Raw genomic sequence first — 285,639 nt, 5'->3', positions numbered from 1 at the left:
CGGCAGCAGATCAAATCATAGAATGTAGCCGTGGTGGACTTTCAGTCACAGTTCACTACCTTTGCCATTTCTCCTCTGAAATGACCCACAGATGTCATTTCCCCCCCCCCCCCCCCCAAACGTTAGCGAGACAGAACAGAAAGCAGACCGACATGGCCATCACACTCAGCCTTTTGCTATTTTTGCTCTCAAATGACCCACCCATGTCATCTTTCGGCACATTAGCGGGACAAAATGGGAAGGAGATTGAAGTGGCACCATCTGCGGGTGACAGACTACGCAATGAATTGATTTTTACTGTCCGACTTGCTCTTTCACACCATGCCCCCCCCCTTTTTTTTTTTAATTAATGTTATTAAACGGAGCGCAGAATATGTCGCCGAACTAAAATCCCAAAATAGTCAATTGACTGATTTCAGATTGTTCTACTTACAGGGGTTACAGGAAAATTCAAAAGCATTCAGAAGCTCAACACACAGCATATGATCCAAGGTTTTGTGTATTCTTAACTGGACCCATTGACCTTAATAATATCCTATTTACTTTTACACAGGAAAACAAGATGCATCCGTTACGATTTCTACCACATAACAAAAAAAATTGAGAATCTCAGAAATGAATGGGGGGGGGGGGGGGGGGGGGGGGGGGCGTGGAGGCCGTAAGTGCCGACTTCATCGTCATAAATAAGCATTCGACTATAAACCGGCCACAGGGGCACAGTCTTGCATCACTTAAGGGGCAAATGCGGCCGATGCGAAAAAACACGCATGCGAAGGCAGAACGGTTCTATACGACCTTCATGAGAAACTCTTCAAAAAGACCATTCCGAACGTATAATTATAAAGGGCCAATCATCATTGTGGCGTGGGAGGTAAGGTGGGCCCCCCCACGTGGAGCAGAGCGCCGTCCTCCGCTTGCATTGTTCAACAGGTCAGAGATGACATGGAGGATGGAGAGAGAGAGAGAGAGAGAGAGAGAGAGCGCTAAGTGGCTACGGAGCGAGGGGCATTGTTCCCAGGTGTCAGTTTGACAACCCAGAGGCTTGGATCGCGCACTACCAAAGTCACTGTGTGTGTAAACTCACAAGGTGCCTCGTGTTAGTGGTCACGTAATGATTACCCAAATGATATATATATATATATATATTTTTTTTTTAAATGGCGAGAGGTGGTGCAAGAGTTATGGAGGGTTCTCCGTATTGTAACACTGTGGGATGGATATAGAAAGTCTGTTAATTACTGCTAGACATCATTGGTTGCATAAAAAAAGAATGATACTTCTAAAGCACTGCACATCTGAAAACATTTACCAACAACAATGAAATGCAGGTGATAGATTTCAAAAAGGTCAGAGGCCTCTGGAAATGCACCATTTTCTTCGGGGTTTTTAGAGCTCGCCGCTGTTTTGCAGGAACGGTTGTCACCCCGGCTGGTGACTGGAGGAAGAAATGCTAAAAATGAGCCGCGACTCCGTGGAGCCATCACGAGCGTGGAGGGAATTAAGACGATCCCGTCACGTCGGGTCCAACCCGGCGAGACCGGACAACCAATCAATACGCAGACAGTCTGCTAGACTCGCGGCTTGTCATCCTGAAAAAAAAAATATATATATATATATTATATATATTTATGCGGATTAACTGCTCCTTCACCCATTTTCATTTTTAGTCGAGAAGGTATTAATCTGACAGCCAAGTGAAGCCCAACAAATATCACACACTTCAAAACGGCACCAACTGCTTTGGAAAAAGAAAAAAAAAATGGCCCTTTTAAAACAACTTTCACCGAACCCTAATGTAAATAGTAGCTTATTAAATGTTCCAACTGAACACTTGAGCTCATGTAAAAGTTGGATCCGCTGCTCAAGTAGAGAACGTTAAAGGCTGAGGGGGCAGGCGAAGCCTCGTGTAAAATCTCCAGAGCCACAACGCACAAATGGGCCCAAATGTTCACCAGGTAGAACAGGTAGCACTTATTGTAAGTCGCTTTGGATAAAAGGGTCAGCTAAATGACATGTAATGTAAAGGTTAGATCCCGTCGATGCGTCACGTTTGCTTCGTAGTTGGGTTCCTTTTTGTTTAGTCGGGGAAACGCAACTACAGGCGCTCCGTTTACGTTCGTTTCTTTCACCTCCAGCTACAGAGCACAGCGTATTCTTTAGTAAATTAGTAAAAAAAACACATTACGTATTATAGCGATTGTCTACGGGAAAGGAAAAAAGAAAAAAAAACGCACTCCAGGGACGTGGAAGGGTGGACAACAGCCTCTGTCAGCTTGTCCCGAGGTCAAACGGCAAAGGAGCCGCGGACCCGGGACGGAGCGGGGCCTGGGCACCGAGTGTTGTGCCTCCATTAAGGGTCGTGTGGGAACGCGGCGTGCAGGCGCGCTCTCCCGCTTTCGCTCCCTTTGGTGGACAAATTGGTATCTGTGCCTCCCGCAGGACGTGATTTCTCCGTGAGTGCTCGCTCATTGTGACTTGCTTGGGGGCCCGGCTTTTGAAAAAAAAAAAAATAGAACTTGCTTTCTCGGTGTGTTACAAAAGCCCCAAAAAAAAAAAAAAAAAAGCAAATACACAACTGAAATGCTCTGCTAGACAACTCTGTTGGAGCTATTAAACCCCCGCCCCCCTCCCAAAAAAACCTATTAATGATAATGATCAATTTTCTGTGTGCATTTATCAATGAGGAGAAAATAAAACAAATCAGCAGAGAAATGCCTTGTCTTTGAATTTTTTTTTGTTGCCGTCTCTAGTGTAATTCATCAGAAATTCAATTTTGTTTATTTTTTTTAAATGACTGCCTGCTGTATTGTAAGGAGAGCACAAGAGGATACACAGATTGGAATCAAAGTCTTTCGCATCAAGGCCGATGGGATACAGGGCCCGATTCATACTGTACTGGAAATAAAACCAATGTGCCCTGTGTTAAGAGTGATTTTAACAACTTCATAAAGTATTGTTTTTAATCTATGGTGCGGTAAAACTCATCGGAGCGTTTCGATAAACATGGCACCCCCCCCTCGTGTCCATGTGTTTTACGCCAGCGATCCGTTTTTTTGGCAAAAGGAGATTCTCAAGTCAGAATGTTAACTCTTGAGTCATCGTAAACACAGAGCTGCTCACTCACAGTCCAATCCGCCCGCCCCCCCCCCCCCCTGATAGACACTCGATCTCCGAAGGCCAAACGTCAGCGAGCCTCGGCGCCAAGCACCGCGAGCGTAGCGTAGCATCAAAAAGGCGCTTTGTGAGTCAGGAAAAACCCCTGAGTTCACATTTGAACATCCCCTTTAAAGCCTTCATCAATAAGAGGTTCGCTGCCAATTCTAACTGCACTAAATGTTGTAACAGAGTCACTGGGCAAAAGAATCCGCCTCCGATGCCAACATGCCAGTTCTGCTCTAACTGGGTTTTTTTTTCTTTATAATCGGCAGGCAACAGAACCTGAACAACTTGATTCGGAGATCGTCGAGGAACATTTGAACCGAAAACGCAACAAAGCCACGATACGGATGAATAATAAATAATAAAAAAGGTGTTTTAAATTGCTCTCGTTATTTTTTTTTTTCCCGCTTTTAGGACGGGAACCTTTTTATCACCTACTGCGACGCCCACGGGATGCTGGCGCTAAAGAAAAACATCACGGGCTGCTACGGCTTTTGACAAGCGACGTGAGCATCTCATTTTATGTGGCGTACGTCGGGGGGGGGGGGGGGGGAGATCACTTTCACAGCCAAGAAGGAACACCCTGTCATTCAGAGCACTCGGGCTGCGCCGCGACTGTGCAATCACAAAACGAGATGGAGAGGCTGCAAACGGCACGGTTACCTCTTTTTTGAATTCTCCGTGCATCCTGGGCGAGAGGTTTCGATTGGCCGACGGCGACAGCCGACAGATGACTCGCCGCGGCAGACAACTGCACCATGGAAACGATGGGCGTGCAAGTTTAGAAAGTCTGCATTTTCTGACCAACAGACTGCATATTTAATTACATTGAAGACATTTTGACTTTAAAAACCATATTTAAAAACTAGACGTCATGTTCCCATTGTCCTTTTTGACGGTGGAATTTAAATTATAGGCTATTATAACACGGGTGGATGAAATCCGGCGTTCTGATTGGTCGAGAGAGAGAGAGAGAGAGAGACACGGGGTGGTGCATTATTCAGCGATAATGTACAGTACCTGTTCACAATGAGGCTATACTTTATCTTCAGTAATGTGACCGATGCTGTTGGATAACACTAAAATGTATGTTTGTATATGGCGCCCAATGTCCTCTACTTGCAATGGTTCAACCTGCAGAAGCACACAGTGTTATTCCGCCTGTATAATGACTATTGAAACAAAAGGCAACTCAGGAGAAACAGATTGTGACACTAACTGGAATCAAGTTGTGCGTCGCGGCACGACGTTATAAAAACTGCGAACACGGGGAGGGCCCCATTGTTTCTTGGCGGGTGAGACTTCGCTTCGCATCACCCAACGAGGACACAAAAAAAAAGGGAAATGAGACGGTGCCTTATTGTGCAGCAGTTGTCTGGCATTAGTGCAGGAAATATCAGTCACGACGAAATCACAATGGATGAGACAAAAGGGGACGGAGGACAGTGGAGGGGGGGGGGGGGGGGGGGGGGGGAGAGGATCAGCCCGAGGGGGAGGGGGGGGGGTAGTCTCATCACGAGTCCCTGAAATGTAATACAAGCTGAAGTGTTACGCGAAATGAAAGATGGGAGAACCCCGGATCACTCACGCCGACTGATGCATACCTGCATTGTACTCAGAAGGGCATTCGTTTCTCCCCCCCCCCCCCCACCCCACCCCCCTCCCAACGATTACAGCCCGAAACACCAGCTTGTATTGTTTATTTGGTTGAAAGCACAAATGATATGCATTGATTCCTTATTCAGCCATTGTTGAACTTGGCATTGTGTCTATGAATGCCGGCAAAATGGGGCCCCAATTACGGCGAGCGATGCCTCCCCGTGACTCCGCAGCCGAGCAAGATGATGAAGGCCTCAAACTGGGAGGGAAAGAGCAATCAAAGGCCACTTGTTGTCTTTTGTAAATTTAAAAAAAAACAAAAAACAGAATGAATAACATTTCTCGCCGTGACCGACAATGGCTCACATGGGACAGCGGAGAGATTAGTCATCCAAACACAAATTATAGGGTTTCTAGATTCATTTATTTTTTTTACAATTAAAAACCTCTCCTTTGCCTGTCGGTAAGATTCCCTTTGGCCTCTGATGAATTATGAAACGGTGGGAAGGTAATAACACCTAATGCATTATTTCATAAAGTATAAAAAGAGGATTAGTGTTGCACACATGATCCATTATGTTTAGCTGTTAAGCAGCCATCAATTAAAGTAAACTCCCTTAAAAAAAAAAAAATGGAGGCAGTAAGGCAGTTAAAGTGATGGAAAACCTTTTATTTGCGACATCTTAATGTAAATTTAACTGACGGTTCCTTCGGGGGTGTAAATTTAAATTTAAAGTGATTTTTTTTTTCGTACTACAACATTACTGGACTCAAAAATGTGCCTGATTCTGAATATAAAAGATAAAGTAAAGTAAAGATGCGCCTGGAAGACGACTTGAGAGCCTGGCACCTGGTTCTCTCTGCTGGGGATGTAAATAAGAGGCCAGTTGTTTGAGAACGTACAACAATGTAATCAAGTATGTATTCAGCCAGCGGCGCCATGAACGTGGGGGACAATCCACGGGGGGGGGGGGGGTTCAAACTGTCAGTGAGACGCTCGACCAACGCTTTCACGGGACGTCACAACACAAAAAAAACTGTTCATTCGTGCTTCTAAAAAGGAAGATATTGTGTCACTAGATAAAATGCATGTTGTTGTTGTTGTTGTTGTTTCACCACGGCAGTCGGCCCCTGGAAAGGTGCCCCTCCGAGCCGGTTGGTTGGTTGGCGTATTCGCATGGCGGTGCGTTACATGAATGTTCACCTTTCACCTCTCACGTTAACCTCGCACACAGTGCACAAAAAAAAAAAAAAAAAAAAAAAAACGTGGCCCCAAATAAATACAAAAAAATCCTGAGACACCAGCCTGGAGAAGCTCTTGAGGATCAAAAAGGGACGCCCTGTAGTTTAGGGTTTAGTTAAGTCTTGCACTGGAGTATCTTGGCCTGGATCTGCACACACCTGGTCCCTGTTCTGAAGAAGGAAAAAAAAAAAAAAAATTGGGCCACAAAGAACGCACGCACACACGGAACGTGCATGGAAGCAATCCGGACCACTGACACTGCAATGACAACAGCGTGCGCCTTGTTACAGCGTCAGTGGGGTTGGAGGCGCGGAGCAGATCCACCTGCTGGAGGCTCGCTCTCTGATGCTGCCACGGTTCCTCCTTGGACTTCACAGCCAAAAAGCCAGTTGTTTTGTTCCATTGTTTCTCCACGAGACATTTGGGAAGAAAAAAAAAAAAGAAAAGAAGAAGAAAGACAAGAAAGTAGAGCACTTTAGGGGCGGGGGGTTGTGGTGCTTAGCACTGCCGGGTTCTGGTCTTTACAGGTTCTCCCCCGGGCCAGCGTGGGTTCTCTTTGGGCAGAAACCATCTTCTGGGGGTCGGGCTGATTGGTGACTTTGAAAAACTGCCTGCAGGTGTGTGAATGTGCGACGTGTTCTTTCCCCCCCCCCCCCCCCGTCGCCCGCTGCAGCCCTGCAACAATAAGCAGTGTAGATGATGATGATGATGAAGTCGGTGTGATTTCGGCGCGCAAACGTGTGCACGACGCGTTCGCTTCAACCGCTGAATAAATGCACCGAGGCCGCGTGACACCTCGGCTGCTGCGAGTCGTGTTCTCGCACGCGCGCACACGCACACGCACGCACGCACACACGCACACGCACGCACGCACACACGCACACACGCACACGCGCACACGCGCACACGCGCACACGCGCCTGCTCCGGGCCTCAGCTGGACCAGACTCTCAGAAGCGATGTTTGGGAAACATTTGCATTCACCTCACTGGCCTTTTTGTACATCCTCATTATGCTAATGCCGTCATAAATATTCAAACGGCAGTTCAATTTGACTCATTTCACTTGTTTCGCAGCCAGACGGTCAGAACCAGAGAGGCTCAGTCAGATTCCATACCTAGACCCACTGGCTGCATTCACGGCAGCAGATTGTTGCCCACTCCCCCCCCCCTCCCCACCCTCAAGAGATTTGGAATCGGAGGGCGCTTACTTGACACCCCATCAGTCGGCGGCTCACTAACAAGTAGGCCATAAACCTTTTCCTCTGTTTGATTACACTAAGTGCACGGAGGCCAGATGCTACCCAGCCCAGTCATCTGTCGGCCTGCCAGCAGAGTCTCCCTGCAGACTGGCTGGGCCACGGGGGGGGGGGGGGGGGGGGCACTAAGGGTCCCTTCCCTTCAGGAATAAAGCCATTGTTCTTCATTACAGCTGGAGAGGCCGCCGAGGGGGGCACGAGGAAGGGAGGGGGCACAGGTCCATTTCCACACCTGTTTTCCACAACCAGGGTTCCAGAGCCGAGCTGCTGCCGAGCCGAGGCCCGTGTCTCGTTAGAAGGGAAACTTCAAAATGTACCACCGCTGCTTTTCAGGGTCATTACGGAGGATTAGAAATGAAAAAAAAACTAAAAAACACTAGCAACAATACTCCACGTGGTATTAACAGATGAACAAATCGGTTTTGACACGACGGATGCTGGGGGCGATGTGGGTTTCGGGGGGGGGGGGAAACAAAAGCTCACCGGCCGGGTGAGGAATTCTTCACAATCAGCGGATCAAATGAAAAGAGAAGAGAAAACCAGAGTTTATATATCAGGAAATGTGTCCACAATGGTGCAAATGCGGTACCTGAACTGTCATTTAAAGACTAATACAACAGGTTTCTCAATAACTGGCGTCGACAAAGTAGGGTGTGCTTTTAGGTGATCAAGATCAAGACTCAACTTTAAGACTTCCCTCGAACTAAGTTCTTTCAGTAACAAAAAGAAAGCGACAGCATGTCAGAGCGAATCCACGGCGCCTATCTGTCATCTTCCGAGTGACGCGGCGACTGTGAGGAGCTCAGCGGGCTCGAGGGCGACGAGGGATAGAGCGGCGCCACGTGAGATCAAATCTTAAATGAGCTGTACCAAATCGCTTCGGATCTCCATTGGGTTTGGTGGGGTTTTTTTTTTTTTTTTTTTTAAGTCAAATGACATTTCTCCCGTTGCGTGATGCGACAGCCACGATGGATAAATACAGCTCCAATGACGCCGTTTGCCTGCAACCAAACTTCCACCAGCCGAGGAGAGTCAGCACATCGGCCAATGAGAAAACAGGAGGGGGGGGGGGGGGGGGGGGGGGGGGGTTAAAGACAAAGAATCACGAGCTTTGGTGCAAGCGTGACTTTTCAATTACACCGGAAACCAGATATTAGTTGGGCGGCGTTTGAGGGTTTTGGGCAAAACGCCAACTATGCATCGAGAGGCCTGGTGTATTTTAATGGCTTGATAAAATATTTAATATGACAATTATATTTAGTCTGATAACCATTAATGAGTTCGACAAATTGTATGGAGGCAAGAAAGAGAAAGAAAAATGGACCTTGTGCAAAATTATTTCTGACCCGCTTGTTAATTAATCAGTGAGTGAGGCAGTAAAGATGGCAGTGCATGCACATCCCAGCAATCAGCAGTAATGAAGCAGTAAATAAAAGCATAAACTGTGAACTCAAGCCGATGGCGTTGTGTATTTTTCCCATGCTGATGGGCTTTCGGTTAAGTGTTCAGCTTTATACTAAAATAAAAAAAGTACAGCAATCAAAAGAAAAGAAGGTGGGACGAATGCGCCAGAAGCAAATCAAAACATGTACTCAAAAAGTCATAGTTTCCACAAAAAAAAAAGGATCTAAATTTAGCCTTTCCACCGTCTGAACAGAGCCGAAAAGAAGCACGTACACATTTCAGAGGGCCAATGGATGGGGAGCACGCTGGTATTCTGGAGCAAAGTTCAGACGGACACGCGCTCATCCGACGTCGCCAAACTCAAAAGAAGCAGCGCGGGAGCCGCTTCAAGCGAGGGAAAGAACCGAGCCTCTTGCGCGAGGCTCACCCGCACGGTCACACCGTTGCATAACTTCGCCCCGAAACGAGAGCAGATACGCTGCTCGCCGGAGCGGAAACGATTGCCCAACCGGAGGGCACAGGTCTGGGCGAGACCTCCGACGCCCCTGGTGTGTTCCTCGGGGGGGGGGGGGGGGGGGGGGGGGGGGGGATCTGCGCGAGCGTTGGACTCGCTGAATGGTGGCGCGCAGAACCCGAGGAAGAGCATGGATGAAGACGACTGAAAGGCCGTCGTGACATTTCGACATACCTGCCACCACGCGCCCATTGCAACAGGACTCGGGCGTATCCCGCTGTTAGAAGTATTCTTCTCCCTTTTTTAAATGACTCAAATATATTTTCTGCACATTGAGCTAAAACTAAAAAAAAAAAAAAGGGTGCCTTCAACTGCTTAAAAAACAACTCGAATGAAATGCACAGATCTATAAATCAAAAGTGATTACACAAGAGACTCTAAATACGTCAAACGAATGACTGAAATCCATCTCTTTCTATGATTGTGGGGCCGACTCAACCAGGACACAATATCTATAATAATACAATTAACACTGTGAAATGAGATTCTAGATATCTTTGGTGTGGACCGTTGACCTCAGCGCCCAGTTAAGAGCCCCCAACTTTTGACAAAAAGGAAACCAACAAATTAAACCACAACAAATCAAATCGTGTTATTCTAGCAATAGGATGGAGTGAAATATTATGAGAAAAATTGGAGCCCAAATGTATACTGAGACTTGAAGTTTTTGAGTAGGTTAGAAACGGCCTATATTCTGCACTTGTGGACCAATGAATGACAAACTCCTATAAAACGTTGCACTTATCAGCTTATTTTCCAGACGGATGAAGGACGTCTCCGGCGGGACTCTCAGTGTGTGTCCACTCACTCCTCCCAAACAACAGCTATGGTGGCGGAACGCAGCGAGCTGTGAATGCTTTCTCATAAATCCATTTCACTCGGAGCACTCGTGTGATTTGATGGCCGTGTACGAGGTGAGCCCCGGTGCCAAAATGGAACTTACAGATGGGGCGAAATTAACTAATGCAGCCGTCTCTTCGGGGCTGCGCGGCAATTCCTACCCTCCGAAAGCACCGACCTCCATTTGTTTGTTGTGTGGTGACAAAAAAAAAAAAACACATCCATCCAATGCTTAGCACGATGAGCCTTCAGCATGCGCTGGAGGTAAATAATTGATATGCTTTTTTCGCAAGCCTGAGCTTTGCTTGAAATCAGTGAAGGTACAGTAGTGTGCACACAGCACCGTGCAAAGGTGCCGTGTGGATCTGTCAAACGCTACAGCATATTAGCAGCGTGCGTCCATTTGGATCAGAGGCCCTAGGGGAGCCCACAATGGGACTAACGGCGACATCTGCCTCCCACTGTCATTCTGGGGCATCTGGGGCTGGAGCTCAGCATTAAAAAAAAAAAAAAAGAGGTTTATGGGCCATTCTTATGAAGAGCAGCTTTGCAACTTTGTGTCTGATGTCATCCATGACAGAAGGGACTTGACGTCATAGCAACAGGACGCGCGAAACAACGGCACGAAAATCCCCCGCAAAGCCGCAGTGTTGGAGCCGCGTAGATGGATAATCGCGTCACCTCTTTGAACCGGGGGGGGGGGACGTTGCCCTGACTACCAGCATTTCGCTACATCTTCATATCAATGCGCAAAGACGAGCGTGTGGGCCCCAAAACGCGACCGTGCGTGCGTGTTATAGAACACGCGGACTTTCCGTGCGTTTCGTCGGTCCGGGCCGAGAGGCGCGTGTTCCGCAGCGCGCATCGCTCACGACGTCACAAATCGTTGATATAAAAAAAAAAGGACCACAGCGTGAGGGGGAAAAAAAGAAGGAGGAAAAATCACGTTGCGCGTCATTTTTTTTTTTTAAAGCGAGGCTTCTGACTCAGTTTAGCGGCACCCGCACGAAAGCTTTGATGTTTCCATGCACGCTGCTACTGCGTATCCAGTCCCAATTTCACACACACACACACACACGCACGCGAACCCAATTGGGAACTCGGGGAAAAGCTTCCTCTTGTTTACATGCACGAAAAATGCATATACAATGGGGGGGGGGGGGGGGGGTAAGAGATAGTGTGGACCACTCGGGGAGGTTCTTTACTTCGGCGTGCATTTAAAGCACCGAGCCAGCATCTTATTATTTGCTCGCGCGGCATAACGTTACCCATCGGGAAGAAAGCCCCGAACCCAAAACGCCCGGTATCACAGATGGGTTTAGAGTTCCGCTCTTTTATTTCTACGGATCCCACCCCCACAACCCCTACTCGGTGGCGTGCAGTTAAATGGGCAGAGTTTGGGATGGAGTTTCGCTTCCACCGCACTCCGTGATTTTGCACCAAGCACCAGACTCCGTTCCGGAACAAATACGCCACTAAAAAGTAAACCACGCGAACAACAACAACAACAATAAATCCCTCACAACAAACAAACGATCTCCCCGTGGCGAGGAAAGAGCGCGCTGTTTTGGGGGGATCGCGGCTCGGTGGGTTTCCGCAGCAGAAGTGGCTCCGTGGAAGAGTCGCCAGCTGCTGTGTCGCGGCACAGCGGATTTCTAACGGTGCGCCGACCGAAGTGACAAACCCCACGAATCTGCTCGGTCTTTATTTCAACTTTTACGGACAGCTTTTCTCACTTTGCTTTCAAACAAACAACAACAACGTGCATCGCGAAATGCACTCGGTAAAAAAACACACACACACACACACACAAAAAGCAGAGAGAGAGCCGCGGATAAAACGACACTCCTCCGTCTGCATCCGCGGGAAATCTGCGTGCAAAGTGTGTCCCGGAGCTCGGGCAACGCGTGCTGGGGGGAGAGGGAGGGGGGGGGGGGGTTGGGGTCCTACCTTTGAGAAGAGCCGCTTGGAACACGTACAAACAGAGAATAGTCGCGAGAGAACCGCTGCCTGCGATCGCCATGTTGGACACCTGCTTTCAGTATGGCAGCGCGAGGCGGCTTCACCTATAGCTGCGACGGGACTCCGGTAATGAGATGCGCGCGCGCGCGCGCGAGGGAGGGAGGGAGGGAGGGGGCTGTTTATCGTGTTCGCTCCACGCGCGGATAAACGGTGTCTTATATTCCACCAATTTTTTTTATTTATTTTTATTTTTATTTAATCAGAATTGGAGAACAAAAAAAAAAACTGTTGTGAGGTTCTCGTCGTTTTTTTTTTTTTGTAACGTTGTGTTCTGCTTGAATAGGGAGGTGTTTTGTGCCTCTCTTTTGTCATTGTGGTGTCACTGGACGGTTCCCATGGTGGTTTCATGATCCCTCGACGCCTTAACACAACGTTTCTTTTTATTTTTTTTTATTTTTTTCTTCCTGTTTTGGAAAGAAAACGCATCGATTCCCCCAACGTTTCTCACTGGCTTGGTCCTTTTGAAGCCAGGAGGGCCCGACACCAACAATCCTTCCCAGGGAGGATTCTTCACCCTCACCGCAGGTGAGAACCAAGCCGTGAGCTTCTGGAACCTGGGGAGCCGGGCCTACCTGTTGAGAGCTTGGAACGAAATCAATGCCAGTGCTTCTTAATGCTTGGAAAACAGTGAACTGCGTATTCCCCAAAAATGTTGTTGGACAAAAACCCAAAGCAGAAAGCAGCTCAAAGAAAGTTGGAGGTTCTTAAAGATTGAGGAAACGGGTCATTCATTTCCCTTGGTGGGGGGGGAAATGTTTAAAGTATGTTGCTTTTATTTCTTTGCAGGAAAAAAATGCATTTCAAAACATAATAGAGTTTTCCGAGCTCTGCTGATGACTTTGCGATCCTCTCAGTTAGGATGGGAAAAATGTCACCGGGTTAAACATAAACCGCCCACCTGTATTTATTATACACACAGACCTTTTCAGGCTGATACAGGGTGACAAGTATCCAGATTGCCTCTGGATTTAGAGCTCTAGGAAGTCACTGGGCCAACAACAAATAATACAACCACCTATCAAAATGGAGTGGGCCAATTACGGCGGCTAAGGGTAAGCAAACATACAAACAAACAAACTATCAGTTGAAGTTTAGTTTTAATTAATAAGATGCCTCGTTATTTAACTGCTTACACTACTGATTGTCTTTTGATTGGACATATCAGGGTAAACATATCAGGTCCAACAGATGGCAGAAAATTACCAAACGTAACTAAACTGTAATTCATCGTGTCACTTTATTCAGATCACCTTTATTTATGAATTCAAAGTTGTGGCTCTTTAACAGCGCTGGTTGTGAAACACGCAGAAGGTCAACGTTTTCTAAAAGCACCGTTTTGCACTGTCAGATGAGGCATGTAAACACAACGGAACATGAGGTCATTTGTGCCGCTCTTAAAAATATTTTTGGACACACAAAAAAAAAAAAAAAGAGATGTGGTGCATTGATGTGGCGGGCATAAAGTCCTTCCTCCTCAAAGGCTCAGACAGAACAACACTCTACAAAGGAAGAGGCAGAACAAGGCAAAAACTAACCGGGTATAATAATAATGTTATTTCTTTTCATTTAATCGTCCCTGGGGAGCGTGCAGGTTCTTTGGTCGGTGCCTGAATGGAGTCTTTGAACATCTCGCAGTCGGATTCCGTGTCCCCTGCCACCCTTCGAGATGCGGGGGTGGGGGGGGGGGGTGGCTGTGGCCCCCCGAGGACAATCAAAGACGAGCCCACGAGTCCAGTCAGAAGACGCCATTGAGGTTCGAGGGGGGGTGGGGTGGGGGCAGTTCCTCCCAAAGCCCCCAGGAGGCTGCGCCAGTTAAGACGCCGTAAAAGCGAACATACGCAGCCGAGTTGAGATGTCTAAACGGTGGGTGAGGGTGAAACAAAAAGCACGAATGGCTCCTCGTCTACTCTTCAAATACAATGGGCCGCGTGGTCACTAATGCAATACGGGGGAAACACAACTAACACATTATATTTCCCAAAACGCGGCTTAACGTTGGGTTGTTCTGCACAAACCTCACGTGCTGTTTTGTAACAGGGAAACAGATGATTGAATAATATACGAATATGAGCGATAAATTATGTTCTATTTTTCTAAATCATCAAGATAATTATATCAGGAGTAGATCAACTCTAAATTACGCAAGCACCTGCTCATTTGCAACAATTTCGGGGGCAGCTCTTCTGACAAGCTTAACCTGATTTTAAAGGGAGCGTATGTGATGCATTTCATTCCCCAGTACAGAATGTTCTCCGCTGATTGGTCCCGGAAGGAATTAAAAGATCTAAACAGGCTGACAAACTGTACCGACTGGCCCAAATGGAAAGTTGTGAGTCCTAATGATTATTTGTTAGTAATCTTAACACATGCTAGTTTATGCTGTCTACATGGCATCTATATGTAATCCAATGTAATCCACGTTGTAGTCCATCTCCTTTTGGTGCAGACAACAAAACAAAAATAAAAATAGACAGAGACGACAAAAAAAAAAGACACGAGACATACCAAGTTACAAGCTTTATCAACTTGGAGGAAAGAAATCAAACGACTGCGATGAAAAATCATTTTCCCTATAAGTCACCATTGGTTTTGCTCAGTGGCCGCTAACGTTCTTTAACGTACAAATTTGCTCATCTCTCGATTGATGAAAAGATGCCTTTCAGGATCAAAATGCTCCTCGACGTCTACTTGTTATACAGCGTTTACATACCTCTGAGGTCATAAAATATACACACGCCAAATCTCACCACTGTGTTGGACGGACCGAGCGGCGCCATGACAACGGATTTGTTTGGCCCCGTTTGGCCCAGACTCTACTGAAATGTCTGCCAGGTGAGACAGTAGAGGCAGGGTTAGGGATAGGGTTAGGGTTAGGGTAGGCAGCCACAGGGTAAACGAAGGCGCCCGACTCAGACGAACGTAGCGCGGCGGCTGTTTAACCACAGTCCAACGGCCCCAGAAGTGCGGTGCTTGACCTCAATCTACTACTTGGTAGAAATGCCGCGTCGGTGTCAGTGTCCTACAGAGAGGAAAGACAAACAGCCACACACAGACGCAGAGGCACCCGAACCAAACGCACCCTTGTGCAGATAGCAGGGCGGTGGACTGAACTAAGGGCGTGGTAGGTTCCCTCTCGACGGTAGATTTGTGTAGTATAGTGTTTCTGCTCGGAGGTTTCCACAGGCGGTGTTTTCCTTTATCTCGGCGCTGGGGTTATTCGAGAGGATCAACACACTCTGCTGCCTGTACACTTTTTGAATTTAACTGGAAGTACAAGATTACCACCAATCTGTGAACGGAGGCCAAGAGGGACGACGTGATGGATGACAAGAGTTGATCAATATTGTCTTGTGAGACAATGACAATTTAACAAACACTCTGGTGCGTGCTGGATTTCAAAGCCATTTTTTAAAATTATTAACGAAGATCATGCACCAACCATGTAAGATTGCACCACTAGCGCATGCAAATCTGTTAATCACCGGGAAGGTAGGAACAGTCGAGGTCGGAGGTTGAGAACGAGAGTCCGCGAAAGAGGGGTGAGAGGCGTCCAGAGGTGGAGATAAATGGGGGTGGTTTGGAAGGGGGGGGGGGGGGGGTCGAGCACAAGAGGAGGAATGGTAGTTCCAACCCTGGGGGATGAAGGGTGGTCGTGGGCCACGAGTCGTAGTGGCGACCGACCCAAGGTCTGAGGCGTTTGGGGTCGACATCTCGATGGGGTTTCAGAGTTCCCCCATGTTGCTCACGTAATGAAAGGGAAGGAGATGAGAAGGCGGATGGGGGGGGGGGGGGGGGTCCGTGTCTCACTGGAGTGTTCAGCCATCAAGCAGGAACAGCTCACAGAGGAGCGGTCAAAACCCTTTTCCTCAGGAACCGCAGTCTTGTTGTTACCTTCTGCGACATCACTGGGTGGCAGCCATCCCGTCCAATGGGATCAGCAGATCCGTGCACACGTAGGCCCCCGGGAAGTGGACTTAAAAATGAAAGTCGGCATTGACGTACAGCCCAGTGGCTCATGTAACTAATTGGCAAAGGAGATAGCCAGCTGGTTAAAGTCCTACAGCGGCTCCTACGGTGAAACAGAAGAGTTTGAGTGGTGTGAATTGAGATTTCTCGAGAATCCTTCCTTGATTGGACCACAAGAACTGTCCGGGCTTTGAATGTGTCACAAGCGCAATACGGATTGGATTTCTAATGTAACAATGTGAAGAAATCCATTTAAAAAAACATCTTTAATAGTTGCATGATTGGACGACGAGGTGACGTCAAACGGATGAAAAGACTAATAGTTTGTAAACCCCCCAGCATGCATTGGTTGTCGTAACCACAGTCCTCCTTCAAATAGCAAACCGCGATGCAATGCAGGCGTAGCTGTGCACAGACGGTAATCGCCCAAGACGTTTACATGCCACAATGAACCAATTCATACCAGAGGAACCCGGTGCACACAGCAGCCCTCTTGCAGCCGCCAACGTCGTGAATGGAAGTAGTTCCACGTGCCATTGTGATCAACAAAAGCATCTCCACTGATCCAGCTCCATTTGGGATCAGCGCTGGTGTCCAGCGTACGGAAATCTATTTGAAAAAATATTTTCTTCTTCAGGCGTCACATTTGAGCCGTTCTGATAAGACGGCTTCACCTATTTTTCAAACGTTGATGTTAAGCTGAACTGGTTTGGAAGGGTTGCAAAGTGAGAGGAATAAGCTACTAGAAGAAAGAAGATACTTGTGCACATTTATGTAAATGAAACAGTGCGGCAAAACTAATTGTGACATTGGCTTTGGCACAAACGCGAGACAGACTGGAGCAGAGGGAGGGGGATACGGGGAGGAGTTATTGCTCAAAAAATGGAACCCAAACATTCAAATTGTTTTTAGGCCGCGTCGTATTGCGAAACGCGGTATACATTCAAACCCTGTGCGACTGGGACATCTGTTGGACCTCATTCATCTGCTCTGATGTGTTCACTCTCTCAGGGCTACAAGAAAATATAGTCCGTGAAACGCTTCGATCATTCCACTGACTGACATGATAGAAACTCTTAAAAACAGGTGATTTTGGAGAAGTCGACAAACAGGAGTTTTTGTTTTTGTTTTGAGGACTTGATGAAGAAAGGCACTTACACAAGTCGGTACTCCAGCTGTGTAGAAAAAAAACCTCAATGCTTTTCATGAATTTAATAAAGGGTTTGTGCTTGAGTTTTCTTTTATAGTTTTTGAGTGACTGGTTAGGGAGTAGCTCACTTTATTTCCAATGTTCCCTCTTGTGATTCATATTTCTACTCCATCCGCCTAATTAGATCATCTTACTTTTGTGTCTTTTTTCACCCTTTCCTTCGCTCAAGGGGAGGTCTGTTGAAAAAGCCTGTGGCTTTTTTTTCTCTCTTTAAACTCATCTGTATTTTATCAGAATTTGTGTTGCGCAATTAAAATAGAAAACAATTTTCAAAATGAAAAAAAAAGATTAAAGAAGTAAAATCAACATTGCTCCTAAAGCCTTTAAAGCTGCCTTCCCTGATTGCTCTGGATTAGGAAGTTCATTCACATTCTCTCCAGTTGATTGTGATTTCCTATTCAGGCCTTTGATGCCGGCCGGATTTAAACATTCTGTTTGTGAACCGTCCATACCTTTGGTCTGTCGAGAGCTTGGCAGAGATCGGAGGCTGACAAGCCAGGCAACAGTCACCTCCCCCTGAAAAGAGCCAGGGGAAGTGTGAGATTCAGGGTGTTCAAAGCCCCACTCTCCTCCTTCATTATGACGGCGGATGATGGCGCTGTGCTGAAATGAATGAAAACACGTCTTCAGCGGTGACGAGGTCTTCGTGTACACGGCGGCATGTAGCGCGTTTCCCTTATGTGTTCAGATAGTGTCCTGTAGGTTGAGGTTAAATGCAATTAGGTCGAGTTGATATTTTGGGGTATTGTTACAAAGCAAATACACACACACACACACACAAGTCCTGGATTCTGCTCACGATAAATATTCATGCCAGTCAACCTAATATGTGTTGAAAACCTCAGGCTTGGTAAGATTTTTTTAATTCTTTTTTTTTTTCAACAATATTATCCTTTGGCTTTGTTTCATCCACGATGGAGTGTTTTTCATGGATATTTCTCAGTATTTCAAGTAATTGCATGAGTGTACTCTTGGGAAGAAGGTAAAAAGGGCACCATTACCCGCACACAATTGTCAGAGAGGTTTTGCACTACACACCTTTGAAAGATTGCTTTTAAAATAATTTCTCCCTACTTTTAAGAAAACCTTTAGTAGTTTGGTTCCCTCGACCGTGGCAGTTGTTTGCGAGCGTTATCCCGGTGGCATTGCATGTTTCTGCATGCCAAATATGAAACATATTTACCCCATAGCACCTGTTTCTTCGGTCCGGAAATGTCCAAAGGACACAGTTGGTGCCTGTTGTCAGGGAGAAAAATCCCCCCCTGTCATTTCTGGAAGTCGCTCCGCGATGATGGCTATTCGTCTGGTTGCAAGTTGATTGCATTTACTAATGATCAAAATCCAATTTGAGTGTGTAGTGTTCTTGCAACATGAGCATAATAGCGCTATCATAAATCACGATACACCCCTAATTAAAATCTGGGTCACTTAAGTTTGAGGGAGAACCATTTTGCCGTGGCTCATTGCCCGTTGTGTTGCTCGAACGCGCAATGAGGCAACGGCCCTCGCAGGTAGCAATGGAAGCGGTGAGTCACAGTGGGTTTGTTGTTATTCCACCATTGTGGTGGCGTTGATGTAATAATTACATGAAAACACAAACACAAATTGGTTTCACTTTCAGAATACGCTGCTGCGGAAGCACAGGCACATGGTTGGTGTCGCCAATTTGAATCCATATCGTAGACTGAATTGTGTCTTTCCGTTGCATTTATGCACCTTCTTGCAATATCACGGAAGAAGTAAAATGTTATGTCCCCCCCCCCCCCCCCCTGGGATTCCTCTGATGGTCCCCAGTGGCTATTGTAGTAAGTGGACCGTCTCCATTATGTTCGTTGGTACCATTATGTACAAGTGCAAACAACAGTTGACACAACAGACGGCAGAAGCTGCTTGTCGTCGAATAACCGCACAACTACAACTTCCAGTGGCTTCATTGTAAATGTTGAGTCGGAGGGATAATCACAGGGCGTGTGGTCGGCCATTTCTTCTTGTCCTCCGCCATTGTTAAAGAGCTACCGCGGTCCTGCCTCAGCAGCTGGTCTCTGAGGCCCTGCGATCGGGGTCTGTTGACTGTTCCAGACTTTGCTTTCCAGGTTATTGCTCCTAAACCCCCCGTTGTAACCGTATTGTTTCTTTGTTTAACATTTCGGGAGAAAAGGACTCATTCTCACAACGCGCCGTTGAAATGCTTGTCGGCTCTTCGGTGATGCACAGCTTCCCCCCATAAACTCTGTAACCAAAATGTGACACACCTGCTGCCAAGCGAACTGCACAACCTAAAAGGAAAATCCAACCTTGGATGACGTTAGGTGCTAAACGTGTAATCTAAAAAGAAGAACTCTTTTGATACTGGGGGCCTGACACTTGAGCATGACCTCTGCCTTTGATGTTTGCCACAGTCAAACTGAAGATATCTTGATGCAGAGTCACATTGTCGTCAGCGTTCGTCTTTGTTACACAGCAGGCAGACAGCGGAGTCAGAAACAGCACTTTAGTGGCTCCATTTTGGAGGCACCAGCGCTGTCTACAAATCCACCAGAGTAGATTATATTCAGGAAAACATAATCCTAATTGGCTTGAATCATGATGATCAACACCTTAATTCACCATTGAAAGAAAGGATTAATTAACAATTAATTTGATGTAAAGTAATACACGACTTGAGCTAAATTATGCTAAAAACAACCGGTAGATGAAACCACACATAATTATCAGAATCATAGAACGTTTAAGCATTAAAATGGAGATTATATAAAAAAATTCAAATGGATGAAAAAAACAGGGCTGGAGATTTTTACTCTCTTTAATTGTTTTTTGTGTACAAGAATGCAATAAAATAAAGAATAGGTAATCATGTCAATGATTGTTCAGGTTAGTATAGTACCACAGCATTATAAGTAAGAAAAGTTGCATCCATCTTAATGAATTAGCCGGTTTAATACACCACCCACTAAACAGTTCATCATTATACAGCTATATTGGATTGAAGAAAACACTTTCCCTGAAAGCCCTTTCATATGACTTAAATCTTGAATCTGTCTTTAGTCAAGTTGAACCACAGTCATGTACACCTTGTAAAATGATTAGAAAAAACGCAGTGGATGTAAAAAGGCACTATTCTGTGCTGTGAATCTGGATCACGCTCCTCAGAGTCTCATGTGGGGGGCAAAATAAATGAGGAGGAACGCAATCAGCTCAAAACTGCTTTCAGATTAAAGCAAGTCCCCACAGATGGGATCAGCAGTGTACAATTTGACCCCTGAACCCACAATAATGTTCCCGAAATCACCCTCGGTAATCGACTACAAGGCCCGACAGTGTGTTGGATCAGCGAAGCTCTCCACAAGAGTCACCACAAGGGCTCTTCACTTAATGAAATCTCTTAGCTTTCTTATTGATTTGCCTCAGGTACTCTGCAGTGTTTTGTGTGCAAAACAGGGGTTATTTGATTCGGGGTAAACACAACAGTGTACATCTTCCTTCCTTTTGGTGTGCTCGTTCCTTTCCGATGAACTTTGCACATCGTTCAAGAGCTGCACGGATTAAAAACTATAAGGCTTTTTCAAATAGAAGTCAAGTTTGGTGGGATCTGTCAGATTTCTCAGAAAGGCCAACCTTTCATCTGCAAAGTGTAGTAATCCAGGACTACCTGAATTGGATTTTCCTCATCCGTAGTCAACAAACCGAGGATGAGGAAAATCAGGGTAATACATCGTTGCATCACATGAAGTAATCTCTTGTGTTGTTCTCTTGAAGCATTCAAGCAGGCCTGCATCGTATTCTTAAAGGTCATGTGACTCCAGTTGCATCATTTCATCCATTTTTTTCTTTGCAAATATCAATAATTGATTTGGTTGCCCGTGGAAATTACATTACATTTTAAAGATAAAAGGAAAACCCATACATCGGGATCAGTTTTTATTCCCATCACAACTTCATTCCTGTCAATTGCCTTGTTCGGTCCGAGTCGCTTTTGGTCCGATCGCCGCAGCACGTGCATGCTGCATGCTTTACCGTAGAAAGTAGCAAGTGATTCTCATCTCATTTTCATCTCATCCTGTAATGAAAGAATAGCTACAACTGTTATGCCAAATAGAGTGTACAGAATAGAAACTACAGGGCAACCAGGTTCATGCGGGTGGCTTCTGTATTTATTTTTACACAGCACCCAATATTTTCACATGTAACTATGCAGTTTTGCTCCATGAAAGTGAAAGTTTATTTGGAGAAGACTGTATGCAGCATGCCAAGATTCACTTGTGTATTTATTCGCAAGTTTTTGTGAGATACCCCCCAAAAAACGATGAGTATGAGGATACGTTGACTCATTTAACACCCTTCATTGATTGAAGCATTTATTTCTTGAACATGTAGACATTAACAAATAATATATTTAAAAATCAACATAGACATAGACCACAAAATAAAATGAAAAAGTCACCTTTTGTTCAAAAAAAGGAGTAGAGGGAAGCAAAAGCTTATAAGTCCCTACCCTTATCTTTAATGATCTTCATTATCATTTTGTATTCATTGGTCATTCAGCAAGTCTCATGGCTGTGGAACGACAAAGGGCCAAACTGTCAGGTGGCATCTGTGGCTTTGAAAAGTCTCTCAGGGAACGCGCTCCGTCCTCCACACGTATCACTTCAGCTGACTTTGTGATCGCAATGATTGTAAGAGGTTTTGCCAAGAGAGAAGAAAAAAAAAACTGGCCACTTCTCGATGTTGCGTCCCTTTCTTCCCTCCAAAAGTACACATTTGTATTCTTTGTGTTTTTGTTCAGTCTGTAAGTGCTTGAAATTTGAAATCAGCGTTTACACACTGTGGGCGTGACCAATGAATGACAACAAAACGCCCCCCCCCCCCCCCCCCAATGAATGACAACAAAACGCCCCCCCCCCCCCCCACCGCCCCCCTTTTTGAAAGAAGAAGTCCTTGTACATGTGTCAGTCTTCGAAACGAACCCTGAAACTGGAGAGAACGTTTCAGGCTCGATGCGTTTTAATGGGAACGGCACACGTGAGTGGTCAACACCGTTGAGCACTAGGCACCTGTTTTAAAAAAAATAGAAGTAGCTAATTGCGGATATTTAGTGTGACGACCCTGATGTGCTTTAATCCAGTGCGGATGTCGGGGTGAGGCTGGAGCTTCTTGCTCGGTACTTTCACAACGTCAAGTGTGGTTTACACACCTCCGGTGGCCGATGGTATCAAAGGAATTCATTTTAGAGGACAGCATTCACACAATGTTTGCAAACTACTTATTGGCACTGCTCTCAGGTGTGTGCTCCTTCTTGTGATCCATTGACTGTTCTCCCGTCGGTTCCATTTGCAGCAAGCAGGACACAAACACTGATGATTTCTGCGTAGAAGAGCATTTGCCAAGAACTGATTGGCTTTTGATCCTTAGCCGGGATAAAAGATGGTCCAGCCTTCTTCTCCGCCATCTTACCAAAGAGTGGGAGCACTATAGTTCAAATGGGGTCAGCTTCACAAAAGGGTATTTGTCGGAAATGTAACCACTTCCAAGCACGACGCTGCTGTTGAGTGTTTGAACAAAGGCCGTCTTCCATTAGATTCTCTGGCTTAGAATCCCCACTACATTAAGTTTCTAAAAGAAGAAACCCCGCAGCAGGAGACTGCTGCGACAGATCGGTGGTCCCATGCTTTAAATTGCTCTGTGTGAGTTTTGGACGTGTGCAGGAATTCGCGTCAGTATCCATGCAAACAGTTATTTTTCTAAACAAACGAGTTATTTTTGCATTATTTTCTTGTCTTATTTTTGCCTCCTCTCATTTCGGGTCTCTCTCCGCCTGTGTGATTATCCGCCCCAGCCGATTGATCCCACGAGAGCAGAACCACTCACACAACCCCCCCCCCCCCCCCCCCCGGTGGCATCGGAGCCCCGTGGTCTCCTGTCCAAGTGCCAGGTCGTCTTTGTCTTCTCGGCGCGGGCCAAGCGCCCCGGCGATCCTCCAGGCGCCTCCTTCCCGGAGCTTTCTGATGTCTCCATCATCTCGTTTTCTCGACCCACGCGTTGGCTGGATTCCTGCCCCGATTGGTTCGCTCGCTCCGACTCTTGAGTGCCCGTGCGCTGGACCTCTGAGGACAAGTAAAGACGGCCCTTTGGCCCCTCACCTCATCCTGTGTCTCGGTCTCGTCACCGAGTCCTGTCTTAGAGTATCGTACAGACGGCAAAAGGGCACCTTGGGATTATTCCGGGGGGTTGGTCAGAACCTAATTAAAATGTGCAATTTGAACAAAATGTAGCAAGCAGCTAAAGGGCGACCTGATCTCCAAAGAACTAAACAGTAAAACCGCATCGCCATTTGCTAATTGAGGGAAATGTGAACGCTCTTTTATTTGTTTTTTTTTCGACATTATGAGACGTAAGTCTGCCAATGCGGTTGAGGTTGGACGGGCTGCTAAAACATAAACACTCACTTGTTTTAGAATAGAACTAAATTGCATAACTGGGAATGCGATTCTGTTCTAGGGGAATGCATTTCCCCGAGAGACACTTGCGATTCCTCACATCAAGCTCCGGTTTCCAGTAACTCATCACGTGATGAACATGTCACTTTCTTTCCAAAAGCTTTGGAGGAACTTCATCAAGAAGTTTGTGAAAGCAACAACCGTCAGCAGGATTATCTCAAATGAAGGACTTTTGGGTTTAGATGAAGTGTTTCCCACTTCCATTCTTAGACGTGTGTGTGTGTGTGTGTGTGGGTGGGGTGGGGTGGGGGGGCGGGGGGGGGGGGGGGGGGGGTGCCTTTGTGTTGGCTTTACATTACACATGCTCAATATTAGTGCGCGTACTGCTTGTTAGAGGCCTGTTTATGTGGTCCTCTCCTCTCCCACCCGCCTCCTCACGTTGGCTTCGCTGCAGCCCCCGGAGCTGCTGCGAGCCGCCCCCCCCCCCCCCTTGCCCCCCTCGATCTGGGGCTCAGCCAGATCGAGTCAGGCGGACGGTTATCTAGGATGTGAACAGCTTTGTCGTAATTGCCAACCTCACGAGCTCGCCGCCGCCGCCGCTATTTCCCGCGCTAAAACCCTATTAACGGTTGCATATGTTACCATCCCTCGCCTTTAGTGTGCAACTTTTGAACGCCGGTGCCAATTAGTTGGGTTTGCTGCTCCTGCCTCTCCCGGTGACTGTATTAAAAGTCCGTCCTTGGAATTACGTCTCATTAGCTCATTTGTTTACCCTTGAATTATTTCAATATTTACCATAAGCAAAAAAGAGTTATTCCCAATTAATTTCGAGGAGGGTGGTGCAACCCTTATAGCTGCACGAACCTTTTGGATTTGGTGCTGTTTGCTTATTAGTGTTAATATGTATTATTTTGGATGAATCCTGGATGTGCTGTTTAATTCACAATTCAGAAATGTTGTATAATTAGTTCTGAGATAATACATAAAAAATGTTCCCTGTGTGAATACAAAATCCTTTACTAATAAAGGAAATTCTAAATGTTTCAATGTCAGAGAGCAATATCTAATTATGAGAAGGAAAACACAGCTTCTGTGGTCATAGAGGTCTTTGTTAGCAGAGAGGAGCTACATATATTTTATGCAGCAGTGTCTTCGCACTGACTCGCTGTCCCGAAAGAGGCAATGTCGAGATAGGAAACAAGATTCCACCTGAGGTACAGTCTAAGATGACTAGACCTGGAAATCAGAAGTAGCAATTTTACAGCCTGATTAATCTTCATGGTGTGTATATATAAACGTGATTTATTACTGAGGATGGATTTCAGATTGTCTAATTCAATTGAAAGCTCAACAACGAACAACATTTGGAAACAAGCTGCGGCTGTAAAGTATATTTTCTATTGTTAAAGGCGGAATGTAATCACGTTAAATGCACGGTCACATTTATTTGATTGTTAAAATCTACGATCTCAAAACCCTTTCCCTGCATTTTTTGTTTTTTGTTTTTTTAACCTGTAACATAGATTGTTAGATTACCACAAGGGCCAAAGGCATGAGCAGTGAAGCCGGAACACGATTTTGACAAATGACACCACACGTTGTCTCCTTTTGTGGAACGGAGCGCGTTAACCTCTCAGTTTTCACTGAGGCCTGTGCCCCCCCCCCCCCCTCTCGGGAGCCTGTGTCCTCCTTCGACACGCCCTGCAGTCCTTCTCTGACATACTGATACTTTCTTGTCGTTGATCATGTGCTGGAAGCGGGGGGGACATTGCTGCAGTTTCATCATGCTTGCTGCTGCGCGCGGCTAACCCGTCTGAGGTCATTATGCTCCAGTGAAACCGGGCACAGCTGAACCTCAGGAGGCCAGGCGCGTGGCAACCTCTGGGCCGAGTTGCCGTGGTCGCCGCGGTTCCTCGCCGCGGGTGCTTTCGATAGGACGGCAAAGTGGCGTAAAGCGGCGGAGAACTCGTCGTCCCGCGCTCGCCATTCGTCGGGAGCGAGGAACGGACGCTTCAAAGCCAAATCTGAAGCTGAGTCCAGACCCTGGAATCGGAGTGCTTATTCTCCTCGTCAGTAGCTGGAGTCTTCCTTCATGTGGGAGATTTTCCTTCTCGGGCACCGAGAGGGCAATGAGCCGGATCTGCATCCCCCCACATGCGCCTCCCGCTGTGGACCATCATCCATCATCTCATTAACGTCAGTTACACAACCGTCATCGCATGCAAGAAATACACTCATTTCAACCCAAAGCATCATCATTTATTTTTCGTGACCACAACCCTTACAGAGTAGCTTTGTAACCTCCTTTGGGGGGCTGAATCCATGCCAACGAGTGGAAACCGACGCGTACAAAAGTGACGCTACAGAGGTACGCCAAGCATTAGATCGAGGAGGGACCCAGAAACTTAAAACTTGGCACCCAACATGGCAACATGGTTCCTTCTGTACATCCAGCGCCCGATCCCATACTTAAATGCTTCTCTCACCATCTACCTCCTGAATCTCTTCAAGTTTTGCTACAGTACATTGGATTTATTTCGCTTGTTTAGTCTCTGGAGAAACTGATCCTGGAATTCTGCACACGACGGCCTCAAGTAGCAAACGATTCTTCCAAATGTCGGGATCTTTTTTCCACACGTTGCTTTTTGGATTAAGTAGACGAAGGTTTCCTTTAAACCTGATTACATCTTTCCTTTTTTGGCCCGAACCCTACCTGTGGTGACAGGAAATTACACTGAAATTAGCTGGAATTCTCTCTCTCTCTCTCTCTCTCTGTCGTGATAACGGAGAAAGGTGAAGACAGCATGTCTTTGCCGGCAGGTCAACAAAAAATGTTCACCGTGAGACGCATTTTACATGCAAGTGACTGTGGAACATCCAATCCATTTTATACTTCCTTCTTCTCTTGCCTTTAGAAAATTCAGGATGAATGTTTGCAAAGTGCCCATTTAATTCTAACTTGGTAAAGGAAATTTATGAAGAATTAGCATTAAAATCCCTCTCAATCTCTGCAGTTATTAAGAATCTTGGGATGTCCTGAGGTCCCATTCAAATAGGGTATTAAAATAGAATAATGGAGGTTTGATATTAGATTTATTGAGCTGCTGGACCGCCTGAAGAACAGACAATCTCTCAATTTACTCTCACTTTATAAATCTGATCATTTAATATTTGTCAGGTTGGCATCTTATAATTTATGAACAAATTATTTCAAATAATGGTTATAATAGGACATCCAATGCAATTATGGCTTAAAAGTCATTCGGCAAAGAAAGAAAAGGGCTTATTAGGGTTACACGCCGTCACACTGACTACAATCATTTCTGTGTCAAAGTGATGACGCAGTCCTTTGGTCCCTCATATATCATTTTTTTGTATTAACATTAATGATAAGTGAGTGTTTTTTTTCCCCCCCTCTACATTTGCGAGCGTCCTGTAGCGATATCTGAGAAGTCCTTCTTACTGCGTGCAGGTGTTTCACACATCACACAGTGCCTCGGGGGTCCTGCGTTGCAGCCCCGCAGCAACCAGCCAGTCCGGGTTTCAACTGCACTCGGGCCCACTGAGCTTTTTTTTTTTTTTCCCCTCGTGTGGGTTTCCCCCACCGCTCCGAAAGACATTGATCACATTCTGTACAGTATTACGCACGTCTGAGTGCGTCGAGGGGTTGGAATCTGAAGAGGCAGGGCGCCAGCTGTCGTTTGAACCTCTTCCCCAGAAAGGCCGTGGCTCAGAGCGGCAACTAAAAAGCACGACTGCCGAATGCAGCGGGTGATTAAGTTACATAAATCTGACGTAATAGTGAGTTTTGGCAAGTTCCATCTGCTCTCCCGTATAGCTTTGAACCAATAACGTTTTTTTTTTTAAAGCGTCTGTATTAGGCGCTCAGCAGGCATTCCACTAACTCCAATGTGAACCTGTTTATTATCAGTGGCTTAGAGAAACTCACATAGTATCGAGAGCAACGAGGTATGTGTCAAACAAACATAGGACCTTCCCCCGGGATACCACTGTTCATGTCTCGCTTATCGCGTGTGTGTATATATATATATGTGGGTGTATTGATTTAATTACCGTAGGAATAGCACAGGTGCTTCATCAGTGCGACTGGCTTTTTTTCTGAACCACTTAAAAATAGGAAATACAACTGTGGGAGAGAGTAGAAAGCAGTTTGTAGCCGGAGTAATCTGTGCTGAGAAAACCCTGGTGTTCCTGTGGATGCCCACTGTGCTACTAGATGCAATAAGTGAGCTCAAAGCAGGCGGTTCCCGTGCCGTCAAATCTTCAAACGCCCCGTGACATCACTCATTGGGGCGTGTCCAGAAATGGAAGATCCAGCGCCACGTGTTTATTGGAATACACGGAGCACACACACAGTTTTTGCATGGCTGCCTGAAAAAAAAATCCATGTGTGAATTTGCACCTCAACCTTTCTTTGAAACGATGCTTGCAATCTGTGTGCAATTAGGGCTTGAATTAAGGCTGCAGCTAACCCTAGGGGGGGTTGCTTATATTTATATACATGCAGTGAAAAATAAATACATTCAGTGTAAATCCTGGTCTGGAACATCACAAAGTGGAATACATGTTTACGTACGCCAATGTGAGAGCAGTCAAGGGAAGCGTGCGAATATTTAGAGACACCTAGGGGCAAATATTGTGTTGAGTTAATTACGATAAGCATTTCACTGTTCTTTATTGGTCCTGTGCGCTTAAACAAGGTTTTGACGGTAAATGTAAATGAGCCAGTGCGCCCACAGAGAAAAAGCCGAGCAGAATGGGCCCCATGTCTGCAACAATAGTGCTTATTGTATTAGCCGTGTCATTAAAAGTAATCCCTCAGCAAAATGTGTTGAATGCACTGTTTTCACATCGGTATAATATTGTTTAATTAATTTTGATTGCGCAGTTATTATTGTAAACAATGAGCCAATCACCACAAGAACAGCAGCCTCGAGGAGACGGTCCAGAGAAAGTCATCCTCACTGCTCGGCCGGATTGCAAATCTTTGACAGACAAAAAAAAAAAGCCTCCTGATCAAGTTATAAATGGAACTTTGTTTTTTGGCAGGTTCGTCCGAGGTTCGCACAACGCAAACATCTCGCTCAGACTAAAGCACCGAGAGACGCTTTGTGTAAACACAAAAAACTCACAAACACGAAATTGCCAACTCGACTTCAAGCCCCTTGTAATATATGTTTTGTATAGCCTGCAGGCACTGACTGCTCATCAAAGGCACAAGGCCTGAAGCACAGCTGTGATCGACGGAGGACATTTTTTTAAAGGGGGGAAAAAATAAATAAAAAAATTCAAAAGAACAAAATGGCTGGTTAGAAAGTGAAGGTATCGTTTGGAGAAGTTACTGAGCCTTAGAATGCACCAGCAGGGGGAACACATCCATGTTTTTCTATCAACAGTAGATGGAATCACTGTGTGCAATGGGACGGCGTCAGGCGTCACCCACTGGGAATAATCACTGGGAATAATCACTGGGAATAATCACTGGGAATAATGCATTTGACGGCCAGTTTTGCTTCACGAGTAAGTAAAGCTTCATTTAGAAAAGACACTGCATGCATGTAGCAAAATGAGATTCTTATTTTGAAAAAAATTACTACGTATGTCATTAGCAAATCAACCACACAAAGCCCAGGTTCACTTTGTGGCAAATGGTCTGTGGTCATTTATTTACTTCATTTGGGAAACTGGGAAAGTTGATCGTAAAAGGCAACATCAACTGTTGTGCTTTTTTACCTGGAGCAAGGCCCGAAGGTCGCTCGTGTCACGTATGTCCGCGGGATGCAAATCAAACGATTCACTTGTTCGTGATATTTTAAAACAACACAGCGGATGAATGTCCAACCTTGGATGTGAATAGCTCAGAGTGAGGTCTTCATACAAAAACAATAATACTATGTATAATAAATGCTTGTTAGTGTGAGCTCTCTGGGCTGAACATCAGGATGACCCCGTGATTTATTACAGAGAAATCTCAACACTGACTGAAAATAGCATTCCGAAATTACCATTTTTCATCGGCGTTATATATCAGCGGCTTCCCGACTGCACGTGGACGGCAGCCCGAGCATCCAGACGCACTTTGAAGTCATTTCCTTATATATGAGGCTTCCCCCGAATGAGAAACATTCATAAATATAAATGCTCATTTTATCACACTAATGCATATCAAACCACTGTTATAGTCTGCTGTGCTCATAACAAAGAGGGGCCGACTTGTTCATTTCATTTTATGGGCACTCAGTTCAACAGCTGAAATTAAAATAAAAAAGAAGCTACACACGTGTGCGTGTCTCCCTGCAAACCACTCCCAGCGGCAGTGGAAAAAAAGAGAAAATCTCTTGAAAAATACTTCTGTGAAGGTTGGATTTTATGGAGAGCCTCATCGTTCAGCTTTTCAAGTGGTGACACGAGCTTCGGCGGTTTGGCAAAAAAGGGAAAATTGTTTCCTGCGTTGATTATTGCTCCATTTAGCGAGAAGCCAATTTGTCGGGAAAAAGGGCCTGAAAAATGCGACGCTTCCCCCCCGTCTGCACAGCGCCACAGTTCGCCTGCACAAAAAAAGCACGAAGCACTCGGAGGTGGATGACTTCAGAGCGGCGCTGATAAGGTTTAACAGTGGCACTGATGAGGTGTGATCACTCTTGAGAAATAATGCCCTCATCGCTTTAGGGACAGGTTTTATTTCTCTACCTCATTTCCTGTTCAGGGTGCAGGCAGGAAAACACAAGTCATTTTTACAGGTTCGTGTGGCGTGATGGGGGGAGGGGGTCGTAGATCACTCAGTCCGTCCGGCCAACGGGTCCGACGGCATATTTATGATTTCCAGAAGATGGCGAGACCTTCAGTTGTCCTTTGTAACTTTTAACACAAAAAAAAAAAAATCCATTTATTCATTCGACAGAAAATGTGATATACTGTATTTCCTTTTAGCTACACCTGGCCAGCTCTCTCTCTCAGTGTGTTGTGTGTGTGTGTGTGTGTGGGTGTGTGGATGTCGATGATCAGTGCGTGTGTGCAGTGTAAGGATTTATTTATAGTCCTTTTATTAATATAATCCTCATGGCACACACACAGAGAGCATCGCTGTCTTACATTTACACTCTGACTGCTTCAATGTGCATAACACAACAACCACATGCACCACTGACACCTGGTTCCTTCGCACATTCCCTTTAACTCAGCATCTCAGGAAATGATGTTATGCTAACGAGTCGTCATGGTTACTTTTAACAGGTTCTCGCGGGGGGGGGGGATCAGCACTGCAAACACGAAACATGTTCCAGATATAAAAAACCCCAAAAAGAACAAAGTAAGCCAGTGAAAAATATGCGCCCTTCCGCAGAGCCACGCTGCGGCTCTTCAGGCGCAGAGCGCAGCTTTATTGGGTAAGTACAAACAAGGATCAGGCGTAGTCGTGTCCAGTAAACGGGCAGAGGGTCGAAAGCCAGGAGAGCGGGGATAGACAGAGGCACCGTTGTGGTCGTATCCGGAGTACAGGCAGGTGGTCGAAAGCCGGGATTGCGTGGAGCTAGGCAGAAGTACCGTCGAGGGTCAGGCAGGCGGGAACGAGGTCTGGGACAAACGAGAGGTCAATAACAACAGGCAAGAACAGGAGATCGGGAAAACGCTCAGAATGTGATGGAACATGCACAAGACTTCGCAAGGAGCTTTGGGGGGTCACAGGCTTAAGTACAGGGCCGTTCCGGATGAGTGACGAGCCCCAGGTGCGTCAGTAAGAGTGGTCGTGCCCACTCGGTGGACTGATCCCAGATGGCACAACTACTGTGGCTCGAAACAGGGGGGTGACTGAGGTCCCGATCTTCGAACCTCAGTATTCCGGGGACGGGGAGCGTCTGCTTGTGACAGCAGAGCAACGTCCCTCGTCCCACCAGGCGACGCACCTAACGCCGCTGGACAGTTTTCCACTGGTCGCACAATAAAGGCCTTGTTGATTAATGAATAAATGAATGAACCCCTGCTCCAAAGTTCTTGTGACTAGCGACGTGGTGGCTGTCCAGCGGCCACATACGAGGCACGGTGACCCCGCTCCTGTCTTTTTCAAACTCTCTGTGCTCCATTTTCCATTCGCTGCCCCAGCGGAAACCACACCAGTCTTCCGCTGATGCTTCTGCTTCGGCGGGGATTAGAACTCCGAAAAGGAGAGTAATGGACGCATGCGAAAAAGAATCAGGGATATTTCTTTCCTCCTGCAGACAGCTGCGCTGCTTCCAAACAGTGTGCTTGTAGCCCGAGACAGGAGGTGATTCCCTTTGAGTTTGGCCGACCCATCACTGAGATGGAGCACTGAGGGCACAGTTCTCCATCAGAGCCCTCTTACTTCAGCCTCCAAAAGGGATTCATCTAAAAAAAAAAAGAAGAAGGAGAAGGGAACCAGTGTTGTCCTAAAGCCTCTTTCCCAACACGTTGCTTTTTGATGCGAGTGGAAGCAACTGTTGGATATTAATGGTTCCAATAGAATCGATAGCTACCATGCTTCAATCAGACAAGAGTCCTTTGAAGAGAGACTCAACCAAACGTGTTGGTCAGTTGGATGGAACTAAATCGTATCGGAGCAGTTCGGCGACCCAAGAATGAGGAGAAGCTTTCGAAAGGAAGGGGTTCACATGTCTGCGTAAACAACAACAACAGCGTTTATATTGTAGTACTCTTTGAATGGCTTGCCCAGCACTGCTCAATACGTTTGAAACAGGACCTGGATGATCAATGGCAAGGATTTTCCACTGGAGGAGGCAGCAAGGCCTCCGCTGCTTTCGAGACGAGGGGACGTCACATGACCCTCCTTTCGCCTGGAGCTTAGGATGCACACAGGCCTGAGACGGGTCCAATCGGCCCAAATTAATTTAGATTAAAATGGATTAGATTAAGAAAATAATACATACCATAGACGAAACTGAAATGTTAAAGCACGTGCGTATGTTTTCTTTGTTATTTGTTTTTGTGGATAAAGAGATAGTTTGCTCCACACTGTGATGATTTCACACCGAACACTGAAAAAAGGGACAGCTAAGTGTAAAGCCGTGTCGACAACATCCGCAAAGACAGCGACTAGTAGGACAATTTTCTCAAAGGACATCTGACCTATTTTTTTTAAAAACCAAAGGACCTTAGTTCTTCAGAAGCAGGCGAAGTGGACGCCGCTGACGTCGAGGCAGTGCTTTTGTGACGGGTGACGCGTGTGTGCGCGTCGCGCACGCACAATCTTACATTCAATGTAAAATGAGCAGGCACAGTCATTAAAACCTGTGTTTTCTGTCAGGCTACAGTTTAGACAATGCTGTTATATTACATTTTTTTAATCCAGGCTGATAGTGGGGGCTGCCAAAATACACGTTGTTTGTAATAAAATAACAAACCCAACACATATTTTACTGCCACTGTTAGTTTAGCCCAGAAATGATTCACTCAGACAATAACAAAACACTTCAGAATGGCATATGGAAAATAAAACGGTGACAATATAACTACAGTTTATTAAATGCACGAAGCCAAGCTCACACTAACAGCCGGAGGCAACACGCAGCAAGGGCTCACATTGGAGTTGGTTGCACCACTGCAGAAGATGATGAAATATGTCCAAGGAAGTTCAGATACCAAGATGGTGCTCAGTGAAATCGTCACAAGAGCCACAATTGTGTCTTCCATCGTGACGCAGTAGGATGAAGCAGTGCTTTTTACTTAATATAAGGGTGATAGATTCATTGCTTTAAATTCATTTAGGGTATGGACTGTTATGTTTTTGCCTAAATAAATGCAATTTCAAAGCGGTTATTATCTGACTTTTTTCCTTTACAATGCCCCTCACTACGGGCGCATTAATGCAGGCTTTGTCAGTGGACCTCAGTCCACCAAACCAATTAGCCAAGTTATTATCAGAGTTCATTTTTAAAGGCGGCACATGAAGTTAATTACAGGGAAATTTAACGTTCCATTGCAATGCCGTCAACAAGGCTTCAAACACAACAAGGCGAAAGGGGATGCTGTGAAAGAGGAGTTAATGGGACAGAGCTTTTAGAGGGCTGTTTTGATGGAGGCACAATGGCATCAGACTGCAGGTCTCAGGACAAAACGTTCTCACCAATACTGCTGATTGGCGCCAACCGTGAAATCCATCTTTACGAAATAAGATTGTGTCTTCAGCGGAAGATATGTTTGGGCATAAAAAGCCCCTCGCCGTTAGCGGTCAAGGTTCATTGACCTTAACTGAAAAACTGGAATTTTGTTAAATCTTTCCAAAAAATACAAAAAACAAAACGTTGGAAAACACAATTGACTTTGAGACGAGAGACACCAAAGTACAAAAAACGATGAGTCGTCCTGGGTTTGTCGGCCCCAGTCCTCCTTTTGTGACATCAAAAAGGATCTAGTTTGTTCTTGGAACAAAATGTATCTGCAGAAGCTGCACGGGAGAACGGTTACATAACAACACGCTACTCTGGCAAACAGACAAATCTGGATGTTTTTTTGCTTTTATTCACAAGGTGCTATCTGCAGACACAATAGGTTTGATCAAGTGGAATCGATAAAACTCGAATCGTGAGACCTTTTGGCTTGATGGCATCAGGTAGATGCATTTATTCCGTTTTTTAGAAACAACGCCGACGTAAGACTTCAAACGGATGGCTCCATGTGATCAGAGATTTCCTCTTGTCCTTTGAGCGATCTGTTGACGCTCACAACACTTTTGATTGAACGGTCCGACATCACAGCAGTCCGCGTGTGAACTTTTGCTTTGAAATGGTAACACTGCGAAAGCACCGCAGGGTGGAAGTCAATAATTCTGCATTCGATTTGATCTTTCGCCGTGTGGAGGGAGCTGTGATGGATTAACTTTTTAATGTCAGCGCCTTCTTTCACTGGTCTGGTAGATATTTCATATGTTTTAAGGTTGTAAAATGAAATAGATATTAGTGAGACCAATATATGAATGTGAACGGATCGGGAAAGCAAAGGCAGAGTCTCTTTTTAGATGACAACGCCGTTATTGTGGAGCCCAGAAAAAAAAAAAAAGAAGAAAAAAAAAATCTGTCATCTGCCAAATGAGTCCACGCCTGAAGAGTGGCGTGCCCTAACATGCGGTGATACCCTCAATGTAGAGAAACAGGGCCGCGTGCCACCACCATTTCCTCATTATGAGCCCGCGGGGAGGCCACGCCGTCACTTAGAGAGATAATGTGACAGCGCAGAACAAAGAGACAGGTAAACAAAGGGAAAGCTTTAAAAAAAAAACACACACACACACACACCGTCTCCCGAGGGACAGCGGGGGAGGCAAGGAGGGAGGGATGGAGGGAAAACTTGAGAAAACGGGCCTCGCGCAGAAATGGAGAGCGTGTTGTGGTGTTTGACGAAGCCAAGCTGGACGCCACAGATAGGCGGTCAGATTCCGGCGGTTGTAAATCATGGCGAAGGGGGGGGGGCAGTGTCCTGTTCACGGCTCATAAAGTGCGCTCATGTTTTGTGAGGACGGGGTTTTATGTGAAAGGCGGCTTCCGTGTTGTTCCGCGATGTTGTCGTGGGCCCATTGCGCCGGTTTGCGGGCCAGAAACAAAGCAACTGGAGCCACGTCGGAGGAGTCGCGATTTAAGCCGTAACACTTTGGATTAAATGGAACCAAACTCAGTTTTTTTATTTGCAAAAACCATACCTTAAATCTCATACGAGTTCAAAAATATTGATAGGAAACTGAGGCAGGGTTAAGCGGTGTCAACTTACTGAGGACTTTGTATACAATACCCGTCTGGAGTAATGTCTGGAAATTGCGTGGTCTGAACAAAAATGTTTGCAGGCATATTTGCAGTATTTATATTTACTTTACAGAAGTCATTTAAATCAGTTCTGGTTCGACATATGTGAAAGTTTTATCCCAGTATGAATGATCAAGTTTCCCCTGTAAATTACTAAGTTAACCCATATATTTTATTATACTTTTATTTTTATCTTATTGCTGCACTATGTTGTCATTATTGTACTGTCTTCCGTCATGCACCAACCGCCAAGTCAATTTCCATGTATGTCTAACATATTATGGCAATAAACGTTTCCTGATTCCTGATTCCTGACTCACGGAGGATAATGAAGTCACGTGCCACTGTTGAAACATAGGCGTTGATGAGGGGATGATGATCACTTGTGGCGCTACTTGGTACCAGTATGGCGTTCAGACAAATGGCTCAACGGCAACCAGATATTCGTTGTTGTTGTCCAAGTCGAGGCTTTAATGTTTGATCAATGCCCTTTGTTCCAGCCCACTTAACGCCTGGAACCGCTAAACTGGCGCCTGCTGATTCATTCAATCTAGAATCCGGTTCCTGTTTCGACTCTCTTTCAATCCGAAGGCTTTTCGTATCCACTTCCGCCGGGTTTGAATCGTTGCTCTCGGTCTATGTGCTGCCTGCAAATAGCCGAAGCACTCTTCAAGTCTGTGTTATATGAGTCATCCCGAAGCAGAGGTACGTATGGGGGGGGAGTTTCTTAAAAATAAATGAGACGTCGAAGCGCACCGCTGCTGCTGTGAAGGCCCTTTTTCCGACTACTTCTTCTTCCACCATGGCTGATTATTAACGTGATCATCTCTGATTGCACATCTTCTTCTTAATCCTTTAACTCATTTCAAAGCAGACCAAACATTACATAATGTGAGCTACGGCTCGGCCAACAAGCCTTTTCTCTCTGCTCAGTATTTTGCCCAAGTACTTCAAGGGAGCCTCTGCTGAGAGGTGAACTTGAAACAAATAATGTAATGAAGGGCAGTTGTTCACCGCCGTTGGGAGTAGATGTTGTTATGTATCGCACAAAACAGTGGCACAGAGCTTCCAGAGTGGGTCAAACACAGTCTACCTACTCATTTAGTCACTAAAACACACATTTGTTGACCCGACGCACTTCATCTGCACTTAAAAGGGTCAGATCGCTCAGTTAAAAATAAGGCAGATAGGGACACAATTGTGTTGATTTCACCTTCACATCTAAATCAGCAGGGAACTGCTTCCATTTGCATGCCGTGCTACATTCTCGCTATGTATAAATATTTTTGGCCTAACACCGGTACTTATTCACATGTTATTGTCGTCATGGAAGTAAAACAAAATGCCAAAACCTTCAAACTTTGAAGTTGTGCCACATTACTGCTAATTCATTTTTTTGCATTGAAAATAAACATAAAACAAGGTTCCCCTTCACCTGAATTGCATCCCCCCCCCCCCCCTGTAAGGTAAAAATTGTAGTACAGCGACCTGCAGGCCCAATGTTTTTTCAAGCAACTGCCTGCAGAATGCGCACTGAGAAGCGCGTCGATGTGCGGCAGAGTTCGCCATGAGCGCCGCGTGCAGTCTAAATGCATGTAAATCAACCAATTGAATTGAATTGCGGGATGCAAAAACACACCTGAACAACTGTGCAGCACTATTGAAAAGGGACAAACTGATGATGAATGCAACATCTTTAAGGGGCATGCGGTGCAACGGCTTTGAAACACGCAGTTTGGCCCATGCCTCATATGTTTCACCAGCCCTGTTCTGGAGGATGGACACATTACTTTTAGCTGTCTGCACCGTTGTCTGATGTTTTGGACGTTGACGCTCTCACAGTTGGTTGCGCTGAGAAGGACCCCGTTGAACCCTGTTGAGTGTGATGCAGTTGACAACTCCTCCGCCATGCAGTACGGTAAGTGGACGTTGGTGGAACTGGTAAAGCATGTGTGTGTGTGTGTGTGTTCGCGCTTGTTTATCACACAGCTGAAGGTCTCTCCTTCTGGAATTTGTTTGTGAACACTAAAGAATTCACCTGTTTTCTCGTCTTTACCAATAACTGTCTTTTTTTCCATCCAGCCACGCAGCCTGCGACGCTTACTTCAACGTATTTACAGCCCCCAGTCGTGCACGCGGCAGTACTTCTAAACTTGTAGAGAGAGTTCCGTCTAGTTAACATTCGGGTTCAAAGGAGGAGCAGGACTGGAGAGCAGATAGAGGAAAATCAATTGCACGGCGGGAAAAGAAAGTTATCTGTCAGACCACATAACTACAGTGCAGTGATTTCAGGGAATGTTTGAAGAGTGGCTTCACTTGCTGTGCTATTGAACTGTGGCCTGTCGGGGAATCTCTCCAACGCCGAGTGTTTGGCCGGCCCTCTCGCACATCTGCACCGTTTTATTTTCAATCAAAATGGTTTGGAAATCAATGCAGCCCCAGTGTGATGGATGGCACTTGACTTTGAAAAGTCTTTGCTGGACAAATTAAGTGCAAAATACAAACGCAATCACCGCAATAATATGAAGGTATTGGGAGAGTTGCTGTGTGCTTTAGGAAAAAACAACATTTTTAACGGTATGAATATGTTCTCCCTGCAGTGCGGGAAAAACAGTCTCTTCCCCGCGTGTGCATTTACTCACAGCACGTTGCCTCAAATTATTTTTTAAAAAGGTCTCGTCATTGGGCGAAAAGTCCAAAATAACCTTTTAGCATATTCCAATTCATGTGTTTTCTAGGCTTTGGAAAATCTAACCTTTGAGGGGTTGCTATACGTTCCCATCGGCTGCTTCCAAAAGGTGAAAACTATCCTGGCATTGGTAAAAACATATCAGCTTAGTGCCCGAGAGATGGAGAGAGTTTCATAAAGTTGGATTCAGAGCTCGCTGTGATACGTAAACCTGCCTGAACAGAAAGGGGGGGGGTGCTGTTCTTATTTTTGTATTTTCCCACCTGCCACCTGTCTATCTATCTTCAAAACTCAAGAATGTGTTGTAGCGCTGCTTGACGCCTGGTTGAGATCACTTCAAGTGTGATGGATGTCCTTTAAATGCATCGCCATTGATGACCCGATTGTCCCCACTTTGTCACCGTGATCCTGCCTGTTTGCTCCTTCTCACACAGCGAAGGCCGCGGGGACCGTTTCTTGGGCACACCACGCGGTTATACCAGGATTTAATGGCCTCTTTTATTTTGTCGTTTCTTTTAGTTAGTGTTCTATGAAACTGTTCGGCTTTCGACTGAATTCTTATACCCACGGCTTCCTCTTCGGAGGGAGACATGAGCGAAGTCACGATAGCGCTTTTAGAGAAACAGATCGTTCATGATATGACTTTAAGTGATGGGCTGTCCTTTGTAAAGAGTGTGTACTTTGCAGATGTACTTTGCATTTAGCCACATGTTTGAAATGTTTCTTTTGAAATGACAAAATATTAGCACAAGGTGTGATTTCAAGTAGGGTTTGTGGATTTACTATGCAAAAAAAAAAAATCCTTGCACACACATGCACACACACACAAACACACTCGAATAGAATAGAACAGAAACTAGAATATTATTCTCATTTTGTTGGCATATTCTCATACTAACTTAGCCTTGACTCAGTGGTTATAAAATATCAAATGAACAAAGGGAACTCATTCGGTCAATAAACGCTCTCCTTGGGCTGATGAAGGCCATCAGATGTGGGTGAATGTTGAAGACAAAGCTAGCGGAGAGGAGGACACATACGTTTCTCTCTTAGATTAAAAAATGCCAGGACCAAAAAACGAAAGAAACTAGCACACCTTGGGCCTCGAGAGGAGGGCCGGATTATCGACTTGGCAAATTGGGCAACTGATCCGGGGACCCCCCCGACCAGCCGAGGCCCCGCATGGCCCGTGTTGCAATGGGGTCGTGACTTTGTGTTGGGGAGAAATAGGGAAAGTGCACCACTGTAGCAGTGCCCACTGGAACGACGGGACCCTTCCGCCTGCATCTTTCTTCATGATGCATGAATCATCATCCCCTTTGCTTTCTCAAAGAGCTCCAACACCAACATTGGAATGCGCCACACGGACAAGGCTCCATCACTCACTGCGCATAAACATCTAACGTGCAGACGCTACCGCGGCCCGAGCCACGGGGCTCGACCGGAGCAGGCGCACTGTCGCTCTGCAGTGAAATCCGCTTGGAGGATGTTACATTACTGCCACCATTTGGACGACGCACAAAATGCTCGGTCAATGCGTAACTCCGCTTTGTACTACCTGGGCACATGCACAGAACTCAGCCCAAACAGCCCGATTTACCTCCACACCCGCTGCTTCGATGAAGTAAATAGCCCGTTGTTAGAGGCAGGAGCGGAAACTCAATACATATCGGCTGCACACTCCTTATGATCCCAACGACAACCGGCATTTCCTACCGTCTTAGCCCACGGATGTAGACTGCTTGGGTGCACCTTCATCCACTTGTTCTCCTCATCTTCGTGCTGCCTTTATTCCCCAGCCGGTGTAAACGGTCGGCTCCTCTAACAGCCCTCCGCATGACTAACTCCCCTAATTACTGCCACCGTCGCTCCCCCCCAGTTCATTCCCACTTTTAATAGGAATCCAGCCTACTGTTACCGTGTTATCGTTTCCGCACAACCTGACCCTTATCATGTCTCGTTGCATCTTTCTTTAGCATTCATATGCAAACAACAAGGACATGTTTCTGACTAATGCATTTTTAATGACGAGAGTGCATTGCATTTCCCCCCGTAGGCTTGCGACCAAATGGGCTGTCTTGAATCTATTATTTTGCACGGGCAGGCTTTGGAAAATCTCTCCGATCTTGAGTGGCAGTCCGGTATTTGACTGCGTCCTGTTTTTTTGCTGCCTTGTTCCCGATCAGGCCTGATCTCACGGGCGGATTGGAAAAGCAGGCAGTCTTTACCTTTGCTATCTGTCAGCTTAATCCCCGCGGAACATAACTTCATTTTCTCTCAACACTGTTTTGCCAGCGACCCTTGACTCTTTTCTCTCTGTGTTTCATCACTCTTAATGATTAAAAGTTTCTCAAATCCTTTTTTCCCTCTTTCAAATCCTCCTCCCAATGGGTAGCGGAGGGAGTATTTTTTTTCTTTTCATTTTTCTCAGACAACAATGACATTTTTGACAGATTTTCTTCTCAAAATAAAAAAAAGAAGCACCTTAATCCCAGTCTGTTGGTGTGGATGTATACGATGTGTAGGATCACACACAAACTGCAGCACTTCCGTTTCTTTCTCTTTATTCCAAGAGCGTATTGCGAGAATGTCATTAGGAGAAAACAAATCTTCGGGGCAGAGGGGAGGGAAAATATTCATGAAAAATAGATAGATAGAACGCCTCACACACACTGTCAGACATCACTACAAGTCAGAAAAATCAAATGACAGTCCACAAAACTAGCTGTTTACTTCTATCTGTATTCTCCTTCTATATATCTGGATTGAAATCAAGCAAACAACACAACGCATTCTGCTGTCAAGCTTTGTCAGGCCCCGCGAATGACGTTTCATCATGCAATTCAAATGAACAAGTTCTCCAAATTAGATTACGTTTAGCTCTTCTCACACCGTCCTTTCATTCAAACATGTCCGCTGCCAACGAGCCGTCCCACGATCCCCCGAAGACGATCCCAACGTTGCGGTCAAACCTCATGCGAGGTTCCTTCCTCTGAGCTCATCAGAAGCTCTGTTCGATCACAATCCAGATTGTCAGCAACTCCCTGTTTCCACAGAATACTCCTTGGACACGCCCGGATTGGATTGGGTTCTAGTGGTCAAATATGCGGCGCAATTCTAGCTTTATTTCACACTGTGCTAGCTTTATTTGTTTACTCTAAATGCTGTCTGCCTTGCGTGAAATGACAAAAATGCGATGTTTGTAAGTGCCCTCCGAAGCAACATATCGAAACGTGTTCTAACCCAATCAGCAGGGCAGAATATACGTGCAAGTGTCTTCAAAAACTGTTACAAATATTCCCGTTTTTATCATCAGACACCCACTTTTAACCAAACTTGTAACTTGACTAACTAAAGCAGCTCTGACTTTCCAACAGCCTTAACGTCCTTCTGGGGCTTTTGTGCCGAGTGGCACACACAGGCGCCGGTTTTCATGGTTCCGCGGTGCAATCCACAAACAGTGTGGGTTTCGAACAGACTGAGAGCCGATTGAAAGCCTTAAACACGCCCCGTCAAATGAACACAGAGCCTCTGAAGATTTCTTTTCAATTCTTTTGCCACACTGATTAAAGAAGGAAAGAAGGGTACTGATTGTGAACAGCGGTGAGCTGTTGTCTTTATATTTTTTATATTTCTGCTGTTATTTGTGTATCTGAGACATGGCCAATAAAGCCGATTCTGATTCTGAAGAGCGGTGCTCGACGTTTTCGGACGGGTGAAGAGCTGACGTGCCTCGAAGGGCCCCCTCTTTAAGGGAAACTACAGGTGTCCCTGGCGACCCATTTGTGAACTCGCACCTATGTGCAAATGGCATCTCCAAAGCCACTTCCATATTTACCCAGCTCAATGCCTCTGGAAGAAAATCTAAGAAGGCCAACCAGCTGTTGGTTCTTCACTTTCACTTCCGAAGGTTCGCTAAGAGAAGCGGTTCATTGGTTAGGAAGCGGGGCTCCCTCTCAGTAAACGTTTGATTGTAATGTGGAGGTGGATCCCAGAAGACATTGTACAATGCAACGTGTTTTTTTTTACAGGCACAAACACTTGTTCTCACCAGAGGTAAGTTGAACCTAATGGTGGAGTGCCCCTTTAAATGTGTGACACATGGCATCTTTTGACAATTTGGCCTCCTAATGGCTCATAGTAGCAAAGGTGCACGCTGTTCTTGGGGCGATATTTCGTCACCGTGGGTCATGGAAAGCAGTCCATTTAAAGTGCCAATCACATTACATCAGACGTTCCTTTGTGATAGTGCAAGCGATGATGCAAATGAAGTGGGTCCTGTCAGATACCCATGTTCTATTTCTGTCAGTCATCTTTGCTCGACACTGATCAGAAGGTTTCAAGATAAGCTCTTGAAATATATATCTTCTTCTCTTTCTTCTCGCCACCCCTCTTTCATAGCAGCAGCAGCAGCAGCAGCAGCTGAGCCTCACAGCATCCACCCAGCTTTACGCACACATTTCTCATTTGATTGAACGCGAGCAGAGGGAAAAATATCAGAAAGCCTCGTGTGGGACTCAGGCCACCGTCCAGCCTGATCCGTGACAGAGTCCGTAAGTTGCTCAAACATCTCTGCCCTCCAAACACGTTCCGTACGGAAGCAGAGGGTGCAGTAGCTCAAGGACGGGTCTTTGAAGAAAGAATGGAGCAGGCTCACTTAAGACTCGAAGCCCTCTCGGGGGTCTTCCGCCGTTTACTCTCAGTGCGGGGAATGAAACCTAAATGCTGTCATTTGCATATATTTCGCGCGGAGAGCGGAGAGAAAAGCAAGCAACACTTTGGGGAGCCTTTTAAATTAGGAATGTGTTTATTTCCTGGACTGGGCTGTTTAGCATTAAACGAAATCCAATCTCTGTTTAGACAGCAGCAAATTAGACACAATTAATTATTTTTTGTTGTCGTGGGTATTGGGATTAGTCCGAGCTGTTTATATCCATCCCTCTTCACCGACGCTCCAAAGCGTTCCGAAAGGGAGGCTAAGATGTTAATGTGCGCTCTAACAGATTTACTGTATTCTGGAAGGGGATTAGAGATGTGCAGAATGTCCAGGCCCAAGAAAAGAGCAGCTCTTTGTCAAAAAGTCTCACACATACCCAGTGTTCATTATCTCATCGAGGTGCCTTCCTCAGGAAGCACAGCAGTGTTTTCACCGCAGCGCACTGCTGTTTCCTTCATTATCGGTCTCCTACCTCCAAGAGAGGCACTTGGGCTTGCTCTCAGGCAGTTGTTAACTTTTATTCTCACACACACAGAATAACCATCAATTATTTAGAGACATGGCACCCGGAGAAAGAGCATATTTCGCTGGCTTTGCACATCTCCCAGCACATTCTAGAGTTACCAAATGTCACCGAACAGAGAAGGGATGCGATCTATTTACCTGATGTTAATTTGAGTATTATGCATGAAAGGGAGTATTTATATCATTGGCATTACCTCAAAGGGACTAAAGATAGGTGTGTTGCCCTCAGAAAACATTGATTGAAATGCCTATTTTACGTGACTGCACGCAGCAAATGAAAGAAACAAAAACGTTTTTCACACATAAAATTAAATTTCCTTTTTGTGAAGAGAAACCTGCTTTTGCCGTATTCTCGCTGATGTGCGCCTGTCTTTGAAACTTGTTTACAGCAACTCCATCCGTGGCAGCGGGGATCAGGAGCTCTGTATTTAATGCACGCATTCCGCAAAGAACTCTAAGCCAACATCACACTCACCTTCAACAAAGAGGTCTCTTGAAATTGCTAAGCACCTCATGGGATACCTTCAACTAGTGTTTGATACTTGTGTTGTGGCATTCCTATTCCCATTTATTAATGATCCGTGCAGATTATAGACGGGCGTCTTTCAAAAGTTCTCCGCTCTCTTTGAACCAGACAGGTTGGATTTCACAACAAGATACACATTGAAGTACTGCGGAGAGATCAGCAGCTCAGAGCAGCTGCTCATGAGTTCAAACTTGACCTAGTTATAAAAAGCAACGCTATTAAGTCGTGATTGTGCATCACAGCCTGCCCTGCACATTATGTGCGGTACTGTGCCGCAGAACAAAGAAAACACACAAGGTGTATGCAAAATTCCTCATTATGTTGAAAAGAGGTCTTCAGCGACTTATTTGATACTTGATAACTGTTACATTTCTCTCCTGCTTTCTTTTATGTTTAACGTACAACTGTCGGGATTTACAGCAGGAGTAGGACTCCAACGCAAACAAGAGCTTTGGCTTTAATAACTAAACAAAAATGCCTAGGAATACAGGAAAGCAGAAACAAGAACACACAAGAAAAATACCCTTATCGTCTCAGGTTCGACAGGCGAATCGACCATGTGGCAAAAGGCATGGTATAAATACACTGGGAAGGAGCAGGGGATTGAACATGGGAGGGAACCATTAGGCAGACAACCACAATGGAGGGAAAACACGCCAGGTGAGTAAGTGAAGCTAACCCAGGGACACGAAGGCAGGAAAATGCAAAAACAAAACAGGAACATCCCGAACACCGTTCAACAACGTTCCAGAGTGGCAAAAAAAGTACAAAACAAAATAACATGACGAGACATTCCCTCATCTGTCAGAAATATAACCAGAAAGATTTGGGTCAAAACACTCCCTTCTGCTTCTTTGTTTTATAGTTATTGTTTTTATGCCGTAAGAGCTACCAAGAGGTACGTCTTATTGAAATTGGACTTTTTTTTTTAACACATCATCCATCTAGTTGCTTACTGATGTATGAATAATGATGCAGAGATTTGCATTCTTCATTTAACCCTCAACTACGCATTTGCATTCGTAACTTACTACTTTGCCAGTTGCTGAGAGTTCCTGTCATGCCTTTAGAGGAAAAAGGCATAGCAGCTGTGGAATTGCGAAGGCTTTCTAGGGTTTTTGTAAAAAGGATTTTCTGGGATCGTTTGTCTTAACAGCCTGGCAGGCTGCCTCCCATAATGAATCCATTCCTGTTTTTCATGATACCTTTTCCAGTCTTTTCTTCTTGAAGTGCACTCCTCCACTGACAGAGATGTTTTCTATATTTGATCAACTGCAGGCTTTTCAAAATTGACTTGTCACGAATGGGGGAATTTTCCATCCCTTTTCTAGTTTAAGGGAAATTACCGTGATTTAATGGTTGCATCTTGCTAGCTGTTTTCCTCTTGGAACAACCAAGTGCAACACGAAGTGGCCCTTTAACAAAGATATTGCTGCATAAAATGTTGTACCCACTGGATCCAGTACATTGATGTTTTAAGAGCCAAGGAAAGTAAATTAGAAGTACGTATTTGAAGAGCAATGGATTCCAGGCACAGTTTGATTATTAACAAACTTATATCAGGTAGGATTATTGATTAACTTGCAAGAAAGGCCAACAGTGAATTGCAGATTCCACTAAAGCCAGTAGACATGCTTGATCCATTTTCTCTATACCTTTCCTCCAATACGATGATTACTTTGTTGTGTCCTTTGACATTATTCTGTTTTGTAAACACATGCTATTGAGGACATGAAAAAGGCCATCTGACGCAGTCCTTAAAGCAACCCTCTTGAAAGCCCTTTTTCAGATTGTGTGGCTGTGACACGAGAGCACCTCTGCAGCGAGATGATAAGAAAGGTGGAGGGCGTTGGCAGGCCGTCCTGTCCTACTACAGGTTAGAGAACCGGGGGCCTGTAATAAAAGACAGTTATTTCAACACTGCGCCGCATTTTTGGGTTTCACTGATACCTTGAATGGTTGATCCCGGATAAAAGGTATCACGAAGCCGGGTTTCAACTACCACAGTTTAAGGAAAGGTCTTGGATCTTATTTTCAGTCAATGTGGCAATAAGTTCCATCAGTCATAACATTCTACTCCCCCGTTTTAATTGACCCTAAGCCCCCTCCAACACCCCATCAAACTGTAAGACCTATCATGGAGCCCACATCAGAAACCGCCCTCCCTGAAGAAAGTTAATCTACAATTTGGAAAAACGAGAAAAAAAAGCAATTGACTTTATTTTGAACATTCCTGCCTCCTCTGTCCCATAGTTATTTCACTTCCCGTTTTTGTGGGCTTCCCTCCGTTTTTTTCAGTGCAGCAGCCGTTTCAGTCATGCCTCGTCCCCTTCCCAAGTTAAGTTTTGATTTAATTTTTGCCCTGTCAGTATGAGCTGTTAGCCAACTCTCCTCTTCTTGTATTTTTGCCTTAACCGTGACTATATGGACACATTGAATACCCCCTTAGATGAAAGCGTAACATAGAAGTGCTAAAGCCTGAAAATGAAGGTCTTCAAACGGTTGTGTGACAGGCTGTGGGAGAGAGCGGGTGCGTTCAAGGGAGGAGACTCAACAAAAGGGCTAAGAACGGACGGCCGGACCCTGTTCCTTTGCAACAGTGATCAACTCTGAGTGAGACCGAGTTAATCTGATTGAAGGTTAGATCCCTAATCCAGTTGAGCCGATACCTGCCTTTGACCAGTCGGCATCCCGTGGGGACCTGCTGGCGGCCATGGTTCATCGTTTTGTGACAATGTGCGTGTTTGTGTTGTGTTTCTCAAATACATAAATATATTTATACATCATATGACTGTAAGCAAGTAGCAGAACGCAATGATAATGTTACTTATTTTAGAGCCCTAAGAAAAATACATGACTATTTCACAAAATGTATTCCTTTTTTGTCAATGTACTGAAAGATCCTTTGATGGATATATTTGACCCAATGCTTATGTGGAGAGTTCCTATTTCATTTTGTATAGCGTGTTTCCTTATTAAATGCCAGTTCCTTTCAATGAGGCACTTGAAAGCACTCGGCTTGGGAAAACTGAGACAACGGGGAAGTGTACATATCAGGTGAGCTTGAAGAAACATTGAGCTGAAATGGGATCTGTTGGGGTTGCCTTTGTTCCGAAAGCTTAATTTATTTTTTCATATTTATAATTGGCTATTCACAATGAAGTTGTTGAACAAACGTGATAGTAAGTCTTTCTCAATCTCCACAGTTTGTTTCACAATGAAGTACACTTATAACACACAACACAAATCCCTGGTTTAAAGATTCTGTTACTATTGTGTCAAAAAAGCAACAATGGAATAAATGAGCTACTCAAAGCATAAAAATGGGCTTTGTACAATTATTTGTGCTGTCTGAGCACACAGCGGAGGGGAAAAAATAGATTACAACCCTTGAACTACTGGACAGAGAAAATAGAGACTTAAGCAATGAACAACTGTTACATGATACAATAAATAACGAATATGGTGTCAATTTAGTCTCGAACCAAACCATATGTAACATTTTATTTGTGAGATCTGGGAACACGGCGACATCACTGCTACCAAGTCAGGTGTCAGAAGTGAGACAATCCCCCCCCCCAAAAAAAAATCAAATCATCCGCTTTGACAGACTACGTGGAGCACTTTATTTGATGGTAAAAAGGTAAGTGAGCGCCTTTAAAATGCATCAGTCAACAGGAAAGGCTCCCTCTCAAAAACACACACACACACACACACACACGTGTTCCCTGTTGAAAAGCAGAAAATGTACTGTCCTCCACCAGAGAGGTAGATTTTATAAGTGTGTTATTCCCCAAAATCATTTTCAGAAAAAAAACTAATCGAATGCTGGAAAACTGCGCTGCGAGTGAACTATGACATGCAGATTCTTCCAGTACCGGTACGTGCGTTCTTCGATCCAGAGGTCCCGGTGTTCCCTGTTAACAATCCAGTCACGCCTTCTCCTCTCTCCACCTCCAGACCACTCATTTGACCTTGACTCCCGTTGCATCGCCTCCCCCGGCTCAGAAAACACACCAGGTTAAAGAAGAGATATTTGATGGAGGGGTTGCAGCGACCTAGAATTGTTCAATACTTCTAGAAAGGTCAGTCAGGTCTGTTGGATTGAGTCCAGCTGGGAGTAAGCAAAACCACTGCTAGCACGCCGTAAGAATATTCTGTTGGTGAGATGAAAGAAAATAACTCTGATAAACAGGGTCCGGAGGGCGAGGGAAAATAAGATCTGAAGGCCGAAACCTCAAGTGACATTGCTTTAGGCTAGTGAAGGTAGGGACTGGGAATCAACACTGATTTAAAAAAAAAAAACCTCAGCATGAAAAGTATTGTATAAATAAATCCCGGATTGTTTAGGTTATGACTAGAAAGGCCTTAAGCCAAAAGCAGAGAAAGCAAGCTCACAAAGTAAACAGAGAGAACTTGTGCAATTACTTTGGGATTTTAGAGCAGGCGGCGTTGCAGCCTCATCACCCGTAAACCTCACACTACACAGGGTTCTGCAGAAAAGCAGCGTGCATACAATTCCCGCCAAAGGTCTCGCTCACATTCAAGACCCTCAGCAGCAAATCAGCAAAGCAGACCAGCTGTGTGTATCAAACTGGCTCCCAACGCCACGGTTAACAAGTCATAAAGATTTATTGGTGAGTAGGCACAAGAAAGAGCTGTTATTGGTTGCTTGGGAATAGCAAATGCAAGCAGACATAGGCCGGTAATTTATAGTCCCACCAGAGTTAGTCTTCACGGCTCGAGACATAAAATGTATTAAGATCTGACAGTCAGAGGCGTCACGGGCATAATTTAAAATAACCTGCTCTATAGTTTCTCCTGCAACATGGGATTTGGATTGTATCAATTTCATCCTTTATCACGTGTACTTGTACGAGACCTCATTTTAGTGAGTGACTTCAAATCGTCCCCAGAAGCAGAGGCCGCCCACCCCCCCACGCGGTGCCCTTTGGTCAGTTCGGCCCCCGTGAAACGTGCGTTCTTTCGTTTTTTTTCACAGGAAGTCATGTTTAGGCATCAAATCACCGTCAGAAGTCCTGTGTTTGTTTGATCCATCCGACCTGCACTACAAAGTCGCCCCACGCAGACTTTTCTCGCCCCCCTGTGCGGCGCGCTCCGCGCATTGAGCGTCCGTTAATGATGCGGGTGGGATTTCATCAGAGTTAGTTGAAAGCGCGGCGCATCGACATCAGGCGCCGAAGGGGGCGCCGACGAACCGCCGCTGTTTGACCGGGAGGGAGACGCGGTCGCCATAGCGGGGGGGGGGGGGGGGGGGTTCCAGTACAAAAAGTACTAAGGCTCTGAAGGTTCGGTACATACGCTCTGCTTGAATCAAGGGTCAAAGATGTATTCATGTGCTGACCATCTCAAAAGTTCACTTTCCCTTTCCTTACAGTTCAACCAAGAAATCACAAAATGGCTGTTATGAATGTCCTGGATTGTGTGTCTGTTTCTGTGTTGTCACCCACATGCAAGGGCATGTGAGCAGTAAACCAATACGCAGAAAGAAAGATCATTAGAAATCGTTTAAATTGTTCCAACCCCGACGTTTACGCCCATTTTTACACAATGATTCACATTCATAAAAGGGATATAAGATCGGTTGAAGCGTGTATTTAACTGTAGAATATTACACTGAAATGACTACTGTGGTTTCAAAGCCCACTAATGGGAAGGCCAACAAAGGAGTTTCAGGAATTCTTTTCCAGATTTAGAGTCAGCTGTAATCCATTGACCAGATGTCCTTTTTATACAGACAAATAATTGATTGGTTACAAAATGGTTTCGGATACATTCGGGGAAACACACTAATTCACTTCCAGAGGCTCAGATAAGACGACCGATATCAATCTCATGACTGAGCGTCAGCTGGAATAAAGACTTTGCTTAGCCGACTAGAAGCACTACAATCACACCGCAGCACAGGGGCCGTATCAATCGTTCCATCTCCAGATGAAAGCCAACGAGCTGATTTTGCCCTAAAATGTGGAACACGTTTCTCCAACCATGAATAATTTAGTCCCCCGATAAACGTTGTCGCTTCGAGTAGCTGAGTGGGACTTCCCAAACACCTGGCTGCACGTTAAACGTTATTTACATTTCTGCTTTTTACATTTTCTTTTCGCCCAACCATAAGAACCGATGGGATTTCTACCTGCACAATGAGTGCAGTCCCGTGAGGGATGTGAGTGGTTGCAGGTGTGGAAGGTCGGTGAGTGATATGAAAATACGTACACACTACGCCTCGATCATCCTGACTGAGACGTTTCAGATGGGCGACGCGAAGTGCACGAGGTGCAAGACTGGCATGACCGGCATGATCAGACGTTCCCATGTTTCCCGTCGCTGACGAGGCCGGCGCATTTGATGAGATGGAATCTATCGCCATCGTCTCGTGTCCCGTGGAAAAAGCGCGGCGGTTAATAACAGGTCGTTAACAAAGCCATGCAACCAGATTGACCGTAGCATCGATGATGAAAGGGTGGTGTATTATTATGTACTGCGTGGAGCGACTCTGTTCCCGTCATGTCGCCGCGTGGTGCCGAAAAGCAGCTCAACGGGTGAAGAGTCATTACGGACAGCTCACCGGCCCGGTGTCACGGCGTCAGAATCTGCCAACAGCAATGCACGGTCACATTCCGGGGGAAGGAGGAAAGAAGCGTTTTTTTCCGAGGGTGCAATTTAAAAATGGCAGACAAGTAAGGGTGGAATAACAAAAAGGTACTTACTTCTGTGTTGAGTTTGTGCTTCCTGCCATGGCCCTGCTCGCTCTGGGGGAGTTGGAGAAATCCTAGAGCAGTGTGTCTAGCCCCCAGTGCTTCGTTACAACTCCCAACGCAAGGGAGGGCATATCAGCATATGTTTTTCATTTTATATTCATTGCATGTTTGAATGCAGTGTGAGTGCTGGGATGATGTGTTTCCATCACTGCGTGAGCCTTGTTCTCAGGCTCCTTATTCAACAGCTGGGCCTCAAATTGACTAAAAGTGCGTCATGCACGACGATGACGTGATTATGACATTTCAAACAGGGATGTTGAACATTAGCTGGCAGGTTCAGCTGAGGGGGAATAGGTTTTAAATTCGGAAACAGAGACGGATGATCTCTCCGCGGCTTCCGTTGTGCAGCAAAATTTGGCTCATTTGGAACAACATTTACTTCTCCACAATCTCAGTGATGAGGGAAAACAGTGCATTGATGGTGGGTGACAAAGAAGCAAGAAAAAAAAAAGAAGCAAGAGAAAATGTGCAATCCCACTTCTGAACGCAGACACGGCCAAGAGACGGGCAGCAAGCGCTCGTTTTCCGATGCGCTCTAACTGGAGACAAAAAGAAAGACGTCATAGAACATGAGAGAGTGTCAGTTTGAGTTTAAACACCAGCACAGCAACATCCTCATGGTGCCTACCTGTTTCACATCCAGGGTTGTGCACAGTCAGTCATTTTAATTAGCCATCCTTGGCATGGATGCTGTATATATATATATATATATATATCACACGTGAAGAGAAGACACTGCTTGCAGCGGCTAGTTGTTAGTGATAACGGCAGCCATGGTGCTTTTCAGGCAGAGAGAAAGTGAGTCACGGCTGGTAAAGTGAACATAATTAACCTCAAGGGAGCAGAATCTCAGCAGCCCCTGATCTCCGGCCTGGCAGCTTGCAGGGTGAGGAAGTCTGTAAGGATAGGCCTGCATGTGTGTGTGTGTGTGTGTGTGTGCATTTAATCAAATATGTGTAAAATACCTTTTAATTTAATGTTCTGTCGTGGAACGGACCGCACAGTACAGCAGGCGCAGTTGCAAAGGCAAAGTCTAAAGGAAGCGACACTTGAATATGAGCATGCTTTGTTTTGTTGAAATGGAGGTGGATGATACATTCTTATACAACATTCCATATGCACCCCCAAAGTTTTGATCAACATTCACAGTTACGTCATTGCTTGTTCTGAAATAGAAGAAAACACCAGTACCTATCATGCGTATAATGTTTGGAGGTGGATAAGTAATGTATATATAAATATAAAAGTCGAAAAATTTGAGGTCAACATATGTTAGGTTGAAAAATGGCATAAAAAAATCATTAAAAAATATTAGGTCGGAAAAAAAAATGTATATATTACATGGAGAAATATAAAAAAAGTTGAGAGTTGAAAAATATGTCAAAATATGTCAGGTCAAAAAATGTCATGAAAGCAAAAGTCAATAAATATTAGGTCCAAAAATTATTTGAAAAAAAAAGTAAATATGTTGGATGGAAAAATATTTTATAATAAGTAAAAATAGATTGATGTGAAATAACACCCATCTGTTACATCACGTTGTGGACCACAAGATCGGCCATGCATGTATCTCAGTCAGGGTTTCAAACAGCAGGATTGTCCTACCCCCAGCGATGCAGGTGGTGCATGCACCTTCCTATCGGAAGGGCCAGCATGTGCGATTTCAACCTGTTCTTTCTCCCCCGACCTTTCAATTCCAGGCGCTTGATCAGTGCTCCCCGGCGTGTGACATTGACTCACGGAGCCACCGGGAGCAGCTGCATGCGGCGCGCCAGCCTGTCAAAAGATGCTCACAGCGACTGTATGAAAGGTGCTGCAGGGGCCACTCAAAGGTGTGTCTTGCCTCCTCGTGAACAAAGCTCAGGTGATTATCTCCAATAAAAAAACACATCATTTTGAATATTGCATCACAAATGCTTCACACCGGCCCTCTATAGAAGGTATTGGAGGCGGGATATGTGTTCACACCCTCTGCTGCCTCGGTGGATGAGAACTGATGCACACAAGATGTTCGAGGCTCAGGTGTGATGACGTAACATAAATCTGTTGTTTTAAAGGCATTTATTGACGTGTGAATTTATTTTAATTGCAGATATTTTGGAAAATCTCCATTTAGCATTTATTTTAGGATTGAAATAATTTGGTGACAATAACGATGGCAAATAGATGAGAAGAAGAAAGCCAGCATATGTTGAACCACTTTCAACACGGCTAGCCCAGTGTGTATTTCTGTTTTTTTTTTTGCCCTTTACAGTTTTTTGTCTTTTTTTTACTACTGCTAACACATTGTGATGACATGCGAAGTGCAAGGAAAACCGAGCTCGGCTACAGTCTTCAAAACAAAACGTGTTGGCAGTTGCACATTTTCTTCCATTCCAACAGCCACACCCACGGACCAATTGGCCAAAACATATGCCACCTGATCCAATTGCCAGAAAAGACATTTCCTGTGATGTCGAGGAGGTACAACGCGGCGAGAGGCAATGGCTTGTTGTGGAGGAAAATAATGAAAACATTTTGTCCAAACATCACATTCTGTTTCTGCACATGTTTCCCGAGGACCTGAAAAATCTCTTTGCAGAATTCTCTGTCTACAAAGCTGTTATTATGAAAAGGCCCACTAAAGGTAAAAGTGCCTTTGATTGAGAACAATAGTGTGGACAACAACATGTTGATATGAAGTGATTTCCATTTAGTGGGAAAGCTTTGTTTGTAAAAGTGTTTATTTGTGTTTTTTGAATTGAGTGCTTCGGGGTTTCAGGGGGTTTTGTGCTCTTGGTCAGAAACGTGATTTAGCAAACAAAAGAAGCAAACCAAAGCTCTTTCAAAATGAGTTTTTGCAGTAACAAGAAAACTGCATTTACAAAATGCAATAAGTTATACACTACTTTATGTCAGGAATAAACAAATTATCCTTGAGTGAGGATTAAAATGGTAAAACAGTAATCCCAACAGTAATTCGACTGACACTCAGTGAGTCAAAACCTGACCCAAAATGTGACGGATGGAAATGAACACGACACCTTCAGGTCAGAATGGCATTTTTTTTTTTTCTCCATAAAATGATTCACGCATGCACCAATTGGTTGAGTTAATAAGTTCCTTTTGCATTCAGTCCCCGTCTTTTTTTCGTAACTCCTTTTCAGGTTTCAAGGAATCCCACTGTGAGATGCATTGGAGTTATTATTTCCCAGTTTCTATAGTGCTTAGTACTGTATCTGCTACCAGTCTTTTTGATTTATCTTGATTTCCTGCCTGCTCCCCGCTACTTGCTGCAACCAGTTTCCTCGCTCCCATTACCTGCCTGCATGAGGTCTTCTAGCTCGTCAGCCATGTTCTTCAATAAATCACTGGAATCATTTTGCTGCCTCCTCTACTGCCTGCATTTGGGTCCAATTTCTCGGAGTTAAAGACTAGAAAGAGAAAGAGTTTCTGAACACATCTACTGGTGTTTCTTTTTTGCATGGCAGGTTGTTACAACGACAACAGAACAATTGCAGTACTTAAGGAGGTTTAAAGACTAAACATCAGGACCATGAACCTTTGTTTCTAATGTTTACCGGGGGAATAAGTCAAGGGACAAGTGGGTTCATTTTTTTTTCTCTTACAGACTTCCACACAATTGAACAGCCCCCTGCTGGTCATTAGGGAGACTTCAGGTTTGTAGGATTAGGCTCCGCCCATTACACTTTTTCTCACCAGCTCGGTTGGATTGGGCACCTTTTTTCTCCGTTGGATGTGCTAAGAAGTGGGTGGGCTCCGGCAGTGGACCTTTCCCTCGGCCGCATCGATGTGGTCGTCCTCCCACCTTTGTCCCCTTGTGGTGTGCACACGACTGTCAACTGTTGTGTGAAATATAGGGTTCGAATCCCGTCATCTCCTGGAATTTACCATGAACCAAGTCTGCCTCCTTATTTTTCCCACCTCATCGCCTCTCTCTTTCTGCCTCCTTGCTAAGTTCACACAAAAGAGGTGAGCTCAGGTCTGTTTTTAGAGCCAAATATGATTATTATAAGTGTGGCAAAAGTCCTGTAGGTTACAGATGGAAGTCGGTCAACTGTGATTGACAGTAATGGAGGTGAGGTCTGGTAATGCGATGACAGTTGGACCGGCGTTTGTTTACAACCTGTCTCACTGCTCAACAAGTCCCAGAGAAATTTCCACTTTGCTCAGTACATTGGATTAAATGCTTCTGTCTTTGGCTTTGTTATATAAAGGCCCAGAAACCAGAGTCCAGGTGAAGCGCATAATGGGTGTCTGACATATAATTGGAGGCATAATTGTGGTAAACGGCTTCTCTCCCATTACCACGTGTGTCTCTTTCGACACTCGCAGCCCCACGTTTGGTTTGATCCGGATGATGCAACATTTATCTGCCGCAAACATAATTAACTCATTAGCTAGAGAAATGAAGTCCTCAGGATCAAGAACGCTCACCACCCACCTCTTCACCGCGGTCCTTAAAAAGACCAACTCTCGCACGGATGACGCCCCTATGCCGTTTGGCACTGGCTGCAGTGGTTTTAGAAGCTGTGATTCACACGTTGTGCTGCAGCGCCCCCTAGTGCATGAGCAAACGATTCAGGTGTAAGTTAGTGAATGATTTGCACATTTAAATATCAAGGTAGATGTTCCATAATGGAATCCATGAGTCATCAATCAACCAATTTTGATTGGATGAAAATGGATTAAATGGATTAAAAAATGTGTCTTTAAAGGTAATTTTCTAAAACTACCAAATGAACAACAATTATTAGGGAACATATGCATATGAAATAACACATATTTGATATGATAATGTATCATTTGTGTTTTGGATGTACATTTTTAGAAAACGTAATATGCAACTTAATCACAGTTTACATACAAATAAGAATTGCCTTCATGAAAGTCAAATGGGGAAGTTTTACGTCAGTATTAGACATTTCCTTTTTGCATTCTCATGAGGAGAATGGATTATTAAAAAACAGATTACCTGGTGTCCTCAGTGTGAGAAGTGTTTGTCCAAGATTTGACATTCAGTGGCAACTCTGTGCATCATGTGACCTTCATCAAACATATGACATGACACCTATCCAAAATATTTACATCTCACATTAAACCTTTTTTCTCTTCTCCCTTGAGCTGCTTCTATTTAATCATCTGACCGGCTTCAGAGTCAGAGTGAACACTTAGTGTACGATTCTACGTCCAACCACAATATCTCTGCTTATCCTGCGTCTCCACCTAGTGGACGTCTCCCTTAACGGCGATGAGACAGAGCTTTGATGGAAATTACCTTCTAGAGCACAAATAACAGATTTCAAAGTTTGCTTTGTGGTTTTATTTATTTTTTTAGAGGTGAGAATCATTTTTTACTCACATCATATAAGTTTCTGTTCCTCTTCATCTGCTCCGTCACACCTCTATTTTCTGTGTAATTTGCCCATATCTTCCCCCACTTTTACCCCTGTGGACTGAGTAGGAAATTGGTTGTTTAACAGCCTCTGGTTCAAATATGACATTTCTGCCTCAGTGGCACTTATTATTATATTTATGCTGCATGGTGGTCAAAGTGAATCGGCTTGAATTGGAAAAGCATTTCCTTCATATTACTGTATACGACCCATATTCCAAAAAATGGTAAAAAGTTTATGCTGTCCAAATGTTCCAGAAGAAAATCGGTCAAATAGAAAAGCGATGTAATCAAGTCATTATTTAATTCTCATATTGCTTAATATAATTTGATGTTCAGCAGCATTTGAATTTCCCAAATTGCTAAACACCTATATAATGCATCACTGAGTGCTAACAGGTATTCAAGTTGTTTTACCTTATGATGTCACCTTTTGTGTCCCTCTGTATTTCATATTATTTAAACTAAAGTATGTCTCAGGCCAAAAAGAACCCTTTCCGTGGAGTACAACCCCGCTTGAGGTGTGCGGCTCATCGTAAACACAAACAATAAGAACAAGTAACTACAATTAACTGCAGGTGGTAGATTCTATCTGTGGATTTCATCGGGGTATTAAATGAAATGACAAACAAAAAGTTACTAAAGAGGAAAAAGAAGGTAAGAAAAGGCACTGAGGTGAAAGCTGACCACATTATTCGGTGGCATAACAAAGGTTCTTATGTGCTTACTGTACTTTTGACTTTAACACTCAAAAAAGTGCAGCGAAGTACAATGATCCACATTAGGATCAAGCGTTTTCCGAATTTAAAACTGAGTATTAGCTCGGATGTTGAGAGCTAGATTTTACATATGAATCAATCCAGTGTGGTTACAGGGGCCTGTTTATCATCCACCATGGCTGGGTTTTACACAAAGGAAAACCTTTCATCGGCGTTCGAGCCGTTTTCAATGAGCGAGAAAAAATTAAAGCAAAGAGAGAAGAACAACTCACTCATTTGAATTAAAATCACGCAACTTGTCAGTCAGGAGCCAAAGACAAGCTTCCAATGGAAATCACTAGGAGTTTTAATTAAATCACACTGCACAGAAAGAGTCATTGGTCCATGTCTGGTTCGGTTGTTTTCTCATTATTTAATACAGGAATGACAGCTGAGAATTGATAGGTTTGTATTTTTGCAATTTGATTATTACATGCACTTAATCATGCATTTGCTTTACGTTGACAGGATCATTTTATTGAATGTTTAAATTTGTTTTCACAGGATCCAAACACTCTGTGTGTGTTTTGATGGGTCCCAAAGGATCAGTCAAATAAAAAGCAACACCCTGTCAGCTCTCGCACTTGCGAATACGAATACTTTCCCTGGGGAAAAATACCTCTATCTCAATTGACTTTGGCACAAGAGGTTAATTTATTAGGCCATTGGAAATCTATGGTCATGAAGGATGGGTCATGACCGAAAGAACTAGGTCACGGGTACAAGCGGGCGAAATGGGTTTCCTCAGGAGAGTGGCTGGCGTCTCCCTCAGAGATAGAAGGGTGAGAAGATCAGCCATTCGCGAGGAGCCGCTGCTCCTTTGCGCTGAAAGGAGCCCGTTGAGGTGGTTTGGGCATCTGTTTAAGGATGCCCCCTGGGCGCCTCCCTTGGGAGGTGTTCCAGGCACGTCCAGCTGGGAGGAGGACTAGGTGGAGGGATTATATCTCTGCACTGGCCTGGGAACGCCTTGGGATCCCCCAGTCAGAGCTGGTAGATGTGGCCTAGGGAAAGGGAAGTTTGGGGTCACCTGCTGGAGCTGTTGCCCCCCCGCGCCCCGACCCCGGAGAAGCGGTTGAAGATGAGATGGATGCATGGAAATCAACTCAAGTGTTTGGTTCAATCCAATGAATCGCGCTACAGAGGCTCCACCGATCGTCGGCATGGACTCCTCCCCATTCAGGAATATGAAGAATTTCGAGTTTTCTGTGTCAGAATTCCCTTCAGCTGAGGATTCATTTTTAAACTACTTCCCTCTTTGAGCCGTTTGACATAATATCTATGGACTATGGAAGAAAGTGAAGACTACTAAAAGAAGTATAAGTAGAAGTTGGTCCAAACATTTTCACTCTCTGGTTCTGTCGCTACTTATTTTAAGGATGCACGCTATCATCAACCTTTTCTGAAGGCGACCCGTGGAATACTTTTCTATCTACATTATTATTATCTACATTATTACTCCTGCGGCATGTCATCCGCAGACAGAAATTCGAGCTATCCTTCCTGTGCCTCTCCTTTAGCCATTACGAGTGATCAAATCAACACATTCAACATCTTCCTTCTTGACCTCAATCACCAGAAGGCCCAGAACTTCCTGCAGCTAATCGGCGACTCGGAGGTAACTATTATTAGCACTGGCACGGCTTGTGATTGTATCTCCAAGCACGCCTGCTCTCTGTCATGTTAGAAACTGTGATGATATTTAAATCAGCTTTGATGACACATCAGCTTGAACAAGTGCGATAACACATTTGTCTGATCCTGTTTTCTGCAGCCGAGGAGACTTAATGAGATCAGTTCAATTCTATCAGGTAGAAATCTCGAGGTAGTCAAACACGAGTTTATTTCTGTATCAATTTCTTTATTAAATTTTCTTACTCTCTTTACACAGGTTTAAGACAATGATTTTGAGAGCCCATTACTCCATGACTCCTGGTGAATTATATTAATTCATTCATTTGTTGATAAAAGCCAAGAAAAAAGGCCACGGTGTGTACTAGTATAGTTGCCACAGACGTAGTTCTTCTATGCGATATGAGTGGGACCGACACGTGGTACCGCCTCGCACGTCACACGGAAAGAGAGCCGAGTGGGCCTCGACCTGTGCACGCGTGCATAAAAGTACGTCTAGACTGCTTTTTTGACGATTTAATATTCTGTCATCATCCGATGTGAAGCCTCAAAATGAGGAAAGATTAACCGCGTTCTCTGTTGAGACATTTAATGCGCTCACTCTTTCACTTGACCACAGCTTCCCTTTAGTGTTTGTGAGGGCTCACTTGATATCTCATCAGGTCCGGGGCCGGCTCCCAGTGCCACAAACGCCATAATGAACCTCGGCCGTGATAATAAGGGGCTGAAGGAAGAGATTAATTTTTAATGAATTGTTCCCTAACTGATAATGGTTTCCGGAGGACTGTCATTAAATACTTTAATGATGACTTTGACCATTGCCATCCACAGGGCACAGGCGTAGACTCCCTGGGGATCTGAGCTACTGATGGATTTGAGAAATGTCCTTTAAAAATGTCTTTATGCAACAAAAAGGTGTCACTCATATGATATGATATGACTTTAAAGGTGAAATGTATTTAGAGTAAGTCTGAGAAATAAAAAAAGTAAAAACTGAAGCAAAAGGAAGGAAGGAAAACAAATTATTAGAAATAAAGCCTTTTAGTTCGGTAGTTATTCTTGATTCATTCTGGGTATTTTTTCATTTGAGGGATATGGCCTCACAGGTTAAAGGTCAGTGCATAATCGATCCGGTGATACAGTAGAGTACCACAAAGGTAACCTCAAAGCTAAAAGCCGGAAAATAATGTTATAAAATAATAATAATAAGCAAATATTTCACATTCAAGGTGACAAAGAAAGAGAGAGGGCACAAGCTAACAAGACACGGTGACACGCAGACTTTAACCTTCTCTCCGGGCCGCCATCGTCTCCTGAGGAGAATAACAGGAAGCGAAGACGGACACCAGGGAGCTGAGGAGCAATGTCCTTTGTTTTGCGAATGACCTGGCGCCCTTGGGCCTCGGGAGGCGCCCGGTGCAATAGAAGGCAGGTGACACCAGGGCACCGGCAGCCGCTCGTGGAGGCGGAACTAAAGACGGAGGAGGCAGGAGATGGAGTGAAGGACTAGGGGGGGGGGGGGGGGGGGGGGGGGGGTTTGAAGTGCGGGCAAAGGGGAGTCCCCGACCCACGGCCAGCCTCGATGACGTTCTGTTGATGACAGGCTTCAGCCGCGGCCCCAAATTCACCTGCTGCTCTACGACATGTGGTGCTTCTTAAATTCCTGCATGTCAGGTCCCTGTTGCAGTTATTTTATTTAAATAACGTCACGTGTTTTTGCATTTAGACAAATGTCTCCCTGCTCGTACGTCATCCGGTGAACCACGCACCGATCACATCGGTCGTCGTGGAGGGCATCGCACTCGCTGGACTCTTCTCATCCGCTGGATGAGACAAAAAAAGACGAAATATACCATGGGCCCAAGATCTGACAGGGCTGAGCACATCTGCAAGCCGAGCGAGTCCACGCCTGTACAGCAGGAAATAGGTGAGAACAGAGAAGGAACAAGAGGAGAGAATAGCGAAGGATTCCTAAATAACATCAATTTGGCTTCCAGAGCCCCCCCTACCCGTGTTCCAGTGGCTGTCATTCTCGTTTCCCCATTTCCTCCCACCGCGGAAACACGCGTGCCTTCCCCGAAAAAAGAAGAAAAAAAACGCTGAAAGAACACATTAATGAGGTAATGAGTTGCAGCTGCTGAGGCAGGCTGCAGGGAGGGCTGCTGATGAGTGGCTGAGCGACAGGTGCGCGGGGCAGCGTAATACACACAAGGGGGGGGGGGGGGGGGGGAGGGTGTGTGTGTGGCCGGGTCAGAACCCCAAACGCACCAAAAGCCCCCCCCTCCGGCCATGGACCCTGAGCCCCTGCTTGAAAATGGTGTAAACAAAGACTCGTACTGCGACGTATCACGTTGCCATGACAACGTCAGATATTAAGCGCAATGGTGGGTATTTATTTTTTGCGTCTCCCAGGTGCTTTTCTTCAATAACCAAATTAAATATTTGATTGTATCCATGTAATATTCCGGGCTGAACTCAACATGGGTGGTCCTCTCTGTTAGCCTTTTTTTTTCCCCCGACCTCCCACTGGTGACCTGCGTTTGACTTCACCTTGCAATGACTTGTGGGTAATTCCCTCGGTCAGGGTCAGCATCTGACGCTGACACACGGAGAGGCGCCGAATGTGTCCGCCAGAGAGCCCTCGAACAGATGAGAGGATGATGACGAGAGGACAGCCCTGGACCGCCGCGTCTCAGAGTCCGGGCCGTTCCTCGGGGGTCGCGCCTTAGCAGACGGAGGACGCACGTGCGCCTCTGAGCACGTGCTTCCTTCGGGACGCTTTCCAACATTACACACGCACGCGCGCGCTCTCTGTCTCCGCGTCGAAATGTCCCCTAAAAACGTAAAGCACTCGAGACGCACGGTGATGGATCGCCTCGTTCTCGGGGCCCAATGAGCCCCTTCGGGATAAAAAAAAAAAACAGGCCTCGCCGTGTCAGAGCAACATCTCCCAAGGTGCTTGTTTTTGGAAATCTTTTTTTTTTTTTTGTTGCTGGCACTCTTAAGTTCCAGCGAAACCCCCACAAGTCAACAATGCCCCTCATACACATTGACTCGGCGTTTAAGAGGAGCAAACCCCCCCCCCCCCTTCCCTGCTTCTTCCATCCCATTTAATAAACTTCATCTTCTCCTCATAAACACTCGGGGGGAACATCTGTCAGGCGCCCTCTCGCCGTAACGTGCTGCTTAGTGCGCGCACTACGCTCGGATCACTAAAACCAGTGGCCCAGAGTTAATTCCTGTGCCATGTAAATGAGGTCTCTCTGCCCCGCTGCAGTCAAACACTTTGGATTTTGTTCTTGTCTCTCCGTCCCGGGCTCGCCTCTTATTTTGCTCGACAGCTCTCTTAATCCATCTTATTATTATTTTTTTTGCATGCATTAATCACCTTAAAGCGAATCAGGCTGCTTGAGGAACAGCTTTCGTCTCCCCCCCCCACCCCCCCTCCTGTGGATTAGCCTGTTTTCCTCTGTGTCAGTCAATGCTACACTTGTCTCTTTGCTGTTAGAAATACACTCTTCAGGCCATCGCCTGTTTTCCAGCACATATTTGCAGCTACAGTGACACAAGAAGACAATTGGTTTGAACCGTTCACTCAAAGTTACTCATTAGACGGGTGAAGTTTTATCACAGGTTTCTGCAGTAGTAGTTAATGCTAACTGAGGTGGACCTCTAGAGGGGAAGGTTATAGAAATGAGCGGAGGGAGAGTTTTTTTTTCATCTGCAGGCTCTGAAAGGGGCAACGGTCGTGGTAGAAAGACAGCAATTAGAAGACGACATTAAAGCACACCAGCTCTTTTTTTTTACACTAAATAGGACCATATTTTCACGCAAAATGAATATCATGCTCCGTTAATACAGACTTTAAATGAGCCATTGAGACTGTGCCCTCATTGGGAAAAGGTTTACCCGAGGTAACCAGCGACTCATTTATGCGTAAGACTGTTACAGAGCACCAAGAGAGACAATTAGACATTTTTGTTACAGGGCGTGGGATAAAATTACACCCATTTTAACATACAAGAGCAGAGAAAGAGGTGGAAGGACTTTGGCTTCTTTGACATTCTGTGGTTCCAAAGACGCCACACGAAGGTACCACGGGTTTTTTTCACAATCATCCAACCCTGTGTGAACGTGGTTCTCAGTCTCCTCCCTCTTCCCTGTGGAAAAAGAAGCTCAGCTCATCCACACCTATCTACACCATGTGTGAAAAGACGCGAGCGTATTGTGTGTGAAAGAGGGAGGGAGAGAGTGTCAACGCCTGTTTAAAAATAACACATTCTGAGAAATAAACACACTCCCCAGCGTGCCAGACCACTACTGTATATCGCTCAAATTAGCTTGTCATCACAATCCCACAGACGGAGGCTTTGCACCATCAACTCCTCGGCCAAGCACATCGACCACATGTCTGACGGAACACCTCTGAGAACTGTGCTAAATCCATCGGACGCACTGGGACGTCACGATGCGATTGGCATGGCACATTTTTACTGCGTATCCGGACAGACTGACTGTTTATTTATTTTTTTCTTCTTTCTGGCAAACTCAATCGGACGGGTGGACGGGTATTGACAGACATTTTTTTTTTTTACTGTGGGTAAATATCACTGCTTTAAATAGAAAAATACTTTATAGATCTGAGGAACTGGCAGCTCCAGCAGCCAAACGGTTCATTTTTAAATGATTAAGTGGATGTTGACAGGTGCCCGGGAAAAGGTAATTGCCCTCGTGTTTGATTTGAAACCAAAGCCCGACAACAAGGTGTTTACAATGAGTCGAACGGAGCACAACACAATCTGGTGTAGTTTTATTTCCTGATTCCGACAAACAAGCGGACATTGTTTCTACTTTAGAGGCCAAGAAAAGAAGAAAAAAAAAAGAGCCAAAGCATTGAGCCCGGGGCTTTCGTCGGGGAGTCCCTTTGGGAGACCGTCTGTCTCGGGGCCTCATTGGCGTCGAGTGCACGGACTCGTGTGAAATGTTGAACAATGCAAGGACTCGTACGGGTCCATGTGAACATTTGACTGAATCTTTCACCATGATAGGTCCGCGGGCCTTATTCCAAATGTAAAAAAAAAAAACCGACATATTTGTGCAATGTTTCCTCAACTGGAAACCAAACAATCTGTTAAACGCTTCAGTTCCGCTTTTGAAGGGGCTCTATTGTTGGAGGTTCTAATGCTTCGGTAGTGACCCTGTAGCTCCCATCCTCACTTCTACTGCTTTCACAGCTGTAGAGTGAGGGAAATGTGTCACTGTCGGCATCATTAAATCAAGTCAACCTTTGGGGTGCAGTTGTATACACACATTCATTCATTCATTCATGAGATTCTCCCGAGGTATTCGCCAATGTTTGGTCCATCAGCCGAATATTTCCCGTTGTATGTCTTATTCTAGTCCTTGGACGCTGATCCGGCTCTAATAAGTAGTCCTATTATGGAATATCTTTGGCCTTCTCGAATGGGAAATATTTCTACTTCATGGATTCCTTTTAACTCAGATAGTTATTGGATGGCACAACGTTGTTTTAACCTGAAATTGCGTTGTTGCAGGGAGTGTTCTTGGCACCCTTCTGGGTTGTCAGTCTGACAGATGTTTTGAACCACAAGTCAAACACGTTATTGCCAAAACTTTTAACTAGTCATCCCTTTGCAATTTGCTGATCCTCCCGCTGGACATCTGGAGCTATCTCCTAACTGGCATTTCTCTCTGCTCTCCTTACTTTTTGTACAGAACATCGTCTTCTTTTGGAAACTGTGGAGAATAAGGTATCACACTGCAAAGGGCGTCCTATTTAGAGAGAATATGCACTAATTAGACTGGGTTCATAAATGTGCACAAACGCCACGCGTCATCCATTGATATTTCTCTAATTTGCCTTTCATTACATGAATTTTGCCTGATTTAGCTATTCACGTAATTGCCAAGGAAACCAAGCCTTTATTCCTAAACTAAACTGGTTGCGGCTCTGAATTTTGATCACAGGAAAAAATCTGCCGCGAGTCTAAAAATATTCCAAATTGTCTAAAAGTTGTTGCTCAATTGGGTTAAAAAATTGCATCGCTTTTCCACCTTGAAGCTTGCTGCTGAGTGTAATCCAGACAATTGCTTTTGTACCAAGGCGTTAATGGTGTGCAGATGGGGAGGCAAGCAGAAGGGATCGCTGATGAGGTAAGGAGCCACAGGTGTGAAGGTCAGGCCACCGAGGACAGGTGGAGAAATGGCTACTACTGAACAACAACTGCCAGATGTGTCTGAGTATTTCACACGATATACGACGGGAGAAGAAATATTTCTTCGGCCTCAGCAAGTACCGGATACAAGGGACTTAGAGGATTTGCGCTAAAACAGGAAGACCTTTTAGGTGGGGAGCTCATGGTTCCTTAAAAAAATGTTAAATCGACATGTGATTATGACAGAGCTCAGAGGATTCACTGAAGAAAATATAAAAACTATAAAAATGGTAAAACAACCTACTGACTGCTTCAAAGGAAAGGTATGGATTTGCATCTTTATCTATACAACTGTCAAACAGTATCGATGTTTAGTGTTGTTATTTTGTGTTGCGATGTAATTATTCCATCAAGTGGTCCCAAAGCTAAATTTCAGCAGAAACGAATGATTAGTCTCAGTTTGTCATATAAATCTTTGTGACTGAACTTTTTAAGCGTGCCCTGCTTTATCATCTATTTTACTTTAAATGGGCCCCGATGCTTTATTAAATGAACATTAAAGTGTGTGTGCAAAATACTTATTTAGACATGGAGACTTTAAACTTGTGTTCAAAATGATTTCTCACGTAATGAATGACCTATATTCGCAACCAGAAGATTCGCCCCCTGCTGGCCATTAGGAAGAATGCAAGTTTAAAGCACTTTTCATTTGTTTTTGCCTGACTTAAATTAATACTTCACTCTGTTTTTTAGCAGCTATTTGTTAATATGCCAGTTGTTATGAAAAGCATGGCAATAATATGTCAAAGCTGGGTTAACCTTTTGTTCTGTCGATGTTATTGAAGTAGTTTCTTCAAGATTGTCCTCTGGCAAAGTTATGATTGTGAACACAACCGACTGGAAGAACGGCCAAATCGAGAAATAGTCCATAAAATGCCAAATAATACCTTGATTTAAAGCAAATGCATGATTTCTATAATTGATAAATATCCTAAACGTTTCTATTTGTTTAACTACACTTGAAATGGTCCAGCGTTCAGAATAATTATCTTGCACCATGTGTCTCTAAACCCCAGTTAGCTGGTTACAAACTCCGTAATCCGAATTAGAGCCTCTGGTGACCATCTGCTGTCTAACTGTCAGCTCTGCGCACTACTTTGTTACAGCACTCACCTCGGCCCGCCCCCTCTTGTGCGCGCGTGTGCGCGCGTCTCTCTCTCCCTCTCCATCTCTCTCTCTCCCTCCCTCCCTCTCCTTCTCTCTCTCCCCCCCTCTCTCTCTCTCTCTCTCTTTCTCTCTCTCTCTCTCTCCCTCTCCATCTCTCTCTCTCCCTCCCTCCCTCTCCTTCTCTCTCTCCCCCTCTCTCTCTCTCTCTCTCTCTCTCCCTCCCTCTCGTGTGTGTGGGCGCGTGAGGGTATTGCCTACCCGGGCGGAGTAATTCGTGTTGGTGGCCACGCAGTGGATGAGTGTGTGAGTGCGTGCTACGGCTGCTGCTTGTCACTCATTGTGCCGTTGAACACGGGAAGCGACAAGGACCAAGATTCCTCCCGGTAGCAGTTGTCGTCCCTGAGAACGTCTCTCTTTACTCTCTCTCTTCTCTCCCCCACCCCCCCCCCCCACATCACCACCACCACCACCACCAGCACACTCCTCTGCTCAGGAGAGACACCTCGCTTGTTTCCCCCCTCCACAACCAAAAAAAAGTGCGTCTGCTCTTCAAAGGAGAATATCTGTGACACATTACAATGCTTCAAATACGGGACCTCGTCTGGGGCTTGCTGTTCGCCGGCTGTGCAGGTGAGTCGTGTGTTTATTATTCCCTCTACGGTATTAGAAAATATCAAATCTGTGCCATGCAAGGCCGAGCTGCCCTGACTCCGGAGCAGCATCCTCCGGGTCCCGCCGGCAGCATCCTCGCTCCTCGCCGCTGACTCCGGGACGGGGGGGAACTGGGGGGGGGGACGGGGGCGGTCGGGTTCGGAGCCGCCGCCGCCGCTGCTGCGCGGAAACCGGCAAGATTTCCACCAAAAGTTTCTCTCGTGAGAAGTGCCGAGTGTCGTCGCGCTCTTTAGAGACGCAACGCGCGTGCAAATAGGACACTGCGACGCCTTTTTAATGTGTGCGTGCGTGCGCGTGTGTGTGTGTGTTTTCCTCCGTATCAGGAGCCGTCTTTGAATGTCTCCGCGCACTACAGCGGAGCGTCTCGGGCTTTTATAAACCCCACAGTTAAGGAACAGGTTCGCTGCGCTTCCTTCGGTGGTGGATCGCGACCCGCAGGGCGCTGCTCCCTGTGGCTGTTTTATTCACGCGTGTGCGTGTCGGTCCGCGATGGACTCCCGAGTTCATTTGTGCGGGGTAAAGGTTCGTGGATGCTGGCTGCGATTGGGGACTGGTGGTGATGCAGGGATTCTCGCCTCTGTGCCCCCCCCCCCTCCTTCTCTCCCTCCTTCGAGAAGCCAGCAGATAGAGCGTCCACTCTTTTCGGTTGTGCATAAGACATGGTTGCACGCTCCAAATGTGAAATCCCCCCCCCCCCCAAAAAAAACTGAACGGCTCACCCTAAAGTCCACCTCTGCTTTCTCACTTCTGCAGGGTCGGCCGTGACGCACATGGGGGGGGGTCAGGAGCGTCGCTTGCTCCTTGCGGGGGATGCTTTGTTTCAGTCCGTTGAAAACGGCTTTAAAAATATATATTATTAAATATATTAACAAGTGGTCAAATGGTGTTTTTCTCACTAGCACGCGCTTGAACTCTATTCGTGGGATCGATGCGCTCGCGCGTGGCCGTCACCGGATTTTTTTTTTTTTTGGCACGGAAACGTTATCGTGCGTTTATGTGTCAGTGTGGGATTTTTTTCAGTTTACCATCAGCCTCCGACCTTCTTCGCGTGACATAACCTGCGTTTGTTTTTTTTTAGCGATCTTCACCAAATAAGAACAGTTGAGTTTCCAACTTAATAGCGCAGTGCGCCTCCAGGAGCCGAATGACGTTGACCGCCCACTGGGTCCGGCTCAGCTCATTCGATCCGATTCTTTTTTTTTTTTTAAACATTTTTATTTGGTTTCGTAAAGGTCGGGAGGGAATCCGTCATCCATTGAGCTCAAGTGAATAGTCATTCAATGTATACAATAGAATCCAATCCAAGCGCTCCCATGGTTATATAGGAGGGAGGCGGGGGGGGGGGGGGGTGCATTTCTCCCTCAACCCCCACCGCTGCCGCTTCTTGTTTCCTCCGTCCCTCCCTGCATCTGCCCCCTCTTTTCTTTAGACTGCAACTGTGTGCTCCAAGTGGAGTTTGAGGACCCTCAGGAGAGGGCTAGAATGGTTTGACTTCACGATTTAAAAAAACGCAGTGCCAATATTCAAGGATGATTATTCTAACCTCAGGTTTAGATTGCACCATTCGTCTCGCATCTTCTTCTATCCATTTCCTGTTTTAGGCCTCAAGTCTTACTTTTGTCACAAAAAAAACAGACTTATTGTAATGCCAATGTGTGCATTTGAGGTAAATATTGAATAGGCGATTGATCTATGGATGACACACCGAGGGCCCATTTGTTATAAAGGAATTGTGACCAAGATATGAAGCGCACTGAGCTTTTAAGTTTAAAAATAAACCAGTACCCTCTGGTGGACAAACCTTTGAACATACAGGACTGGTGATTAGCTAAAACTGGGCCAATGTAGTTCTTGGTCATGACTCGTGTCAACCTGCAGATCTGTCACCTGACAGTATTTGCAAACCCCTTAATGCACGTAAATGTGGACCGTTGGAGGTATACACATCGCTTTCTCATTCATTTTTACAGCTTTGAAGTCCTGTTGCAAGGTATTTTTCAATCAAACCTTTGCTGCCAGTGTCAAACTGTCACCGCACCGAGTACCATTGGGATATGATTCTCTTTCTGTGATTCACGATGCCGCTGGAATATTCCGCCGCCCCCGCAATTCTGTGCACCTCATACGGGAGGGGGAAGTCAAAGGAATCAAAAGGGAGATAATTAGACAACAGGGCCTCAGCTCTGCTCTTCTGCGATAGAGGAAGAGATTCAAAGAAATTGATCACATTATTTGATAGGCCTGGGGTTTATTAAAAGGGTAATGACGATACCACAGTTGGAAGGCTGAGTAATTCAATTACATGTATTGATTCCCAGTTCGTGTTCCAGGTCAATGGGGATACACTTTTGAGTCCAGTCAAAAACATTAGCATGGGAAGACTACACCACCTTTTAAAAAAAGGGTATTGAATAACGGCCATATTTAATGGAATAGGATTTTAGGAGTGGAGACTGACTGTGGCCTTTCTTGTCTTGGTCCGTCTGCAGCCAGATGGATGGAGTCCAGCTTTTATTACCAGTTCTGGCCTTGTTCTGTTGGGAGTTGATCTGCCATATCCAAAGTCATCATTCTGCAACCTGAAAGAGTGTAAGGTGACCTGGGGCTAATCAGAGAGACAAAACTGTTGGTCACGCCCGTTCTGGGGTTCAAATCAGAGGGCCTCCCTTGAAGGACGTGGACGCCTGGCGACTGCTGAGGCCCGACGACTATTTCCACCATACAATTCCAGACTGTTGGCCAGAATTTGGGAAATTTGATCATTTTTTGTCGCTGAGAGGTTGAATCAGCTGTGGAGTCTGTGGATAACGTGGGGCTCATTGTGAAAACTAACTAAGTTGATTAAGCAACCAATTGTTGTTGTTTATTTATACATTTTCATGCTGAATGTCTTATTTCCAAGGGCCCTTTTTGAAACAGTCCTGGGGCACACTATATTTAGAGTAGTGCTTTGGTGGGATTCCTTGGTGAGAAACTCATTTCCTAATTGTTTAGTCGACAAACCGTTTGAGTGTTAGATGACTAAGACTTTCTTTGGAGCCTCGACCGCAGCCCTCGTAAAACACAAAGCGCAGTGCAAGAGCAGCGCCTGCAGTGTTTTGGTGTCTGACAGTCTTTATGCTCATTACTCAAACGGGACTTCCTCAATTGTGTGTTTTTTCCTCCTCTGATAGGACATCTTTTTATTGTTCAACCAGTGCACCTGCTATTCCATTTATGCAGTTTCTATTGGAAACTCGAGACAGTGGGTCAAAAAGCAGAGCGGTATCTGTGTGCTTTTGAATCATAAGACATGTGAACTGTAAGTTTGATATAATGATCCTTTTTTGGGATATACAGTAAAACTACGAGCACAGCGCAGAGCTGAACTTCAAAAAGAGAAAAAGAAGTTCAACTTGAAATTCAGAGGGAGGGAAAAAAAAATACACAATTCCTAAATGGCTCACATATGGGAATTTAACTGCTGTGGTGAGTTCAAAGCCACTATGAAAATAATACGGGCTATTTTTGACTTGGGGGAACTGGAAAAAGCAGCCAAACAAGGGGAAATTATAAGGCGCTTTTTTAGTCTGCGCTGAGAATAAAACTGGAACTTTGCTCTGTAGTGGTAACACAATCTATGCTGCATCCAAAGTGACGTACACATGTATTGCAGCTTATATTGTTCAGATTCTCATCGGTGCAGGCACCAAACTAAACCCAGTTTCGACTCAGGCTCCTACTCCGACATCGTATAAGTTATACACAGTCAAAAAGTAGCATTATTTTCAGTTCTAATCCCAGATTGACTACATATTAATACTTAAAATGTATACTTAAACTGTTAAAACAAGGAGAATATAACTCAATGAATACAGATCAGTCACAATGTCATCAGTGGCTGTTTGCAGATCAGTTGATACGACTTCACATGAAGGTAAAAACGATGATCAAATGAGACTTTGATGCATTACCCAAATATTCGCGTCACCTCACAGTGCTTCTTTATGCTAAATCAAAAAAGCGCAGACAGTTCCAAAAACAGATGGGTTCAAAATGACTCGGCTGGCTTTTATATTTCTTCTCTCCTGACTGTTGGATGAGGATGGGCTGTCTTTGCATATTAATCAGTGCATGAATGGAGACCAGTGATTTGTATTGTGTGAGCAATGAAGGCGTCCCAAAGAGAAGTGAGTGTTGGGGGAGAAAGGGGGGGAAAAAACGGAGATGGGCTTGTTATTCAGAAGGGGGCCTGCTCCCCCACCCCCCCATCCCCCTCTCAATGCTCCACTCCTTGGTAGAGTTTCTTTTGCCAAACACAATATGTGCGGAAGTGCACAATTGGTAAGCAACCCACTCTTTGGCTTGGACTAAGCTCAGGCCACTTGAACCTCAAAATCCATTAAAAGGGGAAACTTCCTTTTCTCATATTGCATTTGGAAAAACATTTTTAGATACATTTCCGCCCTTATTGATGGTATGGTATCGTATGGCATGTATTTTCTAATATGCTAACTAGGTAATGCTAACTGCATAAGAGAAACTGCCAAGCATATTAAGCAGCATTTTTGTTTTGCCGTGTCTTTGATAAACTGGCTAAATTATTAAGAGTTTCACAACCCAAGTGAATTTACCAAAGCACTCTTAGTTTTTAGAAATGTCTCAGGGTTGTCATGGCATTGAAATATGCCTTCAGGGTTGAGTCTTTGATGTTATACATAAACTTCTGATTTGATGATTATGTACTGGTCCGCTCGTTCAAATTCTCAAAAAGTGTGAAAATGTACTGAAAGATACTCAGACTCTCCATGCTCCGGTCAATTTCTTCTGGTTGAACTGAACGCGGCTCTAAATAACTCCTTTTTTCTCTTCAATGAAGATCAAGCATCTCAGCAGGGCGAATTGGGGGTAATTTTCAGAACTAAAATGTGTGCTTGATGTTAACAATGACACCGCCATGTTCTCCAGCTCGGCTCGGCTCAGCCCGTGCACGGTTTGCTTTGGCCTCCAGCCTTGCATTCCTTTATTTTAGATGTATCCTTTTTTTTCCTGAGTTGTTTTTTTTAGTGAAGCTGCCAAGTCCGCCGAGGATGACCTAGGTGACAATGGGCTTCTTCACTGCTTAACGGAACCCCAGCATGATGTCCCCCGTCCTCATTGAGCTGCCTCCAGAAATACAACCACAGATCATTTGGAATGGCTCCTGTTTGTATAGATGTTCCCGTTTTCTTTATTGTTAGCGCAGGGCCTAGTGTTATTTATTCATTTATTTGTTCAGCCACTATTCTTACTTACTTCCCTCTGGACTACACTGGTGAACAGATGGTATTTCTGTCTGTAAAAGTAAGAGACTTCTGAGTGTTCTTGTCGCAATACTCCACTGGGACAAGTGATGCTTTTCAGTTTCCTTTACTGAACACTTCACCTGTTTCCAGGGGACCAAAAATGTGAACATGCATGAATATACAATACCTCAACATAGAAATGTAAAACTCTTCAACTGCGGTAACATCATCAACCATTTTTGACGATGAATCGCTGGCAGTTTGCAGTGCGTAGGAGGTTGTGCCTGATTGTCCCTTTAGTTCAACTGAGCCTTTTGAGTAACGATCATGAAAAGCAACATCATCCTCTTGAAGACTGTTCATGCTGATGCTTCAACACTTAAGGATACACTTGCGGCATACGGTTATGCAAAGCTAGGCGTGTTGAAATTTGCTGGTCGACATCATGCACTATTAACCTCCCCCCCCACCCCCCGTCCTGGCTACAATGCCTCTGGTGCTTCTGTCTGTGTTGCATGTCCCGTGTGTGCTGCACGCGCCATGCCGGTTACGATGTGGGAAAAGTCAACGATGCTTGTGACCCCCCCCCCCCCCACCCCCCCTGACTTTTGCTGCAGCGTTAACAACGGGTCACGGAGTCCCGTCCCGGTGAGGTACGTTCCGCCCTTCGGGCCTGGACTCAACTGGCTCCTGCTCCACAGGTGCTCAGCCCAAGCACAGACACCTGGTGGTGCAGTCCGCCTCGCCGTCAGTGTCCGTCCTGTAGGTGTTTGAGCTGGTAGAAACAATGCAGGGCCCAGCACTGGAAGCTGCCAGGTGGCTAATGGCTCCCATTTTGAGAAATTGGCATCCGGTTCTTGGCCCTTTGTCACTTTTTCACGTGTCATAGAAACACGTTGAATGACGCCCTCCAAAAAAGCGGATTTCTGTACACTCAGAAACGGGAACCGGACAGCGCTGCAGGCTATTTGGTCACCACGTAGAGACCCATCTGAGAACCATCATCCGTCTTCAGTGCGAATCGGCGACGTTGTCTTTCTGGCAACGTAATTGTCAACACAGCTCTTGCATGGTATTTGCGTGTCTCGCCGCTAAGATGGAGAGTGCCAGTTCCGTAACGTTATGGGCTTTTTCACTGGCGCCGCAGCTTAGGGACTCATTGAGGTAAAGGCAATATAAGGCTGTTTGTTCCAGGATTTCAGCAGCCTCGACCTGTCACACCTGCTTTATTTCTACCCGGAAATCCTGCTTTTCAAACCATCTTAAGAGGCCGCTCTCTTTCTTGCACACCTGTTGTTCACAGGGATAATTGTTGCTCTTGTTTTCCACACAATACTGATTGTGATTGTGTGTCCCTATGTGAATTATGAGCTGAAATCACATATCCAGACAATCTGAAAGTCCATCATTTTAATACCATGTTTTTACCAAAAAACAACTTCAAACACCATGTAAAGTAGGCCAAATTTGCCCTGAACCCCCTCTTCCCGCCGGGCTCAGGTCGAGCATCAACCCTACTCTGCTCTTGGCCGATATGTAGTTTGTTTTTATTTACTTGCTTCAAATGCCTCTTCTATTCAGGTCAGTAAAGCAGCATGTGCCACTTGTGTGCTGAATTGAAAAAGTGTGCATCCAACATGGACCAGCACTCTGCCAGTTGGGTTTTGGAGTGTACTTCATTGCTGCGTTTTTTTGTCCCACATCCCAATGCCGGGACAAAGGAGGGAGCGCCTGAGCAGCCAATCAAAGGCTGACACTACTGTAAAATAGTAAGCGCCACAAGCTGAGCAAAACCAGTTGTTGAGAAAAGAGGAAAATAGCTTATATTAACTGCGTGGAAGACAGACATCTCTGTTATTGTGTCACATACCCACACTCTAACACAGTAATTCAACATGTTTATGTTGCTGTACTTGCATGACCTGCTATTAACTTTATTCTAGTCCACCTTTTTAGTTACCAACTCAACAGTATGCCACGTCAGTTTATGCCAATGCACAGAGTACATAGTTAATGAGATCTATCATCGGTTGGGCTCTATTTTTGCACTCCATTAAAATGCGTTTTCCCGCCCTTCCTGCTATGAGAGGTTTGCGTAATGGACTGCAGCCGATGTGTTTTGCAAAGCTGGGATAATAGCCATTAAGTCGAAACAGTCGAAGGTATTGGGTTATTTTGCCTTTACATTCATTTTGCAACATTGTACTTCAAATATAACTAGCTTACTGTAATTATACAAATTTAGCATCATATTTTGTGAGCAGTCCAGAAGCTTGTTGAGTTGTGTTTGGGAGACGGCAACCATGTGATCTTGCTGGCCACCACTGACATTGAGCCAAGTGTGGGTGGCTTTCTGCAGTGTTCTTTTTGTTGTTTGCACGACTTTGTGTTTTGGCACCGCGGCTTCAAACTCAGCGTTCTTGTAGTTTACCTGAGCCAGAGTTGTCGGACACAATTTCACTGTGAGTTCTTAAACCTTTTTTTTTTAAACCTTGTTTGTACATATAAGCGTAAGGACGGACTCTCCAATCGGACATCATCGCCTCGCGTTACCCTTCCCGAGCCGTCCTAAGCCGTGGTGTATTTGGTTCAGCGTTTCGCTGACTCTTAATCCCAGGAGGTGACTCATCACCATGATGTAATGCCTAGCAATGGTCGTTAGCTCATGCCCGGGACACTGTGATTGGCTGGCCTCCTCCAGGTGCCAAGTCGTCCCAGCCTTTGTGGGAAGAACATAAAAAGAAAACCAAGGGGCGGGGGGGAGGAAAAACAAGTGCGTCTTCTGGGAGATGAGAACAAGGCACAATGTGCAGCCCGCACTGTATTCTGTGGAGTTGTTTACTTTCTAAATTGGCATCATTGTCAGGGAGCGCATTCTTGAGGCGAGCATCCTCTGTGGCTCCGTGTTGTTTTCACGCCATGCCAGCAAAAGTCCACAACGACATGTTTCCACGAGCTCACGTGGCACAAACACGGACAGTTTTGCCAAGCGGCAAAGTCCCAGATATTTAAATGATGTTTCCAGATTTTGTTTAATCTTAAATGGCCATGTGGAAGCTGAGAACACAATTCTTATTTAAGCCTAGTAAAGCTTTTTTGTACTCGGCCTGGCCTTGCATTCAAATGGCTCCGTCTGCAGAAACGTAAAACTCAAGGCCATGCAGTGAATTCAGCGGCCAAGAAAAAAAACATCATTTCAAATGGCTAGTGTGAGAATCTTCATTTGTGGTCAAATTAAATGATATTGGGTCAATATTTCTATGTTTTTTTTTATTCCGAAATGTCTAAACGGCCTCAGAGATGTCATCCTTTGTTTCCTTGTTGCTGTTTTCCACAAAGGCAAAGGTGCAGCAATTATAACACAGTGTGTGTTTGTGTTTTTAATTCACCGTATTCAATTCCCTCTAAGGACATGGCTGTGAAATTGGCTGGGAGGTAACGCTATGGAAACGAGGAGACACAGAGACACATCTGAGCGCTGTTGATTTGACAGCGGATGCAGCGCGGAGACTCTGTGGAGCGTTTGATCAAATATCATCTAATTAACTGGTAAAAATCTTGCCCACAATCTAATGCGTCAGCTGCACACGAGCAGAGCCCCACCGCCGCTGCCCGTGCGGAAGTCGCATGCGAACGTTGATGCGGTCAGACGGATCAAAATGGATGGTGTTTTTGCGTCGGGCTGGTAGCAGGTGGTTGTAGCATAACGCCATCAAAGGTGCTCATAAGCCATAAGTGAAACAAAGTGACCCGGAATACAAGGTCCCTGACTCAAACCAGGTTACCTTTTGTTGCTTAAGAATATATTGTATTACAGTTTTTAGTGAATGATTCATGCATTGTGAAAAATGGCAGGGGGCATCAAAGGTAAAATTAAAAAATCTTGAATATATTTTTTTAAATATCCTTGGAAATAGAGGCATACATTTTTACAATAGTTAAAAGTGGGATTTGATCTGTCAAATTAAAATATAATCTACATGGTGAGCTACTTTTCAATAATTGAGTGTACTGCACCGAGCCTCGGGGGGTGACATATGGGAGCAAACTAATATTGATGTGTGAATCCGTGTGAACACATTAAGAAACCAAGTAAATGCAATACTATACCAAGCATGTTACTTGCAATTCATTATTCATGTTCTGATTTTGTGCAGAGTTTAGATGCTGTGCATTCAGTTTGAAAATTGATTTACAGAGAAACTGTGACTAAAAAAATATTTGGAGTAAACAGGCGAGATGCCCTCCTAGTATATTTGTTGCATATGAAGTATAATTCTGTGCTTTCTGTTCAGAATCTAAGCCACATACTCCAAAAGCCTCGCTTCAAAATATCCCCTAAAATGTGCACCAAGATGGAAGCTCGCTTTTGAATTTTTTCGATATTTTAAGATAAAGCAAGCACAGCCAATCACATTTCGAAATTTGAAGACAATCCCAGCGACTTGACCCGGCTGTAACCCCTCCAAGGGTCCTTTCCATTATGCGTTTATGGTCAGGCTGCTGCATTTGATGAGATCAAGAGAGGTCTGTAATTTATTAGGCTTTCACACTAACTGCATTGTGGAAGAAAAGGCGCCAGGAGAGGCTCACTGTGTGCCGGGGGGGGGGGGGGGGGGGTGGTGATGCAGACAAAGGTGGAGGGCGGGAGGAGGGGTGGAGGACGATGGAGGCGGCACACAATGCAAAGTGTTGTCAAGGAGGAACCACTGAGTCGGCAGGGCTCTTCTCCCTCTGGGTTCATTGTTTCCCCCCCCTCGGTCGCCGGAGCCCCATTCCGTGTAGTAAAAGCTCACCGAGACCAGAAATGTTGTTGGACACGGCCACACGCCTCGTGGACCTTTTTTATTCCTCGATTTTTTTTTTTTTTTTTTAGGGAAAGCGTGATCGGGTTTTGTCCTGTAGGACGCCCTGTACAACGTTTAGTTGTCTGATCAATGTGGGCCTTCCTTCCTTCTCCTTTCTTAGAATATATTTCCTTAGAGCCTTACTTGACTTTTTTTTTTTATTACCCTTAGTAATTAAATGTGTGAGATGAAAGAAGCCTTAGAAGTCACGAATCAAGCCATGTTCTCCTTGAAAGGAGTCAAACGTGTTTCATGGCCTGATTATGTCTCCGGCTTGAACAGCCACTGTCCTGACTGACAGCTGTCTCATTTGATCTGCGAGGCGTTTCTGCGTGATGCTCTGCGGCTCCAATAAAGCCGCCGTTAACTGCAGACTTCTGTAGACGAGTCATTATTTTGCTCCTCTTGACGGGTCAGAAATGATCCCTGCATTAGAAAATGGATACCAGGAGACTTTTTGTCCCCGGTTCGGAGGACCGACTTTGTTCTGTTGATGCATGAATGTTGACGGGTGATGTAGAAATGGCCTTTTTTTTTTTTTGCAGGATTTTCGGTAAGGTAAAAATGAAATGTAGGATCCCTGGCATGTGAATTTGTCAAAAACCCATTTTGCACATCTTCAGCCGTCATGGTGTCTTTGCGTGGAGCACAAATCACACTCTCTAAAAGCAATAACCAATCAATAAACTCTATAAAATAAAATCTGGAGCTGAACAAACAATAAGAAATGCCAGTAAGGAGCATTTCTTTGTTTTTTGAAAGTGAATAACCTTTTTTTTTGGGGCATGCATTTCATGTGTTGGCTACTTTTGTACACTGTATCTATTGCATGTACTGTATGAGTGGCCAGAGTTGCTTCCGATGCCCAACCAGCTCAAAACATTGTCGTGAGAGTGCAAACCCCCACTCTTACAAACCATTAATGCTGGGGCGTATTCCCGGGGTGAAGACGATCGTACAGTGTGCGATTTAATTTCATGACTGGGTAGTTACAAGCTGGATTATTTGGAAAAGCCAAATTGGTCACTTAATTCAAGAAACAATTGAATGATTTATTTCCCCTGTCCGCCTTGTCTTGTGGACAAAGAGCTTGGGTTGTTTGTGCCGTATGAAGATCTGGGGTCTCCATAGTCCGAATTCAGCCGGAGAAGTAACATCTACTGAGGTTCACCACTTGGAAATGACTTCACTATGCGACATGTCTCAACATTTGGGGATGAAAAGCCTTACTGTTTCTCCACAGCTTCACCAGTCAGATTTCAGATAGCACGCGCCTGCCTCTGATAGCATCACGCTGAGATGAAGTGGACCAGATGCCGCCCTGCCACGGTTTTAATGGCTCTGGAGCACATGTAGCTTGGTCAAGTGGGTAGACATCAAGATCAAGATTTACTGCTTAGTTCAAGCCATGCTTTAATAATAATTGCTTAGCTCAGACAAAGAACTAGAAAGAGTCTTTTTTTTCTTTTTCTATGATATTCTTTTGTTAAAAATGTAAATGTTCTTTTGTCCTGTCGGTCAAATCGTTTGATTAAGAATATACCTCGACCCCAGAATGTCATGAATTTAGGTCTGGGTTAAACAGCTTGGCATTTACTGATGATATTCACATGCTCAATTAGATGAGCCCTCTATATTCTAATCATTTTTTTGCCACCATAGCTATTTTTTTTCCCCTAAATCCCCTCTCGGCAACAGTCATCTACTCCGGGGGCACTAAGACCCTCCACCACCTTTTGACCGCTGGGGTTCTGAATTAAAATCCTGGATACGACCATGTAGGCTTTGTAGGATAAAGCCTTATTCAGCGTTAGTTATCCTTCAGCCTTCTACAGCACCGTCACAGAGCTCTGCGAGGTTTCATTTTACTTTTATAATATAGTTCTAATGAACTTTGTAGCCAGTAGCGTATATATTGTATAGCCTGTAATTGTGTCGTTGGTCGTGCTCTCCTCTCTACAGAAATATTCCACTTTCTTTGGAACATCACAGCATTATTGCATGCGTGAGGATTCATCTCACAGAAGCCGCTCTCGTTATTCAGAATCACTGAGTGACTAGTGAGCCCTGGGCGGATCAATTATCAGTGGCCGACCCGCTGTCTGGGAGAAAGAGCGACTCCAAATGCCACGCGTTTGTTTCCCCCCCCCCCCGTATCTCGCCATCTCAAAGAAAGCCGTCTCAGCCACGCCAGCGCAGTCCAAAGCTCCACTGATGCTTTGGACTGCGCTGTTCCTTTTAAGCTGCCACCCTGCGCCACGGACACCTCCGAGGACTTTGTCCCCCCCCCCACACTTCAAGTCTCAGATTGCCATTAATCACCGTGTCGGTTTTTCACAGGGCGAAGTCGCGCTGGAGTGACTCGGCGTTCTCTTGTCAGGACGGAGAGCGAATGGTCATTTCCATGGGAAGTGGAGTACAGAAAGTGGGAGAAGGGGGGGGGGGGCAATGAAAATGAGGCGCTTGAGGACACAAATGGGCCTGTTTAGAATGGCCTGGTTGCTCTGGTCCTGAGGTGCATGAGACTGTGTGTGTGTGTGTGTGTGTGTGTGTGTGTTTTTTTTCATCAAATGTTAGCTGACATGGCCAGCTTCCCGAGGACAAAGCCCTTTTTACAGAAGCATTTGCTCATTAGAGAGCACAGCTCGCACTGTTTACCGACTTTAATGAGCCTTACCGAGGGAAGAAGAACAAAGATGAGAAATGACGGCCCGTCGCATTCGGAAATGCAGCAGGTCCACTCGCCGAGGAACGGAACACGAGGCGATTGAACCTGTTACCTCCCCGGTTTTTTTTGAACTGTGTACACCCCTTGGGCATTTGAGGATGAGGTCAAACATTACCCCTCCCTCCACCCCCGCCCCCCCCCCCCCCCCAGTTCATGCCCCAGCTTTTCTCCCAACGTTCTTGCCCTTCTGTCTTTTCTCTTTCTCATTACTGCTATTCCAGAGAACAATCTCAGGGCACCGTTTTGTCGAGGACATTGAGGAGCTTAATTAGTTCATTCACGGATATGGCTCTTCTTTTTAGCCCGATGTCTTCAGTACCTCTCGGGGGGGGGGGGCTTTAAATGTCAGCTCCTTCTTGCAGAGCAGCCTCAAAATGTAGAAAATATAGAATACCTGTCAGGTTAATGAGGGAGAACCCCCAGCAAGCCCTGCTGCGTTTATTTAAAACATTTGTACCTGCTTCAAATGGCGCAAAGTGTCGGTCTCTGATGGCAGAAGAAAGAGGCGCACGGCTACAACGCGAATGTCTCTGTGTCGATCGTTTGGGTTTTAGCACCTCCGTCTTTATTAGCTTGATGCAAAACAAGGCAATATTGCATAACAAAGGGAGCACTAACAGAATGTGGGGGTGAAGAAATTGGGCCCAGGCCCAATTACATCCTCCCGCCCACTCGTGATGGAGTGAACCGCGGTGGTAGTCACATTTAGCTCCGTCATATTCCGATGAGGTTTTGGGTTTAAAAACTGCAGGAGAATTTCCTGACAAATTTCCCCAAAACCATGTTTTGTTTGGAGAAGGGGCAATTCTTCGGGTGTTATTGTTAGAATGGACTACATGAACTAGCACAAAGTGCACCCTGTCTTTCACAGATTTTGCAGATACGTGTGTTTTGAGTAGAATTGGTCTATTCATGGCGGACCATGAAGGGTGCTCAATTGAGGGACCCATCGACCGCAACTATTTCTGTGACGGGTGATGAAGCAGCTACGTCAGCCGACGGTGTTCAGTCTGGGCTCGGCCGTTGTGTGGTTCTCTTAATTTGGAGTCACCGGTACGTCTCTCTGTCGTGATGAGCGGTGACAGACCTGCTTATTGTCTTCCGCACTGGGGGGGGGGGGGGGGAAACTGTGGTCTTCCACAACAAAACACAATACGCTGTTGCTTTGTGGTCGCCGATTGCAACTAGCTCATTCAGCAAGGCGGGGGGGGGGGGGTTGGGGGGGGGTACATAACCCACTTCCACTGCCCAATAATTGCATTAGCATGTAACCAAATACGGAGGACCATCCAGGAGAACTCTGAGTGGGAGAGGGCAGTGGGAGAAGATGCAAAGGGAAAGATAAGAATTGGTTCTTTAAATTGTAAGTTTCATGAAATACTTTATATGATGCTTATACTCGCTGAAATAAACTTGTGCTTTTGCAACAATGCCGTTTATCCCTGATCAAATAGAATATTTCTTCTATTGCTTCACATTCGATGGGCTGGAAAAAACCAACCCGGAGATGCACTTTGGAGAGTGCTTTTTGTCTTCAGGTTCACAGAAATGCTCGTTAACAGGATTCTTGGTTGGACACTCAAACTAAATAAACTGCATCCGATAATTTGATTTTAAATTACCGAGCTCATAACTCGGTATCCATTGATTCAACAGAGGTTCAGGTCAGTCTCCAGTGATGGGGAAAATGATACCAAAAACTCAATAGCAGCAGGATCCTCCTCTTAGTGAAGGTGCAATTATGCAATTCCTTCCATCCTGTCTTCACAATTCCAGTGACATCTGAACTGTCATTAGTGAGATGGGCTCCAGAGAATGGATCCATGGGTGGACTGTAGGGTGCTGGGGCTGAAATTGGAACGCAACGTCTGGAGACCCGGGCCTCTTGTAACACTATCCCGTTTGTGGATTTTGGGGGGGGGGTTATTCCCAAAATGACATTCAGTTTCTGGGCAACAGTGCAGCAGCTGTGCGTGTCTTTTGTATCCAGGGGGGGTACGCGGTGTGACAGAAGCCCATTGATGCAGCTGTGTTTGAACAGGGAGATTGCAGTTCGATCAGCGGGGCTCGGGGGGGGGGGGGGGTTGGGGTTGGGGGGGGAATTCTCCGACCGACCAAGTGGAGGGAAAGAACCTCGTAAGATTCCTGCAGCGACTACTTTTTGAGCAGACCCGTTGAGTCTGAATGGAGCGACGGTTTTATGTGTCGTCTTACAGCGAGGCGTCACAAAGGAAAGCGATGTTGGGTTGCATCGTGGGATGTCTCTTCAGCGCAAGGCCGATGCGGTGTGCACGGGTGATTTTTGATTTCACGGGAAGTTAAGTCATTAAGTATGTATTCGTACGGCGTATTTCAATATTGTCATTCGGAGAAAACACTATTCACTCATGAACCTCGAGTGGAACGACAAACATGGCTTGTTGGATTTACATAACTGCAGAATAAGGACAAGGAGACGAGTCAGCATTCTCTTTCATTGTCTCCCAGTGGAATTTTATCATGAAGTTGTTCCAAAAAATGTCTGTTTTCAATTTCCAGGATTCCAACAGAGCTTCAAATTTTTGAAACCTTAAAAAAAAAAAAAAAAGTTGGTTTTTGCTTTACTTGAAAGACATAGTTTGGTATTTAATATGGATTCACATTAACAGATGCCTGATCAGAAAGATACTAGTGCTCTAATTCTGAAGGTTTGCTGTGATTGCAACATCAGTGTGCAGCACTGCAAAATCTATTTCAATCGCTGATTACTGACAGGAATACGTTCTACATACGTTAATGTAATCCTAAAATAACATGAGAAGGGGACAAATAGCGAAGGGGGTGTGTGTGTGTGTGTGTGTGTGTGTGTGTGTGTGTGTCGTTTGCCTTGTAAACAAAGCTCTCCGGGATGGTAAGTGTTCACCGCTGCACTGCTGTGAGCTATTCCAATTTGCACAGCTTATAGAAGAAAAAAAAAACACACACATTGCTTGAGTCCTGGTATACAATACTTCCCCACTTCCCCAGCTTGTCCTCGAGTGTGGCCGTTTGTACCGCCTCCCCTTTAACGGCCGTCGATGAGCGATGGAGGTCCGGCGCGTTCCAATTCATGGCCGAAAAACGACCCAATCGCTTCACAGCAGCACTGAGAGACCGTGCAGCCATCTAAATAATAATGGACACGTCGCTCGCCAGCGGGTCATCGCAGCCTCCGAGGTGATGAGGACCGCAGGTGTTTTTTCAAGGAAACGTTACCTTTGCTGTCATTGTTTTTTTGTTTTTTTTTGACGCCCTGGCTGCTCAGGGTGGAGGTGGACTATAGCGGAGACGCGCTCTCTCTCCGCTGGTGTGGCCTCGTTAATCACTGTCCTCCGCCTCGCTGTGGGTGCAGGGTGCTCTTTGTCTGGAGCGTTTCCGTTATGATGCATTCCGGCCGCTGTGCTCCGAAATCCGGCGTGCCCTTTTTTTTTTTTTTTCTGCGTGGTTTACAGTATGAATTTTTTGCCTAAATTCCTTGTTAGGAATTCATTAACCCACAAGGAAGTCACGCCATATCAACTGTGAGTTTAGGGAGCTCCTAGACTTCTTATTTTTCTCTTTTTTACCTCGTTCCACACGCTGCTTTTTCTTGCTTTGATGAGGGCTGCTTACTTAGAGACTTACATTTCAGGGTGGAGAGATTTGTCTTCCATTGTTCCTCGTTCATTCACGCCGCCGACAAGTCTCTCAGCGAGCCATTTCTCAAGCCCAGGTTTCTACAAAGGAGCGGGGGGGGGGGAGAAAAACAAATTCCCAGAAGAACTTCATTATCATTATACGAGGCAAAAGTGTCTCTTTTTGAGAGGGATTAATTTAATGAGAGATACAGAAACTGCAGCAGACACAATTCTTCGGCACCAAATGAAACTTGGCTCCTTCGCAGCCTTCACAAAGTTCGGAGAAGACGAATTGAGATAATTCCTCAGTTTGGCTTCAAAGCTCTTCGTTCTTGTCACACCGCATGCAGCGTATCTATAAACGGAAGCCTTCGCTCCGACGTACGCCTCGCCTCGCTTTTTTTTTCCCGCATAAAGACGGCCTCAGCAAATACTGAATGTGTCTCAATGGACACAAGTCACCGGTGATTTATGGGCGGCCCCCGTCGTCTCGTCGGATTGGTCGGTGATGATGGGCATTAGAGCGTTAACCCCGACCACCAGTGGATCATTGAAATAGATGAAACATCTCTCTAAGGGCCAGGCCTACGGTAAACAAATGTGTTGTTGTAAGTTGGTTTTTGAAATGTTGGAAATCAGTTCATGATTGTTGAATCTGTCGAACGGCGTATCTCTCAATTTCCGAATTTGACTTTTACCGGGGATTTTTCTTCTCTTTCTAATAGACAGTAACGTTTGTGGCAACAATTGCCCTAACCAGTTATTGGGACTTCATCAGCCTTCCTGTTAACCCCCCTGTAGGTACATTATGGTCAATTTGTGGCCATAATCATTGAATTTTTCTTCCTGTCAGCGATTGCTAGCAATGCATTAGCAGCCCGGGGACTTTGATAATACCACTATCATCTTAGCATCATTTTGTTGGGCTTTAGTGAATAAAAATACTGCTCAGAATCTGGAGTCCAATCGGCCTTTTCTAGATGACTACAACATACTGTATGTCACGCTAAAAGCTCAAAGCAGCATTAATGATGCTTTACCACTTTTTAACAAATGCCATTAAACAAGTACCCCTGTCAATGAGAACAAAAATGAATTGTCCCATTATGAGGGACGTATCTCGGCCCAATTGATGAATGAACGTTTTGATATTTGTTTAATTTTCGTTCTTTTTTGTCCAGCAGGCTCTTGAGTCATCTGGTGCTGGTTTATTAAAGTGGGGTTCATAAGAGCTTCATTGCTGAAAGCAGCTTGACACACACTCAATGCCAATGACGCCATTAGGTTGAACATTATCTTTGTGCTTGTCATTACAGACCCTTGGCCGCTTTGTTAAGAATAAATATTGGTTGGAGGAGCTTAAAATCCGGCTTCTGTAAACAACTGTAACGCAGAACCCTCGTAGACTCACTTGAGTGCGTGTTTTTGTCCAACCCGCCTTTTCCCTTTAGTTTCTTTTAAGCTTTGGTATCGAAAGGTTCTCCACTTACTTGTTTCACCACCGTGTGCGTTTGAGCGACATCCCTCGGCCCCCTCGGTTCGGATATCGGATAGCAGGGATTGATCGGCAGCCGATCGATGGGTGCATCTCTACTGATCTCTACTCTCCTCAACTGCTCCGCCCGCAGAACCTTCGACAGACACGAGACTGATATAAATACACGTATTGTTTGTTGAATGAATTATTCATCTCAAACAAAGAAATAGCTTCCCCGGCTTTGACACAGCATGAGCGTCACACATTGTTATTGCATTGACGTTATTAGAATATTTACAGATGAATGAAAACAATGCAAACATGTATTTGCTCGACGACAAAGAGACAAACAGGTCCCCCCCCCCCCCCCCCCCAATAGACTTTGGGAGGCAACAGCACCCATCACGCTGTCGCCAGCAATCACAGGACCCTTGAACCAGGCCCAATTAGAGATGAGGAATAACGGGGCGTTGACAGAGTGGGCGGGGCCCACTCGAGGGCCCGCCGTGCTCCGGAGGGACCACAGACGTGGCGGCGTCTGGACTTGCGTCTGGAATATCATATAAGTCTGATGAATTAATAATGGTGGAGAAAGTATAAATAATGAGGGTTGTGTACCGGTTTGAGCTGGAAGTGGAGCCGTGCCCCCCCCCCCCCCCACTCCCTCCTACAACCGTGTTGATGGCGGCAGGAGGCCCGGGCGCCACAACGATACGTGATGTGATCCCTGAGGTCCCTCAGCAGACAGGCTGAAAAAAATGGATTCCCTAGAGTGGTGCTGAGGAGGAGGTGGTGGTGAGGTGGGGGTTCATTGTGTTTGTGAGTGTGTGTGTGTGTGTGTGAGGCGGGGCTTTGAGAAATGGGGCGGCTGTGTCTTCTGCTTGGCTTCACCTGAGACAATGACTCAGCCTGGCACATTTGTGCCAAAGGGGGGTTAAAACCTAACAGGGCCAAACAAAGTACACACACACACACACACACACACACACACACACCAGATGTACGCCCTATACACCTTCCACTTATTATTCTTAAACTGCATTCATCGATTGTTCCTCTTTCGGGAGCAGAAACGCATCAACGAGGCAGCCTATAAGCCCCTTCCTAAGTGGTTATGATTGGTCTCCTGATATTCTCTATGGTAAAAAAATTGCATGAGTTGCAACACTAAAGTGTAATCTATTCATAATAATAATGTTTTTAGGACTGAATATTGATCCAAACGACTTTTAATCACAACGTTGCTGTACGATTTTGTTCAACCATGTTTAAACTAAGCTGAACATATTCTTCAAATGTCAACGTGTTCAGAATACACATTGATATGCTCAACGTTTATTCAGTGTGAAAAGTTTTGATGGGACTGAACTCCTCCTTTGAAGTGCTGGTCAAACTATTTTTTCCTTAAACTGTGCAAATATGTCCAAGTGCACGAAATCCATTGTTCTCCGCCACAGCGTGCTGCTGTGGAACGATGAGAGCTTTCACCTTCACGCCGGTGAGAGTGACGACTCCATCTGGATCTGGTGCCGCTGGAAGCACAAAGGTCCGCCGGGGCGACGGGGCATCCGTCTTTGTCAGCTTTCCAGCCGCCGTGGATGACAAAGAGTTTTACCAGACGTGTAGATCTGGACACGTTGAGCCAAATAAGCACGACGCTGGCATTCCTTGGTTTGTTTTGGTTTAAAACTGAGGCCATTGGATGAGGCCATTGGATGAGGCCATTGGATGAGGCCATTGGATGAGGCATTTATGGATGAGCTGCGCGCCATCTTGCAACTTCTGATCAAAGGATTCCCTGCAAGCCTGAATAGGATGAGCAACCAATGCTTTCTCTCTTACTGTGCGTTTGCCACATAAACTTTATGCACAACGTCAGCTAATCATCAAACGGAAAACCACTACATTTTTTGGGGATTAGTGTCACCGCTATCATAGCCTAAGAGAAAGCAAATAAAGCTACAGATAAAGTGTGACAAAAACACGCATGTTATGAAAGAAGATTACATGAGTCATCCCTAGTTCATAGAAAGGTTGGGGTAGTCATCGTTTTCTTCATGCCTACATTAGAAATAAAACCCTTTTACACACACTTTGCCCTCATTGACGTCACCACAATTATTGTCGTGGTGTTACCAGCGATAATCTACACATCGAGCACATTAAGGACCGGGTGCGGTGAGATACTGATTCCCCAGGAGCTCCCACACCTCCGGAGATCCGACACCAGAGCTGATGGTTTAACTCTTGAGAAACATTATACCCGGGCAAGTCGCTGGGACGGACCTTCCACGGATTCATCTCGATGAGCTCTGGTTTCTTTGGATTAGATTACAGAGTCTGGTGCAGCCGCACCAATGGATCCCGACTCCCCCCCTCTTCTGTTGCGTGTGGGCGGCGATGTTAGCTTACTGTCGAGACTGGGAGCACAAAAAAACCCCCCATTTGTCAGGTGATCCGGTTCGTTTCCGCAGTGGCAGCAGGTCAGCCAATCGCATTTGCAAGAGAGAAACGAGGCAAAAAGGTTCTCCGTCCACGTTGCCCGATCCCAGCCCGTTATTACGAGGGGAGCGTTCGCTAAACCAAACAGAAATAATCTCATAACTGTCTGTAAAGGTTAACGTTGGCAATTACAAAATCCATAACCCGCTCTAAAAAGCCCAATTTAACAGAGGCGTACGCCTGGATTGGTGTGGAATGAAAACCAAACCGCACTTTCAAATTTATTAGCATTTGTGTGCAGGAGGAATAACAATCCAATTTTGTTTGAATGTTAATCTGCTGGAAAAAGGCAACCGTGGCCGTGGAAGCACTCGTCCTTTTCCATTTCCTCTCCATGGTGTTTAACACAAAACCAACAATTGAAGGCGTCTCCTTTTGCCGCCTTTGCTCTCTGCGTCGCGCGTTGCGGCTCAGGCAGCCTTTGGCTCCACTGGAGACGCATTGCTTTGTGTCCCTTGGTAGCTCTGCATGCTTATGACTATCTCCATCACTTCGTTTTTTTTCTTTTTTATGGTTTGATGTATGTGGCAGCGTTGACAGGTTTCTGGAGTCCCTTGGCAGATGTGCTCGCACAGTAGTTTAGTCTACAGCTAAAAAGAGGCATACTTTAACGCCGTTATGCTCTACGTGTAAACATAATGCACAACGGCACTCATCTGCTGTGCCATTTGGGTGAAACAAATGTCTTGATGCAACACACTTGTTTACTTCAGTTGCCTTATGTGGACTGTCACAGTAGCTCACAGTAATTACTTGTTCTCCTTGCACCCCCTCTTTTTTTTTTCTTTTTTCCAACTTTAGCAAACTATAGCAAGCTACTGTCTGACACAGTCCAGTGAGCCCAAAAGGGATACCAGACGCACCTCTTTTCCATTAAAAATTAATTTGGAGAAAAGCCGAGCAGATGTGCCCCCTATTTCCAAAGAGAGGAGTCAAAGTACGCAGTCGCTGGCACCTTTTCATCTCTGTTCTTCTGAGCTTTTATTTTTCCCTACAGCTGAATTCACTTTTGAAACTCTGCAGACACTAAAAAAAAAAAAAACCACACTTTTCGGGGGTTGGTCACTAATTTAAACAGGATCCTAACTAAACACCCGTGATACTGCACTCAATCAAACACAAGGCATCTGGTAAGAAAAGCCCCCGGACCCCCTTCAAGGCGGGAGAGCTACGAGCATGAACGTTTATTTGTGTTGGACCTCCAAAAAGCACCCAGAGCTGGTACTGGGAGAAAAAAAAAAATATCACTTGTGAAATTTGCCTGCTCCGTTGGCGCAACCGTCGTAACAGGATATCAGGGTTTTCAGTTGGTGGTCCTCGCCATAAGGATTGGGGGAATGAGGGGTATGCTCTGGGAACGTGGAGGCGAAAGGGGGGGTGGATATGTCAATTGGAGTTGTAGGAGTTAAATTTCACTGCGGGAATGCACTGTTGGTATATTTACGCTGTCAGTAAGGGCAACAAACCCAAGCCGTGCCCCCCCCCCCCCCCCCCCCTCTGTGTGTAGTTCCAAGTGCTGTCCACGGCTATGTAACAGTAAGGTGAACCTTTTTTTTTTTTTTACCTGTTTCAGAGCTTTCTCAGAGTCATAAAGTAACTGCTAGTGTGCAGCCTGCTCTGACTACCACCTCCGTGTCATAATGTGGTGACAGGAGACACGACATTCCTGCCTTCTTGTTTTTCATCGGGGGGGGAGTAAAGACGTGTGGTGGTTCTGTGAGGCCCAGTGTGTCATTACATTTTGGGGATGCCACGGTACACCACTTTTATTTCAGTAACGCCGATGGTTGGCCAACATACTCACCTCAGCCCCCTTTTTTGACAGACAGCGTAGAAGAGAAATGTGAGTTAGCACGGGGGAGACGCCGTGTGTATAGCGCTCTGATGCAAGTGCGTGTGTGTGTGTTTGTGTGTCGGTTCGGCCTGTCACTGCCTTCACAGCCTCTCTGTTAGTGGAGAAACTCTGTGTAAGTGAACAGAGGTACAGCTGTAGTGGTGAGAAGGGTATAAGTCTGTGTGAGTTGCCGGGAAATGAAAGCTCTGCTCCGTGGCCTCTTGGGGGGTCCAGATAAATGGACTTGTCTCCGTGCAGCTGCTGTCTATTGTCTGACCGGACAACGGCTGGGAATCCAACCCCTGATGAGGTTTCCTTTGGTCTGCAGCGGTGTGTCTGGGTCGCGTCCCGGTGAAGTCTCAAACCAGCCTCAATCTTCCCGTGCACGTGGTCCAGCTTTGTTTTGATTATATTAGTGTGGAAAACTGTTTCAAACCGCATCAATTAGTTGGATGTTGAAGCGTTTTAAGGACATCCTGCCTTTTTAGGAGGATATAGATTCACATTCATCTCTGCTTCCTTGCCTGGTTGATTTCTCCCCAATTTTTGGAACGTCAATGATCCTTTTTCATGCAGGAGTTGAATCGCTGTAGTCCTAATAGCCTTTACCCTTAAAGAAGCTTGATATGAAAATGTCGACACCTCCATACTGTCTTATATATTGGAACTTTTGGTATCCTCCTATTTTTCACTGCTGCTTCAACAGGATGGTGAACTAATTCAATTGTGGTTTCTTTTAAAAAAAAAAACTAAACTGATGCTCTTACAGTAAATTAGAAAGAGTGCCGCAGGCTTTCAACTTTTCTGAAGGAAATGTTTGCAAATCGACTTGGACTTTTTAAGACTTCCTACCCGGAGTTCCTCCGTCTCGTCTCAGCTCTTAGTGCATACCGGTGCGATGATTGCACTTAAAAAAGAGTGATTTAACGCAGGTAGAGTTCTCCTTTTTTTTCGTTTCGGTGGCTTTATCAGTCCTTTGCCTGGCTAAAACACTTGGCACAGTGTGTGCCTCAGCAGCACAAATCCACTGAAGGCTGTGAGACTGTTCAAAAGAATAGCAGGTATTCCGTGACAGTTTAAAACACAACGTGAGCAAAACAAAAAGAGATTGATGAATGAGGAGCATTGTTCCCGTGTAGATATCCGCTGCCAGCTGATGGGGCTGCAAAAGCCTGCACTGCAGCAACTTTTCCCATGATGAATAGATGGTTTTTTTCGCATCTGCTCATCAACACATCCAACACGTCTATTTTCAGACGTGTTCATTCTTCAAGGTGCATGGTAACTATTTGAATGATTCATGCACAAGGGCTGCTGTTTTAAATATGACTCCCTTCTGCTTGTCAGGCCCGACCTTTTGTCAAAAGTGTTTGCGTTAAATACACAGCAATATTGTTGTTGTTCGAAGTCAATTTCCATGTATTACACTTATTGACCATGTTGATTTTGAACTAACTTTTATTATTGGAAATGCCAACAGCTGATATGTGAGCGAGACATTTTGCATGGTCAGAGTTCTTTGATAATCTCTCATGTTTTTGCGAAATGAAACTTGATATAGATGAAAGAATTTGTTATGTAGTTATTTTGCCATCTTCACTATCAATTCATCCCTTTTTTAATTCACCACAATAATAAAGCGACTGCAGATCGGCGCGCCTGCGGCTGATGAACCCGATGGCGCCATCACTTCTGGTTTTCTGATGTATCACAGGCTACAACGACATCTGTAAAGCATGGCCATGTTTGATGAAATCCCGTCTGTCTTCGTGGAGGTTGGCCTGGCCTGGAATTGGCATGGACTACTGTGTTTGTCGAGGCTGAGGGCAACATAGCCTGAATATCAAATCGAATGGCCATTTTGTTTTCACTGTTATTCCGTCTGTTTGTGGCTGCTCTGTTTTGCCTTAACTAATCAGCGTCAAGTGACTTATCCCATATCCCAAAATATCCCAGCAACTTTCAAATCTTCTTGCTCTGCATTGAAAAGTGAAGATATCGTTTTTAAATAGCAGATCATAGTTAATTCTATGGGTTGTACATCATTGAGGAGAGCTGGAAGTGGAAACATCTCAATTAGTGCTGAAGTCAGGACGAAACATTCAACTTGTTTTAAAATCTGTTGGTCAGCTGAGGAAAGTTTGATATGCAGTGATGGAGGGACTTATCTCTGGAATGTTCCATGACTCACCTCTCCGGTATTCTGCGCGTCGGGGATCCTCCTCCTAACCCGGAGAACTCGGTCTACTCCATCTCTGATACAGTGAGGCGGTGAAGGCTGTCCCGACTACTACGCTCCATTTTCACCAGCACCACCACCACCGCCGCCGCCGCATCTCGAACTTCATTCACACTTCATTCCCCTAAGTGTGATTGATGAGAACGTCCCCGCCTGCGCTGTGTCATGGCACGCAGCCGAGGGCAAGGAGTCCCGTGAGAAGAAAAGAGGAGGAAGGGGGTAGGGGATTAAAACGTTATGGGTGCCACTGCAAATCAGTTTGAGGAGAATTCACACTTGCGCTATACACAAAAGCCACGTTGCCACCTTGGACAACGGCATGCCGCGCCGAGGCTGTAGTAACTCAGGGACGCCTGTACGTGGTCATCAAACCTTTGCCTTGCAAACGGGGGGGGGGTTTAAAGAAACCTCAATAAGCATGTGGAGTTTACAGAGAGTTTGTATTTAGAGTGATGGCTGCATTCATATACAATACAAACTGGTAAAAGTTACTTTTTTCACTACAGTTTTGAGATATTTCTAATGTAGCCTTCATTTCATGAGTATATCTGTATGCCTCAATGGACGAATCGCATCTTTTACCCCGGTTTGTGTGTCTATCAGCCACAGTTAATCTATCCCACAACTGTCGCTTCACCAATTAAATCCCACGTATGTTCACCAAGGCAAAGATGCTGATTTTGATGCTGTGCCCCCTTGACATCGCATCTCACTCACTACCTTTTTAATATATTTATTGGTCCATAAATATGAAGATATGGTGCAACCTACATCACTCCAGCATAAGATTGGCAGAGGGGGACTTCTCACACACACACTCTATGATCAGCAACTATTTCCTGAGATACCAATTTGATTTGGTGTGTATGAAGCAACTTCTGAAGTAATATCGTTGCAGAAAAAGTAAAGGATCCGTAGAATACTTTTGGCCGGAATCTGCCTTGAAGATCAAACCCCTTTTGTAGGCTTAATGGTGGCTGTAAGGGTTTAGTAGTTTCCTCATTAACAGATTCATTTTCCTCCAGTGGGGAGAGCAAACGAACAGTAGCACATGTAAGGAAATTCTTTAACCCGGTCTGGACTGTTTCCCCACCATCAATCTATCTGCTCCAATATGTGACCTATCCACGTTGAGAAATTGATTGAAAGTGTGGCAAAGGCCGTAGCTACATAGGTTCTAAGCTCATTACTTTACTGATATCCATCAAACAGTCAGGGGACTTGAGAGCCTTCGTTGGCCTTTTACGTGACTCTCGCCTTAAAAGACACATTGAAGTACATTTAACTCATTCGTCTAGGCACACTTCCAATGCACACCCTATGGCGACCACGCAATGCGTCTACGATGCGTCGTACTGTGGGGCATTTTTAAATGTGAATCTCATGTCTCATGGATAGAAGCAGCTGAGCGTGACCCTTTTTTTTGAAGTTTGGTGGGTGCTCAGTTCCAAAAACTCGAGCACAAGAGGTCGACACCAGCGATTGGAAAAACGCTTTTTCAGGGTCACGCGCCGTATTGATCCGGGGGCGTCATTCTGGCCGGCCCGAGATGACGGGAACAGGAGTCAGTGGACGGTTTGGCACTGCTTGTGGAAAGGTTATTGCTTCAGATCAGAGCGGAGTACGTCATTTATTTTGTTTATAATTGGGCAGGAATTTCCATTGTTATTGCCAGAACATTTTCAACGTAACATGCATTTGCTGAGGGGGTTCGCCGTAACTGGAGCGCTTTCTCCAGATTTCAAATAATTGTAGTTCTTCTTTCAGCTTCCCTTTTGATCAGTCAGAACATGATTTATAATCTCCACATATTTCTATTGCTTTCAGCTTCCTGTTCAAAAGCCTGTTTCTCTTAATGTGATGCCTCTCGTAGTGATTTTGGATGGCCAGTAGGTTTGAATGTATGCAGTGTTTGGCACGGTGACAAAGCACACAGAAAAACGTTAGACTTCATCAAAGGCAGACGGTTTTGGGGGAAATGCTTGTGTTATTGCTAAACAAATCCAGACTCTCTAGAGGTTTGCCCAAAATACTACATTCAAGGTTCATTTCATCTAATACCTCCACAGGGTTTTTTTTTTTTTTTTTTGCATCTGTCCTTTGTCATCTCTATCCGAGCAACATCAGTTGTCTCTTATGGCTTTGTGTAGATGCTCAAAAAAAAAGTGACACATTCAGAACACTCTTGGGTAGCCTGCAGATAGCAGGAACTGGACGGAAGTGAAAGAGGATGTACTGGCTAGTCATCTTCTATGTGTTTTGCTTGGTCAAGCTGTGAGCACATGATCTCTGGAGGGAGAGGGATTACAGGGGCACTAAGCTCCAGGAAAAATTTTTTTTTCCATCTTCCATGGCTCTAATTAATCAGGGCAGGGTTCTACCAGGGGGCTTAACTGGCCCCTTGTCAATTTGCAGCTATCGTTGCTCAGACAGGCCCCAACAGCAGCAACCCTGTTAACACAGACAGCATGCAGCATCCTCTAATGGGAAAGGCTCTCACTCGCTGATGAGATGCTGAGCAAACCAAATGCAACCAATAAGAACCATGGTTTCAATGGGAATAGATTGTTTTTTTTTCCTTTTTTAAATGGATTTAATGAGTGCTATAATCAACAAAATAGCTCTTGTATATCACAATTAGCATTAAGCATGCGTTTTTTATATATTTGCAGGGAGGGTTCATTTTATGGAAATATTTGCAATCCTTATTTTTTTATTTTTTTTTGCAATTACAATAATATGGAAAGGCTGATTCATTTGGTGGAAAATGTATTTCAAGCTTCAAAAGCTGCATCTCGCATTTTTAAATATCTGACGGCACTTCAGTTTTTTTTTTTTTCATTTTGCAATTATTATGGCTCAGAAATGAAATGGCTTCCACAACTGTAACCATATGTTTCAACAGAGCGTTTGTGAATAGTCAATAAGCATGTCAACACAATAAGATATATAGTAAGTAAAAAAGTGGGACTCCCAAGTTATTCAATATAATGTATCACTTACTTTTACTTAATTACACTGAGCCCTTTCTCTTTGGTTGGGCCGCATTCGTTAGGCCTCATGAGCAGCCCCATTATCTCCGCCACTTAAAAAGGTTACATTCCTCTCATTAATTCTTCATTAATTGTTTCTTTTTGCTAGAGCTTCAAGCCAGAGCCAAAGAACTGTCAGCAGTGCCCTACTTCTATTATCGTTTCAGGACGAGTGCTGTGGAGCTGAGTCAAGTCACTGTATGATTCCCACTCGGTTAGTGTTGATTCCGGTGACCCATTATTCCAGCTGGGGGGGAAAAAAAGTATATATTTTTTTTAAATATCTGCGTTCAAACAAGTCGTCAAAGCCGAATATGAATATTACTGTCTCGATCCAAACTGACCTCATCTTTCTATGGATGTCGAGGCCATGCCATACAGCAACTCGTGTCTCTTCACAGACGATGATGTAAGGGAACGCGTTGGGAACACTAATGAATCAGGCACGTCGGAGTTAATTCACACGCCGCTGGTTATTAATTAGCTTCTGTTGTACTACATCATCCCTCCCATACAACGGCAAACCCCCTTCCAGCGGTGCCTCCTAAGCCGCGGAGTTTGATAGCTCGCTGCAAATGTTAAATCAAATGGTGCGTGTTATTTTTGGCACCGCCTGCCTCAGGCCGTCGGGCTCTATTGACAATCCGGTAGTGTGTCTCAGATTTACTGGTTCGTGTCGGGGCCAGACCTTTTTTTATTTACAGCGCGTCGGATTGCGGGATCTGAGGCAAGGAACATCTGGGAGCAATTGAGACAAAAGGAGAACAGGACCTTATCACAAGTGCCGCCATTAAGCGGCTTTTCAAACTGGAGTTGACTTTTCGCCACGAGGAGTGTGCACGGAGTGTGCTATGAGCTAGCAACAGTTGTTAGGTTTGACCAGATTTACAGCGGTTTGCTGATCCACAAGAGCACATAACTGTAGGTTGTACGTGGTTGGATTGAGGCTGGCATCTCTAAAGTGGTGACACAAATACGCACTCTATAACCCATAAAATGCATTATATCGGTGAAATCTACTTTCCGTCCAGAGATGAGCAGTAAATGAACTTGAACAGCTCCATCTGCGAAAACCCCCCAAAACAAGCTTTTTAACGGTCCAAAATGCAACAATGCAGTTATCTTAGATCTAAGTTTCTAAAGATTGATTGTTCCGGTACCAGGACCGAGGCAACAGGCAAAAGTAAGTTCCTATCTAATCACTGCAAATATGCATCACGCAGCTGAGATTGGGCACGATTTAGTGGATTGTCTGAGCTGTCCAAGCTTTGCAAAACCGTAAGAAGCTGTTTGCTGGCCAGATGGAATGAAAGAAAGGAAGGTTGTGGTTAAGTCTGCCTAGGAGGTAGAAGGCGTGAGTTAGTTAAGAAATCATAAGCCAGCGTTCTTTTGTACCAGACGGATGGATATGGCGAGAGGCTTAAGGCAGCGTGGAAAGATGAAAGGATTACGACAGCAAATCTTTCTATTAATAATTTTGAAGCTTAAATTCTTTTTACCTACAACAAGACTCAAAAGCATACACGCAAAGTTCCATTTTCACTTGGGAAACATCCATCAAATGTGCACCTGTTTTCATCACATGAAAAAAGGTTGTTCATTGGTTAGACTTGATCACATGTGTCGCCGGAGTCCGTCTAAAAGAAACCAAAACAAGAAGGACAGTTTGTCTAAATTGTGCAAAACTTTTTTTTTCTTCTATCTGTGACTACTCTTTCTGGAAGGCTGAAGGAAAGAGGACAGTTGGCCTGACGCACCACTCTGGGGGGAAAAAACCCTCCCGGTCTTGTCTTGCTTTTCCATCACTGCACCCCTGAAGTGATCATTATTGTGTACTCTCCAGCTGCAGCATCGCTATCCAGACATTTGTTTCCGCGAGAGCAGTTGTAACAATGCCCACTGACGGTGTACCTTTTAGAGTGACACGCCATTAAATGTGACGGGGAGGGGGGGGGGGGGGATATTTGGAAATGATATTAAATGGTGGTTTGGAAGCCATTGCTCACTATCCTGACAGCTTACTGATGTGAATCACAACCATTGCCTGTCTTCCCCCCCCAAAGGGAAATGGGTCACAGCAACCCAGATCGAATGTGAAGGTGGCATTGACAAAGAGTTTTGGTTTTTGCTCTTGAAAAAAAAAGGGGGGGGGGGGGGGGGGGGGGGGGGGGCTGTGCTGGCATGTAACCCTTCTCCTTGGTTATTTCCACTGTGTTTTTTCTTGGCGGCAGCTTTTATCGCACAGCAAAAACACAAATGTCTCCTTGCCTTTTACATATTCACCACATCTGAACCCAGTGGTGTTTATTTTCAGACTTTGTTCATTTCCTCAACATCCTGTTACTGCAATAATAAAGCCATTCAAGGAATAGACAAATAGTGGATTTCAACGGTGTCCGCTAACATCGAAAACATGCCAGGCTCCGTACCGCTGACTCAGTATTGACGAAAACCAGTTGGGAATTCATTCAAATGTATTTGATTCAAATATTATTATGGAACACAGATAAAACGCAATATTTGTAATTGTAAATGCAAAGCCCATTTTTGCCTAAAGATAATGCTATTAAATTACAGAATAATATATTGTTACTATAGCTAGTCTCCACTACATATAGACTTTGTTTTGGTGAGCCCCTCGAAAAGGAAGTCTGTGGCCCTTATCAAATTCAAGGGCTGAGTTTAAACAACAGTCCACAAACCAATGACATTCAATTAAAAACATGCATCATTTCCACAAAAGCACACTTTTTGTTAATTTATTCATGAATTCTCAGTCAATCAACTCACCAATTACTGGACCAATTGTTTCAACATTCATCACACTGCTCTGAGGGGGGCTTTAAGAGGAATACTGTCCCATCTTTGGAGAGGAGAAATATTGGAAAATGAAATAACATCCTATCTGAATGTGTACCTTGACCTAATGTAAACCATAAGCTCGGATGTTGGATCTTCGGATCTTTGATGGAAAGACACGAGGGTCATTGCCCCTATAAAAAGCCACTAATGACCTTACAATTGAATTCGGCAACACGCAGGACAAAAGACAGCGGGGGGGGGAGATAATGGAGTACCGGTTCTGCATCTGGCCGTCCAGGGTGTAATGAGATTGCCCAGGTATGAGTTGATTATGCTGTCATATTGCTAAAAAATATTGCATTTCCATAATCCCCTTGAGGGTTGGAGGTTGGAGGCGGCCCGAACAGTGCAATGCATGAGATTTCCAGGGGACACCCTGTCCCAAAGTGCAGCATATCCCAGGGGCTCAGACCACGCAGAAATGAACACTGGGAACTTATTTGGGTATTTGGGACTAATGCTCTGCTCAAATCAATGATATTTTGAGAATGAATTATTCTGGACTTGGACCACCGCATTGTGTTTCAATCTCTTTGTCAGAATATTCTTTCTCATATTCTTTAAACGGCGCCCTTGCAAACATTTCGGGGATGCAGTTTCCTGTTTGGTTTTCGTGATGTTTGTGTACTGACACACCGAGGATCACCAACGTGAAGACGCAGCATTTGATGTAATAGACTGCGTAGTCTCATTTCTGTTCAACCACATCTAAAATGAAGTCGTTTGGATTCCTCTGCCTCTGGGTCCCCCCTCAGGTAAACATCACACGCTTTGCCACCTTCCCTTTTGTTTGGCGCGGGAGGTTTCGGCAGGAGACATTCATTGTTCAGTACGACAACATACATTGGAAGCCGTAACTGACTTTAATTGATGCAGTTAAATCCCCCCCCCCCCCCCCCCCAGCGATCTGCAATAAGTTCCTCCCTCGTATGCGTCGTTCCTGCAGGTTTCATTTTGAACAGACTGTCACAACGTATTTTGCGATTCTTTTTTTCTGGTAGTAAAGAACATTTGAAAAGAGGGAGTTGTGCTGTTTTATTGCAAAGCAACCTACGATGAATTCATTTAGAATTTGGGTGCGCTGTGCAATATTCGGTGATTGCGCTTTTTCTAATTTAAAGAAAATCGCCTCATTTCCCAGAAACTCAGACGTGGCCTGCTGTTAGAATACCCAACATGGCTTTTTGACAGACCCCAACTGTCTCCTCCTGAGTTATAGCCACAAGCTCATCTGATTAACTGTGTTTGTAACTGTTTTGATAATTACTAATCTATAATTTTCGCATCAGGGATTTTTCTCTCTGCATAAAAACTGATCATTATATTTGTTTCAAAGTGAAACAATTCTCCGCAAATTAATTTGATTTGCTCCTGTGTAGTTTCACACAGTGCACTGCAACTCCATGACCGCTATGTATTGCTTACACAGCAGCAGGAGTGGTATTTTTGCTAGTAACATTGGCATTGTATGTGGTAATTTGATATTTAGCCAAGTAGTACTTGAAGAATTCTTTTGATTTTGATGACACTGGGTATGGAATAAATAATGGCAGTCAGCCTGCCGCATACAGTAAGTGGGAGCGTTACCCACACAGACTAGTACATGATGTGTAACAGGAAGTAGCAGGAGGCTTGTGTGAAGCTATGTGATGCTCCTCCAACGGAAGGCACTTAATAAACAGCTTTTAGAATTTCCCAGTTCACCGTTGAGACTCGTCCAAATGTAATGACGAGCTGTTTGCTGTCTCAGAAGATCTCTTGGCTCCACCTCCGCCCTGACTGTCGGACTTTTCAAAGCGGGATCACTTACCGCTGCGTCTTCTCTTCCGTTGCTGCTTGACCCGCTGGGTCTCAGAGTCATCGGACTTTTCTCTGACGTCTTATTATTTGGAAGCCTCTACTATTTAGGCTCAATAGGTTCCGTTTTTTTTTTTTGTACAGCCCCATTCAGGCACCCTCACGGACAAGCCGAGGGCAGGCTGAGTTCTGACTTGCTCTCTTTGCATCTTTTTAAAGGTGCTTGGGCGCAGTATTGATAGCAAATTGCAATATTTACCGTTTGGCACGAAGTCGGTGGCTTTGTTAGAAGAGTCTGGGGTGGGGGGGGGGGAGAAAGAAATGGTGGTCCTAACAGTTCCCGGCCAGCGCTTAAGCCTGTTATCTGTGCCGGTGTGCTCTGCCACTGGCACACTCTTTGGCCCCGTTGTGCCTGTTTTCCACCAGCGAGCCTGGACGCCACGGCGCTGTTAGTTGGAGCTGTGCAGAGCAGCCACCGTCCAAATCACAAAGCAAGGGGCCAAAAGGGCTTCTGTTTTTGTTGTTGTTGTAGAAGCAACAGCAGTTGAAATGAAGAAGCAGATCCATAACTTCTGAGTAACCTGCTGGCAACGTCTGACTAAAGGCAGGCGCTGCTGACTCGGGACTAGTTGCTGTAAACACACTCAGGCGAGTTCCTAAGACAAGAGCTGGCAGCAGCAGGCCTTTCATGTTGGCAAAGCCCCACCATCTGATATCAGGGTTTGAACTCTGTTGAATGTGTTGGCAACGGACGTCCTGGAAGAGAACAACCAGACTCGTTAATTTGTTCTTCCTATTGGCAACGTTTTCCAAGAGAGATCACTCCGCTAGTGAACGACACGGCGCCTGTTCGAGCACGGATTCTGTGAAAAATTAATTTTATACTCGATGTATAATAACAGTAGATAAAAAATATTAACTGATTTAAGTTGCGTCCTTTCAAACACCACTTTCCAATGTTATTTTCCAGCAGTAGCAATTCTGTTTTATTCTAAATTGGGCCGTAAACGGTATCCTAGCTGCTTCTCTCCTGTTGCATTTATGCACTCATTCCTTTAGTGGCGGATCCCAGACTTTGTAAACAGATTTTAATAATGTTAGCGATTCACATTTGGCTGTGTGGATAAGAACATCCAATTCTCAGACCACACATCGGCAACACTCTACTTTGGCAAGCTGACGATTTTCCGAAGAAGCTGAGCATATTCCAGAAATATTTCTCGATTTAATTTAATACCGCTGACAGACAATGTTTAAACAGTCTGTTCAAAAGAGTCTAAACATGACTCGGCCAGCTGTGAAAGTATAGACAGAGCAACCCGATGATGGAGATCGGAGATCATTCTCCTCTGAGGCTGCACAATTATGGCCAAAATTAAAATTGTTGGTCTTTTGACGTGTCAGGGATGACGTACCTAATAGTATAAGCTTGTTACATGTCACAGTGTCTTTTTAAATGTACTTCTGTCTACACGGTAAGTGATGATCAGCCAATAAAACGGGTTAGTTTGGTCCGCATTAACTTCACTCGACTCACTTAAAGTCCATTTTGTCGATACCGAGGTCACCGGTTCGTGTGTGGCTTCCACGGTTGTCATTTAGGACGGCGACGAGGGGCTCCAGATGAAATTGTTGACGGATGTTATCTCTGGATGCTATTTTAAGGATTCTGGCAAGTGATGTGCTGCAAACGTGCAGTCAGAACTCGTGCAGGCGGACTCTTGAGACGTTTTCACTTGGAATAACATTGACCTTTTCCTCCTTTCGCTTGCGCTCCTATCTCCTCAAAGTTACTTTCGCCTCTCTGTTTTGCCCTTTGCCTGCCCCAATTACTGTTGCGCACTTGAGAGGGCCGAGATTATTACCACCTTGGGAAAGTAAAAGGACATTTTGGCTTTTTCCCTTAAGTAGATTAATACGTTGACCTTCGCATTTGCTCTCCTACGCCTTTTCAGTCGTTCCGGCTGTTATGAATGAGGAAGTGTTTTATGTTGATTTTGACCAAAGGACATTGGAGAAAAGGGGAGAACTACCGTGCAATTCTCTTACCAATATAGAAATACACCGGCTGTTTGATTACATTCCATGAATGGGAGAGTAGGGAACAAAAGGTCCGTCGGCTTTATTTGTGGTCAGATTTTGCCTCTTTTTTTTTTTTTACATCCTCCACAGTATGTGTGCAATCCAAATAAGAAAAAGATTTCAGTTGTTAAGTAAGACGCGGTGTACAACGCTACATCTTACTTTCCAACAGCGAGCAGAAACAATGAGCCACCCAAGGAAGACCGATGGAGGGAATGCGTGTGCATAATGCCCCCCCCCCCTTGGCGCCCTGATTATAGCCTGGCACCAGCCGTAAAAGGTTGTGATGTAACCCGAGACGGTCCTAATCCTGCTAAGCTGACTTGAATTAAACAAGCAAACAAGTCCTACGCGGGGATGGAGATGTTGGGAAAACACCTGCGGCTCTGACGTCACCCTTCAGAGTTGGTTTTGTTTTGAAAAGGCCACGTTTTCCTGCCCGTGGAGGCGTCACTCAGCCGCGTCTCCTCTGCCACGCCGTTAGCCGTGACGCTACAGCGACCATCCGCGCGGTGGGAGGCGAGGAGGCGGGAGCAAAGCTGCAGTTTACACACTTTGACTTCATTTAAAGAACAGATGAAAATCTTTTTTTTGTTTATGAAATCCAGTGTTGTTGGTGAATCTTGGCTTGACTTTGCACCTTGAAAGAAATCTCATATGTGACTTTGTTCACTGAATGAATGAAATTTGTTTGTAATGTAACCAATTTCTCTTTTTTCTATGTCTTCTCTACTCCTTTGGATCCCTTGGTGGCTTCTTCTGATGTATTATTCAATAGGTGAGTCATCTGCTTACTTTTACTATTCCAGATAATCATCTTTGTAAAAATTAAGAGTAAAATAATCCATGGTGACTCTTTAGGAAAAGATAGAAAGCCATTATTTATGTGGCTGTTGCTGTGGGCCAATTAGGCTTCTTCCTTTTGGGTCTTAAAGATTGTGATTTTGGGATGTTCAGCTAAATTCCAGGGTGAGAGCTATCTTGAGAATGCAGATTTCCACTAACATAGCGATTAATATTCATCGTCTACAGTCCTGATGCCTTCCCACTGCCAACATTAGGACAAATCCTTGGCTCTGGCATTCTATACATGGGGTCAAATTTTCATAAGATAAATCTTTCTGAAATGTTTCATGATAAAGATTTAATTTGACAGATAATTACTATCACTTTAAAGTCACTTTAAAATGTGTTCATAGAATATTATGAATAATTGAAAAGTAGTTTGAACATAGTCGCCCCATGAAGAGATTACCTTAATCTAAGTGTTCGAAGATTACCAAGATGTTGATACTATAACATATCAGTAAAGCTTTGGCTTACATTCGTCCTCCTGCTCCATAAATGTTGCAAAAAACGAGCTGCCATTCAAAATACGGTACATAATAGCAACCTTAAAAACGCATTTGGCAAAATAAACGAGCAGCGTAAACTGTGAATGAAATTGAGGGCAAAACTGGCTATTAGCCAACGTGTCGATGGCCAAGGGGTGAATAATGCTGAAGTGAAACTGTCAACATGTCAGTCGTGACGGGGTACGTTGTAACCATGACGGCCAGTTTAGGATATAGGACGTGACCGTAATGACTTACTTGTGATAACGTTGAAGATAATGAAGTGCGTTGTAGAACACACGGGCGCAAACACACACACACACAGCTCCTCAGTTCCCGCCTCACCTTCCAAAGACCTCATGAATTTTACAAGCTTCCCCTGTTTTTGTTTTCATCTTAAATTTCCAAATCTGGTTGTGATTAAGCTGCTCAGCGAGAGACCCCTGGACTCCATCCAAGGCCCTTCGCCGCGTGGGTCCCTTCCTCAAACGCTCCCGTCCGCCACTGTGCATTGATTCAAAAGAGAGGGCCCCCCCCCATCAGCCCGCCAAACCCACTGTGGAGTGTCTAATGTCAACCTTGTGCTTCCATGAGGGGATCCATGATGGAGCTCAGCTCCTCGCACTGAGGTTTCAGGATTTATCACGGTCTACTTACAGCTCGGATTGCACGAAGCCCTCAGAGGACCACATGAAGGCTATTTTTGAACTTTGCCTCCCGTCAGGAGGACACCCCGCAGTGGTATTTTGAAATCTGAAAAATGAGCATTTCAAGAGACCACGCTGGGGTGTATTCTTACACTTAATGAGCCAGGTCACAAAAAACTGGCACGCTGCATTGTAGTATTGCTTTTAGTTTTTAGGGGATTACGATGCATCAGTCTATGAGATTTCTGACTCCATCCCAAGTTTAATGGAATCTCATTCTTGGCTCAGTGGTGTGTGTGCAGCCGTGTTGTCTGGCAGGAAACCAGCAATTGTTTGTGTATAAATATACACAAACATGGCTATTGACAGAAATGGGTGTAAAATACAATCTAATTTTCCCTTTTCAATTAGTTTACACGTTAGTTTAACAAGCAACCCCATCGCCTCAGTCTCCTTTGAAAAGAAGCATGGCCATACTCAGCATTGAGATCAGATATTTGGACCTAGATCTTTTCTGACAAAAAATGTTGTGACTTTGCTGTTAGCTTATTTTCTTCCCCCCCCCCCCCCCCCCATTATCCTACTCGCATTTACTTTAGTCAGCGAGACAAAGAAAAGATGAAATCGCTGTTAATCCGAGCTCAGCTTGGAGAAGGGAAGAGATGGGAATGAGATGAGAAAAGGTAAGCAGCAGATTCTAGAGGACAGTGTGCGCTGGAATGGAAACAGCATTTTTCACTTTTACCTGCAGTGACTCACTCTCACACAACCACGTCTATTTACTCTCGGTGTCAAATTGTGCTTCCAAACGACTTAACTCCAGTGCAACGATTTTCCTTTATGCAATAATTCCGTGTCATGTGTAAAGCGCACGAGTAAGTTTACGGATGCAGCTCTTAATTGGATTGAATGCTGATCCCGTGCCTGTGGCATCGCTGCATTACATCATCCTGGTGCACAATTGGCGGGTGTCTTTCAGTGCCGCGTCACCTTCGCAATCGCGTCATCGTGCATTTTTGTGTTTCGGAGGGCCGGGCTGGCAGACGGGATAATTGCAGAGTGGCTAAGAAAAGAATGAAAAAGAACGTTTGCCTGCATCCAAACTTCTTTTCTTCCCTCCTTTGTGTGTTGAGAAGGGTGGCGAACGCATTGTTTCACGGCCCTCATCCGATGGCTTACACGCCTGTAAATACCCTTTTCAATTATTTCAGCCATTTGAATTTGTCAGTACACAGACACACTTGGATCGTCATTCATTTTAAAATTCCTTGGTTACCTAGTAATCCATTAATGTTTAATATGGGGGATTTTGATTATTGTGTTCATTATCACACCAAAAACATATGGACATGCTGTCCTGTAATTTCTCTCTCGACAAATGCAGACTTTTGTGGTATGCTACCAAATGTATTCAGATTTTCCACCCAGTTATTGTTAGGTTGTACATACAGTAAATATGGGGTGACCTCCTGGTGCTGGAGGACAGGTTGTTGTGGCCCCAACACTGGTGGGGGCCCGAAATAAAGGTTAGACAGCCCCTTTTTGTGTTAAAATGCCTGAGTCTCTCTGGGTACGGAGTCAGGCCCTTTCTGATGTCCACGGTCCTATCGGGAGAGCGAGCCGCCGTGAGCTCTGGTGGGCCCGCCTTCGTCCCTTCGACCCATCCCCAGCTGTCACTCAAAACAACAACGGCAGCAGCAACAGCATGCCAAAATATTGCAGGCATGCCAAAGGGCCTCGGATGTTGCGACAGCATTTTGCCGGCCCCTGATTTTCTAAGACGACCACACTCGCACACCGCACCCCTCTAAAGAAGGGAACGTGGGCTACTGCCCCTGATGTGGCAAGCCACAATTACAGCCTTTAGAGGATGGCTGAGGCTGCCTGCATCAGGGGAGGAGAAAGGTTTTTTTGGGGGGGGGGGGGGGTTTACACAAAAAGGGGTCGGGTGAAATGTTGGTGGACGTGAGGGGCTTTCATGGAAGTTAGTCAGGAAAGGCTGATACCTAAAAAACGTTTGTGTTATTGGGAAACAGAAGCGCAAAAAACACGTTTTTCTCCCCCTTTCACACGCGGTGGAAATGTGGTGTTGGGTTACACGTCGTTAACGGTGTCGCGCATTCTGCCCGGTGCTTTCGGCCCTGTGCTCCGGAGTTCATTACCGTCATCACAATCCCCTTGACTCTTGTCGCGAGCCCTAACTAACACAAGCTAATGTGTCACCACTGCGTGGTTCGCAATCCTAACAGACTGCTGCTCTCTGGGCTCCTTCGGCGTGACTCACAGGAAGCCCGTGAAGGAAGTCCAAGTCCCCTTCTTCTTCTAAATAGATTCTTTTTTGCTGGATAAGTCATTTTCCAACGTTAATCTCCCTCCTGTTTTGTCGTCATGATGATTGATGGGGGTTCATTCTTTCCTTTCGTCTTTCGACACTCTGGAGCGTGACCTGACAACACTGATCTTCTGTGATCACCGCGAGGACAAAGGCTCCAAAGTCTCCAACAGCTAATCGCACACGAAAACATTTCCCTCCAATAAGATAGCGCCGGGCCGTAAAACATTTCTTATTTCCAGCATTTAAATACGTTTCAACAGCGTGGGCTATGAAGAATGTTCCTATCAACTTTTGATTATACAGCTGGGAAGATATGTGAATATTTAGTGAGCTTTGATACCTCGCAGCACGTACTGCAAAGAGAGTTGGAAGGGAAAGACGCAGCGCGGAAAGATATGCCGAAATTGCCCGAATCGCTTTTACGGTCCTCCAAGCGGCCAGGTGTGTTAAATTACACGCAGAGTGGATTAAAATGAAGACATGAATATGTATTTGTACCTGAAGCTCAAGTCACTGTAAGCACTTTCAGTCGAAGGTACTGGTGCCGTCATCGTGAGGCTGAAATGTACTTCATCTCGGCACTAAAGGCCACCTCTTTGTCAGGAGCTCATTGTATGAAACCGACCACGCGGTGGTTAGTTTTTTTTTTTTTTTTTTTTACCCTTTTCTTATTATACTATTAGGAAACCCATCTATTCCACTTGCAAATGAGCCACTCAAATTAGGACTTTCAGAGGGGGGGGGGGGGGGTCCTGTCATGGATTGTGATGAATGTGTTTGGCAACAATGGCAGCGTCCGGCGTGCGCCGACTCAAGAAGCAACTGACCGGAGCCGAGCTGTCAGGGTGCGCTGTAGCTCGGCGCACGTCCCACGCGGTTCCTCTTAAGCGTGGGCGTGGACTTTAATTGCGCGGAGGCTAATATCGGGCTAATGGAAAACAGCTGCCGGGGGGGGGGGGGGGCTGACTGACAGAATGCTCATGCACCGTTAGCTGCTGCTTAGTCTGAAACGTGAATGTGAGAAGCTTCTCGCTGAAGACCACATGGGGACCTCGTCTGGCCTCTTTGCAGCGTTCACGTGACACGCAGGGCTGAATATGAACCGGTTACAGGTGTTGAAGAGGAAATGCCTCCCAGTTAGCCCCACTCTTCTTCTTTTGCAATAAGAATAATTACATTTTGCTTTTATCATTGTTCCAACTGTCGAGCTATGATCAGATGAGACATTGAGCTACTAGCTATCAAACCAGAGCCAATGGGGAGACAGGAAGAAACGTGTGTATGCATTGGAGGAGGCCAAAATGTCTCACTTCAAGGACTGCGTGGCTGAATTTGAATTCATTCAAGTTAAACTTTCCAAATGTCTGCCTGTCTGTGTCTCGCCTCGCACTAAGCATTTCTCTAAGAAGAAAAGCAGTCTTTGGCTCCCCAAAGGTCCGGTGCTCAAAGGAAAAGCCTATCAAAGCTTTACTGGGGGGGGGGGGGGGGGGGATTAACACTCTTTTTTTTCCCAGAAGGCATTCTTCAATTAGGTTTGATGGCGGTGTTGGAGCGAGCTGCCCTGGCACCTCGCGCCTCAATCTCTCTCAGGGTAGAGCGTCCAATTTCATGTTGAGACGAAGGTGGGGGATTCTGGTTTGTGTTCGTTTCTGCTGGTGGATTTGATGTTTTGATGTTGGAGTGACAGGAGGCAAAAAAGTAAGACACCTCATTTTTTTTTTTTTTTATAGCTAGTTGTTAATCGCTGGGGAATTATGTAAGCCCCCCCCCCCCTGCTGGTTTTCCCCTTACGCTGTTTTGTGCTGTTGCCACGCTTGCCAGTCAGTGGGCTTTGTTCTGTGATGTAATCTACATTCATCTTTTTTCCTGTGGAGATAAGTAAGCCAAGTGTCCTTATCGGCTTGTTTTAGTATTCAGCAGAACTCCTTTAACTCCTTGAACATTCTCCTCCAAAAAAAAACTAAAAAAACTTGTGTGTATTCCGCAAAGGCAGCACACCTTGCCGTGCTTTGTGCTGGCAGGAGCCGTGGTGATGGCCTGCGCCATATGGTGCATCAAGGCAAACGTTCATGTGTGTGCGAGGGAAGCTGCTCAGCTGCCACCTAGAAGGGGGGGAAGTGGGGGGTGGGGTGGGGGGGGTTTGAGCGGGAAGCACCCCGCCCACATTCATCACAGGGAGTCCGATGTCTGCGTGTAATCAGATCTCTGCTGTTAGCCCCACCCAAACTTAATTAAAGGCCGGAGTCGTGGCGTTTCACTAGCTCTCCGTGCCACTTAACTAGCCTTTCACCACCTGCCCCCCCCCACGTAAAAGAATCTGCCGCTATAATGTTTATTTATGTGTTTATTGGCTTTCAGCCTATAAGGAAGCTCTAGCCCTCTCAGCCTCGGCACCACCCGGCAATTTCCGTTCCATAAACAGGCGTGAGGTGCTGATGAAGAGCGTGCTCGGGAGGGGGAGGGGGAGGGGGGGGGGGGGGGGTTTAACTAGATATTAACTTACCTACAGTTCATTTGTCACGAAGGAGTTTTGTACCGTACATATTGCTAACATGCGTCCAACTGACCGGCTTGACGCATTTCGTGGCTCCTCAAGAAAAAGCGCCGGAGGCCGCGGTTACACTTTACACTTCGGCGACGACAATAGGCGGCGCGTCGGAGCGGCACGACTCGCCGTGATCGGGTGACAAAAGCCACTCTGAGAAGTGCGACCAGCGCCCGCCTATTACTGCTGCCTCTGAGACGGTGTGGCGGGCGGCAGGCTGCCAGCCCTCTCCTCAAACGGCCCGAATTGCTCCCGTTGCGTTTTTCACTCAGAAAGCTGTCAGTCCGCGCGAGTGTTCTCTGAAATGTTTGTGAACGATTCCTCCTCCCCCCCCCCCCCCCCCCCCCCCGGGTTCCTTTTTAAATAGCTGAAAAGGACGCCAACTTCATTTTTCCCTATTCACAAAAACCGTGCCCCGTTTCGTGATGGACTGTCGGGTGCTAATGCCAGAGTGCCCAAAGCCAGCTGACAGTCTGGAGAGCAAAGTTCGGTCCCTACACGAGTTTTAATATCAGAGGAATGAATGCGGGGCTATTAATTAGCTGTCAAGAGACGGCCAATGGCGAGACACTTGGCGAGGCATATTACGGATAATGCCATAGATTCGGGTTAAAAAATAATTACGATAGTAATGTTCCGTCCAAGCCGGCGCCGCCATGGGAGCAGATGGCAGGTAATCAGCGCCTCGTGCACACTAGTAGAGGACAGCGAGGCGGAGGGAGCCAGTCGGGCCCTCGCGCTAAGAGGGAAACCGTCTTTCAGCAAATGTCTTTTAAGAGGCAGGAAAACTTCATAATGGGCTTTTTACGGAAATGAAACGTGCACTTTCCTGCGCGCATGAGTTAATGATTAACATTCTCTCATTTAGAGTTGTGATGATGATGATGGTGGAGGAGACGATGGTTTAAAACACCAACTCAAAATTTGCATCCTTCAAGAAACCGTATACAAAAATAAAAATACCCCAAATGTATAGTGAAAAGGTTGTAAAAACAGTTTCATTGCACATACAAGCGGGCTGGTGAACTCCATTGATGTCTTACTTTTCAAAGGTCTTCACAATTATTGATCTTTACAGTTGAGGGGAAAAAAACAAAAAAAGCTGCAATATGCCCGTAGTGACAGCGGATCACATGTCAGACCCACGCCGCACCTTTAACTAGCGTGGAGGGGAAAGAATTCTTCCAAACTTGAAAGGCGCTTTAAGACACAAAAGATGTCCATCACTATACGTCACGTTGGGACAAAGTAAAGATTTGGATTAACAGATGGGCGATTTAAATTGCGACTTAGAACCAGCCTGCATAATTCCACAATATGTACTCAGTCACTGGAAGTAAACAGTTTGCAATGTGGTTTTATTTTTGCATTGTTGTCTATCATCAACAAATATCCCTCAAATAACAGTACATTAACACTATTCTGTATGTCTGGAATTGTGTCCAGTTCTGCAACACCTAAAATCAATCAAAACAAGCGCATCTTGAGATTTTTTACTACTTTTTCCGTCTTGATTCCATAAAGATTCTGAAAAAGGGAATTTCTTCTGGAGTGACAGTCGGTCACAACCCGTCGCCCTCAGCTGAAGGTTGCAGCTCGCTTTTCACACAACAACAACAGCAGAACAGCTGTTCTCAGGTGTGGACACAATGGTTTTTTCACATGCACTGTATCAGACACCATGACATATGTCACATATCCTCAAAACGATGCAAATTATTATCGGTCTCTTTTTATTTGTCAACACAAAGCCCCTGAAAATTTCAACACTACAACGGGTCCTCAATCAAAATTATAACTTTGACCAAGTTTCAAGATTATTCCAGCAGCCATCGCCGTCATCTTTGCACATACAGCCTCTGGTCTTTTTCCATGTGTTCAAACCCCCCCCGGAGCACCGTTTGTGTTGAGGTGCTAACTCAGGCCACATGTTCGTTTTGTGGACCACTGTGGAGCTGTGGGGAATAGATTGTTTTTAAAGCCCTCCTTCCGTCACATGTGGTTAGGATGAGGAACGGTCAAGGCCAGTCCGACCCGTTCGAACCCGTTCTTCTCGACGTGAGAGCAAAGAACGGCTACAAAAAGAGATCATTCCCACCCGGGAAATGCAGAAACTCAGTGCACAACTTATTGACAAAATACCACCTCGAGCAGCTCCGTATGCACCATTTACCTAAATGTTTTTAAAAGCGAGTCCTTGGGGCAAAAGGCTTTTCTTTTTTTTTCTTTCTTTTTTTTAAAGGCTGGCTCGAGTCAAAGTGAGTGCTTTTAGAGAAGTAGTCTCGGAGACCTTTTAGTGCGAAGGTTATTTTCAGAAACCCAGCAGCTGGGCTTGCAGCGTTGCCAACAAAACCACCGTCTATACCTCACGACGGAACACTTCCAATGACCCCCCCCCGCTCAAACAAACGACATACTTTTGAACTGGCGATCCTCTGCTTTCAATCATGTGGGGGGGGGGGGCCGCATGAAAGAACTCCCCAATATTTGGACTGCACTCTGTTCTACAAACACTTTTTTTTTTCTTTTTTCGTTTAAACTTCCTGCGGTTTCTACTCAGTGGTCATCTGCAGCACTTGTCAGTGAGATTGCATTCATGCTATCAAACTTGAAAAGGGCTATAAGATCTCTCCTCTTGCGTACTAATGAAGACAAGCAGATGATTAGAGTCTTTCCTTTCCGCCGCTTGGCTCCGAGAACAAAGCGAAAAAGGAACCGTAGCTGGCTCCATAGTGTGAGGTAGCTCCAAAGCTGGAGGGAATGGGGGGTGAGGGGGGGTACATGATAAACACTGAAAAGGACTCCAGAGCCCAGAGGAAGGCTCAAACGGAATGAGCTGACAATGATAATTTTCCCGGGTCCAAATTGAGATTGTTATTCTTTCGGTAATGATTTTCACTCGGATGGGGGGGGGGAAAACTATTAATCAAACTAATGAGAGAAACTGTTCGATCTCAGACCCGCTGCTGGGCTATCCTGTGCTTCGGGCCCAGGTGGATGCTTTGCCGTCTCGAGCTTCTGAATGCATTCATGCACTTAAGTCGCTCAACTTGTTTGTAAACATCCAGCACTATATATATATATTATATCTAGTGCAGGCGTTGCTTTGGCCTGCGCTCGTGTCTCCATTTCCAAAATGAAAGGCCCCCCAAAGTCCTTAACTAACAGGAATCCAAATGGTGCTGCAGACTACATCAGTATGTACTCACAGGGCTGGTGATGAAATCTTCTTTTTTGGAGGTCTGTCATTTCTATCTATTCATAACCACCCGACAGCATCTCAAGATCATTACATTTCAAAATGACGTAAATCTAAAAAAAAAAAACAGTTCAAAGGCTAACTAATCATGTGCACCTTTTCTGTCTCATCATTATTATTATTATTATTATTTATTCTGTCAGAGGACATTCTGTTCCACAGCTCCAGCTCACTGCTGGGGGTTTGTTGTTTCTGGGTTACCTGGCAACCAGTCTGTTCCCTTTTTAAGTACGATGTTATTCTCACAGGCTGGCCTCACTTCTCCATCCTCATCAACCCTTATCCCCCCCCCCGCCCCCCGCTCCTCCTCCTCCGTACAGAGGGTAGCCTAGAAACATGTGTTGCGGTGTAAGGTTACACTTTTTTGACCTCCGCACAACTCGCAGATGACCCCCGAGGCTCTGGCTCGCAGTCTGCCACACGTCTCCGACCCCTGGCCGTCCATCTTCCCGCGCCGGGGTCCGGTTTAACGTCATCGACTCCGTCGGCGCGTTCCCCCCCGCCCCACCCCCCGAGTCTCGCCCGCTTTTGTCTAGACAGCTGTGCGCTGCGGGCGTCTTTGTGCGCTCATCCCATGCAGCCGTCGGATGAGAGAGACCCCATATGCTACCAGCTGCTAGACACATTTGCTCTTACCGCTGGTAACTTAAGGAGGGGGGGGGGGGCCTGGCTATCTGATCTCTGCCATAACTGAATTAAAGAGCCATCTGAGCAATTGGCGTATAGGTTTTTCTAATGTTCGAAAATGCTTCCTGTCATTTGGAAGTACATACAGCATATACAGTATATTGTTAACATTGAGCGGGTGAGATTACGGAAAATTAGCTTTACATAGATTTTTATCTGCGGTCCAGCGTTGTAGCTCCTCCCCAAAATGGAGATTCAGATTTGAGTCGTATTCAGTACATTGTCCGCCTGGGTAACCATGTATGGCGCTGATGCTTGTTTTTAACAAAGAAGGCCAGCTGCATCACCTAGACTCCCTTTTCTTTCCCCGTGGCTTCTTTATGGTGGAAGACATGCCTTTTAATTTATGTCCCTGCATGGGTCCCTTAAGGAGCATAAGAAACTGAGACTCATTGGAAGGATTGGGTGCTCAATTCCTCCTGTGAATGGATTTACAACCCTGCACGCTCACGGCCGCAGGGAAGAGCACATTATTCTGGTGCAGGTCAAGGACGGGTCCAAACCAAACTACTAGGACAAGACAAGAGCCAATCATATTTTTAAATTTAATATGTTTTTGTTTTCTGTGTGCAGCGCTGTACTGGCGCCTTTAATTAAGTTACGTTTTTTTTTTCGCAAATTCAGCATCCGTCCACCGCAACTTTCTCCTTGTGACGCTCAATGTTAACAAAAGCCTTTTGCTGGCTTTGCTCCGGGCAGACTGTTGCTCACACAAGTTTCACCACCAGATTGACTCACTGCTTTGTTTAGCCTGGTTTCACTCGTTTTCTCCCTGCGAAGTCTGCGCAATTACCTAATGATAAACTAATGGAATAGAAATGGTAAACAAACTGGAAATGAGACACAAGTTGAAGTGCATAGGATTAGAGATCGAAAGAGTCGCCCTGGAAAGATTGAACCAATATCTATTAATGTTCATGACTCAGATGGACTTGGTGATCCAGGAATAAAAACAAAGGCATTCACAATGGATGAAAATATACTCCCAGCCTGGGGCACACCCACCACCCATCCCCTGCTAGGCATGCCATTTAGGTGATTCAAACACAGCTAATATTGACATTATGATTATGATCCCACCAGGAAGAAGAATCCTCCGTTAATATCCCGGCAGTCATCTTCTCATTTTCAAGTAAACAGGAAGCACATTTTAAAAAGAAAAGGATTTAAACCTCGTCTTGGTTTGTGTCTGGAATATCACAAGCGGACATTAACACTAGAGCCATTGCCAGCCAGCTGTATAGATTTGCACTTTTATTTGCATGTGTGCTGTAGGGTGTTGGCACATAGACTGGGATTAGTAGCTCCAGAAATACCAAATGGCAGACCAACATCTGTTTAGTATTGAACTATTTTTGGAGAGGTTTTCCTGCCTCTTTAACAGGGGGCGGGGGAGGGGGGGGGCTTTAAAGTTCATCCATTACATTCAAAGGAAAATTCCACATCAATGCATTTTGATTGATTTGGGAGCCATTGACGAGTGACCTAATACTCCAGCCCCCCGGTGTTGATGCTTTGTAACGCTTCCATCAATGTACAAAAGCTTCCCAAATTGTCAGAACCAACTGAAGAGGTGTCTATTTGCCCACTACCCCCTCCCCCCCCCCCCCCCCCCCCCCCTTGTTGTTGTGAGGAGCGTGATTATGCACATTGCAATGATTTCCATGTATATCGAAAGAGCAGCGCCAGCAGGAATGCAAAAATCCACCAAGGCCGCCTGGTTTTAAAAAATGCTCCGGCTCTGCCCCTGCGTTGTGGCCCTTCGACAGCTCGCTTATATAGAAACCAGCTGTGACCACTCTCGCTACCAGCTCGCCTTGATGAAAAGATTACGGACCCCCGTCTTTGATGTGCACTCCTATACTCCTCGTTTCAAGCAGAAACAGAGGGTTTAGGCTATAGTTTGAGAAGATATTTTACACGTCGCTCCCCCCCTTGGGGGGTCTTGAGAGATGTCATTCGCTCACCAGACCCCTGCGGTTGTCGTGGTTTTCATATCGAGCCTGACAGGACGGCTGGGGTTCGAAACGCCCGAGAGATTTTTCGTTGTGTGAGGAGTTCAACAGATGACACAATGGAAATGAAGATGTCTGCTGCGGCCGACCTGCAGACTCTGCTGGGAGCTGGGGGTGAGTGTGGAGGGTAGGGGGGCGGGGGCGGGGGGGGGGGGGGGGTCATCTTCATATAGCAACGATACAGCGATGCACGCACACCAATCTCCATGTGCTTAGCGGCATTGCAGCAGGTCAGCGGTGCACAGACGGCGTTCATCCAGGTCCATTATTCAAACCCACAGCAATGCAACCACACAGTCTTTCTTTGTGAGAAGATTATTTTGAGGTATTACCACATGGGTCTTCTACTTGTATTACTCCATATTGTAATGAATGTACCAAACAAACTGATCTGGGGAGCCAGCTATATTGCTAAAGAGACGTCATACTGGGCGAAAAATGCAAACCAGCAGATGATGAAACGGGTTGTAAAGAAACTAGCGAAATATCTACAAAACGGTTGTTTTTTAAATTGATTTTTACATTAAAAAGTGTGTTTATATGTACGTTTAACAGTAAAATCAGTTTTCAAAAACAAAGTAGTGATTGTTTGCCATTTGTTTTCCTAACCAGAAATAAATCTAACACAATAAATTCTACTTTTATAAGACAACAAATAATATATTCTCGGTTTATTAATTTTAGCTTTCAAACCACAAATACATCTTTATAACAAGCAAGTCCTTCCAGCGTGACTCCCATGACCTCTCTCTGATTGGTTTGGAGCCACAGACGTTTTGACAAACTATTCATCGGGCAGAGAGTATCTCAAGCCTTCTATTTGGCCACATTCAGACCAAACAGATAACTTATTGAGTTGGGCAAAGAAAAGAGAAGGAATCCTACAAATAATGGATGGAAAAAGCCCCAATGGAAGGGTTTGGTTCTCGCTCCTATGGAAGCACTAGGCGGATTATTGGTTACTTCCCAACCTCCGTCTAGACAGAGTTAACAATCCTGGAGTGTCATCTGGAATCAACATGTTTACCACACAGGATCTAAAGGGGATTTAAATACATTTTATATTTTGTCCACTTTATTGGGGGGGAGGCTTTTCACAGTGACTCATTCCTGATGAACTGGATCACCAGTTTCCATCTGGAAATCTTTTAGAAAACTAATAATTTTAGCCTTCCGACACAAGGGAGTCATGCCTATTAAATTATTCATGTTGGAAATCTGCGCCTTTTTATTCCGTGTGTTATCCTAAACTGTTCAGTTGAAAAATAGTTTTTAGGACAAAGTCCCAGCAATGTAACCATAATCTCAATGTCAACTTCAGAGCAGAGTATTCTCTTAGAAAGGACTCAGTGAGCCACGCTTCCCTCTCTCTTGAAAGCGCTGCGGAACAAAAACAAATCAAGACACCCGAGAAGCGAACAAAGTTCCCAAGGCCGATCGCGCTTGTCACACTTTAACCTCGTTGTCCTTACAAATTCTCCCTGACAAAGCGGTGTCAAACAGCATGTAAAAGCTTCCCATGCTCCGGAACCGTTCTCGTTCACATCCGTCTAGTTGGCATTGCATTAAGATGTAAAAAGCTCCCTATGGGTCTGGAGGATGAGAGGTCGTTTGGAGGTCAGCGTGGAAACCTGCAGAGCTGAAGGGCGCCGACCATCTCTGGGAAAAGTGGTACAATGGAGGCCTTGGTCATTTCAGAAGGCACGACAATGGAGCAAATTGTCTTTTCACCTTTGACCTGTGGTACATTTAGCAGCAACCATTTCAACCCCACAGACGAATCGCGTCGATAATGCCTTCTTTCACACAGCGGCCGTGGAGGCCTGATTCATATGCTTGTTTAAGTTGGTGCTTGATTTTTGTTTTTTATCTGTGAAATCCAGCCCCTGGAATCTGAGGAAAACGCTCCTGAAATGACAAACATTCTGTTTCATAGATTCAACGCCTGTGTGAGACCTTGTTGGAAATGATAATCATTTCAGATTTGATTGAAATATCGTGTTCTTTCTTAGCGAGGTTTAAAAAATTAAAGCCTTTTTAAATTCTTGTTTTCACCCTGGCATGCCTTTGAAACATCAACAAGTTGTTTCCAACCTTCAGGAACCCCCCCCCCCCTACAGGATCCCAAATACAATCGGACCATAATAACCCAATCCACGAAAGCTAAACAGAAAAAAATCTGACATTTTGTGCTTCAGGTCAAACACTGGTTGGCTTTATCTCTCTGTCTGTTTCCAATTACACATTCATGCTTGGCCAGGCTGGAAAAAAAAAAATGTTAATCTCTAATCCCTGACTAACATTGTTCAACAATGTATTTGAAGAACACCGTGCTCAACATCCGGCCACTACCCAACAACGCCGCCCCATTGATTGTTACCGGAACCCAGTGACACAATACGTGGCATTGTGTCACATCAGTGAACATGGACAGTCCACACGGACACATGGTTGGCCAGCCTGTCCATTTTGGAGTGGTCACCTGCCCCCACTAAAACAAATCGTTTGTGTGGCTGGCTGAACGTGTGTTCGCCGGGGGCGTCTATCATCTTCCTTCTCGCTTTCCGGGTTTCAATTGTTGAGTGCAGGCTTTTTGGGCCACTGTAACTTGTAACAAAAAAAAAAAAAACCACGGGGCCAGTGTTAGAAGCCCATGAGCAGTCAGGTGGTCAGGAGAGGGACGCAGGAGACGGAATTCTTAAATCCGGGGCTATCCAGAGCCGCGGCGGGCCTGTCACACAGCTGGAAAGGCTTATTATTTCTGACGGCTCAAGCTGAAGTTGATTCATTTGTGTTGGTCTGTACTTCCCTTCTGTGAGGGATTGCGCCGCCCGAATGGCTCCGCGGGGTAAATGAAGAGGTACAAACGCAGCGGAGACGCTGAAATTCTTACCCTTCGTAGTGTGGAGCACGGAGCGCAACGCGGGATGTGAACATGCATCGATTCAGAGACCTTTTAAGCGCGGACAAAAATCAAGGCTTTTTTTGGCAGTGGTCCCAAATCAACAGGGCATGTTGAAAACTCAGAATAATGGCCAACATTAACCATCGAGAAGACCCAACCGCTACATCAGTGCACGGTTCTGCCAGTTCTGCGACGAAAAAATACTTTTTCTGCAAAGAAAAGCCATTGTTTCTTTCCAGCGTGCCTCAGATTCATCTCTTCTGGGGGTGAACTGTGCTTGCCAGTGCTGCTGAGAGTTTCATTTTTTTTCGCCACTTAGTACAAATTCATCATTGCTTTCATCCTTTACAGCGTTGTGAACCTAAGTGGCTTTCTATTGGTTGTGAAATTTATCTTGCTTTAGCAGGTGGCGAAGGGAATCCACATAAGAACGGCAGAGCCAAATACCACATTTTTCACATCTTGTTGCTTTTCGTTCCTCCTTTTGTGTTACACCCGAGAGGTAAATAAACCCTTACGGTTGATTACTGCCTGTTTCGGCCGTGTCTTACCCGTCGTCTATCAGGCGTCTGGTGAAAATGGAGAAAAAAATGTTCTGCTATTGAAATAAGTTTTGCGCACGCCATCATTTGGATTAAGTGATCCCCTGGCCCAGTGCGGCTCCCGTTAACTGTCAACAATTAAAATGGAAAACGTCACTGCTGATCAGGCGTCAGGTGACCTATTCCAACCAGGAGCGTGTGTGTTGAGGCAAAGCGACAACCAGTCAAGATCTGGCCAAATTGGTATGGCGCTTCAGCAGATGAAGCATGTCCTGCTTTTGTCATCTCAAGTCAAGAATAAATCAACTGAGGGAAAAGCTTTTCATGTTGATTTTTGAGTTGATGCAAAAGTCATTTGTTTCCCCCCCAAAAAAGGTATTTGTTACTTTAATCTAGGGGATTTAGTCCTTTTTTTTCTTGCATCTTGAAGTGGCTTAGGGTAGCTCTGTGTAGTTTTGCACTTGGCAAAATAAAATGAAAGAAGCGAGCCTTTCTTACGTTCCTCCTCAGTAGGCAAAGTAAGCGTCTATGAAATTGGATCGGGCAACCGAGCCGACGCCAAAGTTTCTGCCATTTTCCACTTGTACCGATAATTGATAAACTAAATTGACATGTTGGAGGTTCCCAGACACGAGCCTGTGTTTCAGCGAGCCGTTCCACTCAAATGATTTGATTTCGGTCCAAAGGTTTACGCACAAATGAATGTGTGACGGAGCCTTAATTAAGCCAGTTTAGGTCGAATTGGAAAAGCACTGCTCTAATGGCCGTATATTACTCGGAAACCGATGTTTTCGGTTCCCTCCTGAAACAAAGCACAGACACCTCCCAAAACATTACTGGCCGCGGCGGCTGAGAACAGCGGGACCGTTGCGTCTTCACAATAACGCACAAAACAAATCTGTGTTTTTAGTCGTCACTCCCCCCCCGAGGACACCGAGTACTTACCACGAGTGTCTACACACACGCCAGATGTTAATTTGTGCAAATATCAGCAGCTCCGCGGCATTCCAATCGGTAAGACCGCTGCAGGTCTCGGCGAGGCAGCAGCCTCACGGCAGCTGAGGATGGGCCAGCTGTGCTTGTAGAGATGGTGCTTTTCAAGGAGAGGTCCTGGCACCAGTCGCCAACGCCTCCACTCGGCCAACTACGAGATTCCTATCAACACGTTTGGCCTGGCATCTGCCTGAGGGTTAGGGTTAGGTGTTAACATGCTGGGCCAAACAACCGTTTTATCGCTAGCCGTCGACACACGCCGACGTATTTCTGCGATGCAGTCGGGTCCGTCTTCTCGGACGGGGTGGTTCTGGACGGGTGAGTCATGATGTCGGGATTCATCGTGCCCACTCTGTGGAATTGATGCTTTTTTGTCCACGGTTCACTTCTCCCCGGTTAATGGGTGATTAAGTTGGCACGGGGGGGAGGCCGCATGACTGATGGGGGGCCGCATGCCCGAATCGCCAACCACAGTTGGGTTTGGCTCCTTCCGTCTCACAGAGCGGCTCCCGCGTAAGTGGTGCTATGGGCTCGAAAAAGTGACTTAGAAAGTGGAAAGTAAATGAAAAAAACATACGCAGTGCATGAATTTCTTATTGATTTATCCAATATAGACTCGTGATTGATGATGCAAATCATCAATTGTAAGAATCAATACAATATGAAGTATTGTTACGTGTATTGACAATTAGATTCAAATGACTGGTGCACTATAACGCTGTCCCCCGTTGTATCTACCATTTCTTTATTGGGTGTTATAATAAATACTGATAAATAAAGGTCAGAACTTCAATTATATCCACTGAAGAACAACAACTTCCATCTAGTGGCACCGTGACTTTGTGTGTGAGACTTCCTGGCCCCTGCATTTATACACGGTACTCATGTGAAATTGTTACGATCACGTAATCAGAGAATATCTAATAAAAAGCACACTTGATGCACTCCCACTGTGCTCACAACCCTCCCGTTTATGTGGGCAATGCACGCACTTGTTTTACCACTCGCCGTGATTTTCTCTTCCAAATAAGCTTGACATTCTTTTCACAACCTGTTGTCTGACGGTTCGTTTCTTGCACCGTCTGTTTTCTATTAAGCGAGTTCCCCCCATCCAATCATACCCTTAGCTGTAGGCATTATCAACAAGACAAAAAAAAAAAAAACCAAACGGCTTCTGTGTAAAGGAGGTAATTCTACCCTTAAAGCCTCATGTTATGTTGTTTCTACTCGAGCGGTTGCTTTTCCTACATTGTACACGCAGACGGCCCTAAAAACCCATTCCGCACTCAGCCAGTATGTGCAGGGGTTATAGCTTAAGTATTAAAATCTGAACATCAGGGACAACTTTGATGTTAAAAGGCCGATATTGAACCGTTCAACCCTGCTACCTTGCACCGCATTCCTAATCTAATTCCAAAAAATCCACAGGGGAGTGTTTCACTCCAGAACCGACCACACAGAGCCGACTCAGCCAGCAAGACGGCTAAACAATGCGTGCCTGTGTGTGTGTGTGTGTGTGTGTGTGTGTGTGTGTGTGTGTGTGTGTGTGTGTGTGTGTGTGTGTGTGTGTGTGTGTGTGTGTGTGTGTGTGTGTGTGCCAACCGCCACTGAACACTTTATACGCACCGCAATCCCCGTAACCCCTCTGACATTCACTGGAGATATTAGGCAAAATCAATAGCCGACTTCAAAGCAACCATCACTCAGCATAATATTTGCAACACCCGGGTACATTCAGAGGATATTAAATGGTTTCAGTTCTCGCATTCCACGGAGCAAAAACAACAGATGAGGCAGATAACCTCAGATCCGACCTGTATAAAAGACAACTATGCCTTGCATGGGAGCTTGCTGGAACGCCAGCGCAGACTCTTTCTTCTTTTGAAACTAAAATGCCAGATGTGTTTATTCCTATTGCCTTCTTATCTGAACAAGTTGTTTTCCAGCTTTTGTGCAGAGGAAAGTCCGCATTTCCAATGTGTTAAAGGTTAGATATTAGTTTTTCCCGAACCCCCCCTTTTTTTTTTTTTTTTTGCCAATGACCCCGTGTCCTTTCATTGAACTCTAACCCGAGGACAAAGTGAGCCCTCACGATGTTTTGACCCGTGCCTTGCGCTTTGTTATTCATGCTACTTCACATTGTGAAGTGGAACACATATTACAGCCCACGTCAGCTTCCAGATGAATAAGTAAGGCTTTTCATTGTAGCTGCACACTTGAGGCAAATTGGTCTGATTAGTTATATGCACTTAAAAACACGCCATGAACTGCTTTGCTTTGAATACAGTATGATTTCAGAAATGTGCTTTGTGTGAGGTGGTTTACATTCTTAATAACAGAGATGACTGAACTGCTGACGACACTTTACATCTGGTTGTAAGACGAGGGACGAGGCAGAACTATTGGCTGTAAGCCAGTAAATAGCTAATGTCAATTAAAGGGTAATCTGCATCACGAGAAAAAAGTAACACTTAAAAACAATCTTCGGAAATAGTGGTCAAATGGAGTCACTATGAGCAGTTTCTCTATGGTTTCTTTATCATTATTTCCACTCAATGGTGCAATCATTGATTTTTCCATTTTAAATATCCCTATCTGTTGTTTTAAGTGCAGCGTTTTCCCGTAAGACCTTGAGAGATTGCAGGTTCAAGGCACAAAAAGCATTGTAGAGATGTCCCGGGGTAACATCTGATCTGTGGATTGATACAACTCATTAAATGTAAATAATGCCTCCCCTCGGTGCTCAGCATTAAACTCACTGAGCCACCCGTCCAAACCTCCTTCCACTTGTGGATGACTGCGTGTCCTTTCCCAGAGAAGGATGTCACTTTCTGAGTGTCATCTCTCTTTTCTTTTCACTTTCTTTTTGTGCATTTGATGCCCCTCCTTTTCGGTAACGCAGACCCCTTCTGATTTACGATGACTCTTAAAAAGCACAACTGTCAGATAGAAGCAGGCCTGACGGATGCTAATTGCTCGGGAAAGATTTATTAGCGAGCCGCTGCTTTACAAATGTTTTGTTGCTGAATATATTTCAGGACTTTCAAAATAATGTGGCTCTGGTAATGAAAGAAATGATCTGAGTGAGGTCATTTCTTTCACCAAAAAACATTGGATGGGTGATGGTTGGCAGCATTTTCCTATGTTTTAGAATTGGCCCTTCCTCACAGCTACTTCATTACACGATGAGGACGTTTACCTTGTGGCAGTAAGCACAATGATGAGTTGATTTTTAAAGCAGAACAAACCAAAGTTATCCTAAAGGTAGAAAATGAGCTAAATGGGCCGAACCTCAGGAGATGCCGAGGACGTTCTCTTCACACACTCCCCTTTGTGGTGGACGTGCCCGTACAGTGAAGGAACTTCTGGTCCTCCCCTGTCTGTGCGTGGGGTTTTGGGGGATTTTTCGTTTTTCGGCTTTGCCTAATGGTGATAAATGATCGGGGGGCCAGCGTGGCTCCCACAGGCGAAAAAAGGAACTCCGTAGCCAGTAAACGCGACAGGGCAGCGCCGCAGTTCATTAAACCAAAAGTCGTGGTCTCAGACCCTCTTTGTTGTGTCTGTTTTTGGGGCGTGTTTAGAGAAGCATTTGCCGGTTTTTCGTTCTACTTGAGGTGAGGGGTTCTGGTGCTAATGGTCCGAGACAGACTCCTTAGACCATGAAAGTCATCAAACTTAATTAAATCCTGCATGTGCTAGTCTTTCTACTGGCTCCTCTTGTCCTTCCTGTTGAATTGGTTCTCCTCTACAATAAACCCTTCTTCTGTAGACATCATGGTGCATTTGTTGTTCTCTAAATCTACACATCTACTCACTCTGCAGTACCGCTGTCGATACTTGAGAAAGTTAGAATGAACCGACCTGTACCAGGTCGACCCATTGACCATCGATTCAGTGGCTTTCACGCCCCTGCAAGTCAAGTGTGCACACTCGAGAAAAACTGAACATTTCATCTGTGGTTCTGCCTAGAACTGCCCTGAGGAAAAGCTCTACATCACACTGCATGAGGTTGAGAGATGATGGAATGTGGCGTTTTCTTCTTTGGGCTGATGCTCTGTTATTTGTTCCTTGCAATCCAACATGTCGGAGCCGTTCATATTAGAATAGGTGTCATGTGTCAGGTGTACAGTCGAAACACCCCTTTTTTTTGACAAGAAATTAGAAATTAACTTCTGCACTTACGTACACTTTAAAAGTAATATTTTGAACTTTGGCTCAGACTTTGTCTGCAAAAAACATTCATTATTCAGCAACCACCGTACAGCATCAAAGTAAAGCGTTGGCCCCAATCAATCATTCACCTGCACCACATTCATTCAGTCTCCACTTACTTAAAAGTCCAAAAGGCAACAATTCTGACTCTGATTAGAACCTTGTTTTGCTGCCTAATCTTTGGGCAAAGATTGCAATTTCACTAATGTATTTTTTTCTCTTTTTTTTCTCCTCCCTTCTATGTTGCGACCTTGACTGGCCTTCCACTCATTGACGTATGAAGGTAAGGGAACTCACTATCGTTTAGCCCTCCAGATGCTTTTATTTGCCAGTTGTGGGTCCTGAGAGTGAGCGAGGTGAACTGAGACGCTCAGAGAGACAAATACCAGAGCCCCGTGTGACCCACACGGCTCCAAAACCGCCCTTGAAACCACACAAACTCTGTTCCACGCCGACGAGTTCGACGGATGTTAGCATATCGTCTGAAGAAAATTATTTTTTTCTTCCCCCCCCCCCCCCCGTTCCCAAATCTGCCTCCATACACCTCCTCACGAGTTCAGAGAAGAAGCATTTATCGGTCTTTCTTCAACACTCCACCCTGAGCGTTTCTCATCCCGCCGGCTCTGTGGGAATTCCTGTTCAAAGAAGTCCTAGTTTAGCTTCTGCTGCAACATTTTGAAGCAGAGACTAGAAACTTTCCCCCCCCCGCCCCCCCCACCGTCTATTTGTCTCATCCTCTTGAGAAAATTCCACAGAGCGACTGTGGAAACGGAGAGCGGGTACGTTTTGATGCGTACTTTTTGATTAGCAGCGTCTGCGTTGGATTCCGTTTCTCCCTCCAAAACTAAAAGGTGGGGAGTTTTCAGATGCTGATTACTCGGCGGTGACGGTAACGCGTGCTTACCGGCGACCCCCCTGTCATTAGCTGCAGCCTGTCCCTCAGAGGCGCAGATCAGAGGTGTCCTACAGATCTGTAGATCTGCTTGATGTTACCTTCACACGCATTTCTCTCTCAGAGCCGCTCGTAACTCTCTTTCAACCGGAATGACACCATTTTTTTTCGTGGGGAAATTCTACTACAGAAGTGTAACGAGACGCATGCCGCACACTTACGGCCCGAATCAGGCTCCGTGACTTACTGCCTCCTGAGAACACCGCCTCTCTGGCTCAAACCCCCCCCCCCCCCCCATCTGTCACAACTTGCATGACTTTTCATGGTGCACATTCTCTAGAATCTAAACCGGGAACCCTTGAGGCAAGAAGCGTCACTAAATCTGTGAAGATTGGCAATGGAAATTGACAGCACTAAGGCTCAGAATGTGTATCAATAGAATAATTTTATCCCTAGAACATTGACATTTTCCTTAGCGCATATATATATATATATATAGACACGTGTACGGCGTGTTGAAAACCTGCGGCCTGGCATGGGAAAACACCTCATGAATAGCACCAATGTGGTTTCAGGGCTGTTTCTGCTGGAGGCGAGTCTCTATGCATGGATCCGTCTCTATTGGCCCGCTCACCAACACGATGCTCTGCCTCTAATGAGAGCAGGTCACGGTGTGGACAGGACGGTAACAAGTGTCATTAGTCTTTCTCAAATTAAGATTTATTTTACAGATTTGTATAGATTTAATGTCATTCCCCAAATGTTGAGTCTTTTGAACGCCAACTCAACATGGAAGGTAGCGTAATATTCCTCTAGGTAAACACAGATGAAAATAGAAACAATCGCCCTGGTAACCGGTGAAACATTTTAGATTAGAACTGCTTGTGCGTGTGGTTAGAATCAGTATTGGATTTGCTGCAGGACGAGCGCGCCAGAGAGAGAGAGAGAGAGAGAGTATTGGGTTGAACGAGGAGTACGTGCAAGTGTGGCCTCGCATGCCCCAGTTGTTTGTCCTCGTTTCTCCCATCCTCAGAAGGTTAGATGCTAATTCAGGTTGGGTTTTCTTTCTGACTCGAAGGCGAGCGAGGATTCATTGTCTCCACAATAACCACTCGTGGTTCACCTAAACCAAGGCCGCTGTTGATTCAATGACTTTGCGACGCAGCGTGACTGCAACGACCCCCCCACCCACCCCCCTCTCCTACCCACATCTCTCTTTCACTTCAATTATTTTGCAATCTTCAGTGTTTCGGAATCATCATTAGCGTAATCACATAATGTTCTGGCTTAATAAATATCCCCAGTAGGCAAACCACATGCCTTTTTATTTGTAAATTGTATCATTTTAAAAGCAGAACAGTGGCGTGTCTGCGTGTCAGAGAGCCTTGCTGATGATTTGCACGTCTGCACTTCTGTGTTTTTTTTTGGGGGGGGTGGGGGGGGGGACGTGGGAAGGGAAGGAAAGGACAGAGAGAGCAGGTTAGAGGACATGTTAAATGCAAATACCTCCCCTCCTGTCTCCTGTGTTCTTGCTGAAACACTATGCTGGAGTCTGTTTGATATGGATGAGTAGTACACTCACCCCCCACCCCCCCCCCCCCCTCCCTCCCCTCGTCTCAGTCTTCCCCTTTTCTTTTCTTTTATTATTTCTCACGGTTGTCCGGGAGGGCCTGAGGGGAACTGTTGTATAGCCCCAGAGGCATGCGGGGGCAAGACAGAAACTCAATTTGGTAATGAGCGCAGGAGGGCGGCGTTGATTTAATGCCAGATCCATGTCACCACGCGGGCAGTGGCGCCGGGGATGGTGGTTCACGCCGATCACCTGATCAGTATTCACGGGTTTCACTCTTTGAGATTCATCCAGGTGTCACACAGATGGCTGGGCCTGACATGACATGACCCACCGGTTCCCTGAACGGTATTCATGGGCATGTCAGAGGGTCCACTTTACACCCAATGAAACAAATCTGCTGAAGTCAGTTGTGAAGCGCTTCGTTCCCTCAAAATCCACACCAGTAGATGAGGAAACTTGCATGGCTGTTAAAAGCCTGAACTTCTGCCTTGAAGTACTGGTCAAGGTTTGATTCTGGTCCCCGGTGAGTAAGTAAGTAATTAAACTAATGTGGTGGCAATAATTTAAGGGATATTGAGGCATCACGAGAACTGTGGTGGCTGTTGTTTGCTTGTCCAACTTCACCGAGCCCCATTTGCCCAAATTGGCATTTGTTCTGGCTCCAGCGCCTTTGATCTCATCTCAGTAGATTGGCTTCTTTTGATGTTCCACCTTAAGAGTGTCTCTGGTAATGAAAACGCAGGAGCCCTTCAGGTTTGTCAGCCAGGAAACGTGAGCGAGGAACGGACTGGAGCTAAGAACAAACCTTCCAGGCAATGAATAAAAGTCCTACATCCTGGACCTTTCTCCATTTGAGCGGATCTGAAAGTTATTGCAAATCACGAGTCGGTTTAGAAGGACTCCGAACGGTCTGTATCGGTTCAGATGTATGAATTACAGCTAAAATTATCCACAACCAAGCGGGCTTTTTGCCCCCGCAAATAAGTGCTCCTCGTTACTCTAATGACTATTTTTCATCCAACCAGCCATTATCCTCTGCTTATTATGGGCTGGTTTGCAGGGATAGCAGACCCTCTCCCCCCGCAACGTTGAGCAGCTCTTCCTCTGCCTTCTGGCTACACTCGCTCTTCACCACAAGGGGCCGGTTATCGTTATGGAGTTGTATTAAAATAGCACTTATGCCTCAGGCCTCTTCGTTGCTATGCAGCTTGTCCACGTGTCTTCATTGTAAAGACAATATCTGAAAGTATCGCATTTCATTTTTTGCATGACCTTACATGTGTACCTATAAGGTTTTGTACTTTTTTTTTTCCCGTTACTTAACAAGAATTCACAGTCAATTTTAGCTTGGCTTCGTAGTCACCATTTTAAACCAGACGGTTTGGGGGTTTAAAAAGCTGATTTTGCTTTGAAAATCCCAGAATTCACACATTACAGCTGTGAGAACGTTATGATGCCTTTGCAGTTTATTTAAAGACTATTTAAAAGAATCTTCATTTCAAACATTCCACATGAATCTAACTGTTTGAAATATAATTTGAATACATGCTTCTAATTCCATTGAAACATTTTAGGCGACCTGATGCATTAGAATAGTATTGTTGGGGCCTGCAAAACATGATACGCTGGAGCGCTCATAGGTCCACTGCTCAAATGCACTGCTCAAGATATGTTCCACGAATAAATTCAGAGATTCTGAGGTTACGCGTCCAGGTTACGGCATTCCTCCAAGATTCCCACAGTGACGCACACTGTCTGTACCGACATCTGCTGACTGCGGCTCTCCCAACACCCAGCAACTCTCCGTGGGCCTCTGCCCAGTGACTGTGCTGGGATGAATGCATTAGAAGACGGAATGGGAGAAGAGAGCCGCACAAAAGATGTCTGTAATGCAATAAGAATGAACGAAGGGCTTTTAATGAGGTGGCCTCTTTTCCTCTGAAGGTCCCCTTACCAGTGGAATTGTTTCATCATTCCTAGTGGGAAGTAAGAGCAGCGGCGCTCGGGAAAGCCGGGTTCACTGGAGGCCGGGGTTAACGGGGTCAAAGCACAATTGAATCATCAGTCAAAAGGACTTTTGTTATGCTTTTACATCATGTAAAAGGTCACCCTTCGCTGCAGCCGCCACGCTGGTTCATGTTTGCATTATCTTACCTCGAGGCCAGTTGAACGCTACATGTTCCAGCGAATGATTGATCTTTATCAATATTAAAAGTAATGGACATGGAATCGAGTATGTGGCACATGTGTCGTCATCCATACGTTTTCGTGAGAGAAAAAAGCCACACTCAAATGATGTAAAAAATGTGACAGTTTGTAGGGGAAGGCTGCACGTGACACGCGTAGAGCTACCGCACGTAGCTCTGCAATCTGTTTAGTGCAATTTCTTTAGTTTTTCCTTAATGCTCAAGGGGGGAAATGAACGTTTTCATTTCAACGCTCGGGCCATCTTTTTCAGCCATCTTGGTCGTGTTGCCCTTCAGCGCACTGATTGGACACATTGTGTATCTGCGCTTGGGTTTCGCCGTGTGAGACCCGACGGGGAATGGAATCAAGGGCTTGTGTGCGCTGCCGATCCAAACCGAGTACGTAATTCAATACTCCCATGCCACGTGTACAGCGAGCTGCCGGTGGTTTTCGGAGCTGCAGAATGGATTTTTAGTTGGAACAAACATGCGGTTTATCATGCGTCTTTTTTTCTTTTTTTTTGGACTTTTGTAAAAAAAGTGTGTGAAATACATTAGAGGAGACACCAGTTTCCTTTTGCCCCACGTCTTTGAAAACACGGACGCGTTCGATTTTGGAGATGAGCTGAGTTTCCGTCCTTGACAAACTGACCGTAAAGGGGATCAATACGCTGTGTGAGAAGATTTACTGTATTTGATGTGGATGATTTTTGGCTGGGGACCGGGAACCGATTAATGTCAGCGGGGGGAGTGCGCAGTACAGTATCCGGTCAACGTTGTGTAGCCAGAAAGACAATACTGTGTAAATCATTGTTTTCCATGCGAGGCACCGTCAAATAATTGCTCCCAGTAGGAATCCCTTCTCTTCTCATAAACAGAACACATAAACAGCAGGAATTGATCACCACTTTTGCTTCGTCTACCCTTTTTTTTTTTTTTTGCGTTCACAGCAAGACACTTTCAGGGAGTTTTCTTCTCAAGGATGGATTTGGCATGCAGATAAAAAAAAAATAAAAAAAAATAGAAGAAATCTTTTCCTGAGCTCTCCAAAAGGTCACCGGGTGCTTGGATGTTGTTTGGCAAGCGGTGTGCACAAATAACCCCTACCTGTCCCGAGCAAGCACTTCTGACATTTTCCTCCAGCCGCTGTGACGGATCGTCTGGGAGAGAAATATGCGCGAGCGTATCTCTTCTTCTCCACGAATGTGTGAGCAGAGCTGCATTCCTTTTAACTCTGAGAGCGCGTGTGAAACGAAGCGCCACGCAACGGCAGAAGAGAGGATTCATTCAAGTTCGTCATTTTTGAGAAGCCAATTGAAATTACCATTGTATTTATTTGTGTTGGCTGAATGTAAAGAAATTGACTTGACTTTCACTTTTTTTTTTTTTTTTTTGAATCTAGCTTTAACAGACATTCAATTCAGTTCCATTCAATAACACCGACCTCCACTACAGCGTAACCTTGGCTTTTTGAAATAATATTTTGGTGTAGCTTTTCAGTGATTTTGACCCACGCAGCGGTTGTGATGGAGTTTGTGTTTTTTTTATGGCTCGTCCTTGGTCGGTCAACGTGGGGAAGAATTCAAACAAAGAAGAGAAAAGATAAGTGGAGCTGACTGTGGTGGACACAAAAAAAAACATCGCTTTACTTTCTCCCAACTCGCAGGACGAGTAACCTTCCACCGTGAAACGTTCGCAGAGCACATTGTCGAATAGTTTCCCACGTTGTTCGTGCCTTTTTGTTGGCGCAGAGCTACGTTTTTTTTATTTTTATGTCTCTTTAATGCAACAATGCTACCAACGCGCATTTCTTGAATGTGAGCGTTGGGTCGTGACCCTTAGAGCGATGTCACCACAGCCAAAGACAGGTTGGAAACCAAAGGCTTTGGCCGTTTAGTCCGTGCACATCTGACAATGTACCCTTCATTGGGTTTCGTGCTCCATCCTTCGCTCTCATCAGCTCCAATTTGCTGTTCTCTCCCTGCTCCCTTTGAGTTGCATATGCAAATGCTGCATGCGGTGGTTTTTATTGTGGAGCCTCAGAAGCGTACCCTTGTTACCTATGACGAACAAGCAGAAGGAAGAAAAAAAAAAGAAACAGCCAATTTGGTTAATCGGAAATCTTTCCTCCTTGGGGAAAGCAACAGCTCGAACTGGCCTTCTTTCTTTCATCGTCGTTCCCTTTCCCCGTACATGTGTGTATCGCCTCACCTTGAAAGTCCCTCCTATTGATCGTTTCTTTTCCTCCGGATATTTCTCTTTACTTTAAATCCAACTTTGTTTGGTGGTTTCTTCTGTCTCACCTGAAGCCCAATGTCCATCATTGTCGGAGGCAGGCCTTTTTTTTGCACCAAGTGCTGCTGTTTTTGGCTGCTTTGGATTTCTCCTTGTTTCTGAAAATAACCTTTTCGGCAGTTGCTGGACTGTGGTGGAAGGATGTCAACTTGAAATTGGAAACAGAGGTGGACGGATCCACTAAATGACCCCTGAGCACCATTCAGGGAGCGGAGCTCCCTGCGGAATTGCCCGTTCATTGAGTTTGTGTAAAGTTATGTGGGAACACGAAGCCGCTGTTCTCCGTCCGGTGAACAACGAAGCAGCCTTCCAACCGCCGAGTGACTCCTCATCACCCGACGGCAAGCGCCGCACGTCGCCGCGCCCCGTTGCAACTCCCGAGGGTTGTGCGAGTTAAAGGCTCCTCTTGCTTCCAGGTACGTACCCTGCCTGTTCCACGTGGCTCTGCTGGTTTTTGTCAGCACCCTGCAGATGCCATTTGAATCTCGGGTTAATGTTTTTAACACTTTGCTCACGCGAGAATGCTCGGTTCGCCGAGGCGAGGCCCGCCGCCCTCGAGTCAGCAGCAGCAGCAGCAGCAGCAGCAGCGGACCATATTGTTATTCACCAAGTGTGTTCGGGTTGCTGAAGATGTTGTCATGGCAACCTGCAGATCCTTCGGCGCCGACGCTCTTTTGAGGCTAATCTGTGGACGTGTGTGGGTCGGGCGGGGCGGGGCTGGTGTCTAATTGTTAGAGCAGCTGACCTCTGGGGGCCTGTCTTACAAACAGCTAATGACGCGCCACAATGCAAAGTTAGTTTACTTTTCTTTTGGGCCTTAAACAAAATTCAAAAGGATTTGGGATCATTCATTCTTGAAAAGAAAGACGTCACGGAAGGAGAACATGAGCCTGCTGTCTTGTGCCTGAAGCAGAAACATGTCTGTGAGTACTAAAAAGTACACAGGCGAGAATTGGATGTCTGGCATAAATTAGCATTTTCAACTCTTTGTACTTTGGTGGCTCACTTTATGAGAATGAACAATCCAGAAAGCACCGCCAAACGGAGCGCTTTCGTATGTTTGGATTTGTTTTGTCTGCAGAAATAAGGCGGTTCACCGACATAAATTCACCAAGTTCCAAATGTGAAGGGGGACTGCTGTACTCCAGATGCAATTCTTCACCTGGCTTCCCTCGTGACGACGCGTGCGCCGCCTTCTGACTGATGGCTGTGTGACACAGTCCACTTCTCCCAGATTGTTTTCTGGAGCGATAATCGCAAAGGCCCCCGTGAATTTACTGCTCCCCCAGCCATGAAATCATGCAGGTTTGCAGGAGTGGGTTGTCGGGGAGGGGTCGTTGAAAACATAATACGTATTGCTCGGGCGGAGAAGGAGCCATTTGTTACAGCAGTGTTTTGAAATACAGTGAAATACAGATTATTTTATTTTTTATTTTTTTGAATGACGGGCAATAATGCTGTATTTGGGTGCAGTAACATCACCGAACAAGCCATGACATTTAACAGATAACAAACAATTGGAATTGAATCATCTGCAGTCTGATCTGAGGATGGCGACCGACACGATGATGCTTCACGCAACAATGTGATCACAAATGTATCTACGAAGCTAGAATCGTAGTTTAAGTTGACATCCCAATCTTGCTTTGAAAGAGAGTGGGTCAAAATAGATTCTATTCCTAGACAGACATGTAAGTCAAGAAATGTTCATTTTTTGGCAATAATCGTTGCCTTGTGATTTGCGAAATGCCAATAATTAGTAACCGTCCTGTGTTGCCCTGCTTTAGCTTCAGTGTGTTTTATAGTTCAGCGGGTTTATCTTACATGTTGGACACTCGTCTTGCTTCCCCTGCCTCGACTTCCCCTGCATGACACCAGGGTAGTTCGTCAACGCAAAGGGTCCAAAAAGCACAAAGCGCCGCTCTTTAAGTCGTCCTCCCTTTCACGCGGACAAGATGCAATTTGTGTTCCCCGCCGTTGTTCTCGACAATTGAGCAAATGGCTAAAGCTGTCATTTGTCTTGAAAGGGCAGTTCTCGCCCTTTCGACTTTGTGTTCCCCCCCTCATCCCCCCCCCATTTGCCTCTCGTGGAAGATGAACCTGTTCGCCGGGTAAATCAAGCTCTCAACCAGCAAACACAAATGCAGTGCGGTAGATACGCTCGCGAGCCCCCGTGTATTAAATCAGTCACCAAGAGGCCTTTCTACGTGGGCTACACATTGCTCGGTGGTTTGTGACTAACCTGCGCTTCTGTCGCTCGAGTAATGAACACCGGCAAATTAACGTCTGCATGAGAAGAACCCGGAGCATTATCACAGAGGCGGTGATGGGGGGGGGGGGGGGGGGGAAGTGATTTAAAAGGAAGATGGGGATTAAGGCGGTACCTCGGTGATCTAATAATTGAGAGATCCCCACTCTGAGGGTGTCGGGGCCGGTACGATTGCCGGAAGGTGGCTCATAAGCCGTCCCTCCGAGGCCCTTCCGATGCCCGGATCAATGAGGAGCAAGGCAGCGCGAGCCCATTAGCGGATCGCCGCGGCCTCAACTACGGCGAAACACACACACACGCGCACGCACGCACGCACACACACACACACACACACACACACGCACACACACGCCTCGCGGATGCCCAGCGTTAGTTATCTGCTCTGTCAGATGAATCAATAGCTGCTGATTTGAGAGCAAAAACTTGCCCTGATCATCATCCACCGATACAAGCACACCGACACGCCCCCACCCCTCCACCCCCCCCCCCCCCCCCCCCACACACACACACCTTTCAGACAGATGTTTTTGAGAAACCTGGTCTGATCGAAGGGATGGATATCAGCATCACAATTAGGAAGATGTTATTTGCTCCGTCTTCTTCTGCCCCGAAACAAACGCTATAAATGAGCGGTAATTAGAAGGGGAAAAAAAAAACGGAAAATGGTGTCCGCCCTTCAGCACACCTGTAACATGACTGCTGAAAACTAGCCTGCCAGAAAGCACTGTCTTGGCTCGGCAATGGTCAGTGCAATTAAAATGTCCCTCCATCGCCAGCAGGTAAATATTGATGTTTGCCTAAAAGTTGCCTCGCCAATATAGACAGGTTACTCTGAGCTGTGTCACCAAAGTAAAGAGTTGTAGTGGGTGCTTTTGTGAGAATCTTACAGATTTTTTGATTTTATATATACATATATATATATATATATATATATATACTGTATGTATATATATATATATACTGTATATATTTATTTTTTTTCTTCTTCTTCGCAGTTGTCCCATTTGTGCCGAGGTCAGTTGGAGGACATTTAGTTTCATGAATACTCAAGTTTAATCACATTCATATTGAATTAAAAAAAAGAAAAGCAAAAAAAATATATTTTTTTCCTATTTAAGGGACTTTTTGTTGACGTTAAATTCAGTCCTAGGGATTTTCCACAGTTTTGAAGTCCAACCAACCTTAAGATATAGAGATGTATGTTATTCCAGTGACTTATGTCGTTTCTCTTTCTTCAACATGCAATTCTTTCCTCGCACAGTGCAGCCCGCTTCTCTCCCGATGGAGCAAATAGACTCTGCTCGGTTTGCACACAGTTGACACAGCGGTCCGTGTTTCCATCCCTCAGAAACTGAATAAACACGCTCCGTTGTGTTCCACGATGACACAACTGTCACACAGTGCACTCCTCCTCCGAAGCACTTTGGCCTTCCAAGTCTAACCTTCTCCCCTCCTACAGACCAACGCCGTCCATCAAATCAACGCCTCCATCTGCCGTGGCAAACCGACGCAGGGCGGCTAATGTGGCCTTCATCGGCTCTGTTGTTGCCTCTCACTCTTTAGCGCTCGTGTGTGTGTGTGTGTGTTTTTTCTCTCGCTCTGAATATGGAACAGCCTCGATCAATATTGTTCCATTAGCTACAGCATGGGGATTGGAGGACTGCGTGGTCACAGATGGGTCAAGCTGCAAAACAATGGCCATCGGCTACGGTCACTTAGTTAATTACAAGAATCTTTTTTTATAAATCCTCACTCTTTATTGTGCATTTAGGCTACTGGAAGAATAGTAATGCATCGGTGTCAAATAATCTACAATGTCCCACGAAAAGCTGCTGTCTTCATCACGTGAATGTTAACATTGTCTTAAAGATTTTTTATGAACCAGCTCTTCACGGAGTACCTTTTGGCGGATGTCTTTTTAAAGGGATTTGTGTTTTTCGATAAGCACTGCTGTTGTGCATATATTGAGACACATGACAGGGTCACCGGTTGGGGGGTTAAACAGATATACAAGCGGTAACAACAAACAAATTGAATCCACCGTGCTCTCTTGCGATCATCTCCACTGTTGCTTCAACCTCCTCCTTTGAAACCCGGCGCGCTCCTCACTGCTCTAAGGTGTCTAAAACAATTCTGGCAGCTGCAGCAAAGCGTCCACCGACAACAGCAGATTGTCTGGTACAGTGTGTCAGACGGGTCTCCCAGGAAACGCTTTGCGAGGCAATTAAGCCGGCAAGAAGGCGTCCTCGGCCTTTGGCCCAGTTTGTCTTGACCAAGTCGCTCTTGTGCAGAGGGTTTACCACTCGGCAACATTCAGCTTCTCCGGAATCATGAATGATACGTGCATACTGTGGACAACCATTGAGTCCCTTGGAATTTGTGATTCCATGGACTGTAATATTAAAAGAATGATTACTTTAAATTGGAGGATTGAAAAAATCGGTAGAAAAAAGTGGTTTGTGGTTGTTTGGATCAGGTCATGTCCGTTTTCGGGGGGGCGAATGAGCTTACACATTGGACCCTGGATTTGAAAACAGTATGAATAGAAAGCTTCATAGTAATCCATAAAGACATTGGGATAATGCGACGGTGCTTGTCATTAGGACAAAAGAAGCGAACCGCCAACTCGTGTTATCCAGCCTGCTCAATGGGGAGTTTAGGGGGTGGTGACGAGTTCCTTGAAGAGTGGAGATAATCTGATTAGTAACGAGATCCCACCGCCGGAGGGAGGGAGGGAGGGAGGGAGCAGCGAGCCCTTGTGAGGATAGGAAGCCATGCACATCTCTCCTCACATCTTTAAAAACAAAGGATTAAAGTAGCCGAGTGCTGTGTGATGGGCTTGATAAACGGGACAGGCTCAGTTGTGAGTGTGTTTTTTTTTTTTTTAAATCTTTTTTTGGCCTTTAAGAGGTTTTGTAATTTCTATTTCTGGGTGAGACCATTGTGGCTGGCCCGGCACTCAGGCTGTTTTCTATGTCTACATGAATATTAATGAGGAACACAAATAGTGTGTTATCATCAAACTGGTAAATGTCACAACCATAGACGCCACCACTTCCCACCTCCTCTAGTATCCTATAATAATAGTTTTCAGCATCTCAAGCGGAATGAAAACACAAAGGAGAATGACACTTTTCATCCAAAGCCTCGTCGCGTTTCACACGGAGTACGTACATTGGAAGTGTGAATGGTTTTGCTTTAGCCATTTTGCAAAGAATAAACATTTTCGTCTGTGTCTACGGACAACGTTAATATGATGTGTAAGAGTGTTTAACGCTTCAAACCAGTTAGTAAAGGTCAGGAGTTCGCTCCATAATTGGATGCACATCACATGTAAAGAGGTTGAGCGTCTGAGCTCTTAAAGTCGTTCACACAAAGCTTTCATTATTGTTTCATTCTCTTAATGAAATGTTCTCCTTGTTGCATATCTAAAAAGTTATTTTTAATCATTTTGTGGTTCTCAGTCACTGATGTTGACTGCTCGGTCCCAAGTAGTAATATTCCTATTAATAATAATAGGATAATATCTCATGCTATTTGGTAGCGCATTAGACACAGTGGCCGGGTCCATTCATGTGTTGGTATCTGGCAGAGCTCATGAATTCATCACTTCTCATTCTCATTCATCTCCAGTCTATTCCGCATTCCGGGGCTGCGTCTGGTCCCACATGAGATGTTTGGCCCCGGATGTCGTCTCCTCATGAATCAAGTGGGGAAATCCCCCAAAAATACCCAGATGAAAGATAGCTGTCAAAGGGAATATTATTTTTTCTGATTATCGGCAAGTGAGGGGAGCAACGTCGTCCCTCGTTTTCCTCCACTTCTCCAAATGTTTTTTTCAGCGCCGTTGTGTCGCTATAAATGTGATGGACCAGAGGCTTTATGTCGTATTCCTTTGCATGTGTTGTCTATGGAAGCACATTTGCCGCAGGAAGAAAATGTCTTGCAAAGATATTTTAATTTATATTAATCTTGTATTGCTTGATGCTTGTTTAACATGAAAACAATGCTGCTTTTTTACAACCTATCAAACCGCATGCCACCAAGCCACTACTCCTCCCAGGGAGTATTGGCTTAAACAATGAGGCCAATACACAAGCGCCTTGCCCGAGTCATCGGTGTCCTCATTAAACATTGAAAACACGAGTTTATGGTCTCAATTGCCGGTTTCAAGGTCTCTGAATGACTCGAACGCTCCGTAAACGGAGCAAATCCAGAGCGTCTGTCTTCGGGCAGCTAATGGTTGACGTCGCAGGCTCTTCAGTCACTTTTTTCTTTTTCTTTTTTTTCTGGTTCGCGGTTCAATTACTGAATTCGGCAATTTGGCACCAAGCGGATAGCAGCTCCCATTGGCTTAGTGGTTTTCGGTAAACCTCAACAGATATATGAAGCTCATTTTGAACTGTGAGAAGCTGAGGAAATTTACTTTGAAATCAGCTTGATGGTTGGATACGCTAAAGCTATTTTCAAAGGATTACTCCATTAGCGCTGTCGGTATGTGGGGGGGGGGGGGGGGCTGAGTATCAATATATAGGAGCAGCACCTGCTTCCAAGAAGTCTGGGTGTGTTTTTTTCGTGAGGCACTGTGCTGATGCATGCCGCCATTTGCTGACAATGAACAAAAAAAAATAATAATAATTCAGCCTCTAAAATTGGCTTGATCAGCCGTCCGAGGAAAAGAGAGGGGGGGGGAAGGCGGGTCTCAATTAAAGTTTGTTGCTGAAATGAGCACAAATTTGTGCCGCCTTTTGGTGATCTGGTGTGGAAACACATTCCTGGACCTCCTCCGTCTCCACGGCTCCATCCTCGCGTTTCCACCGCGTCGTGCTCCGGGTCCGACGGGTGTCATAAAAAAACTGCTGCTGCAAAGTTGCCGTAGGATTATTTTCCTCGTGAATTCTCCTTCAGATCTTTCCTTGGAGTCGAACGGGGGTATTTGGGGGTAATAGCCACTCACGTTACCAATTTTCCCCCCATCGCCGCTCTTTTCTGCTGATTTTTCCGGATGGAAACCAGCAGCTGCATTTGCCTGCTCTGCACTTTGTGGCCCCAACACCCGGCAGAAAAAAATGACTGAAGAGTTCTGGCTTCATAACCCCCCCACCACCCTTGCCATCAGCTGCCGCAACTGCACACACAGACAGTCTGTGATTCAGTATTCGAAGGATGTCAAAAGCAGGAGAGAGGCAACGTGCTCAGTGAGTGCCGACCTAAAAGCAACGGTATTTCTCACTGGGGGGGGGTGGGTTTCACACACCGTGTGACTCCGACTGTAAAAACAAGTGCGTTCTTCAACACGTCATCTGTCCTCAAGCCATCGTTTCCAAACAATCCATTTTCCGGTGTTCGCTGTAATAAGTGTGTGCTTATTTTACCTCGCGTGGAACACTTTGGAATCATAATCAAAGTCACTTCCTTCTCTCAGTTTGTAGATGTTTTCTTTTTTTTTTTTTTTTTTAACAGGAACTTCATCTCCAGCCTCCTGCTTTAAAGACAAATAAATCTCCTATGTCTCAAAATAACTCTTTCGGTTCCAGTCATAATATTTTCAGACTGAGGACTGAGTTCCCAGGAAATGAGGAAAACACTCAGGAAAAGACCGGCAGTATTTTTTTGTTCTTGTGCTGCTACCCGAGGCGTTTTTCTTTTTCAGAACCCACACAAGGAAACTCTGAGCTCCGCCTGTTACTTGAAAGCCAGGACTGTATTGTGATTACGGGGCTTTTTGAAGGTTTTTATTTAGATTGGCTTTTTTTCAAAGGAATTTAAATGTAAACGCTATTGCTCCGAGCATCACTTGCAGCGAAAGGGATGAAACTATTTCATCCTCCCGAGCAGGGGGACCAAGAAACCGTAGGCGGGAGAACTAATCTCACCTCGAATTTCGACTTTCCTCCTCGACGCCGCGTCGACTTTTCCAGTCAACGGAAGAAAAGCGGAGCACGCTCTGGAAATCCGAGGGGCTCGGCGCGCGCTTACCGCAAGTGGTCGGCCGTTTCAGCCGGAGCCCGTGTTCTCATCCCTGTGCTATGTGCATTCTGCATGAGCGAAACCTGCACCAGGAAACCGACCCAACGACCCAATCAGCATTCAGATGCCGCAGATTCTCCCTGGCTGTTGGAAAGCCGGGGCCCCCGAGGAGCGTGAGCAGACTGCACGCTGTCTGGATGCAGAATACGCCAATGCATTATGTATCAGTGAACATCGAGAACCTGCCATGTTGTGAAGAAAGCGCTAAATTCAGTTAATCTTTTGCTTGTAAACTGCTAGAGACGTTTTAGAAAATTGATACATTGATATGTCTTTTTTTTTTTCTCGGTATCTTTTCACACAGTGTTTATTCAGGCAGAAATCTACGGGACTCATGTATTGGTTTTCTTTTGTTGCCCTGAAACAATATGAATAAAGACAAAAAAACAAATCCTTCCTTTGCAAAAACATCTCCCTCCAACACTTGTTCCTTCCACATAATCGCCTGCTGATACATTTCCCACCTGTGAAATCCAAAATGTTTTCTTCTTATCTTTGTGACCGAGGGTGGTACTCGATCACCACCTGCCTGCCAAAACGCACAGAGGTGACACAACCGGGGGCCGACTATCATTAGAAAAGCACTCCCAGCAGTCCATCTGAATGATGTGCCCCCCCCCAATGAATATGCACAAATCCAACGGGCTGCAGATGAGGGGGGTCGTCTGGAAGAATCCAGCTGCTAAAGAACTCAGGCTCTTAATTCGGCTATTCTCAGCCTCGACAACACCACATGGACTTAACGCTTTCTGCCTCATGAAATATCAAACTATGAATGAAATGAAGCCAGTGAATAACCGGACGTGTAATAATGTCAGGCTAATAATGTCTGGCTAATAATGTCTGGCTAACTGAGAACCAACCTTTACTGCAGTCGGGAGGGTGCATTGATTTGTGCCCACTTTGATTCCCTTTAAATCTTTTGAGGCAAAATGAGCTAATGATGAAATAATGATATTAATTGAATTGTCTTTTCATATCTGCTGTGTGTTGAACAGTTTTGTAAAACGTTTTCTTTTGCTAAATATTGCCAAAAAAACCAAAAGATTTTTAGATCGTAGTTTGTCTGTGAATTCTCTTCTCTCTTCTCTAAATTCCCCCCCCCCATGTTTCTTTAAAGATGAATTGGACAATGATATGCTCTGCAGATATTAGGTTCTCTCAATCAAAGCTATCTGTAACTTTGTGACGTGCACAATGACAAATGATACAATACTGAGTTTAAAGAAGCTCATGGGTGGGAATCAGTCAACCTCCCACCGATTGAACATTCCCGGGATCTTAATTTCCCCCACGGAAAGGAACGGCTTACGCTTCCGCTGCGATCCCGAGGTCCGCGCGCCACACATCATGTCTCGGGCTCCTCGCGTTGCTGGCCAGTATCACTGTTTTAAATTCCAGCATATCGCCATGACAACGTCTCACTAGAGATGCATTACACAATCATTGACTAGAATATGTTACCCCCGGCCTCACTTTGTCCTTGATGGCAGCACCCTTTCCTTAAACTGTAATTTATCTGTTGTTCACTTGTCACTTTTGCTCGTCATCAACCGCGCATTTCACCTCTGGCGGCAGCTCATCCGTTTAGTATTGCTTTAAAAAGAAAGACGTTGAGCGGAGGAGAGTAATCCTTCGGCAAGCACATGATGAAATTGCTTTCAGACAAATACGGGGCTATTTTGCTGATAAATATGGGCGATATTACAGAGAAGATTAAACAGCGCTCTCGGCAACACACGGGAAGGAGCAGAGAGATACACGGCAGCCACTGGAGGACTTTACAGTCTGTTCGTAAACCGACATCCACAGCTGACCTTTTCACAGCCAATCAATAATTGTCCGTAGTTATAGTTAGTTGAGTGTCTGGCAGATTTTCCAGATGTCATAAATAATTTTCCAACCCACTCCACCGCCCCCCCCCCCAAAAAAAAAAACAATGCATGCCCTAAAATCCCAGTGCCCAGACACCGGACCAGTTCAATACTCTACACGGGATAAACAACACAGGCCCATTGACGATTTGAGTCGGAGGACTTTTGTGCTCGAGGGGTTGGCCATCCGGCTTGTTGAGGTTAAAAGGACGTTCCCTATTTGGGGCACGAACGGGCAGAGCGTGTGTTAAAGGTACGCCGATGAAACGCGTTCCATTTGAACGGACCTACGGGCCCGAGGAGTCATCCTCTGGACATCACAACCCAAGGCCCTTATAGTAAAATATTTAAACATGAAACAAATTGGTTAATAAAAACAAACACTTTTGATTTTTCATTTTTACAGTCCGCATTCGGAGGCCAAGAGGCCTTGGTATTGATACTCATTACAAGTAGGACATGTCACAGAGGGATAGAGTAGTCACCTTTTATGTCTAATCCCCACACAGGCATTTGGATTTCTCTCTCCAGAGCTGCTGAGTTCCCTCCATTACGAACTGCTAATAACTCTGAGTGAAACAGTGCGTCTCTGTGGTCGAGGCATTTTAATGAATGGAGCTCTTCAACACAACGCATATTAAAGCTTTTCCCCAGGGTCTAGGTTTCCAGGCTGTGATAATAATTTATTATGCATGCCTTAGGCCAAGCCAGGAGCATAGTGATCACAGATTATCATACTGTCTACTAATGAGTTTATCTTCATAAAATGCTCACTGCCTTCGCGTCTTCGGCTCACACACGAATAGGATCTCATGGCGATACACAAAACATTTTAATTTGTCAGACTTTTTTTTTTTTGATGAAATGCTTCTACACCTCGATACTTTGATACTGTGCACATCTTCTCGTCGGTCTAACGGAGTGAGGCGACCCGAGAGTGATGCGCTCGGCTGGTGATTGACAGCCTCCGAGGGCGAATAACACCTCCGCTTCGAGACGGGAAGCAACTTCTGTTACTTCCTAGTCTGTCATGAAGGTGGATGTCTTATTTTCATGGGGTGGGAAAAGGGGGAGGGGGGGGGGGGGGGGGTGAATTGCTGTTGCTGTTGAATCGCCCCGGCGACGCCTGTGATTGCCTCTGGAATGTTGACACCCGGCAACACATCCGTCCTCCGCAGCCAGGCCCGGTGCCTCCGGAGGGCTGGTGTTGTCATTTGGAATCTGTCATTCCTGCAGAGCGAGGCACGCGAGGCGATCCGTCGTCCTCCTCCACCACGCGGCTCTTAGCCACGTATGTCACACTCGTATAGGTCTGAGTCTGACACGTTGCTAAATAAATCAAGCACTCCCCTTCCATCGAGGGTAAAGTTTGTCTTTAACGCGTGTATCATAGAGGTGGCCATGCGCTGTAGATAAAGTCTTTCTGAGAATTGAAATGCGTGTTAGCTATGCAGATTCTCCTTTCCTGACTCTCTTTTCACAAGATGACCAGCAGAATCGCCGAACACATCACACGGGAAATGGATCTCAGGTCAGACTTTTTCAGGTTGAGCTCGGACCAATTGGTGTCGCGTGAGGAGCTGCCGGAAGCTATTAATTGAACTGAAATAAGTGCAAGGGAACCCCGCTGATGATGGACAGACGGCTCACCCCTTTCCCCTGCCACGTAGGTTTTGAATGGGCCTGCCCATTTTTTTCCGATCAGTGGTTCTCAGATTGTTCCATGTAACAAACCATCTGGCAGGTCGAGGTTGCTACTTAGCAACTCTAGCCTCAGATGGATTCATCTGAGGAAACGAGGAGAGAGAAATATGCACGGATTCCACTTGGAATGGAAATTGACCAGAAATCCAGTGGGCCAACGACAATTGCGTCATGCGCAACCACTGACCCATTGAGGACTGGGGTCACGGTGTATTAGAGGTTGTGTCTGGTCCATATTTGCCAGGCTGAAACGGTCACAGCCAGAGCAGGGATACGGTCGCAAACCCAGCCATCTTGTGTGCGGGGGCGGCCATATCAGCCGCGGTAATATTCTGATCTGTTCCTCCATGTCCTACGTTTTGCTAATCAGATTTCTCCTGTTTTCAACCTCTAAATACATTAAGCTTGTATGATCTCCTAAATGCAGATGTCTCTTTGCCAGACGCTGCACCTGATAAGTATCAGTTGATCAGGTTTGATGAACAGCAGAAATGTCATGGTTTGTTAGTGCAATTTTTGTGGAAAAAAAAAAACAAGTAACCATAGAAATTGAGCTAGAAAAGCATCAATGCAAAACTGGGGTATGATCATTAAATGGCCCGTTCCCATATGCAGTTAATGGGAGGAACTCGGAGATTCAGCAGCAGGCACATTTGAGAACTTGCTGCTCCCTTTATCCACTTGAAAAACTAATCTCTGCCTCTATAATTAGCTGGCGCTTTAAGATCCCTTGATGGTTTTGTGACCCATTACATAAACTCCAGTGTCCCTCAGAGGCAAGCGAGAGAGAGCGAAGGAGGAACTTGGAGGCACTGAAAGACTCTCACCAGTGCATCCGCTGCGGCCGGACGGCTGTCTGCGGCTCGCTGCGGCTTAGCACCTTGTGGTTAGTTGCTAGCTGCTAGCTACTAGCTTCTAGCTGCTAGCAGCTTCGTCAGGGAACAAATTAGGCCAACGTGAAAACGTGTCTCCTGGTCTCCTGGCCCGCCATGCGCTTCCGCAGAAGTGGGTTATTAGGGCGGGGGCACAATGCGCCGAGTCGTCACCCTGGATGCGGGCGCAGAGGTTTGCCGGCTTTAGCTCAGGAGCACGCCGGCGCGCTTTTACGCTGCTCATCACTGTCGCTAGATATCCTGCCAGGACGAGGCCCTTTGGCTCCCAGTCAGTCAGTGTTTAAGGCGCACACAGTCTTTCCGCATTAGAGGGGACCATTAGCCGTGGCTTACTATTCTCCACCACTGGTAGCACATCAGATGTGGAGGGCGCCGCGTTGCTCACACTGATCAACACTTTGTTGCATTTATTTCCCACTGATTATTTGGAATCTCCAGCATTGAGAACTTGGTTGGCTACTGATTTTGTACGCATAATCATGCACTCTGTTCTTATTAACCTCGGTCACAGCTCTAAAGCGCCATTAGGTGGGACGCCTCACATTGCATTTCATTAGAATGCCAATAGATCCCAATTCAACTGGCCTCCGAGGACTTTTAGTTTACTACAGATATGAAAGAGACTGGATGTTGCGGATGTTCGGTTCATTGCAAAACGTGTGGTTAGTGCTACATTTAGGTAATAGTTTGAACTGGGCTTTCTTCTACCCAAGATTTCACTATTCCTTTTGAGTGAGTAAACTCAGTATTTTAAACTTAAATAAACTTTATAAGTATATAAATACGCTGCTACTTCTGCTACATGTAACTTTTACATTTTGTCATTGATAAGTTTGTCTACTTAAGGCACAGCCTTTGTTAACTTTAAGGCAATGTTCATCATATATTATATTACTATTTATCCTATGACGTTTCTGACTGCTTTCACATACTTTGAAACTATGTATATTTTGCAATAGCAATAAATTAAAATATAACTTTAGAGCCATGACAATACAGAAAGATCAGTTTTATTCAGCTTCCATTACAAATGACTTACTGTAAGTATAATGACTATTGTAGCGGTAATGTTTATGGTGTGATGGTGATGACTAATATGAGTCGTCATAAATGCATGTAGAAAATGATGTAGGGAAAGGCGTTTGCATATCTGCCGCAGAGCACTAAAAATAAACCTGTGCGTCGTAGCCGTAGTGATGTCGCTGCTGCTTTTTGAAGTTATGAGCCCGGAACGCGCGTGCCAGGAGATACTCAGGCACACAGGACCATTCATCATTTAGCCTGTTCCACATCACCTCATTCATCCTCAACATCCTCGCCCTCACTGATGCGAGACAACATAATGACTTTATCAATAATTCGGCACCTCTGACCAGTTCGTCAAAAGCTCTGTTTACTTCATTTTTACGCACGGTAGTCCATTATTTCCCGCCCACAGATGACAGCTTGTCAAACAAACAAGCTCAATTAGTCTATCGGAGACACGCCTGCCACAGTGTGATACATCCTGACAGTATCTCCCGTATAAGAAAAGATCATGTGTGCTTTTGGCTGCCCAGGAAGTGCAGCCACATTAGGCTGGTGGAAAAATCCCATTCCAGTGACAATTCACGATTTAGTGGAGAAAGCGCTTGTTTGCTGAAGGCGAGCACGGTCAAAAAAAGCACTCCTGCAGCAGCGTCTCGCAGTCACACCGATGAGATCTTCAATCCGAGAGATGTGATCGTGGAGCTTGAAGCCACTTGTCATCTCCCTGTTTGCACCCTGTGGCTGTTTGTCTCAGAAGAAGCCATCTGTAAAAATTGCACAAGAAGTGGTTATGCAGCAGAAAGAAAGAGAATGTGACGGTGACGGCTGCCTCCTGATTAAAGAAGAAAAAAAACAAAACAATGCAATGTTTTTTTGTGCAGTGCAGCTTTTTTATATGTCCTGAAAGCTTGTTGTTGCCGAGCACCACGCAGCAAAGGTGGCGCCTCTTCTGGTTTGTTAAACTCTGTCCGCTCAGCCTCGGTGACTGTTGTTGCTCATGCTAAGTACCTCCACTTATTCTGGTTGGGTTCAACCCAAACAAACCACGGTTGCCGCTGTCTGATGCGCTAAATAAATCCCTTCCAGTGCCCCCAAGTGTTTCTTGGCCAGGAGGATCTCTCTGATTTCACAGAGCTTTGAAATCAGCAGTGCTTGTGCGTGGTGGCTGGTGATGGGTCTGGTTTTGTGATAGCAGCTCCAAGGCCCCCGGGGGCTCACTCCTTCACCACCGTTCCTTCCATGAATACTGAGTTAAGAAACTTGTGACCTCCCAAAACACCTGCCAGCCACTTTGTCTCTTCCATTTTATCTCATTTCATGGGAAATGTTTAAAGCGAGATGTATGAGGTAGCCTGCTCGCGACTCATGTTACGTATTTACGTTGCGGGCAATGTGGCATCTTCTCGTTTCTGTATCTGCAGGAAAATCGGAAGCACGGAAACCTTTTATTAATCAAAAGCCCAAACAAAAATACCCTGTGCTCATTAAACCATAAGGCGCCTCTAGGCTTGAATATATATATACTCTATCTGGCCTAAAAAGTCTAAAAAGTGAGTTGCTATTTGTGCAGCTTTTTTTCATAAAATGAGCCGGTTTCCTTCGCGAGAGGGTAGCTGAAATCCATGAGAGCTTCTCTGATAATGGACAACAAGTCCAGTCCGGGCATCTCTCCGACTGTACACACTCCCTCTTTACCAACTGCCGCTCCTCCCCCCCCCCCCCCCCCCTCCCTCATCCGTGTCTGTGTGTTGGAGGTGGAGCACGGCTGGCTGTGAAGCATCTGCCTCTTCTTTGGTTTTGGATTTTCTCTTCCTTTTTCCTCCCATTGATCCCGTTTCTTGTCACGTCTCCAGCGCCGCTTATCCGTCACCGGCACAAACACCCCTCCACCTCATAGCCTTCCTTCCCCCCATCCCTCGGGGCATATTGTACCTGCCTTCTGCCTATAGAGACACGAGTGATCCTAAGCTCTTTCCCCGACAATGTAGCGGGGATGAGGGAAAGACATGAACCTGAGCCCCAACAACACGTGGCAGGATTAGCAACCTGCACAACATAAAATGTCAGAACAAAGCTGCTCATTAGGGGGCTGATACGCTACGCTGGAGGAAGCCATTTTCTTCGGATGGATCTAATAATGTCGGGTTTTTACTTTTTAACCTATTGGCTCCACATTTGCTCAGAGGTTTACGTAACTGCGCAAAAGAATGTAAAAGCATGTGATTTCATGATCATTTTCAATACCTGGCATTTATTATTTTTAGTGTGAAAAAAAATAATAATTTGCAGAAATATTTCAAAAGGGTATTCTATCACAGGGAACATTTCATGGGAGCAGGGCTCGAGGGTAAGGGTTGCCAGGTCTCCATTGGCAACCATTTTAAAGGCAGTTCTTGGCATTTGGTTACCGTCGTTTTTACATATAAAAGGATAGAGTCAGGCAAATTTAGACTTGAATCACAGAAAAGGTGAATATTCAATTCAATTTGACGTATTAGTGAAATTTTAATATATTTAAATGAACTCTGGAAGCGTTGGGCTGGACCGAAAAGGTTTAACACACATGTATGCATGACACATTTTAATTAAGAAGCTAACTTAGTAGTATCTTAGTATCTTAAAGACTTTAAAAATATTTCATTGTGATGCTGAGCTCTTTTAAGTGATCCATAGAACCTGCCCTCGCTGGTGTGTTCAAGGTCGCTCTTAGACACGTTGATATCAGATGTTTACATTTAGCCCCTGAGCACATTCGACAGTGACCACGTTCGCTCATAGTTTGCCGCCAGACTTAACTTTGAGATGAGGTAAACACAGAAATCTTCCAGGGGGGGGCTTTCAACTCTTTGATGTCCTTAAAGCAGCACCAAGGAGAACAAAAACATTAGTGTTGCCGTGCGTTATGGACGACGTGTGCGCGCCCGCCTCTATCTGTCCTCGCTTTGTTCCTCATCTGTCGGCTGAGGGAAGACGCCGCTGTAGCCTTGTTGCTGTAAACCTTCCCGGATACCCCCGAGGGGGGGGGGGCAGCAGCGGCAGCAGCACCGTGGCAGGTGTTTCTTTTATGTGGATCGGAAGCACGCAGGGGCCTCGGTTAACGTCACCTATGGCTCCGACGTGGAGGCCGGTCCTCCAAGACCTGGCTTCGGGCTCGGTGTGTGTGTGTGTGTGTGTGTGTGTGTGTGTGTGTGTGTGTGTGTCACAGAAGCTCCGTGACAAGGAGACCAGGTCTGCTGCTGTGTGAACAACTCGCAGCTGTGGCTTTGTTAGCTTGTCTTGTTTTTTTACCTCTGGCCTCTTTTTTTTACATCATCACTCCACTAGCAGCAGCCGACAGGCGAGTACAGAACCACCAGTGGAACATCTCTTCCCCCCCCCCCCCCCCCGCCCAACTGATCTATTAACATTACATTACATTACATTTAGCTGACGCTTTTATCCAAAACGACGTACAATAAGTGCATTTCCACATAGATACAAACTCAGAAAACAAGTAACAAGAAAGTACATTTTTCATCAAATAAGCAGTTTCAAAACATGTTATAGAAAAGTGCCATTATAAGTACAATTTAAGTGCAATCATTTGTTAGTGCTACGGTATGCTAGTGTTTTAGTCAAGGTAGAGTCTGAAAAGGTGTGTCTTGAGTTTTCGACGGAAGATGTAGAGGCTCTCTGTGGTCCTATTAACATTAAAGTGACAGAGACACTATTTGAAAGGCTTTTTATTTAATTCTTCAAGTAAGGAAGCACAAATAATTGATCATTATTTACATTATTTATTATTCCATAATTCACTAATGATTGGTTACTAGGTTTAGCTTATGATTAGAGGATAATTAGACCAAACACATTTTTGTTCATGGACCAGGTAAAGCCATATTTGACCTTGAGTGGCCCGGACATTTGAAAACCATTACAAATGAATAGCAACATTCAACCTATTTCCCCTTTCAAGAAGTACAAGTACACTAACAGACAATGACACATCCATTTAAAGCGGATAACGAAGCGCCTCCGATGCCCCGCTGAGTTCTGGGTTGCGGACCTGCTGCGGTTTCATCTCACACACGTGCCCACAAACCGATTGATCTTCTCTCTTCTTCTCAAATGTTACACCGCGGCGAGTCTGATGGTGACTCTACCCGTGTTCTCTGTGGGTTCTCTTTGGGTTCGATCCCGGTCCACGTGTGATATGTCTCTGGCCCGATGTTCCCTGGGGGGAGGGGGGAGGGGGGGGGGGAAGATTCACTCCAGCCCTCCGCGCGACCCTCTGAGGATAAGTGGTGTGGAAGATGACTGGCTGAAAAGTGCTGTGAGCTGGCTTTTCATCATCCTCTGCGAATAGATAGGAAGTGGCCCGTTTCTCTCGGTAAACCCGAGAGCCCACTTCTCTCCTTTCTGGATCAGCCACGGCCCGTTACACTATCTAACATGCATCCGACCAATCCAAATGGCTTTGGCCCCCCGGCGAGCAAATACGAATGAAATTTCATAGAAACGTTTGAAATGGATGACTTTTCTGCAATTTTCACACCGGCTCGAGCTGGATTGGACACTTTGGCGGAGTGGTTCTCTCCCTCGGACCCTGTCTTTGAAACGCATGGGTGAGGCAGTCTTTAGAGGGGTCCGCCCTGAAACAGCGTCCTTTTCACTGAGACTCCTCGGAGTGTTTTAATGCATTTGAGTGTTAAGGTGCAGACACGCTGATAATCACCTGCACCGGGCACTCGGTTGTCTCTCGGCTCTTTCTGGGGAAATTTTGCAAACGCCGCAGTTGTGTCTGACATGACAGCTTTCGTCCCCGGGAGGGGGGGGGGGGGCGGTTAAGCGTCATTCATATTCATGAGCGTGATGTCAGAGAGCTGCTGGGAGCTGTGCGAAACAACTGCGGGGCTTTTTTAGCTCCAGTCCCACCCCGCTCAACATTTTCTGACAGAATGTCATGTCTCTCTTTTCCCCACTGAAACGCAGCCATTACAAACCCAGCTTGTTGAAATTCAGGAAAAGAATCCACAGCATTTAGCAAAGCCAAATCAATACTGCAACGCTGCTTCAATCTTAGCTCTTGGACTTAAGCGTCCACGTATTTATTGTTCGGCGGTCTTTCTTCCCTTCTACCTTTTGAGCCGCTTAATGCATGCTGGCAACCCTGCTATTCAGTAGCGCAGGTTCCCTATTTAATGATGCTAGTTAGGGTTGCCTGGTAGAACAGGAGCATACCGCCTAAATCACATCCCAAAAAAAAAAAAAGTCCCGACTTCATGTTTATCAATGTGTGTTTTCTGCAGAGAAGCAGGTGTCCTTGGCGGACCCCTCTGTGTTTGTATGACCAGAGCTTAATATGCATAAGAGTACATGTGACCGAGTCCTGCAGACCTTCACTTGCTGCGTCCTATTAGTTTAAAAAAAAGGAGAATCCATCCAATAAGAGTAGTGTTCACACTTCTATCCTTCTGTGAGGCCTTTAACCAAGGTACCTTACTCAGCCTGAGCCATTGCGAATAAAAAATGAAACTCTTTCATGTTGACTCATGACGTTTGTGTTCATCTAAAATAGCAGACAAGGCTTTAATTAAGTTTACACATAATCACAATATAAACACTTTTTTAAAATTTCAGTAACCTCCCGTTTCGTCTTTCCTTTTAGCAGACGCACATTGTCCTAAATACAAAGTCGCGTGGCAGAGGCCAGTGAGGGACACCATCCAGACCTCCGTGGGGGGGCGGGACATCTGACAAATGAGTTATAATGAGGTTTCCACAACAGAGATTTGTGAAGAGATTACGTGAATGCTAATCAAGGTTATTTGGCATGAAAATGTCAGAAGGAGAATTAGATTTGGGCTCACACGCCAGGAACAGTCATTTGTTGAGATTAGTTAAGTTTTGTCAATTTTCCGCTTTGCTGCAGGCTTATGAAGCCACAATATTACCAGGTGAGGTTTTTTTTTACACTCAGGACTTTTTAGGTACTTACATCCAGCTTTGTGTATGTCCTTTGTGCAGAATGAAGTGGCATATAGAGGTGAGGTTACAAATTGCCGGTGTGCCACAGGGGAAGGAGAACTTTTGGTCAGTTGGGAAAACCTCAGCAAAACAACTCTGCAACTGTCATTTTAAGGTGATTTAAAGAACATTATTAATATTATTATATTACAGTACGACCAATCGATCCCCTAAATGCTAACCCTAACCCTGTATCCATTAAATAAAGACCTATTTAGGAGCAATACCATATTCTCCATTGGAGTGATGGTGTCTGCTTTTGGTGCATTCACCATTTAAAAAGTGAGACAGTCCAAATAGCAACAAAAAAAGCTCCATAACAAGGCAACAACATAACAAATATCAAGGCATCTTTTGTTATTCCTAAAACGATGACCCATTCTACAAACCAAAATGGGAGAAATCCCAAGGAAATTGAATGCGCAATTATGAAATTAAAATAAAAGGGCAATATATAAAGGTTGATATCTCTGTGTATTAATCAACCAATCAGCCACACTGTGGTAAAATTGTGGATTTCAATAATTCAAAGCGAAATTACTTCTCAAGAGTGACATGGGAATTATTTAGGGTACCATGACTTAAACGAACTACCAGCTGCTTTCAGAAACGGAGCGGAAATTATGATTAATTCAACATCTGGATTAACGCTGCTCCAGTCACAGCGCCGCTGTCGCATCGGCCGCCTCCAGCCGTCGGCTTAGCCTTCAACCGCTGGCCAAACGGCAAAGAAGAGGAAAGGTCTGGTTTTTTTCGGGCCCTTTTTCCTGCCTCTTCGGCTCGCTGCCAGCTCACTCGCTGTGCACAAGTGGGAAAACAAGAACCAGAAGTTTGACTCCCGTGGGTGACAGCGGGTGGAGCGGGGGGGGGGGGGGGGGGGGCAGCAGTCTGCTGCTAAGCAGTCTGAGATAAGTGGAAGAGACGCATCTTTAGCGTGCTGCCCGTAATCACGCGGCACACGGAGGTGCACTCAAGCAGTCCGCCGATGACGGCGTCCGCAGGATGGAGATGTGAATCGACCAGAAGTTGTGAGCAGAAGGTGAACGATTCCAGATCTCCCTCCCGACTGACCAGCACTCATCATTGCAGCCGGATTGTACCTCACTTTGTGGGTAATCACAGATTGGTCGGTGGAAGTACTGCTGTGTGTTGTGTTCACTTCCTTTGTTCAGTTCCGTTCTTTGTTGGACTGAATACGTTTTTAAATGTTCAACCCAAAATGATCATTTAGAAAGGTTGCTGTTTTTAATCGAGATCCTTTGTTATTTTTGTTAAAAAAAAAAAAAACATCTGGCCGAGGACAGCAGATGGAAAACTGTTGATTGGTGTGCATTGTCGAAATAAGTGAATAAACTAATGTGGAGGAGGAAAGATTTTTCTTTTATTATTCATTCCTATAATTCTGCATGTTTGGCCCTGCTCCCTGTTTGGATGTTGTACTTTGGTAGCGAGTGCTACGGTCGCATTCTGTGTACAAAAAACTTCCGCTCTCTCCAAAAATCAATTGCCCTCCTTCATCCGCTGGCAGGCTGGGAGTTTGTCACGTCCAGAGCCCGACCAGTGATAAAGCACTTCCCCACTTTTCCAAATGGATCGACTGCTTGCTTTCAAGGTCACTGCACTAACCGCCATCTGTGACTGTGTGTGTGTGTGTGTGTGTGTGTGTGTGTGTGTGTGCACGCGTTTGCCTGTAAGCACAATAGAGTCATTTTGTGCCTACACACTTGTTGTTGTGTATGGGGGCTGTTCTGGTACAAAACGCCATGATTCACAAGGCATTGCATATGATGGCTGTTTAAAAGCTACACGTGGCTGTGTGTGTGTGTGTGTGTGTGTGTGCATCAATATAAATATGGTAAAAAGTTGAAATGGGTGGCAATGAGAAAATGTCTTTTTCCAAAAACAAATGTCTGCGATTGGGTGAAAGTGTGTGACTTTTGGAGTTTCAATCAAATAGTTCAACATAGAATTTAAGAAAAAGCTCATCTGTGAAGCAGGGATGTGATGAGAACCAATAGAAACGGAAGTTGTGATCATGTGACATTACCAGTTTGTCTGGTACCAGCCAGGGGGCCTGTAATGTAAAAGAACAAAATAAATGAAATACCGACGCCTCCGCAGGGCCGTGCCTTTCTTTTCCCCCTCCTTCATGACGCCTCATTCCAAACGATATGTGCCAGCTAGCCGGAGGACAGCTATTCCACGTTAGCGTCGCTGGTAGCATTGAGCTTCATTAGCATGCGTCTCTTTGCAGTGTGACACGCGTTGCAGGCCTCGACCTTGGATGCTGAAGCCCCGAATGAACTCTTTCCCAAGTATTCAAATTGCCGTATTCACGTTAACTGTAGCCGAGGGCACACAAAGGAGATGCTGACAGTGGCTAATTTGCTTTATTAGAGAGAGATTGTCAGCGCACTGCTCCTCTCCACATCCACGCCAGCTTCGCCATGTTCCCATAAGTTGACCGTGGTTTCTTTTACAGAAAGTTGTGTTGAAAGGTTTGTTACTTTTTTTAAACGCAATTCATCTTGAAAATAATTCCATGCCCATTACTTTTTTTTTTTTTACATGGTGGTGTAATAGTTTGCCTGATTTCTCATCCGATGATAAAAACCGTTATGAAATTTGTGTTTATAATAAACCCAAATAAGTTTGAAGTAAAAAACACGCCTTAGAAAAGATTTTTTTCTCATTCTCTTTCTTATCTAATGCCATCCTGGGATTCAAACCAGCAGCACCCGCCCCCCTCCTTTGACCTCCAAGTCTTGACTTTCTCCCCCCCGCTGAGCCGTGTTTGCTCTCATAGCTTGACTCCCAGTATGCCGTCTCTACGCGTAGCTCGTCTCACCCTCAGGATCCGCTGCTCGTCTGAAGCGGCGAGGCTCCCATTGTTTTACCTCCAGTAAGACAAAAAGAGCCGTGATTTTAAAGAAACCAATGGGGTTAGCTCGGGGGGGGGGGGCTGGACATCGGGATTCTAAGGGATGGAGTTCCCAAGTTTAGTTTGAACCCTTTTTTCTTCTTTTTCTAAATCAGGCAAAAGCATCTCTTTTTGTTCCTGTCACAGGGACTTTTGGTTTTGTTTTGGAAAGGCAGGGGCCCGCATATCCACTTGCAATGTTAAAACTGCGACTCCGAGTGCACCTCGAAATGTGGATCGCTGCTCCTGTGTGAATTGTATTAAAACCCAGTCAGACGGAAATGACTTTTAAAGCTCAATTTTCAGAGTGCAGGACGGAGGCAGCGTGTGAAACCCGGATGATACGAGGTCACCTACAGAGTGCAGTGCACCAAGAGGGCTCAATCTTCCTCTCTTTTTTCAACAGGCAACAATGTACACGAGCCGTTTACTGTTACTGTTTAGTTTTTCTTTCTTTGGACTCTTAGTAGTGAAAGGCCTTAAGCAGCTTAGGACAGACAGACGCACGTTCTGCGAGGGCCCTCAGCATGCCTGTGCAACACTTCTTCACCATCGAGGGGAATGTTTCTGTATTTCATACAATCTCGAACGAAACAGGTGCCGTCTGGACATTGGCCCCCCGCTGTGGCTTTTTGAAAACTTCTCCCGCTTTAATTAATACTCATTGTGCGCCGCGAGTCTGTAGGCGAGCAGATTTCTTTGGAAAATTCACCTCAAATCACACCAATTCTTCTCTGAAAACAATGGCAGGCACAGCAAGTCATTGAGGTTCCACTCATTCTGTGATAAATTAACGGTTTCTCTCTCTCTTTCCCCCCCCCCTTCTCTCTCCCTGTGGCTGCTTCCCTGATGCCGCTGCCTGGCCATTTCTAAACCATCCGCGTGCCATTTAAGGTAAGAATCTGGTCTCCTGTGAGTGTCTCCTGTGACGCGGCAACATGCAATTATTGAGCAGACACGTGAAAAATAAACCCTCGGTTTTGATTCCTTTTGATAGTAAGTGCTTAGTTAAATTATTATACGCCGTTTACGTCAAGCCGGACTCCAACTGGGATGGAGCGAGATTGGCTTTCCTCAAAAAGCAAATAAACCACAGAGACAGGAGTCCTGGGCAATAATCCCGGGCAACGTGCCTTTTACTTCAGAGGAGTATCTACTACACTCGTTCCTGGATGAAACCCCAGGAAAGAGATGAGAAAGCGCTTGTTTTTTTTTGTTGAGGCGGGCTCCCTTATTAAAGAAGTGAAACATTTTTATTAAATGGATTCCCGGGAAGGTTTGAAGTTAATCTCCCTAACCTCCCCCCCCCCCCCCCACACCCCTCCAAGCCCCTCCACGGCCATTAGGAATCAGCCATCAGCCTCGCTGCCTTTGAAAACAATCAAAGCCGCGCTTCGGCCCGCGTTGCCGGGTCGCTTTGGCATTTTTCAAGCTCCGACACTGCAGAGATTAATTTATTTGGACCTGATCATCCCTGTGATGCCGCTGTCTGGGTGAAATTTAATGCGCGTATGAATGTTGTCTATAATCTGCGGCTCTAGATATTTAGCTTTTTTTTTTTGTTGAAGATAACAACTTACTTAATGGGTACACTATTCAATTAAATATAATCTGAGTACGTTACGGGATCAGACTCGGTGATCGCGATTAATCCTCCTCCGAGGCACAAAGTCACAAGGCTCATTCTGTGCATGTCACAGTCTCCTGGCTGCTCTGCTCTTTATTCACTGTACAAAGAGCTCTACATCTGTCACAGATCGTAGAGCCAGATAAAAAAAAAAAGTCTTTTGTTTAAAGCTATGAGCAGAGCTGAAATTATGTTTAATATAAATGAAGTGGGTGCAGCATATGATGAACCTTTGAGATCACCAACTGTATCCTTAGCGGCGACCGACCACGTGCGATTTGCATGGGGAGGACGACGGGGAGTCAGGAGCAAAATAACGTAAACTAGCATCACCAAGTACGACGGCCTTCCCCCGTTTTTTTACCCACTGCAAAAACAGCCACAAAGTTCACGTCCACCGGTGCAAGAAAGTAAAGAAAGGAATATGTTTTCCCCTCGTGCCCTATCTCCCATCTAAGCTCCTCTTGGCTTTCGCTGCCAGTGTTTACCATTTCATGCGTCGCTTCGATCCACACCGGCGGTTTATCGTCAATTCAAGGAAAGATTCACAAAAAACACCGTAGGCTGTTTTAGAATATAAAATAAAAGTGGAACAAGGAAGAGTGACTCTTTGCAAAGCTTTGCTTTACCGTCGCCATCACCAATGTGGGCTCTCTTCCTCTGCACATTTGTACAGATGTCCTTCATGGCGTCTTTTGGGTTTTACTGGCGGGAGCCGTGCTGGTTTCTACGCGTTACGGCTGAATTCTGCGTCAGGCGGGAGGAGGGGAAAGTACGGTGAGCGCTTATTAAGCAGGAGAAGAGTTCCCGAAAAAGATTTTTTGTGGCGGCGGTTAATCTCCCTAACCCCCCGCCGGCTCGGGCAGCCACCGCGAGGCAACCGGGGGCCGAGACGGAGCGCTTCCCCTTAAATCGATCGGAGCTGCATTTCAGAAGGCCCACAGTCACAAATCACACCGTGCGGGTTATTTGCTCTCGGGTTGTGTCCTCCTGGAGGTTTATTCGCAGTCACCACCCTCGGATGCTGTTTGGATATTCGAAACCGGCTCAATTATCATCCTGTCCGGAGCGACGCAACATGGAAAACCCCTGCTCCATCTCTACCTGACGGGGGCGGCTGACGGGTGTGACCGTGGCGAGCGGCGAGCTTTCGGGCCTGGTCCGCGGCCACCTCGCTCCTCCTCGCCACTGTGATGAGATGAAAGGAAGACGGGCTCCTCGTGAGCTTGCCTCCGCTCTGACCCCCGCGTACGATGATGATGGAAGATACCAGAATGATCAACGCAATGACATGCAATTAGAAGCTTAGTACGGTATCTCACTGTATCTTTATGCAAGTGGTGTGACTGCGAGATGAAAGAGGTCCACGAGTGGTTCACGTCTGCATGCATCACCAGACCCAGGACATCAGATGATTAACCTCAGCATCCCACACTAAGGGATGCAGATGAGGTCAAACGGCGAGGCCACTTGTGCCACAAGGTTTTCCAATACATTTATTTGCAGTATAAACCGTCACTTTAAACTGAGGCCTACATTATGAGGAGAGTTGAAGTACATAAACATTTTATGTCGGAGGCATAATGCAGCCAATATCCGAACGGCAAAAACACGAGACTTAAGCCTTTTCTTTGAAAAATTGGATTAGTCAAATTCCAGAGCAGGTATTTAGAAAAAAAAAAGACACGGTGACATGGTTCTGTTTAGTGTCCCCCACCTGCCACCATGTTAAAGTGTTCTCAGCCCCAAAGCCCCGCTCATTGCATCCTATTCATAGGATTACAAGGGATGCAGTTGTTTCCATAGCAACGGCAGAGCAGGCAGTGGAAAGCGGGCTGGAACGCGAACGAGAGAACATGTGATGGAAAGGAAAAAAAGAAACAGAGGTTTTTTTCATAGGTTAGCAGCATGTAACTATTAGCTTTTGCACATATACTCATCAAAGATTTTGGTGGAAAGCAAAACCAGTGCAGTGGTCTGTGGACGCGGCACTTTTTGCATTCGGTCTGCCAACTTAAATACGGAAAGTCACCGCGTGACGTGATGACGCCACTATTTGCCCCGGGATTTGCCCGGGGAACACGTGGCGTTAATCACCTTAGCGAAACAGGCAGCAGGTCTGGAAAGAGGCGCATTCGCCGGAACAATCCTCCTCCTGAAAATGCTGGCAAAGCACGCGGAGGAATTAGCACGAGGTGACAACATTATCATGGACAGCAGCTTTATATTGTAACGGTTCTTACTACAGCTGGTGGTCACAACTGAGCAAGAGGTATTGTTTTGTCCTGCTGTCATCTTTCTTTGTCTATTCCTTCCGACAACTGTGGGTGGAGGACAAATGAGGCTGAAGAAGAACACCAAATGAGGCTGAAGAAGGATGCTTTCACAAGGAACAAGCCTTCTCAGCGATGAGCTGATGAGTTATAAAGGATGTGAATCCGCCTCCACAGCCATCTCAACCCAATTGGACACCTGTGGGACATTTTGTATTGTAATGTAATTGCAATTGTAAAACCGATTGAAGGTAGTTGTTTTGGAAGAATGATCCTCATCCCATGAGTTTGATTTGGAGAATGTATGTTGAGAAGATCGCAGGTATCGGAAAGCATTACTTATTGTATCTTTAACCTCATGTCAAGGTTAAGGTCAGTAAAAGATGTTTTACATTGCTTACTGCCAAACAGAGGGTACGCCTCATCTATTCTTGGTAAGACCCTGAGTGTGGACAGGTACCTCATACAGAATTATGGATGGACTGATGAGCTTTTGATTTCCCAGTTAAATCCTAATTATTTTATGATTTTATCACTGCGTTAACCATCCGTTTACAAAAGAATCCAACTGTAGACACAGCTATTTTAAGACAATAGATGCGAGAGGTACGGCCTGTCACAGTTTAGTGAAAAACAAAATGCCACGGTGAGACAAATGGCCTCTACTTTTTTTTTTTTTTTTTGCATATATTGTATTTTATTTCCCCAGGCTTTGCCATCAAAAATGCATTGCCTATATGCGAACTGTTTCTGCAAGCAGCGGGGGAAGCACGTGGGGAGTGAGACACGTCGAGATGAACGTTTTTTTTTTTCTTGACGCAAGATGATATTTAAACCAGATCCGTCCCTCCGACGAGGCAGAGAGATCGGATGGCATGATAACAAAGCTGTGATGAACCAAAGCAAGGCTGTGGCTTTTAACCGCCGTACTGCATTAGTGAGGCTTTCGCTGAGTTCATAGTTTGATCAAAACGGACGGTGGTGCCTTTGCACGTTCACGGGGGCAATGTCATTTCGTTTGGTACACGGGGATTTGAACTGAATTTATTCACGTGATCACAGATTCGAATACACGAAAAACCCAGCAGATCTCTAGCGATTCTGGGAGGGGAGGGGGGGGGGGGGGGCAGTGGGTCGACGGGTCACGATATCCGGGGCGTTCATTCGATGAGGCAATTGCACGACTAAACATTTAGATTGAATTATGTCTTTCACAATTGGTCTTCAATTAGTTCTAAAAGCACCTTCATTTTCCAAAAAGCCCTTCACGTGAAGTGGTAGATGGGGCTTTGTCGTCGTTCCCTTTCAGGCTTTGGCCTTAATTCAATACCAGCAGCAATGGAAAAAGGTCTTGAGAAAATAAAAAATGTTGTATTCGGCAGAACAAAGACACCCAATTTGGTGTAACAGCACCCCGGGTCTTTTTTTTAAAATTAAAGCAGTCTAAACGGCTATCAGAAAATAATTTCATCCGTAATAGTTCCACCTAGCACTAGAGGTGGAATCATAAAGGCAGTATTTAAAAGAACAAAAAGGATGATAAACGAGAAATCATTTGACCAATACGACCCAAACCATCATACGACACATTGTGTCTCGTCAGCAGGAATATAAAAAATAAAAAAAAAAGCTGCACCCAACTTGGTCCAAACAAGAAAAAAAATGAAGAGGTCGATGTGCAAAGGTGGAGAGGTCAACTCGCCACGTAAAAGCCACAGTCTGAAGGCCTACGCCGCCTGGCGAGGAGATGCATTCGGCATCTGTATCCACTGAGCAGCCTTTTAGTGATTCGAGTGGGCGGGAAAGTGGACCAAAGGGAAAATTCCAGCCACCCTCACATCCACAGCGTTGGATGTCAGTCTGCGATGTTCGGCGCGTTCCAGGAGTCCTTTTCTCTCACGCCGAGTCCTAATGTGCTTTCATGTTGAAGAGGGTTTTTCATCCACATCAACCTGCGCGCCGCTGGTTATGCAGCATGTCTAATACATGGTGGGGGAGGGAGGGAGGGAGGGAGGGGCACCGAATGTGACGACAGATAATTAGAGCGAGAGTGACAGGTTCCAGGCAGGAAAGTTATACACCCCCCCCCCCCCCCCCCAAGTGGCTTTGGATCCTTCCTGAAGCCCCTCACAAAGATGCTTCTGATCAGAACTCAGGGATGTGCAGGTTTGAGAGCTGGAGACTGCAGCCTAAAAAGCAGCGGCGGCTCCTTTTCTCTTTTTTAGCTGAAAGATTCGGCCCCTTCACCCTTTTTTCAAATGTTGCTTAGTGTGGCCGTGGTCACTTTAAGGACAAAAGCGACTCTGCGTACACATTTCAACGTGACATCTCTGACAGTCCGGTAATAGAATATCTTTAAGTTCTTACATTTCATTTCCTTGGAAACCGTTACAACAAAAGCCCCCCTGTTAGTCAGGCGTTGCCTGCAGCGTTGGTGGATTTCTTTTTACCGAAGAATGACCACTGCTGGGATTCAAGCTCAGCGCGGACCAGGCCTCCTCGGGTCCCAGCCCAGTGCTTACGTACTTGACGGTTGAGGACAAAAGCTCCAGGGACGTTGCTTCCTTGACAGCAGAGCAGGGTTAAAGGTAATTAGAAAATCATGCAGTGATATTTTACTAAGAAAAAGCAGAATATTTTTAGCTGATGAACTTGTTGTTCAAGTTGTTATGATTCCATTCTCTTTGTATTTATTAAACCTGCCTAACCTGGAATTGGACCCTAATATATTGCCGTTCAAAGAATACAAGGACAAAATACCGAAACAAATACAATGAGAAGAGGTGCGTAGAACCAATTGAAGTAATTGGGGTGATGTTCAAAATGCGGATCAAAGCACCTGTGAGTTACAGCCGTATCGGATACAGACGTTTCTCTAATCCTGTGAGACAACTCAATGTATTTGAACTCAACCTAGCGTCTCTCAGCCGACATACACGCTGCTTAATTGCGACGGAAGCCAAACAATGGCGGCGCGTGTGATCCAATATTCTTGTGACCGGGATTCCGTCACCAATTGAGCAGAGCTTCCCCCCCCCCCCCCCCCCCCCCCCCCTAAAGAGCCCCATTTACAGAGAGTCAACCCGAATCCCCAGCAATGTCTGCACTAAAGGACCAGTGAGGTTCTGATCCCGGCGCCCCAATCCACACATTAAAAGCGCTCATCTCATCTCGGGGCCATGCAGCCCGCGGTTAAGTGTTTCAATTGTGGAGAGCGCAGAATGGTGTCTTAATTTATCCTGATACAACAAGCACATGAAAGCGTGTAACACGTGTCATGAGCCGCAGCTCCCGGGAAAGAATCGCTAATTGGAAGGTGCAGCCGGATTGTTCGAATATATATATACATATAAAAGATATGTTTGTTAATTGTTGTTCGCGAGTGTCGCGTCGTTTTCGGGGGAAGAAGTCACAGAAGGATAATTATGCGCTGCTTTGAATGGGGGAAAAAAAAAAAATGTCTCTCCACACATGATGTACACATTTATTCCAGTGTTTCCAGGGTGTTTGGAAGGAACCTCGTGCGTAGTTCTGTTCAGCTCTTCTTTCAGGAAGGCACAAACCTTAAATTGCTGTAGACGGAGGATAAGACTCCGACTGCTTCTGTTGATGTGTGTTCAAATGTCCTCCGAGGAATGTGACTGTCTCGGGGAAAAAAAGAATGTTCCCTTCTCTAAAGATAAAAAAAAGATTCTGTGTAAGCGTACCAAAGAGACTGGGATGAGTACAAGGACAATGATTTTCTCACATTTTGTTTTGAAAAATGGAATTATATACTGACGCGTTCCATTTTTCAGCACAATATTGTACTTGAACTATTAAGGATGCACCATATTGATTTTTCTCCCGCAGTAATCACTAACGTTCATGGCGTATTTCTAAGCCGATACGTTTTCCTCTCACTACACTACTATCACCTACACATAATGGAGACTGCACAGATTTGTACTCAAGTGATTTGCAAATGACTTTTATGGGATTTCTGCATTTGCAAACCCTATATTAAACCCTGTGTTAGTTCATATTCCCAATTATGTTGATTCTAAGAGTATTCATCTGCTCCAACAATATAACCTTTCATTCACATTGTACAATAATGCAATTGTAGAGCGTGACAACATCAATGGGTACATCTCAGACTGCAACACCACGTGAATGATTTGCCCCCGTGACCCTCGGTCATCGATCGCTTTGCTTTGGCGAGACGTTTTTCATATTGAACCGTTTCTTCTGTAGTTCAGTTCGATGGCCCCCGTTGTGCTACTCCCCCCTTCTTGCTTTCAGCGGATTCTTTCAAATGTGCCGCTGACGCTGTGGAAAATGAAATGCCGTCTTTATGCAGAAGCAGGACTTCGGTTTAGGTAGCTTATACTTTAATGGAATTATTAAGGTATTCATTATGCAAATGTACCATTCCCATTAGTCAGATGTTCATTTTGGTGGTATCATTTTTTTTTTTAACTGAAGTCGGGAGCGTTTCCTGACTCAACATGGCCCACTTTACGAGAAAAAGTAATTATAAGCGCAAAATGAAATGCAGTCCATTGTGTTTTTTTTTTTTTTGCAATCTAAGTACAAAGCAACATCTTTACAAACAGTTGCATTAAAACCTCCTTGCAACGCACGACGTGTCTAAGCTACCGCGTATTAGCATTAGCGCTTCCTTTTGAGATGATTGGAAACAATAACCCTTTTAATAGCTGATGTGTCGCATGCATTCTGCATCCATCCTCGTGGTGGTTTTCCATTGAAAGCCTCGATAGCTTCAAGCAGATGAACAGAAGCCGAGCTCGTTTTCATCAAAGAGGAAACTTTGGCTTGGGCACCATGGTTCCTTGGGGGGGGCCGAAGAAAAGCATGCAACAAAAAAAAGTTGGCCTCCTAAAGAACAAACTGAACTGCCGAAGTCTATCAAAGTGTGTTTTGGGGGGTTTTTAAGTTCCCTAATCATCCCGTGTCTTTGAAAACGTGAAGCCTATAGCATTAGTCGGTGTACTCTATGGCAGAGCACAGTCATGTCTCCAGGGAGGAAACCTTTTTAAGAGCATTAAAAAAAACAAAAAAACACATTTCCCCTTTTGTTTCACGTGCATACATATATAATTGGTGTTGAAGGTTGCCGTAGAAACCACTATAACGCCGCTTAATTCCTGACAGCGGTCCCAGTCAGAATGAATGGCTTTGGGAATTGGGGCGCGCTCCACATAAGCAGAGAGCCGGGGTAAATTTAGCTGCCCTCTGAAAACAGAGAACAGAAGCTGAAATGGAGGAAATCCAACAAGCCGCACTCCTGTTTCCTCCACAGGATGAGAAGAGCTCCTTAGTAGCATGTGGATTAGCCTGCCCACAGGTCCTACAGCAGGCTTATTCTTCATGAAGCCAATTTCAGACCTGATTTGTCCTTCAAAACCCCCCCCCCCCCCACCCCAAAAAAAACAAGGTTAGCGAGGTGCTGCCTCTCTATCCATCCTTAAACTGAACCAAACCATCACCCACAGAGCTGGGTCGTCATGGTAAACCAAACCTGAAGCTAAAACTAAAGTGAGCATGGATAAATATGCTATGAGCTTGACATTCAAGTAAATGGCTTTACTATGCAGTAGCTTGACGTGGAGTCTCATGCTGTGCTCTGGAGTTAAGTTACACAACCCCAATTTACACACTGTGTTATAGCCATTTGTTACACCTGGGCAGCTTTGTTGATTTCTGGATCCAAATATTTAAGCAGTGTTTTTTTCACAGTTCTGAAAATAAGAATGTCACAACTAAAATACATTATAACCTCCCATTATAATGAAGTAATGCTTTTTGACAGGGTGACAAGCAGCCTTTTTTCGTAATTGAGAATTGAATGGCTTGTCTTAACCATGAGTTAAGAAAACAGGGGTTTTATCATTTTGGTAGCACACAGTACATGTTTTGTATATTAATTGTGTACAATAGGTATATTTGAATTCCCCGACTAGAATGCAACGTGGGAGGAAACCCTTTTATCACGCAGCGCCACAATGACTCGCCGCGTTCCCCCCGAGCCACGCGCCAATGTGCGCTGCCAATCGAGGGCCGAGGCGGAGGGAGCAGAGGGATGGAACGTCCTCGGGTTAGATTGAACTCCGGGGTTGCGCCTCTGTAGAAACTCCCCCTCTCGGGTCTCGGCTGCTTTTACTACGTACGTCTGGGGGGCCTTCCTTTTGTTTCCGCGGGCAGAGGGAGACAATAGATGCTGTGGGTAGAGGTGTCTACTTACCATGACAAAAAGCATGGGACACGGGACATATAAATCCTTCAGCTAAATACACACCGTCACGTACAGAGCGTGTCACGTGAATAAAAATACTGCAACTGCCAAAAATGGCTCCATTTTTGTCTCTACTTTTCTTTTTTCATGAGATATTTAGCAGGTATTTTTGCAAGCAATGAAATAACGTAAGTAATCAAAGTACAAAAATCTTAAATACAAAGTATTCACCCGTTTCTTGCTTTGAGAAGCCATTTTTTTCCCTCATTGCCTTTTCTTCCACTCAACATCACTGTAGCATTAGTTATGTTGTCCTTGGTTTCAACATCAAGCCAGTCTATGTTAATCCTGAGCTCAAAAGGGGTTTGTTTTCCTATTTGGGGTGTTTTACCGCCACAATCCATGGAGTTCACAATGTTTATACCTTCAAATCCCAGCAAAGAATGGCTGCTAACGAAGCCCTGCTATGTGCTGATGAACACGTTTTCCTAAACGTTCCTCCCGCGAGTCCCTCGCTGTGTAGTTATTAGAAGCAATTACTTTCGAGCGGTAAAATCAGGAAATGTTGATTTTCAATTTACCTCGTATCAGACGGCAGCCCTCAGCTGTGCTCCAGCCGGGTCCTACCTCCGCTCTTCTCTTCGCTCCCCGTGTGTGTGTGTGGGGGGGGGGGGTGCGAGACCCTAAGTTTGATAAATTGCCTGCACACATGCTGTCCTTACCTCCTTTTAGATTTGACTCAATGCAGGCCAGGCCTAAAAAAAAAAAAACCTCTGGTGAAGGATAAGGAAAGATTGTGGATTTGGATGAAGAAAACATATATTGTATTAAATTATGTAACAATGTTTTACACCCGCAATCTTCCTTTCCTCCAACTAACGCCATCATTTTGCTGCCAAATGATAAGCAGATATCTCTCAGGTAGTTTCCAGTATAATGAAATGATTCACTCTGTGAGTTCTCCTGTCACTGCTTATTCTGAAGGGCATCAGAGACATGTCAACCGATGCACATGCGTTGTGCGTCCATACATCTGTATAATACTACCGGTAGTCGACATTACTTCACGGAAATAGCAGTTATTTCCCACAGTCGGTGGGGCAGGTGGTGATTTTCCGGCGAGCAGGGGTGGAAGCCACACTGTTTACCCCTTCTAGAAAACCCATCTGAGCTGAAAAAACAACTTCAACAAAAACCGGGGAAGAAGGAATACATTTAGGTCACGGAGGCACTGACGTGCCGACTAAAGGACGTTCAGAAGTAGTTCTGCATTCTCGACGGGCAGTACATACTTCCCTTTCATGACCATGTGGTACATTTAAGAATCTCTCGCTGAAAACGCTGGAGAGGATGCTATTTAGAAATATTCGAAGGGGTTTTCAAGAAGTCCTGCCATCCCCTGAAGGCATGCTGCATGCTAACTGCTTATTGGAATCTCCCCAAGAGGAGGAGGAGGCGGAGGCGGCCAGATAGCGTGTTGCTTGCTGCTTTGTTGATAACAGCGGTCAGGGGAGTCAGCCGGGGTTCGGCTCTGTTTGGTCTGCAAACAGCAGACGGAGGAGATGAGGCAGACAGCAGCAGAAGGCCCGGCCCGTCGCTCCCGTTTCAAACGCTCCTTCACTCGCTGCCAGATATTGGCCCGTGGATTGAAATTTCGTTGTCCCAAACCCCCCCCCCCCCCCTGCTATAACCGAAGGCCTTAAGTTTTTATAATACATGCTGTTTCTGGTAAGAAATAGAATAAAAAAAAGATGAGTTGGAAGTCTCAGCTTGACGAGAGCCGATAATAATGATACTCGGCAGCGCACCGTGGCTGAGAGAAATCCATACGAGTAGCCGTCCCGAGGTCTTAGTCAGAACCAAACGTGTGTTTTTGGGAGCCAACGTTACGGCCTATTTCTAGGCTGCTTGTGCTCATTTTTCAAGGGCCAGGTGCTTTTTTTATTTTGCAACGCAGTCACCAATCATCTTCCTCCTCTCTCTGGTCCGATGTGACTCTTTCCTGTGTTCTCCTCTTTTTTTTTTTGTGTGCCCGGGCTCAGGCTCACCTCTCTGCTGCCTTATGCACATCCATTATTTAACGAGAAAACGCTATAATAGAGTGCCTCGGCATCCAGCTGTACCGCAGAGACATGTTATTTTTACCAATCTCTTTTCGACCCATTCGGAAGGTTAAATAATGTATTTGTTAGCGGCACATCCCCCCCCCCCCCCCCTCTGTTGGAGGCGGCGGGAATGCGGACGGGAATCATCAGTATGCCAAGTGTGTCATTAGGACCAAACCAGCCACGGAAAACTTCACCATGGGATACTTGCAGCGAGGAAAAAGAAGAAGATGTGGTGCGATGATGCAGGTATCTGATTTCAATCGCTCGCCACGTCGGTTTGTTTGTTCTCCAAGTCCCACAGGCCCTGGTTGCGCTTGTCTCATTTTTAAAAATTTTTTCTTCTCGATCGGAAGTAAGCCGTGCGCGCATTTTGCGCGTGGAAAACGTGAGAGCCGCAGTGCGACCGGCGTGATCCGACGAGGGTTTGGAAAACGTGGAACAAAGCGCAGTTATGTCCCGTGCATTCTGATTGGATGACTTATAGAAAAACAACAACAACAACAACAATGGCCATAGTTGAGCTCGCGTTCCTCGTCCTTTTGAATCCCCCCGACGGTGACATTTAAGGGTTTTTCTGCTTCGCCTGAATTTAAAGGACAGACTTTTAACATTCATATCACCCTCCACTGTTAATTCCTCACAACGCCTGCGCCTTCAGAAAAGTAGCGGAAATATCTTTTGAAACTCCTCCAAAAAAAAAAAAAGCTCCATTCTCTGCATTCATATATAGCTTCCATAAAAAAAAAACCAGCCATGGACACTTATATAATGTCAATAGACTGCGGGGTTCTGGTTCAACACTGGAATAGATGCTCAGGTTGCCTCTCCTCATTGATATTCATGTTTAAGCAGACTGTGTCATGCAGACCAAAGGGTGTAAAAGGCTTCATGCAGTACATGACGCTGCAGTCAAGGTCACGGTGACCCGTTTGTCTTGTGACTGTATGAGCGCGATAACGTACTACAGGAGACAAGGACTTGCTGCCCGTCCTGTTGTTGTTGTTGTTGTTGTTGTTGGGCTCCAGGTATGTCTCCTTCGACGTTGGCAACCCTCTCTGATGTTAGGCAGCTCGGGTTGAGCCGTTGACGCCTTTCATCCTGTCGTCGAGGTGTCTGCGGGAATAGTCACTCCTGCTGTAAACGAAACATCGTCCCATATAGCTTGTTTTAATGTGACTACACCCCGTATGCTACGCCGATAGCATATGCGATACTGCTAAGTTGATATCTACATTTATTTAAAGACTATTATTTTTCATCCATTGTCTGTAATTATTACAATTAGCAACAGGTGCTGAGCATTCACAGCCCCTTCTCTGGTCTTTGACTGTAGAACGGAGCCATTAATACTAAACACAGTAATTAACTCAGGTGAATAACGCATCATTTGAGTGATGTGGCGCTTCCCTCCACAAATCGGCTCAGACATCATATGAACACCACCCTTGTGGGTTGGACTGCATGTCCTGTTTCAGCAGAAAGCAGAATAGTAACTGACTTCTAGAGCATATCGGGGGTTTTGCAATGAGAGACCGTCTCGCGGTGGAAACACAACAGCAATCAGACCAAAAAAGGTGTGTGGGCAATGCTTCCAAACGCCCGAGGTCGAACCACGCCCGCCTTCGAACTCGACCTTCATTTAAGGTCCGGGAGAACAATCGATGGACCCTTCGTCCCGCCTGCCCGGGCCACTCCCGTCCTGGGACTCGACCTTCATTTGAACTATTGTATGACACATTTAATAACGGCAGATAGCGTTTGTGTGTCAAGGTATCGATTTGTGGGGTATCAATCCACCGATCCTAAAGCCTCCTTGAGGGACCACTCGATTGCGTGTGCATCCTATCCTTGCACAGAGGGAAAATGATGACAATAAGGTGAACAATAATGGATTTTCAAATCAAATTAAAGCAATTAATAAATTAGCTCCAACATGTCTCATATGTTTTTTGAGAACACAGTTCTACCACAGGCCAAATGAAGAGGACTTAAAAAAAGCCACCATATTCCTTTTTGCATTAGACCCGAGGCAGTCTCAGGAAACTGAAGAAAAGGGGAGAGCTATCAGCTTTTAATCGATGGTTCTGTGGCCTTTGTTGACGGCGATGGGTGTCAGATCAGGTGTCCCTTTTGAGGAAGATTTATTCCAGGAAGAATTGGACACAGAAATCCAATTAAAATGGGACCTGTCTGAGCAAAATCTCTCTAGATTGAATGTGGGGATTCACAGCGCCTCCTCCCCCCCCCGCCCCCCCCCCCCCTCTCCATGTCTCTAGACCTGGCAGATAACTTGCAGATCACACGTTTTCCTCACCAGACACGCACACAAACCATCCATTCAGTCTGTCCTGCCTCGCCGCCTGTTTATATAACAGCCGTCCACTCGGGTTCAAACACCACCATCTGACTGTGGGAGTTTGGCGTTTCCAGCTTTCATAATCATACTTGAACCAGACTAATGTATTGGCTGATAAAGAGGATGGAATGATCTTGGGGGGGGGGGGGGGGTTAGAACTAGGAAATATGCTCTAATGCGCTTAAAGCGCTGTCATAAATGAGTTAGCATATATTTCATGGTGAATACATGTTCCACTTCTCCTGCCGAGTTTATTTTAAGGCCGAAGCATTCTGCGAGAATGTCTCTGGATAATAATGGTGGGAATAAAGTGCTGCGGCCACACTGATTATACAAATGTTAAGTGCCGCTGCATGGCTAATGACGTTGACATGGCGCTAATGCTCTTGATACAGTTCCATTCAGTTCAGTTGTCAATGGCGTTAACAAGCTTAAGTTCATCGTGCTACTTTGTTCGGCGGGATAATTCAGAACCTTTGAACCGCTTCAATGAGGGATGCACCGTTCAGAGCGGTGATTCGAAGTATTGTGTCATCGCGGTCAATGCGGACAACGATGTGAGGCATCATGGTCGTGCGGTGTTTTCAAAAGTGGCTCTCGATGACACGCTTTAGTGTGTCCTGCTACTTCATTTCAAAAATATTTCACATTTCTCTTGATGACCTTGACGTTCTCAATGTTAAACAGTTGGCCTACTGTACTTTTAAGAACGCATTGTTCACTTTTCAGTGTCACTGCGTGTCTTTTTTTTTTTTTTTTTGTATTCACGCTGTCAGAAAACGATCAATAATGCCACAATCCACATTTGCATTTCCTCGCGCACGAGGCTGGGATTATGCGCCTCACTTGTTGAGGATTTAAGCGCTGGGAACATGCATAAATGGATGCAAAGATGATGGAGGCACTTCGCAGGTTTGCAAAAATGTGTTTTGCACTTTGCGGAAAAAGCAATGAGAGATTATCCAGAGCCATGGCAACGTGTGACTTAAGAATGTGGCTTGTTTCGAGAAAAAAAGTAAATTTATGGTTCGCTTGAATGAAACAACGAGAAACTTGACTCAATACCATCATTGAGGTGTGACATACACAGTATATGGATATATATATATATATATATATATGTGTGTGTTGTTATCTGCAGGCGATACCCAACACGACACGTTGTGGGTGCCTAGATTTCTTTTCATCAATTTCCTTCCTCGATCCCCAGCTCTGCATGAGGGTTAGGGTTAGGGTTAGTGTCCTTGGGAAGGATACACGGTTTAGGGTTAGTGTCCTTGGGAAGGATACACGGTTTACGGTTAGTGTCTTTGGGAAGGATACACGGTTTAGGGTTAGTGTCCTTGGGAAGGATACACGGTTTAGGGCTAGTGTCCTTGGGAAGGATACACGGGTTAGGGTTAGTGTCTTGGGAAGGATACACGGTTTAGGGCTAGTGTCCTTGGGAAGGATACACGGGTTAGGGTTAGTGTCCTTGGGAAGGATACACGGTTTAGGGCTAGTGTCCTTGGGAAGGATACGCGGTTTGGCCAGCGTTGTGTGAACGAGCATTAGTGGCGCCCTCTGCCATCCGTGTGTGAGTGTCCCCATGTGATGGGGTCTGTTTACCAAAATACTCTACATTTGACATGTTTCAGTTATTGACAACTCATTTCTGATTATTTTTATCCGATGCAGCATTTAGTGAAATACTGTCATCTGTGTAGTTTTAACATAAACCTTTTTTCCAACGGTTTTTTTTCATTTTGATTTCAACAATGCTGTTTCGTAAATCATTTTCTAGCCGGTTCCTGAATCTGTTCGCAGCAGCGGACCCTCCCTACCGCCTCACAAGGTGGTCTTTCGGGCGGGTCGTCTTTGATGGAGATTACAAACACGCCGCGGGGAGCTCAGCACCGAGCGGTGAGCTGGATTGCAGCTGAAAGATGTCCAGCTGTTTGTAAGTGATAGACGGTGCCTCGGTTTTGCGGGAATGGAGGAGTCGTCTTTCGAGGGGGGATGTGGGGGGGGGGATCGGTATCACCGCTCTGCTCGGGGGTGATGGACGGCAAAAGGGTCCGGGAAAGGTCACGAGAGAAAGTTGCGAGGCCCGAAACTCTTTGATGTAGCGTCAGGGATGGGCGCGGGATTATTCGAGATGAATGTCTGTGTTTTGGTGGCGGAGCTGTCGGCCCGGAAGCTTCCGTTTACAGCTGGAAGCTTCTATCTCGAGCAGCCAGTGTGAAATACCCATCAATTATAAATCCAGAACCCCGTCGCGGTGGTTTGGGGTTTCTGCTCCTTAATGTCTGCCCCTTAAATCAGTCGCTGCGGCGTGAGCGAGCGTCTCTTTTGGGGTGGGGGGGGGGGTGGCGCTCCAACGCGCTTACTGAGAGGCGTCTCTGGTCCTGTGAGGAATAAGCAGAGAACTGCAAAGCAGAGGGCTGTAAAGCCATTGCAAAGGATTCAATTGGATTTAAGGTCAGCCCTCTGTTCATGGATTGTGCCGTATCCAATCCGTACGGCTGGCTCAGTTTGGGTTCAGTGAGACGCACACTACATTTTATCCCCCCTCCTCCACCACAGGTTAAACTGCTCAACACACACACACACACGCACATACATATGTGTGTACACAAGTGGTTTTAAAGATTAAGGACAGGGATAACCGAAGCACTGGACTACCTGCTTTCTAATATGAACTGTTCTACTTGAACTCTGTGTCATAAAGTGGAAAAAGACAGATATTCCTGCTTGTCCTTATGTGCTATACAACATATTTGGTCAAGATAGACTTTGCTGTAGCAGCAACTAGGAGTTTAATCAGGAGAGACTTGAACAATAATTATCAAACATGCATAAAATTGAACTGTGCAAAGTCAGGGGCCTGGATTTCCAAATGTTGGTTACTATTACTTTAATTTAGGAGATTTTATTCAAGTTAAGTGGTTTTACAGATCTTTTGGAATGGCTAATAAATCGGAAATTAGCTTTCCAACCAAACTAGATCATCTAATTCACTCCAAGAAACCTTTCACTGTTTTTTTATTTATCTCCAAAAACGGTCTTGACTAAGTGATGTATGCCTTGCGTAAGCAAACAACACCCTCAGCGAGGCTATTTCTCTTTAGTTATTCTTAAGGCCTGTCATCGGTTTGACTCCGGCGGCAAAAACCCAGAACCAAATCACGCAGGTCCACCAGGAACTCCTTCAGCTCAGACGCCGCGTCTTCCTCTGAACTCTGGCAGGAGGTGGAAAGCTGTGCTCCCTGCAGCTTCACTCCGCTCCTCCTCCTCCGCTCGTCGACCCGAGCCACGTAGCTGACCCCCCCTTCGGAGGCTCACTGACTGACTCCATTTCAGGAGGTTTATCTGAAGCCACTCGCTGCCAAACATCCCTCTCGGGTAATTTGGCCAGTGTCAACAATTCCGATGAGTCCTCCGGCCCGGTGAAGGACGACACTGCGGGCAGCTCCTCGGACACTTTAGGAAAGCTTTTAATGAAACTTGTTTTGGATCATCACGCGTCAACGGTGAAGGAATAATCACGGCGTCGAATGACCCTAATCGATGTGACAGAGACACCTACTGCGGGTCTACAGTTGCCCTCAGGAGCACGTGACCCTTCTTTCTCCCTCACTGAGCTCAAACAGAGTAGATATCGGGACTACACGTGTTATTTGGACACAGAAGTCAGTAAAACCTTGTATGATTTCCACCCAGGAGGTTTTCTCTGCCCCCGCAGTCAAGCGATCGATGAGCGCAACTTTAAGGAATTCGCATCATTACAGTCCCATTGTCACGAAACGCAAATGGCACATCCATATTATCGAGGAGCCTTTTGGTTTTGGACAGGGCCGTTTTGTTCTCTGCCGCATGTATTGGCTGCAAAAATGAACCTCGTCTGAAGAGGCAACGACCTTAGGTGTGTCGTGCAGCGGAAAACGCCAGAGGCCTCACACACGGGCCTCTCTCTAAACACTGCATCGGCGTGAGGTTTATTCAAAGGTCCCCCGTGTATACAGCAGACCCGCTGTGAGCAAGACCAGGAAAGTAACAAGTGGACAGCTCAACACTGGCCCGATGTGTGTGGAAAAGATCTCTGTAAAAAAAAAAAAAGATATACGCTGACTGCCGCTGTGCGTGCCGTGCGTTGTGTTGACCATTAGTGTGCCGGGGAGCGTTGTGTAGCCGCGCAGTGATTATCAGCTCGCTGAGATGCAGGGGGGGGGGGCACCTCAGGGTCAAACTAAGAAAAGAGGATGGGGCCCAGACTCCGCACCTTTGGCCTCATTAGTTAATTAAGGGTGCAGACAGGCTATTTCCCTCTCAATGTCCTGTCAGCATACAAAGAGATAATATGGAAGATACTGGACCTTAAGAAGAATCGGATGTTAAAGGGTGATGGAGAATATCAGTCCGTGGTGTCTCCATTTACCTGGGGGGGGGGTTACTAACATAAGTTTTGGTAACAATCCATGAATTCTAAAAACCATAAATACCATTAATATTACATTTTTTTCAGTTGATCTAAAACACAAGATGTTCTCTCTCCAAGTGATAGCTCGGCCTCAGTAGTATTTCAGTTAATTAGAACGTACCAGGGGATCTGACCTTGTGACTGACAGGCCCTGCAGGAAGTTAATCGATGGGAGCTGAGGCATACTGTCCGACCTGCTTGAAATGACTTGAAAATACTGTTTTGCCATCTGCTCTGGCACAGAAGTTCAATGGGTTCGGAATTTTAAAGAGAATAAATAAATGAAAGCCTTTGAGAGTATTTATAGGTTATTTATTAACGGCATATTATGCAGGATAAGATAAATAGATTTTAGCACCAGTAGCTAAACGGCTACATCCGAAAATCCGGCTCAAAGCAAAACACTGGGATTGTGAAAGCTTTTTCGTACTTCCCGGAGGATGCTTTAACATTTCCATCCAACTAATATTTTGATTTCCACGACCTTTGACTTGGAAGTTTGTGGTCTCTCTGCGTTTTTTTTTCTTTTTTTTTCCTCAACCAAAATGTTCACTTATACTCAATATCTGATCATATTTGACCCTGTTGAACCCTTGTCTTTAATTCCAAATACTCTAAGGTCCTTCCGTTCTAACAAATAAGACCAAAAAAACCCAAAACGTAACATTCTCAACGTGCCACAAGGTCCCTCTGAGCGTTGCGGCTTTATGAATCTTTAGACTTTAGATCTTTGCCTTTTGTTTTGTAATCTTCGCCGATTGGTTTTTTAAATGTAATTTATTCACAGTGTTTTTTCTTTTTTCTCCCTTTTCCGCCGCCTGCTGCCCTTTCCAGGCTTTTAGCTCTCTTTCGGCATTGTCTCAAGGTTTGGTAATTACGTGCTGTCAGAATGAGGAGGCTCAAATCAGCCGAGGACCAAAAAAGGACATTTCACTGTTGTGCCCGTGTTAAATATCCACATATTAATGATATTTAGGATAGCAGCAGCTATTGGAACTGTGTCAGGGAGTTGTTTATTTGGAGGGGATGAAGTATGACCGCACATTTGTTTGCGTCAAGCGGAGTACGTAAATATGAGGCTCAAACTTTTTACAATGTGGAAAAAGAAGAAAAAAAAGGACTCAAAAGGGTTCATTTCTGGATTCTTTCCTCTTCAGCTGTAATGCGCTCGCCTGGATGACAACTGAAGTGGTGGCGTTTGGGAGGGGGGGTGATGGTAACAACTGTAATCCTGACAAAGCTGTGGTGGTGAAATGACTGAGAGATGTGAAGAGAAGCAGCTTAGTGGCTGACACGTCCATGTCAATTTGATTAAAGCCTGACACCCACCCCCACACACACACACACACACACACAGCACATGGAAAACGGCTGCTCGCTGCCTTGTGCAGTGTCTCGCAAGTGCGGCAGGTTAATGATAAGTGGAGGAGACAGTTTCAATGCTCTCCTGAAAGGCTAATTTATCTTTAAAACCGCCGAATTGAAAACTCATAATTGTAAGAGTTACTTTTGTAAGGAGGCCAACAGCTATTCACGGTTTCCCTGGAAAGGAATTTCCTTTAAAAAAAACAACAACAAAAAACAGGTGGTGACTTTTGAAAAGAGACACTTTGAGCAACAGGAGCCAAGTGCTATAATGCAGGCCACCATTAAAGTGAAGACAAGGCAGCATCTCCATGGATGATTTATTTTTTGTAATGTTCTATTGATTCAGTGAAGTCTTACTAGTCCCTACTAGTCATCTCTTCTCTTCCATTTTGGGGTTTTGACATGTCAAAGTGTATTTTTAAAATCAAACTTTGAGGATATCTGGAGCAGAAATCTTTCAGCCAGGTACAAAACAAGACGCTTTTGATCTTTTGATTAGTTCATACATGTTTGTGCGGGTTTGAATTTTTGTGTTGACTTCAAACGCATTAAAGATAAAAAAAACACGAGTTCTATCCCTGGCAAAAAAAAAGTGATCCAAAATTACAGATATTTTGATCCCCCCCGGAGAAGATCAAAAAGAGGTGATGGTCCGCTGTGGTCCGTTATGCACATGATGCTTTCAACTTGCTGGGATCAATGTACTTGATTGGCATTTTTTAGAAATCGTTTGGAAAGAGCAGCTGTAGTGTGAATAGGGAGCCATTATGGAGAACACATGGTGTGGTCGTCATGTGTTCGGGGGGTGATTGACAACATTGCTTTTATTTTGCGTCGCTAATATAGACATTGTGCCGACCCAGTTGACCCACGGCGCCTTCCTCCCCGTGTTTTCCCCATCGCGCCCGATCTGCTCTGATGTCGGCGCTGCTGGATCTACGGATCCATTCAGCTCAGAGGACAGTTTGTGCCTAAAGCTCCACACGACGTGAGGAACTGAGTGGAGAGGTTATAAGCCACTGAAAGGGTGAAGGAATCTGCTTGAATGCTTTTCAGTCACTACTCAGAGAGAGGTCTCACACAATCCAATACATGAGAAGAGAATAACCGTTTCTATCGCATATTCAGTGCGGTCCTAGCGTTTTTTTTTTTTCTTCTTCTCTTTGGATTTGTAAGAACGATTCCTCAGAGATCTGGAGATCCAGCTATAAACCACATTAACGCCACGTCGTGCGTTACTGTCCCCACATTACAGCGCCTTTAATTTTGTTGGAGAGAATGCCGCTTTATAGATCGGACTCCACCCGGTTTCAGGGAAGGCTTCATCCCACTGCTCAGTTTCAGCTCGAGAAGCAACCACACAACGGCAACTATTGTTCCCCGTTTGATTGCAAACAACATGCAGCATGCGTGCATTTTAAATGCAGGCTTTTCACCTTTGGCAGACGCCCCTCTTCATGCGCCTGAGATTTGCAAGCTTGCAGATCTCAAAGAAAAGCAAATGCTTCTGCATTGCTTGCAGTTATTTCAGAATGTTGCAAACATATTCTCCCCCCCATCTTCCCTTCTTCCGAATGTCAAATAATTGCATAAATGCTGGAGAACATGTACATAAAATGCAATAGCATCCATTTATACCTCATGAAGAGAGGAGAGCACTGTTTAGACATCCTGTGCACGGCAGAGAATAGTGAGCCGTACAGTAAATCCTCACATCGTGTCCGTGCTGGCTTTCGCGTGCCTCCCCAGCGTTGCTCTGCTCCGGGGCCGTCTGGACCCTGCGTAGTGTGTGCTCGCGCCGACATGACTTGAATGTTAAGCACCAACAGCTGACTGCTGTAATCGAGCCAGTCACCGCCGTCTGCCAGGCCCCAATTAGGTATGCAAACCTCCCCTCCGCTCAAGACGGGGGGGGGTTCAACGCTGCCGCTCTCCGACCACTTTCTGACGGTGTGCTTTGCAAGAGGTGATGGGGGACAAGGGGCCTGTGCGTGGTCCATGCTGAGAGGCTGTTTACCGTTCCAGGGGTGCAAAGGTCACAGTTCTCTCTCGCTGCAGAATAACATCCTCTGAGCTCTTAGTCTTATTGTTGTTAAAAGCCTTTAAGCGTCTGGGCTTCAAAGTGTTGAGGGATTATCAATGTATTAAGACAATGTCGCTTCTGGGCTTTAAAAGTAGCTTTGAATGTCTAACTTCTCTCCAAACTTTGTCAAATTATTAACTTGAATAATCAATCCTCTGGCGAGCCTGTGTGTGTGTGTGTGTGTGTGTGTGTGTGTCTATGTACGGAGGTCTATGTCAGTATAATAATAAAAAAACCTCCTCCTCTTTGTTTCAATACCAGTGTGATTCAATCTGAACCCTGTTGCCCCGAATGTTTGTGAAACGTGAGCCCAGAAACGAGGGGGTTGTCGGTTCCCTGCTTCGTCTCTTGGTGTTTGGGACCGTCGCCTCTTTATTTCTTAAAACCCCGGGCCACTGGCCTTCTCAGTGTCAAACTGGTGAAAAGCCTTATTCACCGTTTTGTGGACGTCGGGGCTTGTGAGGGGATATTAGAGAGAAAGCGGGCACCTGTGAGGAGGAACCTGCAGGTAAACACTGTGGGAGGCCATCTCGGATGCAGTGAAATGACCTCTGCTGTCTTTTGTTCCCGTGGCCTCTTACTCGTCTTGTTTTTTTGTTCTGCACACTTTTCCGTCTCTGGTTTCACACAGTTTTTTGCGCTTTGAACATGAGTCACGCGGCGCCGCAAGTCTACGAGCCGCCGAGCGCACACACACAACATCCTCCTCGGTGAACAAGTTAAAGCGCAACGTGTGGACCTCTACGGTGTGGCTATAGATCCGTTGCGTCCAAGTCGGCTCGTTAGCATGATGCGTGTCAAGAGCCGAGCAGATTGCTGTTTGTGTTGTTGTCCGCACCTCAGCGGCTGCCTGCAGTGTTCCACCTCTGACTCTCGCGTGGTCTCCTTTCTCACCGGGATATTTCACTCATACATAAATACATTTAAAGTATATTGGTGGTGTGTACAAAGGAGTAAAAGATTGTGATTTGGGTTGTATGTTTATTTTGAGAAAACGGGACACAAACATTGGTCAAAACATACTATAATGACAAATTAGTTTTTTTTCAGTAATATGTGTGTATATTAAAGCCAGTTACTGCCGAACAGACAGACGGTTTCTCTACTATTGAGACATTTCTGGCGGTCCCATTAAAGACGAGTACCTGTGGTGCCACTAACCTTCCAACCTAACGATGGCCAGCGTCCTCAAGGGTCTCGAAGGGTGACACTGTGATGGTGCTGCTCGCCTTAATGGAATGGTGAGTTTGTGGTAAACGCTCCCAACGGGTCAGATTTAATGATCTGCCCCAAAAAAAAGTCTCAGGGAGGCTTTAGAGAGGAGATAATGTGAGATCGGTGTCTTGAACAGTGGCCACGTGACTGCACAGACATCCGCTTCATCCTTCATCCCAGGACTCTCCTCACTGCGCCAACACACTCACCTTCATCTGCTTCGCTGCCAGACGCCTTTTTTGTACGAATTGTGAAAGGACGGTAGCGCCTTTCTTAAATTCAGAGATTTGATGAAAACCTTAAAGGATGACAGACACAGAAGCTTACAAAGTCCAAACCCAACGTTATGCTCATGGATAACACTAATAAATTGCTAAATATCAGAGTCCCTTTATCTCTTTGTCACTTTATTTGAGCATTTCATTAACACCTTGTGCGGCAGTCAGAAATAATGAAATAATACTCCCGACTTATTAACAGAGTTTCTGGGGGGGGAACTAAGCAAAATCACACAAAGCGTAGAACAAATGTATTTGTCCATTGAGCCGGGATTAAGTTTCTTCTAAAGTAATGAACACCGAATACGATTTAAAACGTGGTCTTAATTTACATGATTGTATAATAACCCCGTCTAGAGAGAGGGTGTTTTTCACTAGAGTTTCCCTAACAGGATTTTTATCTGAACAGAAGAACTGAGACAAAATAATGAAACCTTGCATCTGCTTCACCCAGCAGGGACCCAAACTAACACTTGAGACTCGTGACACGTGAGACTCAACGCCGCTGCACAAGTGGCCATTTAGAGGCAACGCGCCGAGGAAACGCGTCTTTCCCGCAGCGCCTGAACTCCTTTTTTTTTTGTTGTCTCCAGTGTTGCAGATACGATCAGTTGATTTCGGGCCAGTTGTCTTAGTCTTAGGACGCGTGGCTGGGGTTTGCAGCACGTTATCTGTGAGAAAATGGATATGTTGTTGCCTTTTGAGCCTTCTGGCTCGTGCAAGTAAACACACTGGGGCCACTGGTTTTGCAAATGGAACGAGGGACCAGTTCATTTCATGTGACGGCAAAGCATTATTTCTTCAACTGCTTGACCGAGTCGAGTATTTTCACGGCGAATATTTATAGCAATAGTAAAGGTCTATATCTGACGCTACCCTCGACCGGGTGGATTACACGTTTACCACGTTTCCCTGTCGACCACTGAAGGCCACCCTCCTCGTCCGTGGCTGCGTTTCTATGGCGATGGAACCTGTCCCTTTCATCAAACACCACCCCGGCCCGGTGATGGCGGCTGGCTGACCCGTCTCATGAATCCCATGAATCTCCTGGGGAGAATTGGGCTCAGACTGACTCAATCAATTGTCTGAAGTGGCGACGTGCTGCAGGCCCGGCGGGGCGGGGGGGGGCGGGGCTCCTCCCGTCAAGCTCCGGCTCGCAATTCAGCGGCGTTCTGCCTCCCTCACATGCTGCGCATCGCCGAAGGGAGACTTGAACTTAATGGCGTTTCTTTTTGAATTCCTTCCATTTCAGTCTGACGTACAGGTGCAGGTGACGGTTCCCTGATTAAGCTTGTGAAAATGATTACACTTTTCATTAATAAATATGCAAGAGGGTTTTGAATTTGAAGTGGTTAGCACGCAGGAAGGAACAAACACCAGGTGTTTCTCGTCGTCACAGCAGCAGCTTTAGCTGAAGCTGGGAGATGAAGTGCGTGTTCTGATTTACGGCATCGTGCCTCTTAGAGAAGCAGAGTTTGGGTAAAAAGAGCACGAGAAAGCTCCGAGAAGAACTATCACAAACACACATGTTGAGATAGTGTTGCTGATGTACTGATGATTGCCTCCTAGGACTGAAGATCATCTTACCCCATAGCAATTACTTTGGTAATTAGTGTGTGACATTTTAGACCTCATTCTCAGGAACTTAATCATTGTCAATATAATATGCCACGTGTTGGCTAGCTTATTTATTTTGCTTCCTTCTGCTCTGGTTTGTATAACAAACACGAGCGGCTTAACGTCGACCCCGAAAAACCGAGAGGACGTGATTAAAAGAAAATGTGAGGGGAGTATCAGGAAAATGGAGGTCTCCAAAACAGTCGCGCTTTAAAACGTGGTGGTAAAATGCACAGCTGAATGGATCCGTGAGCCGCAAATCAACTCACAGCCAGAGTGTTTCAACACTGGCCTTGGAGAAAAATCTAGACTCATCACCCACCTGCACATGGAGATGTTGCACTCTAGTGACCAAAGGCATTTCAATCCCGGAGTTTCATTCATACGGGGAATGCGAAGAAAAATAATGTTTTTTTCTTTTCGAGCAGGCAAAGCAATTTTGAGTTGGAGCCTTTCCTTGTTGCGCTTTGCTCCGGCGTGTCACCACTCCCCCTCCAACGTGTATTCTCTTCTTTCCCAGCTGCCATCCAGGTGCAAATCACTCCAACACAAGGAGAGATCAGCGTAGGAGAGTCCAAGTTCTTCCTCTGCGAAGGTAAGCCTGACCTCAAGCATGCCTCGCTGCAGATTTACCCCCCACCCCCACCCCTACGTGGCGATACGCGGTAACTGTTCATTTGGTATCGTCTGACAAAAGCTTGAATAATGGTGGCTGATTAGATGACCAAAAGACACGGATGCATGAAGAGGGGAAGTTATGATCTACAGTCAGGTAGGCGGAGGGGCCGAGGAGAGGTGGGAGAGAGACGCAGTCCGAGCCGATAATGAGACGGAGGTGTTGGACGCTCCACTGAACGCGTTGCAATCTGCATTTGGTGGGTCACTCGTCTGACATCTGGACTATTTGGTATATGATTAACATCACGCCGGTCACCAGGTCGCAGTTATTATACAACTGCGGGGGGGGGACATCACAATAACGGTTCAGTTCACCCAAATTATAGAAGCAAATTGGATGTAACTATTGAGATAGACATGGAATTATTCACCAGTAAAGTTGGTTTGGGCCACTGACCACTTTAAAATGAGTAACTGTAACTGAATTGTACCACTTTATATGATGTATATGCGTATAATGCACACAGATCTCTATCTTTCTGTTAGCTGAGGCTGCCTCGTATCGAAATATCTTCTGTCCTAGTGAGCCAACAGAAATAATTCATGCTAGCCTTTTTTCATGTTTCTGTTGGTATATCTAGTCGGGGCTTGATAAGACGAGACGGGCTTTGATTCGACAATAATATTTTCCAAACCTTTGTTGGACAAAATAATTCTCGTTTCATCCGCTTGGGATGACAATTTCTGTTTCATCTTTTATTTTTTAGTCCAATTTAGGTTTTCTCACTGTTCAGTAAGCGAGCGCAGAGTTTTTGCCTGAATCCATTAATTTAAAAATAAAGATAATAAACTCTATATATCAATGTTTGAGTTCCAATCGCAAATAGCTAACACAGCAAAGTAAACGGAACGAAAAGATATCCACATCACTCCCAGCAGCTTCCCACTTCTCGTGCGCCTTCTCCGCGTTTCAGTGGTCGGAGACGCCAAAGACATCGACTGGTTCTCCCCCAGCGGCGAGAAGATCCTCCCCAACAGGCCGGACGTCATCGTGAGCCGCACCGACGAAGCCACGGCGACGCTCACCATATACCACGCCAACGTGGACAGCGCCGGCATCTACAAGTGCGTGGCGAGGAGCGGGGACAAGGAGGCCCAGGCCACGGTCCAAGTGAAGATCTTCCGTGAGTTTTTTTATTACTATTAGAACCGACCAGACGTTAATAAGAGATGAGGTGCCTGGTTGTGCTGCTCTGTTGGATTTTTAGTACGTCGGCTCACGTCTCTCTACAGAAAAGATCACCTTCGACAGCGCCCCCAGCCCACAGGAGTTCAACGAGGGCGACGACGCCGACATCGTCTGCGACGTGGTCAGCTCGCCGCCGCCCACCATCATCTGGAAGCACAAGGGCTCCAGGATCCAGGTGGCCAAGGACGGTGAGCCCGGCCCAAAACGAGGCCGTTTTAAAAAGTGCTCGAGCCGCTTTGTGCAGCCGCCGGACCCTCCTACCAATGCTGAGCGCCAACGTCAGCGTCAGTCGGGGCGATTTCATGGAAAACCATATTTGTTTGGCCTAGCACGAAGTGGGTATTGGACAGGGTATATGTGGACAGATTGGACTTTTAAGTTCTACAAATAGAGGGATAAGCACTCTGCGGCCCGAAAAAAAGAATCTGAAAAACGGTAGAGAAAAGCGGAAGGACAAGAGGAGGGCTAACAATGTCATTTCTGTCTGCGACTGCTGTCCGTCACAATAAAATCAGGAATCAGGAATGGTTTATTGCCATAATATGTCGGACATACATGCAATTTGACTTGGCGGCTGGTGCATGACGGCAGACAACGTAGTGCAGGAATAAAGTGCGTTCTGGAACTATCTATCTATTTTTCCATCAGTTTTCCTCTGACTGAGTTCTATTTGTTTAACACTTATTATTACTTTATATATATTAGGCGCTTTTTGGACGGTTTGTTTAGCTGTCCTCATCGTTGCATCGCCGGGTTCGCCCTTTCCTGTACGTGCACCGTTAAAAGGTAGAATCCACCAAGCGTCTCCATCACACGCCCCGTGCCTTCGGGCTCACGGGGCGTCGCTATCACGACGAGCTATAGGACCCGCTTTGATTTACAGCCCCTTGTAACGTGTTCCAATTGCGACAGAAAACATCACACATCCAAAGGACCTTCTCAAAGCGGCCCGCGTTATCACCCCCCCCTACCCCCCCCTCCCCCCTACACGATTGTTACTTTGCCGGTAAACACATTACGAGGTGTGAAAGAGAACCAAGGTATCTGTCGTGGAGAAATAATGAAACACAAAATAAACTGTACGAGGGATTGGTGGCGAGGAAGAGGATTCTACGGAGATGATTCACATATATTCATAAATGTTTTAGCTGCCTTGAATCAACATCATAAACTAATTTAACCGCTGTTGAAATGTTGTGAATGATTTCACCTTCAGGCAGCATTTGACCTTTTAAAGAGTTGAAATAAAGCTAGAATCTGCTGTGTAAGGACTGAGGTGGAGCTTGGTCCGGGTCTATTTTAACCTTTCACTAACCCCTCCTCTGGTGACCGCTGGAGAGCCTGCAGTCACCACACTGTGGTGCTCAGCCCGCCTGTACTCTTGGAGTCTAGTCAAGGAATGTGTTTTTCCACTGGAGAAAACCACTAATTGTGACCAAAACTGAAAAAAACAGCTTGTGTAATATCCCCCCCCTCACAGCAGTGTGCTGCATGGTGCATTGTTTAACCTCCCAACACAACTGCATTGTCATGTGTCGAAGTAGCAGAGATTAACAGCCGGTCCGTGAAATGGAGCGCACCATTCCGCTTAAATACCGCACTTGATTTAAAATATCTTTTAATCAACGAGGTATGCAGGTTGTTACACTTCTTTCTATGCATACAGGAAGCAGCAAATAGATAGAAATATTGTGGAAGTCAGTGGTGGAAAGGGGAAAACACAATAATATTGAAAAACCAAAAAGCAGCTACGTACTATACACCGTAAGGAGTAAAAGTCGTCACAATGCAGAATGTGCCTGTATTATAACGCATGCTTTTAACATTCGAGGTTGAGCCGGATTTAAATATTGTCACGAGCATGTTGGCGCTAACTTTAAATAAACTATTTCTGTCTAATACACTGTAAGTAGCGGCTCTGCAGACGTGAAGAACTCCTTAAAATGAAAGCAAACTAACCCCGGCTACACATCTGCATCAACACATTTGGGTCATTCTCCGTGACCGGTGGAGAGCTTCAGAGTGGGGCACAAAAAGTGGAGTGGGAATTTGTTTGTGCAATAATGTGAGAAAACCTTCACCGCACCACACCGGCACATCTTTTTAGCACTCAGTACATAATGATATGCATCGAGTGATTTTGTAGCACTCTTTCTTTGGTTCACGCTTTGGTTCAGGTAGCCCGAGGAGCTGTTCGCACTAACATGGTAAATTGAACCGGGGGGGGGAAAAAGAAGGCATAAATTGGCCGGCGAGAGCCACGCTGAACCGAGTACACCCCTAATAGCCGACATCTAATCAACATTTAATCATGTGACTTTTAGAGCGCAACCTCGGTCGGTCACCAATTTTTTGGAGCCGCGCTGTACTTCGCTAAATCGGGCCACGCGAACGAACAAAACAGCCGAGGAGGACCCAGCTTTTAACTCTCGGCGAGCCCTGGATTTGAATAATGTGCTGGATGGACCTAGTGAGAAACTGTGTGTTTACGGCCCCGTTTAATTAGAGGGGCGACGCGTTGTCGGGTTCTCTCTGATCGGTGAGAAACGCCGCTGGAATACGTCTGGTGCCACGCAGAGCTCTCTGGTTTCCTCCAACTCTTTGCTTGATGACCGGGGATAATTGGGACTTTCATAAAAAAATAAAAAAGAGGCACATATCCATCTTCCCGCCTGAGCTTTTAAATAAAGCGTTTGATTTATTGAACCTTCGCTTTAGTTCATTTAAAAAAAAAAGTAAACTTGTTTCAAGGAGGAAAAATACATCATAAATCAATGAGGATATTTACATAATGAAATCCATGCGTGTCACATTCTTATATTTACTGGGGTTTTTTTTTGTAAATTTGATCTACAGAATGGCGAGCGATAAATAACTGTTCTCTTTGCCATTTCTGTTTTCAGTGCGATACAAGATCATGGATAACGGCCACCTGCTGATCCGCGGCATCAAGAAGATAGATGAGGGCATGTACAACTGTGAGGCCCGCATCATGGCCCGGGGAGAGATAGATTTCCGGATGATCAAGGTCATTGTTAACGGTAAGCGTCTCTTTCACCTTCTGCTCCGCGCCTGCCCCGTTGCTTAAAAAAAGGAGCCGAAAGGTACTGTAATGACGACGCCGAGAAGTAAAAAAAAAGAAAGAGGTTTTCTTAGATGAGAAATGCCGTGTGCACGGAGGTACAGTATCTCACGGACGGCAGGCAGGTGCACGAACCAGGCTGACGTGTGTTTTTCTGTTTATCTGGAAACGAATGTTTTGCTGTTTGATGGACGGCCCGGACAAAGTGAGCATTTTAGTGTTCACTTTGTGTGGAAAATATTGAATTTAAAGACTATTCCTTGCCTTAAGTGTCCACCAATAGGGTCTGAAGTACCCATTACGCCCATTATCGTGTGTCCATTACGGCACGCAGTCCCAAAACAGGGATTTTATCACTTTCTGAAGCCATTAGTTGAAGTCTATCTCCACGGTATATCTAGATGCAGCCCAGATGAACGCCACCTCGTGATCGTGTGCTCATCACTTTTCTATTTTCATCATCTTTTTTTTTCTTCTTCAGTGCTCCCCACCATCCGCGCCAGGCTGTCAGAGGTCAACGCCACAGCGGACATCGCCAGCTCTGCCCTGCTGGCCTGCGACGCAGACGGCTTCCCCGAACCCACTGTCACCTGGGCACAGTACGTCGTTTCACCGGCCTGTTTTGATCAAGGGTGGAGAAAAAGAATCCCTGTTTTTTTTCAGTTTTGCATTTGCCTTTCACGGCGGACCGTGTCAGGGACCCTTTAAGGATTGTGTGTAGCTGTAGCTCCATAGCGGCGGATCGCAGCTGGATCACAGGGCCGTGTAGAGATCAGTGGGACCGTTTTTGTGAATGTCGTCAGCCTTCTGTCTCCAGCTGCTTGACACAGTGAAAAGGTAGTGACCAGGCTTTGCTGCACGGCTAAGGACAAGAGGGCTGCATTGCAGGGCTCCATTATGGAACTGATCACATTATCACCTGTATGAACATCAGGATACTGGGTGAACTATGAAAAACATAATATGCAGCTGGCAGATAATGCAAACAGTGGCGGATTTCATTCTATGCAGCCATGTTAAAGAGCGGCTTGTTGACAGCAGAAAGTTTTAATTATTTTTTTTATCAGACATCAGCTCAGTCTGTGTGAAGAATAATTATATGCAGTTCAGAAAGAACACAGAAACACTATAGTTTTACTTCTGAAACTCAAACACAACAGCCGATAGCTGAAGCACAATCCTTTGAAAGCACAGTTCTAAAAGAAATGTTTATTTGGTTCCTTAAACATAGTTTCCTTCACTGTGATCATTCCAATATATGCGTATCTGGTTGTGCTCTAAACAGGCCCTTTGAATTGGTGCTTTAACAAAATCTGGAAGCACAAATGCACGTCTCAGGTTTAGCACTAATCCATCAGAGCGGCTGTCTTTCTGATTGAGTCTGAGGTACAGGTAATGTAAAGATGATATTGTCTTCTTCTTGCAGCCTTTCTGGGTAAACATTGAACCCCGGTTAAAGTATTTCTAAAAGCACGTGGTTCATCTCGGGAAGATGATGGTGTAAAGTGTGCAAATGCTGCATAAATGGGAATTTCCGTGGCCTTGCCTTCAACTGGTTGTGTGGGAGAGATGATATGACGCTTGCACTTCCACTGTTACAAGTGCAAAAAGGCTTTGACGAGTATTATTACTTCCCACACACCATTTAAACTGAGTTCCACTTTTATCCGGTTGGAGTGGCGATGTAGCAGGCACGTACGGACCGATGGTGAATCGGCACCCGGCTGCATAGCGCCGCTTGTTAGGTTAAAACGCGGCGTGGCCGTAACACACTGTAGGTGCTTCGAGGTTGAGGTTTGAGCAAATATGAAATGGAACTTCTCTTGCTAATAAGCTCACTTGATGCGATACTTCAAATGTTGATTAATAAGGTGCGCCACGTCACAAGTGGCAGTTAACCCTCAACATTCCAGCACCATCGTGTGTGTAACTCGGCCTTTGAAGGATACCGGCTGTGACTTTCCTAGCGCGGGTTCATGGATCATCGTCGGTTACAATCAGCACCATTCGCTCACTACGAATTACCGATGCTTGATCACCTGTCAAGCTCTGACAGGTACAAATAACCAACATTCATCATCTTACAGCTGTCGGCTCGATGCACTTCCATATTCACGGTGCATCATTTCAATCACGTCACCATCAACGGAGAGGAGCCGAAGCTCTTTTCTCACACACGTGAGAGGAACGAGACTGTTGGACACCCAGATGGTGTCTGCCATGCAGCTGGGCCACGACTGTGATGTGGGTGTTGAGGCTGAAGGCCCCGGGGGGGTGGGGGGGGGAGGAGGGGGAGGAGGGGGGTGAAGTTCCTGGACAGAATTGACTAGAGGCAGACAGGGAGGTTGAGGCGAAGGACACATGGGTGACACAGTGAGAGAACAGAGCCGGGGGGGTGGAGGGGGACAGGGGGTTTTGTTGTTTTTCAATCACTCATGAAGGCCGCTACTCGAGGCAGACACACACAGAGAGGACATTCAAGGAGTGAGACTTAAGGAAATGTTTCATCAAACCCAGATGAGCGAGCTGAAGGAGCAAAACAAACTCTCTGCCTGAGAGGAAATCACCAGCCGATCATTGGGCAGCGAGTTAAGGAAGTCGTTTGCGGGCAAACACTTGGGATGTAAAACCCGCCTTGTCGTCTTCTTCTTCTTTCCCCCCTTGCTGCAGTAACAACGTTGTCCTTCAAACCGACGATAAGTACACGCTGAGCGACGACGGTTCGGAGCTGTTAATAAAAAGCGTCAAGAAAGTGGACGAAGGAGATTACACCTGCATCGCCAAGAACAAGGCGGGCGAGAAATCCCAGGAAGTCAGCCTGAACGTGTTCGGTAAGAGAAGAAGCTCCGTTCGCTCACAAAAGCATGAGCCAGGGAGAGGTCCTTTTTTTTGGTACTTGTTGACATTTGCTCGTAGACCCCTCCTCGGCTGTTCCCCGGTGGCTCCGGGTGCGGAGCTGCACAGCGCGAAGCGTACAGTGAAAAGCGTGCCCCATTGAAAAAAAAATAATTAAGCCCGTCCTTAGGGACATTGAGAGATATCGCACTAGAGTTCCTCTCCATGTGCAAATTTGCAGCAGGCTCGTGTAATCATGTGCTCGCAGCTCCATTATCAGTCAATGAGGTATGAAGCCACAACTCGGTTGAAGCGCGTCTCTATACTTGAGCGCGGTGATGTTAACATGTGTCGGCCATTTAAAGCCGCGCCCGCGCGCTTTGTCGACCTTTCACCAAAGGACTGCGTTATTGTGTGCGTTATTTATTCTCCCCGCAAGAAGGGGTGGAGACCAAAAGAGAGCTAAAAAGGGGGACTACGTTCGACCCGTTCGCTGACACTTGTTTTTTTGCCCTCTTTTGTAGTGAGACCCAAGATCACCTATCTGGACAACCAGACCGCCTCGGAGTTTGACGAACTGGTCACCCTGACCTGTGAGGCCTCGGGCGACCCCACACCCGCCATCTCCTGGAGTTTCCAAAACACGGTCTTCACCGAAGGAGAGCAGGTACTCGTGGCGAGCTCCTTTCTTTACACAGCGCCACTTAATCACATAACATGTTCTTTACCACGCGGATGCAGATTGGACAAACAACTTCAAACAAACCTTTGGGAATAGAGACAGATATGAATATCTTTATTGTAGAATTTGAACCTCTCAGAAAGGGAGACATTTTCATTTTCTTGCAGTGAGTTTAGGTTTCAGAAGACACCGGTGCTTCTCCCCACCTCCTATCTTCCACGGATCAGTCAGCTGAAAGAACTCGCCGCGCTTCATACATTCAAAACTTCCCATTCCCTCTTTTTTAAATTCAAATGTTTGGATTCTAACCTCTCTCTAAACTTTTGTACTGCAGGAGTTGCATCAATGATTTTGTACGTCTCCGCCATGAAAGCTAGAGGGGAGAGTGTGCAGATTGCCGTGAAAACAGTTTCCAGGCATTTCCATGGGCTGCTATTCCCCAGCGTTGTTACAAGTACATGCAACTCCCTATTAATCATTAGCATTTAAAAGGGAATATTTCTGTGAAAATAGTACACAATGTACTTGTTGGAAATTCAGAGACAATGAAATGAGAGGGCGTTTGAGAAAGAGAAAATGAGTGAAATTAGTTCTTAATTCGTGTTGTGTTGAGAGTCCCCCTCTATCTGGAAATCACATTGCTTCTCTGCTAATTGCTGTGATAATCCATGTTCCTCAGAATGAACACGATTTAACACTTACCAAGTCCTTGCACGTAAAGCCACATAAGGGTCATGAATTTTGGGTCATGCATTGGGCTATCGCCTCGTTTTTTTTCTACCTTTCATGTCCTGCAGGAGCGTCGGAGCTGGATTCAAGCTTTGGTTATAAAACACGGAAAAAAGGTTTCTTAAGACGTATGAGCTGCGAATACGGCCCCTTTCTCCATTTCATTGGTCACAGCTGTTAGCAGCTGCCAGACTGGAGGAAATCTCATCCCAGGTCTATTGTTATGCTCTTAACAACTCATTAAAATGGTATAATTTGGAAAAATCCATCTTGACGGTCTTTTCTGACAAGGCGCATCATGTGAGCAGTCGACGGATTAGTCACTTCAGAGGGGTAATTTCCTGCTGTGAATGCAGTAAACAGTATTAAGATAATTACCTCTTCGCCTCTAGCAGGTTTGTGGGTTCGGGAACACCTTACGATCCGGTTCTTGCTTCAGCACGCATTAGATACGGCAAACAGAATAATACATCTTAATATTCTGACATTAAATAACACTCTGCCGCTGTGTATTTCTCATGCAGAGGTTTCCCGTAACCTGGGTTACCGGCTGGTTCTAGACTTTGAGAAATGAGCTACCAGGTCGCCGGGAAACGAAAGGATCGGGGGTCAACCTGTGTGTCTTTTGGGTCACTTCCATGCCCACTATACACATTTCTTACTAAAGTAGGTCACAGTAAATTCAACCCAAAGCCATTGTTGTCAATTAAATAATGAAGACAGATTTGGCTAATCAAATGAAACTTATTTTCTGAATTTCACAAACAGGAGCATATTCCATCATAGCTCATAGTCGGTCTCCCTGCGATGGACACATCATTCTGGCTAATAATCGAACCCCCCCGATTCAGAATAGGTGTGGGATTGCCATTTCCGTAGCCCTCGCTGTTCCAAATGAAATACAAAGGCAAACAAAGTCAAACATTCATGCATTCATGCATTCTCCGTCTCTCTCTAATGTAATGCATGTAACAATAGGTGTACTATTCCTAGAGACACAGAAAGTCGACACAGCTAAAACATCTGTCCTGTTTTGGTCCCAGAGGACCCTGAGTTGCACAATATGTGGGTCATATTGACCTGCTTTACTCCACAGCTCTGTCCCGCAGCGTTCAGCTGGTGCTGTGTTATGAATTATGTAACGTCCGATATGTCTCTGTGAGATGAACCGTTCTACCTTGGCATGACAACTTCCAACTAAAAATAGACGACGGTTATGACAATCTGCAGCGCCTCTGCAAGTGGTACCAGCTAAAATCCATACGGGTGATTGCGGATGGTGTTATTCTGCATTTGTCTAATTGTCGACAACTCTATGGAAGTAAATCTGTGTCATCGGGGGTTGAAATAAAAAGTTGATTGAATTTCTAGCACTGAATATTTATGCATTGAAATTATGTACCTGAATGTTTTTCAACATTAAAACACCACAAAAAAATTCAACCTAAAAAAATAAAATGTTGAAATATTCGAAATGGAGGCTACAATATTCAACCCAAAAAGATGTAACCTTGACACACCAACATCTGGAGGTTACAATATTCAACCCCAAAAAATTCAACCTTGAGACACCAACATCCGGGACACTAAGGAAGAGCAATAGATTCTAGATTCAAGATCAGGAGCGTGCGTCAAGCGAAAGGAGCGAGCACCCAAAACACCTTCGGCTTCGGATTGTATCCATGTCCAATAATAACGGGGCTTTAACTCTTCTTTATGTCAGTGTGGCAACGTATGAAGAAATACATAAAAGAACATATAATGTTCACCCTGAACCAAAACGTTTGCTCACTACTGACGATATAAAACTCTATTACAACTATACAAATAAATCAGAATCTCATGAGCTCGGCTGGCCGAGTGTGTAGCGCAGCTGCTTTGTGGCACAATGTTATTTTGCAGTACAGGATCCCTTTGAGATAAATTCTAAAGCCTCGCATTAAGACGTACATCCCTGTATGTATGACGCTACTAGCAGGTCGCTGTGTTGTGCCAGATCCTCAATAAAGTTTACCCATGGCCATGAAGACTCATTTAACGTTACGTGGACTTTGAATGCCGCTTAATACCCAACTGAGATCAGCTTGTGGCGCTCAGAAGAAGGATCCTTCCACCGACCACTTTCCGCACTCGGCGCTACTGCGGTTATTCCTGCATGTCCTGTGGGGTTTATGCGTCTGCACGCTCCGTTAAAGCCGCTGCCCCCCCCCCCCCCCCCGCCCCCACTACAATACAACAGCTCATGTGCCTCCTCAAGCGCGTTCCTGGATTCAAAACTCCGCCAATCACTGCTAACAGCTTGTCGAAAGGATCTCAGCATCATTAAATAAATTCACAACTAGAAGAAGAGGCGTATTCTGAGCGGCTGTACGCTCTTGTTTAACTTCCTCTTAGTTCATGTCCAATACAGTCTGTTGATGTACAAATGTCAGCTGTCTATTACGGAATCTTACAGACACAAATCACACTAATGGCATGAAGAAGAGTTAAAGCCCCGTTATTATGGGACATGGATACAATCCGAAGCCGAAGGTGTTTTGGGTGCTCGCTCCTTTCGCTTGACGCACGCTCCTGATCTTGAATCTAGAATCTATTGCTCTTCCTTAGTGTCCCGGATGTTGGTGTCTCAAGGTTGAATTTTTTTGGGTTGAATATTGTTGCCTCCGGATGTTGGTGTGTCAAGGTTGAATTTTTTTGTGGTGTTTTAATGTTGAAAAACATTCAGGTACATAATTTCAATGCATAAATATTCAGTGCTAGAAATTCAATCAACTTTTTATTTCAACCCCCGATGACACAGATTTACTTCCATACAACTCTCATGAAAGAGCGAAAAGCAATAATGAGTTAAAGTCTTAAAACACACGGGTTTTGAATTCCCAGCAGCAGGGATGCGTTGCCGAATGTGGGGGCTGACTCGTGGTAATAAAGAACCCAATCAGTGAAGCAGTGCGGCGCTGTGTTGTGTTTGGATAACAATGGAGGTACGTAAGCAAGAGAAATAATAGATATTATGCTGTGTCCACACCGGGGAAGGCTTTAAATGGGAAAAATATTAAGGCAGCATTGCATATAAAGTTAATGGAATGGGCATACTTATTGTTTTTCTTAGCCAAAGCTGAATCGAAAATGTCTCCAATAAAATCGCTTAATTTACTCACATGGAGGCCTAAAGGCTCCAGGTCATGAATGTTGTGTGCCACTAATTCTGCACATTCACACACCATATTCTGCAAAAACAGAAGCGTAGCAGGGCTACTTAGTCCGGACTAATACTTATTTGGCACATTTACGCCATAACAGGCTTTCGAAAAACAATGACATGTGAAAATGCTAAATGAGACCAGACAGGTGTTGGATTAAGCATCATATTTCTGATTTGAGCGACTTTCCTTTCACAGAGAGACAAACTTCCCTATTTTTCGACTCTCTCCGGTTCTACGACGTTATCAGTCGATCACCCCCCCCCCCCCTCACACCCGTCGCCGTCTAAATCATATTTTGATTCAGCGATGATGTCGTTTAAAAGTCCCGCTGATCCTTTTTCCGTCACAGATGTTGTAGATGTTTTCATTGCATCGTCAATCATCATTGGCCTGTTTTGTAAGAAGTATTTTCTCTCCTGAAGGGTTTCAAGTGTGATTGTGTTACTGAGGTTATTTCAACATTACTATCGTGTTTTTCTTTTTTTATACATTATATGTACTTATTTGAATTTACATTACTTAATTGATGAGATACGTGTGCTGTTCCCCCCTCGTCTGCACATACATGACCGAGTTAATAAAACCACGGAAGGGCAGGATGAAAAAGCTGCTTAATAGGATAATCTACATAAATCTAATGGCTCACTCAAAATTAGTTTTTTAAAGCCCTGTTTTTTCTCAGTGTGCCTCCACATTTTCCCTCATTACAGCACTTGTATTAATATCTGACTGGGAAGCCCCCATGCTGCTTAAGGAAAATCCAGTCTGGCATTTTGTCCAGTTGTATAAATTCCCTGACCACATTAAAACAGCCAAGCCAGAATTCCTGATAGCCCTTTTCCCGTTTAAGAAACCTTGAAATTAATGTGGGGTTTTAATATCGCTTATGTTCTTATTGCTCATATTTCGTATTTACTCATGACAGAATCCTAATTGTAATAAATACAAATTGGAGGAAAAATCATTCTGTGTCCTCCAATGTGAAAGTAATTCTCTGTAATCCTCATCAATGGTTAAGCTAATTGTGTATACAAACAATGCCAGTATGCATCCGTGGTGATACCCCTTGGACATAAATCATGTATATTGCACGTTCCTGCTGCACTTTCTCAAAGCATTGTGGCAGTGCAGTAGACGTTCAAATTACCTCTCAGGCAGCCATTGGTTTCCATTTGTTTCACTTGGGTATGAAAATCAATGCGAGTTGCTGAACGTTGTTGGTTGTTGGGTAATCTATCACAGTAAGCATTATGTCCGCGTTAGTTTTGATCAAAGTTACATTGCTGTTGCTCGGCACAAACAACAGCGGACACGAAGTTCATAATGATGGATTACTTGACTCACATAGCAATTTCAAAGACACTTTTAAGTTCATTTCCATCTGTTTTTTTCCAATGGATGTAAATAGAAGAAAAAAAATAACCACAGGGTAGAAAATGCACTCTGGTGTGCGTCTGGAAAATGATTGGCTGCAATTTCTTCTGAGCCGATGAGTTAAAACTGTTTAGAATCCCAGGTACGCTCCCCGAGACATGAATGCATTGCACGTGTCCTGCAGGTAAATCCATTGTGCACAAAGCTAACTCGCTCCTCTGTGTCTTCCTTCTAGGCCTCTTGGACGCGACCAGACAAATACGAGGTATGGCTACTAAAACACGGTAGCCTGACCCTAGTGGTAGCAGCCTTAAACTCACTTGGTAGACCATCCCCTTCTTAACGCAGAGCAGACGTGGTGTCATTCAGCCCGCATTTGTAGACCATTAGCAAGCGGCACAGTACATTTAATCCACTTAGTTCCAGTAGCCTGTTCAACTCGATCTACTCGTTCCCGTCTATCTACCGGTTCCCGTCTGATTTGGTCGAGGCACCTCGAAAAGTAGACGTTGACCGCGTGGCACGCTGCCATTTTCATGCCGCACGGTCCGGCTGTCAGCAGCTGCAGGACCTCGCTCGGGAAACACGGTCTGCTCTGCCGCCAGCGTAACTCACCAAGCTGCACTAAAATACTAACGGGGGGGGGGGGGGGGCGACCATCCCGTGCACGTCTGCAGGTGTTTTGACTTCAACAGAAAACAACAGCAGCTGACACCTTCAGCGGGGCGTTCGTTATTAGGTTTGGTCCTGCTGGGTCGGTTCAGGTTTTGAGGTGTGTATCTCTCAGATGTCTGCAGCATCTCCCTGCTGTGGTGTTTGATTGGAAAGAAACATGCAAACTCTCTTCCTCAAGGTGGGAACTGTTCTCAGATGGAACAGACACCGTTTAACGTTTATCTTACCAAGCTTTTTCTGTGAGAAAACTCAATGAACCCCACAAACTAATGTTTATTTTTTTTAAAGCCCACTATAAATGATCTTGTGCAGCTCTGCTTTGTGCTGTGTGTGTTTAAGAACTCGACACAGGCCGTGTGAAGAGACTCTACACAAGCACCGGTCCTTTACGGCTTGTTTTTCCTTACGATCATGCAACTTGTCATTTTACCAGCCAATGAAACGATTCAGTGCTCGAATTGCCACAGCATCAAACGCTTTTATGCAATATGTCTGAAACCAATGTGATCAAATTGTTGTTGTGAGTTTTTAGCATCTGCAGCATACGTAGTATTAGGTAGTTATATTGGTTATAGCCTCCATGCAGGCCCCCCTGCAGCATGCGTGTTATTATGTGAGTGTCTTGTTGTGTTACGAGTTTCTCTATAGCTCACCACTTTGATTCAGGTATCACAGTGCTATGTGGAGAAGGATGGTTTCATAATTACATGACGGTCTTTTCCTGGTAACTTTTTTTTTCCTTTTTCCTTTTTCCTTTTCGTAGACAACCAGCCATTAGCTGAAGTAAAATGTAGCTCTCTGCTGTAGTTGACTGTTGCTCTTTGTTATTAGAAGACTCCATTGGTGAAATGTGTCTGATGTGGATAACTGCTTGCTGTCCCCCTTTCTCCTTCTCCCACTGGTTTCCCTCACTGCTCGTGTCTCCAGGCTGCCTGGAGTGAGGGTAGAAAATAGACTCTAACCGGATACGGCTTCTTGTATCTGGCTGCGTAGATAAAAGCATGGAAGACAGGAATCACATGAAACTAACCTGTCTCACGAATTGTGTTGTAGATAGCGGCCGTTCATATTGCATGTGCTTGAAGATATCGTCAGCCTGTGCTCCTGCACAGAAAATGCTTAGATGTTAAATATTCGGATGTAGGCCACCACGCCAAAGCCGACCGTCGATAACCGCCCTTCTGTTCGGCGGTGATCAAACAGATCCGGTCCGGCTCAGGCGCTGCGGTACGCGCGGATCGGGCTGCTAACGAGCACCGTGTGAACGGACCCTGAATTGCACGCATTGTAACACACTGCACGCGTTGCACTGCTTAAAGTTAGAGAGGGTTAGATAATTGAAGGAGGAAATTCTACCTGTAATCGCGATGCAGCTTCCACATCTGTTCAGGTTTTGCAGGGGAGCTGTTGTGTGACTACAGCACTAATCCATTATGATCTGCTTTGTAGAATAATGGTAAGTAACTTGTCAGCGGTGCGTCTCTCTGGCAACGCCGCCTGTACTTGACGAGGAGACAAGGACTGCTTGAATGCACCATTAGTTCTCACTTCGCCCTCCATGTGTCACATCGGGAGACGATTCATGTGGAATTGAATTGCGGGTGCGGTCGCCAACGTCAGACATTGTTGGCTTAGCTAGGCAGCTCGTGAGCTCGTGAAACACGGCCCCGCTTTCATCGGTTTAATCAATAGATCCTGATTGGTCAGGCAAATGGGTTTTTCACAACCCAGCAAGGATGGCAGCTGTAACGAGAAGCAGCGTGTTATTACGTGCATCTATACTAGGATGGCCTGTACTTTAAAAAGATACACATAAGTGGAGAATGTTTGGTGAACAAATGAAAGGGATCAGCCCTTCAATTGTAATCAGGGATATGGATTAGGGAGGCCAAAAGCAGGAGCTGGAGTCAGCAATTAGAAAACAAAGGATGTAGCAGAATGATTCTGAAAAGAACTACGGGATTATAGCAGAATTAAGGATTACAACAACAACTAGCAGGTTGAACTGTTTTCATCCAAAATGAAACATCTCAACCACTGTTCCTTCTCAGATGATCAATAGTTCATGATCAAATACAAGAAAAGCTAATTACATTCCCATCAGCCTCAGCTGTACTTGCAGCGGGATTTAGAATATTACCGGTTCAAGTTAGAAAATCCAGAGTTTGATATGAACACTAATGTGACATCTAGGTTTTTGTAGTGCAGATATAATGCCGAGCAAAAACATGTGCATTGTTTATGTAACAGAGTGCCGGCTCTACGATATAAAACAAAGCAAGGCTGGACTTAATTTATTGAAGAATCAGTTGTAAAATGAAAAATCTGAATCAACCTGTTCAAAGTAAGGCACGATTAATGCTGCCCCATCACAAATGTTCCAGGACACTCCCTCAGAAAACAGCACACATGGATCTGCATACCCTTCCTTTTTTTTCATGCCATAATGCCAATTCAAAAAAGAAAACCTTAAATCATTTATATAACCCGAATTTCGCCTACAGCATTGATAGCAAAGCTCGGTAGGTAGAAGGAAGAAAAGTGATGCCGTATTTTTAGGAGCCAGAGTGTTTCTAGAACCGGCCTCATAGCTCCTCTTCTTGTCAGCCCGCTCCCGTCTGCGGCATATTTTTAAATCTCAATTGACGTCCCGGAGGGAAGCTTACATCCCTTTTCCCCGGCCAAATGCACAAGATGAAAATCCTCAGGTGTGACTGTTGGCATCACTCACAACGGGGACCCGGGGCCACGGCTCCCGGGCCTCGTGCAGCGCAGTTGGCGACGTGCACGCCGCAGACCAAACCCGGGGGTCAGGGCCCGCGATTTAAAAAGGGGCAAGTTGGGCTTCTAAACAAGGCACCAGCGTATCCACGACTCTGCAGGTTCGACCGAGGAGGGCGAAGCAGATTAAAGGCATCTGCTGAGGAAAACAAAAACAGTGCATTTGTCACAACTGCTATTATGGTGCTCCGACTGCAATTAAACTGTCTGTAAAGCCACAACTAGACTGTTAAACGGTCGGGGCAGCAGTCAGCGTACTGTTGTGTATTTGCTTATTTTAATGCTGATGCAGGGACAGTTTCTCAGGCCCACTGTATCGCAGCTCACAAGACAAAAAAAGACGCCTATAATTCAAAGATTGCTGTGTCAAGACTCGTCTCAATTCCATTAAAAAAAAAAAAAAAGGGTCAGACCCTCTTTGGCATCTGATACAAATGCACCCTTTAGCGAGGTACCCTTTAGCGTCTGTGTATGTCATCATAATAACGTGGGCGTGAAGTGCTGCTTTGGGTGGACGGTACGGGACGTTCACACAGGAGATCCTTGTTAGTGGCCCACGTGAAGCTAAAAGTAGAAGTGGTTTTGTCCCGTGAGTCGCCAGTCTGTCAAGTTCAAATCCACCAGAAATCCTTTTTTTTTTTTTTACCCTAAGGAAGTGGTTTTATGACCTGATTCTCTCAACTTGAAGAGGGAAGTCTAAATCCTGACCGTGGATAAGGCTAAAGTCTGCTGTATCTCTTTGTTTTCTTCCTCTCCATAATCCCGTAGTTAGATTTGGTCCCCAACCTTTCTGTGGCACTCACCATAACAAAAACTAATAAACCCAGTCTTATGTTGTGATTTAAATCTTTCATGCATTTTCAATTTTTGCCACATATCTGTTTCAGTCTGTGTTTTTGCACTTGAATTCACACGGCGGGTCACCTTTTGGTCTAACGCTGTTCATTGCCTTTTCCTGTCCGTTTTTAGATGAAGTTCATTTCCCAGGTCTTCTTTCTTTCTTCCTTTCTTTCTTTCTAATCCAGTGTGTGGCAGACACACTCGGAGCAGCATCTCTTCAGAAGGACTCCCCCTTTTTTCAGGATTTAAAGCGGCACACATTTTCATAGACGCGCGTCTTTACAAGTGAAACTAATGGCTTTTTCCTTTTCTTTGTAGAGCCTTGATAGAAACATCGTGGTACGCAGCCATGCCCGGGTGTCCTCGCTCACCTTGAAGAACATCCTTTTCACATACGCCGGCGAGTACCTCTGCACGGCCACGAACTCCATCGGCCGGGACAACAAGCACATGTACCTGGAGGTCCGCTGTAAGTCACTCCGCTCTGTTTGTTTGGATGAAAAAACACTGTGACTTTATTATTGTCATTATTCTTGCCCAGATGTTAGATGATATTTGCAACGGCATCTTCTTGCACTGCACATGTCGGAGACTAATCCGGCGTGCGTTCTGCTAGAATCGGACCTTTGAGTCTGGGTCTGAAGGCTAAAAGGAATCCACTCCAATCAGTCCAAAGTTCCCCCCCCCCCCCCCGGGTCACGGTCTTCAAATGAAATGCCGCGTAATTAAGAGTCAGTTAGCGACTAGACGCCGATTGTAGAATCCGACGGTCGGACCAGTGCTGCTCCGTGCTGCTTCCGGGGAGTAATTGATTCGTGATCGACATCATCGGGGGCCCGGACGCCGTCTGCTTCGGCTCCGCTGGTGATTTCCTCTGTTTTACAAAGTGGTTTTTTTGACAGGAGCGGGACAGCTTCTTCTGGGCTTTGTTCATTAGCTGTTGATTTGACCTGTGGGGCGGGTCAATCAATAACGCCAGCTGTGTCAGGTAGACCAGACAGCGCCGTGCAGCCCGATGGGGGGGGGGGGAAAGTCAACGAATAGAGTTTACGCTTTGCTCATTGGCCCAAGGTCTCAAGGAGTCAGCAAAAGTCCCTGGAAAACTTTCATCTTCGCAAAAAGAAGGCGACAGATCAGGTCCCGTCGCGGGTGAGGCGGAGGTTCTATACATTTCCAAGAGTGAGCGTGCATGTCACCGTGAATGTAAACGGGAAGACGATGTAGTCTGTCACACGACAAGGGTCTCATTTCTCCTTCTAACATTGTTCTGACATGAAAAAAGAATTACCTGCTTGAATCCACACTCCATAAACACCCGTTCACCCGTAGGTTGTGACACAATATGTAAAGCTTGACTGGACACATAACTGCTGCGACAGGCTGCTGGGCGTTAGATCTACAAAGCTGACTGAATGGTCCCTGGTACAACCGCCTCAACCTGGCAATAAATCGGAGGAGCATAAAGATGGCAGCAAATAGATGATGTGAAAATGAGGGGACGATGAGGCGAGGTGCTCGTTGAGACCCGAGGGAAGCTGCCGAGGATGCAACGTCCCCGGGTAGTCAGCTACTGATTCTGGAGAGGAGTCAGCGAACAGAGTTTGCCGGGTCGCTGGTACCACTGCGAGCTGTTACCATGGAAACATGGGTCTCATCTGACGTGTGCTCAAGGCTTTCGAGGGTCACCAATCCGTGCAACAGTGCAATTAGTATGTTAGACTGGACTGAAATGACTGTGCAACCATTTTGTTTTTGATTGGCAGTTATACATATATGAGACGGGTCGTCAAGAACCCAGAAATATTCAGGGTTAAATATTCAAGTTTTGAATTGAACTATTATGAAGTTGCTTCCAGGTGCTCAAATACATTTTTGGGTCACCGGTAAAAAACTAGATGCCTAAAATCAGGACTTTGACCTCACAATCACCGTTTCTACAACAGAACAAAGCTGCCTTGAAATACAGAGACCGTATATCTTAAAATGAATCTTTCCCCAGAAGGATCCAACGTAGTTTACAATCAAGGAGGACTGCAGACTCAAGACGCATCCTTGGAAAGATTGGACGCGCACAACGGAAGCCAAATCGCACTTGAGTTTCGGGAATTCTATCCAACGTCACACGGTCAAAAATGAAGAGATGAATGAAGCCAGTGTACGTTTAATTGGATTAATATTCCCCGCTCACGCTGCACCAGCCCTTCGCCTCAGAGAGATAATCACGGCGCCGCGGCGATGGAGTTGTTTGAGGGCTTTCAGTTTGCGGGAGTAATCAGCGAGTAATCAGGTAGCTGATTCACTGTTGCCAAGCAATTATCGATAAGAAAAGGTGCTTTGTCTTGAACACAGCTCTCACTCTCTGTCCCCTCGATCACCACTCGCCCACTCGCACAATGAAAACCTTATCAAAGCCCGGAACTTCCTATTTGCTGCGCAGCATGATCCCATTAGCTGGGCTGAGTGTGTCTACGCTCGCTGCTGAAGGACTGATAGGAAGGTGTGTTAGCAGCGTCTCGGCGTGAGCTCCCAGTTTTTTTTAGTTTCTTTTTCTCGTCGGGCATCTGAGGTTTGTTTAGTCAAAATGTCTTAATGATCACGCGGGTTTCATCCAACGGGGGGGTTCCACCGTCGTCCTTGTCTCTGTCCTGAGGGATGCACAGAGACGACGTGCTATTGTAAGTCGGCATATAATCCGGTGCGCCCTATATAGGAAAATAGTTCTAAAATTGGCAATTCATTTAAGGTGCGCCTTAAAGTCGCGAAAATACGGTAAATTATTTTTTGCAAATGTGGCATAATCTCGCCCGAGCCAAGCTACGAAGCTCTAGAAATCAAACAGGCGGGTCGAAGCGGCCTTGGTAGGTAGCGCGAGAGTCTCTTCTGCAGGAGACGCAGCGTTTTCATTGACCCCGGCCCCCGTCCGTCAATTCCAGCAGCAGCAGCACGCCGCACAGTTTTCAAGGATCCGAGGTCAGACGTGGAGCCCCCCCCCCCCGCAGTGTCGGGGGGTGGGGGGCGCCCGCATGCCAGAGCACGCCGGGGCTCAGGGCGCACTTGACTGCATTCAGAAGCGCCGCTCGGTGATGTGAGCAGGATATAATGAAAGGAAACAATGCAGGGAAAAACATCATCGCGTCCCCCCCGTCAGGGGGGGGGGGGGGGGGGGGGGGGGGCTCTGAGTGCGGCCCCGCGGGTCAAGAGCCTTTTCGACCACATGGTATCAATTCAATTCAACGAGCACGTCAAAATAGGGCCAGCACAATGGGCCTCAGGCCTTAGGCATGAGTGGTGGCGGCGTTTTGAGGCCCCTGCGGGTATCATAGACGTAGAGACGTGTTACAGAGTGAGGCTGTAACTGAAATAGCTGCCCGCGGTCAGAAGGTGCAGCGTTGTTGTCTCTGTTGAGTCGGGCCCCCATTTAAGTCCTGATCGCACGACCGCCCCGTGAGACGTGGGGAGTTTATTTATTATTTTTTTTGGTAATTGCTGAACGGGTTCATCTCGTACAAAACAGGCTTTTTGTTATGAGTAGAAATGGCAACAAAAAGGGGGGCAATTTAGTGTTTCTGAAAGGCCCCATTGGTTATCTTTAAACCTGACAGAGGATATTATGAAAGCCATTGTCGTAAATGCACAGGAGGAAGATAAATAGACACTATTAAACTTGATTTGGCGTTTGGTTTGCGATTAAGGCTCCAGGTTCTGTCAGCAGTGTCGCGATGGCTCCAGTTGCCCGACCCCCCCCCCCCCCCCGGGAGTGAGTTTTAAAACGTCTTCTTTTGATTGCAACGATTTTCCAAATGAAATATCTCCTTGGTAAGCCGTGATAACATCAGCTGGAAATGCCGAGGAAAAGAGGATCTCCAGGGAATGGAGGTAATATTGCCATCGCACAGTACATTGATGCCCCAATAAACAACCGTGTGGCCTTTCCCAGGTTCCTATCAGTCCTGTGGGATTTTCATTTTACGGGTTTGGTGATAATACGTATGCCTGTGGAGGATATGGACTCAAATGTCTTCTGGAGATTATCAGGCGGTTAAAGAAACAATCCATAAAACATCAAGATGCATCTACATTTTCTTTCTCGTCATTTGCTCGTTGCAATGTTTTTCCATCTTTTCCCCCCACTGTGTTTTGGCGGCAGATGCTCCCAAAATCCTCCCCAAAAATGTGGCGATGCACACGTGGGAGGGGAACGCGGCCAACATCAGCTGTGAGGTGGAGGCTCACCCCGCCGCCTCGGTGGTTTGGTCCAGAGACGGCCTCCAGCTGCCCTCCGCCAACACCACCAACGTGAAGGTCTACAACACGCCCACCATCAGCTACCTGGAGGTGGGTGATTGGTTAGGAAGTGTCCACGATGGACTCGATATCCGCACCAAAGACAATGTTTTCCACATGAGTCGCTCTCACGCTCTCGGTGTTTTCATCTTCTTCCTTTTCTCAGATTACCCCTGATTCTCAGTACAACTTTGGGACCTACAACTGCACGGCAACCAATGTGATGGGTTCCGAGTCCAAGGAGTTCGTCCTGATCCAAGCAGGTTTGGCATTGCATTGCGTTTAAGTTAATGTGTGGAGGTTTTTTTTAAATTTCATTATGCATCTTTTTATCTAACAGATAACAGGTACGTTTTTATCAATAGAGAAACCCTAGCCCTAACCCCCCTGTTGCAAAAATGTTTCATTCAAAGCTCAAGATTAATCCCCTGTGTTGAAAAATGGGGGTTGGGGGGGGGGGGATACAACGAGGTGCAAGGCACATTGGAATAATTCGAAACATTTTAAAGCCATTTTAGAGCGAGTATATAGTATAGAAAACGATGTCTGAAAGGCAGCCTGTCGAGTTGTGAGGCGCTCCACGGCTCCCGCTGGTAGAGAGCACAATTATAACGTCCGTGGATCCGTCCTTTAAGTCATATTTTCTTTGCACTCTAAATCATTTATGTATTAGCTCCATTGAGTATGCAAATTGTTTCGGACCGAGTGAAGGAGGTAGGCCACTCAGGACCTCGCTTAAATACAAAGTGGTCAAGTTAATTGTGCTAACAGCCTCTGCTGCCACTGTGTAATATACTCTCGGCCCTTTGAGGTGTTTTCTCTGTGCTTTTTAATTCGCTGCATAACTCATTGAACGCCTAAAGGGACTCCTTTCAACTGAATCAAAAGTGTGACAAAAAGAACCAAACCCAAATGCATCCTCAGCCCTTATTTTCCACTCTGAAAAGTCAATGAGAAACATTTCGAGAAGTAGCACCGAGCAAAGAGCTTCACTTGACCAAAGTGTTTCAATTTAAAAGATAATGAACTGTCTCTGCTAATACTAATGGTTTAAAAAAATAAAAAAAAGATCCAGAAGATTTGTCACGGCAGAAGGAGCATCTCCCAGTCGTGTTTCTGGTGCTGTGAAGGCAGTGGGATGACGATCCGTGGGTTTACTCCTGCCAGCTTTAAGGACGTGGTTACACATGTCTTTTCAATATGCATTTGTGATTGGATGAGCCAGGGCTCAGCCACGGCCATGTGTGCGCATAATTAACACTCCATATACGATCCGCCTGATTGGACAGGGACGTGATATATTTCATGGTCAGATGAGCGGCTGTAAAATGACGGATAAACTAAATTTAATTTTCTTTAAATTCTTCACTGTGAAAGTCCCCTGTTAATTTGTAAAATGTTGTGTTTTCATCAGCTATAATGTGACATGACTCTTCCCACCCTCCCTTCACCAAGGAGGGAACTCTCATGTGGGAGAGATGATTGCTGCTCCCACGTTTGATAAATTGGCCGATTTGAGCCCCCGCGCCGTCCACACCTCGCTGGGATCCGAGTCCAAGCGAGCCAGGGCAGGTCCTGGCACGAGGTCCTGGCTGATCGGATCCCAGCACCGCAGCAGCTGAACCTTAATCTAATGGCAGGAGTCGAATTGAAGAAGATGAATGTGACCGCGGCCTGAGAACGCTTTTGCTTCGTAATTAGCAGGCACTGAACAAACAATATGAAAAGTTGATGTTGATCGCGAGCTAGACGAAAGGTCAAATTTCTCCTTCTAAAGGCTCCCCGGTGGGATTAGTAAATGCGTTGGCAGTACGTCCACAAGCTACATTTTGCTTCATCGATGCACCAGAGGAAAGGAAAAAAAAAAAAAAATAGATATACTGTATTGACTTTTCTTTTTTTACGAGCAATAATTGTAAAAAAAAAATGCAAACAAACTGAATGGATTGAATTAACGCCCACGCGGCACACCCGGTTTCCGCCACTGGGCCCTTTTCCTTAAAAGATAAAAAGGCAGCTTTACATATTGCGTCTGGAGAAGGCTGCCGAATCGAGTGCGGCGCTCGATCTCCGTGACACTCTGCCTTATCTTCACGAATCAGGGATCGAACTCGGGCTGAAGACGACAGGTGAAGCTGTCGTCGCGGGGGCCCGTTCAGGCGCGTCCGACTGATACGGAGTGCTTTGGTGACCAGAGGCACGCCTGCCGGCACCACGCCTGTCAAAAGAGGGCTGATTTAGAGCCGAGCGCTATCAGTAGGTGTCGCGGTGGCAGGTATCAATGTGAGGCAGCCACTGCAAGCTCCTGCAGTGCATTCAAAATTCAATTCCCCTAATGCCCGTGCACGGAGATAGCATCGGCAAGGCAAATGTCCTGAAACCACACGTTTCCCTCAAAACATCTTAAGAACCCAGATGCACAATTACAATATTAGCTTTTAATAACTAGCTTATCATAAATCGGGAAAATGTAATACGCACTTCAGTGGCAGGTTGTTTCTCGCAGACACTGCGAAGCAATAAACATTTTATCCAGTGTTTGCTGTTGCTGAGATACATGCAGTTTGTGAGTTGATTTTATTTCACACCGCGCTGGCTTTCAAAATGAGTTGGGTTCTTTCTTCTTTCTTTTTCGCACTCTATCGCAGATGTGCCGTCATCGCCGGTAATCGAGGAAGTGGAACCCTTCTCCAGCACAGCGGTGGTGTCGTTTGAAGAGCCCGACTCCATAGGCGGAGTACCTATCATCAAGTACCGGGTGGAATGGCGTCTGCCCGGCCAGGACTGGGCTGGCAAAGAGTACCACGCCGATGACGGTGAGTCACCCGGCCGTCCTCTCGTGTGCTTTATATTTCACGAAAATTAATTCAAAGGAGTCGCGTGGTGGGGCTTTTTAAAAAGCCTTTATTCGTCACTGACGAACACACCTGCTGTGATGTACTTTTCTGTTCAATGCAATTTAGTGTTCAACTGCTCCTTAAGTCCCTGAGTCACCACCACTTTACCCAGAAGGCCTTGGGAAATGTGCTTTCAATCAAGCAAAGTGGATTTAATGGATGTTCTAAAGTTCTCTGCTCAGGGGCAGTGTTTGCTGGGTTCTCTCAGGATGCATCAGAACACCTTTAAGCTATTTCAATCATCAAACACACACCGTGCCTCAAAATCATCAAAAGCAACCACAATCTACTAAATCTCCAATGCGTGTGTGTGTGTGTGAAATCCAGGAAAACAGGTGCTAAAATAAACTTTGCCTTTTGTTGATAACATTTGAACCTTTCAGGTGACCCATTTGCTCTCATTTTTGCAGTGCAAAGAGCCCCTTTTTATGGTGGAGCTTTCACAAAAATATAGTAGTTATTTATTATTTTATCTTACTTTCGGCAAAGAAAAAAAAGCAACTGCTGTAGTGCCAGAACATAATGTCTGAAAATAAGTAAAAGGAAACTAACACAACTGACGAAATTCCATTACATTTTTCCCTTTCCCTTATTATTCCTAGTATTACTATTCCTCGTTTTTTTTTCACAATACCTCTGAGAAGGTGAGACTGCTGAAAACATCTTAGCTAACGCGAGCATGACAGCGGCTGATGTGGGGGGGAGCGTTGGAACACACTCCAGATAATAACCGTGTCCCACTGAGCGCTCCGAGGCTCTCGCAGCTCCGGATGGTCCTCGTTCCTTCCGCCAGATGGGACGTATCAGTCAGCGGCTGACAGGCCTCGAGAGCCGCCTGTTGTGCAAGCGCGTGCACAGACACAAAGCGCACGCACAACACAAAGCGCGTGCACAACACAAAGAGCACGCACAACACAAAGCGCGTGCACAACACAAAGAGCACGCACAACACAAAGCGTGTGCACAACAAAACTGTAAATGTCACCGAGAATATATCTCTTTCAACAACTTCAGTCACCTCACATGAAAGAAAGAAATCTGATGCAGAGTGCGTGCATATCTTAATTAAAAGCGTCATTTGAGATGCAACATGCCAGCGAAGACATGAGTAATCTGTCAATGATTAAAGATCAATGATGAGTTCAAAGTGTGTCCTGCAGTTTAGTGATTCAGGGCTGCCATCACATGTTTGAATGCAGTACTGCCAGATATGGACAGCCAACTGTCACTGAGGGTCCCTGTATGAATAAGTGCACCTGCTTTGCTTCATACTTTGCCCTGTAAACTTCTATCAATTAAATCGTTTCACAGGCAAATCATTTCCTCCAAAAAGTTAGACCACGTGGTTTTTAGCAAACATCACTTCAAGGTAACTGTTGGATTGACTGGTTTTAAATTGTAGCCGACTCAATAAATGTCTTTTATAAACAATAACACAACGTCTTGGTCATTTCATGGGATTTGTAATTTCTCATGGCACATCTTGTAATTGTTGCCGTTTTGTTTTGGCGGGACAAAATGGCAACAACAGATTTCTCCGTCAGCCTGGATGAAAATTATCTTTTGATATGAGGCAACCAGGACATCGCTGGGTTTATTAATACATTTATGTGACACTGGTCACGTGTTGCATCTTTGAACCCCAAATCACGGAGCCTATATACTTCCATAATAGCTTAAAAGATGGATTCCTTCCACATCAAAAAAAGTCATTAACACTGGTGTGCGTTGATTAACACACAAGGAAGTCAGTCGGATTTGTAACGATTGTTATGATTTGTGGCGATAACCTTTTTAGAGAAGCATAAGGCACCCTGCATGTGGTAATCATGCGTGTTTACTGCCGGCCGCCTTGGAATCTCATCTGAACATCCAGTAAATGGTTCCTGCAGTGATGTCGGTTTAATTGATACTGCGGGTGCTAATAGTGCAGCCTTGGATTAATTTGGCCTTGTGCTTTTCTTCTTTTTTTTAACTCCCAAACTGAGACTTTTAAGTGTACCTTACTTTCATGCAGGCGCAGGCGTATGCTCCTATGCAAGCACCATTAGGTGCATCACCTTAAGAAAGACCTGGCACCTCTTCTGCACAACAGCTAGCCGTTAGCATGCTCACACGTTGATTGATTGAAAACAAGCAAATCGCCGTTAAAGTCAACAACTTTCTCTTCATCCTGCTGGTCTTTGTTGTATATATATATATACAAATCGTTTTTATTTGGAAGAAGCTACAGCAGGCATCTGTGAGTTTATTGATTGGTTTCAAAAACCAAGAGATCAGGTTAAGCTACATTTTGGGAAAAAATCTGGTTGATTTGAAAGAAAGAAAACACAACACACCAATCTTACAATGTTCCCTCCATTGAAAAATACGTAATCCTTATGACAAACAAAACCCAAAACATAATCTTAATTGTACATATGTAGCATTCATTCCCATGTCAATCTGCATGAAATGACCCCCCCCTCCTCACAGAGATGACCACGATCACCATCGTTGGCCTGAAGCCGGAGACCACCTACGAGGTCAAGATGTCGGCCATCAACGGCAAAGGCGAAGGCGAGAGCAGCCCGGCCAGCACCTTCCGGACCGAGCCCGTCCGTAAGTACCGCCCCCGCTGCTCGCCTCCCTTCCTTCTGAGTCGGCGCTCCTGTGACCCCCCCCCCCCCCCCCCACCCCCGATGCTTCTCACCCTGTTGCTCATTCCAACCGCCTGTGCCTTGTCTATCGGAGGCCGGATGCCTCCGATCCTCCCAAAACCTCTCTGGTCCTTTCCGGCCGAGGCCAGGCGGAAACGAGACTAACTATGCAAAGTGCAACCGCCGTCCTTCATCACCCGACAGGGTCGTGTGCCTCTTTTTACCGCGGCGGTTCAGTGAAAGCTTTCTGTATAAGTGCCGATCCATCCGACCGCGTGAAGAAGCGTCAGCTCGGTATTTATAGTTCAGTTGATGACGTAGCTGCCAGGGGTCGGGCCCCGCTGAAGGTTGCTTATATTTCAGCACACGATGACACGCCGTAAGTGTTGTATTTGTCTGAGTTTGGAGGAAAGCAGAAAGAAGTCACCTTGACAAAAGAAGGGAGATCCACGTGGGTTTTTTCGGGCAGATTGAGGGAAGTTTGAAGCCGCCCTCCGAGTTGCACCGTTTAAATGACTCCTGGTGAGGAATGCCAGCTGTGTTAGGCATATGGCATAATCTGCAACTTTCACAGCAAAGAGCAGGTGCACAACACCTGCCATCAATCACAATGTGCCAATTATGTGTTCATTTCACGTGCAGCAGCACGTCGGATAACGCTTTCTCGTGGAGGAACAAATTAGGCCCGATAGAAGACTAAAATTGGCTCAATGCTAAACTGAAGAGATGAGTCATCTCTGAGATGTTCATTCATTCAGTAGGACGCTAGGGGCATTTGTGCATGATCAATTAAAGCGTTAATGGTTATTTTTAAGTATTGTCATTCATAATAAGTCAGATTTTTTCCAAATGAGGGGCGTAAAACTGGTTTAGTTTAGTTGTTTGTACCCGTAACAATGAAAGGCTCCTGGAAATATACATATTAACACTTGTGAGTCAATTCCAAAAGCTTTATACTCAATGGAGTGATGAATGAGACATTGAATAAAGTCCAGAAGCACAAGCAGTCAGGCAATCAGAAAGCGTGTAATACAGTTGATTATATATATATATATATATATATATATATATATATATATATATATATATATATATACACATTATATTTTCAAGGTGCAGGAAATAGGAACATCCTCTAATGCGATGAACACAGTGAAGGATGTTTAAATGGACACTGTGGGTGATGATTTCATTCTGCCCGAGCGTAACTGTCTTACTTGCAGTGTCAGATGCTGTTTCCAATTTACTTTGTGGGTCCCATGTGATTATTTCTGATAGGAAGGATGACTCAAATCATAATAAACCAGCATTATCCTTATTTCCGTGCACCCGCTGCGGAGCGCCTTCACCGAGGCCTCGGTTAGCAACGACAGATCTAATTCTCTGTCGGTATTTCGAATCAGGGTCTTGAATAATCTTTGTTTTAGTGTCTGCCAGCCTCTATGCCCTGCTTCCATCTGTGCATCATCCCCCCCCCCCACCCCACCTCCCACTCTCCTCGGCACCCCAATTCCTGAAAAAGAGGCTTTGTCCTACTTCAAGACGTTTCAGCAAAACTTTGAAGAAAAACGAATGGATAAGATAGAGGATGCATTCAGATTAAATTGTCGTGTGTTATCATACTTCCAGAGAAGCTTCTTTTGAGACAACGCTGGACCAAGGTCACATCTGAGCGAGGAATTACTCAAAGGAGGGTTTGCTAATGTTGAGGGCGATACAGTGACAGTATTCAGAGATAGCTGCTGAGCACAGAGAAGCGTGTAGAGTGTAGTAAGAGTACCAGTCTGGTGGGGGAGGAATGCAATTTTCATTGTTCATGTTTCTCATTTCATTGTCTTTTGCTTCTTCTTTTTGTTTCGTTGTTTCCTCATCATGGTTTCCCATCTGTTCTGTTTTCCACTGGACTTCCCAGAGTATTCTTTCGCAAGTAAGTTTCATTCCTCCCTGTCTTAGCTGCTTTATTTCCCTCCTTGTTTCCAACTCCACTTTATCTGCTTTACTGTGACCATTCCCTAAAGAGTACAGAGGACAGACGCTATGTCGAATGTGGAAATGAGTCAGCATTTTGCACTTCAGGTTCCATCGTCTCAAAGTCGCTTGGTCGATTTTAACACGTGGTTCTACCACTAAAAAGGTTGTTCAGTTTGTTTGTGCAGTATATGACAAAATAGCCTTTTACCAGTGATTCATGCTAAATTTCTTTTAGAACGGAGTTTCGTTGCAGAGATAAACAAAACCTTTAAGGTTAAAATAGCTTTTTGCCGATGGAACCAGTAGGACGCTACTGTGCGAATGCAGTCATCGCTGCGGCTATCAGGACAGTTGCTTTACTGATGGAAGGTAGGACGGTTCCTCAGAAGTCATCACCCAGAACCCTTTAGATGTGTTTTACCCTGCTTGAACACCAACGCTCATCTCATGACCTGTTGTCCTAAATCCTCCAGACGGCAGTCCGTTCGGTTACTCCGACGCGGCCTCAGGTTTGTTCTCCAACGGGATGGATGCTGCAGCGAGTTTGCTGTCTCTAGTGCGTCGCTTCCTTAGTACTATTTGTCCGTAGCATCCTTTGTTTTTTGGGTGTCCCACTAGCATGCTTTGTATTGTACCTGTCCAGTGCAGCAGTTTAGCCAGTGAGTGTTTAAAGAAGGCATGGCCGTATTCAGAGACCACAAAGACCAATACAGGGGCATTGCCTGTTGATAATCACTGTGGGATTGGAATATCAACTCGTAGTGATGTTTAAAAGAGGGCGGGCTCGCACATAAATGCCCCCTGGGGGGGGGGGGGGGGTGAAAGGTTTGAATATATATATATATATACGCAACCGCTCTGCAAGGTTCAGCTGAGGCCTTGAGCCACATGCACTAAATAGCTTTTATTTCTCTGGCAACAAAAACAGCCTTTTTTATGAGGGGTCCGGAGCCGCCGCGCCAGGCGCGCAGTGTTCCAATGTGGTCGGTCCAATGTGTACGCATTGTTGTGCGGCAGTTATGAGCACAACGGGCGTGCTAAGAGGTACTGAGCAACGAGAGAGCAGAGCAGAGCTGAAGATTGTTGCACAGGAACGAATCACGGAGACGGTGCAAAAATAGAAGGCGACCCAGCAGGGAGGGGGGGGGGGGGGTCGCTCTCGCCGGAGAGAGAGAGAGAGCCGCAGAGCGCCGCAGAGCGCCGCTCACCATGTTCTCACCATGTTTCAGTTCCGTCAGAGACGTCGGCCCCTAATGCCGTCAGCAGTGTGGCCCTTAGTGAGTATGCCGGTCGCACGGTGTGCAGTGTGCGTGTGTGTCTCTCTCTTCAAATGAGCTGCGTTAACACTAGATCTGATGATTTGACTAACACCTGTCGAGGACACGAGGGTCGTCCTCCTAACAGCCTGACGGCGGTGCCGTGGACGCACTAAACACACCGTCTGCCCGCCAGGACTCAGATCAGCGCTTGCCTGAGACTGTTGGGATGCAGTGGATTCACAGAAGCTCTACGCCCCTGTGGCGACGTCACCAGCCATGGGATCCGCGCGCGTGACATCTTCAAAATTGGTGCCGACATCAAGTTAGTTGAGTTCGGTCCAGGTGACACTACCAGACACTATTTTACAATCACAAAGCGCCTCAGCAGAGGGTGTTAGGAGGGAAAACACTACTTTCTAGCAAGATTCACAAGATGGCAGATGTGCTTCTCACCAGTACACTTACGGTATTTTTTTTTCCCCTGAATGGTTCAGTCCAACTGCACGAGTGTTCCAAACAAGAGAGGTGCCACCCTGCAGCACGTCTTTCCCCTCCGCCACCTACCGCCTGCAACACCTGTTCCAACCCCTTCAGCGTCTACATATCGCGGCGCTTACCAACACCACTCGAGACACTGAAAGCCCTGTTGATGTGTCGTTTATCGTTGTGTCCGTTCAGCTCAGAACCCGATCGTCTCCTCTGGTCGGCAGGATTTGACGGGCGCTGAAAATTGTTCCCCCCCCGCTGCGATAGTGTAGCCTGAACAACACGAGCAGTAATCACGCCGAGTCCTAGGGGGACTCTTTGCCTATTCAGTCATCCTGGGGTTAGGGTTAGGGTTTAGGGGTTAGGTGTTAGGGTTAGGGTTAGGGTTTTAGGGTTAGGTTTACCGACACCGATCAGCTCCTCTCCACGAAGCCGCATTTTGACATACTATTACACGCGTAGTGTGTGCAAAGAGCCAGTGCGTAGAAGGAGAAGCACCTTCAAGCCACTGACCCCCTGATACGCAAGGCGTGTGTTCCCTGCAGGTTCAGCGGAGAGGTCTAATTGTTGTGCGTCTGCCGTCGCTCCTTTTTTTTAAAACGAGATCCTGTACTGTTTGAAATGTGATGTCCTTTCACTGATCCTAACCAAATCTCTCCCCTCTTTTTTTAACAACGTGTGGCTTTTACATTTGAGTGAGTCCGTGGTAGTCCGTAGTGTGTCTCCCGCAAGTGCGTCATTCAAAGCAGATGTCACAAGCGCTTTTAGATCGTATTTCCTCCCGAGGTTGCGTGCCCATGCGTTTGTGTGACTTCAGTATTCAACTGCCATGATTTGTATTCTAAAAGCCGCAGAGTTTCCTCTTTTGACCCGATTTCTTCTCTCCGGTTTGTTCCGGGGGAACCCAAACATTCTTTTACATCTGTAATCCTCCTTAAGTGGTGTTAGAGCTCACCGTGGTTCAGATTGGATTTAACGTTGCTGTGACCTGAACCATCGGAACGACGGAGAATGCGTCAGAGGAAAAGCTGCTGCTTATGTGAATGCATGAGGCAATTCTTGATGTCAGGCTTTGGTTTAATCCGATTTCAATATTTCAAAAAAAAATTCAATTTCCAAAAACCAAAGCTAATAGTCAGGAATTATTTCATACACTCAGCAACATTTCTTTACATGTAAATAATCTATTTACCAATTATTGTTTTTCCCCCTCGGTTGTTTGTGTTCCTTTTTTGTCATTTTGTCTTAACATTATTGTTCATTTGTTTATTCTGTTGACATGTTTTCATCATTTCACACTTGTTGTGTATGTTTTTCATTTGCCCCCGCGCCTCTCCCCCTCCCTCCTTTCCTATGTTTTCCTATCAACCAATCATGTGCGTGCACATCTCGTGACTTTGTCATGTGGCTCTTGCATGGTGGTGATGATGTCGTCTTCGCTGGCCAACAGAAGGTAATTTTTTGTTGTTGTTGTTTAGTTTGAGATCATGCGATCAGCGGTGATCATTCAGACGCCTTTTGTGCCATTAGGTGAAACATTCATAGATTTTCACTTTTATTAGGACATATTTCATCCATCTCTATTTCAACATCTCATTTATCTGAAGAATAGTGGGGTTTGTTCCACTGCAGATGTTAATTCACAATGCAAGACTCTCCTCTTGGTTCCTTATGAAAAATGAATAATATATTAGCAATTTATAATGTATTATCATAACCTGAGAAGTACATACCAATGCCACATCCTCTTCACTGCGCTTAACTGAGCCAGCTTGATGCAATTGTTAACTCTTTGACCCCATGCCCCCATGTTTCGGTGGTCCTGATCCAGATATGATATCTATGTACAGATGGCATGTCAATACCAGGCGGGAAGCCTTTCCTGTGCTATCTGTCTGTTAAATAATGTAATTTATCTTCCATACAAAGGGAACTACATAATGCACAAGCCCGTGTTCTCTTTTCTTCAATGGTTGCTCTTTTTCATGGACACGACAATCAAACACTGCAGTTGTAGAGATTGCTAAACTGATGAAAGTAAAACATATATACTTTTAAAATACCCCGTTCCTTTTGGGTGTAGTTGTAATCAGTCTTAATAAATCTCACTTTGGTTTCAGGGTTTGTAACATTTCAATATGCCATTCATGTGAGGATGCTGGGCTTTTTCTTGATTGAAAACTTTGATTATGAATTGATCTAGCAATATGTGGATTTTGATGGCCTTGCTTTTAAATTCAAGTTTGAAATTAGATTTTTTGTTGCTTTAGACTCAACGATTTGATTTTGGCGAACACTGCTTTTTTTTTCTTTAATCAAAACGCTTCTTTTTGTTATTTCCCGATGCATATTGACTGGCGTTTAGACATCACAAAGCGCCGCTCACTGCGCTCTGCAGCGCATGCACCGCTAATCATGGTCCCCAAACACAACGTTGATTTCTTCTTGTCCTCAAAAGATAAAGAAGCTCACAATATTTTACTGATTGAATCACAGCGCCCCCCCCCCCCGTGCATTTACTGCTGCATGCAAGTTTATTCCGTCGTCTTGTCCTTCGTCCTCTGTTTGTTTCACAAAGACAAAGTCAGTATTGTCTGCATGTGGCTGTTTCTTTGGTGTCCTGTCCTATTCTACATATAACACATGAAATGACATCAAACATCAACGTGATGCTTTAAACGTACTAATTGTGAGAGTAATTCAAAATGAATCACGTTTCTAGACGTTTCAGACTGACCATACTGACAATACAAACATTTTTCTAATGTTTGTATTAATCTCGGACCCATTTTTGATTCAAATTTAAAATTGTAAAATAAAGTCAAATTGATCAAAATATTTAGATTGAAGAACTTGATATAATACTTTTTTTAAGCAATATGCATGATTCCTCCCATGCATTTTATTTGAAAGTAAATGCCACAAAGAAAAGCGTTGCATTGATAATAGAGAGTTTAGGCGTTACTTTAACTATTTATTTCAGGGTTAAGCGTCAAATCAGCTGTAAAATCACAATTAACACCAAACCCATCAGCATGTTTTCAATAACCACTGTTCTATCCACAATTATATGTCAGTGTGGCGTGAGGTCATTGTGCAGCGCTCCACATGCTCCGCCTCCGGATACGTAGCCAGCACCCGAGATTTTTCCGTCTTGCATGGAGAAGCTTCTCATCCTAACCGCCTCTTTCTCTGTTTTAGCCTCGGAAATGAAAGAGGACCTAACCCGGAATGATGCTCATGAATAACAATGCTCAATGTACCCAGTGTCCACCTGCCCCCCCACCCCCCTCCCCTCCCTATGTAAATGCTGCTGTCTTTAACACTGTCTGATTTACTTCCAGCATCTGTCATGCTCACCCTAGTCTAGTGGAATGCTTGTTTTTCAGCCAGCTCTGATGATCACAAGAAAAGACTTATTAAATTAACTTCAACCAATAACAGTTTGAAAATGCTGAATATTGGGTGTGGAAACCTGATTGCTGTCTTATTTTTATTTATTTTTTTATGTATACAAATGTTTCAATCAATTTCAATCCTTACCAATGTTTCTTTGAGCATATTCGATCTAATGAGATGATTTGGGCTGTTTCATTCAGCTCATTAGCTCGGAGCAAAGGCTGCGACATCCTGAGGTACTCAATTTAATAACACGATCCCGAGGCTAGCTGCGTGTTGGCGGTATGCACACAACTAATGAGTTTGGACTTGCTAGTTTCCTCCCTTAACGCGGCATGAGAGTAAACGACGCAGAACACATCAGCCGTCCAACCACAGGCCTTTGTACGTGTTATCAAAAAGTTTTGGAGTCCTGCGGGCTGATTATCGGGTGACCCAGCAGTCATTACTCAGGAGGACACGGAAGGTAATGAGGAGCCTCGAGGAGAACAACACCACTTTGCAAAAAGCCAGCCTGCTGTCCTGAGAATTAGGTTCCCAAATTATGAAACTGCACTGTCAATGCACCCTTTTGATTTTATTTTTCCGTGTGGAGAAGTGTCCTGAGGCGACGGGAGGGTCAAACACAGGACTACGAACCGGAGGAGACCAGTGTTTGTGGCCTTTATGTTGCCAAAAGTACTTATTTAAACCCAGAACATGGTCTTATTCTCAACCAAACCAATTATTCGTTTTGCCAAAAAGGAAATTTGTTTTGTTTAGGCACACACCCATTTAGGGAAAGTTAAGGAAAGATCGTGGTCAGCACTCAAATATGTACTTTTCTAAGTTTAGGGAATGATTGTGAGTGTGGTGGGAAAAAAAAGAAGCATGAATTACTTTTAGAAACAAATCCCTGGTAGGAAATGCTCCATACTAAACTTTTAACATTCAATTTGTAATTGGTCCCAATCTTTATTGTTTGTAGCTGCTTTCTAAACAAAAGCTAAAAAAAAATGTCTAGTATCTAGTCTACTAATATCTAGTGTGTGTTTGACAAAGATTATAATTACATTTATTTGACAACTCTTACTTAAATTAGTCCGATGTAGAAAGTCTTTGAGGATAATACCAATAAATACAGGATTCAGTCAACGTATGAAGGCCTGGAGAATGCGAGCCAATCATCTGCAGGCATTTGATTCTCAGGATTTGATCGGCTGCGTTCTAATCCTTGATCCTCAATCACACCGGGATTAAAACCTGCAAATTCCTCTGGATGCGATGCTTTGTTGTTCATGCCTCTTACACCAATGTAGAACTCGCGATACATTTAAATGATAGTTCAGCTAAACCTTGAAGACACTTCCCATCGGCTCCGTTTGAACACAACAGGAAGGAACAGTGGTGCGTGCGATGGCTACATCTACGTGGTACTAAGCTTGATTCCTTGGTTTGTCTTGTGCAGGGGAACCCACTGCCCCCAAACTGGTAGTCAAGGTCCAAGAAAGGGGCAATATTCTTAAGGTCAACTGGATCAAGCAGGACGACGGCGGTTCCCCCATTAAACACTACCTGGTCCGATACAAGGCTGTGAGTATCCCGAGCGAGGGGGTCACTTGGTACCACTTTGCCGCTCTTTTTTTCCTCCAAATTTGCTTCGAAATGATTGCTGACACAACCACGAGCAGGAACAAACTTCTAGCCTCTGCCAAGACACAACAGCTTTCAAGCACATTAAAGCTCAGTTTCAGTTAAACGCCGAAGCCGTCCATTAAAGCCTAAGTGGAGTTGGCATCTCTTGGTTGTTTGTTGCCCCTAAGAGCCCTCCTTATTCACATCAGTTAAACTCTAACCACAAGCACATTTCAGATGATTGTTGTCAAGGTCTATGAACTTCTTGTGAATTGCACTATTTTCGTTTTCATATGCCGAACTGGAAAAATGTGCTGTAATCTGAAATTACGGTTGAGAAGGACTCCAATCCCAGTTATCCAACCAACCTCCTGCACTTCCTTCCCCAGAAGCACGTATCCGACTGGAAACCAGAGATCCGCGTCCCCCACAACAGCGAGTACGTGATGCTGAGCGGCCTGGACTGGAACACGGAGTACGAGATTCGCGTAGTGGCAGAGAATCAGCAGGGCAAGTCGGAGCCCGGCGTCATCTCCTACAGGACCGCCACGGACCCCACCACCATCCCAGGTACTGTCCCCATCGTCTCCCCACCAGCATCCATCCACCCATGCACGCACGCACGCACGCCGCAGCCACAGAGCACGAAGGCTTCCGCCGTGACCAGAGAAGAGGATCGTCCTATAAGCCCGAAGCGTTATACAAGTCGAGTTTCAAATCCACAACCCCCCCCCCCCCCCGAGTTTGAGAATGCAGATTAATTACAATAGTGGCCAATTAGAAGAGTGATTTATTATGACAATGCAATAAACTGGCAAAAGAGGCTTGTCGGACTGCAGAACTGTCTACAGGATTGCAGAAAGCAATTTAGCATCTTTTTTTCAATAGTTAAAAATGAAGATGTACTTTTTAGGGACTTTACTGTCCATGCAAGGAAGATTCGGTTTCCCTTGAAGAAGAGTGAATATGGAGAAAGACGCATCCAGCTGTGTTGATAGATAAAGAGAACACGGCTACTTGTACGTGTTTGTGTATCACCAAGCAGTACAAGTTCCTGAGAAGTGCAGCTCTCTTTGTCTCGAAGCTGGTGCCACTCAGAGAGTGTTTCCCTTTCACAAACAACATGTACTCTATTTTCCTACTATAAATGCCATGTCTCCTCGACCTAATCCTTTGCTCCTGGCGAAAGTACGTTTTTCTCCGCCTTCTCCCGCCTGCACCTTAAAAACATTGTGCTCGCCTCACAGAGTTTCGGGGGGAGAGACCGGTTTGCACCAGATCGAGCGAGGCCGTGTATATTTATTGTCCTCCTCGGTGAAGCTCAGCATCCCTCTTTGTCTTCAGTAGCTCAAGCTCAGTGGGACCAGACAGTCAGTCAGACCCGGAGCCTTCTGTCCAGTTCTAAAACCAAACACTTCTCTACCCATGTGGTCGCGGCTGGCCTTTGCTCTGTTGCTGCTGTTGTTGTTGTTGTTATTGTTGTTGTTGTGTGTACGGTGAACATTTGAACTTGGGCTGCCTCCCCATTGCACTTTTGCCTTTGCTATGAAACATCTCGTCTGTCTGTCTTCTACTGAGAAAGAGCCCCGTCGGGTTCCCTTTCTGCGTCTCTCGTTTCTGCAGCTCTGACATCCTTCAGTTTGAGGATTTTCTCACAAAAGAGATTTTGAATGCCCCCCCCCCGATTATTTTCCCCTTTCAACTGTCAAACGAATACCAAAGATTCTAATAAGACAATTACGCTAAAAAACGCAAAAGCGCAAAAGCAATTTGACTCCCGAATGTCAGATTTATGAGAGAGAAAACATTCCTGAAAGGGTGAAATGAATAATTATTAATAACCTTTGTGAGTGCATGCACGTTTACCGTTGCATGGTTGGCCCCCGCGCTTTTTGCGAATTCCCCCATAACAGATCAAATCATCAATTTAGACCAGATTCCAGGGCCACCTCGCGAGCCTCCGCGTCTGACAAGTCCAGAATCCGAATGTACCGGTGTAACGATGGCCAATAAATCCCAAAAACAAATGCTCAGCCCGCAGTGGTTCCTCAGGCCCGACCCGAGTGTGTGAGTGGGGACGCAACCCTTACAGCCCTTTTTTTTTTTTTGGTTGCATGGTGCCGCTTCCAGCTGCATTGATCCTCACCGTTCTTTTACCGGAGGCCCTTGAAGGCAACGCGCTGCCAGCGCATGGCACACGAGGAAAACAGTCATTTTCGTTTTCATGCGCTTGTTGGGCAACAGCCATATAGCAGTGGGAGGTTTGGATCATTAGAAGACTGCCGCAGCAGAAGTCCACATGGGCGTCATCCAAGTCAATCCCCCCTTTAATTCCTCTAATTACCTCATTTCACGAGTGGTTTTTTGTTGTTGCGTTGCTGTTGCTTTAAGACGTCTAGTGTTACTTCCCAGTTGCTGCCGTTCTTCCTCCCCTTTCAGGTCGTTTTGGGGGATATAGCGGAGGTTTATTTTTAGCTGCAACATCTGCATTCACTTCCAGCAGGTTACGCAGCTGTTCTTGGTAATGTTTGCTTAAAACAGCCACTCTAAAAAATATATATAAATATACTAGACACCGCGACGCAAATTGCGAATGACCTGAGGTCGAGCCTCAATCTGTTAAAATATTTTTTTCTCTTTTTCAAACCCATGCCGCACACAAATTTACCAAAGTGATGCATTTTTGGGATGAGAGGTCGAAGCATCTCGGCGTAATTTGACTGTTCTTTCAAACAGATGATCCGTTCTGAAACAAAACATTTTTATACTTGTGATTTCTGTTGGCGGCGGGTACAGTGGGGCAGCATTTCCATGCCACGTAGTCACAGAAGGCCAAATGCTGCCCAGCTGTGGAGAGACGAAACATCACAGGACCAAAAAAGGGGCAAAAACAGTGTTTTTTAAATTTGCTAGTGTGGACACAGTCGGGGGGGAGGTTTACTGCTGATCCATCCAAATCTCCCCAGCTAAGGCTGACATCGGAGTAAAAAAACTACAAAACGCGGCAATTCACTTTTTGCAGTTTTGATAACATGAGCTCACCCTTCCATCCATGTCACAGACTGAACCTTCATGAGCAGCTTTTTTTTTTTTTGAATGTGTGGTTTTGCATGGGCCATTCTCTCTGGTGTGACCGGTGGTGTAATGGTCCTGCCGCCCACTCCTCTCTTAACCCGTGTGCACGGTCACGCTACAGTACACGCCTTACCGCTGGTACCGCTGAACAAAACCACGCTTACTCATTTATTAAATGCATTTGTGGACCGAAACTCCTTATACTCTTTAGTTTGGACCTAGTCTTTGCTCTTTTGTTCCACATTTGACTTGGGTGTACTTTAGGAGACAACTTTCCTCTCCTACATTGGATGTGTTTACAGAATATTTCACTATTATTCCAAAAATACAAAAATATCAGTCAGGATTTTCCCAAGCGGGCTTTATTCCGACGGGAGCATTATTCTCATGAAGACATCTGCTGATATTATTTGTGTTGCAGGTGTACACACAATTTAGAATACATGTCTACATTTAATCTTTTTTACAATAATTGACAATTATTTTTAAAGGCCAGCCCTCTGCATTGAACGCAGACCAATTAGCCTTCAGTTCGCAGAGATAAATGCCCCAAAATTAAAGCCCACATTTTGGTTCAACAGCCACTTTGCAACCAACCTGACATCACAGAAATGATATGGCTTTTCTCACCGAGTGACACTTGACGAGTTGAAATCACGTATCGGCTCCTCGGAAACAATGCCAATGTAAAGTCGATAGGATCCTCCGTGTGAGGACACAAATGAAAAGCACCCAATCCAACTATTCATGCATGCAAGGCTGCATCTATATGCATATCAGTGAAATACTGAGTAAACAGCTTTGTAACAATATTGACCGCTTTTTTAATATATTTTGTGCATATAAAAAAGCATTGTCTCTACAAGCTTGTGCTGCTAATTGCAACAACAAATATGTTTGGAAGGGAGCATAACGTTGCCCTGATTAGTTTGATCAGTATAATGAGAAAACGTTTCTCGTGGATTTATCTGCAATGTTGCAAAATGTAAATCAGAACACAACATGCAGCAGATTTATGAGCGTAGCGCTGCTCGTACCTCATAATCACAAGAACTTTGTCGACTTGACGCCACGCTGAATGTATCATTTTTAACCAAACTTTGGCTCATGCTTCAAAAGACAAAACAAAAGCAGGAGGCCCTACGGTTTCCCTCATTTCTCTACTCTCGACCCAATGGGTGACCTTTTATTCGTGGCAAGTATGCACACGCCTGCGTTTGTTTTACATTACACCACTGGCCATTCCAAAGGACACATGATAGCCTGACTGGTTGATGTGTTCTAGCATCCAGGTTGTCATCCTCTGTGTCTACCGCTGACCTGCACCATGTTTGATTGAAAAGCTGGTTTTGCTTTTATTTCATTTTTTGTCTCTGAAACATCCTCCTTTCTGTCATTGTCATCCCCCCCCCATGACCTTCCACCCATGCATGCCACGTGCCATGTGTCATTTGCCGTGCTACTAACGTGCTGTGACTTCGTTTACTTTGATCCTCTAACTTAGATTTCCTTTTTTTTTATTTTAAATCTTGAATTCAGTTGTAAATGTGTATTTCTGACCTTATTTTTCTATCTCTCTCCCACTTTCTCTCCTGCTTCCCTTTTTTCTCTGTGTCCTTTCCTTTGTCTTCCTGTGTGATCTTCTTGGACACCTATGGACCATGACATTGCCATACGCACAAATGTTTCTCTCTGTCTGTGTTTTGTATTGTTCTTTCCTTTTCCTGTCACTGGTGCTGTGATTATCGCTATCGTTGCCGACATACTATATACTATACTAAATACTTCTGTTTGTGAACTGTGGCTGTCGGATGAACCTCAGCCACCCTCGGTTGCCGATGTGTTACCTACAGTCTGGCAGCTCTTCTGCTGTCCATGCTGACTGTGCTCTGGCTCTCATGAACTGATGTTGTTCAAGGAGAAATAGAGGATAGTCCGAGCCTTTGAAATCTTGGGGCCCCAAATCCTTTGCTTTCTATGCCTTTTTGACCCTTGTGCAGTCACACGCAAGATGAAAAAAAAAAAAAAAAAAAAAAAAAAGAGTCAAGACATTGGTTTCATGACGTTATTACAGGGTGCTCAGTACTTGCATCATTCTCATATTTTGGGGATTTAGATTCTGTTGATATTATTTGTTTTCATGGGTTTTCATGTTGTTTGTGAATAGATTTGGAAAGGGAACATTCTTAGAAGGTTTTTGCCAACAAGTCGGACCTGGGTGCTCAGTTGGGAAACTGCGTGGACAAAGTGCTGCCGCTTTGTTTTAGAAACCATTAGTAACACATTCATAATGCCTTAATGTGATCGTGAGAGGGGTGACGAATAGAAGAATTACATTACACTGTTTGATCACGTCTACAATGTGCTAACCAGAAATGGCAATTGTAAAGAGACTTTTATTTTGGAATTTATTGCCGATCAAACAGAGACACCATTCCCCTGTTATGTCACAAAGGACATAAAAGCATGAACAGTGCATGAGAGCTGACACTAGGCATGATCCAGTATTCATTGATGTGCTATGCAGCTGCTTTGAAGCTCCCCAGTCAAGCATTATGAATGTGTTAAACAGGTGAAGAGTACACATGCTGTGCCTGATTTCAGTTTTTTTGGATACAAGCTTGAAATGTCCTGCTGTATTAGGAAAGTAAAAAAAAGAAAAAAAGAAGAAAAATACGGAAAAAGATGTGTTGGTTTTGGTCAGAGTATTCATTTAAAAATGTTTATTACTATAGGTCATTATGTAACCGCCTGGTCGGGAGAGGACGCAAGGTTGTGCAGAAAAAACTAATCATGTTTCGTGACAAAGTGTACATACTCTTTACAAACTGACCTAGAAATACAACAATTCAGCTGGGGGGGCGGGGGGGGGGGGGGGGATAATTTGACGGTTCATGTTCTGTTTTTACCTGAAAGCAGAAAAATGTCTAAAAGTGCAACAGCTGTTAAACACTAAAAATTTCATTTTCATAATGTGAAATTATTCTATTCTCTGAGACGTTTTTGTACGTACATATCAGTGTATTTCCATGTAACCATTGTAGGGTTGAAATAAATTGTGTTTTGTTTTTTCTTTCACGAAAGTAACGGCTTTCTGAAGCTTTAGTGACTGAAACCTGTTAAGACGTGTGACACAGTGCTGGCTTGTACTTCCCTCGGTTGTGGAGTTGATTTTAGCGATTTTCTTTCATTCGTGCGGAGCTTCAACAAAACGACTTTACTCTGCATTCCGTGTTGCATTTCATGATTCACTGTTACACCCAGATGTTGATAGATGGGGAGCCTGGCTATAGCTTAAAGGATGCATTTTGAACAAATGGTATACAAACCGTATAGAGGCTTTGCAGCAATACATAAATATGTATACAAGGATAGAACGACGCTACTTCCTTTTGAAAGGGGAATGTTTTTGAAACCATAAATATTATACCAGTCATAATGTGGAGGGGTCACAATCTTACACCATTAGATAGACAGGAAACCGCTGTCTTGTTGTCACGTCTCAACCTTTTTGAAAGAAGTTTCTCCAACTTTTAATTTAATCTCTTCCATCAAACGAGCTCTATTTCCAAAACCTTCAGAGAAGCATCTGTTCTTGTTTTGCCTTCATGAAATATTCAATGGCCTAACTTGGCACAAAAAAAAGAGATTGTGTTACGCAACTGGCCAAACATTGGAACCAATCAGACGCGCGTTTCCTGTGAAGGCCGTCGCATCCTGTCCCACAAAATATGTTTGTTTGTGACGGTTGGTGGGGCACACGTTCTGCTCCAGCATTCAACGGCTCCATGGTGCCGGGACTGCTTTGCATTATTTAAAAGGCCACTTACAGACTTTCCATTGCCACTAGAACAAAAAAAACCCCAAAAAAACCCTGTGTCATCTGTGTTTTTATCCCACCATGGGCTTGTTTTTCTCACGTCGACGTCCTCGTTGTTGATGCAGTCGGAAAAAACAAAACATTGAGGAGGTTAGGAACCCGCGGGTACCATCTGAGTGTGAGCGATCAAAGCCATCTATACAGTTTGCATTTGTTCAAAACCTTTGGCTGCGATGCGACGCATACACCAGGAGAGAGCGCAGCCACCTGCAGACACGATCAACAACACTTTGATGTGAGAGAATTAATAAAGCATTGGTACATTTTCAGTAATGAGACCGATGTGATTGTTTTTGTCTGTCTCTGTAATTCCGCATCGTGATGACCGGTTTAGAAACAAGTATACTGAACTTTTAAGGCTTGACCTCCTGATGGTTGGTGTTTCCCTCGGTCAAATAAAAAGCAAAAAGACAACAAAAAAACGTTGAAAATACAAAAGCATTCACTTTTTTTACAAGAAGAATATTTCTGATTGCATGCCACAAGGTTCCATTTGAAGCGGCCTGCAGCAAAGAGCACTTCAGCTCCAAATAAGCAGATGTCAAAGGTCTACTCCATCTGATTTGTGACCTTTGAAGGGGGCTTTTTAGGGGGATTATCTGAATGTAGCTTTAGGAGCCTCCCTGCCTGCTCCGTGCTATAAAACTTGCTTCGACCTTGTGCGCCTGCAGGTAAAATAACATGTGAAATGTGCTGGAGCCTGGGTTCCCCAAACAGCAATAAGGAACCAGGTGAAGAACTATATTGGCAAGGAGGCAAATACACCTTTATTTCTTTTGGGCAGGACTTCACTCGAAAAGGCTGCGATCTAAGATGAGACTTGTGTCCCTTCAACTTATTATCCCGCGCACGGCCGTTTCATCTCGACCAAACCTCTGTCACAGGAAAAATAAGACCGCACGACACCCTTGGGGTTGTTCTTTGTCCCTTGTTAGTCCCTCCTGCGGTTCATCAGTACCTGCGGAGTAATGAGAGTGCTGATCAGCGCTGAGGGATTTTCGCTAATCAGGATCTCCATCTAAGTGTGTGCACCAGACGTACTCGACATGCACATCAACATGAATAGTTTGGTAAAATACCCTTAAAAAATAGCCCATGGTAATCATCTCTGTTTAAAAAATGTGTCACTGTATTAAATCGGATACATTATAGACTCCCTTCACCCTTCACTACATAAAACTGCAAATTTATTTTTCAAGCCAACATGCACACCAGTTAGAAATCCTCATTTAGACGATGTAAATTCCCTCCAGCCGCGCACACTGGCTCCTGCGAAGGAGGAAAGAGAGACCGTGGTCCATTAGGGTCGACACAAATGCTGAACCTGAAGGTCATGTGACCGGCGGAGCAGTGCAGCAGCGTGGCAGCGGCTCTGATAGGAGAACGCGAGGAACTAGAAACTAGACTCTCTCTCCGGAGCAGAATAAGGTCAATGAAACACACGAGGAAAGAAGCAAATGGAGCTTCCATTCCAAGTCATGAGACAGATCGCTCCTCAAATCGATCTTTTATCTTCTACAAAATTGTTCCTCTATGCTACGCAATTTTTGGTCTCCACCGCGTACAGATCACTTCATGTTTCACTGTTTGGGCCAATCCGCAAAATAAGTGGGTCTCCTGAGAAGAGACCCTTCACCGTATACAAATAAGTGACACTTGGGACCTGTCAAAGAAGTTATCAATGTTTCGAAATTGAAACAAGACACAATTTATTGCAAAAGAAATCCTTCGATTTAGGCAACAATAAACCTCGTTATGCCTGGTAAAAAAAAAAAGAAGTGACATCAAATGCATCTTCTGGTTCTTTAACGACGTGTAAATCAAACTGCAAATGTAACATCAATGCAGTGGCGTAGTGACACGCTCCCGCTATGTATTCATTCATTCATTCATTTATTCATCACAGCCACCAGAGGAGATGAAGGAGCGCAAAGGGTGCGAAGCGATGGATGGTGTAACGTGGTGTATGTAAATGAAATGTCTAGTCAGACCTTTCTGTCCCACAGGCACAGCAAACATCGCATGTTTAAGAAGGGCGTCGGGCTGAAAAAGCTGTCAGTGGGGTTTTTTTTTCGAGAGCTCCGGTCGGTGCAAAACATTAATCAGCCCAGTTTCAAAACTGGTTTCCCAGTGAATTTCCCTTCATCAGATCAACCGGCCTTGTTTAAAGGGCAGCTCTGGTTTAGATTCACGGGGGGGGGGGTGTTCTCACTCGGCCCTCGATCCTTTACAGACAGTAGCAGGTGATTCTGCCTCCCTCGCCTAAGGCCTAAGAGGCTTTTGTTTACACAAAAGAGCCCATATGTCTCGTCGTGGGTCTTTAAAAAGGCATTTTGAAGCAGGCTCAGCAGACGGTTTCGACCTTCGTGTCCTGGTTGGTTTGACACCACTTGGAAAAAGCACCCACCCTCCACTACTCAAAGGCCCGAAAAGGCACCGAGCAGCACAATGTTGGGTAAGTTAACAAAACAAAAAAAAAAGAAGATTAAACTTCACGCAAATCTCCCTTTGAAGCACGGGGAGCGACGACCTGGAGACAACAGTTTAGAATCCCTCGGGAAGCAGAAAGGGTTGTTTTGTATTCCATTCATAAATTCCTTCCATTTCCATTTGCGATATAACTTAATTGGCCCGAGGAATAACAATAAGGAAAAAGATTTGTGGAAACCCATTTACATCCATAATGCACCTTGAGTCAGGAAGTAAGCAATGTACCACTAGAATTAAATTTTTCTCCTTTTTGAAGTATTGTGGTGAGGAGCTTGTGTTTTGTGCCCATAGGGGGGGGGGAGATGGCTGCATGTTGTGTGTTTTCAATCACTATCACTGTCATGATATTTCTGCTAAAATGCACAAAGATGGAAATTAGGCTCCCATTTATTAGTCCATTTAATAGTCCAAAATACCCACGTCGTACCATGAGCGCTCTTCGAAATTCCGAATTCTTCCGAATTCTTCTCATTCCGTCCTGTTTATAAACCGCAGGTGCATTTGTTTCTGTGGAATAGTCCCAACAGAGGAAACAAGCGGAATTTGGTCTTTGCCCTCAAAGTGGATTTCTAAAGTGTGGACAGCCTTCGTCTGTCGAGATGAACAGAAACAGATGAACCCGTTTAACCTCTACGTTCCCCTCAAATGTTTTGGAGCAGCTGTAAAAGCCACCCGGTGTCTTACTCTATTTTTAGGGTGTGCAGAGTGGGATGGGGAGGGATTGGCCTTTGACCCACACCTCCTATATTATCTTGAAAAGAGTGTTGTTTTCTTTCTGTTGTTACTTCTTCTGAAAATCTATGAGAGAGCGTCCTTATGAACGAGAAGGAATTTACCCCGCAAGTATTTTTGCACAGATTGTGAAAACTGATGATTCCACTTTTGGTATCTTGATCAAAGGCCCAAAAAAGTCATCCCTGGAAGTTCTGTGATTGAATGTGAAATTGAACACCTCAAGTGTGTCGGCCACTTGAAAAACCAAGTAACTAGAGCGAAAACGGGGGTGGATTTAAGATGGTTTCAAATTCATTCATTCCCGGATGGTTCCCATGTGATTTGTCTCCAACTTTGCGTTGAAGGAACAACACACTTTGAGGTCGTGAACAGATGAAACCTGAAGCTCGGCTGCATTCCTCATCATCTCTCCCCCCCCCCCCCCCCCCCATCTCTCTCTCTCTAACTTTCCTTCTATCCCCTCTCCCCTCATGTTAAACCCTTTTCCTCTCCCCAAACTCCTCCTCTCTTTCTTTTTCCTGCCTGACCCCCCTCCTCCTCGCTGTCCTCGTGCTGCATGCAGATGAAGTGGGCACCGGCTCGGCATTGGGCACCGGAGCCATCGTGGGCATCCTCATCGTCGTCTTCTTCCTGCTGCTGGCGGGCGTGGACGTCACCTGCTACTTCCTCAACAAGTGCGGGCTCCTCATGTGCATCGCCGTGAACTTCTGCGGGAAGGCCGGACCGGGCGCCAAGGGCAAGGACATCGAGGAGGGTCAGGCAGCTTTCACGTGAGTTTGCCATCAGATCACGTGACACTGTTGATGCTCGCGGTCACAACCCCTCGGAACGAGGAGGGCTAAAAGGGCACTTCATGTTAATTTGTTTATTTAAAAGGATCCCCATTAGCTGACGTTGAGACGATAGCTAGTCTTCCTGGGGTCCAAAAAAAAAATCCAAAATACATAAAAGAACAGTAATGACAATTACTCAAATATATCATATATAAATACACACAAAAAACCAGAAAAAACAATTCTGATTGAGTACTGAGTACTGAGTACTGATTAAAGTAATAAAAATAATGCAAAACACCAGGACACATGATATAACCTGGCTCAACCATTGCAGACAATATTATGATGTTGAAATGTGATGTTTAAAGTTTTTCCCTTGATTTCACGAACCCCAACTGGACGATTGTTCCAAAGCACAATTGACCAATAAAACACGGTCCTCTTCATAGAGTCGGATATAGATTATGTGATAAAATCCTATGATTAAATCACTGGCAGTTTTATGGTGCATGACTGCTTTCATCTGGGGTTGTAAATACATTCAAAATTCCATCTTACAAACTGTTAAAATGGACGGTTTGAATTATCAAAAGGTTGAATAAGTCTTAACAGAATTCTAGCGAGCTTTAACAGGAAAAACAATTCAGAAATGTGTTTATTTCATGGCATATTCAGTTTGAAATGTCGATGTGTCTCCCACTGTACATGCCGTAAACCTCATAGATATTTGAACTAAACGCCTCACATTAAATATGCTCACGGCTGATGTTTTGGCACCTTAGATCCCGACATGTCACTCACAGCGTGTGAGAAAACACTCTTTAAGCTCGGCACAATCACAGAGCGGCGCGCAATGATAACAGACAAGCCCCCCCCCCCCCCCGAGGGCGACGCCTCCAACCACAGCCTGATGCTCACAGCTTCAAGGTCGACTCTGGTGCTTCGGCAGGTTTTAGGAAACATTTGCGTGTGATCACCAGAATGTTTTTTTTTATGAAAGTAGACTTTCCCTGTTACATATGTGTGTGTGTGTGTGTGTGGGAGGTAGGAATGTGGCACAAAGGGGCGGATTGCGTACGAGGCCGCGCTCCTCCTGGGGAGGGGGGGAAAACGAGGAACGGGAAGTCGTGTTTGCTAACTGCCTGTCGCCCCCGGGGACAACAGGAAAGACGAGTCCAAGGAGCCGATTGTTGAGGTGAGAACGGAGGAAGAACAACAAACCCCGAGCCAAGGCGGGGCCCCCACCGAGCCCAACGAGACCACGCCCCTGACGGATCCTGAGTGAGTACGGAACCCGAAACGACTGCACGGCGCCGCCACAGAGGGGAGAACTGACACAGTCTCCATGTGACGCGCTGATTGTACGGTCGACATTTCACTTAATTGGTCATCGTTTAGTTTTTTTTTTTAAATAGCTGCTCTCGCTGTAGTATTTGGGGAAATTGGACACCCCCAAAACGGACCATTTGTGTTGGTTCTCCGATGTTACTTTTACACGTGTGTGTGACTGAATAATCAAAAAAAACAACTTAACACCAACCTTCAGTGGAGAAACTAGTGCTAGGCCACTGAACCCATTGAAACCCAAAGCTTTGTTCCATTAGCATTATCATCCCAAAAGTACCACCTGGTTTTTCCAGCTTTACTGTGTGTATTATTTAGTTTTTGTTCCCCCCCCCCACACGCAAATATTCCGTATCTAACGTTTTTGTTACAGTAGCACTCACTCTGCCTTGTTTCTGCCCTGACCTGCACCTCTTCCTCTGCCCCTTAATTTCTCTCCCTTTTTTTCTTTCTTTTTGCCTCACCTTCCTCGCGGCTCTCCGTGTACACTCCTCCTTCCTCCCTCCTCCCTCCTCCCTCCTCACTCCTCACTCCTCACTCCCTTGCCGGCCCCGCCCGTCCCCACCAAACAGGCCCGCCGCTGCAGACACTACCTCCCCGGTGGTGAACTTGCTCCCCTCCGCCGGCACTAACTCGGTCGCCGGGGGCGGCGCCGCGGCGCAGGGCGGCCCCGCCCCCCCCGTCGAGGCTTCGCCCCAAAACAGCCCCGCGGCCGCCGCCGCCCGGCCCGGCCCGCTTAATGCTAACGCCCAACCCGACGTCGGGCCCCTTGTCGACCTGAGCGACGGCCCCAAAGCTCCCCTTGTCCCAGAGCCGGTCAGCCCCCCCCCTGCTAATGCCGGGGGGCCGCAGAGCCAGCGGGACCAGGTCAAAGCCCCCGACGGCAGCCAGAATAAGGACTCACAAGTAGGCGGCCCCGCCGAGGACCAAGCGCCCAAAGTCCTGTGCACAGACTCGACCACGCCATCCCACAATGAGTATGAACGCTTCCACACACCCCCCCTTCACCCCCCCCCCACCTCTGCTCCGGTAGCATCCCTGTAGCACGTGTGTCATTCCTAAAGGAAAAATTTACCCTCAAATGCAATAACACTGTTTTTGCAAGTTCGACCAGTTTGATTAAGGAGAGACTCCACTGGATGTTACATTCAATCCTAAAACTTCACCTTTTGAATACTTAAGCATTATCAGAACATTTCCAACCCCAACATTTCTAAATTGTACTTCAATCTGCTTAATAATCATAGGCTTTAACAGAAAAAATATGATAATAAAATAAAATGTCAACAGCATTAAGAAGATGTATTAAGCGTCCTTTAAATCAGGCTACGGATGACATTTGAACAAACTCGTCTGTAAAAACCTTTAAAATACACAAAGGAATGAAACGGGAAAGTTTGATGTATCAAAGTGCCACCAAAGCGGAGATATAATAAGCAAATTTACAGAAAGTACCCTTTACATGTATAGTAAATACATGCATTGAGCAAGACGCTGCAGGTCATTACTGTAGATTCCTTTAATGAATAGAAATCACCAAGGAACATCCACACAAAACAACTGTTTGCTTCTGTGGTTTATTGCCATTATGGATTAAGGGTGGACTTTTCCTTTTAAGAATGTAAAAGTGCAGAGATGCATGCAGCCCACCGGGATGCCACTAGTGTACACCTGTCCCCATTTCACCTCCACCCTCCACCTGTCTGTTTGCTCCCTCCAACGACCTCCCTCAACCTTCAGCTCCTTTTATATTTCACCCACATTATGTCTGTGTTTGTTTGGCTTTTTAACTCGTTTACGCGCACACATACATGTACCGTAACTCCTTTTCGACCTTGACAACCAGATCACATTCATCCATATTCCTCTCACCATAAAAGCCCTCGACATATACGCGGCAGAACCAAAGGTATCTGACATTAATCCTGAGCATTTGGCTGAGAGGAACCCCCCCCCCCCCCCCCTGCAGGTAGGAATAGTTTCCATTCGTAATATCGGCGTGTGGGAATTTTTGCGTTTTCCGTGTTAATTGGTGATGTCCCCGGTGCCCAAAGGGGGAGTGAACGGCGATTAATCTGTGAACAACAACCACATGGATGCGGCGGAAAAGTGATTCATTCTTTTTTTTGTTTTTTATGTATTTATTTACAAAAGAGTAATGAAACCTCTTTGCCCGGGGAAACTCAAAGAATCCTTTGCTCTCGTGTAGCGTCTCAAATGAGTTAAATTAAGCACTTGTCCACAAAGAGTCTCCTTTTTCATTCAATTAAAATAGCAATCTCTCCAGAACCCCCCCCCCCCCCCCTCCCCCCTCTCAGAGACCCCCTGGTTTCAGTAGTGCTGTGGAGGGTCAGGTATGGACTTCTCGCCCCCGAGGAGCCTGCAGATGTTCCTGATCTCTGGCGGCCTAGTGGGGGGGCGGGGGGGGGGAGACGTTGAGCTGCCTCGCGGCGCTGAATTACGGAGGCTCGCTGACAATCACTCCTCCCTCCCTCGCTCCCTCCCTCCTTCGCTCCCTCCCTCCCTCGCCCCACACTCACACGGCCAGAGGAAGATGTCAGCGGTGAGGAATGGGGGGGGAGTTCAGAGCCGGCTGCAGACGGCGCTCTTGTCAGCTCAACATCACCTTGATGTGCCTAAACCTGTCATCGGGGGGGGGGGGGGGGGGATTTTTCTTCATAACTCTTTGACAGTGCAGCCCCCCCCCCGCCCCACTGATCTACGAGGCGATCCTCCTTCTGCACCGTGGAAGGCCTCCTCAGGCGTCCTGTAGGTTCCTGAGTGTGACGGACGCCTCCTCGGGAGCCATTTTTCTCTCTTGAGCGTAAAAGCATCTTTGCACACACGCGGCATTCTGAGCTTTAAATCAGGCAGCGCAGCTTTGAATTGCTCTTGATTTAAAGGATATGAGTTTTTAATTTTCCTCTGTGACGATGCCCAACGACGTTAATGGAGGCTGAGGTTTAAAGGTCAGACGCTGCAGCAAGGCGGGCAAGAGAGGTTCCAACATGGATTCACTGTATAATGGCAAAACAAACAAAAAATGGGAATTACCAGCAGGATTAAAGCGTTTTAGATACATTTTAAAATGCAGAGCGATACACCGGACGCGCTCACATTATCACTTCTTGACACGTGTCTCGAACAATGGCCTCTAACATGAGTGGGGGAAAAAAAACACAAAAAAAAACGCCTCAACTGGGGTGCAGATGTTGCCATCATTGGGTCTGTAAAGCAGAAACGAGGGAACAACGTCAGTGGGAGCGCAAGTCATGACTTCCAGTCGCAGAGATTGCAAGTGAAGTGTGTGTGAACGGGGCACTTCAACAAAGCCGCTCGCCCACGTTAAATGTGCACAGCGTTGATTATGTCGGTGGGCCAGAGGGGGGGGGGGGGGGGGGGGGTGTGGATGGGAAGCTCTTTTTTCCAACCAGCAGACGCGTGTTTCCTCCGGCCTGTAAAACCGCGCGCTCATGCTAAAGCAGGTACCGACAGCAAAGGGTCGTCTTCGGGGATTTCTGCCAGATTGGGTTTTATTTAATTATCTTTTTGGGAGATTTCGGGGGGGGGGGGGGGGAAACCCTGAAGGCAAACTTCTCCCGTGAGCTTTTGGATTGAAAATATTTCTTCTTTAAATTCTACTTCTCTTATAAACAGACGAAAAGCCCTGCAGCACATTGCAAAGCATCAATGCCACTGCAGCTTTAAAAAGAATATGTTAAAATTGATAGTGTAACACAGCTAATAGATGATTTTGTAACAGTAACAAAAAGAAGAGGAGGGGGGGGGCAATAACTAGTATCACACGTTATTGAAAGCAGATTAAAATATGTGAGCTTTCTTTATTTTCATATTTGCCAGTGAGATAATGCAAAAGGAATGAAAGTAATCGGGTTACACTTGTGACACTTGGATACTCGTTTTGCAACATAATTGCAACACAATGCATTTTATTAGCAGCGTTCCCGCTGGCTGAGTGGAGCGCGAGAAGGAAATGTGCTGTGAAAACTTAAAAGATAACGTTTGCGCAGCGTTCTCGGCAACCGGCGAAGAATCCCAATGAAGTCAGCCCACGTCGGCGGATCAGAGCGTGCTCCAACTCGAATAAATATTTCAACCCAACACGGCCGGGAGATATCCAATGTCAATCATTAGTCAGTTTGAATATCATGGTGTGCTGTCGGCATTACTTTCTGTTATTGTGCCACTTGATGGTTATAGAAGGTGAACAACTGCGACTTGTTGTCATTGCAGTTACAGCTACAACTGTGATTAGGTTCAACAAAACAAAAAAGCATAGTTGTTCAATAAAAAGCTAAAAAAAATGTGTTGACTCGAACAAATACTAGACAGTGAGCTGGATTAAAGTGTCACATGGGGGGGGGGAAACAAAAATAATCAAAATATCACATGTAGCGGAAAAGACATTTGTAGGGCTTTAGTGATTCAAATTGCTATATTGAGTGCCGGCACGCAGCAAAGAAGCAGAGATGCAGCAGCACGTCACTACGAATGCATCCCTGCACGGGGGCCCACGCGGACGCCAGGAGAGGTCCCGACGAAGTCCCTTTCCACTGTGTCTCGGTTGAGTCCAGACGGCGCGTAATCCTCTCGGGCTGTTGCAGTTTGCGTTGTAGGCCGTGCCCCATTCTTCCCATTCCCTTCGTGCATTGTGCCTTACTGTACCGGCCGCGTCTCATTCCATACATCAGCATTCATTGTCTGTGACACCCATGTGCTCCTGTTTGATGTCTGGCTAGGATAGTGGGCTTGATCCCATTATGTGTGTAATGCATTCAGTTCCACAAGGGAAAACAACTCCCCCCTCCCTCCCTCCCTCCCACAGTTTTTTTCCTCCTCTTTCTTTGAATAATGACACAAAAGCCAGCTCAAAGCAGACAGTTTAGCTCCGAGAGAGAGAGAGAGAGAGAGAGAGAGAGACTTGTTGATTCTCTACTGACAGAATCTCCCCTCTTTCTGCCCCCCCCTCCCCCCCCCCCCCTCACAGTGGTAAGACTGTGAAGGCCGACGGCACCAAAGGCGAGACGGAGGTGAAGAACGCCGCGGCCGAGGTGAAGACGGTCCCCAGCGAGGCTCCCCAGGCGAACGGCAACGAGAGCAAAGCGTGATCTCCTCACCCGGGAGGGAGGAGAGGGTGGCTGGGGGCGGGGGCTCTTAAGGTTAAGTGGGAGGGATGGGAGGGTTGTGGGGGGGAGGGAGGGGGGGGGGGGGGGGTCACATTCACTGAAACCTCAAAGTAATGTCACACACCACCCCAGAAAGAAAGAAAAAAAAAAGTAACGATTGATGATAAAAATGCATTCGTAGGTCTCCGTCTGCAGTGTCTTCTGACCGGGAAATGTAAAGATTCACAAGCCTTAGTTCCTCTCACGTCTGTTTTCTATTTGCTTATTTGTCACGAAGAAAAAAAAAAAGAAAAAAAAAAAAAGTCTCGTAGTGCGCGCTCTCTTTTGTTGTATTAAATTGATCAATTGTTAAATACGGAGGCCTTTTGCCTGTAGATGACCACGGTCGGGCTGTGGCTTTACGCGCATAACGTACACACACAGGACCGGTTCCATTACGTCTCCTCCGTGTGCAGCATGCTCATCACCGTGGTAATGGATTGTGGGTCTTTGCTCCCTTTGTTGATATTTTGTTGTGTTTAAACAATGTGCAGACGTTACTGCCTATTTAGCTTTTTCAATGTGATATTTCCAGAGATTAGAACGTTAGCATGCCTGATTTTTGCAAAAGTTACTGTATTTCTGTACATGTTTGCTGTCCTTTTTAGATTTTTTTTGTTCGTTTTTTTTCATGAACGTTGTCTCCATAGGGTTCCTGCCGAGAAATCCTTGAGCATAAACTCTAAAGAAAGGGAATATGTTGATGTGTGTGTTAATGGGATTGTACCCCTGTCTCTCTAAGAATCCTGTTCCTACAGTAGATGTATATTGGTAGAATGTTTCGCTCAATACATTATGAAAGAAATGATTTTGTTACTTTGCAGGTACGTTAAGTTTTATAATATGGATTAGAAAAAACAAAACAAGAATTGGATAACATTAAGTATCTTTCACAAAGTATGCTGATGATTAGCTGTATGAGCGTCATTTTTAGGAGACAGGGTGGGGTTGGGGGTTCGCTAATAGCAGATCACCAGCTGTGAACCTTTTTCCCACATTTCAAGGGCAACTGCCTTTCTGTTGTTTTTTTTTCCTCCCTGAATCCGGCGGAAGCTGCATTGTGAAATCCACCCGTCTCACCCGCTCGCGATTCTTTTTGTCCTCATCAACTCGTTAAAAAATGATCATGTGACCAAAAAAAAAAAAAAAGCAGCATGTAAATAACGCCAGCTGTTTCCTCTGTTGACTCAAGTCGTACGGATACATTGACCAGAAAGCTTGTTCCCTTTTGGTCATTTCTCACCTCACCAGTTGATGAGGACCAAATATTAGTATTTTTGGGGGTTTTTGCCTCGGCGGCGCTCGTCTCGTCTTGTTTCCGTCGTCCGACCTTTCACCTCCATCCCTCTCGCACACACGCGCGCCCCTTTTCCCTCACGAGGCCGCGCGCGCGTTCTGTCTGCCTTTTGGCGGTCAAACTCGCTGAAAATCTTCACGCTGCCGCATCCGGGTTTGTTTCCCCTCCCCGGGGAGGGGTGGGTGGGTGGGTGGGGGGGGGTCGACCACCTTTGGCCCTCCTGTTTCTGAGGCCCGTAGCCGTCGAGGCCTTCTCTGTGCCGACCACCGCTATTCAAGCGTCTCTCTCTCTCTGTCTCTCTCTCTCTCTCTCTCTCTCTCCATCTCTCTCTCTCTCTCCCCAAATCCGACGACAGTCGGGTGGGTCTGCGTCGTCGCTGTTCCCGCCATCTTGCAGATGACTCTTGTATCTATTTGTGCCTGCAGTGGTGTGACTTTTACTGTAGCTTTAGTGCGGTTTATCACTTTGTTAGAGATTCACTTGTTATCACTCTTGGCACAAGGTCCACTTACTGGGAATGTCCTGGAACACGTGTAAAAAATGATTAAACGAGCCACAACTGAGGTATACATTAATGTCTGCATCTATTATGCCCGGCCATCTATTACAGTCACTCTAAAAGCAGGTATTTCTGAATTTGTTAAGTAGAAATATTAAACCAACAAAGTGAACACAGACTTGTGCAGAGTTTTAAAGGACTACACAGACTTGCTTGTGTAGTTTACCAGGGGACCACAGGTCCAGAATCTGCCTCCTGCAGATGCGTTCATGTGTTCATATTCCAGCATTAAACCTACCGGCAGCTGAGGCATGTTGTGCATTTCCATCCACTGTTACCAAATGTGACACAAAACCAATGGAAGCAGGCGCTTAGTTTTGCATGTGGCAGCGATTATGTTTGATGGAGTAATTCTAAGGATGGATGGGAAGCACCTTTACTAGGACTTTTTTAAACTTAGAACAATGAAATCAAGAAAAATAATCTAGTGAATAGAATAGTTTTCTCCTGGTGTTTTTCTCGAAGGTAAAAATCCGCTCAAAAACTCAATTAAATGTTTTTAATGTAAACAGCCTATGAACTTCAACTACAACTTGAAACATTCAACTTTCACGTAATGAATGAAAATAGATTAAGCAAAATATTCTGTTATTAAACCCTGACGAAAAGAAGAAAAAAAAACCCCATTATGCATTAAAGCGGTAGCACTCTCACCAGCAGCTGTCTCTGTCCTCTTAAGACCAGACATCAACCAGGCAGCTCCACAAACCCAACACAAGCACAACTCTTTACAATTCACACTCTCGTGTTACTAACGAAGCTTATCGTTTCGGATGAAGCGAGGTGACTCGACTATTCAGCGCACGCCGGCGTGTTAACATCGACGAAATAAAACAACAGCCCTTTCCAAGCTAAAAGGCCATGTCCAGAGATTGCTGTTCGTCTCAGGAGAAGATCAAATAAATGAGGTCAGCGGGCGAATGAGGGCGGGGGGGGGGGGGGGGGGGACAAGTGGTAACTTTTTAATACACGTTCAGCATCCGGTGTGCGCAAAAGCACCGAAGTGCTCCCTGCCTGATTATTCAAAGTCTGTTAACGTCGCGCCAAATTCGCACACTATAGTCCCCCCCCCCCCCCCCCCCCCCCCGAGTCGAGATTCCTCGCTCTGCGGCCTGATTTACGCTCGCTCGCCCTCTTTTTTTCCTCCCTTTTCGGTGCGTCTTTTTCAAACGAAAACCCCCCCCGAATGATGTGGAAACTACAACTGCCCCCCATGAAAGGAATTTTGCCGGGTTTCTGAAAGGCCTTCAGGGAAGCCAATCAAAATGATTTGAAAATGCCAAGAATGTGCAAAAAGGCCAAGAATTTTTTTTTTTCCTCCCTCTTTTTGTACAGGGGTCCTCCTCCTACCTTCCGACTGCAAGCTAGTTCACTGTGAATGTGTGTGAATCCGTCGTGTCCCTTTTGTCGTAGAGTTGAGCAAACTAGTTTGGTTGTGTAAAGACGTAGTGGGTGTGCAACACGTACGGTTCTCCCGGCGGGCACGCGGCGCGGAGATTTCTCCCCCCCCCCGGCGGCGCTCTGGGAGGACGCAGTGCCTTGGAATGAGAAAGTGGCGGCGTGCCTTTCCGCTCCCCTCGGTGTGTCTGTCCATTAAAAGTCTCACATCTCCATCTTCTGCTGACTTCCTGTTTCATTCGCTTCATTTCACAGCGGCGCTTCGGTTTCAAATTGTGTCGTTCGTTCAGAACGACGGAGTTGTGATGTATCTGATCATTACAGACTTCTTTTTTGGGAGGGGGCTAAGGGGGGGGGGGGATTGCCATCAGTTGCATAGTTATGGAGGAAAACTAGTTTTCACCAAGTTAATTGCTGGCATGTTTAAAAACTGAAACCAAAGCATAGAGAAATATGTAATATCTTATTTTCTTTGGGTATACAGTTGATGCAATGATGCAGATTATACATCACACGGTGGGTGGGGAGGGGGGGTTAGTTTATTGCAAGCTGAGCACATCTGCAGGTTGAGACACCACGTTCTGGACATAAAAGCAGCAGTAAAAAAACAAACAAAAGGACGAGTGATGAAAGGAGTAAAGCTTGCTACGTGATGACGGCGTGCACCGCGGCCGCGATGAGACGACCGCACGCCGCTGGGCTGGTGATCTGAGAAGATGGCGGCGGCGCCGCTGAAAACGACAAAAAGCCAACGAGCTGCATCGCACAGGTTGTAAACAAGGCCTCCAGTTACTCGAGGTTGGAAAAGAAAACAACGTTAACGATGACAAAATGAACCTGGTCCGTTCCATATCAACTCTTTGATATTCTCAAATAGAGGCTGTATTAAAACAAGAGTCAACATATTTGGACTGAATGACACCTCGTTCTAAATTACTGGCGTCACATGACTCGACCACATCGTGCAGACCATCACATTACATAGTTATATAACACTTTGCTCAGGTCTGATATTGTTGGATTTATCAAAAGACGGCATGAAAAAAAAAAATTAGAAATCAGTATCTCAGTTTCTGATATGATACAAAAATAACAATGAAGGCTCCATGTATTGATCTTCTGTGAAGTGTTTGTAGTTTGTAGCCTATATTTTATGCTTCAAAGGAAAACCGTTTTTTTTGCTTCACAAAGTTCCGATTTGTCATTTTAAAAATGGGGTCGTTGTCGAGAGAAAATGTTACTGTTTCTGCTGAAATACAGTGTGAAATGATTCAAAAACAGCCGTGTGAGTTTTTTGGAAAATGTTCTTCATTTAAATGTTTAGATGACATCCTGTTGTTGGGGGGGCATCGGGTGACCCCGTCCCCTTAGTGCAGCCTTGCATTTTTCCTCTTTTAGTTCACCGCATGATTCATTCAGAATGAAGACATCCAAGGGTTTCTGTTTTTTTCCATCTTGCTCAGCAATTTGCGTGGAGAGAAAAGAAACAGGAATATTTCAGTGTCTGAAAGAGGGGGAGAAGAATATCCTGCAAGGTCCTCAGTCAGTCTGCAGCCTCCGCAGGGCGACGCCATTGATCCAGAGCTGCACTCTGCAGACAAGGCTCATGCTGCAGGCCAAGCATCAGTAACCCCCCCCCCCCACCCCTGAGTACTGACTCAGAAAAAGAGAAAAAAAATAATAATAATCTTAACCTGCCAGAGAGACTTGTATTCAATAAAGGTAAAGAAAAAAAATCATTGTCCTTTTGCCCTCAATTATAAGAAGTGTGGCGTTTAAAATCATATTTATCACTGTAGTGAATTCTAGATTTTAAGGTAGATGTTTGGATACAATTAAAAGTTAAACCAACCAGTAAATATATTAGAAATATCCACTACACACCTTAAGGCAATTTCCCCAATTGTGAAAGTAACACTAAGACCACTAATCTACAAAGTATCCACTTGCTTTACTACATCAGTATGTGAAGATTATAAAATGTTAATGTTCCTGTCCACACCGCGTAATTGTTGAGGTGTGCATTTTTGGATGCATGCTGATAATACTCAGATCATCTCAATCCATGTCATCTAATTTTCCTAAAGTCAGTCCCTGAGAATCAAGTTCAACAAGTTTTATAAAAAAAAATCCAAACCGATAGATGTACTCTTCATTAAAGACTCCATGTGCACGTTATGGTGCCCTCTGTAGATCCGCATATTGCCAAACACTGAATAACAAGCAGAGTCAAAGTGTTGTACCACCGTCTCATTTGTAGGCGCCTCCATCAGTTAAAGTGTTTTAATATTTTGTGTAGCTCCATCCCTCCCCGATGCTTGATGTTTCTCCTCGTGGCGTGCAGCTGTGTTCACTGGCCACTAGGGGGCAGCACGTCCCTGACGCACAGGAACGGACAACACGGTTCAATCAGCTCAATCATAAGAGCCACTTATGAACCTGTACGGTTCACTGGATACACGTTGACATTGAATTCATTATGCTTTGGCTGTGAGTTAAATGATCTCAATGATCCAGAGTGAACGAGTTGTCGGCTGTGATTTAGTACTAAATGACAACTGTTTTTGTTCATGTTAATAACAAACACAATCACATGGATCCCTGTGATCCACGGATCCACTGTGGTCCAACAAAGTGGGTGGAAATCTGCCTGTGCTCCATCTGAGCTTTACGCTCCTCAGGTACCATTCTGGGATTTGTCCAAAAGGTGGCAGACTAACTCAATTTAACAGCATGTTCGATGGGGAACATCAGTCAGATCTTGTTTACGATCTCTTTAAATGAGGAATATGACTCACCAAAAAAAGAAGGTTACACGTACTGCATACTCATAATCCGGTTTAATGTGTATTCACACAAAAACACTAATGAAGTAGCAGTGCCGGCGCTCCGCACACGCACATCACGCGCTGCGCGTAGGGCACCAGGTGTCTGGGGGGGCACCAAAAAATCTGGGACGTGAAAAATCATCACAGTAGGCTACTAGTATAAATAACAAATACAATATGTCTAAAGCATGTTAATATGAAAAATCAATACAAAAGTAATAGGCCTAGACCAAATTAGTGGAGAAAAAGGGGAACCTCCTGTGCGGCCCCCCCTCCCCTCCCCCCACCTCCCAGTGGTTTGTTCGATTATGCCTCAAATCTCAAATGTGGCAGACAGCTTTGAAACGGCATCAAGAGTCGGGGGCGGAAAAAAGAAGAAAGAAGAGACAGCGGGATGATGCTCGCGCGTCGCTCTCAGCTAAGACAATGTTTTAAACCAGGGGTCCCCGAACTTTGTCTCGTGAGGACCGTTGCTTGCGGTCACCGGGCGGCCGGCTGCCCGCATGTACTCGCCTCATAATGTCCGCACGGACCGCCGGTGGGTCGTATTCGGTACTCGTCCGCGGGCCGCCTGAAGTTTCTGTTACCGTTTCTGTTATCATTTGTTTTTTATGTTATCATTTACGTTTTTGCATAACAATCGGCTTCAAGAGGCATATCCCAATCTGTGGTTTGCTTCGTATTGCACTGACTCTCCCTGTCACAGTTGCTGAGCGAAGCTTTTCAAAGCTCAAACTAATCAAAACGTACCTGCGCTCCTCAATGGGGCAGGAACGTTTAAGAGGTCTGGCTGTCATCAGCATCAATGGGACGTGGCTCAGAAACTGTCATATGACCTGAGAGCTGATTTTGCAGCTAGGAAATGCAGGCGTGTGCCTCTGTAGGGCCTTTGACAACTGATGGTAGTGACAATGTTTGTAATATAGTTCTATCGGATAGCAGAATGGTCTCTTTTATAGAGATGGTAAAGTTAATTCTACTGTGCAGTTTGCACTTTATTATTATTATTTGCACTTATGTATATTATTTACTGAAGAAATGTGCACATTATTACTTACACGGTTATATACTTGAATACTTTCTGCGTTTACAATGTTCAGTTCTAAATCTGTTTTTTTAGTAATTGTGGTGGTATTTGGTATTTATAATTTATAATTTTATCTTTTGTATAATGTATTTCTTTTCATGTTTGTTTATGTAAATTATTTATGTTTAGAAGTTATTCGGGGAATAAAGAGAACCTAACTAAGACATTCTGAATGGTTGTTATTCCTTTGGTGGTGGTGGTGGTTGGTTGGTTCGTTGGTTGGGGGGGGCACCACCAAGCATTTGTGCTTAGGGCACCCAAATGGCTAGCGCCGGCCCTGTGAAGTAGTATGAAAGTTCTCGAGATAACCATAAGTGTTGATCTGTGTTGATCCAGATAACTAATAAGACTGGGCGATGATGAGTTTAGGACTCATATTTAGTACTCTTATTTAGTATTGTTATTGATATTCCAACTTGTTTGTCTGGAGACACAAATCTATCTGCAATGTTCATGTGACAAATAAGACGTGATGCTTTTTTTCCTGTAGCTGTCTAAATCACACGGGCATTCAAATTCATTCGGAATCAAGCATAGTTTCACAGTGCCAAAGTGCTTTTTTCTCTCTTTTTTTTTAACTCAAACATGCTACAGTTACGTGCACGCCTGTGTTTTTAGTCAAAGGTTCGAAGGAACCCGAGAGTCCAGTGCACTGAGTATAAAGGACACGACTCAGCGTCAAAACCGTGCATTTAGACATCCTCCTCAAAGCTTCACGTGGTTCCTCCTCCCTGTCTGCTGCACACTTCGTTTCACTGCCCCCATTAAGGCCGACTCTGCACAACCCAGATTAGGGTCCCTTTCAGGGGAGCCTCCCCTCCCCCACACTCCAACAATGGTCCAGTGTGGTCCTCTTTGGCCCCGGGATTGATCCTACATCCTGATAGCTGAAGGCACAGCCGTGTGGATATTACCTGTCTGAACACTCACTTACTTCACACACACACACCCATCTCTCGGTTAGTGGGGACATTAGTCAACGTGTTGTAACGAGTCCATTATTAAAAAGAGCGTGTGCCATTCATACAAAAGGTGCTGCGTTTGAAGCTTTTAATTCAAAGTGAAATTGATCGAATGGCAAGAAACATCATGATTAAACGTCGTGATGTTTAAAAAACACTGCACTGAGCTACTGGCTTGTAAACCTCTGTATCAATTGTGCACTTTTAATATTGTATGCAATATTTTATGCGTTCTCCCAATCCGTCGGCCGTTGGTCTGATGGTGGATTCTTCTCGGGGGGGGGGGGGGGTGAAGGGGCTTCTGGGGCTCCGATGGAGACGTCCTCTTCTGTTCACTGTTGCTTGCAGTCCGATTAGCAACTGGAAATGTGAGGCTGAGAGTCCCTCGCAGCCACTTTTATGAGCTAATTTTAAACCAATTAAAAGATGAATAATAAATTAAGGCGATGGCCACTGGGCTACGATATTGTATTTGAGCCAATGCATTTCGGTTTATATTTCTCTCCACACAGACTGTCAAACGCTAATACTGCTAAGTGAACCTTTGGGTGTCCAAATATTTCACAGTTGGCTGCAGATTCAGCAAACGAATGCACGATATATTCCCACATGTTAGGTGTCCAGTGCGTTTATTAAATATCTGCACATTAAAAATGATAAACTGTTATTTCTAAGGACAATATAGGGGAATGTCACTTTAGGTATTGTATATGGAGTCGGTTAGGTAGATCTATCTAACACAAAAAGAGGGCATTCATTCACCTCAGAACTCCTATGATCACGTGTAACTCAAACCTGAAGATGAATGGAAGGCCGGAGGAAAGATGGTCAAGTGGTTTGCAATAGGTGCCATCTTTCTCGTGACAACCAAGTTCCCCTTTTTCAATCGTTATTTCAACATTTCCTCATTCACTTCCCTTCAGGACCTTGAGGAAGTTCCCGAGGTGGACAATCGAGTTGAGGAAGTGAGTCAACAGCCACAAAGATATCAGGAGCGTCTTGTCCCGAATACCCAGTGGGCGGGTTAATCAGTGAGTACCGACCAAGGCTGACGGAACAAACCACTAGAGCTAACCAGACCATCTTATCTTATCTTAAAACTTAACGCAACTGGGGTATTTTTGGACTTTCCGCAAATCACCAAACCTTTCAGGGGCTGAGGTACGAAGGGAATGAAGCGCTGTTCTTCATACAGTAATCTCACACCCAAGCGGTGAGGTAGTTGAGCCTGAATGGCCGTTAACCGCGCACCTTGTTTGTGTATAACTGTACTACGCCTCCCAGCACTAGGTGGTGTGTGTAAGATAAAGGCGGAGGCCGCCCACAGGAAGTGTAAGTTTAACGCCACGGGTCGCAGCTGTTGCTGATTGGGAGAGAAGCTGTTTTGCTTTTTGGGTTGTTTTTTTTTTAACCTAAATTAGAAAAGAAAAAGGCCACAAAAGGATCACGGGCACTGGTGAGAAAATGTTTTTTTTTTTTCTTTCTGTGAATGCAGGATAAACAGTGAATGATTGAGTGTGCTGGCCCGCCTGATAGGAGGCTGTTTTGGTACAAAGTGTTCTCCTCGAAGCATCGTGATGAGAACGTTCTGAAAAAAAACCAAAAACATTGTTGGTAGTACTCTGTGCCGGGCGGGTGAAATAATTTTCCACGGTGAGGGGCTGGTGAACTGGTGTAAACAGCGCAATGATTCAGTGGAGCTGAATTGATTCGATCAAACAGAAGGTCAGCTTAGTTGAGAAGATTAGAGCGCAGGCTGAATATACCTGAGGCTGAGCTGCACTTTGTTTTTAAAACACTCACATGCGCAGATGTTTGCACAGCAGATTCCCTTCCTTTTTTTTGTATTTTGTGCGTGTTATTGTTTTTTCTTCGATGCCGCGCCACGTCTCAGCCTCCTCTGTTTTCCACGCGGCTCCTGTTCCTTGTTCATTTCTTTGCTCTCGCCTCAGCGAAGAGTCGGCCAGCCATGCATTCCTATCCAGAACACTGTGCTTCATCTCGGCTTCCCAACCTTTAAATCACATCGGCGTTACATCACGGCGCGGCACACGCAGCTCCTACTTCCTGCTCGGGAAGTGATGCCAAACATCTTTCTCCTCACTGAATCCCTCTTCTCTCTCTCTCTCTGCCCTTCAGTCTCAACTATCTCCCAGTTGAAACTGGAGAAGAAACTGTTATTATAACCAAATGCTAGAAACAAAAAATGCTTTTTGTATACCTTTTAGTATAGCTGGACACAACATATGTACATGTACAACCGTCTTTGATGCAAAGCCAGTTTCTGGTGTGACTAGATGAACAGCTGCAGATATTGATATTATTTCAATATAGTTGTGGCATGTCTAGATAGAAGAGGAATACCTAAAAAGACATACCCCTACCTTAACGCATGCTTTGCGTCAAACCGTTCCCAACGTAGGAGGAAAAACAAGTGCTAATGTATAGCTTGTTGTGCACAGTGTAAATACGCTGAAAGGTGCTGTGGTAACATATTACCTCAAAAACTACACAAAATACACACAAATATAAAGGAATGTTTTTCTCCAGATGAGCAAAAGTTTCCCTTTGTAAATATTTACTGCATCCACACAATAGTTCCAGTAACCCTGACTTCTCTTTTCTCTCATTGCACCGGACCTTTTCAAGCTCCGGCAAATTACAGAAGATTTGGGTTCTGATCAGCAAATCTTCAGAAGAGGGGGGGGGGGGGGGGGCTTCTTCAAAGAAATAACTTCCCACGTCTCTTCTTAGGCCCGAACAAAAACCTCCTCCTAAATGAATGGCTTCTGCTCACAGCTTGCGGCCGCAGCTGGCTGCATTGTTGGCCGCACCGAGCAGCCGGACCCGAGGACGCAACAGGTACACAAATGGAACCACTGCAACCCTCCTCTGCTACGCCGACCCGACAAGGTGTTGGCTTGATTTATGTCATTGTTTGGATTTGTTTGGGCTTTTTCTCAGGGTTGCTCGGACGACTTTATTATTTATTTATTTTTGTATTTATGAACATTTTATTAGAGGATCAACCCCATGAGGTGCAGCATCTCGTTTTCATGGGGGTCCTCCGGATCAACAACCGAGCAACAGATTAGTTACAATGAAACAAAATAGAATAATAATCATAATAAAAAAAATAAAAATACAACAAAAAGGAAAAACCACACATACACACACAACTAACAAAGATAACATCACTATGTACATTCATAAGCTCATTCATAAATATATACGCATACATAAAATGACACTCATCAATGTTAAATCTGAAATGCTAGAAACATAGACAAGTATTTTGAAGATGTGTTAACAAAACAGTTAGAAACAGAGGAAATGACCTAAGTATTATAAGCTCAATGTTTGATTCTGTTTGTGCTTTAACGAGCCACAGAACCCCCCCAAAAGCATCGTGGGGCTTCGGATCATCGAAAGAGTCCCGCAAACCAACTATATGCATCCAGAAAGTTACAGTTGATATTTAAATATGCGTTTTTCACGTGTTACGCACCGACAGGAGGCCGCGGCAAACCTCGCACAGGAGCAACATGGACACAACCGTTTGTGCCCCTCCAACCTTTCGTTACGCAGCTTGGGTTCTTCACTGACGCGCCTTAAGGAAACGTATTCAATCGAACCGAGACCTCCTCCAGAACAGGTTTAGGAAATAATCACTTCTAGCAAAGCAGACGGGCGACGGCGACACATCTCACCAAGCTACCTGTCCTCTCTCTCTCTCTCTCTCTCTCTCTCTCTCTCTCGTCAAACGGCCCCAGGGGCTGCGTGCCCCGACCCGGTGGGCTCAGGAGCGGGGGGGGGGGGGGGCACAGCTGGGCCCCCGGCCTGCGGGACTGCAGGAATCGACTGTGTCAAAGCTGCTGTTCAGCCGGGGGGCGGGGTGGGGGGGTGGTTTCAGTTGTTGTGGCACCTCTGGCCCGTGTGATCACGGCCTCGGGCGTCTCCACGTTTGCCTCGCCGCCCGTTGCCATGGATCCCGATGGGCATTGTCCGCCTTTGTTCCAAATGGGTGCTGGATAGCGGTGGCCAGCGCTGACGAGCGGGGTTCAACCTGCATGAAATGACTTGCTTCCTTACGCCGACCTTCTCTCCGCCGCAGGAATCCACCCCGGCAGCCTTTGAGAGCCACTGTTTTTTTGTTGTTGTTTTTTTTTCGGTCGTCATATCTCCGTTGATAAGGTCCGACCTCTGACTCCCGTGGCTCCACTGAAGCGGTTGGTCGGCCTTTCACAATGACTGGAGGGCTTGTTCTCAAAGCTCTCCTCCTTGACATTGAGTCGCGTCGACACTTTGTTGATTAATTCATCTGCGATTTGAGCTCCGGATGACGATCCTCTTTGTTGCTCCGGTGTCTGACGCTGCTTTGAAAACGCACACATACCGAGTGCGACTATTTGAATAGCTGACAAAAGCAACTAAAATGAATCCAAGCAGAAACATTCTTTTGTCTACCTCCTGCATGCTTTATATAGTTTACCCCCACCGGTGCTTATTATTCCTCACAAATGTGTTCTTTACGTTCTAATCTGATTCTCGGTCTTGTTGTCCACTGCTTCTTGAATGTGACCACAACACCCCGAGGGTGCGCTGCAGGTTCAGTGTGTGTTTGTTTCACGACTTTGGTCCAAATTTCCAGATTTTTCCCATGAGATCAGAAGTTAAAATAGCTTTGCTCGTTTGTTGTGATCCTGCAAATGGCCTCCGTTGCTTCACGTGGGACCGGGCAAGCGACCCGACAGGATGGTGCAATCCATGGAAGGAGTTTTGCATACAGGAGGTATGACAGTTTCTGGTGTTTCTCAAAGTAACTGAATTCTCAGAGCTCAAACATTTAAACCCATATTGTAAAATTGGAACAAAGGGCAGAACTACGACGATAAGGGGAAACAACGTAAACTTCCCAAGATGATTCGCAACAGTGTAGTCAATAAATACCTATATCTTTTAAATTTAGTTGAAGCAAAGTAGCCCAAAATTGAAGAAAGAAACAAGGATTTTGCCTTGTGTGTCTCTCTGGATTGACGGTTGTTAGGCAGTTTAAATATTATTATTTTTTTTTACTTTTAACCATCCTTCGACTGACATCGCACCTCAAATAAGCTCCAAGGGAAGGTTCCAAGTCCAAATATGGTCGGAGGATAAACAAATCCTGGGTATCCTAAATGATTCCACCTCTGATATCGTGAAGACGGTGCGAGCAGAGGGGGGGGGGGGAATTAAAAAGAGAGACGTGCTAAAGGATTAGCTGTGAGGACGGAGCTTCCCTGTGGTGAGCATGCCTTCTTTTCCCCAGGAACACTGTAAGGTGATTACTGCTCCGCTGGTCCAACACTATGGACGCAGCAGCTTCACTGAGGCTCTGGGTGGTTAAATTGTGTGTACGTGCGGAGGGGGGGTTGGGGGGGGGGAGCGCAACGGCGGATGAGAGGAGGCGACTCGTCTCTTTTTCTCTGAAATTAAAGCCAGCTTTGGCCTTGCGGTGCAAACGAGAAGGTGGATGTGGACATGATGCATGAAAGTCACAGTGTGTGACTGAGCAGACCCCGACACTGCAGCCCCTCAAAAAAACACGGACTCCTCAGCGTGGAAACACCAACTCTAAGCCTGGATGCTCGGAGGAAATGTGCGGTGATGCAATATAATGACGGACGGCGTTACGCCAAAACCTCGCGCTCCGGCCTCAGACAATGAGGGGCGCCCGGCCGCCCCGTTTCAAGATTTTGGAACGCTTCCACCACTCATTTCACAGCCAAAAGCGATAATAACTCCCACGGCTGTTTGTTTATTTATTTATATACCGAAACCCCTGCTAGGCAGTCATCAACACTGCAACTACGGGCAATAGTTCTAGTACCAAATACCACGGACCCAAATTTGACCCCAGCAAACCCAATGTATTCCTCTTTTGATCACATTTTGGAACGGTGGAAGTCCCCATTTTTGCAAAGGGATCCATGTGTCCGCGTTAACTGGGTCACCCTCTCTGTGCGCGCTGTCCAAGAAGCAGCTTAGTCCTCCGGTCCCTTTCACCAAAGGGTCTTGGGTGAAAGCAGACTTCAGTGGGAAGAAAAGACGCAGTAAGCAGGGCGGCCCAGTGGACTGATGTGGGGGGGGATCTAAACATCCCTCTCTTTTTTTTTGCCTTTGAAGATGGTTTCGGGTGTACATCACTTTCCTTTCCCAAATAACATCTGAAGTGATGAATTCGTTCAGTTCCTTTTGCTGCTTTGCTTTGATCCACATAGCCGTGAATCCTCGGCACTGACTGCACCGTCGGGTTATTATCAAGTTTCCCCCGAGCCTCGGTATGGCGTATTATGGAATTTGGCGCCTTGTACATTGTCTATAAAGCATTACATTGAATCTAATACAAGATCACAGCAATCACTGAACATGCACTTTAATCTTTTTCTCCTTAGTGACTATCTTTCCTTCTTCACCCACCATTTCACCACTGAGTCCTTCCTTCACTCATTACAGCGATGTGAGATTAAGTACAGACTTCCTGCTAAGGTAGTCCGTCTCTGGGCTTTTTGGCCCTTTCCAAGATGTCCATGCAATCTTCTCCTGAAAGGAAAGAGGCTATTAAGCAGCCCTTCAAGAAAGGATAGAGGGAATCAAACGGAGGGGAATTGGAACCAGGTAAACAAACAACTTCACACGGCGACACAGGGGAGAAATGGAGGGGTTTTGTGTGTGTGTGTGTGTGTATGCGTAAAATAAATAACAAATAGCCTCAATGTATGTTCACTGCAGCTTCAGTGTGTGTGCAAACATTTAGTGGGGTTATTCATTTTTTTTCTGCTTCATTGGAAAATGAAAGCCAGTACAACTGAGTTTCTTCAATGCGTTTTAGTTGGAGTTCAATGGAAATGTCCAAGTCATGTGACTCAATTACACTGTTGCATGTCCACCATAGAATGTATAAGCAGAGGACGTAATCATGTTGATATCCCCTGTTGATTAATGTACTACTGCTATTAAAAAAAAAAAAGTGCAGCTGTTAAACCTGCAGAGAGAGAGAAGATGAGTCGAGTGGCTGAAATTACGATTTACAAATGAAAGCTTCTATTGATCCGTAACATCTTGAGCCAAGGTTTGCGAACACGTTTCAAATGTGATGAAATGTCCTCCGTACAAACCCAGCTCCTGCAGATTTAAATATGTTTCATTAAATACGTATGTAATAATGGTTAGCTGCTTATTGTCTGCTTTAGTTTAGCATCTTTAACCCTTTTTCCTCGTAGCCCTCATCCATAAAAGTAGTTCCCACAGCCGCCGAAGGAGTGTGAGACCCGGGTGGGAACTGGATTCCCTGAGGGAAGACTTCGATGTACAGTTGAATCCCGCTGATTTATTTGGTCAATGTCTGGCTCATCCACTCTCACTGTACAATGCACGATCCCCCCCCCCCCCCCCCCCCCCCCCCGAGGCATCGGGAGAGAATTGATCTGCTGTCAGACTGTAACGGAGGGGGGGGGAGGGCCTCGCTCCTCTCACATCAACACTTTCCTGTTGTGATGTGTTCAACCAAGGAGATCAGCTCGCATTGGTGAAGACTCTAAATGGGTTCAAATGTGTTAATGATTAATGAGGGGGAAAAAAAGAAGGAAAAAAAAAAAAAACACCCCACCACCCAAAGTCCATGTGGGGTTTTGTGTTTGCCTGAGCAGGTTTGTGCCAGGCTCCTTTTCGCCGTGCATCACCAGTCCAAACCAGTCCAAACCAGGATAGAGCTTGAAGCTCCGTTAATGACCTGAGGATTTAATTAGAAATGTATATGTGTGAGATGCAATTAAAAGAAATCACTTAACAATAGCTCTCTTTTAATTAATTCTTTCTTTTTCTTTGAACAATTAGCCTTATCAGTGCTCGTTTTTTACAAATATGAGAAGAAAAAAAATATGGCGGAGAAAGAGATGAGAAGGGAGTGTACTGCTCACAGAGGAGCTCCAAGCCAACAGATGTTTTATCTGCCTTGTCTCTTCCGGTGCTTTTTATTCCTCTTATTGTTATTTTGCTCAGAATGATCTCCCCTCAGGAGGGAAAATCCAAGCTGAAAGCTTGGATTAATCATCGCGTAGCCTTCCCCTAAAAAACATTAGTCTGTCTGGCAGCCTGTCATGTATATAAATATGTGTGCACACCCAAATGTTATTTCTGCATCGGGCACAGCCGCTACTTTAAAGTGCAAACGGCCCCAAGTCAGTAGCCACCCTCCGGAATGTTTTCAGCATCGTCACTGATTGAACCCTCTCGAGAGGTTGCTCCAAGTGTGTTTGACTCGGGGGGGTAAACTCCCAAAGGGTCACAGCAGTGAGCAGAACCGGAGCGGTTTTGGGTTTTTCTTCCAGGAGGTTTGCAGAGGTGTATGAGAGAAATGTGTGTTTCCACGTGGGCCTTTTTACTTTCTCCTATTCATGAGCGCACATGTGTGTTGATTTGAAGAGCCCGTCCAATCAAATGCTCCATTAATTGTTAAAGTAATTCTTTATGCTTGTTTGCGCACGTGAAGTTTCTCCCTCTGCAGAGAGCCTGATGGACAAGTTTTTTTTTTCCCGCAGTTTCAAATAGTCAACGTTGTCGAATTGATGAGGGTGCACGCAGGCTTCGATCGCCAATGACCATAAATGACTCCCATCTATAGTGTATATTGATAAACTAGTTCAGCGTACACGTTAAGAATTCCCCTCTTCATCCCCGATGGCCAGGGTCCGTCATCACTCTGCCCTGAAGGGGGGAGGGGGGGGGGGGGGGGGTTGAGTTGTTTTCGGAAATACTTTTGTTCTCTTGGGTTCGGGTACAGGTTGTCGATCTTTGTAGAACACCAAGAGAAAACACCGCCCAAAGGGGGGGGGGGGGGGGAAATCGTATTGCTCTAACCTCAGCATGTATCATGTTTTAGTTTTCATTGCTTTTTTTTTTTTTTAGGTGAAACGTGTTCTCCATCTTATTTCATTCATTCTCAATCATCACTTTCTTCTCCTTCCAGCAGCAAACTTATTATATTTGTGACAACCAAAGGCCCGTTTTGTAACGATCCTCGCTCGGTTTAACAAATGACTAGAGAGACTTTGGTCAAGGTCCCCTTCACCTGGAACGGACCACACAAGCCCAGCCTTTTTGGGCTGCCACTCCTTTACCATTCAAGACAAGAGGCGTATTGATCCAGAAGACTCTCTTAAGCGCCGTAGTTTGTCCTCTGAGGGTGCAGCTGACGGCTTGGAATGGAGAAGTAAACAGGCACTTGGTAAATAAAACACCTAGGTCAACATGGCCATTTCACCCAGGTTACTCTGCGTGTGTGTGTGTGTGTGTGTGTGTGTGTGTTAGTGAGCGAACCTGTAACTCGGTAACCACACAGCGTGGTCATTCAGCGGTCAAAGGTTTGAATGGAACTGCCTTTGGTTGGATGATCTAGACTTTCTGTTATGTTCGAAATTCATGTTGGTCATATGTCAACCCCCACCTTTTTGCAGCCGTTGTTTCAACCAGACGCTGTAATAATTTAAATCTTAATTAAATATCCGTTTTAAATACTCCCTGTTGCGTACATTTAATTTGCAGCCATGCGTTCGAGAGGTTGGGGGTTAAACTAAGATCCTAACTGTGATTTCTGGCTTTGCTCGTGAGCACATGGCGAGCAAAAAAAGTACTTCCCAACCAAAGCCAGCAGAGATCAGAGGTGAGGGTCAGGGGTCGGAGAGGCGTGGCCTCAGTCCCGGAGACGCCCCCCAGGTTTACACAAGTGTAAAAAGAGTCCATTCAGATGGGCTGCATGGGCAGAGTTTCACAAAGGTCCACTGTGTGGGGCCTATACACCCCCCCCCCCCCCCCCCCCACACACACACACACACCTCCTCCAAGCGCCGTGCCTACACAGGACACAGACAATGGGGAGTCTGGTCAGCAGAGCCACATGCATGTTGACCTGAAATACTTTCCTGTATCAAAGCAGAATGAAACTACCGATTCCTTCTCCGGAACCTTGTGCTTCACTGTGAACATGATTAAATAGCTTGGAATAACCATTGCATGGTAATAAATCAAAGTAATGCATGAAGTAAATGTATTGAATAAGACAAAACTGTCGAAAGACTCTGCAAACCTCGCAGAGCTTTCCCGGTCTAATCTCTTAAAAGTATTAGATTTTTTTTTGGTAATGTAGTAATGTGGCCCTGTAGCTTTTAGAAAACATTAGCAGAAGGTGGAAATTATTACAGTTGTTGAACTGTCTTCAGTGGCCCATTGATGTCAATTTGATGACAGAGTGAGTATCCAAGGCAGCAGGACAGTCTATTTGGGATCAACACAAAATTGATTATTCAAATCCTTTCATGCGGTACACTGAATATTTGCAGCATGAATGCTTGAAAAGTTCCTACATTTTGCATTAAATAATGACATTATTATTAAACATTTCAGCGACTCGCCTGTTTGTTTTGGTTCCGTCAGCCCCCCGAAATAATCTGTTTTAATTTAGTTTCATCGTTCTCGGTGCTCTAATTATTTTCACCAAAGAAAACTGCTAATTGCAGTTATGAACTCGACACCATTCACCATTTGGCATTACGGATAGTGATAATAATCCCATTGCTTGTCCAAGGTTTGTTTCTGTTCAATCGGGGATAAAGAATTCCTCTGGGCTTTTACTTTAGTTGATCAACCCCTTCCTCCACAAAACCCCCGTGGGAGCTGATGGTTACGTTCTGGAACCAAAACGTCCTCTCGGCCGCCCATCTTTTTCTAACTCTTGGTATTATTTCAAAGTGCAGTAATGATCTGTCTTTTTTTTTTTTTTGGAGGGAGGAGGGAGGAGGAGGGGGGGGGGGTTATAATTTAGCCCTCATCTTCCTTTCACTCAGTAAAAGGTTGGATTATTGCCAGATTAAGGGAGTGCCTTTTTCTTTATCCCTGGGTAAGCCTGCACAGCGCGCGGCTCAAAGGTAATGAAGCACTCTGTGATCCGTGCCCCGGATGAATCTAAAAAAATTCCCCCCAGCAACCAACAGTATTTTAAAGCAAAATGAGCCTTCTGCGAAAGCCTCCTTCAAACCTACGCTTTCCCTTGTGGAACGGACGTAAAACTGCGAGACTGCTTGCGATCTGGAGCAAGAGCCCGAGACCTGATGCCATTTTTTGAAATTAAAGTCATTGGAAAGAGTTTTGAATTGTAGATTTTTGTGGCGTTGGACATGAGAAATCAACCATTTCGGCTGCTTTCAATCTAAATTCAAACACATTCCTTCATCAGAATGGATTAGATTGTCCTCTAATTGAACGGCGTTTTCACTTTTTCTTCCAGTCGAGCCCCGACATCATCGGTTTTGTAAAAGTTTGATTATTTTGGCAAAGGGGTGAGATCGAATGAACCTTTAAAATATTTTTAATGGGGCAAAGTAGGTCAATGCAGCAAGAGCAAAAAGGACATGAAGATGAATATCTCGATACATTATATAGGATTGAAAGAGGACGTTTGGGGAAAATTCCCTTTTTTTAGGTCAAAAACAATTGACCCGGCGATGTATTTACGGAGTGTTTTTTTTAATCGTTGTTCCATTAAGGAGATATCTAAGCCTGCTTGTTTGAGCTCCTGTACGTTCTTCCCAAAAACGACCACCACCAAGTTCTCCTCCTGCTGAACTCAAAATGTTTGGACCCAAGATGGCAGCCAATCAACGCGAACCATTGAGGATCAAAAAGGGATGATGTTAAATTGTACATAACATTCATATCTTTTATACATGAAAGACGGATGAAATCAATCAAACAATGTAAAGAACCGACGTGAAACTGCCTAAATAAATAAAATCAAATAGTGCTATTCGAGCCGTACCTGGACATTTGAACCAATACACCTGTGGAGAGGTGAAAATCATATTCCTGAGAAAAGTGCCCTCAGCACGAGCAAAAGGTCTCCGTATGCTTCAAAGGCACAAGGTCATGTGTCATGTGGTCTGAGCACATCTAAAGGTACGAGTCTTTACACCTGTATGGGATGGCCGCGCTACCTGCCCCCGGTCTCTGTCCAAGAATGAGGTGTCTCTTACGCGTCTCTTTGTGTTCTCAGCGACGTGTCATTTTTTATTGCTAAAACAAACCAGTGTCCTGCGTGCAGTCACGTCTGACTAAAGACAAGTTTGGTATTTTGGTGGTTTGACCTGCACACACTTCACTTGTGATACACATATGACATGATCACTTGTTTTTAAAGCATACTGAGAGCTTAGCAGTGCACGAGTTGGAGCTGGACTGTTACAGGAAGCCAGAAATTGAAATATGGACCGAATGCACCGAATCCAGAAAAACCAACGCAAACGATAATGTCCGTGTCACAGAGGACTTTTCAGGGACGTTTGCTTGCAGCCTTGAGCTGCTGCGTCACGTTGCGCATCAAAGCGTTTGACTCCCACTGGCTGTTTTGACCTGTGAGATCAAGAGTTTGCAACTCCTTAACACTGAAACCTCACTCACCCTGCTGTTATTGGTCAATATTGACGATAATGCTAATCCCCGGGCTGTCGTCCGCTGCTGATTAACGAAAAAAAACCACCCGAGTGACGTGTTGCAGACGCTGGACTAACCTCCGTCAGATCGGCGGCTCGGACACCGACTCGTCCTTTTGCTTTGTGTTTCCATCATAGTCCTCGTAGTCTGTGAAGTGCTGATGTGAGCCTCTGAACTCATCCTCCTGGACGACGACTCCCCTCCCAGCTCGAGGGTCTTACTGAGGTCGTTCTTCGCACCATTTGGCAAAGCTCCTCACGCAAGGTGCTCTGCAAACCCGAGTTGTTGGATGCGCCTGACCTGCAGTTAGTGGTCGACGAATATAATTTGAATGAGTAGACATCGTATCAAATCTCCAAACTGTTATATTTATGTGAGCTTAAGACTAAAGCGAGGGATCAGTAAAAGCATTAGGATGCATCTTCTAGAAGACAAAAATGGGTTTGTGCCAGTGCATCTTGAGGATAATCACTGGATAATCAACATTCTGTTTTAATGGGTTTGGCAGAAAGATTTGAAAACAAAGTGAAAAGCGAGCGTACGTGTCTGTACAAACGAGACACAAATGCACATGCACACTGTGGTGATGTTCTCCTCTTCCTTCTCCCGCTTTGATTTTCAAATCAAACCGAGGCAAACAAAGTGCTCAAATGTGGAATAATTTGTATTTGAGACTTGAGCAAACAAAGACAAAGTAAGATCTCTCCAGGAGCACTTAAAGAAATAACATCAACAGGATTAAAATATTGTGGAGTAAAACCATCAGTAAGAGATGGGCCCCCAGGCAGTGATCGTCATTAAGACAAAAAGTATCAATCAAGTTTCCTTTCAGAGAGGCTCGGTCGTGTGCTTTTACCATAAAAGACTCCGGGAGGTACGTCAGGCCAAACAATAATGAGGTGCACCATCCACTGCGTAACAGAAAGAAAGCAACAGAAACACCATGCTAAGAAACAATTAAGGCTTGTTGATGATCGTTCACCATGTCCATCATCGAGGACATCTTTTTACCGGATTATAAAAAAGGGGCCACTTGCTCCCAGTGCAGTTTATTTAGTTTCATGGCCTTTCTTCTAATTAGTGTCAGTGTCTTAAAAGCAGACTGCTCCGGCAGGTTTTTCTTTTAAATCAATTGCCTGATAATTTATTTGATTTCTTTGTGGGGTTTTTTTTAACTTGCAAACCAAAGTGTGTGTTTTTACACACAATACCAGCTGAGGAAAGATGTTAACCTTTGGTATAGATGAACATAGATGAACATCATGCGTTTGTTTGATGAGCGATATGTACGATATATTGAAAATCGTAAACATAATCTGCTCATTAAGGTTTTTGTGTTTCTTTAGCATAGAATTCTCAGATTGAAGATGTAATGTTTATATTGAGATAGACGTTTGGTTTTCAAATACGTTTGAATAGTAATAGAAGAATACTTAATTGTTTGTTTTTTTTAGATCTTTTATAAAATGATGTAATTATAAACCATGGCCTCTTTAATACATGATTGGGAACACTTCTAACCTGCTGAGATGCAAGAACTTGCTGTGCTATTCTCTCTCGTTTGGCCTTACGATAATTAAGACTGTATTAAAAAAATATTCAAAGAATATGATGAACATAAACATGTCTCCGCATTCGCCTCCTCCGTCCTCTGCTGCCCCAAACACAGACTGAGCACGGTTTCATTGACCGATTCAAAGGGTGTGAGGTGAGGGGGGGGGAGAGAGAGAGAGAGAGAGAGAGAAGAGACTTCGCGAGTCCACTTCTTTTGGACTTCTCCCACCCGGCCGCCGAACCCACGAGGTGGCGGGAGTTGGAGCTCCACCTGTGGGCCGCGAGCGCATCCCCGTCACACCTGGTGAGGGGGCAACCGCTCAGCGTCGCGCGCCCTCTCGTTCGCCGTACTGTAGCGCGCAGGCGTTTGACACGAGACAGCCCCCTAGGTGTCTCACTTTTCTTAGTGTTTGGTGTGTGTGTGCGTGCGTGTGTGTTTGCTGTGTGTGTGTGTGTGTGGCTGGAGCGCGGTGCCGGCCCTGCTCGCACGCTCGCTCGTCTGGCTGCGTTGACGTCAGCGCCGTGTTGATTTGCTCAGGCGGGGGGAAGAAAGGGGTTTAGTGCGCGTTGAGAGAGCGGGCACTGCGAACTGCCCCGACTATGCTGTAGCCGCGCTCGCCTCCCCTCTCTCTCTCCCTGCACCGCACGGAATCAAAAACGTGCCAACTTGGGTGAGTACCGCATCCGGGCGACACGCAGCTGCGGTTCCCCGGCGACAAGTGCCCGAGGAGCCGCGACTCTGCATGCGCGTGCCGCTGTTTTCTCTGTGTACTCTCATTCACCATGTGGGGATTTGGATGCATTTATTGCGGCCGGGGATCGCCTTCTTCTTCTTCTTCTTCTTCTTCTTCTTGTTGCTTGTCCCCGTTCAACCTCGCGCCGAAGTTAACAGCTGAACGCCACTTTGGCACGCGAGTTGCGATCTGCGCACCGGCGAGCGCTGGGTGAAAAAAACAAGTGTTTCTCCCCCCCCCCCCCCTCTGATTGCGCCCGCAAGGTGTCGAAGTTTGCATTAACGCACGGTATCTATTGTGGAGATGCTAAGGTTGACGCACGCCCCTCACCACCACCACCCTCACCTCCTTCTCCCCCCCCCCCGCACACACACACACACACACACACACACACACAGCGGTGTGGTTTAGTATGCCGGAGATCGCGGCTGGAGGACGTGAGGTCTGGGCAGTTCCGAACGGGAGAGACCGAGAGACACATGACGCTCCGCTCCGTGTGACTTTACTGGAGGAATCGCGTCGGCTCGTTTTGAGGGATATTGTTCTCCTTTTTTTGGTGTTGTTTTTGTTTTCAATTTATTTTTTAAACCTTCGACACTGTTGCCCGTCCTTGCGTCTCTAGTCGCACCAGCGTGGCTCATTTAGCCCGTGATGACATCACGCAGAGGACTGGGGACACTGGTCTTTTTTTTTTTTTTTTTTTTTACTCGAAACGAACCCAAATCTACAGTTGATTGGCGGGCAGCTACAGACGTGTGATTGGGGACCCATAATCGATTCGCAGGAGCACGCGCGCGGCACACTGTGCGAGGTGGGGGGAAACTGGTAACAGATGCAATGGCAAATTGATTTGTTATCGAGACTGTCTGATCGCTCTGTGTCACTCTCCTTTCTCTTCCCCCCCCCCCCCCCCCTCACCCTCACCCCCACCTTCACCCTTCAGGCATCGCTCTCTCTCTCGAGCTCATTTCCCCTCTTTCTCATCAGCTGTCAATATTACTATATCGAGTGTTTTCCTTCTGACACAAACAAAGTCCACCTGTGCGTCGGCCTGAGGAGAGCCGCCTTCAATCGGTGGTGAGATTTGTGCCAGCTGTCCGTCTCGCGTGCACTTTTTAGCACGCTCTATGTCTCCGGTTCCCGCCCCCCCCTTCCACCGTCACCTCGTTAAAGACGCTGTAGCATTTTTTTTGTGGTTGTTGCTTTCCCCCACATTTTGCGCGTGTCCGTGTGGAATATTGCGCGCCGTCTGTGCGTGTCGTGGCCGCGGCGGCAGACGACTCGTGACCGGATTGATCGTGGAGCCTCTCTGTGAAGTCGGCGCGAGGCGGTTATTGTGCTCGAGCCCTCCCGGCTTAACGTAGTTAATGTAGCGCGTGCGCGCGCCCGCGCGTTTTTTTTTTTTTTTTGCATAATGCATAACGCGCTGGATGGCGTGTCTGGTGCCGCTGGTAGAATCTTCGCGCCGTCTAGACGCACGTCCCGTTGGTAAATGGAGAGCAAACAGACGCGATAAAGTCCCCCAAACAGGAAGTTCGTGCATCGCGTCCCGCAGGAGCCCAAAGACCCACAGAGCGCAACAAGCGTTGCTCATTCACGGAGCTATTGGCACATACCTGTAATACAGAGACTGTCGTGGGGTTAAACATGGCCTCTGCTGACTGAGACGCTGAGCTCCGCTGGATGAGAAACCTGTGTGTGTTTTTTTTTGTCATCATCACCTATCTTCTAAATAGGAAAATGAAATGAACTGTCATGTGTCCTTTAAGCGGACCATATACGAACCTTGAGCACAAACGACAGCTGCCAGCTTCATGTTGAGATACTGTCTTTTGAGATTGCATATCTGGGAATTCGATTTACTTTTTTTTTTTTTTAAAAGACAAGTGTCGTGTTGCTAGAAGGCTGGTGACATTTCCTCTTTTCATCTGTGTGCATTGTTCTCAGCTGTGGGGGAGAGAAAAAGTGCCCACAAACTTTTCTTTGTAATCCCTGGATTTGAAAGCGGTTTAGAACAAATCCTAAACTGACAAGTCTACTAAATGAATTTCAAGCTTTTAAAAATGTAAAAAATGTTATCAGCAGTAAAAAAAAAAAATAAAAAAAAAAAAGAGTGGATCATTGGACACAAACTAACTCGTCCAGGATGTGGCTCAATGGAGACACTTAGCTGGAAGACATTCTGCCTCTCATTCAATGCACATGCAGCGGCGAGACTGTTTAATTCATTGCCACCTTGAAGTGATAATTGTTTTCAGCGTACGTCTCGCTGATCATGTTAACATGGGAGTCACGGAGGAGTCGTTCATTTTAAGTACACGGCGGTTAGGGTATATCACTTGATCCCCCTGTGGGAGTCTGCTGCTGGATACGAAGTGAAGCAACATGTTGCCGCGTCGGCTCGCATGCTAGTGCCATGCCCTCATTAATTTGGATATTCAACATCGGTGAGTGAAAGCAGACCGGGGCGTGCGGCGGTGGCTACAGTGTTGTTTTCGTCCGCCTCGTTCTGCTTTGCTCTTTCCCTTCCCGTCCACTTCTGGCCGCTGCTCTGTGCTCCCGTCTGTGAGGGGAATACTGAGTAAGATGCCGCGTGATTTCAGAAAGGCCGCTGATGGCCTTTTTGTGAGAGAGGCAGCAGTGGGGAAAAACTCACACTTGTTTAACTGTGTGTTCATCTCCGTCAGACAACCAGATGAAGACCTCCTTTTTCAACGTAACATATGTAGGACTGATTGGTATGCAGGGGGTGGGGGTGTGGGGGGGCCGTAAGGACGGCTCACAAATTGTCTCTCTTCTGGAGTCTGGAGTCGATGCTCTCGGCTGATTTGTGTTTACCCTCCCTGCAGGATGTTTGCAGTTTGAAACAAAATGAATAGCGGTGTACAGGAAATACATCTATTTTCAAGATGTTCAACTACCAAATTGTTGTTGTTGGATTTCAGAGCTTAAATACTTTCTTGCACAACCGTTTGCTTCAGAATTTAACGGAACTGATTTATTCTTTTCTTTTTCATTCTGTTTTTCCCTCCAGGTTTCGTCTTGTTTACAAACTTGGCTCAAAACGCTGCTGAACGGGGAAGGCTAGCCTCATGAGTCGGCCTCGTGGATTGCATCGGTATAATGGATTTGTCTAAAATGGGTATGATACAGCTCCAAAACCCCAACCACCCCACTGCCCTGCTGCAGAAGGCCAACCAGATGCGCCTGGCCGGGACTCTGTGCGACGTGGTCATCATGGTGGACAACCAGGAGTTCCACGCTCACCGGACTGTGCTTGCCTGCACCAGCAAAATGTTCGAGATCCTCTTTCATCGCAGCAGCCAGCATTACACCCTGGACTTTCTCTCACCAAAGACCTTTCAGCAGATATTGGAGTATGCTTACACCGCCACGCTGCAGGCCAAGGTGGAGGACTTGGATGACCTGCTGTATGCGGCAGAGATCCTGGAGATCGAATACCTGGAGGAGCAATGCCTCAAGATACTGGAAACCATCCAGTCCTCGGATGACAACGACACGGAGGTCAACCTCAACGACGGGAGCACGGAGGAGGACGAGGAGCGCAAAGGCCACAACGGAGCCAAGAACTCCAAAAAGCATTCCGTGCAGAGTCCCTATCTGTCGGGCAGCCAGCAAGTCGCCATCATGACCGGCATGGTGGATCAAAGTCCCTCGGTCTCCACCTCCTTCGGTGTCTCCACCCTGAGTCCCACCAAAGCCGCCGTGGACAGCCTGATGAGCATCGGTCAGTCTCTGCTGCAGCAGGGCTTTGGGGGCGAGCACGCTCTCCAGGGCAACTCCCAGCCCCTGATGACCGAGATCAAGACGGAAATGATGCAGGTGGACATGGGCGGCAACGGCAACGACAGCCCTCCGAACATGGAGTCCAGCGCCTCCAGCAACGGAAGAGCGCAGCGGCGAGGACAGGAACCGGGACGGTCCGGGCACGCCGACCCGCAGCAGCGTGATCACCAGCGCCCGCGAGCTGCACTACGTCCGGGACGAAGCCATGGGCGACCCGCCCAGCCGACGGCGGGCGGCCAGATGGGCCTGGAAGCGATGGCGGGGATGACGGAGAAGCATCTCGCCTCGCTGTACTCCCTGCCCGCCAATCACAAAGCAGAGGCCTTCATGTCCATGCCGGCGTCCATGGCGGCGTCCATGGCCTCTGCTCTCCCCATGTCCCCGGCCCTGGCAATGTCTATGGACTTCAGTGCCTACGGGGGACTCCTGCCGCAGAGCTTCATCCAGAGGGAATTCTTCAGCAAGCTCGGGGAGCTGGCTGTGGGCATGAAACCGGACGGCAGGAACCAGCAGGAACGTTTGCAATGTCTGCGGGGCAGAACTACCCGATAACGAAGCCGTGGAGCAGCACAGGTAAGCAGAGTTCTTTTTATTTATTGTGTATTTTCTTATTCTATAACTGCATTGTATTCAGCGGAAAGTCTGAAGTCAGTCAACCTGATTTGCTTTGGGTAATGCATGTTTGGTCACCTGTTTTTTTTAGTGAATAGAGGAAATTAGCAATGTTTTCGTCTGCTTCGAGCTTAAACTGCACACGTCGTCGGGGCTGTGTGGCCACTGCTGCTCTCACTGCCCAGGTGACCGCTGTCATCGCGTCGTCTAAGGCCCTTAGTCACGCCGCACAAGTTGTGGGCGGCAGCTATCTACACACACTTACCGAAGTGGTACCCTCTCATCCTCGACTAACCTCCCCTTTCCCACAACGGCACAAGGGGGGGGGGGGGGGCCTTATGAGCGCGATGATTAGAGTAGACGTTCGGCTCGGGATGTGAGTGCTGAACCTGGGCTCGAGGAGGTCAGGGGAGTGGCCGTTACTCACTGCGGGCGCCTGTTCAGTCGGTGTGCATAAATACGCCGAGGCCTGGAATCCTGGCACTTAAAAATAGTACAACCGCAACTCAAAACGGCATTTCATTTCGTGGCGTAAATTGTCCGCATCCGTGCAATCGTGTCCGAGTGCAAGCCCCTTGTGGAATGCATTTGCATCGCATGTGTGTGTTTTTGTGACACGAGGCCTTTTTTGGGGTTTTTCGTGAGGGCCACCTTTTCACCCTGCATGTCTGTACCATTAGGAATGCACAGCGGTTAAAGTTCACCTGGGGATTTGAACCTCCCCCCCTCCTCCTACTATCTTGGAATCCAAGATAGTCCAAGCGTCTCGATTTGTAAATCTGTCTCGTCGTCTGAGTATTACAGACTGGTGTTTACCCCGAGAGAAGCGACCTTGTTTGCTACCTTACACCAACTGTTTGGTATTTAGGAAAAGGTTTTATTGCAACATGCAGTGTAGTCGGACTGTTGTTGTTTTCTTTTTTTTGTGTGTGCTGGCAGTTACTTCTGTAAGTGTACAAATGTATGTGGACCCTGTGAACAGTGCTTTGCATTCAGTAAATAATGGGGCACATTTATGCATAGACTAATACTATGGTTATTAATAAAAAAATAAAAACCTGTAGTTGTACCATGGCTTCTGTGCGAGACCAAGTATTGTTGTCTCACTGCGTCTACTGGACAGGCCCCATTAGTCTCTGTCCCGAGGAGAGTCTGACATGTGAAACGCTTGCCTGTGTTTCAAGGGGAATTTCATCAATTCGCTCAAGCTGGGAAATCTTGTATCAAAGGAGATTTCCAAACCGTTTCATGCATTGATCTTCCCGCCTCCCCCCCCCCCCCCCCCCCCCCCCCGCAGCATACTAATGGGTTAATTCAGACGGGTTGATACACCGGCACGACGCCGTTTAATATTGTACGCCCGGTCCTGACAGCCTCCTGAAGTGTAGAAATCAAACATTGCGTCATCCGCTGTCTGATTCGCCGTCCGCACACATGAAAGGTCTGCCGCGCCGCCCCGAGATCCTTGATCATTACGACGCCTCTCGCGTCCTCACGGCCTCCAAATGTGGGTCACTTGGTAGCGCATCAAGTGGAGCCGCGTGACGGCGCTTTGGATGGGAACACAAGATGTTTTATTTCAAATGAGCGAGTACCCTCTGACTAATTACACGGCGTCTCTCCCCACAGCCGCTGTGTCAGGGTCACTGCCACCGCTGCAACAAACGCATTCGAAAAAAAAAAAAAAAAATAGATTTGACAAGAGTTGACTTGGCGCAGGCAGGTCAAGTCAAACACGGGTGTAATCGTGTCCAGATGTGGCGCAGGTCGTTGGTGTGAGGTGTCTGTGTGTGTGTTTGTGCGTGTCTATGTTAAAATGAACGAAGCAGAAAGTGCCCACTTCCTGTGTCGCTGCACCCTTTCATTCCTCTGTGCCCTGGATTGTATCATTTCACAAAAAAAACCAAAAAAAACCCCACCCAGAATGAATTCATTGTATAAGTGGTGTGTGGGGAATGAATGCTGTGATGTGTAAGCACAGGCGGTGCAAGGTGTGGGCCGTAATATCATATGGTGATTTATTATCAAGCAGGACCACCATCTAAACTTACCCCGGTTATTTTCCCACGAACAACAATTCCCGGCATCCAATTGGACACTTTAAAGTTTCTCTAAACATTTATCCGTTGCTTTGTCAAAATCACCACTCCTCACATCCACATTAATTGGATCTACCGCGTTGCAATTATTTATGTAGCGGCGGCTCTGCACTGCTGCCCCGGAGCGATGGATCGGCAACGAATGGCACAAAACCATCTATCGTCCACTAAAGGCAGGTCGGGGGGGCGACATTTTAATTGGTCACGATCTAATATCGTCATATCGGACGAGCCCGAGGGGTGCTGCCTCGGGGCGGCGTCTGGTGTCCGTAACTCCAAAAGGTTTTGGTACGGATTGCTATCGATAAAGCGTAATTTAACGTTTGGTCAGAGTTTTGTATTTGCTTTTGTTCTTTGATCACAATGAAATCCTCATTTTGCAAATTTTGGATCACTTTATCCACGTTGCATGTCTACTTTCGCGTTCTGAGGTGTCGAGATTTGTTTCTGTGATGCCTCGTGTGATATTCATCCCCGTTTCTCTTAAATCATCTTCCAAAGAAATGAAGCTCAATGAAAAGCCATACATGATAGGTTTAAGTATTCCCCATATTACCATGACAATCCCCCCCCCCCCCCCCCCCCCCCGGAGTCCTCCCCGCTGACAAACCCCAGATGTGTTTCTTAAAGAGAGCTCAGGGTGACTGTTGTTGCCGCTTCAGGGAGACGGGATTACAGCAATATTATAGTAACCCTTGCACTGAGAAAGTAATCAACAAAGGGAGGGCCCGAGTGATTATTGGGGAAATAAATGCATGATGCATGGGGGTTAATTCTGCCGTGGCGGGGGGGGAAGAAGAATGAAACCTCCACTTCTTGGTATTCCAAACACAGCGTGCAATTCACGGGAACTAGCCTTGGGTTTATCTCTTTCACTTAATCGTCCATTCTCATGCAAATGACTGACCCTCGCTGTAATGTACATCTCATAAGTGAAAAGAGAGGAGCGCTTCCCTAGCATGTAGCCGTTAAACATCAATTCCTCAACTCTGTCTTTTCATAATAGAGCCAGGTTTTTTTTTTTTATTTCACAAGGGGCAACGAGGGAGCGCTAAACATGAAGAGTCAATGCGTCTCTATTTCTCCTCTCGGGTTCCCAGTTATTTTTATTTTTTTTGCATCGATGAAAGCATTTGGGGTACAAAGTGGGAGTGGTGGAAATAATCACCACTGCCTTAACCTCTGCACGCGCACACACACACACACACACTCGGGTCATTACTTTTTACACACAATCCCCACGGCGGCGGCGGCGGCAGCAGCCAGCGCTCACTCTTCCATTTCCTCCTCTTTTGTGGCCAAAGGGGTACGGAGGGCGCTCTAATACCCCGGGCCCCCAGGTGTTTAAACAGTGGGCCTGAGGCCCTTATCTGTGCATATCAGAGTGGGACAGATAACCCTTGGCACTCCTCCTCGGTAAACCAAGAGCAGATCGAGCCCAGATAGCGGCCCAGAGAGTTTGTTGCAGGTGATAACGATGTATGCACACACACACACACACATATATAGCCCACACTGACACTTGTGTGCTTTGGCCACGATCAACCATTAACCACTGCTTTCTTCCCATACATTCATGACATGAGCGACTGGGGGGGGGGGGGGGGGGGGGGTCAAATGGCCACTCTGATGACCGCTATTGTGCAATGAGTGGTTGCTAGATGCTGGTTTTCAAAATGATCTGTATTTAGTTCCATCTGATTAAAGGAGCCTTGGTTATTGCCACACAGAAAGGGAGAGCAGCTTCTCTCTCATCGAGACATTGCTCCGCTTTGATTTAACGTGTTTTTTGTTTCGTATGTTAATGCTCTGATTTGTCACGGAGATCACCGATTCCAAGCAATTTTTTTACAAAAATCACCTCTCCACGCAAGTGACCCCCAAAGCGTGACTGGTTTTAAGTGCAGGATTGCCTCCGACAATCAGGGGCCGCTGGTTTCCACTCTGTCCTCCTCCATCAGTTCCACCCCGGACTCTCCACCCTCTTCACCCGTACGTTCGGCTCGGTGCCTCCATTTGACTTCGGGGGGATTAGGTGAATGAATCGGATTTGCAGAGAGTCTGTGCTCCTCAGGCGACGGTAGAACTGTCCATTTCCGAACGCGCGGCTCCTTTTCGAATGATCCAGCACCGAGGCTCGGGTCGACTATTTAAATACAAATACAGTGCCTCATCTTTTGATCATGAAACCGTTTCACGGTTGTGATCTCTCAAACCTGAGAAAAGCGTTTTCCTGCTTCCTGAAAGCAGCCTGTCAACAAAGCATCCATTACATGGCAGTGGATTACACCCCCCCCCCCCCCATTTGAAACCACTCAGTGAGCTAAGTCTCCCCGGCTTGCACTCACAGGTACAGTACACGTCGGTGGAATAATCCCAACTGCACAAAAACTCACTCAACACCTCCAAAATAATGCCTCGACCACAGACTTCAGCGCCCCCTCCCCCCCCGTGGAACCGGTGCTTTGTCCGGGCCCCCCCCCCCCCCCCCCCGGTGATGGCCGCAGCTCGAGGCAGCTGCTGGCTGAGGCCCAATTATAGACGGGCTTTAAAAGGCTCCGGTTGAACCGTAAAGGTTTCCACGCCGCCATCGCTCTGATCTCAGATCTGTCCCCACTGTCAGGAGGATGTATCGACTAAAGGCTCAACACAAGGGGGCTACGTCACGTGCACTCACGTAAACACACACACACACACACACACACACACACACCTGTGTAGAGATCAGGCATTTTATTGTTGGCTTAAATCTGATGGAGCTGCTGATTTAGAATGAATTGAGCTGCTTTTTTTGGGGCGAGGGGGGTGGGGGGGGGCACCAATAGAAAAGAGCGGTGTAACATCTTGACAGTGGCAATGGAGGGAGGCGACCTAATCAGCCTACTGATTAGGTCGCCTCCCTCCCGGAGATATGCAGGCGGAGGGAGGCGCTCGCAGCTGCCGCTGTGTGGCTAACGGCGCTCGGCAGACGTGGCCTCCGCTGAGGCGGTCTGGCAGGAGCCGCTACGGAACGAACACACTGAGGGCCCCCCCCCCCCCCCCCCCCTCAACCTTTTGTCCTTTGTCCCCGTGGGGGCCGTCTGTAGGGAGGGGATAAGGATAACGTACTGTACTGGAAGTTGGCAGTGTGTTTCTGTGTCCATGTTTTCCCTTTTTGTCATGTTGAGAGGGGCTTTGGTGGGGCTCAAGGGGAGTACTAATTACAGCCAGTTATCAGGTGCCATGCAAATGTGTTATCGGCCTCAACTTCCTGATGTCTATCTCTGGTCCCAGTAGCTGCGGTGTGTTGGCAGAGGAAGAGCTTCTAGCATTGCTTCTCTGAAAGTGCACAGTGAGTGAATCTCTGCAGGGGGAACGATTTTAAAGGCTTTTTTTTTAATCCTGGAAAGCTTTCATTAGACTCTCAGACCCTCTATTCTTGGCAGACTTTCTTACTGTATTAAGGTGCATGCATCATTGCCAAATTTCCCATTAAATAAAAAGAAAAAAGTCAATAGAATTAGAATGATCTGGCCTTAAAGCTGAGTGGGTTTTAGTTCTAGTTCATAGAGCTCTGCCTCTGTTCTCCTGGACCTGAACGCTCTGGGTTCTAATCCCATCGATATCCCATTAACATCCCCTCTCTGGGTCCCCGCCACATGAAAGATGTGTCGGTTCCCCCTCTCTGATTCTATTGCTCTGGCAGACCGTAAGGAGGACGGCCACAATGAGCAAATGTGCTAGACCCAAAGGGCCAACCCAAGTGTGCTCACAAATGTCCTGTGTGTGCGTGGAGGGAGGGAAGGGGGGGGGGGGAGTGAAAAAGCTGCCACCGCCACCTCCAGAGGCCCCCCTAGCCTCCCTGGGAAGTATCAAACCAGAGCCCACCGCGGGCTTCCAGCGAGAGAGCTTCTAATTAGCCTCTTTGTTGCCACTTGAATGGTTAGCCAGCGATTGGCGAGGGGGCCCCAATGGAGTGATACCAGCACGCTAAGAAGCTGGTCATAAAAATTGCCACCCCCCCCCCCCCCCCCTCCCGCCATTCTCTTCACCGTCACCTGTCACAAAGGAGCTCTCAGGTAGGAAGCCGAGGACCGGGGGGGGGGGGGGGGGGGCTTTTAATCCGCCCGAGGAAACCCGGTTGCTCAACAGGTGAATGCCGGGGTCCGTGCCGGCTGTTTGCTCACAAGCTTGCGAGGGCGTCAACAAAGGGATGAATGGGAATTAGAACGGAGCCCCCCCCCCCCCCCCCCCCCCCATCGCGGCCGCCAAATAATTAGGGTTGCTGGTAACGCACACGTAAGGGGCGGGTTTCAATGCTGCTGCTGGTTGAATGTCTAAAAAGAAGTCAACCTGGGATGGGGGGGCGGACAATCGTTCACTAATTGGAAACCGTAGGCAACCCCCGAATAATTGTAAAGTAACATTGTTTTACCTTGAAGTAGGGTGAGCTTTGACCGACTAATTCATTGATTAAAATACCTCGCCCTAACCGTCCCGTGTTCAAAGTGCGAGAAAAATTGATTGGCAAAAGTACGTTTCCACTAATCTGCTTAAAAGTAGATCCTTCAGCTTCATTTGTATACCAAGCTATTTAATGTTTTCATTTGGTAAATATGGACACGATTAATCTAGAATATCATAATTTATAGTGTGGAATTATTAAAAACCATCTTAATTAGACGTGAAATAATTGGAGTGCAATATTTGCAGTTTCTTATTTCATCCTCAGCAACCAGCACGTTGGCTCACTGACCAATGAGGATGAAATATGAAACCACTGTAACGAGTTAGTTAATTATGCATCTCTTCATTCATTGTAAGTGACTGTCACCACTAAACAGAGCATCATGTCACTTCAAACCCTGCTCCGTTTGCCGTATATACGCGCACGTCACACGGGACGCGGCACAAAGAAATCCACATCATATTACCGTCCCCCCCTCCCCACCCCCCTCGTGGCGTTTGACGCGCTGGAAGGGAGAGCAATGGATGCCAAGGCGACTTGGAGCTTTAGCGCGGGCCGACACGTTTTAAGCTCCGCTGTAATCCAGGAGGGATCAGTTGGGTAAATCATGGCATAAAGCTTAAAACCATAATTGATTTATGTATCTGCTGACCGAAGACGCCCGGAGAGATTACCAGAGGGAGAGAGAGCCGATGATGGATAGCGCCCCCCCCCCCCCCCCCCCCCGCATGCGAGGTGGGGGTCGAATTCAATCGAGGGGAGATTTGTCTGCCTGAAGAGCGAGAATGTCTGAAAACTGAGTGCGAGTCGAAGAAGAGCTGCATAAATCATCAGAGGTGTGTTTACAAAGTCCCACCAAGGCATTTATTGTGTAAATAAAGCCCTTCTTCACCCGTTTCGAAAGACTTCCGATATTGGGCTGATGCGCAGGACCATTCTGAAATGGAGGCCGCGTTTTGAATAGTTTTTCCCAACATGTGGAATTGTGCTTGCGTGGCGTCAAAAATCGCAGCTAATTCAATTTGACTTAATGTTTTAGATCATCATTAACAGAATATCATGTTAATATACATCAAATCGTATTCCCATGAATGTCATTTTGTGACACATGCACTGTTTGTTATATAAGAAAAGGCAACATGCTGTTTGTACATGTGTTCATCATCAGACTCGTCACATTGACCAGTGACTGCGAGATGCATCGTGGAGGCAATAACCCGCCTCGGCCTAATTGGCATCATAATCGGGGTCACTGGTGATTGGTCGGTCGGGTCCTGAATCCTCTCTTTCTTGTTTACCGCCCCGACTGTCAGCCGTCTCCAAGGTCTCTCTTGACCGCTTCCAGATTGTTTCGTGCTTGTCTGTTTTGTCCCTGGGCACGGAAAGGCCAGAGTGGGATAGTGAAAGACCCCCGAAAAAAAAAAAAAAAAAGCCATTCCATTTCCTGAACTGATCACTGAAGCGGGTGGCTGTGACATGTCATGACTCAAACGGCATCATTTCTGCCACTCCTGTCTAGCCGCTGACCTTACAAATGATGCTGTGGGCTCCCACCATCTGCCATTAAGCGTGGTGTAAAACAGCAATGGGAGGGAGGGGGGGGGGGGGTTATCCCTGCAGCACCCAGGCATCCTCTGCGGTTTTAAACTCCCTGCTCTCACCTTGTTTTTATTTTTTCCGGGGAAGAAGAACTAGCAGATTACGGCGGCGGTGGTTCTCTCTCTCTCTGATGGTTTTGTCCACATACTGTCCCTCTTCTGCCGTCCCCTGCTGGTGTTTTATTGCCTCCTGTGAGTGCTGGTCTGAAGGCGAGGGGCTGGAGCGTCCCTAACAGGTGTTTGGGTGCTTATCGCCCCACGTCTGGGGCCTTATCTCTGGCCCTCAGCTTCCTGCATCCTCTCTCTTGCATGCCTCAGAGTGGGGATATATTTCACTTAGCCTCTGACCTGAAACCTTCTCCCCTATCGCTCTCTGGGTCTCTCTCCCGGACTCTCTCTCTTTTTCCTCTCCGAGGCTATGAAGACGTTTCAACGCGTTTGACTTTTTCTTTTATTTCCCTTCTCCCCTTGTTGTTATCACTGTCAGCACAAGTAAAACCAGTAGGATTTTTTAAATACTGGTAGATAGTCAAACAGGCAAAACCCATATTTATATTTCTATTGATTTTTTTCAGTTGGTAAAATGCGCCAAGGTCCTACAATGTCAATTTATTGCTTACATTAATTACTTGAAAGATTTTCATTGGGTTTTGTTTTTTTTTTATAAATCAGTCACCCGTGAGTTTTAAGTTTTGGTTCCAGCCCACTGAGGGACCTAGAAGGAAACTATATACACAGCCTTATATTCATTATTAACTGTAAATACACCATAGATATACCGCTCTCATGGTTATTTAGGAAAATAAAGGGTCATCCTCAAGCCAAGGCGGGTTGATCAAGAGAAAAAGCCTAGTGTTGAACTAGTGTGGCACAGAGTGAGCTTTGATGGTGTGGAGCCGCGGGTTTGATCCAGCATTTTGTCAAAGTGATTGGTCTCAGGCTTTAGCCCCACCTCCACATTCCCTCCATGCTCCCAAGTCCCACACAGGGACAAAGGCTAAAGTGTCTGTGGGATTGGGTTGGTGATGCTGGTTTGGAGGGGGTTGACCCCCTCGGAGGGCCCGACAGGGGCCCTTCTTTTTTTTTTTTTTTTTTTTTAATCCCCATTCTGAGTGGGCACAGAGGGGAGAGAACCCATAGTCTAACACCCATGAGAGAGTCCATTGTGAGCCGTGGGCTCTGTTACAGTAGGGTGGATGCAGGGGTCTCGGGCCCAGATAAACGCCGGGGTCAACCAGGCCCCCCGATATTTACAGTAGGCCCTTTCATTGCCTGGGTGAAACAGGAGCCTATGGTGGAGGTGGAGGTGGTGGGAGGGCTTCAGGGGGACCACCACTGTTTGTGCTCAGCCAGGCCTCCACTATAGGTCAAAGAGCACGGGGGGGGGTGGGTCCACAGGGGTTACAGACCTGACTTTTGTCTGGGCTTTGGGGGGGGGGGGGTGTTGCTGCTTCATTGGGGGAAAAGAAAAGGTAGGGGGGGGGGGGGGGCGTTGGCTCCAGAGAAAAGGCAGCAGTGATGACTTCCATACAGGCTTTTTGGAACATGTACTGAGGGCTGAAAGGGTTTCTATGTGAATCGGTGAGTTTGAACCCGGGTGCTTAAAGCATATCGATGCCCTTTGATTGTACCTAACTAAAACCGGCTCTAGAGCTGATTAATAATTTTTTTTTAAAGCGGTAACTACGACGTTGATGTTTCGAAAAAGGACGTAATCGGTGTTGAAAGGGATCATGCATCCTCGCTCCAACTGTCCTGAATTGACTCTGACCTGCAAATGCAAAGCACACAAGTGAACGAACTATAGGAGCAAAAGAAACACTGCTACTTCCTGTCAGGAAATGCTCAAGAATCCCTTCGTTTGGTCACTCTTCATTATCGCATGACATAAAATCCTTTTTGTAATAATCCGGTCTCCCAGCAGGCCGGAGTATAAAAAAAACAAAAAAAACCCGTCCTTCACCTCTACACTAAAAACAGTTGCCGTCAAGTACATTTATTAAGCTTAATCCTGCAGTATCCATTACCAACCCAATTCCTGCAGGTTGCCTTTTAATTAAGAAACGCAAAGTTGCAAAGTCACACAACCAGCACCATCTGCCAGAAGACCCCAGCATAATCTCGCCATAATCTTGGTATCAACCGTCCACGTCAGGAGGCAAGGACGGAGGGAAAAGCCAAGCGGAGACGTACAATAAGGGCCCCAGTTCCCTCAGGCATTCATTTGCCGGAACTGATTTTTTTTTTTTACTATTTTCGCTCCGGACAATGCCGGGCGAGGGGGTCAGAGGTCGGCCGGTCGAGAACCTCACAGATGAAGCTGGTTTGCGGGGCAGTTTGGTTTGACCCTCCACCTCTCACCCCTATTGTCCCCCCCCCGAGAGAGCACAAAGGCTCCTGTCAAACTCTGGTGGTCAGCGCTTCGCCCCCCCCCTCCCGAAAACCGCAGCAGCAGAAGGTTTGAATCTGGCAGAAGCCGAACGCCCGTCGACCAATCGGGAGACAAAGAGGAAAAAGGACAGCGGTGCGTTTTCTCAAACCGCTTTTTCCTCCAAATTCAAGGAACGCCAGGAAAGAATTGTATTTACTTGTACATTTATATTGTTTAACCGAATTTATACAAAGAGCATTTGTTAGAAATGAATAAATAAATTAAACGACTGGGAAAACGTACACGTATTATTTAAATAGCATTTGATAGGAACCAGGACTTCTGTGAAATAAGAGTTTGGAGAGGTAATAGAGGTTAGATGTCTTTAAGAAATTTAGCTTTAAAAGTCTTTCACTGAAAACAAAAATCATGTACAACTACACAGCAGTTATTTTTTTGTGCTTTATCTTCCATCCGTTATTGTATATTGTAGACAAAGTAATTTATTCTAATCATTCCTGTAAATATCTGAGTAATATTCTTCTGAAAACCGAGTCAATGGACACATTCCCCTTTTACATTTTTCATCTCGAAAGAGGAAAAACTAACACCTGAAAGGTAAATCCGAACGCGTTCCATGGCGCACAGCTGCAGCCTGCAAAGGGCTTTCCGGCATCACGTTGACTCCGCTCATGTCTTCACGTCCTGCTTCCTGCCTCCTAAACACCCGCGACGTATTACGCAGGAGATCAAAAGCCCCGGAGAGTCGAGACGCCGGGGCTTCTCGTAGGTGTCGGGGTACGATGTGGACCTGTACGAGGAGGATGTGCAGGGTGGCGTTTGATTGGCCTTCGCCTCGGACCCAACGTTCAGGTGCAGTTCACGGACTCCGGAGTGGAATTTAAAAAAAAAACAGCAACAACTTCCTGTTGAAAGAAGTAGACGAACAAGTTTGCCCTCATCATTTAGTGTCAATCAACAGAATATTCTCACGGCGGCAGTTTGTTTGCTTTCCTTTGTCATCCTAAATTTGATATCTTTTTCGGTAAAGGCAAGCCATTAAAAAATGTCAGTTTGGGCTGTGTGAACAGATGGCTATTTATAGACACAATTATTAACACACAAAAACACCTTCACTCTGAGTTACTGGATCTTTTGACTTTCTTTAAATTGTATTGTATTTTTCCAAGATGAAATGGTATTCACCTGAATGTATAATCCCACCAATGTCGTGCTCTTTAACCGCTTTTGACACCTCATTTTAAACTAATTTAAATAGCAAAGCTGGTCACTGAACAATGAAACGAGACAAAGTACCAAAAAAAAGAAAGTGTCTTTATGTACTTGTTGTCATGGAGGAGCCTCATTAACCGCTGCATTTATGAGGCCTTTATTAAACAAAATTTAAAAAAAAAGAGGCCATCATGGAGCTGCTGATCTGATCCCAGCTGCAGTTTGTGGACCTTCAGCTTCTCGCGCTGACGTGGTCTTCAAGAGCAGCCGAAACGGGCAAAGTGCTGTTTGCTGGACCGGCTCGGTACCAGCCGCTCAGAGGTCAGTGCACATGGTACAGCTTTCACATGGCCCCGAGGTCCTGACCCCCCACCTTTTGTTTGGCCGTGCTCAATCCCCACCCCCCTCCCCCCCAGCCTCCCTCCTTCCAGCCAGGACCAAAGCCCCTTTGAGCCGAGCCCTCAACCCCCCGCTGAGCGCGCCCCTTCAGCACATTAATAGTGGCACTGGAACTAATTGCCGAACCTTAGATGTGCTTGAGACCCACATTGCCTCAGCTGCCAGTGCACCACCCCCCCCCCCCTCATCCCCCTCCCAACACTCCACCCCAAAAAGAAGAAAACCCCTCAAAAGAAGAATTGTGAAAATTGCTGGTTCCTCTGCCCGCTTCTTTGATAGTACACGGATCTCCTCCTCAAAGGGCTTCCTTTTATTTCTTTGTATTACTGTAAATGTGCATCCATTCAAGCTTGTTTTGAAAACATCACCCCCCACCCCCCCACATCTCTTCTCCTCGTCGCGCAGTTTTTTCGATTTTGCTCTCGCCCATTCAAGACGGAGCTTCCCACGCATGCCATCCGCCGCCATTTTGTTTGCTAACCCCCCCCTACGGGCTCGATAAAGCGTCAAATCACCCCCTTTTTTTTTTTTCCTTTCGTATTTCGCACATCTATCCGTAATCCTTCCCCATCGCCACTCAAATATTTTCTCTCTCCGGGCTCTGCAACTTTCGGGCTGCGAGTTGCAGTGCGGGTGTAAAGTGGCGTCTAGCACCAGACTGTTGACACGTTCGCGTCTGCCGTCTCCTCGGCTGCGTTCAGCGGCGCCCCCCCGAGTTCAAAGGAGCCGCTGGAAAAGGAGGGAAGCAGCCCGATGGGCGTTTTACGATTTTATTGGTCCAGAGGAAGCATTGTTGGGAAGGTGTTGGACCTTATGAGGGACAAAGCACACACTCGCCACCCCCCCCCCCCCCCCCCCAGCTTTGTGCTTTGTTGACGCTCGCATTGGGCGGAATGTGCTCCAGCGTTTAGTCACAGTGGACCGGCACCGGGTGACGCGCGTGTCATCGAATTTCCGGCGTGGAAGCGGGGTAGCGGATGTAAAGCTGCGTTCGGTTACACGTCCAAAGCCCGTCCCTCCGTAGGTGTCGCGTGTGGCCCAAATCTGTGCAAAAGTCCAGATGCACCGGCTTCAATGGCACCAAAAAGAAGGAGGAAAGTACCATACTGTTGTATTCCACTATGTGATGTGATGTTATACATGAGCGGATGAGTCTTCTTTGCCACTGTATTTCTTTGTCGGTTCAGTGGGTGTTTTACTGGAAAACATAACTGGGAATTAGAAGAAAGGAAATGACCATAATGAAGGCAAGTCCAGATGTTTATGATTTAATGTTGAGCTACCAGGTTCAGGCACAGTTACTGTGCACATTTAGCCTGGACAAGAGCCATGACATACAGAATAGGTCATATGACACAGACAAAGGAATTTTGAAAAGAATTGTCTTTGTTTAAATCCCAAACCTTCCCGGTTCTGAGCCGAGGGAAGATCATGAGCGCTGTGGCATTTGTTTAATGTCATGTGAATCTTACAATAACTCGGATCAAGTCTTCTTAAAAAGTCATTAGCATCCATGGAAAAGACTGGTAACGGAGGAGGGGGGGGGTTCTAGTCCAAAACTACCTTGTTTACTGTCTATTCATTTATTCATTCAGCTCCTCTGTTAATAGTAGAGAACCATTTATAATGTGTGTGTGTCTGTGTGTATACGGCTTTGCTTTGTTTTCATCCATTTGTGCTTGGGCTTATTGGTTCATTTTGCATGCTGGCCTGGCCTGCTTCTTTAGTATGTGAGCTTCGATGCATTTATCTGGTGTATAAGAGAATACACAGGCCCACCTGTGTATTCTCTTATTTTTTTTACACATTTTTTGGATTGTCTTAGGATTCTGTTTTGTTTACCTTCACGTGGCAACAATCTTTTTACAGATGTGCGTCGTTGACATTACATGTCATTTAACTGGCGCTTTCATCTGTTAATGTGACACTACCTCAATTAATATAAGAACTAAATACTATAATTGGTTAATGGATGAGCATCATCCTCGAAGCCTCGACTGAGCCAGCGTTACTGTTCTCATGTCATCAAACTGCATCTGGAGACACAACAATGCATCCATCGGCCCTTTTGACTGAATAGACCGTTCAATAAAAAAAATAGGTAAATTGTCCATTTGATCCCCATTGTGTGCTTCCAGGTGCTTCAGACTACCCAAGTGGTCGCAATCACAAAGTGAGCTCCATCCTTTACGCTCATTTACTCAGCCTTGTGACTGAGAGGCCCTCTTCACGAGGGTTTTGGCCGTGTTGTACCATGAAAAGCTTTCGTGTGCCTCTTCTAGGACGGCGCGACTCAAAATGTGGCATCTCCGTACTTTCAGTTCAGTCAAATAATCCGTCAGAGGGGACACATTTCTTCTTGCTCCTTTTTAAAATAGACTCTGCAACTGCAGCAGCGGCAGCAGCAGTGTGGTGTCTGCCGGTCGGTCAGATAATCCTTCATAGAAATGTATCCGCTGACAGATGTGCGCGTGGCTCTCAAGAATTACAGTCACGATGACAAAAGATGAACTTTATCCTCCTGTGGCAACGAGACGGCGACTGAGCGCTGCACTGTAATTCTATGGTGAACATGCTGGACGTGGTGGGCCGGCTGTAATCCCCCGACGGACCAAATCAAACACCCCCCCCCCTCCCACCCCCCCCCCCCCCCCGCTCGTTGTGGACGACGTCGCCGCCGCGTGATGCTTCGTCTGTAACGAGCGCCGTATGAGGAGGAGGAGGAGGAGGAGGAGTCATCCTTCATTACGGGCGGATGAACCGAGACATGTTTATTGTCGTGGATCAGTTCCATGTCGGCCCCATGAATTCCCCCGTGGGATATTTAATTATTAAATTTAATTGTTTTCACTTAATTAACGTCTTCTGGAGCTGGACCCAGAGAATTGATGGAATGAGCATTGAGATCAAGCGCTCGGTTATGTTCTGCATTTTTTTTTACTTTCCCATTATCAGATATTTCACATTAATGTGCAAATGAAATGACTCTGAATGCACTGAGGTATGATACAGTAGTGTATACAATGTAGTTTAAATGTATGCCAACACTTATCTAACTAAACACTGTAGCTTGGTGGTGGTTTTAGACAATTTGGTAGCTGTTTAACCAACTTTATTTAAAAAAAAATTTAAAAGAAAAAATCTTAAAAGACTCAATGAGGTGGACTACTTGATTACTAAAATCTTGGAGCCGTACCCATTTTGCTGATGTAACTTGTAGCACTGCAGTGGTTAGCGATGTATCCCTTCGTTTTAAGAGGGTGCAAATGCATCCGTGTGTATGACTTTCATTTCATTCAATTTCATCAGCCTGTTTTTTTTTTTTTAAATTTATTATACTATATGTAAGGCTTTTCAACACCAGCAAGAGTTACATTTTGAATGTAACCTTAAATATGGCCTTCGTCAAATATTCCAAGGTGATTTATTTTCGAGAAAAACAAAACTTAAGTATTCGTCATCTCGACTCTGCAGAGGAGACGAGGCGGCGGGTGTGGCTTCATAGAGGCGTGTGAAAAGTAAAAAAAAAACTTGATTTTGTTAAGTTTGAAAGGCCAAATGCGTTCTTACGTCCTAATTAATTAAAAAGTCATGGAGGCAGACGGCGGACAACGCTAATTACAATATAATCAGCCTAATAACAAGTATCGGGTTGACAGGCTACAGTCGCTTGTGGCTTATAATCAAGCACATCTCTCTCTCCGAAAAGCAGCAGCATCCAAGGTCACCAGCGGCCTTGGTGTCGCGCCGCCGCCGTCCGCACAGTGTGAATTATTTATCATGTCATTAGCCGCTGGTCACGCGCGTTCCATGTGACTGTTTTATTACCACTATGCAGAGGTTGTAATTACTGTAGGGGGAGGGTGGGGGGGGTATGCAGAAAAATAGTATAAAAGCTTAACATTAGTGAATGGATGGTTTTAAACCAGTTACACTACAGGTTAATCAATTTCCTGTAACTATCCAGTATGATGGAGCAGTCGAACGCTGGACATTCCAGTAGATGTTAGAATACAAGTGTTTGTGTCCGAATTCAATATTTCTAAACTCTTAAATGGCCATTTAAAACAAAATGGTGTTGATTGTATTCATGTAAACATGTGAAGTTAAAGGCGCAAGTGGCCAGATATCAGTTTTCTCCTTTTGGATGCAATTTAATAGTGTTTTTTTTAATCATTTCTGAGATGGTTTCAAAATAGCCTGGAATGAAAGCGCTCGTTGAATTATTTAATGTTATCCAACAGTGGAGTGACACGGAGGACTAAGAGGAGGGTTAACTTTGAGTCCTCTTCATCTGTAATACAAAAAAAAATGTTTTAAATCTTGTGAATGATGTGTTTGAGCTCATGACCTCGTGGAAAATGAGCTTCCCGCTGAAGCCGCATTAAACGTCGCAGTGAAATCAGTTACCACCCGACGCCGCTTTTCACAACCAGAGGAACTGCGTCGGCAGCGCCGCCATCCGAGGGGTCTTTTTGGCTAATTTCAGTTTCTGCTCGCCATCGTTATTACGTCGCCTTAACGGATCGTCTCTGGTTTGTGTTCGCCACCGCTTGCTGTGCTGTTTTTCCCCCTCATCTCGACCTTCATGATGTTCCTCAGTGGTCACTCTCAACATGGTGCAACAAGTCCAACATTGTTGGCATTCTGATATGTCACAATACTGCGATACTGTTTGATTTTAAGCTAGATATGTAGGAAAATATAAAAATCCAACGGGTTCCTTTTTTTTTATCACAAAACATGAGCCTAAATACGATTCAACATCCTCTCATCCTACGTATTGATCTGCCACAGAAACTACAAGCTAATGCATCCAGCCCCTTTATTCCGTGATTCGGAAGACTGGATCATTTTTAAGCTCCTCCGCCACTTCGCGTCATTATCCATCAGCTGTCGAGTGCGACGTGATGGCGTGTTTTCTCAACAACAGTTGACAACTAATGAGATCTCGGCTCCACACATCTCACCGTCTCTGGTTTTTAAAACAAGCCAGCCAGCGGGAAAACCCCCCCCCCCGACGTGAGTGAAGCAGAACTCGCCTGTGCCCCGTAAAACGCCATCATTTTAATGAAATGATAAGTTTGCTGGAGCCACAAAGCCGTGCTGGGCCCCCGTTTGATTTTACAGCCGCTTGCCTTCGTCCAAATGAATCCTCCTTTTTGGAATCGATTTCCTTTTTGTATCACTTGCAATAATGAAGCAGACTGGACAGAGAACACCACAGAAGGGACATTTGACAAAGGAAGGTGTGTGTGTGTGTGTGTGTGTGTGTGTGTGTGTGTGTGTGTGTGTGTGTGTGTGTGTGTGTGTGTGTGTGTGTGTGTGTGTGTGTGTGTGTGTGTGTGTGTGTGTGTGTGTGTGTGTGTGTGTGTGTGTGTGTGTGTGTGTGTGTGTGTGTGTGTGTACACACGCAGCGGCATTTGATCTTATTCAGCATCTGGTGAAGTGAGCGCAGTCCTCCTAATGAGGAAGTGATAGTGAGTCGGAGGAAGAGGAGCTGGACGGGCCTTTTAGGAATCCCTCACGTGAGCACGGACGCTTTGCACATCGCTGAGTTTATTCGAGTTTAGAGGAACTGGGAAGAAGTTGACACGTTGTACGAAGACCCAACGTGATCTTTTTAAAAAATGTTTCATCATTTATTACAAACTAAATATATTACTTAGTATACATACTTTCAAAAGTAAACTTGAATATCAAATTTGTTAACAACATGGTATCTGTCTTCGTCTTAAAGTAATCTAGCAATTATTGAAATAAAATATCTAAATTGGATTTTTTTTTTTTAGGTCACACCTTTATTAAATCAAGCAGATTATCAGTGCAGCTATACTTCCATCAGCCCTGCTTTTGTTATTTGGTGTTTGAGGGATCCTCCTCTCAGTTAGTGATTGCAGTTATGAGATACAGGAGAGGTTACTGATCTCTGACCAGTTCTTAAAAAACGTAATAAACCCACAGCGGTTGCAAGCTACTCTTCATGGGAAGTGGATAAGTGGAAGCATCCCAAGTCGTCTAGCTACGCAACAAGCTAGTGATCAGAACACATAGTGTTAATAATCTAATGATAAAGCTCACTTCATTTTGTGTTGTTTTTAATTAAACCACAAAACAACCTATTTTTTTTTTTTATGTCACTTGATGCACGTCTACAATAGGAGCGGATTTCTCCTGACCGCTACGGGGGTCATACAGGTCAATTCACCAGCCTAAAGACGGATTGACTTAACAGGAATCAAATACTCCTACGGTGTTGAAGTGGTGACGCCTGGATCGGACCAGAGGAAAAAACTGAAATAGGCAAAAAAACAAAAAAAACAGGCCCAAACAAGACCTTTTGTTACCGCCGCGTTCAGGCCGGAGGACAAAGAAGCTGCTGGCCTGCACCTCAACTCTGCTTGTCCTCCTCGAGCTGGAGATAAGCAGCCGCCCTACACAAACATTTTAAGACGGCATGCGTCACACACACACACACACACACACACACACCGGCTTCCTTCAGAACTCGATTGACATGTTCGGAATTGATGCCTTTGCCGATGCCATTGTCTCGTGGTCAAGCTTTGCGTCTTTTCCTTTCTCGGGCAAAGGTCATTCATCATGACAGCATAAAGCTCTGCCCATTAGCAGTTGATGAATGACCCGGCCTGCCGGTCAAGCCTTGACCTCCCCACCCCACCTCCTCCCTGGTGGTAGTAATCTACTCCTTTTTCTCTCTGGACTCAAGTCAAAGTTTGAGAAGTGTTCAACCTGTTGGACATTTGTTTTTGAAAAGTGGTGCCGCGACATTCCAGTCGCTCAAGCTTTACTGTATCTACTCGCCCAGTGGCTGGTACACACACACACACACACACACACAGGATGCTTTCAGCCCTTATCTGTGCTGCTTTTTAGGACAGCTGTTGAGTGCGAGCAACTGACCTCTGACCCCGAGAACCGCTAGGCTCCTTCCCACCCACCGAAAGCAGCACGATAACACCCCCCCCCCCCCCCCCACCCCTCTATAAATTCCTTTCCCTTCCAACTCTGCAGCACTCTGTTGTCCTTCTGCTGTTTGTCCCAGTAAGCGTTTCAGAGCCCGCATTCCTCCTGTGCTGCATGCTGGAAGCCGCTGGTCATCTGGACCACTCCAACATCTCGGCAACGTGTTCCTGTGCGTTTCCTCTTAAGCGTTTACACCTCCCCACGTGGAAGGAGTCAGGGTCGGCCAGCCACCACTTGCATGAGTTCCTTTTTCTCCCGCCCCGTTTGTCTGCAACACGTGTGAGGGGCTGGGGGGTCTTTTAAGGTCTCGCAGAGTCCTAAAAGAAAACTTGAGATCTGTGTTTCCTCCCTCTCTCTCTTTCTCTCTAGTGGAGCACATTAAAACCATTTGTTCTGTGCATAGATGGAGGGGGGGGGGTTTAGTTTCCGCCTAGAGGGCACTACAGCCTTCAACATAAGGAACTTTCACGGCAACTTGAACACCTTCCCCTCCTCCCCCCCCCCCCCCACACACACACACACACACACACTCACACAGATTACTGGACTGTACAACAGTGCCAGTGTTCATTCAAGTCAAAACGTGTTAAAGTCAGCAGCTTAGAGGGAGCCAATCAACACTTGTTAACACTGGAAAGTTGGGTCAGCAGAGCAATTAAAACATAGTTTTGTTCCGTCAAAAGGACAATTTAACGCAGGGGAGTCGCTCCAGCGCAGTGTCCATTTATTGAGTTTAATACAGCTGAAATGTGCAGGATGAACACGCATTAATGTGCTGTGACGTACAAGCAGAAAGAGGTAATCCAATCACCGAATCGTACGAAAAGTCAGTATTGTAAACTTTTCCGCCCCTGAGTCCTGAGTAGCATTTGCCCTTTTGAAGGACACGCTTCGGTGCCTGGAGTTGCGAAATGTGTGGTCAATTATTGCTTCAAGATGCATTGCAGGTCTGTGTTCTATAAAACCTAATTTATAGTTCAAATAAAGAGCATGTTTGTTTAACAGCATTCACATTCACAAACTGGCTAACATTACGTTTAGCACCATTTAATACATCAATGAAAAGTGCATAACTTTAGCTCTTTCACTTCAAAGGTAACTTTTTTTTTAATTGTGCTGATCATAAGCTTCATATTTCAGACCATTGGAACAATGTGGAATTTTAAATGGACATCATTGTGTGGCAGAACTGCTCTATTCTTTTGTCAGTACTGACCACTAATGCTGCTCGTCCCCCCTGCACACACCCAGACTCCTCTGTGCCCCCCCCCCCTCTCCCACCTCCCTCTGCACTAAGAGCATTTACAGAGTGCCAAATGAAATTCAAATCAGCTTTTCATGTGTTAAGCGATGGGCAGGAGGAGAAAGAGAGGCCCGGGCAAACTGCACTTGACAACGCTCTCGACAACGGCGCATTCTCACCCCCCCCACCCCCCCACCCAAATGCGCATCGATTCATTAATTAGAATCCCTTATTAGCAAATCGACCGTCCCGGCTGATTATCAAATTCAGTTTGTTTATTAGACTCTGCTGCTGCCCGCGATGCTCCATCCTCCCTCCTCCTCCTCCTCCTCCTCCGTCTGAGCAGGGCCACTCGGCTCCGCACCGCACCCAGAGACCAAGTTGAAGTCAATCGCATCGCAGTCTGGGAGACACAGGGAATCTTTGTAATGTAATGATGGAGAAATGGGCAAAGTTATAGTAAATTGAATATCAGTAATCCTGAAGGGGTGAGTGTAGATATTTGCCTGTGAAATTCGATTGACTTGATTGACCGATTTCTCCCCAGTAAACCAGAACTTTTAACCTCCTCATGTCAGTATAATTCCCTGCATTAGACTGCCTTGTTCATTTTTAGAAACGGGCTAAAATCCTCATTTTGTAATACCAGAAACGGGTGAGCTCGCCTTTCCTTTTTGTCACTTTGTGCATTCACAATGGGCATGTAAGCGATTTTTTTGCGCGCCCGGAGTCATGTGACTATTCCAAACGATGATAAACCCCGGCGAAATGAGGAAGCGATTGTCTCACCGGATGATGCGTTGACCGTAGGCGGCATCACAGTGGGCCTCACAGATATCCCTCTTCACCGTGGAAGGAACCACACACACACACACACACACACACAGGCACACACAGTGTAAGTGATGGCTGGCCCGTAGTGGGGCCGATGGATATCTAGCTCCATGCTGGGGGGGTGGAGGAGACGGCGGTGTGGGAGCGCTGACTCGCCGTCAGGCCACACGGACGGGCCATTGTGGCCTACGCCTTTGTCCAGATGGTTCACATACCTTTTTTTTTTTTTGGTCGTGCTTTCGGGTGAAGGAATGCGCTCCCTCGGGACGGTTTTCCGGCAAGGGCCAACATAAACACACCCGTCCCCCCCCCCCCTCCCCCAAACCCCAGCGTGGCCCTTCACCTAAAATGCCTCCAATCCCTCCCGGAAACGATGGTGAGTTCGCGGCAGGAAGAGGAATTGATGAAAAACTTGATGAAAATCACCATGTAGAAGAGGTGCTGCCTCCAAATGCAGGTACTCGCTGTCGTCTCTTATCGTTTTTTTTTTTTAAATGTATTTTTCATATTTTCCTCAGAAGTATTTCCATCCGTCTCCAGGAGGTTTTTGCATGGCATATTTTCGGCAGAATTTAAAGTGGTGTGTCACATGATGGTATTAGGATGCAGTGTTCTCAGTGTGTGTGTGAGTGTGTGTGTGTGTGACCGAGTGTGGGATTATAGCCTGACTAATTACCTTGTAAAATGTTGTTCCTTCTATTTAAAACACAGCAATGCCACAATTCCAATAAACAAGCATTTTTCCAAACATAAAGCAGCGGGAGCGCAGCCTGGAACCCCCTGTTTAAGCTGCCTTGTAAACTGTGGTCGTCACAGATGGATAGACTTTGTTGAATTTTTATCAGTGAACTTTACAAATGGTCAAAAGGTATTTATATTTTGCTATTTGCTTTTTTGCCCATGGAAATTTTCCACGTAGGTCCACTCGGCTGTTCTCACATACAAGTATTTATCCTGACATATTTGCAGTGGGAGGATTTGGACGCTGTTTACAGTACAACTCCGTGCTCTTGTGTTCCTCCTCTCCCGCCACCGATGGCTCTCAGCTGAATAACAGGAGCGTCCAAAAAAATGATTTCTGTGAGTTTTTTTTTTTTTTTTTTTTTGCATTATGATAGTTGTCCACTTTTTGATTTGTCTATCGACCGTAGCCCAAAAATACCCAGAAAGTGTAAATGAGAGACTGTACAAAAACGTATTTTAGGATGAGAAGAAAAGAAGCCTCTCGCTCCAGGCCCGAGACGTCTCTCACCAGAATAGAATTGGAGTCAACAGCAGCAAGTTTGGAGGACATCTTGTTTGCCAGTGTCTGAATCAATTCTTCCCCTTTTCGAGAGCCCGCGCCGTCGTGACAATTTAATTTTATTGTCCCTCACTGAGAAACGCGAAACGCTTTGTTTCCACGTCGAAGCGCTGATTATTGCGACACAACGATCCATGCAGTTTGAATTTCTGCCCGAGTCTCAGCCACTGGAGAGACGCAGGTCCGACTCACTTTGCATCGAGCAGGAAGATGAGGGGGATGGCGGAATGGCAGCAAGCCGCCGTCCATCCTCCCCCCCTCCCCCCTCCCTCGCTGCTGGTATCGAGGCCCCGCGCTCCCTCGCACATCTGTCGGCACGTATCCGCAGCTCAATCGCTCTCGCCGGGGCGCGGGCGGCTTCGCTAACAGCTCAGTGTGGCTCTTCCATTAATCAAAGACACTTCCAGTGTCCCATTACAGAAACACTGCTACTCGGCCTGTCTCGCGCTGACAGCTCGCCAATTCATCTTCTGGGAGGAGGAGGGGGGGGGGGGGGGCGGGGGAAGCCATTGTGGCACGCCAGTCGCCGTTACCTGTTCAAACGGAGGGCTGTTAAGAGCGGGGGGGGGGGAGGGGGAGGACCCCGCTGAAATTGTTTTCTCTGGGTCAGGCAAACAACAAAAAAAGGTAAATTGCATGTCTCGGGTAACACACAGGGGGAAGTTTTGTGTTGCCTGTGTGTGTGTGTGTGTGTGTGGGGGGGGGGGGAGAGGAGGAGGAGGAGGAGCAGCAGGTCAGTGACAAAATAAGAGGATGGAGATGTGTTTGTTAAGAAGCCGATTTCCATGAGGCGGCAGGGGAAGAAATGGACCGAGGGGTGTTTACCGAAGCGGCTGCCACTAAGCACGTCTCCTTATGCCCCGCCCTGCAGACAGCGGGTCGGGGGCCCGTAGTCACATGACTCCGGGGCAGAAGCGACGTAAATGGGAAATAGATGCCTTTGCCCCTGCGGACTCGTTCAAACGCTCGGACAGTTGTCAATTTACTGGAATGTTCTGGGATAACGGGCCTCTTCAAACGCGTCGGTTATCTTGCGTGAACCTCGCCACACCGGGCCAATTGTACGAATACAATGAAAATGAAAGTAATTAAGTCCTGTAAGCTAGATAAGGCAGCAAGAGTGTCGCCAATGTCAAAGTGTGCAATAGCTGCGTGGGGAGAAATTATTATAAGAGTCATTACGGGTCATCACTGTTGAGCCGTATCACACTTTTTAATGGAAACGGATAAAACGGGAACGTTTTTTTTTAAGCCGCATTCATTGAGCCTCGTGCTGAATTTTACATGTTGTAAAACAAACGAACAACAAAGCCGCTCTCTTCCCCACCGCTCTCTGCCGTTATTTATTTCGCCTTTTTCGCCACGCTAAGGCGGCGCCCAATCTCGTGTCCTGCACCTTGCGGCGAGTGTTCAGGCATGTGTGAGGAGCAGTTCTTGCACAAGTTCGTAGGACGAAGATGTACATTTGATTAGTTAGTAGCTCTGTAATAGTGAGTTTTCCATGGTAGGTCCCCATTTAAAGTCACAACATTTTCTGTATAATAATAATAATAAATATTTCAGTCCCACAAACACGTTTGCGCTGAAAGTAAAGATGAATTGGACATGCCAAAGTTTCACTTGTGAAATAGTTCCCACTTAAATCCCTGTTATTTTAGAGTAGTTTTCTGGCACCAGGACTGTAAATAGTTTACCCTTCACAGTTTAGAGAAGAAAAAAAAAAGAACTGAACTGTGAAAACCCAGCTGCAGCTCGGGGTGTGTGTCTCAGCACTGGCAGCTGATAAATCCAACATTTTTAGCTTCTTGGAAGCGGAGTGGCGGTGTGCGGCTTGTTACCAAACCAAGGTGGAATCTGGTGGAGAGAGGAAAAAAAAAAAAACCTCGGCGCTTTGGCCATTTCCTGTCGGCTCAGAGTGGTGACGTGGTTATTAAGATCAAATCTTTCTCTATGATGAACACATGGACTGTGGAAGTGAGTGTGGCCAAATGAGAAAGGACAGCTCGTTCCCTCCCCTCTACCCCCCCCCCCCCAGGTCGATTTGATTGGCATAATGAGGTGAAGGCGAGTTGGCGCAAAGCTGCTCCGGGGGGGCCGAATGGAGACATTATTATTTTGTGTGCGTGTCTGCGTGTGTGCGTGTGTGTTCAAGAGGGTGTCTTGGCGATTCTCACCCTGAGCCCCACAGGGCTGTTAATTACCCCGCCCTGTAACACGGCATCTGCTGAGAAGGGTGGGGGGGGGTGCATCTCGCTGCTCTCTTCTCCCCCCCCCCCCCCCCCCGTCTCCCGTTGGCCCCAGCTGCGGCCTCGCTCCGTGCTTATTGGATTCCATCTACATGTGTGATTGATTCAGCACCTGAACTGTGGTTCCTGATGACGAGCGGGCCAAAAACGCACGCGCACACACACACACACACACACAGAAAAGCACCCCCAGCTGGCGAATACTTAACCAACCACGAGACACGCTGAGATGCCCGCTCTGTTCAAGTGGGTTGGGACAGTTTCTGAGCAGCTGTTTGATTTGCTTGTTCTGCAAGAGAAAGGGATAGTTTTCTTTTGTGAACGAAGTGGTCAGATGGTGCGTGCGTGTGTGTGTGTGTCTGTGCGTGTGTGTCTTCTCGTTACTCTTAAAGCCACAGTTTGGGTTTCAATGAGAGCATAAACAACAATATCCCCCCCCCCCCCCCCCCCCTCTGTGACTCTGTGCTGTGCAAGAGATGTGGAGCTGTTCCATTACGGCGCCTTTTAAACAGCAACTGTGTAGTTGTTCTATTGTGCGTCTGTTGTGCGGCTCGGTGATGTTTTTTCAAGAGCGATTTGTTGTCGAGTCTTTTTCCAGCCTCTCTCTCTCTCTGTAATCACTTTGGTTGCGGGTACACCGAGGCCATGTTCTCCGTACCTTCGTCTCCATTCCAGGAAGTTGGGGGGAGTTTAGTGGAGCTGGAGAACACCTTGTGCTCAGGCCACTGCGCACACTTTGTGAAGGCCTAATTCCACGGCGGCATTAGGATGCACGGGCGTCAGAGCATTCGCAGTCGTATTGATTTCCCCCCCCGCCCCCCCACCCCCCCCCCCCTCCCCCCACAACAACCTGTCCAAACCACGGCTGCATTATTACATAATCCAACGTTATTTGTTGTTCCCCAAACATTGCGTTAAGAGCTGAAAGGCACCAGCTCCGCCACCCCCCCTCCCCCCCCCTTTTCTTTTACACCATGTTCTTCTCCAATAAACAATTCGCAAAAGGCACAAAAGGGAGCGATGATTCCGTGCTATTGGGAGGTCCAACCCCTCCGTACGCTTTTACGAAAGGCGCATTAGTGTCCCATTTGGACGCGTTATCTGTCAGATGCTGCGTTTACCAGTCGACGGTGGCGGCGTGCCGGGGGGGAGGGGGGGAGTCGGGTGAAGTCTGCTCTCGAGTGAAGGGAGCGACCCCGGCCTGACACCCAGACGCTACTATTTCAGTGTTCCAGCCCTCCGGCCAAAAAGCTGTCAGCACATATTTTATCCTTTCCCTCCCTCGGTATATTTCCCCTCGCTCGCTCGCTCGCTCGCTTCTTGTTTGGAGCTCCTGTCTCTCGCTCCGCTCTGAGACACACTGACTCGATGCAACCTCCTTATTCTGTGTTAAAATCAATCTAGGTTTGAATTGGGTTACACGCTTTACTATAAACGTTCCCTACTGTTATTTTTTTTAACCAGTGGGTGGGCCAATGAATTGTTAATCATCAAACATTTCCAGACTATATAAATCTGAACATTGGTGAATCCAGGTGGAAAAATATATTAAAGTCAAAGGTTTTATCTGTAAAATACTGTCAAGGGCCATACAGAACCATTTTTTTGTTGTGAATTTAGGAGAAATGTTTAGATTTGCTTTGTTTCCTTCAGACTGGTAGAAGGAAAACCTGCATTTAGCAAAATTGACCCGAGCAAGAAAATGTCTTTTTGCCTTTGGTCACCCCACTTAAAAAATAATTAGCATGTTAAATCCTGTTTTCAAATTGCCTTTCTTCGCCCTAGTTCCTGTACAGAATGAATTGTTCTTGAAGAGAATGATCCCAGAAGCACATGGCACTCCTTATCATTCACCTGCTGCTGCTCATTTTCTTATT

At 45.7% G+C, this 285,639-nt stretch overlaps 2 protein-coding genes across 8 annotated transcripts in view; both read left to right on the top strand.

The window, feature by feature from the left end:
• The first annotated feature begins 66,031 nt into the window (after positions 1-66,031).
• On the top strand, positions 66,032-231,645 carry ncam1a (neural cell adhesion molecule 1a). Of its 7 annotated transcripts, XM_062557985.1 has the most exons (23): positions 66,032-66,428; positions 178,057-178,131; positions 179,129-179,338; positions 179,448-179,591; positions 182,307-182,444; positions 182,967-183,084; positions 185,156-185,316; positions 185,845-185,987; positions 191,547-191,576; positions 195,926-196,076; positions 199,755-199,942; positions 200,058-200,154; positions 202,540-202,707; positions 205,264-205,389; positions 207,340-207,354; positions 208,628-208,675; positions 209,046-209,048; positions 213,990-214,114; positions 214,546-214,726; positions 224,899-225,106; positions 226,277-226,393; positions 227,029-227,433; positions 231,465-231,645. In XM_062557985.1, exons 1-23 carry the CDS (start codon positions 66,377-66,379, stop codon positions 231,583-231,585), a joined length of 3,024 nt encoding a protein of 1,007 aa, XP_062413969.1. In that variant the 5' UTR covers positions 66,032-66,376; the 3' UTR covers positions 231,586-231,645. The 7 variants fall into 7 exon arrangements, with proteins under 7 accessions (XP_062413969.1, XP_037324017.2, XP_037324018.2 ...); XM_037468120.2 differs by lacking the exons at positions 207,340-207,354; positions 208,628-208,675; positions 209,046-209,048 and having other exon boundaries at positions 66,033-66,428; XM_037468121.2 differs by lacking the exons at positions 191,547-191,576; positions 207,340-207,354; positions 208,628-208,675; positions 209,046-209,048 and having other exon boundaries at positions 66,034-66,428.
• A 22,556-nt stretch (positions 231,646-254,201) lies between these two features.
• The window catches only part of zbtb16a (zinc finger and BTB domain containing 16a), a 100,393-nt gene continuing 68,955 nt past the window's right edge, over positions 254,202-285,639 (top strand). Inside the window, 5 exon segments of the mRNA XM_037467671.2 lie at positions 254,202-254,520; positions 257,618-258,503; positions 258,505-258,608; positions 258,611-258,909; positions 258,911-258,963. Coding sequence (XP_037323568.2) covers positions 257,707-258,503; positions 258,505-258,608; positions 258,611-258,909; positions 258,911-258,963 — 1,253 coding nt within the window. The 5' untranslated portion in view covers positions 254,202-254,520; positions 257,618-257,706.

Source organism: Pungitius pungitius, chromosome 16 (genome assembly GCF_949316345.1).
Source record: "Pungitius pungitius chromosome 16, fPunPun2.1, whole genome shotgun sequence".
Classification (NCBI taxonomy): Eukaryota; Metazoa; Chordata; class Actinopteri; order Perciformes; family Gasterosteidae; genus Pungitius; species Pungitius pungitius.
The sequence above is the reverse complement of the archived record's forward strand: the minus strand, read 5'-3'. Positions and strand labels throughout refer to the sequence as shown.

Coding starts and splice junctions, on each gene's coding strand:
- ncam1a (XM_062557985.1), top strand. CDS start 66,377: ATGCTTCAAATACGGGACCTCGTCTGGGGCTTGCTGTTCGCCGGCTGT. Junction 66,429..178,056: donor GCTGTTCGCCGGCTGTGCAG/GTGAGTCGTGTG, acceptor CTTCTTTCCCAG/CTGCCATCCAGGTGCAAATC. Junction 214,115..214,545: donor ACCTGGTCCGATACAAGGCT/GTGAGTATCCCG, acceptor TTCCTTCCCCAG/AAGCACGTATCCGACTGGAA.